Source organism: Schistocerca piceifrons, chromosome 2 (assembly GCF_021461385.2).
Source record: "Schistocerca piceifrons isolate TAMUIC-IGC-003096 chromosome 2, iqSchPice1.1, whole genome shotgun sequence".
NCBI classification, from domain to species: domain Eukaryota; kingdom Metazoa; phylum Arthropoda; class Insecta; order Orthoptera; family Acrididae; genus Schistocerca; species Schistocerca piceifrons.
In genome coordinates, this window is record NC_060139.1 from 456,056,468 (window position 1) to 456,344,825 (window position 288,358).

General features: G+C 40.6%; 2 protein-coding genes and 1 long non-coding RNA gene across 6 annotated transcripts; 1 reads left to right on the forward strand and 2 right to left on the reverse strand.

Moving 5' to 3' along the window:
* Nucleotides 1-23,352: 23,352 nt before the first annotated feature.
* On the reverse strand, nt 23,353-163,115 carry LOC124777802 (sialin-like). Its single transcript, XM_047253318.1, has 10 exons — nt 163,066-163,115; nt 99,196-99,437; nt 85,726-85,956; nt 72,821-72,905; nt 67,417-67,637; nt 63,835-63,981; nt 58,584-58,716; nt 50,891-51,046; nt 42,039-42,124; nt 23,353-23,660 (listed from the first exon to the last, which is right to left on the reverse strand). The coding sequence occupies exons 1-10, from the start codon at nt 163,076-163,078 to the stop codon at nt 23,430-23,432; spliced, it is 1,545 nt and encodes a 514-aa protein (XP_047109274.1). The 5' UTR covers nt 163,079-163,115; the 3' UTR covers nt 23,353-23,429.
* A 103,087-nt stretch (nt 163,116-266,202) lies between these two features.
* Nucleotides 266,203-268,491, forward strand: LOC124777514. 4 transcript variants are annotated; one of them, XR_007015741.1, is made up of 3 exons: nt 266,203-266,290; nt 267,399-267,631; nt 267,905-268,491. It is a non-coding gene; the product is annotated as an uncharacterized LOC124777514 (long non-coding RNA). The 4 variants fall into 4 exon arrangements; XR_007015742.1 differs by lacking the exon at nt 266,203-266,290 and adding an exon at nt 266,692-266,861; XR_007015739.1 differs by lacking the exon at nt 266,203-266,290 and adding an exon at nt 266,971-267,259 and having other exon boundaries at nt 267,905-268,490.
* A 17,266-nt stretch (nt 268,492-285,757) lies between these two features.
* Nucleotides 285,758-287,461, reverse strand: LOC124775478 (piggyBac transposable element-derived protein 4-like). Its single transcript, XM_047250311.1, has one exon. The coding sequence runs from the start codon at nt 287,459-287,461 to the stop codon at nt 285,758-285,760; it is 1,704 nt and encodes a 567-aa protein (XP_047106267.1).
* Between the last annotated feature and the right edge of the window lie 897 nt (nt 287,462-288,358).

A 288,358-nucleotide genomic window follows, 5' to 3' on the forward strand; every position in this document is an offset into this window, starting at 1 on the left:
TCAAATGGAACAGAAATGACAAAACAGGCAGTGGTATTGAGTGACATTTCATAAAGAGGCCCACGAATTACAGCAGCAGATGTAAATGATTTATAAGTAAAAAGCATTAGTTTATCAAATATTTTTGAAAGTTTATTTATTTATTTATTTAGCCATCTGTGGACATTTTAAAATGCATGGATGTTGTCAGTTTGTGTACATTCTTTGTGACATATAAGTTATTTACAATCATTTTTGCTCCTTATCAAAATGTTACATATAGTTAAATATTGTGAAACAAAAGTAATTTGCAATCATTTTGTACTAAGGAATATAGTGTAAAATCAGTGTTCCTGCAAAAACAATTCAAGATTTTTCCTAAAGCAATTCATGTTATCTGTTTCTTTTATTTTATGCAGCAGTTTATTACATACTTTTACACCTTCATACAAGAAGCTATTTTGAGTCTTATGTTTATTCTTCCTGTCTAGGTGAAGACAGTGACTTGTTCTTGTACTATAGTTATGAGAACTGCTATTTGTGCTATAATTTTCTATATTTTTCTTGATGTGCGCTGTGGTTTGGAATATAATTTCACAAGGAACAGTTAGAATTTCTAACATTTTGAAAAGTTCTCTGCAGTGGGCCCACTTACTGCTTTTCGTTATAATTCTTACTGCTCTCTTTTGCATTTTAAATGCTGTTTGTAAATTCTGAGCACTGTTTCCCAAGAAAATGATACCATAACTGATTACTGAATGAACATAACTCAAGTATACAGTTCTCGAACATTCATTACTACATGCGGATACAAGGACTCTAAGTGCATAACATGTTGTGGATATCTTTTTCGAGAGTTTCATAGCATGTTCATTCCACTTCATTTGGCTCTTGTAGGTACATCATCTATGGAGATGTTATCTAGTTTTAAGTTTAAGGGACTCTGTTTTCTGTTCATTCTAAAGCATATTGTATTTGTTTTCTTTATGTTGAGAGTTACTTTGTTTTCCTGACACCATTTGTGAACACCCCTGAGCACTTCAGTAGAATGTCCCAGCATTTGTGCTGCTGTCTTACTGGTGACTACTATGTTGCTGTCATCAGCAAACAATATCTTCTCTCCATGGCTGATATGCTGCGGGAAATCATTTATATATACCAGAAACAATACTGGGCCCAGTACACTTCCTTGAGGGACCCCTATATTGATATATTGTGGATCAGATATATGTTTCTCAATGTACTTTGATCCATTGGAGACAAGTGTAGTCTCTACTGACTGTAGGGCAGAGTGGGGCACTCTGAACCACGGGGCACAATGAATCAGGTAGCATAATTTCAGTATAACATGGTAAATTATTTTTTTCTCTGGGCATATGTTGTCAGTACTGCTCTACCAACTGCCATTTGTTTTCTGCAGGATTTAGTTCCCGCCATTAGTGTTGTACTGGTGATATGTCAGTTTTGCGACAATGAAGTAATTTTTGGAGACATAGATAGACTGAATTTTGTTCAATCCTTTGTCACCAAATTTTAGAGAAAGTAAGTCATTGTAACAATATCAATACTGTATTTTAATTATACAGATTTTCAAATATTAACAATGTTCATACGTAACCTCACATGAGCTTTGTTTGAAATATGTACTGTTGGGGCACATTGAACCAAGCTCTTCCGGGGCACAGTGAGCCATGGTTCATTGTGCCCCAGGGTGGTCCATTGTGCCCCAGGACTCTTTTAATTGTCCAATACAAGCACTCTGTACTTTATTTCCTTAGCAAGGATAAAAATATATGTGTAGGTATTTAAGGCTTGTGGATGTGTCTGATGAATCTGAGTACAACTTTGAAGACTTGGACAAATTACCAGAAACAGATGATTATTTTTTACCAAGTTTGAACTGGAAAACAAATCACCGGTTTACTATGTGGGGAAGATTTTGAAAGCAAAGAATGACGCAGGAGAATATCAGGTATCATTTTTGAGAAAAAGTGAAAAAATGGGAGGGAAGTTTTATTTTCCTCCGGTAATGGATGAAGCTTTTGTTCCACCTAGCAACATACTTTATATGCTCCTATGACCTGCTACTGATGGTGTGAGAAAGAGACAAAAATCATATTTAAAATCTGGACTCAGCTTTGAGTCCATTGATGTTCGGTAATTCCAAAATAATTTACATGATTGTGTGCCTACAGATTTAATTATATGATTCACATGTGGAATATATGTAAACATTATGTTTAAAGTACATTTACACGTACTTTCTATGATAGATAGGTTCTTTCAATGAACCTGTTTAAAGTGGTTCATTGTACCCCACATGTGGGGCACAATGAACCATTTACCAAATTTTCTTCAAAGACGTGATACTTGAAGGATTAAACTGTAACATCTGTAAATCTCTACTCTGTAATAAAATCATTGGATGTGTAACACGTCATTATCAGGAGAAAGAAAACTGGCATTCTGCAGATTGGAGCGTGGAATGTCAGATCCCTTAATCGGGCAGGTAGGTTAGAAAACTTAAAAAGGGAAATGGATAGGCTAAAGTTAGATATAGTGGGAATTAGTGAAGTTTGGTGGGAGGGGGAACAAGACTTTTGGTCAGGTGAATACAGGGTTATAAATACAAAATCAAATAGGGGTAATGCAGGAGTAGGTTTAATAATGAATAAAAAAAATAGTAGTGCGGGTAAGCTACTACAAACAGCATAGTGAACGCATTATTGTGGCCAAGATAGACACGAAGCCCACACCTACTACAATAGTACAAGTTTATATGCCAACTAGCTCTGCAGATGATGAAGAAATTGATGAAATGTATGATGAGATAAAAGAAATTATTCAAGTAGTGAAGGGAGATGAAAATTTAATAGTCATGGGTGACTGGAATTCGAGAGTAGGAAAAGGGAGAGAAGGAAACATAGTCGGTGAATATGGATTGGGGGAAAGAAATGAAAGAGGAAGCCGTCTGGTGGAATTTTGCACAGAGCATAACTTAATCATAGCTAACACTTGGTTCAAGAATCATAAAAGAAGGTTGTACACATGGAAGAATCCTGGAAATACTAGAAGGTATCAGATAGATTATATAATGGTAAGACAGAGATTTAGGAACCAGGTTTTAAATTGTAAGATGTTTCCAGGGGCAGATGTGGACTCTGACCACAACCTATTGGTTATGAGCTGTAGATTAAAACTGAAGAAACTGCAAAAAGGTGGGAATTTAAGGGGATGGGATCTGGACAAACTGATTAAACCAGAGGTTGTACAGAGTTTCAGGGAAAGCATAAGGGAACAATTGTCACAAATGGGGGAAAGAAATACAGTAGAAGAAGAATGGGTAGCTCTGAGGGATGAAGTAGTGAAGGCAGCAGAGGATCAAGTAGGAAAAAAAAGAGGGCTAGTAGAAATCCGTGGGTAACAGAACAAATATTGAATTTAATTGATGAAAGTAGAAAATATAAAAATGCAGTAAATGAAGCAGGCAAAAAGGAATACAAATGTCTCAAAAATGAGATCGACAGGAAGTGAAAAATGGCTAAGCAGGGATGGCTAGAGGACAAATGTCACTAGGGGTAAGTAGATACTGCCTACAGGAAAATTAAAGAGACCTTTGGAGAAAAGAGAACCACTTGTATGAATATCAAGAGCTCAGATGGAAACCCAGTTCTAAGCAAAGAAGGGAAAGCAGAAAGGTGGAAGGAGTATATAGAGGGTCTATACAAGGGCGATGTACTTGAGGACAATATTCTGGAAATAGAAGAGAACGTAGATGAAGACGAAATTGGAGATACAATACTGCATGAAGAGTTTGACAGAGCACTGAAAGACCTGAGTCGAAACAAGGCCCCGGGAGTAGACAACATTCCATTAGAACTACTGACGGCCTCGGGAGAGCCAGTCCTGAAAAACTCTACCATCTGGTGAGCAAGATGTATGAGACAGGCAAAATACCCTCAGACTTCAAGAAAAATATAATAATTCCAATCCCAAAGAAAGCAGGTGTTGACAGATGCGAAAATTACCGAACTATCAGTTTAATAAGCCACAGCTCCAAAATACTAATGCGAATTCTTTACAGACAAATGGAAAAACTAGTAGAAGCCAACCTTGGGGATGATCAGTTTGGATTCCGTAGAAATATTGGAACACGTGAGGCAATACTGACCTTACAAATTATCTTAGAAGAAAGATTAAGAAAAAGGCAAACCTACGTTTCTAGCATTTGTAGACTTAGAGAAATCTTTTGTCAATGTTGAGTGGAATACTCTCTTTCAAATTATAAAGGTGGCAGGGGTAAAGTACAGGGAACGAAAGGCTATTTACAATTTGTACAGAAACCAGATGGCAGTTATAAGAGTTGAGGGACATGAAAGGGAAGCAGTGGTTGGGAAGGTAGTGAGACAGGGTTGTAGCCTATCCCCAATGTTATTCAATCTGTATATTGAGCAAGCAGTAAAGGAAAGTAGGTATTAAAATCCATGGAGAAGAAGTAAAAACTTTGAGGTTCGCCGATGGCATTGTAATTCTGTCAGAGACATCAAAGGACTTGGAAGAGCAGTTGAACGGAATGGACAGTGTCTTGAAAGGAGGATATAAGATGAACATCAACAAAAGCAAAACGAGGATAATGGAATGTAGTCGAATTAAATCAGGTGATGCTGAGGGTATTAGATTAGGAAATGAGACACTTAAAGTAGTAAGGGAGTTTTGCTATTTGGGGAGCAAAATAACTGATGATGGTCGAAGTAGAGAGGATATAAAATGTAGACTGGCAATGGCAAGAAAAGCGGTTCTGAAGAAGAGAAATTTGTTAGCATCGAGTATAGATTTAAGTGTCAGGAAGTTGTTTCTGAAAGTATTTGTATGGAGTGTAGCCATGTATGGAAGTGAAACATGGATGATAAATAGTTTGGACAAGAAGAGAATAGAAGCTTTCGAAATGTGGTGCTACAGAAGAATGCTGAAGATTATATGGGTGGATCACATAACTAATGAGGAGGTATTGAATAGAATTGGGGAGAAGAGGAGTTTGTGGCACAACTTGACAAGAAGAAGGGATCGGTTGGTAGAACATGTTCTGAGGCATCAAGGGATCACAAATTTAGCATTGGAGGGCAGTGTGGAGGGTAAAAATCATAGAGGGAGTCCAAGAGATTAATACACTAAGCAGATTCAGAAGGACGTAGGTTGCAGTAAGTACTGGGAGATGAAGAAGCTTGCACAGGATAGAGTAGCATGGAGAGCTGCATCAAACCAGTCTCAGGACTGAAGACCACAACAACATGGGGAAATATTTTTTATGGTTCAATGTGCCCCACTCTCCCCTACTCTGTTTTCTAGATATGAACGAAACCATTTGAGAACCACTCCTCTTACTCCTTGTGCCTCTAACTTATGTGACAGCTTCTGGTGGTCAACTGTATCAAATGCCTTAGACAGGTCTAGGAAAAAGCCAGTTACATAGCTATTCTCATTTAGTGCTTCTAAAACTGTTTTTGTAAATTGTGCTATTGCAGATTCTGTACCTCTACCAGGCCTGAAACCATGCTGGTCATTGCAGAGGAGGTTGAATTTACTTATCTCATAAGCCAGTTTTTCATTATTGTTTCTATCACTTTGGAAAAGCATGACAATAGGACTATCGGTCTGTAGTTCTCAATGTTTTCTACATAACCTCTCTTGTGAACTGGTAAGATTTTGGCATGCTTCAGATAGTCAGGGAAGCAACCAGTTTTGAAGGATTCATTTATGATTTCTGTTAGTGGAGCTTTGATACCATGTATGCATTTTTTCAGCACAGACATTGGGATTTCATCTTGGCACAATTCACAGTGGTTGATTACCCTGAAGGGAGGGAGCAGAAAGAGGAGGTGTTTACTATTTTCTTTACAATACTGAACTGACTACACTAATATAATTTCTGTCAAGAGTTTTAGTTAGATTCGACTCCACAGTGAAAGATTCATTCTCATAACATACTCTATAAGGGATTACAACTATGCAATGTCATTGAAATCTACACATTTGTGATGGATTACAACATTTTTTTTAATTTCCTTGAATGCCACATGCAATTCAGTTTGAGTTAGTTTATGTGGTGGACAATGGGAAAATATACAATATTAGCTGGCCAAAATTATGAAGACACATACCATCATTTTTTGGGAATACTTCTAGGACAATATTTTCTCTTGCAAATGAAACATATTATGTCACTCTAATGTTCTTTTCTCCTCTCTTTATCTCTGTGTATGTGTGTGTTTACTTACATTCACATGCTTAACAGCAACATTTCAGTGGGTATTTATTTTTAACTTTTAATCTCAATTTCCCTGTACACGTTTTGACATATTTCTACATATGTAGCGTAACTTGTTGATCATTTTGAACATTTCTCCTTTGTGTTTGGTTGGATATAACTTACACACTGTTAACTGTCTGTGTGCTGTTTCTTGTATCCATGTGAAAATAACTTATTCAGGACACAGCACTGACTTTCATTGTCCCTTAAATAGAGTAGTTTGTTTTATATTTTTAGAAGCCATTCTTATTAAATATCATTATGAATATTTCATTGCCATGTCCTTGACTAATATCTCTCATTAGCAAATATGTAACGTTGGTGGTGTCCTCAGCTTTGCCCTCTTCAGGACAGAAGCAGCTGCTGAGTCTGATTGGAAAGCCTATGCAGTGACTAATATATCATTTGTGTTCATTATTAAGTGTAAATGTTGTGGCATCCTATTTTTTTTTTATGTAGGTCATGTAGGCTTTTACCACAATTGACATGTTAAAAATTTTGCTACATGAAGAACATTATAACTAAGTACAAAGTAAAAATTTTGCTCCAAGAAGAACATTATAACTAAACACAAAGTCATTCATCACTGCATCGTAGTATTATCAAACGTCCGCAGCTCGTGGTCGTGCGGTAGCATTCTCGCTTCCCGCACCCGGGTTCCCGGGTTCAATTCCCGGCAGGGTCAGGGATTTTCTCTGCCTCGTGATGACTGGGTGTTGTGTGCTGTCCTTAGGTTAGTTAGGTTTAAGTAGTTCTAAGTTCTAGGGGACTGATGACCATAGATGTTAAGTCCCATAGTGCTCAGAGCCATGTGAGCCATTTTTGAGTATTATCAAACAAACACCCTGACTTTGGTCTCTTTAACTGTACTTCATATTGCTTGTTACTGTCAGTAGATTTACTATTCAGGAGTTGTTCTAAACTAAGATTTTGTGTGGCTATCGTCTATTTGCTTTTCTTCATTTGTTCAAAAATCATATTTGATTACTTCATCTCAGTCACATACACAAGTGAGCTTAATTACCAACTAATAGCAAATACTTAAGGTGAAATATAGCAAGGTGGAATCACACTCTACTTACTATCATTCTATTCCTTGAGACAAAGCACATTTTCCCATATTTCTTCAGTTGTGTCCAGCCAAGCAGGCAATGCTTGCATAATGTTTACCAAAAATTGTCAAATAACTATTCAAACTACATTTCATGTAACTTTATTATTCATGTTCACCAAGTGGTGGCAGAACACACACATAAAAGAATGTTGTGATTGGCAAGCTTCCGGAGTCAGTGGCTCCTTCTTCAGGCAGAAGGATTGAAGGGGAAGGAAGAAGGGTGAAGGAAAAGGGCTGGAGAGGTCTAGGAAAAGGGGCAGATTTTGGGAAAGTCACTCAGAACTGCAGGTTAGGGGAGACTTACCATACAGGATGAGAAGGAAAGACTGATTGTTGGGTACTGCATCAGACAAGATTTGAAAACCTGAGGGCTTAAAGGTGGAAGACAGAGTAATATGCAAGACACAGATTACTACTAAAACATTGTACATGAGTTAATAAGAGTGAAAAGCTAAGTGCATTGTATGTAACAGAGATGGGAGGATGCATTGAAAAATAGACAGGAAAGAAATGAAAGATGTAGAAAACTAAAACAGAGTGAGGCAAAGAGTTTTTATAGTGAAGAAAAGCTGAGACAGAAGAAATTAACGTAAATTAAGGTCAGGTGGGTTTCGAGAACCCAGGACATGTTGAAGTGCTAGTCCCACCAGCGGAGTTCTGAGAAAGTGGTGTCTGGGGGAAGAATCCAAATGGCGCATGTGGTGAAACAGGTTCCGAGGTCATGAATGTCATCTTGTAGAGCATGCTCTGCAATAGGATATAGTGAGTTGCCAGTATACACTCTCTGCCTATGCCTATTCATCCTATCTGATAATTTGGTGGTAGTCATGGTGCTGTAGAAGGCTGAACAGCATTTACATAATAGTCATTTCGCAGGTGTCTCTCCTTTTGATAGTATATGTTTTGACAGTTACAGTGCTATTATAAGTGGTGGTATTAGGGTGCATAGGGCAAGTCTTGCAGTGGGGATGGTCACTGGGATAGGAGACATAGGGTAGGGAGTTAGGTGCAGAAGGAGCATTGGGTCTGGCAAGAATATTGCAGAGATTGGGAGGGCAATGGAAAGCTATTCTAGGTGTGGTGGGAAAAATTTCAGACAGAATGGACCTCATTTCAGGGCATGACTCAAGGAAGTCATGGTCCTGTCAAAGTAGCTGATTAACACATTCCAGACCAGGATAATACTGAGTCACCAATGGTGAGCTCTGAAGTTGTTTTGTGGAGGGATCAAAAATACCAGGATAGGATGTGTGGCCCAGGACATCTCTTTTTGAACTAGGCTAGTGGGGTAATTATGTCGAGTGCAGGCTGAGGTGAGAATGGTGGTGTATTGCTGTAAAGAGTCTGTGTTTGCAAGCAAGTTTTGTAAATACAGTTGGAAGTGATGTGGGAATGGACAGAAAAAGGACTGAACTAGGAGAAGACAATGAACTTGACAAATACATTTATAGGTGGTTTCTAATGAAGAGATGTGAAGCTATGTCACTTTCCAGGCCAGTTATTAAACTGCAAGCTAAAAAATTTCACTTTCATTTACATGGCAACAAAGAATTTCTTACTTCTGACAAATGGTCCTCAAGACGGAAATGTCACCATGGAATTCGCCAAATGACCATTGAAGGAGAAGCAAGGTCTTGTGACAGTGAATCTGCTTCATAATTTCCTGAAATTCTGCACAAAGTAATGGTAGAACAAAATTTAAATGATCGTCTAGTGTATAACCATGATGAAATGGTGCTTTATTATCAGTTACTTTCAACCATAACTCTCAATACAAAAAAGTAATCAGGAAATAAGATGGGTTTGAAAATGAAGAAAGACAGAATAGCCCCCCTCTTTGCCACAAATAGATCAGGCAGCCATGAGCTAACACCTCTTTGTATAGGTAAAAGTAAAAACCTGAGATGTTTCAACCATGTAAATGGGTCACACTACAATTCACTCATAAGCATTCAAAGAATGCTTGGATGACACATGACTTTTCACCAATTGATTTCACAAAGAGATTTTTCCAACATTGAGAAAGCACCTATGGTGCATTCCTAATCCTTGATCACTGTCCAGCTCATCCACCTTCTGATGTGTTTCAATCAGAAGATGGAAAAATAAAAAACTTTGCTTTTGCCAAAAAACACAACACAGTGGCATTAATTCGGCCAGTGGATCAGGGCATCATACAAGCATTTAAGGCTCAACCTAACCTAACCTAACCCTAGACAGATGAAGCAAGGAGGACATAAAAACCAGACTACCTCTGACAGAAAGGGCATTCCTGGCAAAGAGAAGTCTACTAGTATCAAATATAAACCATACATCGAGGAAGAATTTTCTGAGAATGTATATTTGGAGCAGAGCATTGTATGGTAGTGAAACATGAACTGTGAGAAAACTGGAACAGAAGAGAAATGAAGCATTTGAGATGTAGTGCTACAGAAGAATATTGAAATTTAGGGGGACTGATAGGATAAAGAATGAGTAGGTTCTCTGCAGAATTGGTGAGGAAAAGAATTTATGGAAAACATTGATAAGAAGAAGGGACAGGATGGTATGACATATGTTGAGACATCAGGGAACTACTTCCGTGGTACTAGAGGAAGCTGTAGAAAATAAAAACTGTAGAGGAAGACAGAGATTGGAGTACATCCAGCAAGACTGATAACTAAAAAAAATGATGACTTGGTCATTATTGATGCTGTTTGAAGTGAGTGTAGTGAAGCAATTGAGGATGAGAAGCTGTATAAGAAAGTGTAGATGGTGTTCCCAGTACACATGAAATACTGGGTAATATAAAGTGGTAACATGGATGAAGTGACAATGTGAACCAAACCAAATGGAGTTGTTGCACCTGATGAGCATAAAACAATGTGCACAAAAGACAGTGCATGAAATGATCTGCCAAAGAAAGCTATCTGACTTCTTTAAAACAGTATAATAATGATGTACTGCAGCTTGCAGGCAGTGTTGCAAATTATCATACTTTATTTGTAGTGTGCTTTATATACTATACTGAAACTCATGCTATTGTTTTGTTGACATTTTAGTGAAGTTTGTCTAATTCCTGTACCTATTTGGTAAATTTATGAAATGTTTTACTTCTAATGTTCTTTAAATTTAAATACTGTGTAGTATAGCATGTACAATATTGTATTATGTGTTCTTCCTAACTTTCCAGGTGTAGTTTGTCATTATATGGCTCATTCTTAATATACCATGGGTACACCATAACTTTGAAGTAAAGCTTGTCCCCCTATAACCAAGTTACATTGGGTCTCTATTGTGCACAGTTACCGAAATCACAAAATATCATTGTGTCAGTCTTTATACACTCCAACCCACCCAAAAATTTTGTCTCCGCCTGGGTAGCACTTTGCTAACAACTCTGTGTAACACATCTTGTTATCATATGTAATAATCCATATCTGGCAATTAACCAGTTAACATCTACACGAAAGTTTACGTCAGTACTGGTACTTACGTATAAAGTAGGTAGCACCCAATAGACACAATGTTAACATCTCAACGAAAATCTGTGGCTCATTTTATATAGTAAAGTGTATTACAACCCACATTAGGTCAGTGTACAATTAACATCTGTACTGTGAATAATGGGTTGCATTCATGCAAGAACTACTGATAGTGTTGTTATTCCTTTTTAACTATTGGTTGAATAACAATTATATTTACTGTTACTGGCACATGAACTTCAATTAGCAGATTAGTATATGACAGTGTTACAAGTAACTAAGTGTACACTAGAGGAGTATTACATGCAAATGGTTAAGGTGAGACTTTAGTAATGAACTAGTTAAATAATTTGCAGCTAACTTATGACAAATGGCAAATTGTAAGGTTACTTAGTTTGATTGTCCTGAAAAATTGTTACAAAGAAAACTGAAATGGTCTGATCACACAAGAGTTACTGGCAAAGTAATAATTAAACTGCTGTTAATTGTTAGGAACTGGTCATCACTCCATTGGGTTATAATAAAAATAAACTTGTTAATTAGTGAAAGTGAAGTCCACGTTGTGTTTATTTTTCTCATTAATTAGAGATCTCAAACATCTTTCAGTAAGAGATTCAGACATAATGGTGCTCCTGAGGAAAGAATAATCTACAGCCAAGTAAGTAATCTTATAAAGGTTATCGTCATTAAAGTAAATTCATTTAGTGTGACTGTCACTGGTGCAAATAATTCTCACGTATAAATGCCATCTAGAACATTTTGAAGGATTATATTCTTGTGTGGGTGGAGGCTTACAACATACATTTAGTTGCAGTACTTTCTCGCATAATTATGTGATATCCAAATACTTCTTGGACTTTGGATACTATACAACAATTTTCATTAAAATCTAATATTATTGTAATTTATTAGATTCATTCCCATTTTAATCAAAAACTTCTTCAACTCTGGAAACAGTTGAAAGTCACTCGAAACAAGACTTGAACTGTACAGTGGATGCCACAGAATTTTTCAACTGGGCGCTCATAACTGAAACAGTTTCTGTGTGTATCCAGTGTGATGTTTGGACAAGCATCTTTGATCTGAAACCAAGTTCCTTAAGACAATAATTCAATTTTTTTCAGTTTTTGTAGAAACATCCATTAGACGCCAAACTTGTTAATCAGTGCTTGGTAGAATAAATTTGTGATAATCCTTTTCTGCACCAAGTTGCAGCCAATTATCCTGCAGTGTTCAATTATAGTTTTAAAATTTTCTTTAATGCTGAGTGTGTCATTCTAAGGATTTTTGTAAGCTATGAAAGTCTCCTGAGTCATCATAATACAAACTAGAAAATCTAGTTGTTCTGATGAAGCACATAATAGTGGTGGAAGTAAGTATAATTAACATAGGTATTTTGCATTCACTTTTTGAAAGCAACAGTGTTGCAACTGAGACTCAGTAAACTGAATATATGTTTCCAATAATGAGATAATTGCAATGATGAAAACTATTTTTGTTAAACACACACACACACACACACACACACACACACACACACACACACACACACACACACAGTACAGGTAGACTGGGGAGAGGAATCTTGTTGGGCGAAGTGGGCAAGGAGAGAAAGGAGGTAAGTAGTAGGAGAAATGTGGCTGAAGTAGGGGAAGTATATCTGATGGCTCAGAAGGAGGCAGCAATTGTACAGGGTAGAAATGACAAAGGGAGAGGCAGAAGGTGTATGGTATAGAAATGAGGGAGGGAGAGCCAGTTGGTGCACAAGTTAAATTGCAAGACACCAGCACCACTGAGCTTATGCAGCACACAGTGATGATGATAACATGGAATACATCTATATGTACATCTACATGGATACCCTACAAATTACATGTAAGTGCCTGGCAGAGGTTTCATTGAACCACATTCACAATTATCCATTATTCCAACCTCACATAGCGCGCAGAAAGAACAAACACCTATATCTTTCCGTATGAGCTCTGATTCCCCTTATTTTATTGTGGTGATCTTTTCTCCCTATGTAGGTAGGCGTCAACAAAATATTTTTGCATTCAGAGGAGAAAGTTGGTGATTGGAATTTTGTGAGCAGATTCTGCCGCAGCAAAAAATGCCTTTGTTTTAATTCCAACCAAATGCTGTATCATTTCAGTGACACTCTCTCCCCTTTCACGATAGTACAAAACATGCTGCCCTTCTTTGAACTTTTTCGGTGTACTCAGTCAGTCCTATCTGGTAAGGATCCTAAACTGTGCAGCAGTATTCTAAAAGAGGATGGGCAAGCATAGTGTAGGCAGTCTTCTTAGTAGATCTGTTACATTTTCTAAGTGTCCTGCCAATAAAATGCAGTCTTTGATTAGCCTTCCCCACAGCTTTTTCTACGTGTTCCTTCCAATTTAACACTTTAAGTTGTTCATAATTTTAATTCCTAGGTATTTAGTTGATTTTATGGCCTTTAAATTTGATTGATTTATCGTGTAAACAAAGTTTAATGGATTCCTTTTAGCACTCATGTGGATGACCTCACACTTTTCGTTGTTTATGGTGAATTGCCAATTTTTGTACCATAGAGATATCTTTTCTAAATCTTTTTTCAATTTGTTTTGGTCTTCTGATGACTGCAAACAACCTAAGAGGACTGCTCACATTGTCTCACAATTTGTTTATGTAGATAAGTAACAGCAAAGGGCCTATAATATTACCTTGGGGAATACCAGAAATCACTTCTGTTTTATTCGATGACTTCCTGTCAGTTACTATGAACTGTGACCTCTCTGACAGGAAATCATGAATCCAGCCACATAACTGAGATGATATACCATAAGCATGCAATTTCACTAGAAGCTGCTTGTGTGGTACAGTGTCAAAAACCTTCCAGAAATCCAGAAATACGGAATCAATCTGAAATCCCTTGTCAGCAGCACTCAACACTTCATGTAAGTAAAGAGTTAGTTGTTTCACAAGCACTATGTTTTCTAAACCCATGTTGACTGTGTATCAATAGACATTTTTCTTTGAGGTAATTCATAATGTTTGGACACAATAGATGTTCCAAAATTGGAGGGGGTGACAGAACAGAGGAAGAGGAGACTGTGGGGAAGATGATGTACAGTTAGGGTCCTGGGGCAGGATGGAAATGGGTGAGGGGCATGGTGTTAGTGGAAATTGAGGCCAGGAGGATTGTGGGAACCAAGTATATAATGCAAGGGTAACTCTCATCTATGTTGTTTAGAAAAACTGGTGCTGAGGGGACAAATGGAATAGATTATGGAAGATCCATTGAAATCAAGCACATTGTGTTCAGCAGTGTGTTCCCTTACATGGTGGTCAACTCTGCTCTTGGCGACAGTTTGGTAGTGACTATTGATTTCAGTGTACAGTTGGTTGGTGCTCATGCATACATAATATGATATGCAGAAATTACATCTGAGTTGATATAGAACATGGCTGCATGCATAAGTGGCCCTGCTTCTGATGGAATAGGGTAAGTCTCTCACTGGAATAGGATGTGCTGGATGGGTGAGTCAGGCAGGCCTTTCACTTGGGTTTGCATCAGGGATAGGACACATATTACAAGTGACTGGGAGTGGCTGTGGCATAGGGAGGGACCAGGACACTGCATAGATTTATTTGTCAGCAGACTAACATTTTAGGAGGTATGAGAATGAGTGTGTGTCGTTCATTTCTGGGCACAGTTATTGAGGGTCAAGGGTTATGGAGGTTCTGGTTAAGTTGTTCCTGCATGGGATGATACTAGATGTTCAGAGGAGTGCTCCTTTATTAAAGTTCTATAGGGTGGTGGGAGGATTAGAGGTGTATGAGGATATGATGTACAAAAACTGTCTATGACTGGATTGGGAGGTCTGTGCCATTCTGTGAAGTTCATAATGAGACTTGCAGATTACTGGAACAAGGTAATTCTTGTTACTGTAGATGTATCACTTACAGGTGGCCAGACCACATGGGAGTGATTTTTTTGGTGTGGAAGGAATGACAGCTGCCAAAATACACGCACTGTTAATGGTTTTTGGGGGTTGATTTGGGCAGAAGTATAGATTGATCATCAGAGATGTGAAAGTTCACATCCAGGAAGGAGGAGGAGGAAGACAAAGAGAAGCAGACAGAAGAGAAAGGGTCGAGGCTCTGGAGGAATGAGGATAGAGGGTCTTGGCCTTGTGTTCAGATCATGAAGATGTCATCAGTGAACCTGAATCAGAAAAGGGCTTTGCAGTTTTGGGAGGCAAGGAAAATTTTATCCAATTGGTTCACACTCAGATTGACATAGGAAGGAGCAATGGACGTGCCACAGATTTTTTTTTTTTATTTCCCCCTCAAAGACGAAGTAGTTATATGTTTGGATGTAATCAGATGTAGAAGGGAAGAGGTCATGAGTTTGGAACCCATGGGATATTGGGAGAGATAGCATTTGATAGCAGCAAGGCCACGGGCATGACGATGTTGGTGCATAGGAAGGTGGAATCAACAGTGACAAGTAGGGATCCTGATGGTAATGGGGTGGGGATGGATTACAGCAGTCAAAGAAATTGGTTCACTTCTTTAACATGTGAGGCTAGGCTGTGGGCAATTGATTGACTTGTTGGTCGCCAACAGCAGCGATTTATTTGGTGGGAGTACAGCTTCTTTCACAATGACCCTCAAATTTTCAGATTCTACCAATCCCTATCCCTGACGAACCTGAAGTATGGAAACAAATTTTCATGCTGCGTGCATCCCTGAACCAGCTCTGCTCCCTCCATAAGATACTGTTACTACCTACACAATATTTCACAAATTAAAACCCTTAGATTCAAATACTTGGCAGAACAATCCAGACAGCATCAGCAACTCTAAAAATTATCAAATTTATTGACATCTTATTCCCACCATGATGCACCATTAGCCATCAACACATATCACACTCCCAGTGAATCGCACTGTGGCCAATCAATACACCAAAATCCTCAACCCTAGAAAAGGTTCAGAGCTATCTAAAGGCCATGTGTTCAGCATGACACCAGAGTTCAATCATGCTGGGCCTGTCAAAGATGTATTACCCTTCTCATAATCTCTGCAATGAAAACACTTTTTTGCTACCAGTGCCTCCAACCACAGCCAGTCTAATCCCGTCATTGAACTTTGCCCCTCCTAGTACATACCACTATGCAACTGTGACTCTCCTTCTCTCTCACTTAACCACCACATGGTTGCATTCCAGAAATTCCTTACCTTCAACCTGACCCCACTATCATTCCCTAGATTCCTTCCCAAGAACTTAAATCTCTGAGTGGAGGAAAGAACAGCCACCCACAACCTCAAGACAGACCCAGATTTAATTAACTGTCATGCAGACAAAAGTCATTCCTGTCAAAATAAATCATAGTTATTATCTGACATCTCCAAATGCATTACTCTTCCTCCTGCAACTCCTGCCATAGCAATCCATTCTCAAATAGTCCAGCATGACCTCCAATGCCTACTCAAATCCTTAGCCTAATCTCAGAGTCTTTCTCTCAGATCCACTTAAAACTCATACCAATGACCCATACTAATCCTTCCTTCACAGATTCTCAAAAATCCCTACTCCACTATCTCCTGCAGCAATACTCATCACTATTGATCCTATCCTCCTATATACCAATACCCCCCATGCCCAATGTCTTGCTGCTATTGAACATTCTCTCCCGACATTCTTCTGACTCCAGCCCCATGACCTAATCCTATATCACTAACTAATTACACCCTCAAATATGACTACTCCACCTTTGAAGGGAAGATATGCAAACAGATCTGCAGCACAGCCCTGGGCACCACATGGCTCTCTTCTGTGCCAATCTGATTATGAACCGTATAGATGAAACCTTCCTAGCTTCCCAAAACAGCAAAGCCCTTGTATGGTTCAGGTTCACTGATGATATTTTCATGATCTATACCCAGTGCCAAGACACTCTATCATCAGTCTTCCACAGCCTCCATCTCATTCCCACAGCCCATCATGCCACCTTCCTGGAGGTGAATCTCCACATCTCTGATGGCTCCACACTTCTGTCCATATCAGCCCCACTAAACATGAATAGTATGTACATTTTGACAGCTATCATTCCTTCCGCACCAAAAGATCACTCCCATATTGCCAGGGCACCTGAGGGTGGCACACCTGCACTGACAAGAATTTCCTTGCCCAGTATACTGGACATCTCACATAGGCCTTCACAAAAAGACACTGTTAATTAGTTCTAGTCCCTGGGCATTTCCGATGTGATATCCTCACACACCCCAAGTATTCTTACCACTCCAAACAACCAACTGCAAAGGAGAACCCTCCTCTGCACCAAATAGCATCCCTAGCTGGAGCAACTGAACATATCCTCTGCAAGCACTGGAACTATCTATTGTCATGTCTGGAAATGAGGAACATCCCACACAAAATCCTGCTCACACCACCTACCCAGACTATGCAATACCTTGGTCCATCCCTCTGCCACACCCATTCCCGACTCCTTGTTACATGTCTCATATGCCTGTGGAAGACCCAAATGAAAGACCTGTCTTGATTCATCCACTTACTCATCCTACTCCAGACCCATCACAGGCTTATCCTGTCCTATCTGGGGCTGGAACACTAGTGAAAGCAGCCATGTTATATACCAATTTTGCTGCAGTTTCTATACAACATATTATATGAGCTGAGCACTGATCAACCGTGCACTTGAATGAATGGTCACCACCAAACTGAGGTCGAGAGCAGAGTTGACCACCCAGTGGTGGAACATGCTGCTCAGCACAAAGCACTTGATTTCAGTGGCTCTTTCATAAATCATGCAGTCTGGATCCAATACCCCAGCACTACGTTTTCTGAACTCTATAGATGGGAATTATTGCAACACATCTTTTGTTCACCTAATCCTCCTGGTCTCTGCGGACCCAATTACTGACAGCTGCCTCCACCCTGCCCCATGAATCTAAATTAAGCCAGTCCTCTATTATAGAAAAAGATCTGCAGCCATGCACAAGGCTATGCTACACCAGCAGCATACTAGGAGGCAGCCGGGTCACATTAGTTGAGATAAATGTTCGCTTGTGGGCCACCTGAGGAAGGAGTCTCTGGGACTGTTCTGGATGCCAGTGTCATGTCTATGAGGAGCTTTGCAAGCACTGCCTTCTCTGGGTAGTCAGTTGTTGTTGTCTTCATATGAGGGAAAAGCTGGTGTGGTCTGTGCAGCACTGCTCTAGCTAATGGACACATAGTTGTCATTTGATGGTTGACACAGTGCACCTTCGAGGGGACCAACCATGGTAGCTATAGTGTACAGTTGGTGAATATGGTCCATTAATAGAGGTGTTATTTGTGCATGATTGGGCAGATCAGACAGAGCTACCAGACACTGCCTCTGCTACTTGCGGACTGTGGATGTTTCCTGTATGTAACAGATGGAGTTTACGGTGGAGAACATGCAACAATTCAGTGCATGAAATGTTGAGGATTACGTTTGCAAGCAAAGAGTATTGGCTTGTTTTGGGACAAGTGGTTCATTTATTTTCTTGATGTTGTGGTCCATGACTTTTCCTTCGAGTTCTGCATACTGAATGAGCACAAGAGAGACACACATGTCTAGGAATTTGTTCTATGTTTTAAGAATGGAAAAAAACTACTTTGTGTTCCATTATGTGGTTTGCTTAGTGTAATGTTTTAAACTGTTCATTTGCTGGCTCCCCCATTCTAGTCTCATTAGTTTTCCTGTAACAATGAGAATTAAATGGTTTCTTCATGACTGCGCTTTTGAAGTAAGTCTTGCCAAAATATTCTAAGTAGACTGTAAATTCTGGTTGGTTTGGAGTGGCTGATTATTGTGAGCCAAGAATAAGAGCTAATAGGTTTCAAAGCTGTTTAACCTTAGTATTTTAAGATCTGTTTTCATAGGATTTTCCTGTTTAAATAATTTTAATTTTTCTTTAAGCAGTTTTGCCTGGAGTTCTTTTAGTTGGTATTATGTGGTTCATTTACTCATAAGTTTTACAAAATGTAGATTTTTTTAAAAAAATTGAGGAAAGATTGGCTGAGTAAGGTTTGTTCCTTTTAAAACAGTTTCCCAGTTTTTGAACTGTGGCATTATTGACCACTTCCTCTGTTAGTGCTATGTTCTGTAAAGATTTTATGTGTGTGTTTCAGATTTCTCTTGAGCCTTGTATTTGCCAATGTATTTGTGAATGCAGCTATCAGCAAGGCCATAGGCATAATTTGATTGTGAGGGATATGCTGTCCATTGCTTCTGCAATGCGATTTTCACTTGAATTTGCTGTAACTTTTGTAAACTACGATATGGTACATTTGTTTGTTGTAACATATTTATTTGTAATTTATTGTTAAATAAATATCTGCAATTTTTTTGTATTGGTATTTCCTCTGGGTTTGTGATCATGATCCTTTCACATCCGAACTGAGCATAGTTGCCAATTTAGTTCAATTGTATTAAAGCTCAAGCTCACTAACTTCATTCATCCTGTGTCATCTTCCCCACAGTCTCTCCTTCCTACATTCTGTCACCCTCTCCAAATCCAGTTCTCCTTGTCATCATCATGTGCTGCACAAATTCACTGGTACTTGTGTTCTACATTCCTGTCCTCTCAACCTGCTGCTTCCCTCTCCCACCCCCCCACCCCACCCCTGCATTGCTGTCCCATACATCTCCATATCCCCATCCGATACAACTTATCATTTGTCTCTCCAAGCCATATGTTAGTGTGTTATGGAAGGGAAGGTGGGGTGGGGGGGGGGGGGGGTGCCTTGTTTAGCTGGAAAAAGGCTTCCTCCAAAAGCTAGCACAGTTTTCAGTCTTATTTATGTGCCTGTCAATGATTTCAAGCCACTACTATTTAGTGAGTTGTTACCTTACTGCTGAATTATTTACATTCTGCCAGAACTTTCCATGTCAAATCATTACATTTCATTAAACACTTGAATGTTATCCTACATGTAATTTCAGTGTACCTTGAAATGCACAAGACACACACATTTCCATCTATCTATCTATCTATCTACATCCATACTCCGCAAGCCACCTGATGGTGTGTGGCGGAGGGTACCTTGAGTACCTCTATCAGTTCTCCCTTCTATTCCAGTCTCCTATTGTTCGAGGAAAGAAGGATTGTCGGTATGCCTCTGTGTGGGCTTTTATCTCTCTGATTTTATCCTCATGGTCTCTTCGTGAGATATATGTAGGAGGGAGCAATATACTGCTTGACTCTTCGGTGAAGGTATGTTCTCAAAACTTCAACAAAAGCCCGTACTGAGCTACTGAGCGTCTCTCCTGCAGTCTTCCACTGGAGTTTATCTATCATCTCCATAACGCTTTCGCGATTACCAAATAATCCTGTAACGAACGTGCTGCTCTCCGTTGGATCTTCTCTATCTCTTCTATCAACCCTATCTGGTATGGATCCCATACCGCTGAGCAGTATTCAAGCAGTGGGCGAACAAGTGTACTGTAACCTACTTCCTTTGTTTTCGGATTGCATTTCCTTAGGATTCTTCCAATGAATCTCAGTCTGGCATCTGCTTTACCAACGATCAACTTTATATGATCATTCCATTTTAAATCACTCGTAATGCGTACTCCCAGATAATTTATGGCATTAACTGCTTCCAGTTGCTGACCTGCTATATTGTAGCTAAATGATAAGGGATCTTTCTTTCTATGTATTCACAGCACATTACACTTGTCTACATTGAGATTCAATTGCCATTCCCTGCACCATGCGTCAATTCGCTGCAGATCCTCCTGCATTTCAGTACAATTTTCCATTGTTACAACCTCTCAATATACCACAGCATCATCCGCAAAAAGCCTCAGTGAACTTCCGATGTCATCCACAAAGTCATTTATGTATATTGTGAATAGCAACGGTCCTATGACACTCCCCTGCGGCACACCTGAAATCACTCTTACTTCGGAAGAGTTTGAGAATGACATGCTGCCTTCTGTTATCTAGGAACTCTTCAATCCAATCAAATTTAGCACAGTTATATAGTGCATCATTTCTTTTTCTTTTGTTTTAAAATTTATAAATTAATTATTCAGATGGAAGAAGAAGCTAGTTTAGCAGTATTACATAACCAAGTTTATTGTATTCTGTTTAGTTTATACAAGCACAAAATAAGTTAGCAATTTGGAGATAATTAATTGTTAGTACAGTATACAGACTTAGATTTTGATGACTCTTTCATATTCACATCTAAAGAACATGACAAATAAATGAAGTGAGAGTACATTATCGGTGTCATTTCTAGATCAGAAGATGGAAGGTCTAGCTCTGCCATCCTATTTGTAATTTCACTTAATCATCTCACATGAATGATGTGGAGTTCCTTCAGCAAGGCTGTGGCTATTGCCTTATACATTATTTGCCAAAACTGAGCTAAGCATCAGAGTACCACATTATAGCTATGAGCTATGCACCAAATCTATTTGTGAAAAACAGTTCCACAAAAGTAATACATCAAGATCATGTGCTCTCATGTATGGAACTAAATCTTTCATTTCCTAAATGAACCATACTTCTAATACTTTACAGGAAGTATACTTAAAAAGGCTTATTCTTAGTATCAGCATTCTGTCATTGTACCTCATTTTAAATGAACTGAGCTGTAGAGGTGCTAGGACACTTGTAGCAGATCTGTAAGCCATGATCTGAAGAGCTGCTTATATGTTCTCCACAGTTTTCCCAAACAACTGCAGATAAACTGAGGCATGATTCCTCTCACAAGGCCTTGTTACTTTCTCCACCTTATTTGACAAAACTGAAGTGTTAACATTCTCTAATGCTTGACCATCAATGGAGTATTCATCCCTCATAAAGACAACTAACTCTGATGAATAAATCTGTATGTTGTTGCATCTTACATAAGTGGAAGCGAAGATATTCTCACTTCTGGTACTTTATAAAATAAAGTGTTCATTGTTTATCTTCATTCCCTTATGTAGGTCATTGTATTATCAAATGCTAATCTGTTTAATTACACGTGTACTTGCTGTCTAAGAAGAATGCAGACAGTTCGTCTTTTTCAAAAAGTAATAATCCATGACATGAAAGAGCATTTATTTTTAGCAGTTAGTCTGTAATGTGCAGCATAATGAAGCAATTGGTGTAGAACTGTGCCAAGAATTGTTTTAGGCTTTTGAAATAAATGAAGCTGCGAGTGTTTTGGATGAAATAACATAGTGACATACTGTCCTGATTATAGCTGTAACTCTCTGTTCTTTGTTTTTATCTAATTGGAGTTTCACATTTTGATACAAGATAGCACTAATCAGAATTCTGTGATTTTACTGAATCTGTGTGTTATTATGTACAAGTATGTATAGTAGTACATATTTCTAAGATCCTTTGGTAGTGTTTGATGTAGATTCAGCACACGCATATGTGCACGCACCCACCCTCCCTACCACCCACCCATCTATCCACCCACCCACTTGCACATCCGCACATGTATAAAAACACACACACACACACACACACACACCTGTTAGCTAGCACATTATGGTATCATTACTGTATGTGGAAGTGCCACTTTGGCTTCTAGCACATCAAACAGAATCCTGCACTCTGTTAAATAACTATTCTACATCTACAATAGTAAAGATAAAAAATTGTAGTAAGGATGAAAACTTCAATGATTTTGAATGCCCACAAGGTTAAGGGAAGTCTCTTCAGTTAGGGAAATGGAAATGAAAAAGATGTAGGTGCAGTCATAGAAGACCATCTATTCAGGTTATGGCAGAGGCATTTCTCAAATGTTGCTCCATCATTATCAGCAAAAGTATTTCCTATAAGAAAATGTGCACCTGTATTAAAAGTAAAAATGCTAAGAATCAAGCTGTATGTGGAATTACTCTGATGTTGCACTCCTCATTTCACAAATTTATTGTAGAAAAGCCTTTAAGGGTTTATAATAGGCAGAAATCTGTTTACAAACAAGCATTAGCCCCTCAAACAAATAGAAAGTTATGAAGAAGCTGTTGTAAGTGTTTGATTTTGACACTCAGCAATAAACAAAACATTCAGCATTGTGTGCTACACGTGCTTCATGGGTATGCTGCCCTATTTATTGTACCTTTCATTATGCTAGGCATGAAAGGGTTAGGGTAAAATACATGCACACAATCACAGTACAGAAAATTTATATTACTAACAATAAACTGATAATTATCTGTATTGAAAGCCATTAATAAGGACATGTATTTATCCATATAACAAAGAACTAAGCACTGTAGGAACACGGGTATCTTACACCATTGAAACTGAATGAGTATGACACATTGAACACTAACAAACAAACAATACTGATGCATTTTACACATGATTATTGTAAGCACCTAAACATTACAGAGGATACAAAACAAAACATTGTCCTCAAAAAAGGAAATATTTGCTGTCTTGTGCTCATGGATATAGTACATTAATGCACAGTGCAGAAAACTGGCATGCTACAATATAATTACCACAGGTTACAGTTTCAATACTGAAAAACAGTCCTCAGTTTTTCACGGAATTGTTTTAGATCAAATGATCAGTCAACAATCAAACTAGCTTTCCTTTCTTTCACAATTACATTTACATCATTTATTGGATTCCCTTTCTCATCATACTGATTGTCAAGGTTTTTCAGCTCAGCTCCTTCTGTCTCAGGTGTGTTCCAAGGCTGAAGTGTGGCATCAGTAAGGAAAAGGGCAAGGACTCCAGCTATCATCAAGATTATTGCAATCAGCAGCCACACCTTCTGCCACTGACCAAATGTTTGCTACAATACATAAAAATACATTTTCTCATTACAACACTGAATATTAAAGAATAATGCTTAAAATATATACCTGTATACCAATCAGGCTTTCTACATCATCTTCAGATGAAGATTAAGACAATTACAAGAACTGAAAAAAAAATTTCTTCTTTTTCTGACAGTGAGAAAATGTATGGAAAGGAAGGACAAATTGGAAATAGAAATATGAGACACTCAAATAGGAAGTTAAAGAGATGTAGTGTACGCACAGAAAGGAGCACTTACACTGGTATGATAGAAAGAGAAAAAGCAATGGTATTAATTACCTTAGGACAAGACAAATTATGGTTGCAGGTATTTTAGAAATAGGTAGCACATGGGGAGTCTTGATTCAGTATTAGTAGTAATTTCACAGGTGTGAAAAGTATTGAGAAAAAAATAAAAGGAAATTCAGAATCAAATTTCAGATATTCAGGCTGAAGTCACAATAGAAAAGACAAGACAGAAATGAATGTAAAGTCTGTTACAGGCTTGACAGGATGTCAAAGAAATGTGTAGGAAATAGCAATATTCAAAATTTTGGAGTTAATAGTTTCTCTCTATGACTTAGTATATCACATATATGCAAAATATCCTTTTTGCTATTTAATTTCTGGAAAATAAATATGTTTTGTGCTCTTCATAGTGAGTAGCCACCTGTGAGTTTTATCAGAGTTCCTATATTTATTGGCCCCACTTCTTCTTACCTGCCATAAAATACTTTGGTGATATTATATCTAACATGAGATAACAAAATAGTTATACCAGAGTGAAAATTTATGTTCTTTAAAATGAGCTGACAATCTCCCTAGACCAATGAGTGTGTTGTTTACTTGTAAGATTTTCCAATTACTTAATGAATAAAATGTACAAAAATCCAAGTGGCACTAAATAAGCAATAGAAGTAGCCTATAATGTTAAAGACAACTGTCTTTAATTAACTCCTGTATATGTATGCAAAGATTACTAGTGCTGCTTCTAACTAACTTATCTTGTCATATTTTGATCCTAATGTATAATGCTTCATTTTGTATTCTTGAGCAGGATAATAACAGTTTATAACAAAATTGTTTTGATATTTTGTGGAAACCACTGATCTCTTGAAATGTATTGTTGCTCTGTGCCACATTACTTAAGCTAATGGATGTAAGTGCCATCTGTTACAGACAAAACAAGGCTATCATCAATACATATGAGTTCACAAGTTTTAATTTTTTGAAAACTAAATCTGTTAAGCAACAAATTTGTTAAGTGCACTTTGTCAATATTATCCATCAAGGTAAGCAAGAAAGTTTGAATCATATCTGGATTTGATACTAAAAATGTCTTAAAATTACAAAGGGGCAGAATGGCTACCCAGTACTTACACTGTAGAGGTGAAATTTTGATAGAACCAAAAGAAAAATTTCAAAAAATCCTAACTCATGGAACTATTAGTTCCTTCTTCAGGGAGGAAGGAAAGATAGGATAGGAAAGATTAGAAAACAGTGGCAAATAGCTCAGATTCCAGAACATGAGAGAACCATCTATTGAGAGGACAGGGAACAACAAAGATGAAGAGGGAAATGTCAGAAAGGGTAGGAGGTCAGATATAACATACTGGTAAGCACAATACCAGCTTCAGACCAGATATGTAAAGACAAAGTGAGAAGCAAAAAGGATAGACAAAGAGAAATAAAATGAATATTTACTTAAAAACTGGAAAAGAAGGTGGGAAAAACCCAAGGAAAGAGTTTTAGAGAGAGAGGATGTGAGAAGGTAAGAAGAGGAGAAGGTAATCAGAGAAATAAAGAAATTGATTGAGTAAATAAATAAATATGTTAAAAAATAATAAAACATTAGGAGAATGTTAATGGAGTTTATAAGTTTGGGGGGGGGGGGGGGGGGGGCTGTGGGAGGATCCAAATAGTCCATGTGTGTAGCAGACATTCAGGTCCTTTGAGTCATGCTACAGAGCACACTCAGAAACTGTATACTGGATGTCACCAAGATGTACAGTTCTTCTATGTCCACTCATGTACTCAGCTAGTTTTCTAGGGGTCATCAATATTTTAGGCATATTCATTACCAAGTGTGTGACTGGTTTAAGCTGTACTCAGCACTGTAAAAATCCATCAAACTTTATGTGTTCCAACATATTCTTAAAACAAAGGATCTCCAACCTATAAAAATTCTGTGAGGTTCTTCAAACCATTCTGAAAATAATTGAAGAAACAACATGGATGTAAACTGTTATCATCTCTATGCTGGACTTCTTCTGGTGGACCCACTCAGTGGCATGCGTGAGGAAAAGAAAATGAACTTACAAAATTATTTCATTCAATACACTAAAAAGTTCTCAATGTAACTGATGAGCTAGTCTGAAATAATGTTTATTTGTGATTTTTAGTATCTTTTATGTTCATTTGAGCACCAGCATTTTTCATAATTATATGAAGTGAAAATCGGTTTCTACATTATATAGAGAAATCATACAAAATTACTACAATGGTATTTTATATTCTGAGTCTGATAATTATGTTCTTCCTGAGGAGTGTCTCACAAGAACTAATACTTTTCCTAAGAGCCCATACACATACTGTATGATAAGGTCTTTGTGCCGTTCCTTTGTCTCCTGGGTAAATTGTCATGCTTTTGTTTCCTCATGTGGTGTCACTTACTTTCTATCCTTGGTGAGGATGAATAGCTTCCTGATAAAGGCAATCAGGGAACTGAGCAGTTTGAACTTGGCAGTGAATTAAAAATTCCTCCAAACATCATCCAAATTATCCATGAAATTGTATTTACATCATTATGCATGGTTTATTGAGACAACTGACTTATTAATTTTTCTCTGGTGATAAGGCAACAGTGAGTATGGTCAGACTCCATTCACTTACGATCTATGCAACTACAGTTGTCAGAACATAATCTTGACGAAAGACTCAAAAGCTCTCGAAAGAAATACTGCACTGGTGGAGAGTAAATTCCTTCTTTCAGCAAGGCAAGATATCTGTCTGGAAACTTTCCTGCAACTGTAGGTTTCTCTCATTGGAGATTTCACTCTCTCTTTATCAGTTCTCTATACGAGGTGTGTTCATTCTCTATATGAGGTGTGTTCAAAAAGTATCGTGACTTTATATTTTTATGAAAAAATATTTATTTATTCATCAATATTCATGTTGTTCCCTTCAAAGTAGTCCCCCTCAGATACAATAGACTTGTTCCAATGCTTCTTCTAATACTTGAAGCACTTCTCATAAGCAGTTTTTGGTACACCCTTGTGTACTTCCAGCGATGCAGATTTTATTTTCTCAATCATTGAAAATCTTCATCCTTTCATAGGTCTCTTCAGTTTTGGGAACAGGAAAAAGTCACAGGGAGCCAAATCCGGTGAATATGATGGCTGAGGCATGATTGTCAAATTGTTTTTCACCAAAAAATCTCTCACAAGCAATGATGAATGAGCAGGTGCATTGTCGTGATGCAAAAGCCATGAATTGTTTTTGCACAATTCCGGACATTTTTTGCATGTTGCTTCTTGCAGAAGGAACATAACATTAAGGTAATACCCCTTATTGACTGTACAACCTTGAGGCAAAAATTAATGATGCACTGCACCATGGTAATTGAAAAAAAAAAAAAAAAACAGTGAGCAAAACTTTGAAGTTTGATTGAACATGGCATCTTGGCCCTCCAGGATGCTCCCATTGGAATGATTGGTGTTTGGTTTTGACATCATAACTGTAAACCCACGTTTTGTCACCAGTTATGGCCCTTTTGAGCAAATCAGGATCATCATTGATGTCATTCAAGAGCTCCTGAGTGATGTTCATGCAATGGTTCTTCTGATCAAAATTGAGAAATTTTGGAACACATTATGGTGACACATGTCTTGTGCCCAAAACACCCAAAAAAATTGCATGACATGAGCTGACCCATATGCCAACATCCTCAGCTATTTCTCTTATAGTAATTTGACAGTTTTCAAAACAATTTTCTTCACAGCTTTGACATTATCATCTGTTTCTGATGTGCTAGGATGCCCAGAGCGAGGTCCATTACTTGTGTCTTCTCAGCCATCTTGAAACAGTGTGTACCACTTGTAAACATTTTTTTTTACTCAGAGCAGACTCACCATATACCACTGTCAACATCTCAAGTGCTTTAGAGCACTTGATTCCATTTTTCACACAAAATTTTATGCAAATTCTTTGCTCCATTTTTTATAATAACAGAAAATCGCCGAGCACACTAAAACACATTTAACCTTTCTACCTCTGCCTGTACACTTGAAACTGTGAACATATGTTCGGGACATGGGTACCAACATAACAAAAAAAAGATTGATAATCGCCTGTACATTGGCCACGCAATTTGAAAAGTCACCTTCCTTTTTGAACAGCCCTCATACATTCACCTTTTCTAATATAATTATTTTATCTCCTTTTTTCATAAAATTTTCTTCAGTCTTGCAATTGTGCAATATATTGTGAAGGAATAGACGTGTGTCACTAACATTAGATAGATCTGAGTTTTTTGTACATGCACTGTGTCATTCAGTATTTTACGCCTTCCCATGGACTGCTCCTGTGAAAGTTTTTTGTAATTTATTGCTGATGTAAAGTAGATTAAACACTCTCCAGGAAATTTTTAAAGATCTTTGTATAACATCCCATGACTTCAAACTGCCAGAGAGCATTATAGGCATGTCTGCTCAGGATTATATGTTTATCACACAGATATCAGCTATCCTGGGGTACAAACCTAGATTTTTGGGCAACTGAGATACTCAAGTATATCTCATGAGTTTCACATCTGTTCTGTTTAAAGAAAGTAAAATAATTCAGATAGATACTGGCTAGCTGAAGCATTTAGGCAGATAAGACAACTCAGTTGGCCAGATATTGGGTGCCAAAGGAAACTTATCAGGTTTTCAATTCTTGTCCACAACTGAGTAGGGTAGTATAATGATTAAGCCACAAGCATCATGTTGAAGACTAGCGTGGTGGAAATTCCTGATTAGCTATTTTAATTAAGGTTTTCCATAGCTTCCTTAACCACATCAATAAGGCCATGGCTAATATCTTTCCATACCATTGTCCAAATGATGTTATGCAAAGTTGCAATAAAAAACACAGCACTACTGTGATAAGCAATTTCTTAAACATAATTGGTTAGAATCTTGATTAGGGTCATTATCATGAAAGAATAGTTGAAGGCCATAAGTCTGTAATGATCAGACCTTACACCAAGTCTTTTTTTTTCCTCCATAAAACAAAGACACAATTTAACAAAAGCAGTGACAGGAATTGTGACAGTTTCAAGTCACTGACCACCAAATTTAATGACTATTTCCTCACAAGTGCTGCAAATACTATCCCCAGTAATAAACTATGGAATAAAAATGCCTTAGTTTTACTGGTGCAGACACTGAATGTATCACCAGCACATATTATACAATCAAAAAAGTTTTGCATCATCTTGGTTCCGAGAGTTCTGGAGCCTGTACAGAAAACTGGAATAGAGTTCAACATAAACATCATTTTCCACCCTCTTTATTGCTCATGAAAACCACACATTGCCTGTTGTACCACCATACAGTGAGACCTTCATAGGTGGTGGTCCAGACTGCTGTACACACCCATACCTCTAATACCAGTAGCACATCCTCTTGCATTGATGCATACCTGTATTCGTCGTGGCATACTATCCACAAGTTCATCAAGGCACTGTTGGTCCAGATTGTCCGACTCCTCAATGGCAATTCAGCATAGATCCCTCAGAGTGGTTGGTGGGTCACATCGACCATAAACAGCCCTTTTCAATTCATCCCAGGCGAGTTCAACGGGGTTCGTGTCTGTAGAACATGCTGGCCACTCTAGTCGAGCGATGTCATTATCTTGAAGGAAGTCATTCACAGGATGTGCACAATGGGGGGAGAATTTTCGTCCATGAAGATGAATGCATCACTAATATGCTGCCGATATGGTTGCACTATCGGTTGGAGGATGGTATTCACGTATCGTACAGCCCTTATGGTGCCTTCCATGACTACCAGCAGCGTATGTCGGCCCCACATAATGCCAGCAGGGAACCTCCACCTTCCTGCACTCACTGGATAGTGTGTCTAAGGCGTTCATCCTGACTGGGTTGCCTCCAAACAGGTCTCCGAAGATTGTCTGGTTGAAGACATATGTCACACTCATTGGTGAAGAGAATGTGATGCCAATCCTGAGCGGCCCACTCACCATGTTGTTGGGCCCAGCTGTACTGCACTGCATGGTATCATGATTGTGAAGATGGACCTCGCCATGGACGTTGGGAGTGAAGTTGCGCATCATGCGGCCTATTGTGCACAGTTTGAGTTGTAACACAATGTTCTGTTGCTGCACAAAAAGCATTATTCAACAGGGTGGCGTTGCTGTCAGGGTTCCTCTGAGCCATAATCCATTGGTAGCGGTCGTCCACTGCAGTAGTAGCGCTTGGGTGGCCTGAACAAGGCATGTCATCAACAGTTACTGTCTCTCTGTATCTTCTCCATATCCAAATAACATCGCTTTGGTTCACTCCGAGATTCCTGGACACTTCCCTTTGTTGAAATCCCTTCCTGGCACAAAGTAACAATGTGGGCAGGATCAAACTGCTGTATTGACAATCTAGGCATGGTTGAACTACAGACAACATGAGCCGTGTACCTCCTTCCTATGGAATGACTGGAACTGATTGGCTGTTGGACCCCCTCCGTCTAATAGACGTTGTTCATGCATGGTTGTTTACATCTTTGGGCAGGTTTAGTGACATCTCTGAACAGTCAAAGGGACTGTCTGTGATACAATATCCACAGTCAATGTCTATCCTCAGGAGTTCTGGGAACTGGGGTGATGCAAAACTTTTTTTGATGTGTGTAATTTCAAAGATAAAATCACTAAGGAGATTACAAATGCATTAGGTCACTAAAAGTAGTAATTCTGCTGGCTATGATGGTATTTCTAACAGAATATTAAAATTTTGTGCCAACTTTATAGGATTACCCTTAAGCTATTTTTGTAATCAATCAATGACTCATGGCATATTACATGACAGACTCATATAAGCTCTAGTAACACCTATTTACAAAACTGGAGATAAGTAAATCACCTCTAATTACAGGCCTATATGACTCCTCTCTGTTTTTTCAAAAGCATTTGGAAAAGTCGCCTATTATAGAATACTGACTCATTTTACTAAGCAGAACTCAGTTTGGCTTTTATAAGGAGTTCTTGACACAAAAAACAGTACAAGGCCTCATGAATGAAGTGTTGACACAGCTAGACAAGAAACATTAACTTGATGGTATATTCTGTGACCTTGGCAAAGTGTTTGATTGTGTGGGTCACATAATTTGATTTAGAAAACTAAAATGTCATATCTTCTGTATAGACAGAACTCTATCTTTGTTACCAGAATCAATCTCAGGCACGAAAATAACTTCAAACTGGAGGAACATAACATGTGAGGTGCCACAGGGGTTAGTACTGGGGCCGTTCTTATTTCTAACCTACTAAATTATCTTCTAATAACTTTAAATGGCAGTTCAAAAACTGTAATGTTTGCTGACAACACAAATATACTAATCAAGGGTCTAAGTTCAACCCTGGCTGTAACAGTTCGGATGATAGCTGGACAGGACTGCAAGTGGTCGCAGCTAGCAAACAGTTTAAGTATTAACCTCTCAAAGACTCATATCATTCAGTTTCAAGCAAACAATAATCACTTTTTAACATCATAAGTGGAAATTAATAGACATACACAGTGTTTTGCATTCATTATAGTCCATCCGGATAATAAGTTAAAATCGAGTCAAAAGTGTGGACAAACTAATCAAGAAGCACAGTTCAGCATGTTATGGCCTTAGGAGCATCTCCCATGGTGCTTGTTGAAAGACATGAGTATTGGCTTGTTTTGCATATGTTCACTCTATGTTGCCTTATGAATTTGTCTTCTGGGACTATACACCTGAAGTAAATAAAGTAACGATATCATGAAAAGGAAGGTTGCTAGATGCCATTTAGCAGAGATGCTGAGTCGCAGATAGTCACAACAAAAAGACTGTCACAAATAAGCTTTCAGCCAACAAGGCCTTTGTCAAAAATAGACGACAGATGTGCATGCACCTGGATGGGGTAAGAAAAAGACTGGGGTGGGGAGGGGGAGGACAGTGAAGTGCTGCACGGGAGTGCACAGGGATGAGGTGGAGAGAGGGTAGGGCACTAGGTGCAGTCAGGAGGTTAGACAGAGGGCAGGGGAGAAGTGGGAGGGTGAAAAAGGAGAGAAGTAAAAAGACTGGGTGCGATGGTGGAATTAGGGCTGTGTAGTGTTGCAATGGGAACAGGGAAGGGGCTGGATGGGTGAGAACAGTGACTAAAGAAAGCTGAGGCTAGGAGGGTTACGGGAACGTAGGATATACTGCAGGGAGAGTTTCCACCTGCGCCATTCAGGAAAGCTGGTGTTGGTGGGAAGGATCCATATGGCAAAAAGGCTGTGAAGCAGTCACTGAACTGAAAGATGTTGTGTTGGGTGGCCTGCTCAGCAACAGGGTGGTCCTCTTGTTTCTTGGCCACAGTTTGTCGGTGAGCATTCACACAGACAGACAGCTTGTTGGTCATTGTGCCCACACAGAATGCAGCACAGGGGTTGCAGCTTAGCTTGTAGATTAAATGACTGGTTTCACAGGTAGCCCTGCCTTTGATGGGATACGTGATGTGTGAGACTGGACTGGAATAGGTGGTGGTGGGAGGATGTATGGGACAGGTCTTGCATCTAGGTAGAGATGTGAGCCATGAGATAAGGGATTGGGAGAGGGGGTTGTGTAGGTTTGGATAAGAATATTGTGTAAATTTGGTGGATGGTGGAATACCACTGTGGGAAGGTTCGGAATGATAGTGGGCAGGACATTTCTCATTTCAGGACATGATAAGAGGTAGTCGAAACCCTGATGGAGAATGTAATTCAGTTTCTCCACTCCTGAATGGTACTGAATTACGAGAGGAATGATCCTCTGTGGCCAAACAGTGAGACTTTAGGAGGTGGCAGTAGACTGGAAAGATAAGGCATGGGAGATTTGTTTTTGTGTGAGGTTGGAAGGATAATTACGGTCTGTGAAGGCTTCAGTGAGACCCTCGGTATATTTTGAGAGGGGCTGTTTGTAGCTGCAAATTTGATGACCATGCTGGCTAGGCTGCATGGTAGGGGCTTCTTGGTATGTAATGGGTGGCGGCTGTTAAAGTGGAGGTATTGCTAGTGGTTAGTAGGTTTGATTTCGACAGAGGTGCTGATGTAACCGTCTCTGAGGTGGAGGTCAACACTGGGTTGAATAGGGCCAGGTGAATCAAATGGGGGAGAAGCTGTTGAGGTTCTGGAGGAATGTGGATAGGGTGCCCTAACCCTCGATCCAGATCACAAAGATGTCATTAGTGAATCTGAACCACGTAAGGGGTTTAGGATTTTTTATGTTTAGGAAGGATTCCTCCAGATGGCCCATGAATAGGTTGGCATAGGATGGTGCCATGCAGGTGCCCATAGCCATACCCCAGATTTGTTTGTAGGTAACACCTTCAAAGGAGATGTAATTGTAGGTGAGGATATAGTTGGTCATGATGACTAGGAAGGAGGTTGTTGGTATAGAATCAGTTGGGCGCTGGGAAAGGTAGTGTTCAATAGCGGTAAGGCTGTGGGCATTAGGGATGTTAGTGTAAAGGGAGTTGGCATCAATAGTGATGAGGTACCATGTGGTAAAGGGACAGTAACTGTGGAGAGTTGGTGGAGGACATGGTAGGTATCTTTTATATGGGAGAGTAAGTTCTGGGTAATAGGTTGAAGGTGTTGGTATGTGAAAGCAGAGATTCTCTTAGTGGAGGCACAGTAACCGGCCACAATGGGGCATTCTGGGTGGTTGGATTTATGGACGTTAGGAAGCATGTAGAAGGTAGAAGTGCAGAGAATGATAGGGGTGAGCAGAGAGATGGACTCCACAGAGAGGTTCTGGGATGGGCCTAAGGATTTGAGGAGTTACTGGAGATCCTGCTGGATTTCTGGAATGGGGTCACCATGGCAAGGTTTGCAGGTGGATGTATCTGACAACTGGCAGAGTCCTTCTGCCAGGTAATCCCCGTAGCTCAAAACAGCAGTGGTGGAGCCTCTGTCCGCAGGTATAAGGTTCGGATCATTTTTTAGATGGCGGACTGCAGTTCTTCTGCAGATGTCAGGTTAGTTTGCATGCTGAGGGATTTGGGGAATGATGGTGAGGCAAAGTTCGAGGTTAAGAAATTCTGGAAAGTTAACTGGGGGGTGGTTTGGGGGCAGTGGGGTGGATCACAGTTGGACGGAGGAGTGAACCGAGTCAGACAGGGTTCAACATTGGTCTTTTGTTGAGTCTGATTGGTACAGTTGGTGACAAAAAAGTGTTTCCACTGTAGGGACCAGAAGAAGGAGATAAGGTCTTTACCAAGTCTTGCATGATTGAATTTGGGAATGGGGCAAAAGATGAGACCTTTGGAAAGGATTGATATTTCTGTTGGGGCTAAGGCTTCTGGAGGAAAGTCTCATGACTGTGTTTCGGGTCTGTTTAGGCTCTGGATTCTGTGTGGTGGTGGGAGGGAGTTTTGGAGGGTGGGGTAACTGTAGAAAGGCTGTGAGACAATGTTTGTCAGCTATGAGGAGACATGCGGGACATTTGGAGGTTGTTGTAGAGGTGGTGAACAGTGGTACTCCAAAGTGGAGCAGGAAGTGAGCAGGGTGCAGAGTTCTTTGACGTGGCGTTGTAAGTAAATAAAGTAAATTGTAAGTAAACGAAGTAAATGAATGAAATGTTTGTTTAGAAGAAGCGAGCAGTGAGAATATTGTGTAAAGCAGAAGCCTTTTTTATGATCCTGTAATTCTTACACTCACTCCCCAATACATTTACTCCTTAATAGTTTTTGTTGCTGATAATAAGAAATCAGTTTCAACTGAACTGTAATGTACACAGTCACAATACATGTCACAAAAATAATTTTCATATTAACTTGCTTCCTTGTCCAGAGTTCAGAATGGAGTTGTGTACTCTGCTGGTAAGACATTCAACAAGCTCCTGTCTAACATAAAGTGAGAATTTGGGAATTCTTACCAGTTCAAAAGAAAATTAAAACCATATCTCATATTTCTACAAGTTGTCTAAATATCTAGATTCAGGGAATCAAAATTTCTGTTAGTTACATGTTAAGTAGCAGTATTAACAAAGTTGAAAGACAAGTAATAATGTACTATAAATAGCTTTCAGGATATATAGATGTAAAATAATTCGGTTTGGAAAGTACCATTGTAATCATGTAATTGTTAAGCTATTAACAGCACATAAACATCAGCTTTTTTTTTTTCAAAGTAGCAGCTTTCATACTAATTTACTTCATTAAATTTAGACAGCACAACCCTGAACATAATTAAGCAGTGTAGTGATAGTTTGTTGTTAATACACTAAACAGATTAAGTTCCTATGATGTCTTTGACTACCCACATCCTTGTAGGTCCTCCTCCTTGATGGGATCTATAGAATATGATGACTGAATTAATTAATTAATTATAACAACTTGATAATGCAGCTGCCCAAATCCAAGAACCAATCAAGTCAAATAAAGAACAATAGCAATGGAGTTGTGTTTTTTATCACTACTAGCATCCTATAGATGTGAACTGGCTCTTGATCAGAACACGAAAAAAAGAAGATATGAGGCATGTCAGGAAAATAAGTACCATTTCATTCCTCCATCACTTCAACACTAGTGTTACAGTTGCACACATTCACACTTGTCTCTCTGGTTCACTGTCTTTCCACTGATGCCACCACAGCCAGACTGTGTTGCATTTACATTCGTTAGTGATTGTTCCAAATGCTTAAGACAATCTCCGAGCCAGCTTACTGTGAAGTGCATTCTGTAATACAGTCTTTGAATGCAAAACAGCTGATTAGATTAGATTTACTTTCATTCCAATTGATTCGTAGTGAGAAGGTCCTCCAGGATGTAGAACATGTCAGAAAAACAATAATACATGACAAATATTTGCAACTGAAACAAATAAGCTAATGTATCTTCTACAGGTCCCAAGTGGAATTATCATCTTTTTTTAATGAACACATGTGCACTATTCTTCAATGAAGTAATAGGAGTTGGCCACCAATAACTCCTTTAGACTTCTCTTACAAGGGGAGGCCGCCAATTGTGAAACTCAGATTCAATTCATACTGCCCATAATAAAAGCTCATGGCCAGAGGTGTAATGTGGCAAAGCACCAAGATGCAGTTCTCAGCCGTTGTCGAGAAAATCAACAGTTAAAAGAAACCGATGCCGTGAAATACTCTCTACAATTAATAGTTTTCTACAGCGTCGTGGCGCAGCGGTAAGCGCTCGGGTTTGTAATCCGGTCACCGGATCGAATATCGCACCATGCACCTTTATTTTTTTTTTTTTTTAGTATTTGGTTTTTGTAATTCAAATGTGTATATATATGTATAAAAATAAAGCTCTCCTGTCCGCACTGATTTTCGACGATGTTATAAGTTGCGCTAGGGACTGCATCTACCTTCTTTCGAAGTTAGCAGGCAACTACGCTGTTATGCGGCGGCTCATTTTGGCCCAATCAACATCTGTCCTTCAAGTGTAACGAGCGAGTAATGGAGTTTATATTTCATACGTGCCACAGCGAATTTGTGTTCGTGGAGTCTCTATTCTAATTCGAACGTTTGACTTACGCTATACGTATTCGTTTCAGAATATCGTTTCTACGTCTTCCATTAACTATACGTGGTTAACATTATGAAGACAATGAATAACATTTTTTAAATACAACTTTGTTTGCGGAAAACATAATGATGTTCGCAGTCGCCAGTTTTTCCACGACAAACGACTTTCAACAACTTATTATATGCATAATAGTTGCAACTGACTGCCGGGAATTTTTATATATATATATATATATATATATATATTGCCAGGAATTTTATATATATATATATATATATATATATATATATATATATATATATATATATATATATATATATATATAAATTCCCAGCAATCAGTTGCAACAATTATGCATATAATAAGTTGTTGAAAGTCGTTTGTCGTGGAAAAACTGGCGACTGCGAACGTCATTATGTTTTCCGCAAGCAAAGTTGTATTTCAAAAATGTTATTCATTGTCTTCATAATGTTAACCACGTATAGATAACGGAAGACGTAGAAACGATATTCCGAAACGAATACGTATAGCGTAAGTCAAACGTTCGAATTAGAATAGAGACCCCATGAACACAAATTCGCTGTGGCAGACTCGCCGAAACAAGCCGCCGCATAACAGCGTAGTTGCCTGCTAACTTCAAAAGAAGGTAGATGCGGTCCCTAGTGCAACTTATAACATCGTCGAAAATCAGTGCGGACGGGAGAGCTTTGGTACACCCTGTTAAAAAAACGGAAAAATAGAGGCGGTACAATTGGAGAACGATCCGCCTTCACCAACATGCATAAGCAATTCATTAATAGTATATATATATATATTTGAATTACAAAAAACTAATAATAAAAAAAATTGCATGGCGCAAGATTCGAACCGGCGACCTTCGGATTACGAACCCGAGCGCTTACCGCTGCACCACGACGCTGTAGAAAACTACTAATTGTAGAGAGTATTTCACAGCAACGGTTTCTATTAATTGTCAATTTTCTCGACAACGGCTGAGAAGTGCATCTTGGTGCTTTGCCACATTACACCTCTGGCCATGAGCTTTTATTATGCGCAGTATGAATTGAATCTGAATTTCACAATTGGCGGCCTCCCCTTGTTAGACTGAATTTCATTGGTTGTTAAGCTTTTTATGGCTGCTGGCAATGTGTGTTCCTGAATAATACAATGCACCCCTTTTAGTATGAGAGTAAGTGATTTTATTTCTGGTATTGATTTCATGAATTGAACTGTTGGTTTGAAAAAGTGATATACTTTTAATTACAAATTTCATTAAAGAATAAATATATTGGGAACCAGTAGTTAGTATCCCTAGTTCCCTAAACAGGCTTCTGCAGGGTGTTCTTCAGTTCACTCTACATATAACTCTTATTGCTCATTTTTGTGCCTGGAAAACTTTAGCTTGGCTTCATGAATTACCCAAAAAAAATAATCCCATTTGACATTGTGGAATGAAAGTAAGCATAGTATGCCAGCTTTTTCATTTTTATATCCCCTATGTTTGACACAATTCACATTTCAAATAGAAATTTGTTAAGATGCTTCAGCAGTTCTGTGGTGTGCTCCTGCCAGTTGAATTCATTCTATCTATCTACATCTGAATCCCACTCCGGCTACTGCTGGGTGTGGGTGCTGACGAGTCCTCTCCATTTGGCTCGGTCCTCCCACCACTTTTCTTCCTCCACTTGCTGCCCGGTCACACCTCTCCTTTTTACAGATATTCTCACTCCCATTTTCCACTGTGTTCTTGGGTGCCCTCTAGGTCTTTTTCCATCCATCTTTAGTTCTTCCATAATTTTGGGGAGTCTCTGCCCATGCATCCTTTTAACATGCCCATATCATCTTAATCTCTTTTTTTCAATTTCTTCTCTCATACTTTCTTGTTTAAGGTCCTTTCTAATCTGTACATTCCTTACTCTGTCCATTCTTGTTTTTCCCTTAACTGCTCTGAGAAATTTCATTTCCCCTGCTTGCAGTCTGCTCCAGTCCCTTTCTGTCATTGTCCATGTTTCTCCACCATAGGTGACAATAGGGAAGTAACAATTCTTATACACAAGGAGTTTTGCTTTTTCTGAAACTTCCCTATTCCAAATCAGGTGTTTTATTGTTTGGTAGAAATTGCCTCCCTTCTGTAACCTCCTATTAATTTCGTTAGTTATTCTTCCATCCCTAGATATTTCACTCCCTAAATAAGCGAAACTTTCTACTACTTTGAGGGGCTCTCCATTCAAGGTAATATTTCCATTGATTCCTTTCTCTCTTCCAAATACCATTACTACACTCTTATCTTTATTTATTTTTAATCCATACCTTTTCATTATTTCCTCCCATGTATCAAGCTGTAACTGTACATCTACCTCTTTATCACCCCACATTACCATATCATCTGCAAAAATAATCTTTTTGTCTTTTTCTTTTACTGCCCTGTTCATTCCCTCCATCATAACATTAAAAAGTGCAGGAGATAGAATACTTCCTTGCTTAAGTCCTTGTCTCATTTCAAAGCATTCAGAGTGCCCCAATGGTGTTCTAATTCTACAATTGTGTCCTCTGTACATTGTCTTTATTACGTTAATGTAACCATCGTCTACATCTATCTTCTTCATTTCTTCCCAGAGTCTTCCCTGTTAACTGAGTCATATGCCTTTTTTACACCTATAAAAACCATTATCATCCTTTTGTTATACTCCCAACTTTTTTCCACCAATTGACGGATGGAAAATATCAGGTCGATCGTGCTTCTTCCTTTCCTAAACCCATGCTGTTCTTACTCAGCTCCTTTTCTATCTTTTCACTTATTCAATTTAGTAAAATTCTCTCAAAAATCTTGGCTGTATGACTCATAAGGGTTATTCCTCTGTAGTTTTTACAAATTCTTTTATTGCCTTTCTTGAAGATGGGAACAATGTCTCCTGTTCTCCAATCATCAGGTATTGTACTATTTCTCCACACGCTTGATAGTACTCTATACAGCCACTGCATTCCCACTGGACCTGCTGCTCTTATCATGTCCACTGATACTTCATCAGGTCCTGGGGCTTTCCCCCCATTCATCTTCTTCACAGCTTTTTCCATTTCTCCCCATGTAATTTGTCCTAATTCTGCTTCCCAACTTCTCTCAATTTCTCCATTCTTTGTTGTTTCCTCATGTACCTGCTCCTCAGCATTTAACAGTTTCTTAAAATGTTCTTTCCAGAGATCTTTTATATTCTCTGGATCTTCAATCACAGTACCGTCCTCTGTTTCCATCTTTACTGGTACTTCAGAAGCCTTCCTTTTATTTTTCATCATTTTATAGAACATTTTCTTATTGCTCTTCACATCTTCTTCAAGTTTTTTGTTAACTCTTCCCATGCCTTTTTCTTTGCTGTTTCCACTATTTCTTTGTACTTCTTCTTTTCCTCTATATATCTCTTATGGTCTTCGTCATTTTTAGTTTTCCACCACTTTTTCCATGCTCCATTTTTTTTCTTCAGACTGCTTGGATTGTGGTATCATCCCACCAACTTGTCTGTCTTACTTTTCCCTTTCCAGATGTTCTACCAATACTTTTTGTGCTGAATTTATTATCAAGCTGTAATCCCAAGAATTTAACACAGTCCACTTCTTCTATCTGCTTGTCATCGTACGTTAGGCACACACTCGCGGGACACCCCTTACAAGTTCTGAATTGCATGTAGTGTGTTTTTTCAAAGATTAGTGACAAATAATTGGCTAGGAACCAGTGGTTAATGTCCACAAATATTTTACTACTCAATCTTTCTCAGACTACACTTGATTTGCTACTTTTGCAAACAAAACAAACTGGCATCTGGTAATGTAACTGATGAAAGGTCATTGATACACACAAGAAAAAGCAAGGATCATAAGATGGAACCTTGTGGGACCCCACATATAATTAGTTCCCTGTTGGATGATGCCTGAAATCTTAATACATGTTTCTTTCCTAATAACACCCTTTGTTTCCTGCCAGAGATATAAGATTTGAATCATTTGCAGCACTTCCTGTTACACCATAATATTCTAATTTACTTAAAAGAATATTGTGATTTACACAGTCAAATGAATTGCCAGATCACAAAATATACCAGTTGCCTGCAATGTTTTGTCTAAAGAATTAAGTACATTTTCACTGTAAGTGTAGATAGCCTTCTCAATATCAGAACCCTTTAGAAATCTGACCTGTGACTTTGACAGTACGTTATTTATGATAAGATGGATATCAAGCCGATTGTACATTACCTTTCCTAAAATTTTTGAGAATACGAGCAAAAGTGAAATTGGACAGAATTTTGATGCTATTTCTTTATCTCCCTTCTTAAACAGTGGCTTAACTTCAGCATATTTCAACCATTCAGGAAATATTCCACGAAATTCATTGTAAACTTTTACAGATTTATGACAGAAATGTAAAGACTGATGGAATGGTGAGAAAGTGGGTGAGGCAGTTCAATGATGGGTGAACCAATGTTCATGACGAATCATGGAGTGCATGATCTTCTGTTACGGTATCAGTGATGTTTTGATTCAGAAAGTGAATGAGAAATTTCATGAAAGCAGATGGTTCACAATAAGAATGCCTTGTGATGAGTTTCTACAAATTTCAAAAACTGTTTTGCATGAGATTGTCACAAATCATTTAAATTTTTGCAAATTGTGTTCCCATTGGGTTCCAAAAATGGTTATAGGTGTCTACAAAGCAAGAGTTGGGAGTGCTTTGACATTTCTTAACCAATACAGACATGAAGGAGATGAATTCTTAAACAGAATAGTGATTGATGATGAAACTTGGGTTTGACATGTCATTCCAGAATCAAAATTGATGGAGTGGAGGAACTCATGATCCTCCAAAAAACAAAATTCAAAACAACATTATCAGCAAAAAAATCATGTGCACTGTGTTCTTGGGCCTACAGGGCATTCTGCTTGTTCAGTTCCTTCCCACACATGTGCACTGTGTTCTTGGGCCTACAGGGCATTCTGCTTGTTCAGTTCCTTCCCACACATGAAACCGTTAATGTGGTATGATAATAAAAAATATTAAGAAAACTTTGGCATGCATTTCAGAACAAAGGGTGTGGAATACTCAGTCAAGACATTGTGTTATTTCATGACAATGCTTGTCCCCATTCTACTGGTGTCACTTGGAACCTTATTCAACAATTAGGTTGGGAACATTTAAATCACTCACCACAGTCTCCCATAGTCTGAAAACAACTTGTTCTTGAACTTGAAGCATGATTTTGGAGGAAGGTGCTTTGACAGCAATGGCAATGTAAAAAACATTGTTTAGCGGTGGCTGTCTTCACTGGCGGCACCTTCCTATCAAGAGGACATAGAGGAGTTGGTTCCCCGCTGTGACCTATGTCTGAACAATGGTGGCAACTATGCAGAAAAGTAGTTGAAGAAATACTCTTTCTTGTAAAAGTAAATTTTGGTTTGAAACAAAAAGTTTTTATGCATTTTTCCCCCAAAATGATACTTATTTTCTGGACATACCTTGTATTAATGCTAAGCTCCTACTCCTTCAGCACTATTAAAGTGTTAATTTCTAATCTTCCTCTGTTTTTGTACAAGGAAGCTACAGATATGTAGAAGATATTATTTGTTATAAAGTACTTACATTTTGGTACGTAAGTGTACTGACAATTATTGGTGCTAAAAATCCTGGAGTAGCACTAACCATGTTGCTTATGCCATACGTTACACCTAAAAAGCAGAGTACAGAGAAATTATAGCGCCAAATGTGACTCCATCACAACTGCAAAAATTAATCTGATTGAAATAATAAAACATAAACCTGAAATAATAAAACATAAACCAGGTTATAATAGTTGAATGTAATTACCAATATATAAGTACTTCGTCTGAAAGAGAGATAGATCTATAGATAACTATGGATGTATGTGGGAAAATATACAAAAAATTGCATGTACGTGTTTTTAAGCTTTGACGAAGTAGTTCAACTTGTAAAGACTGTTCCCTTTCTGTATGACATTACTGTTACACAAATTGTCACTCTCATGTACAGTTTGCCAGTAAAAATTTTCAACATTTTCTTTGTTTACTTTGCACTGAATTGTTACCTATCTGTAAAGTATGCAGTCTGGTAGTTCACCAAATTTTAATATTTCAGAAACGTTCAGGAAGTGAAACAAATACTAAAAATTTACAGTAGCACTAAATAAGCAACCATCAGTCTGACCAATCACAATTTATTAGAAAATTCCTAAGAACACCTCTCTGTTTATGACATGAACCACGTAATTTATGAACTTCTATCCAGTGCTTTCGTCATTTCTCTTGCCATTATGCTAGATATTCCAGTACTTAAGATAACTTTCAAATGATAAAGAAGCAAAGAGACATTATTGTGTAATTTTCCAACACTCAACATCCATAAAATTGTTATTCTTCATGTAAAATATGCCTCTATGCACCATATTACAAATTGTAAAATATTAATACACCAAATTCCAAATAACAAGACTCCTTGATATTATGCAGTGAACTTGTGTCACTTGCAAATTTTACTGTGTTTTATTATGACAGTCTTTGCCTCTGTAATGTAACAGACTGATATTCACCTATTAAACAATATGATACACATGATAAATACACATCACAAAGACCACAATTTCACTATGGAACCCCCCCCCCCCCCCACCCATGAACCATGGACCTTGCCATTGGTGGGGAGGCTTGCGTGCCTCAGCGATACAGATGGCCGTACCGTAGGTGCAACCACAACGGAGGGGTATCTGTTGAGAGGCCAGACAAACATGTGGTTCCTGAAGAGGGGCAGCAGCCTTTTCAGTAGTTGCAGGGGCAACAGCTTGGACGATTGACTGATCTGGCCTTGTAACATTAACCAAAACGGCCTTGCTGTGCTGGTACTGCGAACGGCTGAAAGCAAGGGGAAACTACAGCCGTAATTTTTCCCGAGGACATGCAGCTTTACAGAGAGCTGCATCAAACCAGTCTCAGGACTGAAGACCACAACAACAACATGTATGATCATGTTCTAATTTTCAACTTGCACCAATCATTGTATAACAACATGAAGAGTAACAATCACAGTACAAAGAAAAGTAATTAAATGCAGTTTTACTAAATGGAGCAAACTAGCTTGTTTATAATGTAAACATTCTTCAATTTACTAGTCTTCAGGACATATTGGAACAGTATGTTTTGTGTAAAATGATAAAACTGTAGCATTAGAGATACCATTATTGTAGACAATTACATTGGCAGTTTACTTTTAATGAAAACTTGCAAATTGAAATATTTGTTGTTAAAAATGTTCATCTTACAAAGTTTAGCATAGAAAAACTCTGCGTTTTACAAAACTATTTATGTAAAATATGTCTGTATAAAGTGTTGACTATGTTGCCACATGTAAATTCATTTGCACAAGTTTGTAGAGATTTTAAAACCCTAACTCACCATGATAACAGTATGGGTGCAGAAAAAGTCAGTTAACAATTGTGCATTTCTGTCCATGATTAAATTTTAGTTCTGTAATTAAGTAAAATCACCTACAATGGAAAACCACCAAACCTGCCTGCAGTGAAATTTGTTTAAAGAGTTATGGCAGAACTAGTTTGATATTTACAAGTGACACACTGGGCCTTAACATCATTTGTGCATTCACTATCAGTGCATAAAGTGAATGTTATAAACAGAAAATTGTCTACAGAACAGTGTCTGTCTCTTTCATAGGTGTCAAAATGTTATTGAGATTATGAAGATTTAAGACACTCTTTCATTGAAAAATGCTTCCATAAACAGCCACCATGCCAGCAAGCTATCTACAAATTAAACTGAAGGTTCAATGTGAGGTTCTGTAGCTGACTTACCATACAGTAGCTGCCCAAAATTAGTAACCACTGATGAAAATCTGCAGCATGTTGCATAGACATTCATGCAATAGCCCAAGAAAAATGCAAGAACTGTTTCTAAGGAACTACAATTTTTCAGTAGAAGTTTAAGACATTACATCTGAAGCCGTATAAGCATGCATTATTACATGCCCTAATCAATGATGATACTGATTGAAGATATCAATTCTGTCAGTGGTATGTGTTCCGCAGTGAATAATTTCTTCAATACTATCCAGTTGTATGATGTGGCAAGTCTTAAGTTAAATGAATGAGTTAACAAAGCAAATGATGTACACTGGCCTTCCAAAACTCTGTGATTTGTAATTGAGGAGGAGTCAGAGTTTAGGCTGGTATATGCAGAAGCAATAGGCCCCTACTTTTGAAATTTGTGTGTGTGTTTGTGTTTGTTAATGTCTCTGTCAACATAACAACGCTTTCGTTTGGTAAGTTACAGCATCTTTGTTTTTAGATATAAGTTAATTGTTGGATGTTTTCATTGGCCACCTAATTCTACTGTGACAATTCTAGCAGCTAGTTCGACAGCCCAACTGCAATGGACATATCTTAGACCTTGTAGCTACAAACACCCCAGACCTTACCAATGGTGTCATTATATACACAGGGATTATTGATCATGATGTCATCATAGCAACTATGGTTACAAATGTTAATAAATCAGACACGAAGGTTAGGAGAGTGGTTCTGCTAGAAAGAGCATTCATTTCCAGTATAATGTAGATAGAGGAATTATGGCCAAAGTTTAAACAGATTGAAAATCATGCTCTGAAGAAGTATGCACCCGGCAAGTAGATAAAGGATGAAAAATACCTACTGTGGTTTAACAACAAAATTTGGAAAATGAATTGGAAGCAAAGGCAGTGCACCCCTGGTCCAAAAGAGAACATGCAAATAACGACAGGCTAATGTTAGAAGTGATTCTTTCATCTGTGAAAAGGCCCCTGCACAAAGCACACAACAATTACAGCTGTCATACATTCACAAAAGTTCTGTCTGAGAACCCAAGAAAATTCTGTCCTATGACAAATTGCTAAGCTTGTCCAAGGTTTCCAACCAGTCACTCATTGACCAGTCTGGTGTGGCAGTTGAAGATATCAGGATGAAAGCTGAAGTTTTAAATTTCATGTTTACGAAATTGCTCACACAGGAGAATCATAGAAAAATACCAGTGTTTGACCGTTGCATACAGTACCATATGGACAACATAGTAATAAGCATCCCTGATGTAGAGAAACAACTGAGAGTGTTGAAAACAAGTAAGTCACAAGGTATGGATGGAATCCCAGTTCGGTTTTCCAAAGAGTATTCTACAGCACTGACCACTTACTTAGCTTGCATTTATCATGAATATCTCAACCAGCACAAAGTCCCAAGCAACTAGGAAAAAGTGCAGGTGACTCCTGTATATAAGAAGGATAAAAGAACAGCCCCAAAAAATTACAGACCAATATTTTTAACATTGGCTTGCTGCAGAATACTTGAAAATAGTCTCAGTTCAAATGTGTTAAATTTCCTCCGGGACAGATATGCTTGTGTCCATAAACAAGCACTTCTGTAGAAAGCATTGTTTGTGTGAAATTCAGCTTACCCTTTTATCCTGTGAACTTCAGATGAACAGCTACAGGCAGATTTGACACTCTTAGATTTCCAAAAAGCATTTGATATGGTCCCCCACTGCAGGCTGTTAACGAAGGCAGAAGTATATGGAATAGGTTCCAAGATATGTGAGTGGTTCAAAGACTTCTTGAGTAATAGAACCCAGTTCATCACCCTCAATGATCAGTGCTCATCAGAGACAAGGGTATTGTCAAGAGTCCTCCAAGGAAGTGGGATAGGGCTGCTATTATTTTCTATATACATAAATGATCTGGTGGACAGTGTGGTCAGCAATCTGTTGTTGAGCTGGCTGGAGTGGCCGAGCAGTTCTAGGCACTACAGTCTGGAACCGCACGACCGCTACGGTCGCAGGTTCAAATCCTGTCTCGGGCATGGATGTGTGTGATGTCCTTAGGTTAGTTAGGTTTAAGTAGTTCAAAGTTCTAGGGGACTGATGACCTCATAAGTTAAGTCCCATAGTGCTCAGAGCCATTTGAACCATTTTTGAATCTGTTGTTTTTTACTAATGATGTTATGGTGTATGGAAAGGTGTTGAAGTTGAGTGACTGTAGGAGGATACAAGATGACTTACACGAATTTACTGATTAATGTGCTGAATGACAACTAGCTCTAAATGTAGAAAAATGTAAGATAATATGAGTGAGTAGAAAAACAAATGCATAATTTTCAGATACATATTACTAGTGTCCTGCTCGACACATCATACTGTTTAAATATCTGGATGTAACACTGCAAAGTGATGTGAAATGCAATGAGCATGTGAAGATTGTGGTAGGGAAGGCAAATGGTTGACTTTGATTCATTGGGATAATTTTGGGAAGGTTTGGTTCATTTGTGAAGGAGAACACATTAGGACTGACTTGTAGGTGATCTGTACTAGATTTTATTAAAGGAAGACATACAAGCAATTCTGATATGGGCTGTTAGATTTGTTATCAGCAGATTCAAACAACACACAAGTATTGCTTTGGGAGCTTATACAGGAATCGCTGGAGGGAAGGCGCATTCTTTTCAAGGAACACTACTGTGAAAATTTAGAGCGCTTGCATTTGAAGCTGACTGCAGAACAATACTACTGCCACCAACATGCATTTTGTGTAAGGAAGATTAAGATACAAGACAAGGAATTAGGCCTGATACGAAGGCTCATAGACAGTTGTTTTTTGCCTCCACAAGAGGAATAGGAAAGGAAATGAGTAATAGCAGCAAGGGGACCCTCCACCACGCGCCATATGGTCCATTGCAGAGAATGTATGCAGATGTAGATAGCTTGATCAACAATCATGGACACACTCAATACATTAAAATAAATGTTAACACAATAATGTATAATTTCCTACTCAAAAAAACTATTTTCCTATCACTTGCAGATAACTCTTTAATATAAGCAGGGATGGCTAGAGGAAAAATGTAAGGAGGTAGAGGCTTGTCTCACTAGGGGTAAGATAGATACTGCCTACAGGAAAATTAAAGAGACCTTCGGAGAGAAGAGAACCACTTGTATGAATATCAAGAGCTCAGATGGAAACCCAGTTCTAAGCAAAGAAGGGAAGGCAGAAAGGTGGAAGGAGTATATAGAGGGTTTATACAAGGGCGATGTACTTGAGGACAGTATTATGGAAATGGAAGAGGATGTAGATGAAGATGAAATGGGAGATAAGATACTGTGTGAAGAGTTTGACAGAGCACTGAAAGACCTGAGTCGAAACAAGGCCCCGGGAGTAGACAACATTCCATTAGAACTACTGATGGCCTTGGGAGAGCCAGTCATGACAAAACTCTACCATCTGGTGAGCAAGGTGTATGAGACAGGCGAAATACCCACAGACTTCAAGAAGAATGTAATAATTCCAATCCCAAAGAAAACAGGTGTTGACAGATGTGAAAATTACCGAACTATCAGTTTAATAAGTCACAGCTGCAAAATACTAACGTGAATTCTTTACAGTCGAATGGATAAACTGGTAGAAGCGGACCTCGGGGAAGATCAGTTTGGATTCCGCAGAAATGTTGGAACACGTGAGGCAATACTAACCTTACGACTTATCTTAGAAGAAAGATTAAGAAAAGGCAAACCTACGTTTCTAGCATTTGTAGACTTAGAGAAAGCTTTTGACAATGTTAACTGGAATACTCTCTTTCAAATTCTGAAGGTGGCAGGGGTGAAATACAGGGAGCGAAAGGCTATTTACAATTTGTACAGAAACCAGATGGCAGTTATAAGAGTCGAGAGGCATGAAAGGGAAGCAGTGGTTGGGAAGGGAGTAAGACAGGGTTGTAGCCTCTCCCCGATGTTATTCAATCTGTCTATTGAGCAAGCAGTAAAGGAAACAAAAGAAAAGTTCGGAGTAGGTATTAAAGTCCATGGAGAAGAAATAAAAACTTTGAGGTTCGCTGATGACATTGTAATTCTGTCAGAGACAGCAAAGGACTTGGAAAAGCAGTTGAACGGAATGGACAGTGCCTTGAAAGGAGGATATAAGATGAACATCAACAAAAGCAAAACGAGGATAATGGAATGTAGTCGAATTAAGTCGGGCGATGCTGAGGGAATTAGATTAGGAAATGAGACACTTAAAGCAGTAAAGGAGTTTTGCTATTTGGGGAGCAAAATAACTGTGATGGTCGAAGTAGAGAGGATATAAAATGTACACTGACAATGGCAAGGAAATCGTTTCTGAAGAAAAGGAATTTGTTAACATCGAGTATAGATTTAAGTGTCAGGAAGTCGTTTCTGAAAGTATTTGTATGGAGTGTAGCCATGTATGGAAGTGAAACATGGACGATAACCAGTTTGGACAAGAAGAGAATAGAAGCTTTCGAAATGTGGTGCTACAGAAGAATGCTGAAGATAAGGTGGGTAGATCACATAACTAATGAGGAGGTATTGAATAGGATTGGGGAGAAGAGAAGTTTGTGGCACAACTTGACTAGAAGAAGGGATCGGTTGGTAGGACATGTTTTCAGACATCAAGGGATCACAAATTTAGCATTGGAGGGCAGCGTGGAGGGTAAAAATCGTAGAGGGAGACCAAGAGATGAATACACTAAGCAGATTCAGAAGGATGTAGGTTGCAGTAGGTACTGGGAGATGAAGAAGCTTGCACAGGATAGAGTAGCATGGAGAGCTGCATCAAACCAGTCTCAGGACTGAAGACCGCAACAACAACAACAATGCAATCAGTGAAATAATATTTTAATATGTGTAATAAATATTAGCAAACCCATAACACTTGATAATCTCCTGGGGAAAAAACTTTCGGTACAGCCCATTCCAGCCTCTCTATTGCAGTGTGTGTTTCTTGTGTTGTGTTTTCTCCCTTTTCATATAGCAAACTGATTTGGATAACCAATGCAGTTCTGTGTTGTTGGTTGCTAATGAGTCATTTTAACACTGAAACTCCTTTTCAATTCAGTAAAATTTCCAAATCTGAACGTTCGTACTTAGAGAAACTGCGGTCTGTAATATCTGCAGCCTATAACACCCTACATCTACTATTTGCTTAGAAATGTAAACAATTTCATAAATATGTAATACCTGTTATCAGTTATGAGCATATCTCTTTGTGTGTATAATATCTTTCCTCAGACTGTTGTTTTCTTGCCTATGAAATGAGCAACTTTGTTTTGAGAAATACAGTTAAATAAATGTTACTGGTTTTCAGACTGGCTTCCAGATTTTGTATGGAGTGCCTAAAGTGTAACTCCCAGTCATAATAACAATTCCTGAGCACCTCAAGAACGAAGTACTGTTATTGCACTGGATTATGGACAGGCTTGAGAAGACTCTAATTGCTTGCCTTCTATATGGAAAGTCATCTAAGAAATTCAGTTGAAGAGCCAGAAATTGCATGTACTTTTCTCTATATGAGTAGTATTGTCTCTTCAGACAATAAAATATGCCCCGACTCTGGCAACAGAATACAAAAAGTTTCCAAATTCTAACATATAGTATATTATATTGAGATAATATATATATTGAGATAATATATTTTTGCATGTACAAAATGTTAATTTATAATTATACTGAGGTATGGTTTGGAGGCAGTAGTAACAACTAAAACAGAAAAGAGTTGTCCATAGCCAACTAAATGTTGATACCTAGAAAAGTCAACACTAGTTAAAATAAAAAAATGAAGATCTCTGGCAACATCTAGTTCAGGAAGAAGCATGCTGATGGCCTATGAAGTAAAACAATTACAGTAGTATCACCATGTAAAGAAAATAGTCTGTCCCAAACTTTGATTCTGGGAAGATACAATGATGAACACTTCATAATGTGTTGGAGATGCAAATCTTTAAGGGCATAAAAAATAGAGGCATGACCTGGTGTCAAATACATGAACTAGACAACATGAGCTGGAACAGTGCTAAGACATTAAACTCACATAAGGCAGAATAGTGGTTTTAATTATCATCCAGTCACCCGGGAAAAAATTTTCTATGTCTTCCGTAAGTAACACATGCTAAATGTTATGATGGTTCCTATGAAAAGGCCACAGATGATTTCCTTCCATATTTAGTCTGAACTTGTACTCTGTCCCTAATGAACAAATAATCCGTGGAATGTAGAATCCCATTTTTTCTTCCATTTGTATAAGAACTATAAGTATTAATCAAAGAAGCAGCACGGAGGAGGCTCATAGAGAACCACACATGGCCTGCTGGAACAGAGTAATGATGTGATAGTGTGAATTGTACCTGTGTGCCTTCAAGACATCAAAGTCATGAAAAAGCAGGAAACTTAGAATGAATCGTCTATTGTAAAATTCTAAAGCACTGAGTGACAAACAAGTATGTTGGTTTCTGACACTTAAGTTAAGCACTGTTGCTAAAACTGGTGTAGATTAGTCATTGAGAACTCACTAGCATGGCAGATATGTGTTCGCTATGTAGTGTCTATTGATAAGTCTTAAGGTGGTGCGACATTTACTGTATGAATTGTTATGTTACTTACTTGCATAGTTGGGAGATAGGTCAACATAGGTAGAAAGTGGTCCAGAACTTTGTCCACCACTAAAGCCTGTGGCAGCTGCAATGCAAATAACTGCAGCAATTGCATTACATCCACAAAATGCTAGGGCCAGCATCATAATTCCCTGGCAAGCACAGGCTGAAACAAGGACACATAATTTTGGCAACATTTAGTAGCAACTGAGGCTTAAAAAAACACAAAATGTTTGAAAATGTTGTACATCATGTTTTGTTAATAAAATTGTATCTTCTAATATTCGTAACAGTTTGGAAATATCAAGAGTTCAAAACTAGCCACTAATAAAAATGTTATTTACAACTCTGATGGAAACCTTACTTAATAAATTACAAACATATTGAGTTGTTGATCCTGATACCAACACAATATTGGAATTACTTACATCTTTCATAATTATATCATAAACTTTTCATTAGCAGAATTATCAGGAAAGAAAAATGTGAAAAACTCAAATTACAAAATTAAATATTATACTCTGACAAAACAAAAACTATTCCTTTTTCATTCTTTAATATGTAATTTGAATGGCATCATTAAAAGTACTATATTATTTAAGTCTGTTTAGCATTTAACTTTTGATTGATATCTATGACATAAAATGTTTTTACATAAATATCTGCAAATAACATAATATTTGAAATATTATAAACTGGCATATCATTTTGCTATTTGGAAATGTCTTACGGTTTTCTTCACTTTCTCGTCTGTCTAACAGAAAGCAGATCAACATATTCTGGAGTTTACAGAAACCCAGTTTACATTTCACTTTCTTTCTCATATCACAGCAAAGGAGATATATGATTTATAACAAAGCTGAACATATCTACTTCCATTTTTATACAGTCAGTGTTTACAGCATAATAAACTGAAATAGGGTGAAGAAAAGAAATAATAAAAGAGTGCAGAAAAAACTCATGGCTGTAAATTTGATTGATGAACGTCACACAATTACACCTTAATTTTATGATAGCATCTGATGAGGGGTAATGTTGGGTAAATACAGATATTGTCCAAATTAAGTTTGCTTGTTTATTTGAATCTTGTTAAAGTTACTGAATCTACTGACTGCTGTGTACTAACAACAAGGATTAGCAGAAGCAATATACTGACAGAGAAAATTTTTGTAAGATGTTTGTAAAATACCGACTGTGTATCAAAAATAAGATTATAAACGGATAGATTGAGACAAAACACTTTTGTTATTCTAGTGCACATGAGAACAAATGAGGAGAGAATGCATCTGAGATACTGCAGACTTCCTTGAACAAAAAGAAGAGTTTTATTTTGTGTCAGTAATGCCATAATGGAAGCATGGTGAGCTGCATCAAACCAGTCTTCAGACTGAAGACCATAACAAGAATAATATCCTAATGGCAACAGTGACTGTTTTGGGTAAGAATCTATTACTGTTGAGGTGGAAGGAATCTCTTACAAATATGTTTATGTCACCCAAATAAACAAGAATTATGAATATAGCTGAGTAGCTACTGATGAGAAGTAGGGTTCAATCTAGTCTCATGCAGTGATTTCTCCATTGAGGAAATGCCTGAGAGTCTGTAGCTCTATATGTGTTGAAATAATAAATATGCTTGTTGTGTGGTTGACTTCAGTTACCAACTATGCAAGGGCATAGCTCACATACAAATATGATTCTAGTTACACTCCTGAGTAATTTGGAAGTGTTTTTGTAAATTTTTTGGCATACATTCACCTTTCATTAAGCAGTTAACAAATCAATGCAATATCTGCTTACTGCACAGCAAACAGTTCCACCACAACATGCAAACAATGGTACAAGTGGTCCAAGTTGGCTGTCTTTCAGTGTGGCTGAAGGAAGTATGTTGGAACGAAAGTGGCAAATTATAGTGAAAACGGTATTTACAACTAAGTTACAAAATTGTAAATTTATGGACATCAGAAAAATAAATTGCAGTGACAAAATGGGTAAACAGTACCATTTTTGAAATTTACAGATGGTTGTGAGTAGAGATCATTTTCCTTCAAAAGCAGTTAGCTTTGAAAAAAACACACAAAATACTTAGAAGACTTAGCAAATGCTGACATCATCGGCATGGGACTTAGGGACCATTGTAATGAATGTACAAATAAAACCACCGCAAGTTTCATATTACTTGATTTAGTGACTAGTTTTACTAATCAGATGTGGGCATCTTAAGATATTTATTGTCATGGCAACACATTAAAGGTTTAAAGCACTACTTGGTATGATAATCAACACACTTTGTGTGTGCTTATCTAATATGTAGCCACAACAGCACAAAATATCGGAGGATGTTCACATCTGATGAGAACAAATAAGTAAATCAAATTACATCTACAGCTACATTTACACTCCGCAAGCCACCCAATGGTCATTTTATGTGCCTCTGTCATTACCTCGCTTTCCTGTTCCAGTCGCATATGGTTCGTGGGAAGAACGACTCCCAGAAAGCCTCCATGCATGCTCGAATCTCTCTAATTTTACATTCGTGATCTCCTCAGGAGGTATAAGTAGGGGGAAGCAATATATTTGATACCTCATCCGGAAACGCACCCTCTCGAAACCTGGACAGCAAGCTACACCACGATGCAGAGTGCCTCTCTTGCAGAGTCTGCCACTTGAGTTTGCTAAACATCTCCGTAATGCTATCACACTTACCAAATAACCCTGTGACGAAACGTGCCACTCTTCTTTGGATCTTCTCTATCTCCTCTGTCTACCCGACCTGGTATGGATCCCACACTGATGAGCAATACTCAAGTGTAGGTTGAACGAGTGTTTCGTAAGCCACCTCCTTTGCTGATGGACTACATTTTCTAAGGACTCTCCCAATGAATCTCAACCTGGCACCTTCCTTACCAACAATTAATTTTATATGCTCTTTTCACTTCAAATCATTCTGTACGCATACTCCCAGATATTTTACAGAAGTAACTGCTACCAGTGTTTGTTCCGCTATCATATAATCATACAATAAAGGATCCTTCTATCTATGTATTTGCAATACATTACATTTGTCTATGTTAAGGGTCAGTTGCCACTCCCTGCACCAAGTGCCTATCCACTGCAGATGTTCCTGCATTTTGCTGCAATTTTCTAATGCTGCAACTTCTCTGTATACTACAGCATCATCTGCGAAAAGCCGCATGGAACTTCCGACACTATCTACTAGGTCATTTATATATATTGTGAAAAGCAATGGTCCCATAACACTCTCCTGTGGCATGCCAGAGCTTACTTTAATGTCTGTAGACGTCTCTCCATTGAGAACAACATGCTGTGTTCTGTTTGCTAAAAACTCTTCAATCCAGCCACTCAGCTGGTCTGATATTCCATAGGCTCTTACTTTGTTTATCAGGTGATGGTGCAGAACTGTATCGAACACCTTCTGGAAGTCAAGGAAAATGGCATCTACCTGGGAGCCTGTATCTAATATTTTCTGGGTCTCATGAAAGAATAAAGCGAGTTGGGTCTCACACGATTGCTGTTTCCAGAATCCATGTTGATTCCTACAGAGTAGATTCTGGGTTTCCAGAAATGACATGATACCCAAGCAAAAAACATGTTCTAAAATTCTACAACAGATCAATGTCAGAGATATAGGTCTATAGTTTTGCGCATCTGCTCGACGACCCTTCTTGAAGACTGGGACTACTTGTGCTCTTTTCCAATCATTTGGAACCTTCTGCTCCTCTAGAGACTTGTGGTACACGGCTGTTAGAAGGGGGGCAAGTTCTTTCACATACTCTGTGTAGAATCGAATTGGTATCCCGTCAGGTCCAGTGGACTTTCCTCTGTTGAGTGATTTCAGTTGCTTTTCTATTCCTTGGACACTTATTTCAATGTCAGCCATTTTTTCATTTGTGCGAGGATTTAGAGAAGGAACTGCGGTGCGTCTTCCTGTGTGAAACAACTTTGGAAAAAGGTGTTTAGTATTTCAGCTTTACGCGTGTCATCCTCTGTTTCAATGCCATTATCATTCTGGAGTGTCTTGATATGCTGTTTCGATCCAATTACTGATTTAGCGTAAGACCAGAACTTCCTAGGATTTTCTGTCAAGTCGGTACATAGAATTTTACCTTCGAATTCAGTGAAGTCTTCACGCATAGCCCTCCTTACACTAACTTTGACATTGTTTAGCTTCTGTTTGTTTGAGAGGTTTTGGCTGTGTTTAAATTTGCAATGAAGCACTCTTTGCTTTCGCAGTAGTTTCCTAACTTTGTTGTTGAACCACGGTGGGGTTTTCCCATCCCTCACAGTTTTACTCGGCACGTACCTGTCTAAAACGCATTTTATGATTGCCTTGAACTTTTTCCATAAACACTTAACATTGTCAGTGTTGGAACAGAAATTTTCGTTTTGATCTGTTAGGTAGTCTGAAATCTGCCTCATTACTATTGCTAAACAGATAAACCTTCCTCCCTTTTTTTATATTCCTATTTACTTGCATATTCAGGGATGCTGCAACGGCCTTATGGTCACTGATTCCCTGTTCTGCACTTACAGAGTCAAAAAGTTCGGGTCTGTTTGTTATCAGTAGGTCCAAGATGTTGTCTCGAGTCGGTTCTCTCAGTTGTTCTGCCACTAATGCTGCTGAGTTGAGAGGTCGGTAAAAGGAGCCAATTATTAACCTAGCTCGGTTGTTGAGAGTAACCTCCACCCATAATAATTCACAGGAACTATCCACTTCTATTTCACTACAGGATAAACTACTACTAACATATGATCTGTGGCAGTTTTATTCATATATTAATATTTAGAGGAAATAAGAAATTGAAAAGTCAAGGGATTAAGGAAAAGATGGATCAACTAGCACCTAAGATAGTGACTCAGATAATGGAATATGAAAGTATGTAGCAATGAAAGAAATATATAGGAGTAAATGTGAGAAGATATGAAAACAAACTCTGTGCAAAACAAAGTCAGACCAACATTTTGTATAATGACCTAACACAGAAATAAAACTGATGTGGTTGACTAGAGGCAATGGATTTCAGTTCAAGAAGACATGGAGAAAATTATTTACCAAATTATGCTGCAGAATCTGTCGGCATGATGACCCAAAGATAAAAATAAATCCTGAGCTGTGAATTAGAGAGAAGTCAGAGGAAAATAGTCATGAACAAAGTAAGTGATAAGACTGCGCTTGTGGATGTAGAAGTAGTTTGGTGTTCTACTACTCTGAATCTAAATACAACATTTGGTAAGGAAATACTGGTTGTTGTCAGGAGGTAACTGCAACTAAAGTACAGAGGAGATAATGTAGGAACATGATTTAGACAGGTAATAAATAATGATAATTATTCCATGGAATATGGCACAGTAAAGCCATTGATGTACAGCATGATGCAGACAATTAAAATTAACTTGAATCAGTGGGTATTTATAATCTCACATTTGATCACTTGAGAAGAGTTTTACTTGTGGTTAGATTACTTGTGGCCTGTCTGGTCAGTAGTTGGTCTAGTAGAAAGCAATCAGTTGGTAGGTAGAGCACTCTTGTAGTTTCTACAGTATATTTGGGCATTTGTAAAAAATAAAAAATAAAAAAACTAATGTCCTTACGACAGTATATTTCTATGCACCTTGATGTGAACTCATTGATCAATGAGTTCACATCAAGATCCATGGAAATGTAGATTGTCATAAGGGCAATAGGAGCAACAAAGACAGCTAAGGTGAGCAGAATAAGCAAAGACACTCTGATTGGTTGGAGCAATATGTCTATCTACATCTACAGGGATACTCTGCAAATCACACTTAAGTACCTGGCAGAGGGTTCATCAAACCACTTTCACAATAGATTCTCTATTATTCCAATCTTGAAGAGCATGAGGAAAAAACTAACACCTTTATATTTAGCTCTGAGTTATTGTATTTTATTATGATGATCGCTTCTCCCTATGTAGGTTGGTATCAACAAAATATTTTTGTATTTGGAGGAGAAAATCTGTGATTGAAACTTCATGAGAAGATTCTGCTGCAGCAAAAAACAACTTTGTTTTAAATATGTCCACCCCAATTCCTGTATCATGTCAATGATACTCTCACCAATCTTTCACGATAATACAAAACATGGTATTCTTCTTTGAACTTTCTTTATACACTCTGATAATCCTATCTGGATCCTACACCACACAGCAGTACTCAAAAGAGGATGGACAAGTATAGTGTAGGCAGCCTCTTTAGTAGATCTGTTGCATCTTCTAAGTGTTCTGCCAATAAATAACAGTCTTTGGTTCACCTTCCCCACAACATTTTCTGTGTTCTTTCCATTTTAAGTTGATTGTAATTGTAATTCCTAGGTATTTAGTTGAATTTATGGCCTTTAAATTTGACTGATTTATCGTGTAACTGAAGTTTAATGAATTCCTTTCAGCACTCATATGGATGACCACACACTTTTCATTATTTAGGGTCAATTGCCAATTTTTGCACAATACAGATATCTTTTCTAAATCATTTTGCAATTTCTTTTGATCTTCTGATGACTTTACTTGATGACAAATGAGAGCATCATCTGCAAACAATGTAAGACAGCTGCTCAGATTATCTCCCAAATCATTTATATCAATAAGGAACAGCAGAGGGCTTACAACACAACCTTGGAGAATTCCAGAAATCATTTCTGTTTTAGTTGATGACTTTCCATCAATTACTAAGGACTATGACCTCCCTGACAGGAAATCGTGAATCCAGTCATATAACTGAGATGATATTCCATAAGCATGCAATCTGATTACAAGCCGCTTGTGAGGTTCAGTGTCAAAAACCTTGTGGACATCTAGAAATATGGACTCAATAGCACTCAACACTGTGTGAGTAAAGAGTTAGTTGTGTTTTCCAAGAATGATGTTTTCTGCATCTGTGTTGACTATGTGCAAATAGATCATTTTCTTTGGGGTAATTCATAATGTTTGACACAATATATGTTCCACAATTCTGCTGTATATCAATGTTAATGATATGGACCTGTAATTTAGTGGATTACCCCAACCACCTTTCTTGAATACTGGTGTGACCTGTGCAACTATCCAGTCTTTTGGTGTGGATCTTTCATCAAGCAAGTGGTTGTATAAAGAAAAGTATCTTCTTTATTTGGTCTTACGGTACTAAAATATATAAATCAAATAAATTAATGAAAAATGTTGCATTTTAATAATGAGTTAATTAGCAATACATATTCTAACTCAGCCTAAGCTATATACTGTAATGACAGAGGTAAAGCAGTTAGAGTGAATCATAGAGTACTGTGATCAAAACCTATTACTGTTCCATCTTCCAAACTTATCAATCATTTTTAATGCTTTCAGATTCAATCAATGAAAGGGAATACATATGCCTCTTCTCACACCCAGTGGTTTTAAGTAGAAATTGGTTGAATTCAAAGCTCATAATCTATTAAATCCATTCAGTGTAGTGTAATCTGTATAGACTTTTCACTGTTATAAAAAGCCACTGATAGTATCAAAGCAAAACTTTGTGCTTATACACCAAATTTACAGGTTCTCAAATAATTGGTGTAGAACATTTTTTAATCTGCAAGTAAATTTCAAGTGGAAGAGATTATGTAAGAAAAGCTACATTTATTTTGGGTGGATTTTCACTGTTATACACAGTTATCATTTATGTTATTAGCAGAAAAATGACACTTACAGACAAAATTTGCAAATTTCCGTACATTTGTCCTTGAAGTAACTTCTTTTACTAACATGTAATCACATATGGCAGAAATAAGGAATGCAAACATCATCCTGCAAGCATGAGGCACTCCAGAGAGAACACCAGCCTGCAACAGATGGTAGTGCCATCCACAACTACAAACTGAAAGCAACAATTATTTCCTTAATACATAGATATAAAAAATCAAGAGCACACTTATTCTTACATAAAACTATATACTCAAAATTGTGAGAAGCATAAAAATAAAATGCACTGCCTGACAAAAAGTGAAGCACCCAGAAGACATGGTCAGATGCCATTGTAACTTAGAACATGTACACACCATTGGTGGGTAAGTGAATGATTATAGAGTTGTAATGCTCTGTGAGACAGCACAGCCACCAAATTTGTATTTAGCATTCTCAGTAAGCTTCATAGGGTACCTAAGAGGCATGATATAACATTACATCTTAACTGAAGGCTGTGAAGGATTGGAGACACTGCATACTAGTGTGAGATAGCACACATGACACAGTTTCCAATCAACTATGTCTAACCACCACAAGGAAAGCTTGCTGTACTGTGCACCAAGCACATAATAACCCCTTCACATCTGTGCCGCTCATCAAGAACAATTTTTTTTAATTGGATGGATAAAAAATCTACTCACCAAGCGGTCACAGATACACACATAAAAGTAAGTTATAATTAGGCAAGCTTTCAGAGCCTGTGGTTCCTTCTTCACGCAGAAGAGTTGAAGGGGAAGGAAGAGGGGTGAAAGGAAAGGACTGGAGAGGTCTAGGAAAACAGATAGATTTCAGGAAAGTCACCTAGACTTGGTAAGTCTCCCCTGGTGCACAGTTCTGAGTGCCTTTTCTGAAATCTACCCCTTTTTCTAGACATCTCCACTCTTTTTCCTTCACCCCTCTTCCTTCCCCTTCAACCCTCTGCCTGATGAAGAAGGCACAGGCTCTGAAAGCTTGCCTAATTGTAACATTCTTATATGTGTGTCTTCTGCCACCACTTGGTGAGTAAATTTTTTATCTATCCAATTAAAATGTTTAGTCAAAAATTGATTGATTTCAATGTTATACAAGAACAACTTATGGACTCTCTGAATGTCATCCTGCACCATTGGTGAGGATCTACTAGTAGCAGGACCATGGAATTACCATGCTATGCATATGCTGTCATTAACACCACAACACAAATGCTTGTATTTGAAGTGGTGTGGTGACCTGGAAATATGGACTGCCGATGAATGGCATTACATTGTGTTCAAAGATGAATCCTGGTTCTGCAATACCTACAGTTATCATAATTACTGAGTATTGCAGCAACCTGGAGAGAGGCACCATTCTTCCAATGTTTTGGAGAGGCACAGTGGCAGTACTTTTGGTAGCATAGTGTGAACAGCCATTTGATAAGACCTCAGGTCAAGGCTGGTAGCGATTAAGGGTTTTCTGACAGCACTACAGTACATCACAGACATCCTGCATGCTCATATGCAACCTCTCATGTGACAGTATCATGGCGTTTTTCAACAGAACAATGCTCAACTACACATTGTACATGTCTCTACGAAGTGCAAAATGTTCAGGTATTTCCATGGCCAACAAGATCCCCAGATCTGTCCCCAAAAGAATATGTGCAGGATGAGTTTGGATGTCAACTCCATCTCAGTGCCAGTATCCAGGACATGAAGTACCAGTTACAACAGTTGTAGGCCAGCTTGCCTGATGAGATGATATAATGGCTTTATGACACACTTCCCAACTGAATGACTTCATGCATCCAGCCCAGAGGGGGCACAACATCATACAGAAAAATGGATTCATACTGTCAAGTTTTTTTTATAAACTTGTCTCAGTTTTATAATCACTGAATCATATTTTTCTCAGCCAATGGAGTTTCATATTGTTTACATCCCCACTCTGAGTGCTCCACTTTTTCCATCACGCAATGTATTTCCTCATTATATTTAGAGTATTATTACTTTCATCTTCAGCTGTGGATTGTTTTCCTTCTTTCATCCTCAGAGCATAGATAGTTAATATGATTTTTTTGTTTTATATCTGGAGCAGATATTTGTGCCAAGTGATATTTGGAGGTTGGTAGCTTCAATAGCCCTCAGAATTGCTGTTCCCTCCCTTGCATCCTGCATGAAGATATTTATTTAATAGTACATGAAAAAGCACAAGTTAAGACTTCCAAGAAGCAGTGTTGCTGGAGCACATGATCAGAGGCATGGTGGCTTGTTATGTAGCAGTCATGTTCTTTCAGTTATTGGTCAATTTAATAACTTATCAAATTTGGTTCTCTATATCACCTCATCCTTACTGTCCAGTTCTTTCCACACTGCAATTTATTACATTTTTAATAGATCATGATTTATCACCGACCATTCAAATAACAGTATATAGATTTGTAGACTTCTTGGTGAATTATATCTATTGGATAGAGTAGTGCCTAATGGGTTTTAAATATGGAGCACTTTCACTGTGATCGTCTTCAATTTCATTGTCAGTAGAGATGTCAATTTTCTCAGTTCTTATCATTTTAGGTAATAATATCATGGTATTCTTACTCCTCACTTGCCACTGTTATCAAAGACTAAATAGATGAGTATTATATGAGAGTGAGTCAAATGAAAACCTTAAATATATTTTTAAATATTACTTATTGTGTAGAAGTGGTACAGAGCTGTATCACTTTTCAACGTAATCTCCCTCACACTCAATGCAAGTCCTCCAGTGCTTACAAAGTGAATAAATTCCTTTAGAAAAAAATTCTTTTGGTAGTCCACGCAACCACTCATGAACCGCATGGTGTACCTCTTCATCAGAACGGAACTTCTTTCCTCCCATTGCGTCTTTGAGTGGTCCAAACATACGGAAATCACTTGGAGCAAGGCCTGGTGAGTATGGTGGATGAGGAAGACACTCAAAATGCAAGTCTGAGATTGTTGCAACTGTTGTATGGGCAGTGTGGAGCCTTGCATTGTCATGTGGCATGACACCTGCTGACAGCAATCCATGTCGCTTTGATTTGATTGCAGGCCGTAGATGAATTTTTAGGAGATCTGTGTATGATGCACTGGTGACAGTGGTCCCTCGAGATACGTATTGCTAAAAAATGATGCCTTTTTTGTCCCAAAAGAGAGTCAGCATAACCTTCCCTGCTGACGGTTCTGTTCGAAACTTCTTTGGTTTTGGTGATGAGGAATGGCGCCATTCCTTGCTCACTCTCTTCATTTCCGGTTGGTGAAAGTGAACCCAGGTTTTGTCCCCAGTAATGATTCTTGCAAGGAAGCCATCACTTTCTCGTTCAAAGCACAGAAGAAGTTCTTCACAACTATCAACACGTCATTCTCTCATTTCAGGAGTCAGCTCCCGTGGCACCCATCTTGCAGACACTTTGTGAAACTGGAGCACATCATGCGCAATGTGGTGTGCTGACCCATGACTAATCTGTAAACATGCTGCAGTGTCATTCAGTGTCACTTGGCAGTTTTCCTTCATTATGGCTTCAACTGCTGCAATGTTCTGTGGAGTCACAACTCGTTGTGCCTGACCTAGACAAGGAGCATCTTCCACTGAAGTCACACCATTTGCAAACCTCCTACTCCATTTGTAGACTTGCTGCTGTGACAAACATGCATCACTGTCCTGAACCTTCATTCATCGATGAGTTTCAATAGGTTTCATACCTTCACTACGCAAAAATCGAATAACAGAACGCTGTTCTTCCCTGGTGCAAGTCGCAAGTGAGGTGGCCATCTTTATACTGATACCGCGACAGTATGTGTGCATCTGCACTATGCTGCCACCTACAGGCCGTTCTGCATGCTGTTTGTAGCACGCGTACCAACTTACAGGATAACGTTGCCAAATTTCTATTTTTTATTACAAATTTAAGGTTTTCATTTGACTCACCCTCGTATGAACAAACATGTCACAGATTCTTTAAGAACAAACTACTAATGACTATGCATCCTAATATTAAACTGACTAAATATTTTTGCGGCATTCCATGATTCTAATTTTGTAGCTGACTTCCAAGCCCCATACTGATATCTGACATTATTGGAGCTTTCCGCTATATGGGCTCCTGTTTGCTGGAAACTATCATCAACTGACTGCAAGTGTGACAGAAATAGAAGATTGTCATAAAGATAAAGCCTTAATTGCACTTTTATCTCTACTCATTAAATCCTAAAGTGGGAGTGGTACACTGGGCTTCTTATTATAAGCACATATTTATGATTCTTCCAATTTTAGTCGTGGATGAAATGAGAGAGCAGTGTACATCTCTGACCAAATTGTTATCAACATCTTCTACGCACAGTTTAGGCAAGAATAACTGTTTTGATATCAACTGTTTTCAGAAAGTGCTGGCCTCTATGAGCAGTGTTGTTTTTCTCCTGTGAGAAGCGATTAACTCCTTGCCATCATATTTGGAAGATATGGCTGCCATCTCAGTGTCACCTGAACTGTCTCATTTTCTATCAGTTTTCTTCCTCTGCTGGAATGTCCTGGATTTGAGACATGAGGCAGTTGCCTCTTACCTTACACATTCAACACACTCAGAATTGAGTACATTAGCCAGGAACATGTGACATGTGGGAGTATAATTTAGCAGAGAACTTCAACAAATTATTTATTTGTTAATTAATTTAGGAAACATTTTACTGCATTGACAGAGGCATTTTTATTTATTTACTATCACATTCCATTCAGTATATTCTAGGTCTCTTGAAACTGTACTAGTATTTGCTAAGCTGTTATTGGTATAAATTCATATTCATAAGGTCAATAGGAGACATACCAAGAAGGCTATACAGTGTTCGTAGATACTGTTCTGAAATGAAGTCTCCTGAATTTTCTAGGTTGGTTTTCATGAGATATTTTATATCTTTCATTGTGTGTCTAACTTACAACAGCTATACACTGGAAATAAGGCAAATTTCCTCAATAGACAACAAAGACTGATGACAAAATGTAGAAATTATTGCTATTAATTTCAAGTTTCATAAAAAATACCGAGCACCAGAGTGGCTCATTCCTTAATAAATGGCTAAATATATTGACTCACTCTCACTCAGATTTTATGAGAAATGTAGTGATAGAACTGTGTAATAATAGTCAACTAACAGTCTTTATAGGCAGCATATTCTATTTAAATCTGATTTCCTGCAGTTCTGTTCATTTTGTGAAACTTGTTGTATGGGTAATGCTGTACTTACCTTCTTTACATCCCACCCATAGATGTATTTGAAGAATATGGGTGCATGAGTCAACAAAGTGAACTGCCCACAATTAATGGACCAGTGAGCAATAACACACATCATGAAGGCTTTTGATGTTAGAATTTTACCCCATGGAATTGGTGGCTGCAAGGGAAATAATGCTATATATAACTAAAAGGTCCAAACAGATTATACAAAGGTTTTAAAAATTGTAATAAAATAAAATCATAATATTTCTTCATATGTATTTTCAAAAACTGTTTTCTCTTTTATTTCACTTACAGTTTTAACTATTTTGACACCATCCTACATTTTTTCCATATTATGATCTCTATAAATAGCTGGACTGTCTAAAAAATAGCTGGACTAATTTTTAAGTAGTCAAGCAGCGCAAACTTCATGGTTAGACGCTTCACTGACAAGTCATGTGACATCTCCTCTTACCATTTCCACCACCCATTGACCTGCTGACCCCCCAGTCAAGCCATGGCCTTCATTTGAGTCAGACTATCTATCCACAGCCCATCAGAAAAATTTGGAAAGAGCAACAGATTAATGTGAGTACATTACCCACATTTACTGAAACAAGGGTTCAGCAATAAATATTTTTCATGCACTTAAATTTTTAAGTGATTTATATGGTTCAGAGAGGGATGAGAAAAGACTGAAGATGAGTCATGTTTAGGGTGACCTTCAGTGTCAACAAAGGATAAAAACATTGGAAAAAACAGAAGATTTAATCTGAAAAGACCATCAGTTGAGTATTTGTGCAGTTTCTGGTATTGCAAGAACTAAAAAAAAAAAAATAGTTTGACAGAGTTTATATGAACACTTTCACAGGAGGGAAGATTCTTCAAAAATGGTGTCCAAAGACCTAACGCCTGTCAAGTTGTTTTTGGATAAGCATGGTATCCCTGTGCTGCAACATCTGCTCTACTCAGCAGATCTTGCTCTAAGTAACATTTTTCTGTTTATGAAAGCAAAATCTGTATTGAAGCAACAAGATTTGTTACAGTTAAAGCCATTACAGAAAAAGTGATGGAGACCACGAATGTGCTTTCAGAAGATAACTACAAACACTGCTTTGAACAGCAGAAAATTCACATGGAGCTATGTATTGGCTGGGGGTGGGGGTAGTTTGAAGGAGACAATGTAAAAGTTATGAACAAGTAAAAATAAAGAATGTTATATTCCTAATCCGGCTTTTTTTCATTTTTATTATTATTATTTTTTTTAGCCAAACCTCATATACATGTTACATCCTACATACTTAATACAGTCTAACTACCATCCGTCCACACAGTTCTTATCCTGTAGAGATATGAGACCATCTGTCCTTTTAATCCTATCTGTCTGTTACACAGAAATACACAAGCGAGGCAGTGGTGCAAAGGTGCAAGTAGTTCCCATGCTCCATGACACATCCTTCAGCCCTTCTTCACAGTGAATCATGCACTCTTTCAAATATGCCCGTCTTCAGTTGAAATTGCATCACATGGATTGGTCACACACTTCTGTAATTTCTGCACATTGTCAATGGGTTGGGTATACATATATACCTTTAAATGTCTCCACAGCCAGAAAACCAGTGAATTCAGGTCCTCTGGATGGGAAGGTCATGCTAGGGGCCTCCTCAACCTATCCACCACTGTTGAACCACTGACGTGCGATACTGTCATATGGCACACGGAAAGTGAAGTGGTGCCCCATTGTGCATAAACTATAGTCATTGTCTTTCTACAAGGGTAACGTTTTAAAGTTGTACTGGTAATTCACTGTGCAAAAATTTGTTAATCTGTTTGGCAAAGTGCATGGCTCTGTGAGTTTTTCACCAACATTTCATGCCCATACACAGATCCTGAAATGACCCTGATGCCTCATCTCCATGATTGCTTGAGGATTTGCATCTGCCCACACATGTTTATTGTGGTAACTTACTATGCAATTTCTTGTGATTGCCTACACCACCAAACTACACATTATTTGTCACAACTAAAATGAAGCATATCTCAGCAGGTATTAGTTTCCTGACACATAAATACAGGAACTTTTTTCTATTTTTTAAAATTACTATCTCCTTTAGGAATGTGGACCACCTTTTTAAATACCTTGTACATGGAATGGGAGGTTCTGGCAGAACGTTAATAATGTAGCAGTGAAGTTACCAACTCTTCAAATAGCATAAGTGTTAAGTAATTGACAGGCACACAAAAAAGTGAAAACTTTTTTGAGCTAAGATACACACAAGTGTGCTCTAGCTCAAAGAAGGATTTACCCACAAGGTAGTGAAGTTTTCATTCTTTTTGAGTACCTGTTGTCAACTCAATGCTTTTGTTACTCTGTAAATTGTTACCTTTACCCCTACATACATTCTCCCACCCCCTTCCCCCCTGTCTCTTTAAGACTTGGGGCAATTTCAAACAAATGCGGTATGTATATGAATTGGTGACTGGAAGTGGGGGGGGAGAGGTTGGGGGAGGGAGATACTTAGCACCATTACAGGTAAGGGGAAAAGAGGGTGACATAAAAATAATAAAAAATGAAAAATATCAGTGTCAAATCAATAGTTCTTGGAGACCCTTGAGCGGCTGATGACAATCCTGAGGACTTTTAGCCCCTGTAGCTTTGTGAGTGGGGATAGGTAAAGAAAGGGGAGAGTTGTAAAGCATAACTGTACAATGCTTGAACTCACTTCTACAAAACTTAATATGACTTAGCAGTAACAGACAATAACAGGATAGGTCAGACAGCCCAAGCTACCCAGTTTGTAAAGTTGAACAATTTCAACCTAACTTTGTACCTACTAGAATTACTATTTAGAAAAATATATTAGTGAGGTAAGACATCCTAGCACCTTTCAGGTGGGGTGAGGATGCAAATGAGATGAAATTTAAAAATAACCGAAAATGAACTATATTAATACCAAATCCAGTTTTATTGTTGCTTAGCTGACTGAAAAAAAATGGGATTAGCACACACCTAACATTCCTAGAGGTGGGAGTGGGAGTTGATAAAAGGGAGTGACACACAAACATAATTTTGCAAACATGGAACAATTTTAATCAAATTTAGTACATATATGAGCTCCTATGTAGGAAAAATACTGTGAGAGTAGCACACCCCTAGCTATTCTAGAAGGGGTGGAAAGGAGGTAGTCTATCAAAATACTAAAGGAAGTCAGTGTTAGATTATTGACAGTCCTGACTACAACTGACCCACAAAGATGGGTGTGTACTGACATATAAAGCATAGTAGGTTGAGCAGTTTAAAGAAACTTTGTACACATATCACTCACTATCTGGGAAACCCTGGAGGTAAATCTAAATTGATTTGTAAAATATTTTACTTTATAATTTGTTGCAGTATTTATCTGTTAAAAATACACAGGCAAACTAAACTTGTATTTATACTATGAATGTATTTCATTCCTTTTACTATCTAATCTGACAATGGAATAAATAATTAATTGCAAACCACCAAATAATGGGGAAGTGTCAAATAAAACAGAAATAAAAGACATTTTCTTACTTGAAATCTAATATGGTTTGTCTCTTACTTTCATGAACAAAATACACTCACTTTTCTCTTGACAATAGTCTTCCCTAAACTTGTTGCTATATATTCTCTCTCATCTTCACTAATACGTGGATGTTTGGCAGGTGTGTCATACGTAAGGAACATCCAGGCTACAAACCATACTATCCCTAGTCCCCCTGTGCTGTAGAATGCAGCAGGCCAACCAAACCACGCAATGAGGAGACCACACACAGGGTAGGTAAGAGCAGCCCCCACAGAGCTACCTGCAACAAACAATTATTTATGCAGTTAGCTACAAGATACAAATCACCAAAATAAAGTAATCAGAAATTAAAAGAATTAAAAGGTTAAATAGGTAAAATGAATAGATAAATTGCTGATGACCTAGAAGTTATGTTCTGTAAAACTCGTAATAGTAAGTGTTTGGGTAGGGAGTAACAGCAAAAGGAAGTAGCAGTTTGGCACTAATAAGCTTACCATGATGCAATTAGAGGGAGCTGCATTTGCTACAGTTAATTTAGATTCTTCTGCAGCTGCGATCATCCTGATAGCAGTGAGAGTTAATTATTCTGGTAAAACAATACTCCATAGCTATACTGGCAACAGCCTCTGATCTGTATTGTACCCTTTAGACATTCAGGTATTTCCTGCAGTTTAATGCCTTTTGGAACAAATCTAAGAAGTAAGTATCTGTGTTGTCACAAAATTACCAAAGTCACTGATTCAATCCTTGGACTGAGTTCAGAATTATTGACACACACTTGGTTCCTGGAACAGTGCCATAAAGTGTAACCTTTATGTAAACACCACAACAAAAACTGTCTCAGTCACATAAATCAGTTACTTGAAGAGTCAAAATATTAAAGTGGAGCTCAAGCAACAGGAATAATTTCATAAAATATTTCCTATGTCTCTTTTTGTTCCTCCGAAACTGAATTACTGTACTCTGCTTTATACTGGAAGAATGAGTGAGACCACGGCTTCAGTTATTGTGGTAACCTGAAAACTGATATCAGCATTGTTATGTTCATAGAATTCTTTTACATTATAAAACAGAATTACTTAATCTTAGAGGTTAATGGCATGGCAAATTTGATATGGGTTTTGGGATAATTCACTTTGCATGAATTCCCACTTTTTTGAAAGTGTCCCTTTGAATGCTGCGGCTTGTCTTGTTCTGATACTGTAGTCACAAATCTGTTTCATGACATCAGATTTCACAAAATTATTTTCACAAAGAGACAGGTGTCAATGTACAGATTTACAACAATCAGTAGCCTGAGTCTTCTAAAAATAGATGGAAACAGTACTGCCTGGGTCAAGACTTGAACTTTACATTTTTGTATTTTTAAAATGCTGGTAATGTGAGAAGTGTATTCCCAAATGAGAAGACCACATGAAATATGTGACTGGAAGAGTCCAAAATAATCTGATGAGAAAAAACATCATGAATTTACCCACTATGAATCTGAATGCTGTCTTGTTACTTTGCAGGCACATGATGCAGTAAGGACACTATATAAGCAGAGTAGAACACGTGGAACTGAGCATCTTAGAAACCATGAACCTGGTTGCCCATTTGCTGCCTACTGTTGTGAGCAACTGTGGAAAGCAAAACAACTGAAAGGTGACAGTGTGCTGGACAACTATGCCTCTTCACAGAACATGAAGGTTGGACAGTTGCCTATTCTGTAAAGCAGGATAGATGGCAATCTGTGGGAAATATGGTGACAGAATACAGTGCTGATTCAGGCACACGTGTTTCAGAGCACACTACTCAGTGGACACTGCTGAACGTGGTGCTCCACAGCAGACAACCCATATGTAATCGAAGTACATCATCAGTTACAATTGCAGTGGGCACCAGATCATAGAGATTGGACTATGAGTCAATGGAAATGTGTTGCTATGCTGGATGAATAACATTTCTTGTTTCACTAGATTGATGGTCATGTTTGGATATGACATCATTGAAGTGAACAGCTGCTCGAAACATAGACCACAGCACGGACACAGGCTGCTGGGGAAAGTATTGTTTTTAAGGGTCATTCATCTGGGCTTCCATGTCTCACTGAAAGCACCCTGACTGCTGCAGACTGCTTGAATATTATTGTGGACTACCTGCATTACTTCATGCTACACACCTTCCACGACAGTGATGGCATCTTCCAGAAGAATATCTGCCCTAGTCACAAAGCCAGACTCATGCTATGGTGGTTTGTCAAGCATGATAGTGTGCTCACCCTGATGCCTTGGCCACCAGATTTCCCTGATCTTAGCCTGATGGAACCCACCTAGCAAGCTTCAGATGCCAACTCTGTGCCCAAGAACTACTGTCCCATAATTTACAAGAATTGTATAACTTTTGTATAAATACCTGGTGCCGCTTACTTCTGGGACCTACTATTCAAATCTATGCCACGCAGAATCACTGCTGTATTGGTTTCCAAAGATGGGCCAACAGACTATTAAGCAAATGGTCATAATATTTTGGCTCATCAGTGTTTTGGCTCTAAGACAGTTCTTACAACTCCAAGTCTAAATTTCTGCAGTTTATAGGGTTTTAGTGTGTCTTCTTGCAGGCACATTGTAATCTTCAGCCCAATTAAGTTTGAAATCAATACGCATTGCAAAAGTTTGAAAGATATATTTTCATCCTCTTGGATAACCCTAAAACAAGTTGTTGTGTTTTCACTGGAGTATGGAGTAATCTATTTTATAAGAATTGGTGGAGTGGAAGGCTTAGTAATTCCTGTGTATGCTTATCCACAGTTAGATGTTCTAATGTGAGATAATGTGTCATCAGCAGAACATTGATGGTCTGATCTATGAAATGAGGCAGCAATATTGAAAAACATGGATCCATTGATAGAGCCATGGGGAACATGAGTACCAATCTCTGTGAAGGAAGAGTTTTTATTTTTGCCTCCTGTCATTGTAGTTGCTACTAATGCAGAAGTACGCACACCATAAAAATTTGGATTTGCTAAGAACATCACACAAAAAACTAATCATCACCACAAAACATCATGTTAATATTGTGTAGCACTACCTCTGTCCATGACAATGGCCTCAGTTTGGTGAGGGGTGAGGAAGAGAGTCCACAAGTTTCATCAGGTATGCCCTATCCAGCTGAGGCCACTCTTCAAGGATTAGGTCACACAGAGCTACCAAACAGCAAGGATGTTGATTGCTGTATTTCACCTGCTGTTCCCAGACACTCCCTCACATTATCTATGGCATTAAGACTAGATGATTTGGAAAGCCAGTTGAGCTGCAATGGGGTGTCTCAGTGTTTGCCAAACCAGAAACTTTTGTGTGCAGCCATGTGAACACTGCAGTTGTCATCTCGTAACATCAGAGTGACCATACTCATCATGATGCTGTAAAAGAAAGGGAAACACTCAGTTGCTGAAAATGTTGAAACAAACATTCTAGTTCACCTTCATGGTACCCTGAATGAGTGGATCCAAACTGTGTTTTGAAATCCCTGCTCCCCCATAACATCACAGAACTACTTCCAGCATGAACTAAGTCCTCCACATATTATGGATTAACTGCCTCATTAGGCTGTTAGTACACCCTACACCTTGCATAAACTGAAAAGAGTCAAAATTGTGACTCATCAAACTACATACACCTCCAGCCAGCTACTGTCAGTATCTATGTTATTTGGTCAATCGATGACATGTGACTTTATGTGCCACTGAGAATAACGGCCTTTTGCAAAGTACCTGAGCTAAAAGACCATTGTATGTAGTTTCCTCTGCAATATTCACTTAGAAACTGGTTGAGATGAACCTGTAATCACTGGCAGCAGCAATCTCTTTCTGGTTCAAAACTGATTGTTATTGACAAAGTGTGACAGCTATTTCTGGTCACTGTCAGGTAGGATCTTCTTGACAGCTACTGTTTTTACATTACTATGAGTGGTACAAAGTACTTTGTAGATATCACTGAAGGGTCTACAATGATATACCAAAAAATAACGCAACTTGACTTACAATGTGGCCATGGGCACATCCAAACACAGTAGCTCCTTTCTGTCATTCTGTTGACCCTCATCCAGCCATCTTATGGTCCTGATTTCTTATAATCAAATGGCCCAAAGATACCACTTCATTGTTATGGTATACAGCTGCCACTTCCAAGACATCACACCAAATATACTGGGGCATAAATTTGTACCTCTAAAATTTGTATCAACTGAAGAATTCATAATTCACTAGAGGAAACTGAAAAATTAGGAGGAGTCAGAATTGCTGACCTTACCTTATCTTCAGGGACAAAATCAAGCACTGCCAAGAGACACATTTAAAAATGAAAATACTATTCCTAACCTTCAACTTGTGCTCACACCGGCTGGGTCCCTCTCAATCTTGAGTTTGCATGACCTGCCCTTCCTTGCCAACTTCCCTAAACCTGTTTCTCCTTTCTCCCTGATGAAAGAACAAACAATTCTGAAATTTAGGAACAGTGTTCTTTAGAGACTCCTCTAAAATTTGTGTAATGCAAGAAAAATTTGCACAGCATTTAACATATGCATTTCTACTAACAGTTTAATGTAACAATGAAAGAAACTGATATGGAACATAAGAGAATTTCCCAAGGATTTTCCACAGACAACTCTCTCTCTCTCTCTCTCTCTCTCTCTCTCTCTCTGTGTGTGTGTGTGTGTGTGTGTGTGTGTGTGTGTGTGTGTGTGTGTGTGTGTGTGTGTTTGAATGTCTAGAGCAATACTGTACTGACGAAACTTGGTAAACATACAGCTTTCACAGGAGAAAATAGTGTAGGGATAGGCTACATCTATTTGTGAGAGCGAGGATGAGGCTAGCAAAGTACTGACAATGTGTGTTCAGCTCCGGAACACCTGGAGAAAATTCGCCCATACTTGAAATATATAACACATACCAAATGGAAAAAAAATAGTGATGTAATAAGACACACTTAGCATCCAGATACATAGATACGGTAGTGAAGGTAGTGAGATATAAAATAATTATAAACAAATAACATTAGCATCAAACCCGTGGTGTCTGGGGTTACTGCGCTAACAGGTGACAGTCCTGATGACATTTAACCCCTAAGGGTGGTGGTGGCAGTAAGAAGGGGTAACATGGAAAGCAAAACTCTGCTAGCAGCAGTTATAACCAAATTTGGTATGTGTACGACTTACTATGTGCCTAGGGGTGGGTGTAGCAGTGGGGGAGGGAAGAGGAGTCAGATGCAAGAATAGTTGTACAGAACTTTATACACATATGGCTTACTACTTAGGAAAAACACTGTGAGGGTATGGCACCACATTTAAATAAACTAAGTTTGTTTTACCACTTTAGACATATTTAATTCCTATCCCTATTGTTCCCCACAAGACTGGGATAAATAGCAGATGACTCTAGTAATCAGCTAGCATAACTATAAAAAATATGTAGAAATTTTAACATACCAACATACGCAGTGACAAACTTGCTTCTTTCATTTGGAGGTATCCAGTTAGCAGTCATGCAGTGCAATGAAGGTAGTGCATGGCCCTAAAATCCAAGAACAGAATTTGTCATTAAACAAGCAGTTTGATCAGAATTTTTAAGGCTATTTTGTTTTATAAAGGTAAGACTCTGTTTAAGATTCCCGTTCATAAACATTACAGCAATATGAAAAAGCAATAGACTGCTGCTCACCACATAGAGGAGGCACTGAGTGGGAGACAGGCACATTGAGAAAAGACTGCTAGCTATTATTTAGCTACTGGAATAAGTTGGTCATCAGATGTGGACAAAACAAAACGCACACACATTTAAAACTCGTACACACACAAAGCCACTTTCATCTCTGGTCACCAATGGCTAGCAGCAAGGTGAGAAAACCATCTTGGTTTGGATAGGTTGTGGGGTACAGGGTACAAGTGGGAAATGAAAAGGGAGGGATATCAGGAGAAGGATGGGGAAAAATACTAGTGCTGCCTGTGGGAGTGGGAAGGGGCATGCTGTATGGTGGGGACAGGATAGTGGTGCTGGTGGATGTGTGTGCGTGTGGGGGAGGGGGGGGGGGAGGAGGAGGAGAGGAGAGAAGTAGAGAAGGGGAAACTACTGTGCAGGTATGCTATGAGACCAAAGGATATGCTGCAATTCAGAAAAGCTGGTATTGGCAGGAATAATACGGATGGCACAGGCTGTGGAGCTGTCTTTGAAGTTGAGTGGTCCAACTGCCTCTTGGCCACCGTTTGTGAGTGGCTGTTCATGTGGACAGACAGTTCGTTAATGGTCATGCCCACATAGCATATAGCACACTGGTTGCAACTAAGTTGATAGATCACATGACCTCTCTCACAGATGGCCCTGATAGAGATGCCTGTGACAGGATGGTGATAGGTGGTAGAGGGAGGATGTATGGGGCAGGTCCTGCATGTAGGTATATGACAAGGATATGAGACATGGGGCAAGGGTTGGATGCATTGGTGGAATAGGATGGACAAGGATATTGCATAGATTGAGTGGGTTAGTTAGTTAGTTAGTTAGTTACATGATCCATAGGTCATTTGAATGATTATTTTATCAAAATGACGTGGGAAAACTCAGGTTATAGGATATGTATACATGATTAGTGTTAACATTAATGAACACATTATTTTATAATCCTATTCATGCAACTACACTTAATTTTTTTTTCTTTTTATCTGCTGCTAATTTTAAATAGAAATTCATCCATGGGATGAAAGGAGTTCCAGGAGAAATTATTTTAGGTTATATTTAAAACTTGCTTTGCTACCTCTCAGATATTTTATATTATTGGGCAAATGATCACAAATTTTCAATGCTGCATGTTGAACTCCCTTCTGAGCCACTGACAGCATACCACAATCGGACATTACCAGGAGACACTGACCAACTGTCTGAGGGTGCTGACAATGAATTGCCAAAAACATGGAAAGACAACAACAGTGATGGACAGCCAAATAAGACAACATGGTGTAATAACAAGTGCAGAGGCTGAACCAAACTGAGACCCTAGACATAGCAATATCAGGAACCAAACAATGATAAGTAACATGAACAATATGAGAGTGCAGTCAGAACATGACTGATGTCCAGGCCCTGTGCTGCTAGCTTTATAGTGTGGCTGCAAGCACTGATAAATTGGTGTGGAGGGATGTGGTCCACACACAGCAGGTGGTCAGAGTGGCACTCACAATTTTTAGCAGTGCTCCCTAGCAGCTGTAGTCTAGATCCACGTATTCTGGTGGGCTTTCAAGCTCGCCAGGCTGGGATGCCAAATCCCTCCCTCCCCCCCAACATGGATGTGCAGGGCCTGAAGCACCGTAGGTGGTGTTTTGGAAGGTGAACTGCTGGTACAGTTCATGTCCTAGCAGAGTAGCGTGTCAGCTAGGAGAAGGAATGCAGGTCATCAGGCAATGTGCTGCAAAATGGCAGTAAGAGAAATAACTGTTGAGTGGAGGAATGCTGCAGTGAGGGCCCTACCTCCCCACTTGCATCCACTGGAACTGCCAACAGTGCCCTGGAGTACAAAGAGTACCCATGTGGAAGAGAGATTTGCAAGTGCAGGCACTCCAACTCCGAGTGACCCACCAATGGTGGTGCAGTCAGTAATGGGTATGGAGCTAGTTGGTGTGTCAACGCTCCAAAGCTCTTGGAGTATCAATTACCAAAAGATACCACCCATGGGTGGCAACCACTGCAATTGGCATCCGTGAAGATTTTGTTCCATATGAATGTGCCCAGACCACTGAACTCCTGAGGGGGGAGGGTGGGGGGTATCGACCAGCATATTGGATCCAGCATCTGAGGGCTGTGGTGCCAGGAGGAGAGTATGTGGCTGTTACCCACAGAGGCACTCCATGGGCTGTGGTCATGGACAAGGGAGGGTGGTCCTGTAGGTGCTCAGGGACACCATCAGTGCCTCTGCGGTGTTGGATGCACCCAATGCTTTCAACATTAGTTGTTTAATATTCACACCATCTGCTCCACTTCACCCCTAGGGGATAGGTGAAAACTGGGCTAAACAGGGGCTTGATGCCACTGGCATTGCAGAATTGTATGGAGGCCTTCACTGTGAATTGTGACCCATTGTCAATGGCAAGAATCTGGATAAACACATTGAGTGTGGTGGCAGTGTATGCGATGCTAACCGCTTATGGATAGTTGGAAAAAGCATCCATGACAACGATCCACAGAGAGACCAAAAATGGACCAGCAAAGTCCAGATGAATGCAGTCCCAGAGGTGACAGGGTGTGAGCCAGGGGCTGAAAGACTGAGGTGGAGTAGCCTGATGTTGGGCACATGCAGAACAGTTGCACACCATAACCTCCACACCTTTGTTCAGTACTGGCCAGTAGGCATATTGCCTGGTGAGGGCTTTCATAGGTGATGTACCACAATGTCCCCAATTAGGGACTTCCAGGACATGACGGCATAAAGTAGTCGTGATGACAACTTGATGGATATCCATCTCTGCATCCGGCAGGAGAACATTGGAGGCAACAGACAAATGATGAGAGAGGCAAGCCCAGACATGGAGTTGCCTTCCATAATGGGTGCAGTGTGCCCAGTAATCTGGACGGTTCGCAAGTTAGGGAGTCATGAAACAGTTGGGACAATATGGGAGACCACACTGCTTATGCTGATGCAGTGTGGCTGGCTGCTCAGAGGCTATTGACATGTCTGAAAGTGAAGAATCATGACATCGACAGCAGGTTAAGGACTAAAGAGAATTCTGTCCCCTTGGTGGTGATTGAACCACAGCAAGCTGGGGATGATCCATAAGGCATTCATTTGCTGCGTGCACAATCTCAAAAGAGTGTGTGATTTTCATTGGGAATGTATATATTCTGGCAGTGTAGTTAAAATGCCTAACCTGCATGAGGTGGGTGGCAGAATACCATTGTAGGAGCGGTGAGGAGGATAGTGAGGACACTGTTTCTTGTTTCAGAGCATGGCAATAGTTAGCCAGAATTGTGACAAACAACATGATTCAATTGCTCCAATCCTGGATGGTACTGAGTCATGAGAGGAATGTTAACCTCTGCTTTGATCTTTGATCATCAGTCGCAGCTTGAGCGGGAGGTGGTGTGCTCTGGTGGAGAGGAAAGTGGTCACTGGAGAGAGGTGAGAGAAGTACCGTATTTACTCGAATCTAAGCCACACTTCTTTTCCGGTTTTTGTAATCCAAAAAACTGCCTGCGGCTTAGAATCGAGTGCAAAGTAAGAGGAAGTTCTGAAAAATGTCGGTAGGTGCCGCCACAACTAACTTCTGCCACTACACAGGCATGCTTTACAGTTACAAAGATAAATAATGGTGCCAAAACCTCTGCCTCAGTAAATAAATTAAAAGAAAAGGTAGAAGAATGTAAACATTATGCCATGTGTTCTTTTGTGTTTGCAGCTATCTCATTTAAATCCCGTCTGCCTAATAAACTACAAAACTAGAGTGAGACAACAGCAAACATGGAAGAATATACATATCATGTCACGTTTACATTCGTATTATTCTTATGCTGAATAGTGATACAGTCAGAAATGAAGCACAGCAACTGACTAGATTTTTAAATCTAAGATGACTCTAATTTCTGTGCAGAATGTAATGTACTAAAGAGGTGTCTGCAAAGATTTTCAAACTGAGAAAATTTTTCGCTAAACTCTCGTTCAGAACACCATCTATCATACGCAGTCTATTATTTTGTTCTTGTTGATCATTATCAAAGAAAGTAGCAGTGTAAGTAACAACAAATAGCAGTCTCTTGCCATTGTTTCACTTATGATACAATTCTCCTCTTTTTTTTTACTGTAAGTGGCGGTAGAGCGCAAAAAAGCAAGCCATGCCGGGAGCAGTGACAGGTTGTAAACACTCATTATCAGAATGCGACAAACAATGAATGACACAGTACAATAATGCATTTTCAACTTAGAGTGATGTAAACACCTATAACAAAGAGAACAGCACATGTCAGATCAAAGCAAAATAAGCAATCGATTCATACCAAGACAAAGCATGTGAAAAAGGGTACCCGTATAAACACGAACGGAGCACCTGACACATAGCAGTGGCTACTTGGTAAAGCTTAACTGTTAAGATTACACCTCAAACCAAACTACTGTAGCTGTATCTTCATCCATTGGACCTAAATTGTGTTTCATGTTACAATGGACCAACTTTGTTTCAATTTTGAGGTGCATTCTAAAACTTTTCTCTCCCCTTGAATTTCGAGTCTCAAATTTCAGGTGTGGCTTAGATTCTGGAATTTTTTTTTCCCTTGATTTCGAGTCTCATTTTTCAGGTGCACCTTAGATTCGAGTGCGGCTGAGATTCGAGTAAATACAGTATGAGCCTAGCAAGTGTCTTGTGAGGTGGTCATTGATTTGGCCACCATTTGCTGTACTTGTGGTGTGTTATGGACTAAATGGGGAGCCAAGGTGCTTGGGAGCCATTGATGGCTATTTCAGTGTGGGCCTGGTTCACTTATCAGTCAACTGGAGGATTAATGCTGGCAGACGTGGAATCTTGGAAATGTTTTAAGATGATTTTTCTGTGCTTAAATTTTATTTGAACATGTTTTCTGGCCTGTATATCTGCAGGTGTGTTTATCCTGAAGTTGTTCTAAGTGCAGTTTGCTGTTTGATCCTGAACTCTGAACTCGTACTTATGATTTACTGTGCGGGCCAGTGTTACATTCCATTAATTTCAGAGTGGTGCTGAATACTAACTCAAGTTATCCCCTCTAAGGTTTGAGTTGTTTCAATGTCATTGTTACCTTGCAAATCTGTGATCATTGTGGATATTTCGTGTCTTAACCTCTCTCAGTCTGTTCCAGGCAGCACTGTGTATTGCTGACAGAGTTGTATTCCGCCAGATATGTTCTGGAGGGCAATGACTGTAAGGTAGATCTACGATTCAATGTTAGAAACCTAGTTTTATGGCAATTCTGGGATGGTTTTGACCAAGGTGTTTTAAGATCTAAATTTCTTGTTCCCTTGGTTTGGCTGTAACCCTCTATATGTTTGTAATTTGTATTCTCCACACTCAATTGAAATTGTGTCATCGCATAGTGATTCCTTGGTGTGTTATGGGCTTAGTTGTGTTAATTTGGTTTGATGTATATGGACTTCTGGTGTCCATAATTTAATATTTACTAATGCAAACTCTGTACTCCAGGTATCTACACTAAACTTGATTGCTTGTGGCCTTTGTACTGTGATACAAGAGCATGAGTGTTTGGGCTTGGTTGTGGCTTGTGATCCTCACTCTGCATGCCCATAGTCTATTGGTATTCTATTTGTCCCTCTATTTGTCACACAAACAAGGCATTAATTGTGTGTATCAACTATGTGCAACAATGTATTGGAGTCCACTCCGTGCATAGAATTCATATACAAGATAAGTTGTATTCATTTTGTACTACCCCTCAAAGTCTTTGACACAATTTTGGAATGTTTGCTATAATAGCTTGTGCTCTCCACATGGTCACTAAATTCTATATTAAAGAAGAGGGTTTTAATTTTGTATATTAGCATACCTTCAGGTCGTACATTGAGACTGGCATATTTATTTTAGTGTGGTTGTACTATTTAAATTTCTAAAAGAAAATAGGGTCATATGTTAACGCTTTCCTAAAAATGTTGGTGTGCCTGAAGAACTTCACCCACGATATTTACTAAGAGTATGGGGGTCTCTTGCCCCAGCTAATAGTGATTATCATGTATTGTTCACAATTAATTTATTAAGCAGGGGTTGTGATCCCCTCATTTTTCCCTGGATTGAGTTCTTGCCCTTTACTACCGTCATCCTGTTCTTTCTAGGGGCAAATTATTATAAGTATTGTTGCACCCCTTGAGGCTTGTTGTTGTTGTTGTCTTCAGTCAGAAGATGGGTTTGATACAGCTCTCCCTGAACATAAACTCCTATTCCAAATTTTTTTTTGTTTCCTTTACTGCTTGCTCAATGTACATTTTGAATAACATGGGAGATGGGCTACAACCCTGCCTCACTCTCTTTTCAACCACTGCCTCCCTTTCATGCCCATTGACTCTTATAATCGCAGTAGGGATTCTATACAAGTTATAAATAGCACTTTTTCCCCTGTATTTCACCTCTGATACCTTCAGAATTTCAAAGAGAGTATTCCAGTCAACACTGTCAAAAGCATTCTCCAAGTCTACAAATCCTATAAATGTAGGTTGGCTCTTCCTTAACCTATCTTCTAAGATAAGTTGTAGGGTCAGTATCAGGTGTTTCTACATTTCACTAGAATCCAAACTGATCTTCCCCAAGGTCAGCTTCTGTCCATTTTTCCATTCTTCTGTAAAGAATTCATGTTAGTATTTTGCAACCATTAATTATTAAACTTATAATTCAGTAATTTTCACACCTGTCAGCAATTGCTTTCTTTGAAATTGGAATTACTGCATTCTTCTTGAAGTCTGAGGGTATTTCACCTGTCTCATATACCTTGCACACCAGGTGTAAGAGTTTTGTCATGGCTGCCTCTCCCAGGGCTATCAGTAGTTCTGACAGAATGTTGTCTACCCCCAGAGTCTTGTCTCAACTTAGATTCTTTGGACATTTGTCAAATTCTTCTCAGTATCATATCTTAATCTAGTCCTCTTCCCTTTCTCTAATATTGCCTTCCCCTCTGCAGGGACTCCATATGCTCCTTACACCTTTCAGCGTTTCCTTCTTTGCTTAGGACTGTTTTACCATCTATGTTCTTGATATTCATACAGCTGCCTCTCCTTTCACCAAAGGCCTCTTCAATTCTCCTGTAGGTGGTATTTATCTTTCCCCTAATGAAATATGCTTATAAATCCTTGCTTTTGTCCTCTAGGCACTCAGCTTTTCTGCACTTGCTGTTAATCTCATTTTTTAAACTTTTGTATGCCTTTTTGCCTGTTTATTTGCTGCATTTTTCAATTTTCTCCTTTCATCAATTAAATTCAATATCTATTGTGTTATCCAAGGATTTCCACTATGCCTTGTCTTTTTACCTATTTTATCTTTGCTACTTTCAGCATTTTGTCTCCTAAAGGTCCCATTCATCTTCTACTGTATTCCTTTCCCCTGCTTTAGTCAACTGTTGCCTAATGCTCCCTTTGAAACTCTTAACAATCTCAAATCTTTCAACTTATCCAGGTCCCATCTCCTTAATTTCCTATCTTCAGTTTTAATCTACAGTTCATAACCAATAAATTCTGGGCAGAGTCCACATCCTCTCCAGGAAATGTGTTACAATTTAAAATATGGTTCCAAAATATCTATCTATTCATTATACAATAAATGTGAAATCTTCAGCATATCCAGGTCTCTTCCACATTTACAACCTACTTTTATGATTCTTAAACCAAGTGTTAGTGTTGATTAAATTATGCTCTGAGCAAAATTCTACCAGGTGGCCTCCTCTTTCATTCCTTGCCCCTAGTCCATATTCACTTACTATTTTTCCTTCTCTTCCTTTGTCTACTATTGAATTCCAGTCCCCCATCACAATCAAATTTTTGTCTCCTTTTCCTATCTGAATAATGTCTCTAACATCATCTTACATTTCTCCAATCTCTTCATCATGTGCCAAGCTAGTTGGCAGATAAGCTTGTACCACTGTGGTAGGCATGGGCTTCATGTCTATCCTGGCTCCAATAATGTTGTTCATAGTAGCTTACCTGTATTCCTGCTTTCTTATTCATTGTTAAACTTACTCATGCATTACCCCTATTTGACCTTGTATTTCTAAAATTGTATTCAGCTGACCAGAAGTCCTATTCCTCCTGCCACCAAACTTCGCTAATTCCCACTACATCTAATATCAATCTATCCATTATCCTTTTTAAATTTTCTAACCTACATGCCCGATTAAGGGATCTGACATTCCACGCTCTGACCCATAGAATGCCAGTTTTCTTTCTCCTGATAACAATGTCCTCATGAGTAGTCCCAGCCCGGAGATCCGAATGGGGGACTATTTTACTCTAGAAGATACCATCATCATTTAACCATATGGTAGAGCAGCACGCCCTCAGGAAAAATTAGGACTATAGTTTCTCCATGCTTTCAGCCATTCACAGTACCAGTACGGCAAGGCCAGATCAGTCAATAATCCAAACTGTTTCCCTGCAACTATTGTAAAGGCTGCTGCTCCTAGGAACCGCACACTTGTCTAGCTTCTCAACACATACGTTACTTTTGTGGTTGTACCTGTGGTACGGCTATCTGTATTGCTGAGGCATGTAGGACACCCCACCACAAGGTTCATGGTTTATTAGGCTTGTTATCTGTTTTAAATAAATTTGACAATTTCTTACTTGCTTATATTGTTATTAAATAGTTCATGTAAAATGGAGTGTTGCTTACAGCTCCCTTGCCCACTAAGTGGTTGTTGTTAATGTCATACAAAGAAATTTTGAAGTTCCTTTTTTGTTCTTTAACTGAAAGCTTATATTATCAAATTGTTGTTTCAAAATTGTAAACTTTGTTTGAGTTTAGAGAGTCTTTATATTTTCATGTTAAGTTCCTTATTCATCCTAATTCTGAAACTTTTTGTGACTGAATCATTTTGTATGCAATAAATGTTAATGACAATCCAAATCCATGGTGTCCAGTCCTTCCATTAAAATCCTAATTGGTGGTTTTGGGGTTCTGATATTTCCCCAATACAGATGGTTGTCTTTGAGTGTGTTTGCTCAGTGAGTAGGGGGTCTTCCTTTTCCTTGTAGATATCTTGAGCTATTGTTTAATGCTTTCTGAATTGTACTCATTACATTGTAGAAGATTCTATTTATTATTTTACTGTTTCAGAAACATACCTTCCATTATGGAGACCAGAACATGTCTAGGTATACCTTTTCTTGAGTGCGACCAACTGTAGATGGAGCTGAAGATAAGCTGGCGACCTGGTGGAAGAAGCACATCTAATCTGGCAACTCATATACGTCTTGTTCTCAATGAAGCCTTGAGCCTCATGTCTGACTGACAGCATTGGTGAAGTAGGTTCAGCAACTGATGTTTGTTCCTCAGTCCTTGTCGAGCTGCGCCACATTGTAGCATTTCTTGAAGATAGTCAATCCACTGTATTGAGTGCAGGCCCAACTTATGTATTGGGATAATCATCTCACAGATTTGAAACAGTTACAATTAAATACTGAGGAGATTAGTTTAGTTGACCAGTTGCTTAATCAGATTGAAGCATTACAGGTAGCCATGGGTATCCTCTCCTTAGATGAGGGACAGTAGCGAACAAAAATCAGACTGGGATTGTTAATCACTTGTCACTGACTATTGATCAAGTAGGAGAGGGGATGGTGTGTAGGTCAATTGTTGAAGAATTTACTAGGTTACCTAACTGCTTTGTTCATTTATTGCAAGGAATTACTGAACCTTCTATTGAGCTTCTTGCACATGTCGAATTTCTCTTGTGGTTAACCATTTGTTTCAAATATCAGGCTATGCCTAATGTATTTCACAGCAGCTTATCATCCAACTGCTGTATCCCTTAACTTGGGGTTTGTGGAGTGTGGTGTCTCTGGCATATTATAAAGCCAGGGCTCACTGCCCAATTTGAGGAAATGGGTTATCCAGCTTAAATTGCCTCCTCATATTAAAAGTGAGTTTGAACATTAGGATTCTGGTGTGTGCAATCATCTCAGGAACATTTGGCTGATATTGTTTAAGGGATTCATGTGACCATTTCTGCCTTAGAACTTCAGGTTACCAAAGTTGAGATCATTCAGAATATCTTGGAGGATATGAAACTGGAGGACCACTCATGAGTAGTTTTTTGTAGCACAGCTGACCACTCTAGTGAAACTGCATGGCCTGGTGCCTACCATTGAAGGGTTGTATTTTGCTGATGAAAGCCATGAGAAACTTGATGAGTTTGTTTCTTGTCCTTATGCCAATGTGAGGGAGTCTCGAAGCACCTTGCTCGATCAGTCTAAAGCCAGATTTTGTTACCGATGTAGTGATGGTGGCCATTTAATGAGTGATTGTCCAGTGAAGCATGAGCCCTGTCCAAACAGCAGTTTCCATGAAATGTGGGAAGTAGGTAGGAGTACAAGGTCACCAAGCATTGTGCACATATTAGATCAGTTGTAGGTCAGATGCCAACCTGTGTTTCTGTGCAACTTGCTTCATTCAGATAACAGCATTTCTTGTTGGATTATCAGTGGTATCGTGAATTTAGAGTGATCTGTAAAATGCTTCTGTTAAATGCCTCACTCCAGAGATGTCAGGTTGTTAATGGACAGATGTTGCCTCTGGCAGGTGCAGTGTGCAAGAAGATGAGTATTGTTGGTTTTTTGTGGCTGATTAATTCACTGGTTGTTAAGGAATTTTTGGGCAACCTATTGTTGGGTTGTGGTTTCATACAGTGCACAAATCTTGTATCAGATTATGCAGGTAAGATTTTTTATTTCAAATTTTGTCCTAGTGTCTGGAACTAAAGCATGCTCAGAACTCCAGGTATCTGTGCTAAACATGATTGCTTGTGGGTCCTGTATTGTTGTGCACAACTGTGAGTGTTTAAATTTGGTTGAGGCTTGTGAACCTTGTTTCACATGCCTGTAGTCTATCAGTACACTGTTTTTTTCCTCTGGTGTGTGTTGAGCAGTTGTGCTAGTGAGGCATTAACTGTGTCTACTGTTGTGTGTGATGGTGTTATCGGAGGACACTCTGTGCACAGAATTCATACACCAAATAAGTTTTATTCATTTTTCACTACCTCTCAAAGTCATTGGCACTATTTTGGAATGTTTGCTTTAATAGCTTGTGCTCTCCACATGATCACTGAAGTCTAAAGAAAAGGTTTTAATTTTGTATATTACCATACCTTCAGGCTGTATATTGAGACTGGTATATTTTTTTTTACTGTGGTTGTAATTTTTACAATTCTAAAAGAGAAAAGATTCTTATGGTTTCTTAAAAATGTTGGTGTGCATGAAGAATTTCATCTGTGGTATTCACTAAGAGTATGGGGGTCACTTGCCCCCCTAATGCCAATTATTGTTCAAAACTATTTTAATTACAAGGGTTGTAATCCCCTCATTTTCCTGTATCGAGTTCTTGCCCTTTACCGCCGTCCTCCTGTTCTCTCTATGGGCTTGTTATCTACTGTAAATAAATTTTGGGAATTGTCATTGTTCATTCAAACATTTTTTAATTTCTAAAATTGTTGTTCATTGGTTCATGTGAAATGGAGTGTCACTTACTGATCTCTTTCCCACTAAAAGGAGTTATTGTTAAAGTCATTTAAACAAATTTTGAAGTTCCTTTAAATTAAATTATTATTTTTCTATCTGGACACTTATATTGTTGTATTGTTCTAGAATTGTAGACTTTGTTTGAGTTTAGAGAACCTTTATATTTTCATGTAAAGTTCATTGTTTGTTTTAATTTTGGAACTTTTCATGAGTTAATCATTTTGTGTGCAATAAATGTTACTGACAATATAAAACCCTGGGATCCAGTCTTTCCATTAAAATCATTATTGGCAATTTCGGGGTGCCAAGGTTTCCCCATTACAGTTGGTAGATCAGATGTGAATAGAGATACTGATGTAGCCATCCTTGAGAAGGAGCTCAACATCAAGGAAGGTGGCTGAGGAGGACCAGGGGAAGTGGATGGGGCAGAAGGTTTTGAGGTCCTGGAGAAAAGTGGACAGGGTGTCCATACCCTTGGTCCAGATCATGAAGATGTCATTAGTGAATCTGAACGAAGTGAGAGGCTTAGCACTCTGAGTGGTTACAAAGAATTCCTCTAGATCAGTGGTTCCTAGCCTGGTGGTAATCACCCCCTGGGGGTAAAATGATATTTCCTGATTTGATTTTGTTCCAGTCTTGTCTGCACATTGAATTACAAAGTTTAGTTTAACACAGCAACACAGATAAGAATTTAACAACTGAATTTACTTAGGGTATATGTATTACTTGTACTATAGAAAAACAAATAAATTGAAGATGGGAACGGTAGCAAGGTTTCACAATGCTCAATATCTTTTTTATGTGTCTGTCTACAGTTCAACACTTCCCCTGGATGGTGAATGAATGTTTTTTCCCATGCCAAATAATAAAATATTTTAGCTTATAGCTTCTTTTTACACTTTACATTACCTAGGATGAATTATATTCAATGGCTCTCACAGATGTGATAAAGGTGCAGCAGAACTTAAAAAATTAAATTTATGGGAGATTATAACATTAATCAGTTAATATTAATTATAATTAAATACATTAATTTTAAACATCAGTGTCAAGTTTATGTTCATGTATGCAGTAGAAAATTATCTTGGATAATCATTTAGCAGATCTGGTACCCTGATAAAAAAGTAGGTAATATCATATAATGGTTATTTTACTTACCCCAAAATATCCCTGCATGCATCTGATTACTACAACAGCTCTATAATCAATGGTTGCAGCCACTGGAATCAATATAGAAAGTAGGCAAATAGCTAATGTGCACAGCCCAAACACTTTCTTTGTTCCAAATTTTTGGGCTAAGACTCCACCAAGAACTTGAGATGACCAGTAACAAGAAAAAAAGCCCCCAAGGATCATGCCTTGCTGATACTCATCCCAATCATACCGAGTCTGAAAAATAAGAGTTGATTTGCTGTCATGAGAGCTTTATATCAAATAATACTCATAAAGGAAGAATCCTATTATAATATGCACAACATAATATCTATTTATCATTCCACATTATTATATAAAAGTAACACCAAAATAGTTGTGTGATTAGATGCGCAAGAAAATGCTGAATCTTGAACTTGCTGGACAAATGTTCATTTTCAAGCAAGTGAAAACGTCACCAATGTGAATATTTGTTCTAGTGCAAATTCTTCCTTTTGTTTTGTTTCTTGTCTCTTTTCTTTCATTTCATTGAAAAGTGGTCATAGATGCTTTTACAGACCCTCCCCCCTTGCTGCATTATCAGTAATGATGGAACATTTAAGAAGAAACTTGGACGATATATTGTGAAAAATTTGCTGGTCATGTTATAGTATTAGGTAGATTTCAATTTACTGGCTATAGACACACAGCCACAAGTAGGGACAGGGAATCATGTGAAATTGTTCTAAAAGCCTTCAGCAGCTAAACAGAGAACCAACTGATGAAAATAACATATCAGATCCCCTGGTTATCAACAGACCTAAACTTTTAGACTCAGTTAGCATTGAACAGAGGATCACCAAGCACAAGGCCATTACAGAATCACTGAATGTGAGTGTAAATATGAACAGAGAGAAAGATAAGAATATATTTCTGCTTAGTAGGAGTAACAAGAAACAGATTTGAGATTGCCTGAGTGGTCAACATGAAAATTTCATCTTCAGCACTGACAACATTGAGCATCAATGGACAAAATTCAAGAGTATTGTCAATATTCCTTAGAAAGATATGTGCCGAGCAAAGTTTTGAGGGATGAGAAAGACCCTCCATTGTTTGACAGCTCCGTTACAAAACTGCTAAGGAAGCAAAGAGAATTTCACTGAAAAATTTAAACACAGACAAAGCCTCACAGATGAACAAAAACTGAATGAAACCAAAATTACTGTAAGGAGAACATTTGTGAATTGTTTAATGAATTAGAAAGTAAAATTCTGTCTACCAATTTGATAGAAAATCCTGAAAAATTTTGGTATTACTTTAAATCAGTGAAACAGATGAAAGTCATCTGTTCAGACACACTGTGGCCATAATGGCACTGAAATGTAGGATGACGGGGAGGCCAAAATACTAAATGTGCTTTCTAAAAATCAATGCAGGTTGATGCTCTGTTTGTTGACACCTGTAAGACAAAAACAAAGACACACCATAAAGGAATTATCCAAATTGGATGAAAATCAGGACATGTGATGTAGATGTATACACAAACAAATGATTACAATTTCAGAAAAATTGGACAATTTATTCAAGAGAAAGATCTACACAAATTGAACAAGTCAATAACACCTTGGTCCAGCTCTAGCCCTCATGCAAGCAGTTATTTGGCTTAGCATTGATCGACTGACTTGTTGGATGTCATCCTGAGGGATATGGAGCCAATTTCTGTCCAATTGGGGTGTTAGATCATCAGAATTCTGATATAATTGGAAGGCCCTGCCCACAATGCTCCAAACATTCTCAATTGGTAAGCTACACAGTGAAATTGCTGGCCAAGATAGGATTTGGCAAGCACCAAGAGATACAGTGGACACTCTTACCGTGTGCTGGCTGAAATGTAAGCCCAGGATGGCTTTCCAGAAGGGGCAACAAAATGGTGTGTAGAATATCGTACTGCTGCGCTGCAAAGATGCTGCTGATGACTACAGAAGGGGTCCTGCCACAAAAAGAAGTTGTACCCAAGACCATCAATCCTGGTTTTTGGGCTGTAGGGCACGTAACAGTCAGGTTGGTACCCCACCACCATTTTGGGTGTCACCAGACACATCTTCGACCTGGTATCTCACTGAATGGAGTAGAATTGTCTTCAGTGATGAGTCCCACTTTGAACTGAGGCCTGACGATCAGCAAATATGTGTCTGGAGATGACCTAGACAATGGTGGGTTACCAACATGACTGTCATCTGCCATACAGCCCAAAAGCCGGGAGTGATCGTCTGGGTTGCCATTTCTTTCCACTCCAGGACCCATTTGCTTGTCATTCACAGCATCCTTACAGCACAGTTGTACGTCAATGATATTCTACACCCAATTTTGTTGCCTTCATGGCAAGCCACACTGAGCTTACATTTCAGCAAGATAATGCCTGACAATAGATGGTGAGAGTTTATACTGCTTGTCTTCATGCTTGGCAAACCCTACTTTGGCCAGCAAGGTCTCACCAATTATGGGCAGGGCCTTCCAACCTGGTCAGAATTTTGATGATCTAATGTGCCAATTGGACAGACTTTGGCACGATATCCCTCAGCTGACCAGCCAACAACTCTATCAATCAATGTCAAGCCAAATAACTGCTTGCATAAGAGCTAGAGGTGGACCAACACATTACTGACTTGTTCAATTTGTGAAGCTCTTTCTCATAAAAAGTTATTCAGTTTTTCTGAAATCATAATCATTTGTTCATCATCTGTCTGGCTGTACAAGTATGTGACATCTACTGATTTCATTCAGGTAATATCTTCATAGTACATGAGTTTTTTGTTCTTGGTTTTTTTTAGTGTAATTTCTCACTTCTGCCTAATGAACAGAATGAGCATATAGAATGTTAGATCAGCTGTGTCAATGGATTGAAGATTTTCTAGCAAACACCATACACCATGTCATTCTCAGTGGAGAGAAATCTTCAGATGTAAAAGTAACTTTGGATGAATCCCAATGAACCTTTACTATTCACAATAGATAGAGTGAATCACCTAAAATTTGGATCACACACATTGCGGAAATGGAAAGTGCTATTGAAGTGCGATTTTCACAGAATGGATTGACAGTCAGGGGCTCATTCGCCAGTCAATAAGTTGTTATAATACTTGGAAAGAGTATTTTTTTACAAACATACACTTTTTAAGTGGAACAATGCCTATTGACATTAATAAACTAAAACTAGGATAAATATGAATGTCAGTGGCGTTTGTTACAGGCTTCTACTGCGAGTTGTTTATGAGGTATCATATTTTGTAAAGTTCCCACACCAATGCTTGTACAATACCTGTCATAGCACACAAGAGGACTACAAAAGTGCATATACTAGCTATGTGGATTCTGAAGAGTAATATGACAACTGATCACCACAGTTTGTGTTCGAAATGACCACCAGCAATGGCATCATTGAGTTTAGTTGGTATGTCCTTTCAGCTTTCTCCATAGAAAAAAGTCTACAGGTGTAAAATCCTGGGAATGGGCTGGCCAAGGTACAGATCCCCTGCACCCAATCCAATGATCTGTGAAGACATGCCATAGTACCTTATGCACTATGTGCTGTACAGGCATCATGCTGGTTCCACAGGTTCCTCCTAGTCTGCAGAGTAACTTCTTCTGACATCCATGGAATATGGTCTGTCAGGAGGCTACAATGCTTATGCATGTTCACCGTTCTGTCTATGAAAAATGGGCCTGTGAGCTGATGGTTCACTATCCCGAACAATACATCTACACTGCATAGGTGCTGACATTCCACTTGACACGACCAGTGAGTATTGTCAACAGACCAACAGTACTTGAAAATGATTGGTAAATCTGGCTTCATAGCTAAACAAGATACATGATACATCTGGAGCATCCTTAATGCTCATGGTAAATCCCATTGTCCACTCATGACCTAGTGTTTGAACTGTCACACACTAACTGACTAGCGAGTCACAATGCACTCAAAGAACACACAAGCACATTGCCAGCAAACATAACAACATCATACCTACCACTACGCAGGTTGAATGGCACAGACAAGTGTTGGTACAGAAACTTTTCAAAATATGATATCTCATAAACAACTTGCACTATACTTCTGCAACAAACGCCACTGACTTCTGATTTTCCCTACTTTTAAGTTGTTACTGTCAATACACATTGTTTCTTTTAAAAAGTGTATGATTGCACAAAAATACACTTTCTAAGTATTCTTATAATCCATTGATTGGCTAAAAATATGAGCTCCTGACTACCAATCCATTCTGTAAAAACCACACATCAATAGTACTTTCCATTTCCACAAAATCTGTGGTGCAAGTTTTAGGTGATTCATCCTGTACATAAATGACATAGTGAATGAAGGTGCAAGTCCCATGAGACTTTTAGCAGTTAATGCTGTTGTATACAGAAAAGTTATAACGCTAGAAAATTGTAGCAAAATGCAGGAAGACTTGCAGAAGATCTTTGCTAAGCGAAGGGATTGACAGTTGACTCTCAGCATAAATGAATGTAACATATTGTGCACATCAGGCAGAAAGACCTATTATTGCATGATTATATGATTGCAAAACAATCACTCACACCATGATATTCATAAAATATCTAGGCATACCCATATGAAGTGATTTAAAGAGGAACAACCATATAAAACTAATCACAGGTAAGAAACTAATCACAGGTAAGACAGATGCCAGACTGAGATTCACTGGAAGAATCCTTGCAAAATGTAGTCAACCCACAAAGGAGGCAGCTTGCAAAATGCTCATTCAGCCAATATCGATATATTGCTCAGCAGTCTATAATCCATAACAAACATAACTGATAGATGAAACAGAGAAAAGCCAAAGAAGAGCAGTGAATTTCATTACAGGTTCATTTAGAAAGTGTAGAAGCATCACAGAGATTCTCAGTCAAATACAGTGTCAGACACTGCAAGAGAGGAGTTCTGCATCATGGTGTGGTTCAGTGTTAAAGTTTCCAAATTTTATGTTCCTAGAAGAGTCAACTAATATATTGCTTGGACTCAGACATGTATCTTGCTAAAAGAGCATGAAGCTAAAATGTGAGAGATTTGGGGTCACATGAAGGCCTACCAACAATCTTTTTCCAGCAAATCATTCACAACTGGAACAGGAAAAGAGGGAATTGTCCTTGGCATGTGAAGTATCCTCCAAAATACAATGCAGGGTGGCTTACAGAGTGCAGATGTAGATGTAAATAACGGTTCTCACATGCTCGTTAGACAATTTTCCAAAAATGTGTTAAAAGTATTTTGCATGACTGTCTTTCCGTAACCTCTGCAATGAATCCATACACATCCCAGTCTATATTCAATAGTTAAAGTCGCCTTCAGCTAGTATTGCATGATCTGAGTATTTATGTGCTACTGACCATAGACTTTCTTTGAATGACTCTAGAACTGTCACAGTGTAGTCGGGTCGCTGGTAAGGAACTCTGACAATTAACTTGGTTTAACTTGCACCTATTACACATGACCAGATAATATCACTGTCACACTCAACTTCGACCTCAAAAGAGACTATATTTTTGTCAACTGCAATGAACACTGCCCCTCCAATGGTCTGTAATCTGTCTCTCTGGTATACATTCCATGATTTGCTAAATATCTCAGAGCTTTCCACTTCAGGTTTCACCCAGACCTTGGTCCCAAGAATAATGTGAGTGTGAAAACTTTCCTGACAGTTTACTGTTAAAATTTTGACAGTCAAAGTGTCTTTATTCTGAATGGAATGTCATCTGACTTCACTTGCTGTGTATTGGCTGGCAAGTGTTCATCAAAGCACATCAAACTACTGTCTAGCCTAAAAAACCCTCATGTGTACTCCACAAGTACTCTGCTTCCTTAGTAGCTGCTACTTTTGTATAGTGGACTCCCAACCTATCAAAGTAAGTCCTACAAATCCCCACACAATAATGCAGGTCTAGAAATCTGCAGCCAAGACCATCACAGAGTTGATGAAGCCTTTGGTTGAGGCACTCCACTCAACTCTAAACCAAAGGACCCTGATCAACTCTCGGAACAACACTGCAAATTGTGAGCTCTGCTTGTGCAGATGACTGCATCCTGCATGCTCGATATCCACAGGCAAGACCAACTCCATATCTCAGATGAGGCCCCCCTGGCAGACATACCAAGTGCACGTTGACTTCCTTTCTAGCTCTGAATGCTACCTGCCTAAGGGGCTCCAAGCAAGCCTAACGCTGGAGATCCTGATAACTAGTAAACCTCCCCCCCCCCCCCCCCCCCCCCCCAGTGCCTGCTCAGACCCTGCTGAAGGAGCAACGACCAGTCCACTAAAAAGTTGAATGGATGAGGCCAGGTGACCAGTCTCCACATTGAACCTCCATCTCGAGTGATGTGAATGTGTTACCTCCTGCCACTCAACTGCTGTGAGGGCAGATCCACATGGTCATGTGCACTAGGAGGTGCTTCGGAAGCAGAGCCCTTGGGCAAAACAAGCGACACCTGAGGTGTCCCATGCGACTTGCCAGATTGTCTGGCACTGCTATGCCATACAGTAGCAGCCTGAAGGTGATGGACCATAGATCTCTTTCAGAGGAAATATTTACTATACATTGATGGATTTATCCATCACTTCCTGGTAGAATACTTTCATATCTGAGACTGAAAAACAAATAAACTGCTTTTTTATTCTGCTAATTTGTGTTTAATTTAATTAGTAGAATAAAAATGCAGTTTGTTTTTTCAAACTTAAATAATATATTTTCTGATAAGATCTAGAGAAATTTTAACCACAGAGAACTAAAAAATCATATAGATCTAAATACCACTTTATGTAAAATAATATGGAGCCTCAGAAGGAAAGAAAATAAGACTTCTACACAACTAATCAGTCATTTTCATGTAAGAAAAAAAGACAAAAATGATGATATACAATGAAAATGATTAATATCAAGACAGATTCCTGGAGGAAGCAATCAGAAAATTAGACATATCATGGTTGGTGATTTTAAACAGAAGTAGCATACAGATGGAGAGGAACAGTAACAAATATATAAGTTTTTGAAAGCTCATTTACATACTGTAAGCTATATTCAGTATTTGCTGAAATGAATAAAAAATGAGAGTCCAAAAATTTTAGAGGAAGAATGACATAGATATGGAAGGATTTAATGGTATGCACAGTAAATACAATTACATGTAAACCAAACAGATCAAAGTATTCTCTCCTGCAAATTTTAAAGATAACTATACTCTTTTTATTAAGATGACTTAAACAGACAAACTGGTAAAAGCTAGGAATAAAAAGAAAACACACTACAAGGTGAAACGAATTAAAGAGGAGCTAGAAATAATAAATGAAACTGAAGCTGTAAGGCAGCACTTAGGTCAAATCAGTTTCAACAATATGGAATATAATTGGTCAAGACATTAAATGCATCCTAATTTTACAATCCCTAGTGAGTGTGTCATCTAATGAAAATAGTGATCTGACAAGAGAGGGAAATTATTTTCAGTTAACTAACAAATTTGACAGAGACTAAGAAAATCATGACCATACATTTGTTAAGCTGATAATACTCTACCTGATTGAAAGCACTTGGATATTTATCAGTAGACATTAACATAGGTTATGCCTACCCTTCACTTTTATGATTGCTTGAACTCCGATTTCAGTGAAGTGTCTAAATGTCTACAGAGGAACTGCCACCTGTTCTACCTCAAGACCCAAAACCAGGGTAATACAAGAGCTTGAACTTTGAAAAGTTGAAGTAGACCTATGGGGAACATTCCTTATCAAGAGCACAATTTTGTCAGTTGGATACTGGTGTCGGAAGTTAAGTCTGCATTTAACTCACCCAGAGGTGTTACATTATGTTCAGGTTGGGACTCTGGGCAAGCCAGTTATTGTCCACAAAACATTGCCTCACAAATCCTGCTTTGAAGACTGCATCGCCATACTCATACAAACAATCATAGTCTCTGAGTTGTTCCTTTACTGTACACAGAATAGCCTTCCACATTTAGTGTTTTCATAAGTGCAATAATGGGACCTCACTCTAATTATGAAAAGCACCTCCACACCATAACGCTACCTCCTTTTTATTTCACTGTTGACCCTACACATGGTGGCAGGTAATATTCTCCAGGTATTTGCTAAACCCAAACCCTTCCATTGGGCTGCCGCAAGTTATAGCACGATTCATCACTCCAGTATCCACTATCCAGTGGAGCTAGTGTCAGGACTTATGAGGAATTGCTCAACCATTGTACCCCATTCTTTTTAACTCCTAACACATGGTCATAGATGGAAGCCCTTTTGAATTCATGAATAATTCCTTCTTCTGATTTCATGCAATAATTTACAACCATCCCTGTCTGTCAGCCCATAAGGACAGTCTGGTTTCATTTCAGCTGTGATTGTTACTCTGCATTTCCAGTTCACTGGCACTGAATCACCATCAGTGAACTTGGGAAGCTACAGAAAGGTTGAAATGTCCCTTACAGACTAATTACTCAGTTGGTATCCAATGGATACTTCACGTTAGAAATCACTGAGTTCTGCTGACTGGTCCATTCTGTTGTTACTGCTTCTCTACTAGCAAAACCTGCTTTTATACTGGCAACTCTGCCTCTTGTGAAATCTAGTGGTCAGTTCCACATTACACAGGACAGCCCAGATGCTTTTGATCAGATAGTGTATCCTTCAGCCTTCACTCATTGTATTCCTGCTGGAACTATTATTCTGCTTCACTGCATCAGTAAGTACAACTTTGGAGTTAAATCCCTTCTAATCAGTACAGGTATATGTGATCTCAAATAAACAAATAAATAGATGCTGCAGTATAATATATAGCATAATGAGGAAGCTCTACATGAATAATAATTGAAGAACATGTTCACTCAAATAATAACATCAAGTATAATTACGAGTTGTGGGACAAAAGTAATGAGACTGCCAATACTGTGAGTGATCTGACAATGCTGTGTTGTTCTGCCTGTGTAGACCAGTGTTTTTCTTCCTTCCAGATGCTCAGTCCAAGTTTCAGCTCTGTATAGCCAATGTGTGATTTTTGAGACCCCTATCAGTGAAGTTGCGTTTTTGATGTGTGTTCCAAAATTTAACAGTGGAATTTAGAGGAATGTTATGCCATCAAGTTTTCTGTTAAACTTGGGTAATACAAGAGCTTGAACTTTGAAAAGTTGAAGTACACCTATGGGGAACATTCCTTATCAAGAGCACAATTTTGTCAATTTCACAAACCATTTTTGGAAGGCCAAGAACACGTCTAAGATGAAACTCACTCAAGGAGTCTTCAATTTTAAAACTGACAAAAATGTCGAACATGTGCATGCTTTTGTGAGATTGTTCCTCCAGATCAAGCTGTCAATCAAATGTTTTACAAAGATGTCCTTGAAAGGCTTGGAAAAAGGGTGAATCGAATGAGGCTGGACATTGCAAATAAGTGGGATGCTGTGACTTCATAGGATTTCCTGGCATAAATCTTGAAAGTCTCTTCGGTTTGGCTGCCAGGTCTAATAATCAACTTAATTCAATATTTCAGTGATCCAACTGTTTGTCATCTTCAGAAGAATGCTGTTGCTGCAGAGTCCCACTGAAAACTGATACCAGGCTGCAGATCATCATCCTATATAGGCCTCCCTACTGTACACAGCACACATGCTGCTCATCACAGCTACTGCCCTTCAAGACTGGGCAGGTGGCGCTGCCCTTAGTAGAACACCAGTGGCCATGGTATATTGCACTCAAGGACTATTTTCAAACACTGGGCTGGTTGCACCGAAAAACATTCTGTTTTGATACAGGGTAGTACAGAGTCCCACTTCCTGCTAAGAGGAAAGCCATTGTTTTTATTAATCAATTTGTCTGCCAACCTTTCTCCAACACCACCACTGTGGGCCCATCCAATACCATATTAGAAAGATTAACCATACGGAGTTGACGTTTATCCCCTTCTGATGCTGTAGTATGAAAAAGAAGCCATTCAAATTTGGAGGACCGACTGGTAATGGCATTCCTATGTGCCCAATCCAATAGTGACCAAGTGGAACAATGTATCCACTCCCACACATTTCTTGAAAGCTGCAATGACAATTCCAAATATAAGTAAAAATAGATCTTTGGAAACAATATCCAGTGGTATATGGATAAAACAAATCTATTCTCTCATCAGTTCTTGACTGGAATGTTCTAATCCTATTAGCCTTCTAACTATTAATAAACAGAACAAATCTAGCAAAGTTATGAATAATAGCTTTGTCATGGCATATCAGTAATACAGCAAGTATATTGAAGAGCTTTCCTTTCTTCCTCCAAAGCTTATCCAACTTCTGTACAAGTTTCACTATTTTCTCCCCATCGATGTGCTTTATGTCACTTCATAGACTTTCCTGGCATAACAAGTCTTGAAGTTTCTTCAGGTATGCTACTGTATCCTACAATCAACTTGATTCAATATTCTGGCTATCCAGCTGTTCGCCACATCCATAAGAATGCTGCTGCTGCTGAGTCCACTGAAAACTGATACAAAGGCTGCAGAGTGTCATCCTATATAGGCCTCTGCACCATACACAGTGCTCGCACTGTATACGGTGCATGCACCACTCATTACAATTGCTGCCCTCCAAGACTGGACTGGTGGTGCTGCCCTTAGTAGAACACAAGTGGCAATTATATATTGTGCTCAAAGACTATTTTCAAACTCTCGGGCTGACCACACTGAAGAACTTTCTGTTTTGATGCAGGCTAGTTCAGAGTTCCATGACCTGCTAAGAGGAAAGCCATGCCTTGTCAAGTTGTCTACCAACCTCATTTCAGTTGCCTCTTTATAAACACTGCCCCAAAAACTGGAAGTATGGGAAACTATCATCGTCTTGTCAAATGTCATCCCGTGTCCCTCATTTAAGCAATTTGTGCTACAACTGATTTTTCCAGTTGTTGTAGCCTCGTATATTGGGAATGTTCCATTCACCTTTCCTTAACTGTGAAAATGGATGGTTGATGTAAGCCTTCCTACCTTGACATAAAATTTTATATATGTCAGGCTTTTTCAGACCCAGGTCATCTTTCACAGAGCCAAGTAGTGCCCTAATCCTGAAAGGTGGATGGAACGTAATCTTAATTTTAAAACTTCTTAAACTTTTTCCAGTCTTAAACGATATGACCCTAGCATAAGGAATCTGTGCTCCTCTTTGTGCACCTCTGGGGATGGTCCAAACTCTGTAGCCTGACAAATCTGCTTCTCGGAGTATCCATTTTTCTCAAAAACAGCCATCAAATGTGCAAGTTCTTGGGTGAAACTGTCTGCATCACAAATGGCATATGCTCTGTGTACCAGAGTACTAAAGATACCATTGCATTGGTATGTTGGATGGCATGCAGATACTGTTTGATGTGTGTCTGCTTTCGATAAACCCTGTGTCCAAAAGTACCATTATGTTTTTTGTTAGCCATGATGTCCAAAAATGGAAGCATTCCATCACCTTCAATCTCCATGGTAAATTTAATGCTGGAATGAAGATAGCTGAAGAAAACATGTTGAGAGCATCACGTCCACGAGGCCAGATTATACATACTGAGGACTTTGGACCATCCTTGGTGGCGCACTACGAGGACCACAGATCTGTGGCCTTTATTCCTTATTCTGGGGACATATTGTTTAAGACTGGAAGAATTTAAGGAGTTTTAACATTTAGAGTGTGTTCCATCCACCTTTCAAGATTAGGGCACTAGTTTGCTCTGTGAAAGATGATTTGGGGTTAGGAAGCCTGGCATATATAAAATTTTATGTCAATGTGGGCAGGCTACATCGGTCATTCAATTCACACTGTTCAGGACTGGTGCATGAAACATCATCATCATATGAGGCTACAACAGCCATAAAAACTGGTTACAGCAGAACAAAATTTGACAAGACTGTGATAGTTTCCTACACTTCTAGATTGTTGGACAGTTCCAGTTTTTGGAACAGTGTTTATAAAGAGGCAATTCAAATTAGATTGTCAGACAACTTGAGTAATACAGACAATGGCTTTTTTCTTAGCAGAACGTGGACCTCTGTACTAGCTCGCATCAAAACAGAATGTTTTTTGGTGGATCCAGCCTCTGTGTTTGAAAACAGTCCTTGAGTGTGATATGCCATTGCTGCCAGTGTTCCACTACAGGTGGCGCCACCTGCTCAGTCTTGGAGGTCAGCAATTGTAATGAATGGTGCATGCACTGTGTATGGTATGGAGGATTATATAGGATGACGATCTGCAGCCTTGGTATCTGTTTTCAGCAGGTCTCAGCAGCAGCAACATTTTCCTGAAGATGGTGAACAGTTGGATCACTGAAATTTTAATAAAGTTGATTTTGGGATCTGGCAGAAAACCCAAAGAAACTTTCAAGTGGATGCTGTATCACGACAATGCCCCAGTTCAGCTAGCCTCTTCCATCACAGTATTTTTGCCCCCAAAAGGCATTCCCATTGTTCCACAGTCCCCCTATTCACCTCATTGAATCCTTGTGACTATTTTCATTTCCCAAAATTGAGAAATGGGACAAAAGGACATCATTTTAGGAATCCAGAGAATATTCAATAGAATGTGATCAACAGGTTAAAGGACCTCCCAGCTGAAGCCTTTCAGTGCTGTTACCAACAATGGGAAAAATTGCTCCACCAGCATATAGATGCCAAAGGGAACTACTTTGAAGGGGACAATATTATTGTTTGAAAAAAGTAAAACATTTGATACATAAAAAATCAATCTCTTTACTTTTCTCACATACCTCATAGTAGTGAAACACACCACACACACTACTGCTGGAAGCTAACAGCCAGTAAAACCACAGTCCGAAAACAGATGAATTTGTCAAGAGTTACAACTTAGATACTCTGTAGCTACTCATTTCAAATAGCTTGCAGCTAATTAAAGACATAATTAATCAATCTTTGTAGAAAGAAATAGCAAAAAATTCTCATTGTGCGACACACAATCAATTACTACAGCACAGCTTATCACAACAAATTTGATATCAAAATAATCAATCAGTAATGCTGTTGTTACAAGTGGCACATTATTTACTGAGCACTTGCTTACTAGTTAATGTGACATAAAGCCAAACAAATGGGAAAATGCAAATAAATGTACAGTTGTGGATGCTTTTTGACAGGATATCACATTTACAGTTCACATCCCACCATCACTGCTTCTTTTCATCCTAACTTTGCAGTTTTTACTAAAAAACAGTGGTAATCATGTTCCATGTCACTGCATCTTATGTGGTCTCTTGAAATAAAGCTAATCACCCTGCACCATCAGGCAACAATGCTGACTTGTTTCCCATGGGATATTTAATACTGAATAACGATATCATCAGCCCATCAGAAGAGCCTTCAGACAAATAACTTAAGTGACTCAGTCTGTGTTTTTCCTGTAGAGCTAGTAGCATTTGATGTAAATAGAATATGAAATATGAGTGGTGTACTCACATGTCCATCATCAATTTTGTTTGGTGAAGAGCTGCTGCTGTTTGATGCAGATTCTGAACCAGATATGTCCTCATGGTTGAAACATTCACTGACAATATTAGTAGCATTACTCAGAGGATTTGATGGCCGCCTGATTACCATGTCTACTATAGCAATGTTGATGTTGGTGCGGATCATGTAATTAACTGCTGTACCAATAAATATCAAATACCAAAGAACTGTCCTGGCATTGATACTGCATCCTGAAAAAATTAATTCAATATCAGCCTGTGTTGCATGACATACCTGTTTATTGAGAATCCACAAACAATGGACAACATTCTTACATTACTAAACAAACAAAGCAATTTCTAATCCTGTACATTTTTCACTTTATGTATTATTTTCAGTTTCTTTCAGAAGCTACCGTACAACAGAGCATTGATGCACTTTTCTGAGAAAATGTTGTTTATTCATGCTCTGTCTGTCTTCCATAAAGATTTTTTATGTTGCAAAATTAATTATGTAATCATAAACAAATACATGTGACTTACACACACTCACACCCACCCACCCACACACACACACACACACACACACACACACACACACACACACAGTAAATGCTGTTTTCGTTTACATGTTACTGTGCTCCAAGCATCGATCTGCTATAGGGAAGTGGTTGCCTTTCCCTTATTTTATGAATTGTTCCACCAGGTATCCATTACTGTTACCAAATGTAAATTAAAATCAATTCTTATTAATCACTCTTGCTACAAATCATTTTATTATTTAGATTTAAGAATTAAAGTTCGTGTTAGTAACACAATATGTAAGTAGCTTCTGTTCATATAGCATATAAATGATTGTTTTCTTTTGACAATTATCTATGTAAATATATATCGATATGAAAAGCCAGTCCGTGTTCATGGTTCACTATTGTATGAAGAATTTCCAGAGACTTGATCTGTTGATACTGGTGATAGGATGTGTATTACTGCTATTGAATTTGGAGACACTAGTATTGTGGAAGGAGAAACTCATTAACAAGGTTTTATATGTCCCAGAGGTAGCATATAACCTGATCCCCTTTGGTGCAGCCCTTCATAAAGGTATAAAACATCTGTCTGATAATAAGATATGTACATTTTTAAAGAGTATAAGGAGAGAGAGAGACATATCAGACTCGAAATTTAATATTATCTCAAATAATAAGTGCTGCTGAAACACTGATGCTTTTGAATCTCTCCTTGTTTCACGTGAAATAAGGGTACTTACACCAGAATACCAAAGAAATTAAACTAGTTTCCAAATGCCAAGATGTCTTTCAAAGATCACATCTTTCTGTGTAAAGACTGTATTATTGGTAAAGTGCACATACTACCATTTTCATCTATTGCTACCAGTCTGCCCCGATAGCTGAGTGGTCAGCGCAATGGACTGTCATGCCAAGGAGCCCGGGTTCGATACCCTGCTGGGTCGGACATTTTGTCTGCTCAGGGACTGGGTGTTGTGTTGTAATTATCATCATCATCTTATCCCCATCAACATGCAAGTCGCTGAAGTTGCATCAACTCAAAAGACTTGCACTAGGTGGACGGTCTACCCGACAGGAGGTCCCGCCTTACGACATTTCCATATATCCAGTGCTACCAAATAATTCCACCCAGTCACACAAAATTACAATCAGTTGATGTGCTTGTAAACACAGATTTATGGGGGAAGTAATGTTCCTGTTGATATTTAAAGACAATACAGTTATGGAGAACAAAGCATTTCATTGAGCGCAAATGCAATGCAGCTTAGTGTTTGAGAAGTTTTTTTTAAGAGGCTGTGTTACATGCATGCAGGATATAGATTCAATGATTGATAAGCAATTTTGTTTTTTAAGTTGTTCATTTTGCATTCTATGGATCCACATTACGAGTGTGTCGCTAAGATGCAGAACGTGTCACAAATCAATCAAGAGGTTGATAGTTTGAGTTTCCAGTATGGCATCTTGCACCATAAAATAGTTCCATATAGCCCAAGAGAAAATCACTTCATTGAAATGGGAAACAAGTGCTTTTTAGTTTGTCAGGACTTCTCTGCATACAAAGGATGCCATTTGAAATGTGGGCAGAAGTAATGAAATATACTGTTTACACTCAACTAAACTGAGACAGTGGAAAAAAGTAATAACATATGAACTGTTTCTTAAAGAAGTCAAACTTAAAAAGGATGTTTACATAGTGTATGTTGCGTACCAGGCTTCAAGTTACACAGCAGATGCTATGAGAGACCACCACCACACAGGCATGACCACTTGCCTGGAGTCTCTCAGTACCAAGCAGAGGCCTCCAGACTGTGCTCATAAACTCTGACCGCTCTGCTTCCACAATATCTCCATCTATGCAGTGTACTTCTTCACGATAGGGTTGCCAGCTGCCAATGGGATTGCTGTCTGCCATGCACTACATTACTTCCACCTTGTACAGGCAGAGATGGAAATCCTTCCACTGACAGGCTCGAGACAGGACATGCTGCAGAAATTCACACAGTTTTGACCTGCCAGCCAGACAGTTCAGTTCAGAGATTGCAGCCAGCTCTGAATACAACATTCTGACTTTGCAATTACTATTTATGAAGAACTAGTACTATACAAGAGTGTCCACTATATTACTTTTAGTTGTAGCAACAATATCATAGACTGCCAAGAGACTGCAAAGTTATTTAAGCTTCATTGCTTTAGGTAAATGACATGGAAGTGACACACATCAAACCACACCAAATTTAAGTACCTTTTGTAACACACACTAAATGAATGTTATTGATTATTCCTTATTTTGTTGCCACGTATCTGTTGTAGGTGTTGACAGATGTGAAAATTACCGAACTATCAGTTTAATAAGCCACAGCTGCAAAATACTAACACGAATTCTTTACAGGCGAATGGAAAAACTAGTAGAAGCCGACCTCGGGGAAGATCAGTTTGGATTCCGTAGAAATACTGGAACACGTGAGGCAATACTGACTTTACAACTTATCTTAGAAGAAAGATTAAGGAAAGGCAAACCTACGTTTCTACCATTTGTAGACTTAGAGAAAGTTTTGACAGTGTTAACTGGAATACTCTCTTTCAAATTCTAAAGGTGGCAGGGGTAAAATACAGGGAGAGAAAGGCTATTTACAATTTGTACAGAAACCAGATGGCAGTTATAAGAGTCGAGGGACATGAAAGGGAAGCAGTTGTTGGGAAGGGAGTGAGACAGGGTTGTAGCCTGTCCCCAATGTTATTCAATCTGTATATTGAGCAAGCAGTAAAGGAAACAAAAGAAAAATTCGGAGTAGGTATTAAAATCCATGGAGAAGAAATAAAAACTTTAAGGTTCGCCAATGACATTGTAATTCTGTCAGAGACAGCAAAGGACTTGGAAGAGCAGTTGAATGGAATGGATAGCGTCTTGAAAGGAGGATATAAGATGAATATCAACAAAAGCAAAACGAGGATAATGGAATGTAGTCGAATTAAGTCGGGTGATGCTGAGGGAATTAGATTAGGAAATGAGACACTTAAAGTAGTAAAGGAGTTTTGCTATTTGGGGAGCAAAATAACTGATGATGGTCAAAGTAGAGAGGATATAAAATGTAGACTGGTAATGGCAAGGAAAGCGTTTCTGAAGAAGAGAAATTTGTTAACATCAAGTATAGATTTAAGTGTCAGGAAGTCATTTCTGAAAGAATTTGTATGGAGTGTAGCCATGTATGGAAGTGAAACATGGACAATAAATAGTTTGGACAAGAAGAGAATAGAAGCTTTCGAAATGTGGTGCTACAGAAGAATGCTGAAGATTAGATGGGTAGATCACATAACTAATGAGGAGGTATTGAATAGGATTGGGGAGAAGAGAAGTTTGTGGCACAACTTGACCAGAAGAAGGGATCGGTTGGTAGGACATGTTCTGAGGCATCAAGGGATCACCCAATTTAGTATTAGAGGGCAGCGTGGAGGGTAAAAATCGTAGAGGGAGACCAAGAGATGAATACACTAAGCAGATTCAGAAGGATGTAGGTTGCAGTTGGTACTGGGAGATGAAGAAGCTTGCACAGGATAGAGTAGCATGGAGAGCTGCATCAAACCAGTCTCAGGACTGAAGACAACAACAACAACATCTGTTGTAGTGCCATCCTGTCAAATAAATGTATCAGTTGATAGTTCAAGCATCAAGTGGCCACCAAGTTTATTGACTAATGTCAGTAAACATCTTTCCTGCTGCTGTGATATTTGAGTTGAATTAATAGTAACATTCAGTTACAATATTCTCAACAATATCTAAGTGTGGTGATCTCAACATTTCGTATCTTTCAACAGAAAAGTGCTTTGCAGTGTTTAAAACCGATGGAATAACTACATTCAGTGACTATTCATTTGATAAAGTGGTAAAATAATTCTATACCCAGTTCCTGCTAGAATATGAGGTATAATCTGCAGCACTTATCATTTTGCATGATGAAATAGTGATGGTTTTGTGCCATCTCAGGCCCTATTATGTAATGGTTGATAGAAGCAAATTGTGCAGCCACCTTGTTGATCTATGCGTTTATGAAGGTAGGATGTTCTATGTGGTGTTTTTCATAGTTATACTTGTGCCTTATGAAAATATGAAATTTAAGAGAAACAGTACATTAAAGTTGACTTGAGAACATGTCATTTTTTGTGTGGTTTCTTATGCAAAAGTGTTGGGAAATGCGACATCAGCAGCTAAACAGGAAGTAGATTTATCTTGGAGTTAGATCTTGGTATTATTTAATAGCTGATTATGAAAAGAAAAGGAGATATAATCTGTAAATATTTTAGAAAGCCCTGGCACCATAGTTGTAATCAGTGAATGTCACAGATTTCCTAAATATGACAACCACAGGCCATGCCTGTTCAAACATAAAGCCATGTTGGAACTTTCACAAAGTACAGCTAATATAAAGCTAGCCAATAACTTCGATTATATTTTTCTAGTGCGGAACATAACACATTATCTTCTTCCCCCTTAAAATGGTTCTTGGCTAGGTGAAGCATTAGTGAAAACTTCTAAAAAAACATCAGGTGGGAAAATTGCACCCACCATTCCTTGAACATTATTTGCTATATTGGAAGTTGTCCTTCCCCCGACCCCCCGACCCCCCCCCCCCCACCCTCACCCCCCCCCCCCCCCCCCAAAAATCATCAAAATTCAACACGATTTACTTGGTGTACCAGTAGTGTCAAACTATATTATATACAGTTCACTCACAAATACGTTTGCACACTGCAAAACAAATACAAATTATTGATTTATCGGTGGAAATGGCTCTAATTCAAACCTTTTTGTCTCAAGACTCATATGTTTAGGAAGAAACAGGTCACAACAGCTATATCAAAAACAGAAAATCTAGCAAATAGGCAGGATACAGACTGCCACATACACAGTGCCCTGATCATTGGACTCTGGCAGCTGAGTGTTGTATAGAATGTTTCATGTATGATACAAGTACAGTGTTCAGCAGTTTACTGGGGAGGCAGGATTTGATCATGATATACACTGCAACTTCATCATCGGACTCTGGCAGATGGTGTATTAGTTTTAGTTCAATTAAGATGAGTTAGGGGCGAGCTTGTGAGCTTGAGACCTAAGTCTGAAAACATCACAGAACCATTTAGCACTTAGAACATGTTTTTAATGATGATAAATCAGTTAATGTGATCCATACTATGTACAGTTTCCCAGTAGGTCTTTCAAACATACTGTATCCCGTTCTTACATATTATGAAATATCTTGAAGAATAGGATCAATTGACAGTGTCAATGTCTCACTACTGGCCATTAAAATTGCTACACCAAGAAAAAATGCAGATGATAAACGGGCATTCATTGGGCAAATATATTATACTAGAACTGACGTGATTACATTTTGATGCAATTTGGTTGCATAGATCCTGAGAAATCAGTACCCAGAACAACCACCTATGGCTGTAATACGCCTGGGCATTGAGTCAACAGAGCTTGCATGGCATGTAAAGGCACAGCTGCCCATGCAGCTTCAACACGATAGCACAGTTCATCAAGAGTAGTGACTGGCGTATTGTAACGAGCCAGTTGCTTGGCGACTACTGACCAGACAGAGATCTGGAGAATGTGCTGGCCAGGGGAGCAGTCGAACATTTTCTGTATCAATAAAGGCCTGTACAGGACCTGCAACATGGGGTCGTGCATTATCCTGCTGAAATGTAGGGTTTCACAGGGATTGAATGAAGCGTAGAGCCACAGGTTGTAACACATCTGAAATGTAATGTACACTGTTCAAAGTGCCGTCAATGTGAACAAGAGGTGACCGAGACATGTAACCAATGGCACCCCATACCATCACGCTGGGTGATACGAATACATGCTTCCAATGTGTGTTCACCGCAATGTCACCAAACACGGATGCAACCATCATGATGCTGTAAACAGAACCTGGATTCATCCGAAAAAATGACGTTTAGCCATTCATGCACCCAGGTTTGTCGTTGAGTACATGATCGCAGGTGCTCCTGTCTGTGATGCAGCGTCAAGGGAAACCGCAGCCATGGTCTCCAAGCTGATAGTCCATGCTGCTGCAAACATCATCGAACTGTTCGTGCTGATGGATGTTGTCTTGCAAACGTCCCCATATGTTGACTCAGAGATCGAGATGTGGCTGCACGATCTGTTAAAGCCATGCAGATAAGATGCCTGTCATCTCGACTGCTAGTGATACGAGGCCATCGGAATCCAGCACGGCATTCCGTATTACCCCCCTGAACCCACCGATTCCATATTCTGCTAACAGTCATTGGATCTCGAAAAACGCGAGCAGCAATGTCGTGATACGATAAACCGCAATCGCGATAGGCTACAATCCGAATTTTATCAAAGCCGGAAACGTGATGGTACGTATTTCTCCTCCTTACATGAGGCATCACAACGTTTCACCAGGCAACGCTGGTCAACTGCCGTTTGTGTATGAGTAATTGATTGGAAACTTTCCTCATGTCAGCAAGTTGTAGGTGTCGCCACCGGCGCCAACCTTGTGTGAATGCTCTTATAAGCTAATCATTTGCATGTCACAGCATCTTCTTCCTGTCAGTTAAATTTCGCATCTGTAGCACGTCATCTTCGTGGTGTAGCACTTTTAATGGCCAGTAGTGTACATATAACCAAGTCATTGGGTATGTGGATCGGACAACGAGAACAAAAATGGTGGAACAGGAGGTCAGAGAGAGAATTACAGGTACAAAGCTGAAGGAGCAGGAGGTCTAGAGATCGAACTAACAGAGCAAGATGGCAGGTTTGCGGTACAGAGATTGAACTATGAGAACAAGATGGAAGCTCTCGGGTAAAGAGACCAGACTAGTAGAGTAAGATGCCAGCTCTGGAGTACAGACATTGAACTAAGAGAAATGGTGGCTCAAAATACTGGGTTGTAATTAAGAAAGCAAAAGTTGCGTGTGTGCGCAGCTACCATGACTCAAACGGCTGTAGTTGCCGCAGTGCATGCTATGTCCACAGGAACCATCGTACTTCGGAGCAACGCAGGCACCGCAATATTGTATTTATCTGCAAACACCGGGAAAGCAACGTTCAATTATATACAGTTTTGATTCTTGTCCGCCACAAATTTTCGTTGTCGTCATTCTGTTATACAACTGGTGGCTGTCCATATTTGCAACTGCAAACACATTTTATGTATTTCATAATGACTGCAGTCATTGCATCGTGTTTCAGAACAATACAGGTTCGAATCATGCCTCGGACATGGATGTGTGTGATGTCCTTAGGTTAGTTAGGTTTAAGTAGTTCTAAGTTCTAGGGGACTGATGACCTCAGAAGTTAAGTCCCATAGTGCTCAGAGCCATTTGAACCATTTGAACAATACAGGCCCTACAGAATCGTACTATGACACATAACCAACACGGATTCAGAAAATGTTTCTTTTGAAATATAACTGGCTTTTTATGCACTAAAAGTAATGTTTGCTATAGAGGGAGGATCTCAAGTTTATTCCACACATCTAGTTTTCCAGTAGGTTTTGGACACTGTTTCTCACAAGCATCTTATAATCAAACTGCGTGTTTGGAGTATCGTCTCAGATGTGTACCTCGACTTGCAACTTCCTGTCAAGAAGATCACAGTTTATAGTAACTGACGGGAAGCTATCTAGTGAAAGAGAGGTGAATCCGGGTTTCCCCATGAAGGAGTTATAGGCCCTCTATTGTTATTAATTTATTTAAAACGATTTTGGAAACAAGTTGAGCGATCCTCTTAGGTTTTCTGCAGATGATGTCGTGTACCATTTAGGAAAGACATCGAAAGATCAGAACAAATTGCAAAATGATGTACACAAGATATCTGCGTGCAAAAAAGGAGCATCCGACTCTAAACAATAAAAAGTACGAGGTCCTTCACATGAGTGCTACAAAAATCCATTAAGTTCCTTTTATATAATAAATCACAAACATTTAAGAGTTGTCAGTGCAGCTAAATACCTAAGGATTACAATTATGAACAACTTAAACTGGAAACATCAGACAGAAAATGTTGCGGGGAAGGCGAACCAAACACTGCATTTCATTCGCAGAAGATGCAAAGGACTAATAAAAAGACTGCCAACACCACGCTTGACCGCCTTCTTCTGAAGTACTGCTGCAGAGTATGGGATCCTTACCAGATAGGACTGATGGAGGACACCGAAATAGTTAAAAGATGAGCAATTCATTTTGTATTATAGCGAAATAAGAGAGAAAGTGTCACGGATTTTATAGTAAGTGAGTTAAGTGTGGAATTCATCAGCCCCAGATCTACCATATTTCCGAACTGGGGCAAAAACTTTGATAGTGGCGTACCCCCACCTCTCACTCGAGCGTTTGAGATAGCACGTGCCACGCCTCTTCACACAGCATTGTTCTATCGCACGTCACTGTATTTCGCTCTGTGGAATTCTAACGTCATCAAACCTACATTCAGGAGAAAGGAAATTAAAATGCCCTGTGATCCCTCCCTACTCCCAGTCGGCCGGTCTCATATCTTAAAAAACCAAAATTTAATAATGGGTGGGATTATCTGCGACCAGGAGAATAAGAACTCTTCAGAAGATCTGCACTCTTTATTGCCTATTAACTAATAACTTTCTCTTTTGTTTGACATAAAATTAAATACAGGAAACATAAAACCAGTAAAGACAATCAAGTCTGTACACATTCCTTCAATCCTTGGGCCGCAGCATTTTCTTTTCTCTCTAATCTTGGTACAGCTTTACACGGTGTGCCTTCCTTCCTGCGACAGAATCTATTACTTCATCACAGTTCGTCAAACGTTTTGCTACATGAAAAATCAAAATGCCGTTGTCTAATACTGAAAAATCTGTTAATATGAAAGGTACCCAAGAGTGATTTGGTTTCTCGACATGACTACATCTATTTTGTCATTTTCTGCTAAATAAAACGAAATAGGCCTTTCTAATATTGCAGCAAATGTAACACAGGCCAAATACGCGACACAGCAAATGTAACACACGCCAAATACGCTACATTGTTTTGGCACAAAAGGTCGTTTTTATCTACTTAATTTATTTAAATAACACGACAGAATAAATCAGGAAGTGCCAATATAAAATGCCTATTATAAGCAAAAAGTTTTATATTAGGAAGTAGTTTTACATTTCACTCATATGCTCTAGCTTCTCAAGCGTGAGATTCAAAAGCAACAATACGAGTACAAAATTTTTATATAAATTTGGAATCGTCATATTCTTCCATATAATTTATGTGAATTCCCTGTTTCTTCTCCTTCCTGGTTCTAACAAACAATCTTGTCATCATTAATTCTGTAACTATTCCTGCCATCGTCAAAACTTATTCTCCGGTTAACTTCACTTACCCTGCAGGAATCACCGGTTTAGTTATGTCGCGTTGATTCTCCGGTTAGGCGTTATACGCGTTCGTATAACGCGTTTTCCGGGAATAAAACTTAAGTGGATGCTGACCGGGGACTATACAACAGGCGCTTAGTAGTGTAGCGATCTGTCAAAAATTTTCTGCCAAAATTTCATTTTTTTGGATACACCGAGAAGATCATACGTCATCTTTCTTACCTGTTATTCCTGTTAGTTCAAATGCTTCAAATGGCTCTGAGCACTATGGGACTTAACATCTGAGGTCATCAGTTCCCTAGAACTTAGAACTATTTAAACCTAACTAACCTAAGGACATCACACACATCCATGCCCGAGGCAGGATTCGAACCTGCGACTGTAGCAGTCTGTTCCAGACTGAGCGCCTAGAACCGCTCGGCCACCGCGGCCGGCATTCCTGTTAGTCATGTATTTCCACTCTGGTGGTCTGAATCTGCGTATTTCCCTAGTAACTATAACAACGTTGATCATTCCCACACCAATCAGCCACATAAACAATCAGCGATTGGCTTTCACGGGTTCGGGTTTATTCGGCTCAGCTCTTAGAGCCCTGTCCTCTACGCGTAATTTCTTTATTTCTTGGTGCAAGGGGATTCCCCTTGCGTACACTATGCACGCATTAAAAAATCAATTACAGTTCGTTCAGACATCAACTTATAATGTGTTCAAAAATGTTTAGAAATCAAGAGGGATACGTTTCAAAATCATATGAACAATCAATCGACCAACGTGCGCTGGATGGTAGGCGGTTTGTAAAAGAAGGTTTTTTCTTCGAGTACATCAATTTGGCGCCCCCCTAAAATGTGTTAAATAGTGTTTTTAACATGTGATTAAAAACACTTTATTTTAAACTTGCCAATCACGAGTAGTATTCAGATCGACAGACAGACAGAGACAAGAAGACGTCACCAAAACTGTATTAACGGTTTTGTTGGATCCCTAAGAAACATGTCTTATTGGTATATTACACATTAAATGTCACTGAACATTTACTATCTTCGCAGATGAAAGACACCATTGTTTGTACATTCCTTTGAACTGTATGATTATGCAGCTTTTCAATCTCTTGATTTATAGGATTAATAAGAGAATTCTTGTCGGCGAACTTCAGCGTAGCTTCCTTCCACAAATGATTAACTTCTTGCTCGAACGTTTGTTTCGACTTGTCAGCATGCCGTTTAACATATGCTCTTTTTTAAAACTTTCGAAATTCCTTCACCAAAGAAGGCGAAGTAAACAATCCAGAATTCGAATCAAGAACAGCTGCCAACATGAGTAACTGAGAAGTAGATATCCTCGGAGTAGTGGAGCAATTTAAATCACGTAATAAAAGCAAGTCTTCTGGTCCAGATTGCATACCAATTAGGTGCCTTTCAGAGTATGCCGATGCAATAGCTCCAACGATCGCTAGACGAAACATCCATGCCCAAAGACTGAAAAGTTGCACAGGTCACTCCAATATTCCAGAATGGCAGTAGGAGTAATCCACTAAATTTCAGGTCCATTCATCGATGTCGATATGCAGCAGGTTTATGGAACATATCTTGTGTTCGAACAATATGAATTAACTGGAAGAGAACGATCTATTGAGACACACTCAGCACAGATTTTAAAAAAACCATCGTTCTTGTGAAACACAACTACCTCTTTACACACACAAAGTGTTGAGTGCTATTGACAAGGGATTTTAAATTGATTCCGTTTTCCTGGATATCCAAAACGCTTTTGACACTGTACCACAAAAGCGGCTTGTAGTGGAAAATCTACATCTACACCTACGTGATTACTCTGCTATTCACAATAAAGTGCTTGGCAGAGGGTTCAATGAACCACCTTCAAGCTGTCTCTCTACCGTTCCACTCTCGAACGGCACGCGGGAAAAACGAGCACTTAAATTTTTCTGTGCGAGCCCTGATTTCTCTTATTTTATCGTGATGATCATTTCTCCCTGTGTAGGTGGGTGCCAACAGAATATTTTCGCAATCGAAGGAGAAAACGGGTGATTGAAATTTCATGAGAAGATCCCGTCGCAACGAAAAAACGCCTTTGTTTTAATGATTGCCACTCCAATTCACGTATCATGTCTGTGACACTATCTCCCCTATTTCGCGATAATGCAAAACGAGCTGCCCTTCTTTGTACTTTTTCGATGTCATCTGTCAATCCCACCTGATGCGGATCCCACACCGCACAGCAATACTCCAGAATAGGGCGGACAAGCGTAGTGCAAGCAGTCTCTTTGGTAGACCTGTTGCACCTTCTAAGTGTTCTGCCAATGAATCGCAGTCTTTGGTTTGCTCTACCCACAATATTATCTATGCGATCGTTCCAATTTAGATTATTTGTAATTGTAATCCTTAAGTATTTAGCTGAATTTACAGCCTTCAGATTTGTGTGACTTATCGCGTAATCGAAATTTAGCTGATGTCTTTTAGTACTCATGTGAATAACTTCACAAAATTGGCAGTTGATCCTAAATAAGGAAAAGTGTGAGGTCATTCACACGGGTGCTAAAAGGAATCCGTTAAGCTTCTATTACACGATAAATCAGTCAAATCTAAAGGCCGCCACTTCAACCAGCTACTTAGAAACTACAATTACGAACAATTTAAATTGGAAAGAACACATAAGGAATTCTGTGGGGAAGGCAAACCAAAGACTGCCTTCTGTTGGCAGAACACTTAGAGAATGTAACAGATCTACCAAAGAGACTGCCTACACTGCACTTGTCCATCCTCTTTTGGAGTACTGCTGCACGATGTTGGCGGTGTGGGAACCTTACCAGGCAAGAGTGCATCGAAAAAGTTCAAAGCAGGGCATGTCACTGAAATGATACAGGATTCGGGGTGAACATCACTAAAACAAAGGCGTTTTTCTTTGCGGCGGAACCTTCTCACAAAATTTCAGTCACCAACTTTCTCCTCTGAATGCGAAGATATTTTGTTGATGCCGACGTACTTAGGGAAAAACGATCATCATAATGAAATAAAGGAAATCAGAGCTGGCAATGAAAGATATACACTACGTGATCAAAAGTATCCGGACACCTGGCGGAAAATGACTTACAAGTTCGTGGCCCCCTCCATCGGTAATCCTGGAATTCAGTATGGTGTTGGCCCACCCTTACCCTTCATGACAGCTTCCACTCTCGCAGGCATACGTTTAATCAGGTGCTGGAAGGCTTCGTGGGGAATAGCAGCCCATTCTTCACGGAGTGCTACACTAAGGAGAGATATCGATGTCAGTCGGTGAGGCCTGGCACGAAGTCGACGTTACAAAACATCCCACAGGCGTTCTATAGGATTCAGGTCAGGACTCTGTACAGGCCATTCCATTACAGGGATGTTATTGTCGTATAACCACTCCGCCACAGGCCGTGTATTATGAGCAGGGGCTCGATCGTGTTGAAAGATGCAATCGCCGTCCCCGAATTGCTCTTCAACAGTGGGAAGCAAGAAGGTACTTAAAACATCATTGTAGGCCTGTGCTGTGATAGAGCCACGCAAAACAACAAGGGGTGCAAGCCCCTCCATGAAAAACACGACCGCACTTTAACACCAGCGCCTCCGAATTTTTAATGTTGGCCCTACACATGCTGGCAGATGACGTTCACCGGGAATTCGCCATACCCACACCCTGCCATCGGATCGTCACATTGTGTACTGTGATTCGTCACTCCACACAACATTTTTCCACTATTCAATCGTCCAACGTTTACACTCCTTACACCAAGCGAGGTGTCGTTCGGCATTTGCCGGCGTGATGCGTGGCTTATGAGCAGCCGCTCGTCCATAAAATCCAAGTTTTCACACCCCCCACCTAATTGTCATAGTATTTGCAATGGATCCTGATGTAGTTTGGAGTTCCTGTGTGATGTCTGGATAGATGTCTGCCTATTACACATTACGACCCTCTTCAACTGCCGGCAGTCTCTGTCAGTCAATAGACGAGGTCGGCCTGTATGCTTTTGTGCTGTACGTGTCTCTTCACGTTTCCACTTCACTATCACATCGTAAACAGTGACCTAGGGATGTTTAGGAGTGTGGAAATCTCGTATACAGACGTATGACACAAGTGACACCCAATCACCGTACCACGTTTGAAGTCCGTTGAGTTACGCGGAGCGTCCCATTCTGCTCTCTCACGATGTCTAATGGCTACTGAGGTCGCTGATATGGAGTACCTGGCAGTACATGGCAGCACCATACACCTAATATGATAAACGTATGTTTTTGGGAGTGTCCGGATACTTTTGATCCCATAGTGTAGGTGTTTGCTCTTCCGCACGTTTTTCGAGATTAGAATAATAGAGAAGCCTCTGCGAGGCACTTAAATGTGATTTGTAGAGTATACATGTAGATGTAGATGTAGATGAAATTCATTTTGAACACAATGACATCGGCTTTATATCCGTTGCAGGACATCACGACTGACTCCCAGTGAATTCGACCGGCGCAGCAGAGTACATCCTGAATGAAATCTAGCACTTCTGGATGGCACGTGTTTCAAATCGGGGAATCCCGGGCAAGTACACGTGTAAAGCATTCAGTTCAGTTCACGAGGCCATAAAGACTGTCTATGCTCGGGATTAATTATATAAAATGTTGTGACTGACAATTCGCAATTTTTCACGTCACAATCTTTATTGAGGTAAGTTCACAAGGTTGATGACTGAACATACAAACGAAAGTTAACAATAACGAAAAAGTCTCCTAATTGAGGCAAACAAAAGTTCACTTCTTATTTTCCACAAAGGTTCGTGGTAACACACTCATACACGAATAACAGTCCAATTCCGAGACGAAGACGTAATCTTTGACGGTTGCAGTACACGAGGTCGGCATCCGACGTGAACTGAACTTCAGGTCTGGTTCTAGCCTCTACCATAAATAGCTGTCTCCAGCCAATCAGATTTCGACGTAGTGATACTTCCTGCAGGCTGTGGCTCGAGCTCTCCATGCAGGAAGTAGTGCTCTGAATGTCTGTTTCCATTATCTTGTGCGTAAATATCCGGTGTTTACCATGGTGCTTTTGGGTACGCCTTTGGGCATAGACAACCTCGTCCTCTGTAGTGTTATATGGGTTGCCGGCCCTCAGGGGCTACCTTGTCTCCGGCATAACATAAAACAAAACGTTATCTGTTATAATAATGAATAATTTATATTCTCTGATTAAGAGATTGACGTGAGATTTTCGTCCCCTCATTCCCCCCACCCCCACTCCCCCTATAAATGAGATTTGGTGAGAAGTTGCCAGCCACACCCCTCACCACATTTTGAGCTCACGTAGTTAATGGTTGCCCTCTTATTGGCTCAGAGGATACGAGTATGCCACTGACATTATACAATGCGATCCTGCACTAAGCGCATCGTTTGCCGTATGTAACATATGCAGCATGCCCACAGAATCTCGTAAATGCCTGTCTTGCGCGACTCTTTAAGTCGTTTTAATAGATCCCATTAGTGCCGAGATTTTGGAAGGAGGACTAAAGATTGCTTGAACTTCCTATATTCTTAATATTATGATGCCTATTTTTGCTGAAACATTTCCAAAATAGGTATATAAGCAGTCATTTTGAAGGCGTCATCCTCTTGCCTGTCCTGCCGTTGGTACGTCTGTAGCAGTCTCTGTACTTGCTGAGATGAACATTCACTGTTCAGGAAGACAGTTTTCATGTGGTCCACTTCCTTTTGCAGGTTATCTGCATCCGACATGGTATGGGCTAGGTCAGGGCTTCACAACATACGTGCTCGTGCTCGCGGAGCAAGCTGTGAGCAGCAAGGCGCGAGCACGGAGCAGCGCGAGCACGCTACCCCCACTACCGGACCAGAGCGGAGAGTGGGGAGAGTCACGTGGGGTACACAACAGCTGCCGCCAGTCGATGTAAATCCGCGGCCACCTGCAGGGATATCTCACGAATTATTACTGCGACGAATGAAACAAATAACGGAGAATGTACACGTACCACATACTTTTATTAGCTTAGTGTATGCCTCTACCATCTGTAGACACTGAAACTAAAGAATTCAACGACAATCCTATATTTTCAACACTTTCTTCAACACCACTTAAAATATCACCTCCGGTTGTAGTGTTCTTCATGGCTACTACATCGAGGAGCTCCTCCCTCACCTGAAGATCTCTATTAACACCTCTAATAAATATGGCAAGCTGCGCTGTTCCAGTGATATCAACACTTTCGTCCAGAGCTAGAGAATACGCCATAAAATCTTTACAGATATTTTCAAGCTGGCTCTGGACGTCGTCTGCCATGTCCTGTATGCGACGCATAATGGTCATGTTAGATAATGGCACAATCCGAAACTGTTCAACTTGAGATGGACACAAATGTTCCGCTGCAACTACCAAACATTCTTTTATTAAATCGCCATCAGTTAAGGGGCGCCGGGATTTTGCTAAAAGCAAAGCAATTTTGTAACCCACTCTGACAGCTGCCTCAGTTGATTTTTCTTCGTCGTCCAGATGTTCTTCGGATAGCTTCCTTTTAAGTTTAATAACTTCCTGTGCACGATCTGGTCAATCACATTTTCCACGTCCGTAGTCTTTCGCGTGGTACGACATATAATGTCACTGCAAATTAAATTTCGTAAAAGAATTCAGCGTTTTGTGACATACTAAACATTTTGCAACACCATCTTTTTCAGTAAACAGATACAATTCCTCCCAATGGGGGTTGAACTGCGAAAGCATGGTTGGGGTTACACAACGGCGACTTCACATGATTCTTAACCAGCGAAGTGACTGTTAAGAGCTGATCGTAGTACTTTAAACGGTACACAGTCGGCGCGAATTCAATAGGCACGCTGCGGCCCTATTCAAACGTGCGCGCGCATTTCTCTTCCCTCCCCTCTCGCCATACTCAGCGACCTTGGACCTGCTCGCGAGCACCTGCCTGAGCAGACGCGAGTACTCGCGCTCAAAACCGGCCAGTTGTTAAGCTCTGGGCTAGGTGAACGCTCATCGTTTTTGAACAACCTGATGGTGTTGCCGTGGGGAATTCTTTGTCTCCCCAGCTGCCCAATCCTTTTATGGAAATTGTAAAACCAACACCATATTCATGATACGTTGATGACACTTTTATGGATTGGCCTCATGGTTCGAACAGTCTCTGAGAGTTCCTTCAACATGTGAACTCCAAACATAAAAACATAAAAGGTAGTTGCTTGCCGTGTTTAGAAGTCTAGATGTGACTTATGAGAGATGACATTAGTAGTGTGACTACCTGTCTTCTGCCCCACATTCTGTTGTCGCCAAATTTATTCAAGATGGCGGCGATGACGCCATCCAAGCTGGTGGCCTGTAGACTTGGCAACAGTGCATGACGTCATCCAAGATGACGGATTTTGAAGGGAAGTTTGAATTTTGGTGGGAAGTTCGAATTTTCGTCGGAAGATATGGCAATTGAGCTACCACCACTAATCTAACCCTCCAGAAAAAAATGGTGGGAAATTCAAATTCCAGCAGGATAATGCGTCACACAACGAAAATGGGGGAATATAGACCAATTGGGCTTCGTCCACTAACCTAACCCCCAACCCCCAAGAAAATGGCGGCAAGTTCAAATTCCAACAGGATAATGCACCACACCACTCTTATTTCTGATAAGCAAAGAAAATCGCAGGAAAACAGCTCACTTGGCCTACCTCCACTAATCTATGTCTACTAAGCTAACAAAATGGCGCGAAAGAAAAGACACTTTACTAACCTCAGTCGCCAGACTGCCACCACCTCCTAAGGATTCGTGGGAAAATGAATTGGACATAAGACTTTTTTTAAACAATTCCATGCAGGTATGTTCGGTTTGGAATCCAACTAATTTACTTCATATCGCTGACACCAGAGAGCGCCACCTTCATGTCAGAACATGACGCACGTACCGTTATTCAAGATGGCTGCACCCCCTCTGTCCACCACCACAAGGTCCAGAGTCAACTTCATATCGCTGACACCAGAGAGCGCCACTTTCACATCAGAACATGACAGGTGTACCGTTATTCAAGATGGCTGCACCCGATGTATCCACCACAAGCTCCAGAGCTCAAGTGGCTTAGTTCATATCATGACCGCCAGAGGACGCTACCGTGACGTCGTGTGATGACACAAGATCATCTGCTCTCTCTTGCGCATGCGGATTACAACGGGACACGCGCCGCGCCACCTGCCCGTGGGCGTCCGATGGCTTACGTCCCATACCCTTGGCTGCCACCTCCATACATGCACAGGACATAGTCTTGTATAAATATGCTAACACCTACATCCTGCATCTAACCTATCAGTTACCTAAGTACTTAATTCCATTTCGATTTTAATCATATTAAATAATTCAATTTACAATTTCATATACGTATGAAAAGGTGTTCACTATACTTTCAACTACCTGCTTTCAACTACTTTTCAAGGAACAGACTGCCACCTCTTCCTAGGAACCGTCGTCGAGTTTGAATTCTGGCAATAAAGAAAGGTCACTTGCGCTTTTGCTACCAACCTAAGAAAATTGTGTGGGGGGGGGGGGGGGGGGGGGAGAAAGGACACTTCCACTAACCTCATCCACCTGACCGCCACTTCCGCCTAGGATCCGGCGCCAAGTTCGAAATCTGCCAGTAAACAAAGCTCACTTGCGTTTTCGCTACCAGTGTAAGAACATTGCTGCAAACGAAGCTCACCACTAACCTAAGTCGCTAGACCGCCACCTCTTCCTAGGGGCGGGTGGTAAAAGGACTCAGCCTGCACTAGACTGATGGAGAGAGCAAGGAGTGCACTTTATTTATTTGGGAGCAATTTATTTAGGGATGTAGTATATGTATCACAGAACACACGCTCTGACATGCCCCAACACCAGTCTTTATTTAAACAATTAGAGGCAGCACCACCACCAAGTGTATTCACCACTGAGACCATAGCCCAACTGACTTAGTTCATACCTAATTTCAGTACACAATAGCAAAATGCTCCTAAATAATCCAGTACACATAACTGCAAACCTGCTCAATACCCATAAACTGTCCAAATAACACACAGAACAGACTACAGCGTCACTCGCAAAATAACTCAACTGACATGCGCAACCACTCTCCGCCACACCCTGTCCCCCGCAAAGCCACACGCCCATCAGCTGTCAAACCGCCCACAGGTCCCTGCTCGGCTTCCACAAACATGAGGTGGCGACAGCATTCATACTTCACGCCAGTGAAATTCCTACCCAAATACATGTTCACCTAGACGCCTACGATGACGCGAGCAAAGCTGGTTCGTGCGCGCTCCAACCCTCGCGAAGTGTGGCGGCCACAGCTCGGGTCCCGCGGGTTCGTCGAACACCAGTGAAAGTTGCGTACCTCTATACAGTCACATTTATACATACGTCATAGCATTCCAAAGAGCGTTCACGGCAGTCAAGTATTCGAGGCATCTCCAGGCGCAACTTGTCTTTGCCATTGAACGCAGAATAGCACAGAGCGTGTTGACACACGCGTTCAACTGCACTTACCCGGCCTAGCGTGACCGATGCAACAACGCCAAGTCCACGGGCATATTTACAGACTCATCTAACAACGTGCCTAATCTTATTCTTATGTCACATCACTTTGTAAAAACATGAGAGCCAAGTCGACCACTCGGGAATCGCATAGTGTCCCAGAAATGGAAAAAAGAACACATTGACACCGGTGTGTCAGACCCACCATACTTGCTCCGGACACTGCGAGAGGGCTGTACAAGCAATGATCACACGCACGGCACAGCGGACACACCAGGAACCGCGGTGTTGGCCGTCGAATGGCGCTAGCTGCGCAGCATTTGTGCACCGCCGCCGTCAGTGTCAGCCAGTTTACCGTGGCATACGGAGCTCCATCGCAGTCTTTAACACTGGTAGCATGCCGCGACAGCGTGGACGTGAACCGTATGTGCAGTTGACGGACTTTGAGCGAGGGCGTATAGTGGGCATGCGGGAGGCCGGGTGGACGTACCGCCGAATTGCTCAACACGTGGGGCGTGAGATCTCCACAGTACATCGATGTTGTCGCCAGTGGTCGGCGGAAGGTGCACGTGCCCGTCGACCTGGGACCGGACCGCAGCGACGCACGGATGCACGCCAAGACCGTAGGATCCTACGCAGTGCCGTAGGGGACCGCACCGCCACTTCCCAGCAAATTAGGGACACTGTTGCCCCTGGGGTATCGGCGAGGACCATTCGCAACCGTCTCCATGAAGCTGGGCTACGGTCCCGCACACCGTTAGGCCGTCTTCCGCTCACGCCCCAACATCGTGCAGCCCGCCTCCAGTGGTGTCGCGACAGGCGTGAATGGAGGGACGAATGGAGACGTGTCGTCTTCAGCGATGAGAGTCGCTTCTGCCTTGGTGCCAATGATGGTCGTATGCGTGTTTGGCGCCGTGCAGGTGAGCGCCACAATCAGGACTGCATACGACCGAGGCACACAGGGCCAACACCCGGCATCATGGTGTGGGGAGCGATCTCCTACACTGGCCGTACACCACTGGTGATCGTCGAGGGGACACTGAATAGTGCACGGTACATCCAAACCGTCATCGAACCCATCGTTCTACCATTCCTAGACCGGCAAGGGAACTTGCTGTTCCAACAGGACAATGCACGTCCGCATGTATCCCGTGCCACCCAACGTGCTCTAGAAGGTGTAAGTCAACTACCCTGGCCAGCAAGATCTCCGGATCTGTCCCCCATTGAGCATGTTTGGGACTGGATGAAGCGTCGTCTCACGCGGTCTGCACGTCCAGCACGAACGCTGGTCCAACTGAGGCGCCAGGTGGAAATGGCATGGCAAGCCGTTCCACAGGACTACATCCAGCATCTCTACGATCGTCTCCATGGGAGAATAGCAGCCTGCATTGCTGCGAAAGGTGGATATACACTGTACTAGTGCCGACATTGTGCATGCTCTGTTGCCTGTGTCTATGTGCCTGTGTTTCTGTCAGTGTGATCATGTGATGTATCTGACCCCAGGAATGTGTCCATAAAGTTTCCCCTTCCTGGGACAATGAATTCACGGTGTTCTTATTTCAATTTCCAGGAGTGTAGTTAACGCTCGCTTTCTTGATGCCTCAGCTTCTATGCACGAAATTCTTACCCTAACAGAACCTGTTTACGAAAATAACGCCGAATGCAGTCTCCTCAGCGCTCCTAACGTCTTACCCTTCCAGAGTTCAACATACGCAAACGTTCCCCCCGCTATGTAGAGACTCCTATATCACAGCACAAACGATGTCAATGAATCGAGCGTCCTGATTGGCTCTTACCGAATTTACACGCCGAATTACTTATGCCGCCGATATCGAAGCACCATTCACCTATTCTTTTTCGGACTTCCAGCGGTTATTTTACACAGATCGCTAAATTCCATTGACAGTTAAACCCGCAAGATTGTCTCCACCTTATCAAATACATACCAGACTGACAAGAATATTCGAAGCCCCGAATATATTTACCAATGTAACTACAATTAAATATCACCATTCCTGCTACTGTCTGACACCAATCATTGTACACCTAATTTCTCCTTTTGACGACTGTGCATCAGTATCTATAGCGCTTATAATTTTCCACCTAAAAACTCTCTCTCATACCCTACTCTTTATCCTTGTGCTCAATCTATACGTCCCTCACAATAGGACACACAGTCATCATCTCTAGTCATGCCATAACGTAAACGATATGAACTTTACAATGCAATATATAAACATTTTAAACAATGTAAGCCACACTAACTTTACAAAAGAATATATACACTTTTTACAGAAACAGTGCAGTTGTGTTTTATACCAGTATAGAACCCGAAAAAATTATATATTTCGTGAATCAGTGTTTGCCTACGATACGAAATAATACTGACCCAAAATCAACGATTCGTTTGCATGTGTCTTACGTTCTTCTTGCGAGTCCTACCACCATGTCACAGACGTAATCGACCAGGTGTTAAAGCAAAAAACTCTATCCCAGCAGCTACTGCATGTTACTCTCACAAGCGGCCGTCGTTCTACAGATGTGCACTAGTATCAATGTTAAAAGTTATACACTTGCTTTATAAATCTACGTACGACATTACCTCTGAATGAGGTTGTGTTTTCCGGGCAAATACTGAGACGGTAATCGTAGGAATGTGTATTATCAGACCAACACGTAGCCAACGATGCAACCTCGTGGTAAAATCGGTGAATTTTGAAAGTCATTCGGCTAAGGAATGCGGTATGTGGCCTGTATTTGCAACTCCCTCACGCCGCTAGATATTTATCCAGTATGTGTAACGTATTCTGTCTCGATATCATGTCAGAAGTTCCGTTATATATCCACTGATTGAGAACGATCACAGCCACAAGTTAGTCATATCTCGAAACGAGTCACCTTTATCGAACCTATCTTCTACAGTAAAAATCCAACATGGTCTTAGTTAGTCCCTACACATCTTGCAACTGCTTCCATTCCTACAGCTTTGCGCATGTGATCATTCCATTTTAAGTCGGAACTGAGCAGAAGTCGGACAAAGCCATATCCACCACCTTCTGCAACCCGTCTAGAAACAAAGCGAACTGAGTTAGTGCGACAGGACAGTGTTTGGGCTATCCGGCGGAAATGCGCGCATTGGGGCGCGTTCCCAGACTACATAGAAGTACTACAGATCCACGTCCATTCAAATCTATCAGCCCAACATTCTATCATCGTTATTCTCTACCCCGCAACAGAGAAAAATGAACAACTGTATAAGCTCAAATAACTTCATCTGATATAGAACTCACATAGACATCATTACTCGAGCGACGACGCAAAGCTGTGTTGGGGGTCCAGCGCGGAGAGAGAGAGAGAGAGAGAGATTTCGCAGTGTTTCCCAGAATAGCACAGCGTGCAGCCCTCCAAGCATTCCTAACGGCATACTTCGTCCCTCACAGAATTTACCTGTCAATCTGCTGCTGCCACTGCTCCCTGTGTGGAACAAACCTATTAAATACACACGTATTGATAAAGGCTTGTCTAAAGTTTCATCAACTCTACTCTAGGAGAATGATCGTATCCCACGTACTATACTGTAAATGGCAAGATACGCCCCCTGTGGTCCTGTTTAGTTGTTTGAAACAATGTTTTCTAGCACACTTTGTACACTGCCAAACATTTCGTTTTCCTGCCACGACTTCGAGGCCTACGCCAGGTACTAAACTGACATTAAGAAGTTCTGATCCACGGGCTTTTGCAGGAAGCTAGACGTTGTACAGTGTAAATCATGTTCTTAGGGCTGATACCATAAAATGCCACACATCGGATGATTTTAAATAAAAGACAGCTACAATATAAGGAAATAAGAAGACTTTGACTGCGTTGTGGAGAGTTTCCAAACTGATGTCCAAAAGCTAGTGACGATCACCACATTTAAACTCTTCTGTCACACTCATGGAATAGCTGATAACTCTGCCCTCCATTTCGAGTCATTCCTCACTTTGCTCTCATGTACGCGATCACAGTTCCGGTGCTACCCACCCCAGAAGGTATAGCCCAGCCACCAACACTCTCCCTCCAACTCAAACAAGCATTGTCACTCAATCATTATTTCGTAACCAGTAGCATTCAGTGGATGAGTGGGATGGAAAAGACACCACCGATCTACTCTAATAATAAGCATCATAGTTGATAGTGTGAACAGTTTTAACACCTTTACACTAATTTCATCACCGACCATTGATGTGATAGGTTGTGGATCTGCATCCCAACAATGCTTCGTACATTGCGCGTGACAGATCCACCTCCAAAGCCTATGATGTGATGTAAGAATAAGATTGGGAACGTATTATGCAAGTGCGCTTGGTGTTGATGAGTCGGTCACGCTGGGGCAGGTACGTGCGGTTGAATGTGTGCCTCAACACGCTCTGTGCTTTTCCGCCTTCAATGGTGAAGACAAGTTGCGCCTGGAGATGCCTCAAATATGTAACTGGTGTGAACGCACTTTGGAATGCTATGATGTATGTATAAAGGTGACTGTATAGAGGTATACAACTTTCACTGGTGTTCGATGACACCGTGGGAGCCTAGCTGCGGCCACCTCACTTTGTGATGGCTGGGACGCGCGCGGACCAGTTTTGCTCGCGTCATCACAGGCGTCTAGGTGAACATGTATTGGGATAGGAATTTCACTGGCGTGAAGTATGAATGTGGCTGTTGTCACGTCATGTTTGCAGAAGCCGAGCAGGGACCTGTGGGCGGTTTGACAGCTGATGGGCGTGTGGCTTTGCGGGGGACAGGGTGTGGTGGAGAGTGCTTGCGCGCGTCAGTTGCGTTATTTTGCGACCGATGCTGTAATCTGTTCTATGTGTTATTTGGACAGTTTACAGGTATTGAGAGTGTTTGCAGATATGTGTACTGCATTATTTAGGAGCAGGGCTATTGTGTACTGAAATTAGGAAAGAACTAAGTCAGTTGAGCTATGGACTCAGTGGTGAATACACTTGGTGGTGGTGCTGCCTCTGGTGTTTAAATAAAGACTGGTGTATGATTTCGACAGTTGACGATTAGCAAGCAGAGTCTTTTACATGGATTATTATTTTGACAATTTAGGTGTTGTGTGGCTATCTGGACGTAAATGCTCTGCATTGTTTATGAGTAGGTCACATGTCTATAGGTTGTGCAATGTGTTATTTTTGATGGTAGAGTGTGTGTATAGCTTTATACATGTGTTATGTAGGATTAGTTTGCAGGCCTGTACGCTGTGGGGCATGTCAGAGCGTGTGTTCTGTGATACATATACTACAGCCCTAAATAAATTGCTCGCAAATAACTAAAGTACACTCTTTCCTCTCTCCATAAGTGTAGTGCGGGCTGAGACCTTTTACCACCCGCCTCTAAGAAGAGGTGGCGGTCTGGCGACTTAGGTTAGCGAGGGTGGTGAGCTTCGTTTGCGAAAGTGTTCTTACGTTGGTAGCGAAAACGCAAGTGAGATTTGTTTTCTGGCAGATTACACAGTTGGCGCCGAATCCTAGGAGGAAGTGGCGGTTGGGTGGATGAGGTTAGTAGAAGTGTCCTTTCTTTCCCTCCCCCCCCCCCCCACTCCCCCCCACAATTTTCTTAGGTTGGTAGCAAAAGCGCAAGTGACCTTTCTTTATTGCCAGAATTCAAACTCGACGACGGTTCCTAGGAAGAGGTGGCAGTCTGTTCCTTGAAAAGTAGTTGAAAGCAGGTAGTTGAAAGTATAGTGAACACCTTTTCATACGTATATGAAATTGTAAATTGAATTATTTAATATGATTAAAACTGAAATGGAATTAAGTACTTAGGTAATTGATAGGTTAGATGCAGGATGTCGTGTTAGCATATTTACAGAAGACTACGTCCAGAGCATGTATGGAGATGGTGGCCGAGGGTGTGTGACGTGAGCGGTTGGACGCCCACGGGCCAGTGACGAGGCGCGTGTCCGGTTGTAATGCGCATGCGTAAGAGAGAGCAGACGATCTTGTGTCATCATGCGATGTCAGGGTATCATCCTCTGGCGGTCACGATATGAACTAAGCCACTTGAGCTCTGGAGCTCATGGTGGATACATCGGGTGCAGCCATCCTGAATAACGGTACATGTATCATATTCTGATGTGCAGGTGGTGCTCTCTGGTGTCAGCAATATGAACTAAGTCAGTTGGAGTCCAGATCCAGTGGAGAACATAGACTGGGTCCAGCCATCTTGAATAAGGGTAGTTGTGTGATGATCTGATGTAAGGGTGGCTCCCTATGCTGAAGAAAATATGAACTGAGCCAGTTGGAGTCCGGACCTCGTGATGAACACACCTGTATGGAATTGCTTAAATAAAGTCTTATGTCCAAGTCCTTTTCCCATGAATCCTTAGGAGGTGATGGCAGTCTGGCGACTGAGGTTAGTAAAGTGTCTTTTCTTTCGCGCTATTTTGTTAGCTTAGTAGACATATGGGAATTGAATTTTGTTTACAGCAAAAATCAAAAGTTGGTGCCAGTTCGTAGGAAGAGGTGGAGGGCGGGTGACTTAGGTTAGTGGAGGTAGGCCAAGTGAGCTATTTTCCTGCGATTTTCTTTGCTTAGTAGATATAAGAGCAGTGTGGTGAATTATCCTGTTGGAATTTGAACTTGCTGCCATTTTCTAGGGGGTTTGGGGTTAGGTTAGTGGACATAGCCCAAATGGTCTATTTTCCCCCCATTTTCGTGGTGTGACGCATTATCCTGCAGGAAGTTGAATTTCCCGCCAATTTTTTTTCTGGAGGGTTAGGTTAGTGGAGATAGCCCAATTGCCCTATCTTCCGGCCAAAATTCAAATTTCCCGCCAAAATCCGCCATTTTGGATGACGTCGTCTGCTGTTGCCATGTCTACAGGCCGCCATCTTGTATGACGTCATCGCCGCCATCTTGAATAAATTTGGCAACAATGGAATGTGGGGCATTCGGTGTTTCGATAGCCACCCACACATGTATGTATTTCCGAACTATTAGTTACCATCCAGCATAAGCGATGGGCATTCACTGAGCATATACTATCTCGGACGCCAATAATCTGCAAACGGAACTGGACCACCTGTAGACTATATTCATTAATAATGAGTATTCGTCACAGCGAGTACAAAAAGTGCTGTACACATACAAACGACAGAACAAGCAAGAATGATGAGTCCTTCAAAACGACTGCTTATATGCCGTATACACGAAATGTTTCAACAAAAATAGCCAGAATATTAAGGAGACATAAAGTTAAAGCAATTTTTAGACCTCCTTCCAAAATCTCGGTGCTACTGGGATCTGCTAAAGAAGACTTAATGCTGCGGAAGGTAAATGTTTACAGATTCCGTATGAATGCGGCAGATCTTAGGTAGGGAAAGCGACGCACAATATGCAAGATCGCACTGTAAAACATCAGCGTCATACTCGGCAACTCCAAGTCATAAATCCACCTTCACCTATCACTGTATTTCCACTGGTCATTTGATGAAATACAGTGAAACAAAAACTGTGGACCATACGTCAAACTTATGGAACTCCATCACCAGGGAATCAGTGGAAATAGAATATCTTGAGTCGCTTATCAATCGACACAGCGGTTTCCATTTAAACTCTTCATAGTGTCCTGTCGTAGAAAAACTTCGAACTTTGGGTAGCCTACATCGTTCTACTATTTTACTATAAGGAGACAATCGATTTGATATCAGCACCAAGAGCGCGCAGCGCAGCGCACCGATTAGCAAGCGGAAGCGCAATCGCTCAAGCAGCGCAGTGCGAACTGGATACACCATGCATGCGCCAGCGGGGTCCTGATACGTGAGCTCTGTGCATTTTCGTTAGTATTCACCTGCTGAGAGTCGGGAGACTCTGCGGCGAAATATTGTGGCAGCAAGTTGCACACATCCGGCAGTTCTTCCGAGATTTTATGGAACAAGGCGTTTATCGTTGCAACGAGACCTTTTCACGAAATTTCGATCACCAGTCTTCTCCTCTGAATGCGAAAATGTTTTGCTGCCTCCCACCTGCATGGAGAGGACGGACATCGTAACGAAATAAGAGAAACCAAGCTTACACGCATAGGGTTAGGAATGGAACTATGGTAAGAAGTGGTTCTTTCAACCCTCTGCCAAACACTCAAGTGTGAATTGCAGAATACGTTAATCATCTGGATATAGAGGTAGCTGAAACAAATATTGGTTTCAGCCAATGAATGGCGCATGGCTTTAGCATAACGTTCAAGAAACTACAGTTCAGAAAAATATTTCCTATGGAAAAGTCATGAAATTAGTTTCAGAATTTAATTTACACAAAATAAAATCGAAACGTGCACTCAAAATCACCAATATTTCATCAAACACAACGACTGTGAACACTAGTCTGCAAACTATGGCTGTACGAGCATGTAGATGAAGGGAATGCTGTTCCTTTTAGTCCTTTCCTCTTGAGTACCAGCGTACTTTTTAGGATCTCTCTCTTTCAGTCTTGCCTTAGTCAACTTCCTGTGGTTTGCCAGCTCTACCTGGGGCTCGTTCCAGGCTACTTTGTTTTTTGAAAGATAACTGTGAAATCTAGAAATTGGTGTACAAGGTGTATTCAGACAGTAGTGAAGACATCGTAGTTTTGTTTGTTGTGTTAGTTCGATTCGCAAATTTTTTTGTTGTCGTGTTGGTGAACGTGTCAGAAAAGTACCGAAATATGTGAAGTGTATTAGCTCTTAAGTTGGCCGATAAGCTCCGTAGTTTCGAATCGGTGGACGTCGGAAGACTGCAGCTGGTATTCATCTGTTTTTTACTGCAGCTGACAGATAGTGCTGTCAGGTAGCTACTGTTGGCTGCAGCGTAAGTGTTGTACTTCAGTCTATAGTCTGTTAAAACCGAGAAGAACGAGGGCTCATTATAGTAGAGTCGGCGTAAGTTGATTTCTAGCAGTTGCAGTAGCTTCGCTGAATTTCCTTACCCTTCCGTCGGGCGCGACTGTTCAAATTGATACACGTCGATATTTGCTGTAAATTATTTGTCAGCGATTGGCAGCACTGGTGCCTTCCCGCTAGTAGCTTCCCTTCGCCGACCACTTTCCATTGTTGTGCGCTCCAGTATTAACGCGACTGCTCTGTTGTCGAGATATTTGCTCATTGCTCTGTTTGATATACCGCGCCTGTTTCCGTTACATTTCAACAGGTAATTTCTTTGATTATCAACGTAACTTACTAAGTAGTAGAAAGCTAATTTAGAATGCAAAATTCACTTATATTCTTTTAGTAGCGCTTAGTTGTCTTTTACAGTTGTCTGAATGTCAAGTATCAAATTGATACACCGCGCCCGATTGCGTTTCCTATAGGAATTTTATGATTTTAGGTGGGATATACTTCATGAAGGCAAGCTACAGTAAGACATATAGCCTCCTCGACCCAAATCGTATTGCAGAAATCCAAAAGATGCTATTCGAAGAGGATGATAATAAATTTCAAGAGGATTTTGAAGACGAAGTGGACACAGATGGTGATGACATAGTTGAAGTCCGGCCGTAAGATTCAGAAACAGAGGAAGACGACAGTGAAGATGACGAGTGTCATACTGAATGGACCGATTTATTTCCGTGGATGTCGAGTTAATTTCAGTCTTGACGTTGCCACAGGGAGTATTGGAAGTGGGTGGTTTACTCTCCCTATCGTCCGATGTAAGAATGCTTCTCTACCTGGAATGGAATCATTCGCCAACCGAGATGTCATCGCTTATAAGACTTGGCATTGTGGAATAGATGCTAAGTCCCAATCTAGACCTAGTTATGTATATAGCAATATGCCATTTACATTGTATACTCACTCCTGTCGTAAAGTTAGTAATGATGAAAAAATACATGTATGGATAAAAGGACTTGGTGTACTTGCTGAGAATGTAACTGTAACTGGTGATGTAACCATGTACTATAATTATTAAAAAGTCTGATGTGTAGCGTAAGCCGCCATAACTATATTGGAATGGCCAAAGAGACAAAATGGAATAAAGTTTCACCATCGCACAGAGTACAATTCAGGGCTCTCAATGTTATTCGGAAGTTACACCTATAGGTGTGGCAAAAGCAGCGAGATCGCCTTTGGAATGCTGGAATTGCCTAATAGATGACGAAATTTTGTCCATTATAGTTTTGAGTACAAATCAGTACATGGAGAGCGTCAAAGCTTCATTCCAGCGTGAGAGATACGTAAAACAAATAGACATTACTGAACTGAAAGCCTTCATCGGTCTCTTATTTTTAGCTGGAGTAAACAAAAGTAGGAGACAGAGCTTAGAGGATCTGTGGGGAACTGATAGGGATGACATTGAGAAATTTCGCCTCGTTATCACCACAAAACGTTTCAAATTCATCATGCAGTGTCTTAGATTTGACAATCGTGCAACTCGCGAAGAAAGGAGACGATTAGACCAGACAACAGAGATACGGAAATATTTTCTGTATTTGTACAGTCATGGTCAAACGTATCCGAACGACCGGAATTGCATTTCGCCTGATTCACATGCAACCCACATAACGCAGCTGTCTAGCAGGTCCTCTAATCACTCCTTGGTACAGTCGTTCGACAATTGAAAATGCTTCCAACAAGTCACCACTAGAAATATCTGCCCTGTATCGCAATAACTCAAGACGTAAAGTAATATCACGATACTACAAACATCAGGGAACACCTTATCACAGATAAGACTGTCCTTAAGGCTTGTTAACTCACATTTATTGCAATAAATGACATACCTGAAATGTTACCACTCTGATTATTACGTCAGATAGGTAATGCACGTAGTACGTTCGTCGTATTCATGATTTCCTCTTCAAAGTAACATACCGTACTTGTTATTTAACACAAAACGACATTAAAAACTTAAGTTATTCACGAGCAGTTAGTTGAGAATATGTATGAACTTCAAATGACACGACGAACCGTCTCGTTCTGCATATGGATTCAAACCCAGGTCATGCAGACTAAGATTTCGTGACTGACGGAAACTAACAGTCATTCCTGACTACGCGTACAGAGAGTGGTAAACCTCAATTTTAGACAGTATCAGTTAGCAAGTATCAACTTTAAATTACATAACGTAAACATTTTTAACGGACGCGAATTCCTACCCAGCATCTATTGTCCCTGTTAACGAACTACGAGAGATGTTAAATATTGCTTCTTCACAAGTAACTTACTTGAAATGCCGTGAGGTAAAGCTTTGTGTTGGACAGGGATTCGAACCCAGAACCTAATCGGATTGTTATCGAAGCACAATCAACTGTGACATATCGGATTTTCTCGGCAGTAGCTAGATGTTTTAACTGAAATGACGAGACGTAACATTAATTTTTTCCTTCCTCGGACTCCAACCTGGCACCCATCGCTGTTATATTCTAGAGAATACGAACGTTAAATATGGGTTTGTTACACCAGCAGCGACGTGTGAGCATGTTTGAAATAGAAATAACATGAAGAAGAGTTCAGTGCTGTCTGGGAATCGAATCCCATATATATCGTTGTTGACTACACACAAAGAGACGTCAGCTACCGAATTTTTCTCCACCAGGAGCTCGAAATAACATCCTTGAACTTACAGTCATCTCTCAAATAGTTCTGTGTCACACTGGGAGTCTAGAACGTCAGATATCGTTAGTGTTGACAACGAATGAAAATGCATTAAAAATCAAAATTATTATCCACCAGCAGGTAGGTGTTCTCATGCTAGAGCTTGATGATACATAACGAAAACTTTAGTGCTGGGCAAGGATTCGAACCCATTCACGCGCAGTATGTGGAGATGTTGAGTAATGCGTAGTTTTGAACAAACAACAAATAGTAGTCGAGCTGCATTGTCACGAAGGGATCAAATTCCGCTTTAAGGGCGGTCTGAGTAGCATTCCCAGTTCAGAACCAATTTTATCGACATATAGAAGCTCAAATAAAAGATGGAATAAGTGTCCTGTGACCCTACATAGCGTTTGTTTCGTTACTAGAAATAAATAACTAGTATAAGAAAGGTTACTGGCGATAGAGTTCCCACATTTCGCCACTCCTGACTTTATTGCGGTTCAACCTAACATCTGCTTGGCAGAGAAGGAATATCATGTTTAATGTGAATTTCAGACCACAATGCCATTATACCTTCTTCACTTGGCGTAGCCAGAAGAGAATAGAATCTGTCTCTCCCTATTAAAAATCATAGGCAGAAGTTAGAATCGAACTGAGACCATTACGAAAAGAACCTAGCATCAATCCACCAGACCACCAAATCATCTTCTCTGAGGCTCATTTTCCTATCATAGCGCCGTTAGGCCACAGTCGATGAGAATTCTGACACACAGGCTCCCTGTAGTGGTTTGCAGTATGTTCAGTACCATACGAGACGCTTATTGACAGGAGATCACATCACCACGCAGCTAGCGAAGAAGTATGTACTGCGTTTTCCTCTTAGGAGGATGAAAACGTTTCTCTCTGCGAGACGCACCGCCAACCATAAGAGACGCTTATTCACAGGTGATCACGTCACCACACAGCTAGCGAACATGTACGTACTGCGTTTTCCTCTTACGAGGCCAATAGTGGCTAGAACATGCAAAGCGCTATTTAAAGGACGAGATTAGTTGCGATTTCCACGTGCAACGACTTTCCTGGGCTGAAAACCATAAGTTTACAATCTTTTGTTACACCTCAAGCTATAATAACTCAAATTATGCAATGGAAATGACATGAAAAATCAAGTGAACTTTAATACTTAATTCCGTGCATACCAGGAAGTAACTCGTCGATCACAGCGTTGCCAAACATACCTTGCCTTGTTGCCAAATCGGAGTTACAGTACCAGCAGGAAGAGGACGAACTTATGTGATCCTAGAGTGGGCTAGAAAGTGACCATAGCTGTCGTTACAAACACGCGGCTGCTATGGCCTGGAATAAGAAATGCGTCTGATTCGCGCTTCTGTATCTAGCTTTAGGGACTGGAGCGTAGTTACTAGTAATACTCAGAACTGACTGCAAACTAAGCATCATAAATCTGTAACTCTCATAGGTTATTAAAAAACTAAAAACCCACCTCGATTACGAAAAAAGCACCTAGTGTTGACACTAGGTGCTTTTTTCGCAATCGAGGCGTTTTTTTTAGTTTTTTAATATATTAACCAACGATTGCTGACCCGCTGCGATGTTGAAGGTTCTTAAACTCTCATAGCTGTTTTTATATTTCTTTCGCAACTGTACTCAAAACTAAAAAACTCATTTACAGACGTTGTCTTGCCTGGCCGATAGTCTAGCACACCAAACAAATGAAAATAAAAAAAAGAATATGTGTGTGTGTGTGTGTGTGTGTGTGTGTGTGTGTATTCATGATCTATGGAACAAGTATTAATCTAATGTAATCTAATCATATCATATTGCTGACTAGCCATGAAGAGTCATGAATTACTGAAATTTTCGCCAATATCAGTAACGAAATCTTAACTTGAAAATAAAAGACGACAGTTTTGTAATAAACTGGGACTCCTATCAAGACCCTTTCTTCCCTGTTAACTAACCACGGAAGATGTCTGATATACCTCCATTCAGAAGTAACAAAGTGTGTATGCATTTAAAGATGAATCGCATGATGTGAAGTTCTGTGACGGAGATATCGGTTTTTCTTACCAGCTGCTAGGTGTTTGAATCTAAAATAAGGATACAAATTTTTGTGCCTGAGGAACAATCGAACCGCACTGCTATCGTTCTTCTTTATCGTCCCTGAATATAGCTTAAGTATCAATTGCTTGCTCACCAACAGCAAGATGTGTGCGTGATTGACCAGAAATTGTTGGCAACACATGAACAGACATTAAAAATGCACGTCATTTTCACTAGCAGGCCAGTGTGCACGTGATAGGACTTGAAATGGAATTATGTATTGGCAACATCGTCATAAACGTTTGGCAACACTGTGACAGTGCAATCACTTCCGTGTATGGTACTGAATTGACTAACTAAACTTACTTGATATTCCCTATGCATTTGAATGACTCATGCTATGTAATCGTCATGTAATCTAAGACACTGAGACAGAAAATTCAATTTTTTGGCTAAAGAAATGCTATTCTTCAGATAAGTGACACCTTTTATTATCTTTCACGATGCATTATGAGGCTGAGCGATCAACACCTTGATGAGAGTGGGGTGCTGGCAGCAATGTGTCCATAGCCCCGTGGTACCACCCATGTCTTGTGTCGCAATGGTTCAAGGAGTCATCAGTTCTACCTGTGGTAGGGGCCAGCGTGTGCGAGCTTTTCTTCTAATTTATTTTATAGGGCTGTAATTTTCCAGAAAAAATTCTGTAGCGAAATCAGGAGAAAACCTTTACACACCAAATCCTCTTGGTAGCTCGACACAGTAAGTTGCGTTAATGGACGTAGATCTCAGCTTTCTGACTGCCAAGCTGCTTCACAATACAAGCGTCTCTGAAGAAATTCGAATCGACCGTCAACGATATGAAATTCAATATTGTTCTTCACTTAAGGCTCACATGCCAGGGTGATAAGTATGAAGGAAAGGAACCTCTTGGTTACTACAGGGCGTCTATGCTAAATTTCCACAGTAGCAATTAGGAACTCTCTGCAGACATTTGCTAACAGTGGCTCTAGCAACTTACTTTTTCTCTGGGTAGCTTCAAATATGGGCAATTTTGTCGCCTTAAATCCAACTGAATATTTTAAATATCACTTTTGAATAGCGTTCACTTCGCCATTATTTAATGTATGATCCTCAAAACAAGCGATTTTCCATAGTAGCTGTAGAGCAGGTTCTGAAAGGTATAGACACAATGTTTCGCATCCATCTACAATAGGGAATCAAAGAAAGAAACCAAACACATTACACTCCATTTACTCTCTGTGCCTGTACTAACACATATGAATCCATGACAAAAATAAATTATTTGAAGAATCTCCCGTGAAACGAAAAAGAACAAGATGTGACGCTCTAATTATAATGCACTGGATCAGAAACAATGAAATTAATTCTGTGGCACATTGATGTATTGCACACTAGTGTAATAAAACACTTATCAGATAAAAACAGTTTTGCACCTCAATTGCTATCGAGTGTAAAACACAAATCGTAGACAGATTTTATGGGACACCACTCAACAACATTAAAGCTTTTACACCGCCGCCCGCATCTCGTGGTCGTGCGGTAGCGTTCTCGCTTCCCACGCCCGGGTTCCCGGGTTCGGTTCCCGGCGGGGTCAGGGATTTTCTCTGCCTCGTGATGGCTGGGTGTTGTGTGATGTCCTTAGGTTAGTTAGGTTTAAGTAGTTCTAAGTTCTAGGGGACTGATGACCATAGATGTTAAGTCCCATAGTGCTCAGAGCCATTTTTTTTTTTTTTTTTTTTTTTTACACCGCCGGTAGGCAGCAGACGGGTCCCAAAGAACTCAGACGCATACGGCGCTCACAGGCAGATGGTCGGCCCAGAAATCTCTCGCTAAAATATTGTTGAACCAAACTGTTATTACCAATGTGACAGAAAGTGAAATATATTGTAGACTTGCATGAATTATACTCATAGCTTCCGCACTGAGAGGAAAGGGGCGATAAAAATTTTGTCGACGCGTGCCTATGGTTACCAGACATCGCATTAGCTAGTCCCGCGTTTTATCTCAAGACTGTGGTCATAGGCAAGAGTAATGTAATCAGACTGTTGTCAAGAGTTCCTCCGGGAAGTGTAGCAGTACAATGTTAGCAGATCGAGCATATTGCCGAACTTAGAATTCAGAGGGGAGTGCGACTGTATTGTCCACCTTACGTGAACGACTAGGCGGTCAGTTTTTTTCTCTATGACTGTATCTACAAAACATATTGCACGCTTAAGAACGAGAAGAATTTTAAAAAAAATTGTTTATGAGGGCAACGTTAACCATAGCGTTCGAAGTATTCATTGTATTGTATACGTGTATGCCCACTCAAGGGGAAGACAAGGATACACAGTCTAGCTTGAATATTATAAATGCGCCTCAGTTTGTGTATGAACTCAAACTTAGGTTGATAATCATTTTGAAAATTTAGCAGTGCTGTACCCACTGGTGTTAAACTCGTTTTCAACCACTGATTCCCACAGCTACAGGAACACTACTTGTGATACCTCTTAGACAAAATACTTGCGCAGTGTTATCAGATGAAAAGATCAACCTGACAGAAACTGTGAGAAGTTTGTTTTACAACCTTCGCACCTGGATAAAGAGCATTTCCTATTTGAGATACCTGTGAACGTTGCACCATAAGATGATTTAAGAAGAAACTAAATTCCTTCAGCTGCGCCAATGTTTAAAGAAATCGTCTTAACGGCACTAAATCGTGGTTTGTGAATCGTCTACCGGCCGTACTCTGCCTCATTTCGCTGGTTGGAAGGCAAAAAGCTTACTGACAAATTTCACAGATGGAAAATGGGGATGAAATGTCTCCCACTGGAAGGTGATGTTGTTTTATTTAAATGATTACAAAATCAGGTAAAACGAACAGTGAGGTTGTCAGTATAAGCGCATTACTGTTGTCAGTATGATGTTTCACCACCCAGGGCCTGTAATGATAAAGGGCCCGTTTAGGTCAGGCATATTGTATACAGAAGTGGAAGAGAGAGCACGACTAAATTCTACAACCCGTATGCATTGCATACACACAGAAATTACTGTTACAGTGTACTTGTGGAGCCCAATGAATGAATTGCATATTTTCCGGTGAGAAAAAGTACTGGCAAACAGTCCTCGCTACATTAGGTTACTTAAACTGGTATCACTTTGAGCTAGAATTTATGGCCAGCGACTAAGTGTAAGGACAGTGAGTCGGATGCGGGTTTTGCAACTGTGAAATACTTTCCTACATTATAGAAGCGAATATTAAATTTCGACTAATATTGCGAAAATTTGGAACTTGGATAGCTTTGAATGAAAATCTTTCTGTTTATTGCAAAGGAAAACAATACATTTTCTATAACGTTCTCTATCAAACACAACTTGAAACAGGTCACGTCGACCAAACAATATGGAAGAACCGACAGCGACGTATATCGGAAGGCAGTAAGGTGCCTTGGCTTTTGGTTTGGTAGTATTCGACAGCCATTTCTAGGCGCAAGTAAATGAAGAAAGGCAGCGCGTTTTTGTTATCAAGTAACATCTTCATCAATTACTTTAGGTTTAATTAATCTACGAGTAATTGCTGATGTTTGATTAACATGAAAAGGATTCCGTTGACAGGGAAAGAACCTGTTCTTGGGCAACTACTTCTATAATGACCAAAAGAACTTAAATGGTCTTCAAGCACATGTGTTCCAGCAGCGGTATGAATAAAACGATAGTAATAATGACGGTAATAACCGAATTATCCGGTAACTTCACACTTCGCAGTGGATTTTCTCGAACTAAGAAATTTCCTTAATTAGTGAAAATTTCAAAATGGCTTCACATCGAAGCAGTGATGCCTAGAAGAGTCTTAACATCCTGCTGACATGAGAATAGTATAGTCTATGCGTCAGAAGCTTGCTTCTACCTAACCATTTAATAGAGTTGCATTTTTTCCATCGTTACTAATTTTGTAAGCTAAGCACATCATCCATTACAGCACACTCCTGGGGCTGGGAAATGTGGCCACAATGGTCTGGTGGAACGAACTATCACAAGTGCAATGCATGGGTTCAGGAATTTACTTTTAAGGGGCACAAACAGATTTACTTTACCTCCAGTAATCTCAAGAGAAAGACGTTATAATCCAGAATCCGCATTAAACATCACGTTCCTTCATTCCCAACTGCACAGAGCCGGTTTACTTGGGGAAATGACATAGGTGGAGGTCATGGTAAACAGAAATACTGTCGCCAGTAAACTTACTTACATTAGAAAATTTTATTTTATTTGATGAACCGATAGCCATTTAAAGGAACAGAGCTCTTATTTTATTTGTACTTGATTGAACTAGAAACGTTGAAAAACTTGGTGCTGGACTGTGATTCGGACTCGTATCTCCTCTTTCGAGGATCTGCATCTCTCTGAACAGTATAGTTAGATCATTTCGTTCCTTTTTCCAAGACTGCAATCTTCTCTATGTCTCCTCCAAAGGTAAGTATGTGGATCCGATTCCCGATCCAGTACAAAAATTATTCATAATTCCATTTCAAGCCGTATCACGTGCACACCGGTCTGTTAGTCAAAATGACGTGCATTTTTAATGTTTGTTCATATGTTGCCAACAATTTCTGGTCAAACACGCACACATCTTACTGTTGGTGAGCAAGCAATTGATACTTAAGCTATATTCAGGGACGATAAAGAAGAAAGATAGCAGTGCGGTTCGATTGTTCCTCAGGCACAAACATTTGTATCCTTATTTTAGATTCAAACACCTAGCAGCTGGTAAGAAAAACCGATACGTAACATTTAATTTTACTTAGTTAACAATCCGATTATATGTTGGGGTTCGTATCTCCGTCACAGAACTTCACATCATGCGCTTCATCTTTAAATGCATACACACTTTGTTAATTCTGAATGGAGGTATATCAGACATCTTCCGTGGTTAGTTAACAGGGAAGAAAGGGTCTTGATAGGAGTCCCGGTTTATTACGAAACTGTCGTCTTTTATTTTCAAGTTAAGATTTGGTTACTGATATTCGCGAATATTTCGGTAATTCATGACTCTTCACGGCTAGCCAGCAATATGGTTTGATTAGATTAGATTGGATTAATACTTGTTCCATAGTTCATTAATAATACATTTCGCAATGATGCAGAACGTGTCATTTTAATGAAAGGTTTCTTTATATACCAGTATTCAATCTCTTTACAACAACTTTTTACCCCCTCTCTCATTCTTTTTATTTTTATCACTCTCTTTCTCTCTCTCTCTCTCTCTCTCTCTCTCTCTGACACATTATTTTTTTTTATTTTTATTTCTTTGGTGTCCTAGACTATCGGCGAGGCACGACAACGTCTGTAAATGAGTTTTTTAGTTTTGAGTACAGTTACGAAAGAAATATAAAAACAACTATGAGAGATACTGATACATGATTCTTAGTTTGCAGTCAGTTCTGAGTATTATTAGTAACTACGCTCCAGTCCCTAAAGCTAGTTACAGAATCGCGAATCAGACGCATTACGTATTCCAGGCCATAGCAGCCGCGTGTTTGTGACGCCACCTATGGTCACGTTCCACTGAGATTTGGCAACAAGGCAAGGTATGTTTGGCAACGCTATGGTCGACGAGTTACTTCCTGGTGTGTATGGAATTAAGCCTCAAAGTTCACTTGATTTTTCATTTCATTTCCATTGCATAATCTGAGTTATTATCGCTTGAGGTGTAACAAAAGATTGTAAATTTACGGTTTTCAGCCCCGGAAAGCCGTTGCACGTAGAAATCGCAACTAATCTCGTCCCTCAAACAGCGGTTTACGAGTTCTAGTTTCTATTATCCTCGTAAAAGGAATTAACTCCACACAACTCTTCGCTAGCTGTGTGCTGATGTGATCTCCTGTCAATAAGCGTCTTGTATGGTTGGCGGTTCCAGTCTCACAGAGAGAAACGTTTTTATCCCTTCTGTGAAAGAGCTACAAGCAGTCAGATCAAACATCGATAACGAAATCGCAAGAAATTACTTTCAGCTCCTAGTGCAATAGTGAAAACTTACAATGCTGCACAACAGGAAACGCCTCTTTCCGCTGTTGACAAGCAAACTTTGGATTCCTAGGAATACATAACTTTGTTTATGACATGTCACATTTGCATACCTGTTGAGTATGACAAAGGATACCAATTATACACGGATCCAATCGGAATCTAAGTGAGTAGTATGTATCTAATTCGTGCCAATAGAAGCTCGCTTGTGTACAGATACTCAGTGTTATTAAAACACACATTCGTCGTAAGATTGTCATGGGTAGTTTTATTTGATTTCTTATAATACAGTGCACAATTTTCGTAAGGTTTCTTTCAGTGTTGTTAAAACAATACTAAACATGAGAGAGAAATTAATCATCAACGATATATGCGAATTTTCTGATTTTATCTATGACAGCCTGACAATGCACATGCAGTTTATTGATTACATGCATGTAGAAAACTTGTTCTGAGTTAAAGCTGTTACACAATGTTTGAAGAAGAATAACATGTCACTACCAGACGACAGCTTATGTAGAAAATACTTTTCTGGCTATTTTGGCACGTTGCGCTTTCCACATACATAATACAAAAGCTTCGAGATGCATCTGCTGCTTGGAAGTCTATTAAACCTGAAAAGAACAAAATGACGCAGAAGTTAGCCTTTTTCCACATGCGGCTTTTTGGGGTGAGAAGTGAAGGCCGTTAAGTTTGAAGTTTCATTAAACTGATAACTTCAGAAAACAGCAGAATTGCTTTTTAAAAATATGTAGCAACGAATATAACAGAACCCGCGACGTCTTATCTATGGCCCTCAATGCTTACCGTTACGCTACCAGCTCCCATATAGCTACATCACCTCCAGAAGTCAACAACAGTTCCTCCAGAACTTCCGAATTCCACAGCGCTCTGAGATAATGCATATGGCCGGATCTAGACTTCTGAGAGACCGACAGTTACAGCTTTTCTTTTGCACTGCACAACGTTTTCAACAAACAGAATGCGCAGTAGAGTAACTCAAATGGAAAGGAACACTTCCTATTTAAAATTTCTGCATCCTCCACTGTTGGCAGTTCTGTGTTGATGGTAATTACGTGATTTTATTTCGGTGATTACAAAATAGAGTCAAATGTATGCACTGGGTAGCCGAGGTAGCTAGTTCATGGCGATTCGGTTAACCAAGTACATGAATGTACTGAACATACTGCAAACCACTACAGGGAGCCTGTGTGTCAGAATTCTCATCGACTGTGGCCTAACGGCGCTATAATAGGAAAATGAGCCTCAGAGAAGATGATTTGGTGGTCTGGTGGATTGATGCTAGGTTCTTTTCGTAATGGTCTCAGTTCGATTCTAACTTCTGCCTATGATTTTTAATAGGGAGAGACAGATTCTATTCTCTTCTGGCTACGCCAAGTGAAGAAGGTATAATGGCATTGTGGTCTGAAATTCACATTAAACATGATATTCCTTCTCTGCCAAGCAGATGTTAGGTTGAACCGCAATAAAGTCAGGAGTGGCGAAATGTGGGAACTCTATCGCCAGTAACCTTTCTTATACTAGTTATTTATTTCTAGTAACGAAACAAACGCTATGTAGGGTCACAGGACACTTATTCCATCTTTTATTTGAGCTTCTATATGTCGATAAAATTGGTTCTGAACTGGGAATGCTACTCAGACCGCCCTTAAAGCGGAATTTGATCCCTTCGTGACAATGCAGCTCGACTACTATTTGTTGTTTGTTCAAAACTACGCATTACTCAACATCTCCACATACTGCGCGTGAATGGGTTCGAATCCTTGCCCAGCACTAAAGTTTTCGTTATGTATCATCAAGCTCTAGCATGAGAACACCTACCTGCTGGTGGATAATAATTTTGATTTTTAATGCATTTTCATTCGTTGTCAACACTAACGATATCTGACGTTCTAGACTCCCAGTGTGACACAGAACTATTTGAGAGATGACTGTAAGTTCAAGGATGTTATTTCGAGCTCCTGGTGGAGAAAAATTCGGTAGCTGACGTCTCTTTGTGTGTAGTCAACAACGATATATATGAGATTCGATTCCCAGACAGCACTGAACTCTTCTTCATGTTATTTCTATTTCAAACATGCTCACACGTCGCTGCTGGTGTAACAAACCCATATTTAACGTTCGTATTCTCTAGAATATAACAGCGATGGGTGCCGGGTTGGAGTCCGAGGAAGGAAAAAATTAATGTTACGCCTCGTCATTTCAGTTAAAACATCTGGCTACTGCCGAGAAAATCCGATATGTCACAGTTGATTGTGCTTCGATAACAATCCGATTAGGTTCTGGGTTCGAATCCCTGTCCAACACAAAGCTTTACCTCACGGCATTTCAAGTAAGTTACTTGTGAAGAAGCAATATTTAACATCTCTCGTAGTTCGTTAACAGGGACAATAGATGCTGGGTAGGAATTCGCGTCCGTTAAAAATGTTTACGTTATGTAATTTAAAGTTGATACTTGCTAACTGATACTGTCTAAAATTGAGGTTTACCACTCTCTGTACGCATAGTCAGGAATGACTGTTAGTTTCCGTCAGTCACGAAATCTTAGTCTGCATGACCTGGGTTTGAATCCATATGCAGAACGAGACGGTTCGTCGTGTCATTTGAAGTTCATACATATTCTCAACTAACTGCTCGTGAATAACTTAAGTTTTTAATGTCGTTTTGTGTTAAATAACAAGTACGGTATGTTACTTTGAAGAGGAAATCATGAATACGACGAACTTACTACGTGCATTACCTATCTGACGTAATAATGAGAGTGATAGCATTTCACGTGCGCTATTTATTGTAATAAATGTGAGCTTACAAGCCTTAAGGACAGTCTTATCTGTGCTAAGGTGTTCCCTGATATTTGTAGTATCGTGATATTAATTTACATCTTGAATTATTGGGATACAGGGCAGAGTTTTCTAGTGGTGACTTGTTGGTACCATTTTCAATGGTCAAACGACTGTACCAAGGAGCGATTAGAGGACCTGCTAGACAGCTGCATTATGCGGTTTGCATGCGAATCAGGCGAAATGCAATTCAGGTCGTTCGGATACTTTTGAGCACGACTGTACGCAACTGGCAGAAATCCTATACCCTCGGAGACAACGTTACAGTAGATGAGAAACTGGAAGGTGCAATTTTCGCCGATATATACCTAGCAAACCAAACAAATATGGGATTAAGATATATGCTCTTGTGGATTCCCAAGTATTTTACCTATATAATTTGGAAATATACGCTGGGTTGCAACCAGAACGATTATATCACGTAAGCAATAAACCTTCCAATGTTGTTCTGTGACTATGTGAATCTATTTATCAGCCAGGTCGAAATGTGACCGCAGGCAATTGGTTTACTAGTATTGGCTGGATAGAAGAGTTACGAAGAAAAATCTTTCTTTTGATGGAACTATGAAGAAAAACAGGCGTGAGATTCCTCCGGAGTTTTTGCTACCAGTAAAGGAAGAGCTGCCAACAGTTCACTTTTTGGCTTCAAGAAAGGATGTAATCTAGTTTCCTAAGTTCCTAGAAAGGGGAAGTGTGTGATCCTAGCATCAAGTTTGCATGACGATAATTCGGTAGATGCTGACAGTGGAGATCAATTAGAGCCATCGATTGTAACAATTTATAATAGCACCAAAGGTGGAGTTGTAAGTAGGCTGTTTATGTTTTCTTATTGGCAACGTTACGTAGCGCTCTGTATGAAAATCACTGGCTGTGCTGTGTGCAGTCTGTGGCTAGTTTGCATTGTTGTCTGCCATTTTAGTGTTGGGCAGCGGCAGCTGGATGGTAACAGCGCTCAGTTGGAGGTGAGCCGCCAGCAGTGGTGGATGTGGGGAGAGAGATGGCGGAGTTTTGTAATTTGTCATGAACTGATATATATATATATTATGACTATTAAGGTAAATACATTGTTTGTTCTCTATTAAAATCTTTCATTTGCTAACTATGCCTATCAGTAGTTAGTGCCTTCCGTAGTTTGAATCTTTTATTTAGCTGGCAGTAGTGGTGCTCGCTGTATTGCAGTAGTTCGAGTAACCAAGATTTTTGTGAGGTAAGCGATTTGTGAAACGTATAAGTTAATGTTAGTAAGGGCCATTCTTTTGTAGGGATTTCTGAAAGTCAGATTGCGTTGCGCTAAAAATATTGTATGTCAGTTTAAGCACAGTCATGTATAATTGTTCAAAAGGGGACGTTTCATATGTCGACCCTTAGCCGAGGATACCTCACTGGAATCTTCTGATTTTTTCTTGTAGTTTGTGTAATTAGTGTAGCTTTTGTTTATTGCCAGCGCGTAATTGTAGAGAGAATTTACTTTGTAGTTTTTCATTCTTGTACAGTAAAACAGTTGTGGCATGCACGTAGATTTGCACCAAGTATTTCGCTGCTGCGCTTGCAATTAACGTGATATTATGTTCAGTGCTATGTTAATGTGTTCTCTTATTGTTGCTCTTCAAATTGTGTTTTTCTGTGTTGTCGTGTGAAATATTGTGACAATAATGGCGTGTGAAAAACGTAACACTAGGCTCCAAAGTAAACTGAGAAATAATAGTGACGACGAGCGTAGCTTATCAACGCCGCCGAGTAATGAATTTACTAATGTTCAAAGTAGTAACTTGGTAATTGTGCATAGGGAAATGGAGCGGGCTGCAAATAATGGTGTAGGCAGTGAAACAATTGGTGAACAGGGAAGCATTATCGATCGACCGGTCGGCAACAGCTCGCCTCAGGAATCCGAAATGACAGGACACAATCTCGCAAATACTCTAGGTTCAGGTTTTGGGTCCTCACCGTTTTCTCAAATGAGTCAAGACACATTTTCTGCTTGTCAAAATGTGAATGTTGCCGGTGAAAATGCACTGCAAAAAAGCATAGAGAAACAGATTCCAGACACTAATACATTACTATTGCAATTAATGCAACAAATGGAACAAAATCAGAGACAAATGGGATAAAATCTTCAAAAGTTAGACACAATGGAACAAAATCTTCACACCACGCTTGAACAAACACGTGAAGATTTGACTACTGAGTTACATAAAATCGAATCGAAATGTCAAAAAGTCTGTAACGACGTAAAAACACAAATTTGTGAGCATTTTCAACCTATTTTTTCGCGGCATGAAAATGCATTACAGAATCACGAAGCAGCCATAAAAGAACTGCAAATTTTGTTCATGAAAATCATGAGACCTTGCAAGCTAAAATTGACTCAGTTGCATCTACCGATTCGGTTACGCAACTTGCAAAAACTTAGGAAAACTTAAAGGACACAGTAGAAAGACACATGGAGGAAATTAGTACATTATTAGAGAAAGTAGTTGAACTTTCGGATCAGGTCACTAACTTATCTACAAAGGTAGATGATGATCTGAATGACACAAGACCCTTAGCCTTCACTGACACAGAAGAGTATGAACAAATTAGAAAATTCAACCAAAATCAAATCAATACACAGTACAAAAGACAAATCCGGGAAGTACAAGATCAGTTGACGCAGGTAATGCAAGAATTACATATTTCAGAGGACACTCGCGCACCAGTACGGGAAGAGGGACATAGAAATACGGAACAACCACAAAATAATAACACAGGACACTTCGGAAATTATGAAAGAAATTGGCAAGGCGCATTGGATTCTGAGATGGAACCGCCGACACGACGTAACAATGACCGATATGCTACTCGCCGACACGATGATTTTGACTATAAGCTGTTCATTACTACACGTAAATTCAAAACGTTTAAGAATTCTGGCAATGACATTCATCCACAAGCGTGGCTCCATCAATTCTCTCATTGTTTTCCTCCCAACTGGTCATTAGAGCACAGATTAGAATTTATGTGTGGCTACTTAGAGAATGAACCAGCTGTAAGAATGCGATCGGTCATTCACAATTGTCATAGTGAAGGAGATTTTTATCATGCCTTCCTCTCAGCATATTGGTCTCAAGCTACACAAGACCGAGTAAAACATAGCATCATAATGATGAAACATTTCGAACAATCTGAATTTTCCAGTCTTGTCAAATATTTTGAAGACATGTTGCATAAGAATCAGTATCTTTCAAACCCATACAGCCCCTCAGAACTCATCCGCATTTGGTTAATCAAATTGCCTGAACATTTACGACATATTATTTTGGCAGGACGTTGCAAAGACGACATTGAAGCTTTTCAGGGACCCTTACAAGAATTAGAAATTGACACAGACAGTCGCGGGATGAGAAAACAGGAAAACAATCACTACAGGTCACATCCGTCACAATTCCGTGACGACAGAAATAATAACTGGACACGACAAGGCTATTCTCACAACACATATCGTGACCAAAACAGACACCACCCGTATGACAACCGTTGGCAGAGTAGTAATAATTACAGGGAAAGATCACCTCTCCGCGGTAATGACTATCACAGAGACAATCAGAGAAACAGACAATATGTGAACCAAAACAATTATTATCAAGGCAGACAGAATAACTTCAGGCGCAAAAGTTCAGTGCGCAGTTACGATTCAGGGAGAAATTCTCCAGCACGTGACCGACAAGAAAGAAACTATGGAATTTACCGACATGACGACAGACGATATAATCGTAACGACAGACCTGAATTGCATCAGAACTGGCGGGATTCAAACAGGGCAGGGCCCTCTCGGCAAGGTGAATTTGTAGAATTTAGGTCTCCTAATCCCAATAACGACGTGCGCCAACAAAGGGACAGACAATGACTTGCACCACAGGCAGCCACGTTCGCCGGCTGGCTGGGAAAAAAATAACATAGCTAACCTTGAGAAAAATTCCAGTATTCTTTACCGACGTATACGACATGATAATTCTGTTGAAGCTCGAGCTTTGCATAGTAGGATGAGTAAAAGCTTGCACCACATTTCACATGTAAAACCGTTTATTGAAAGATAATCTGCTTTTTAACTTAGTCTTTGCCATAAAATTTTTCACTTCACATTTCTAGTATGCTTTGTCAGACTTAGAATCTGTTAACATGCAACAATGTTTGAAGTTAAATATCCAGTCAAGAACCAAGAGAACTTATTTAAACAGAAATTACGAATGCATTGTTATTGTGAAGAGACGACACAGTGTTATTGTGTGTGTGCATTCTTGCTTGTTAGTTGCACGATTACGTAACGACTATAAGGCTCACATACTTAGAACATTTACCAGTACTGCTAATGAGATTTTAATGCAACATTTTGGTTTACTTGAAAATACATTCTGGATTTAAAGCACTTTCAGTGAGATACCAGATGACACAGTGGTTAGTTTATGTGACAGCTACACGATTTTATCACGACGCTACTAATGAGTGACAATTTACAATGTTGCTTTTGCGGTGTTTCTGTTTCATATCTGCACAGTTTTTCTGTATTATTCTGGAAAGTAAAACATGTTTTAGTAGTAACTTCTGTGGTATAGCTACAATGAGACAGCCTTTTCCGTAGCACAACAATACGTTACAGCACAGTAATTTCTTCATCACAACAATAAGCGTAATAACTAAGATATCTATATGCAAAGCATTTCACTTTTGTTTATCATGAGGTAAGTACATTGACTTCTACAGAACTTAGCTTTCAGAGGACAATAACTACGACACTTCCACAGAGATTATCTTACAGCAAGACGCACATTTAGCACTACAGGACACGTATTTGAGTGATTAATTTCGTGCTTAAAACATGCATTTTTTAAGATATTTGAAGTACAATGATACAAGGGTTTTCCGTGATATATTTCATTCCATTGCTGTAATCTGTAATACCTGAGGGTATAATTACATTAATCCTCAGGGGGGTACACGCTTACTTTGTGTACCATGTGTTTGGCAAGCACAAGGAGCCCTAGCTAATATGGTGTTTGCTTATACAACTTTACACATCGGTACCATATTTCTCTAACACAGAGTTACACAGCTATCTGATTATTTGACAGAGAAACAAACATTCTTTTTACTACGTCAGTGACAGATATTTACGCAATTACACAGTTGGATAACTTCACACTTATGAAACTGTATTTTGTCTGTACTTTGTAAACTGTTCATATTTTTTCGGAACCATTGTGATACTATGAGAGCTTTGAATGATGTATTTGGTATGAGATCACGATTTTTAAAGTATGTTTGAGGCAGATGACACTTTTGACATGAGCAGAGAATTTTTTTAGGTTTTGAAATTATTGGAGATAGCTACGACGATTTTGAGAGTTGACTGAGGTGTTATGATGTTATTATTACGATGACTATGTGTATTATGCTGTTGCGGTATGTTTATGATTAATAAGCTGATGCTATATGAGTTATTTGAGTATGCTATGTATTTCTTATGATGAAATATTGAAGAAGTGTCGACGAATATGTATATGTGTAATAAGGTAAGGAGTAATGAATAGTGGTTAGGGACTCTGACTTGTAAAAAAGGATGTTGGAAACCAAGAATAGTACTTTAAGAGTTATAAAATGTGTGTATATGCGTGAATGTATCACAATGCTGGCGAAAATTTTTTGGACGCTGTTATATTTACAGGATTTTGTTTCTACACATTTGTAACGCAAATTTTCGACCTGTGAAATTTTTATATGAGACTGTCACTGTAGCGAAAACTGCTGTCGTAAATATTTCGGTAAGAAAGGTAAGTGACCGTGACGTAATTCGTTGTGAGCGGCCAGGTGGGCCAGCCGCCTTGAGAAAAGGCCATTAGGTGGTAGAAAAAAAAAGGGGAAGCCATTATCCTCACTATCGACATTCCTTTGTAGAAAGCATCGTAAATACGACACCCTCAAACTTAAAAACATGATTACACTGTAGAGTTCTTAATTTATGATATTTACTGAAATGAAATGATGAGAAACATTTTATGTCTATTGTCTTGTTAGTTGAAAGATTGTTTACTGCATTATGAAATGCCATATGGCTAGTGAATGACGTTTGACGCCTTGCTTTGCCTATTTTTTTTAATATCTAGTTTCTAGCTGCACTGCAGCATTGGTTAAAATAGAATTTTATAGATGTACTAATATAAATATTTTATGCCTACAGATCCAGTAAATAATTTTACGATTTATTAAAAAAAACGAAGGAGCAAAAAAAAGACATTTACCTTCACAGGAACTGCATTCATAATTTTCTTTTCAAGTACTTGGTAATTTTTTGTAGAATTAGTTTTTGTGGTGCACCACTTTAATTACATAGTCATTAAGATGTGAATAGACGTTTACCTTATATGCATTGTTGTCTTTAGTGTACTATTTTATCTGCTTGAGCTTTGTCATGCTTAGGTATACGTTATAGCATTTACTGCTGCTGTTTGCCAGGCATAGTGTTACTGAATTTGACTTTGTATTGCTCTGTTAAGCCAGTTTTACTACTGTTTATTTTTATTGTTTGCTGCACATTGCCTTATATTAGTTGTAATATTGCAATTGCTCTGCTAATTTATGCTGCTTGCTTTGGCATTTGTATTTTTCTATCATTGCTGTTTGTGTTAATTGTTTTGTGCTGCTGCATTGCCTCGTCCCTTAGTTTAGCATCTGAGCTCAGTAGATTTAAGTTAGCTTAAGAGGGGGTAGACTATATAAGAAACTAACTATGATGAATTGGAAGAAATGCATTTAGAAGCTATAAGAAAATGGTTTGGCCAAAAAAAAAAAGTATTTTGAAAGAGGATGTGAACAGAATACAGAAAGCAGGCTTAGATAGTACTTTTGGGAATAGTGATGAACAAAGGGAGATCTCCATGCAAAATACTGCAGTAAAACAAATCCTGTCCTTTCCTTTTGTGTCATCCCTCTATATGTTTGTGTACTCTTGTGTATTTGTGTTTTTCCTGTCTTTATGTGTTTATCTGATATGACTTATGTTGTAGAATTTTTCTAGTACTAAGCTACATTCACTATGATGAGGAATACTGTTATCCTCAAATATAATTTGCATTAATAATATGTTATTTTCTTTGTAAAGATGTTTATAGACATTACTAATTCTGTTTTGTTTCAATGCTCATGTGTGAAATTAATGTTTCGAAAACTATTCTCATTATTTTATTTATTTACTTATGTCATAATTCCTGTAACACTGATGTATATGTCTATTTCTATTCTTTTGTAAAGTCTGTATTACTACAAATGTTATCTGTATTGTTATGTTTTTAATGATGTATTTTGTACCTTTGTTGTTGTATTCTTATGTTATAAAATTGTAATTGACACAAGTTCATCATATTATTAACTTGTAAATTACATTTCACTGCACACGTTTCTGTTGGTCATAATATATGGACAATATGTGAGAAGTAGGGACTGATAGTGTTTGCACGTGTGTTAATAATTCAGCAAGGGACTGGATAACAGCATTGCTGGTTTGAAGGACATTTCAAAAAAAAATTTGTGAGTGCACAAGTGGTGGTTCATGGACTTGCTATATTCTCCGCAAGACTCTTCGATGGTGATTGTGCACTTGCACAGTCACAACAGATGGTTGCTGGCCGTCTCTACATGGGCTACAGTGGGTCTGCATCTTTGATGGCCAACCAATACCATTATTTCTACAAGGACTACAGTGAGTCTGCATCTTTGATGGCCCACAAATACCATTATTTCTACAAGGACTGCAGTGGGTCTGCACCTCTGGTGACCCACCAATACCATACTCTCTACCAGGACTACAGTGGGTCTACTCTGTGATGACCTACCTACCAATATTCTTCAAAACGTCAAATGACTCTGCTGTGGGTTTGCTCTGTTGTGGCCCATTACTTGTCTGCATGTCAAGAGTCAGCACTGTCTTTCCGTTGGAAGGACACTACTTCTTCAAGACTGCATGGAAATCCCCTACTTCTGTGTGCATTCTCTTTTACTGTTCAGACTTTGAAAAAAAAAGAAAAACACTGTAATTTACTGTGATGAATCAGGACTGTCTTTATAGACTGTGAAAAAATTTTAGCTTTTGACCAACATTGTATCAATAAGTGTGTGCATTTGATATCTTTGTTATTGTAATTATGAAAAATTTCTTGAAATCATTTTTGGCCACTGCACAAAACAATTTGTAAAATTTTTTGTGGGGAGCATGGGGGCTATGTAAGTAGGCTGTTTATGTTTTCTTATTGGCAACGTTACGTAGCGCTCTGTATGAAAATCACTGGCTGTGCTGTGTGCAGTCTGTGGCTAGTTTGCATTGTTGTCTGCCATTTTAGTGTTGGGCAGTGGCAGCTGGATGGTAACAGCGCGTAGCGTTGCTCAGTTGGAGGTGAGCCGCCAGCAGTGGTGGATGTGGGGAGAGAGATGGCGGAGTTTTGTAATTTGTCATGAACTGATATATATATTATGACTATTAAGGTAAATACATTGTTTGTTCTCTATTAAAATCTTTCATTTGCTAACTATGCCTATCAGTAGTTAATGCCTTCCATAGTTTGAATCTTTTATTTAGCTGGCAGTAGTGGTGCTCGTTGTATTGCAGTAGTTCGAGTAACCAAGATTTTTGTGAGGTAAGTGATTTGTGAAACGTATAGGTTAATGTTAGTAAGGGCCATTCTTTTGTAGGGATTTCTGAAAGTCAGATTGCATTGCGCTAAAAATATTGTATGTCAGTTTAAGCACAGTCATGTATACTTGTTCAAAAGGGGACGTTTCAGAGTCGACACTACGGATAAGTTGACCTCTTCGTACAATGTTTCAAGAAACGTGCGCCATTGGCCCACAGTTATATTTTTTGCAGTGTACAATATGAGTGGAATCAATGCACAAGTAATCTATTGTGGCAACCATGACAATTGTATCGGAAGAAAAGGATTCCTGAAACAACTATCTTACGCATTAGTTCTACTTCACTTGGTTCGAAGAAGTTTGGACATCACAGAAGTTCACAGGGATCTTAAACTGAGGCTACAACATTATAGGCCAACGTGTAATGATGAAGCAGAAGACGAAAGCAGAAAAGGAGAAAAAACAAAAGCAAGCAAGAGGAGAGGGTGTAATACGTGCACAGTAAGAAAAAGAGTGACAAAATATTGTTGCAAAATTTGTCAAATACCAATCTGTTTGATGCACATTGAACTTTTTTGTTCTGACTGTGGTAAAAATCCTCATATGTTACCACAGTTCAAAAGTGACGATAACACAACTGAATAAGTAATGGCACCATTGTTATTGTGTTACAATGTCATCTTTGCCTTTCTGTAAAGATATTTGTCATTTATAATGAGCTTAATTAGTGAAATGTAATAAAGAAGCAAGTGAAAAAAGGCGATGTTATCATTTGTTACCACAGTCCAACACTGACGAAATCTGAATGAAAACTATTTCTATTGCTGTTGTGCTCTTTAAAGATTTTTTAATTTATTTTGTGTTTTGTTAATGAAATTCAGTAAATAATCAGGTGAATAAGCGACATGATAAATTTGATACACCGTGCCCAATCTCGTTGCGAATAACATCGCGCCCACAGAAGGTTAACCAATAACGTTACGCGAATTTGTAAACATCTTATGACATCGCCACAATGTTGCCTGGGCTCTATAGACTGTTTCCGCCTGCAGCCATTGGTGCTTCGTAGTTGAAAGTGGGCAACAGCGCTGCAAGCTGGCAGGGATCTTCTTAGACTGTCTAGATTATAGTTCTGAATCTACGTATACATCTACATGGATAGCGGTTCACAACCCCACAAGTCACAGCAGTCCACTCACCCCACCGCCTCCCCATACCGAACCCAGGGTTATTGTGCGGTTCGGCCCCCAGTGGAGCACCTCCCTCCCCCCCCCCCCCCCGAGCACCTCCCTCAACCCCACCCCACCCCGCCCCCCCACCGCCGCCGGGAACGTCTCACACCAGACAAGTGTAGCCCCAAGTGTTTGCGTGGTAGAGTAATTTTGGTGTAGGCGTACGTGGAGACTGTTTGCGCAGCAATCACCAGTAGTGTAACTGAGGTGGAATAATAGGAACCAGCCCGCATTCGCCGAGGCAGATGGAAAGCCGCCTTAAAACCCATTCACAGAGGGGCCAGCACACCGAACCTCGACACTAATCCGCCAGGTGGATTTGTGCCGGAGGCCGGTGCACCTTCCTGCCCGGAAAGCAGTACGTTAGACTGCACGGCTAACCATTGGGCTTGCGTACTTTACATTTGTCTCAGGTGTAGAAATATCTATTCTCTGGACCTGTTGACATATCAGGTATCTGTTGAATGGTTAACTGACATAACCCGGAAAGCATAGAATCAGGCCGGCCGCTGGTGGCCGAGCGGTTCTAGGCGCTTCAAAAAAATGGTTCAAATGGCTCTGAGCACTATGCGACTTAACTTCTGAGGTCATCAGTTGCCTAGAACTTAGAACTAATTAAACCTAACTAGCCTAAGGACATCACACACATCCATGCCCGAGGCAGGATTCGAACCTGCGACCGTAGCGATCGCTCGGCTCCAGACTGTCTAGGCGCTCTAGTCTGGAACCGCGCGACCGCTACGGTCGCAGGTTCGAATCCTGCCTCGGGCATGGATGTGTGTAATGTCAAAAAATGGTTCAAATGGCTCTGAGCACTATGCGACTTAACTTCTGAGGTCATCAGTCGCCTAGAACTTAGAACTAATTAAACCTAACTAACCTAAGGACATCAAACACATCCATGCCCGAGGCAGGATTCGAACCTGCGACCGCAGCGGTCACTCGGCTCCAGACTGTAGCGCCTAGAACCGCACGGCCAATCCGGCCGGCCTGTGTGATGTCCTTAGGTTAGTTAGGTTTAAGTAGTTCTAAGGTCTAGGGAACTGATGACCTCAGATGTTAAGTCCCATAGTGCTCAGAGCCATTTGAACCATAGAATAAGGAAAATTGTAAATTTCTGACGGGACGTAGTATCGGAAATAAGAATAATATAGTGTAACTTTGAAATGGGTTCAGTAAACCAAAACTATATGCTATAGAATTAGGAAACAAAAAAGATCCATATTGGTCAGATCATATGAGCAAAAATATTAGTGCGTAATCACAGTGTGCAATTATACAGGGTGAACATTAATAAAACCGACGAAATACAGGGACGTATTCGTGACTGGAAATGGAGGAAAATAAGTCCTATGAACATGTGTCCGGAAATGGACGGTGTGTGTGCGACGACAACAAATCGTCCCAGAATACAGTTCAGAACTCTGTCGCATCCACCTCAAAACATACGTTCAAAGTGGCCTCCAAGGGATGCAATGTCAAGTGGGGTACACATAATCGTACTTTGGCTTACATCATGTTGGCGGGCCACCTGCCTGGAGCTTGTTCGTCTCAGTGTCTTCTAGAACCTGGTCCTCCAAATCTGGCGGACGCACAGTCCGCAGCCTCCCTGCACCTTCGTTCGTTTGTCTGTAAGGACCCATGATGACACAAACGCTAGAAATGGGCTTTAAATGTTGCGTGAAGGGGTTGGTGTCCATAAGGGTACTTTTTAGGTGCTGCCTCTCGACGGTTTCCATCTGATTGCCTGTATACAACACCATCTCTGTTTGCTCTCTATATGAATACCGGACCATTCTGCTGCTTGCAGTTAGCTGCGTCATTTACATAGCCTGAAACACACAAAGAACACACGTCACATGGTCGAGGAAGTGTCATTCGTCAGCGTCATCTACCGTGGCTGATGCATTTCGGAATACATCTTCGTAGGACCTTTCTTCCTCTATTCCCAGCCAGTAAACCGCCCCTGCAGTTTGTCGGTTTTATTAATGTTCACCGTGTATATGTAAATCTCTGCAGAGAACGATCAAAGGCAAAATTTGGGACGAAATTATTGGAAGAAGGGAGGAGTGTTGGCCGGCCGGTGTGGCCGAGCGGTTCTAGGCGCTACAGTCTGGGACCGCTACGGTCGCAGGTTCGAATCCTGCCTCTGGCATGGATATATGTGATGTCCTTAGGTTAGTTAGGTTTAAGTAGTTCTAAGTTCTAGGGGACTGATGACCTCAGATGTTAAGTCCCATAGTTCTCAGAGCCACTTGAACCATTTGAGGAGTGAAGAGTGGCTCTCTCAGAGCCATTTGAACCGTTTGAGGAGTGTTGCGCCGCAGAAAAAAATCAGTGTATAAGCCTAATTTTTTTAAAGTTCTACCACACAAGCTCAGAGCGGAGGAAGCCAGCTCGGGGTCAATGTGCCAATTGGAATGTCCACACGGCGTACTGCCCATGTAGCGGAAGACAGGGTACCAGGCGAGCATTGCCACACAATCCCCCAACGAGGGTAGCAAAAGGGTAAACGCCACAATACGACGTAGCAGGGCAGTATGACGTAGCACTCTCTAACTTCAAGCGCCAGAGCGCAACTGCAGTAGTCAAACGTTGCTGAAAATTCCAAGTTCGGCGAGCCTGAATAATTATTGAACCACCACCCGCAGAGGCAAGTAACACTGACGAGACGAATAATCGAGGGCCGTCGCCCCCCCCCCCCTTCCCCCCCGGTAGCTGTGTGGTCAGAGCAACAGAATGTCAATCCTAAGGGCCCAGGTTCGATTCCCAGCTGGGTGGAGATTTTCTCCGCTCAGGGGCTGGGTGTTGTGTTGTCCTAATCATTATCATTTCATCCCCATCGACGCGCAAATCGCCGAAGTGGCGTCAAATCGAAAGACTTGCATCCGGCGAACGGTCTACCCGACGAGAGGCCCTAGTCACCCGACATTTATTTATTTTATCGAGGGCCAGTTCGATCATGCACCCGGAGCCATGGGCGTGGGCTCGGCTCTTCAAATGAAGGAGGCCAGAGAAACATCCGGTCGTGCCACCATTCTGTACGTGTTGCCAGAAGAGATAGAATGATGATCTATTGAGTTTAACTGGCATGCTGCCAGCACCCCTCCCATTGACGGTCAACCGCGGATGATCTGCAAACTGTCATCTGCACATTGTCCAGGTGTTGCGCATTTGCGCAGCCACCGACGTCCTGTACCACACAGTCGGCTAGCTTCGCCTGAGTGCATGACGTGGTGTCTGTGAGAGCGCTGAGGTGTTAAGGGCCGCACTGTACCGCAGAAACAGGGACGGGAGGCGTTCAGCTGTCCCCACACTGCCACCTCCACAACACGGCTGCCGCTCATTGACCTGCAGCTCCGATGTCACAGCTCACTGGCGGGGCTCAGAAGCAATTCCTTGCAGTTCGCGCTGATGCCCGATCGCAGTCTGACACACTGAGACAACCTTATAACTCTGTTACTCATCTAGGCAAACACACGTTATTACAGATACCCCGGTGTCGCTAAAGCATCTGTGCGTAGTGTGACCACTCTTCCACACTCCATGCTCAGTCTGACACAGTGAGACAACCTTATAATTCTGTTACTTATGTAGGCAAACACACGTTATTACATATACCCCAGTGTCACTAATGCATCTGTGCGTAGTTTGGACCACCCTTCCACACTCCATGCTCGGTCTCCTGCACATAAAGTGACCCCAACTCCCGCGATCGCAACATATGTCTGCAATGTCGTACACGATGGCTTGTCTTGCCGCTGTAAAACCTATATCACTATTGTTTGACTATTGTGTGCTAGAGCTTATGCAGTTACACAGCCAGTTAATTCCTATATTAGCGCCGATTATATGAATTACACTTCGACATAATCATCAGTCTCAAGAACAAATGGCTACCGAAGTTCAGGACACTATTAAAAACTGATTAGTATAATGCTATTATCACAGTCTGAGGGAAACCGACTCTAGAAGAAAATAGATACGAAGGAGTTCTATTACTGTACGTTGTCTCAGCTGCTATTTCACTTCAAGGTGTCACAGTTAATTCACTGACAGACGACAGCCTGACAAACATCTGGATGTTATGGTTGCCGGGCTGTAAAGAAGGTGTGCGCTGGTAGGCCTTGATGTCCTTGTGCAGATGTTGCATAAAGTTTCACTGTCTATCTTTCTCTGTAGCCTGTGTGTTAATTTAACTCCCTTGCTTGACGTTGAAGGGAACGAATCAGCTCTCTTCTATAAACATTTTGGAGAAGCTGGAACGGGCTGACAGCTGTTTAGCTGAGGGAGATGGCACATGCTTTGGAATTTAAATAATTTAATATACTCTAAAACAGCTAAACTCTTTAAATTAGTTGAGAAAGGAAACTGAGGAAAACTGACAACATGAGCATTGTTTTTATGGTTTCAGCAAGATCCCGAACCAGCCTAGGAGCTAAATTTATAAATCCGAATGAAACAATTCATTCGTTATAGACAGAAAAGGTTATAAGCCGAGAGGGCAGGTTTGGTTGAGCAAAGTATCGCATTAAAGCCAGATGCGGATAAGGATCCCCTGTCGTTGAAAAACGCTACCGGGAAGAAGAAGAGGGTTGCAGTATAGGGCAGAATTACTTATTACAGTTTAAAATTGTGCCAGTTAAACAAAGAGTACTGACGTCGCCAGAAAGAAGTGGCGTTAACAGAACGCCTATGGCGGGTGGCGTGCCAGTCGCAATGGGCTCTTTATGTTAGCCGGTTATGTGAATCTGCTGCACTTCCGTATTGCACGGCATCGTTCCGCACGACAAGCGGACCACCGAATTGTACGGGATGGTACCGAAATGTTCTTGTGACGTTGACGTTGGGTTAGCAGCGGCCAAAGTAGACAACTGTTTTATGCCTCTTGGAGCACGGCTTGGTGACCAGTATTTGAAAGACGGGTTAAATGTACTGGTCTACATAGTTAAAAGCCGCTCTGACCACTGGACAGGAAATCTTTCGAAATTTTGGTGAATTCAAGAACCGCTCTCGGAAGCTTGTAAGGCACCTGATGATCCTTCGTTACTTAACCATAGATTGCACTTAGGCTGCTAGGAATTAAAGTTGCGATTGTGTACTACTGTGGCCTGCTTCAAGAGCACGCTCAGCAAATGAGAACTCCTGGCCTGTTACTTAGTTCAGCTCAATAATTTCACCCGTTAACTTTTTCTCGGCTAAGTCTGATAATGACGCTTTCTAAGAACGCGGATTTAACAGAAGCAGCAATAAAAGTTCCCCTTATAAGTCTTTCTGGATCAAAGAATATTCCCGAACCATAGAGAACGAAACGTTTGTCAAGTTACTGAAGAGTAGAATCACAGAAGGAATACCTCTCTTGTATGTCTGTCTCGGCCTCATATTTTGTAACTACTCTATCCTAAGAGATACGTGATAAATGACACCGATCCTGGAAAACCTCTCAGATGACGAGAGCACAAAACTTTGCAAAGATTCAACCACTCATTCCTAAGATAACATGGAATTCAAGGTTAAAAATTTCACAGCTTCATACAATAGCAAGTTTAAACCTCATTAATTTTCGAAGCCTATCTTTCGCGACTGGGAGTCAAACTCGCCCACTGTTTTGTTTTGTTTTGTTTTAGGGCGCAAAAACAACTGGGGTCATACGCGCCCAAGTCAAAACTATAGAATACGAACACAGAGAGGAGGGAAACAACTACACGTCAGTCCCAATGGACAGAACAGGAGACAGCTAAAAACAGGCACGTAGAGAAAGGGCTAAAAAACATATAAAAATGGAGGTCCAAAACTAAAAATTAAATGGCCTTCCCCACATTGCTTCGGCTGATAAAAAGCAAAACGCTGTCGACAACCCCCGCGTCATTCACCAAAACGGCTGATAAATCAGACGGCAAACCCAAGCTGGAACGTAAATTGTTAAAAAACGGGTATTCCAGCAGGAAGTGGCGAACAGTTAAAATTTGGGGGCAATGCGTACGAAGTGGTGCAGTAGCGCGACTGAGCAAATGACGATGGCTTAAAGGGCAGTGCCCAATACGCAGTATCACGAACCCTATCTGACAGCCAGAAATATATGTCTATATGGCAAAATATTTTTCAAGAGACAGACAGTAATAACTAAATTCCAAGATGTGAAGACTTCGAGCAACAGAAAATGCATTACGTGATTGCCTCAGCACCTGTGCACCAGCAGCTGATGCCGAAGGAAGAAATCGCCTGCACTTACTTTTATAATTGGTTATTTGTCCACAGTGTTAATCCCTAGACCTATTATTTATTTACTTCCAATGATGGACACCATAAAACTTACTACTAGCGAAATACGACTGTCAATTATTAATATAAAAAAGAAAAGCTAATAATAACAATGTTTACGTATTTCTTTCATTTGGAGCGATAATAGGTAATTAACTAAGAGTAAGATGAACCGAGACTTGAATGTAATCATAACAAATGAATACGTAATTTGTAAACGTATTAAATAACAATGTGATTTGTTAAATAATTAGACAGCTAGAAGATAAATAAATAAAAAAATAAATAAAAAATTGAGTTCATTTTAACACACATTATTACGAAATTATGTTGACGGTTAATTAATAGTCGACAATTAACTCTTTTCATATTATACTCAGTCGAAAGACTCTCAATAGCCCACATATCATTTTTAGACTCTGCAAATACGAGACTGCAGAAATTTAACTGCAGTAATTTTACTGATTCATTTTAAGGAGGTCATATATGCAGGCTTCTGTACAATAAGCTTCCTCTGTGACAGAAAGAAATTTCTATGGGAGTGCCTAGACACCTTCAACATTATGAATCGTAGGCGCTTTCTACTCCTGGAGTGAAATGTTATCCAGGTGTAACATTTCCTAAAAGATGGCCAAAGCGATGACTAACCTTGGCTACGAAACACGCTGGACCATGCACGATTAGATTTTTGTATTAGAGAGATGAATAAAATCCAAAGTTGAAACAATCAAAACACACTAGACGGCCGTTAGCATTAATGATAGCACTCTCCCCTGTGCTAAAATGTCAAAATGATAAATATTTGCCTGTACTGAGAGAACCAAAATATGAACTGAACTCAATAGTGGAATTTACGAAAGCTTTAATTTCAAATGATAAATTTTATACGTTTGTTTCTCAATTAATAATCACATCTGTAAGTTATTTGTATGCCTTTGATAATCGTGTATAAAAAGATATAACTGTATACGTGGCTGGAATTTGGATACATATTTACAGGAAACTGTTTTGTCTCAAAATTGTCAACGGTATAACAAATATTTACTGTCTTAGTTGTTAATGATGTCAGATAAAGACAAATCAGAGAAGTATCCGGATGGGAGTGCTGTATTCATGCGTTTGTCGCATAAGTAGTTTTTAAGACCGATGGGGAATAACACTCAGGCCATTATTATTGTTCCCGTTCTTTACTGATGCAGCGTTGCTTTAGCACAGTACTTCTGGTACCAATATTTGTACAACGATGAATACTATTCGAAGTTCACGCCTTTCCGCTGCACGAAATTCATACAATAAATTGTCAAAGGACAAACAAATAAATCAATGTGTTGTGCCAAGTACATGTAATAAAACAGTACGTTTCAGCAGGATGAAATTCTAGTATCTTCACTCTTCCTATGTAAATTTTCAGTCACAGAATGAGCATAACACGACTTTACTGCTAGGGACAGCAGCAAATCGAATACATCAGCACACATTTTTCACTGTCAATATGACTCCGTTGTACACAGCAAATACAAATCGTCTCTTTGATTAGTGAGTCACACTGTCAGGTAAACCGTACACCTGCTCAAGGGATCATGAGCTTCTTTTAAAAATGTGCAACATTGCGTCTTCTGTCATTGTTCACTCTTATAATTGCATTCCTTTGAAAATACACGACCATCAGGGATGAGTGTTCATTAACTGTGAGTACGCCACAGTTACCGCTTATCTAACATACGTTCTGCAATCCCTGTTACATAATTATACAAGATGTTACAACTCTGCGCTCCAGAGGAGACGTATTAACTAAACTATGTATGCGCACTCCATTGTCACAGATGTTTATTGTGGTTCAAGGATATATCATAAAAAGATAACTCGTGTTCGCCGGAATAATTTAATTGTTTCTATAAAACAAGTTAAGAAAACAACGATAAAAACTGTCACAAATATTTGTTTGGTTACTGTCTCTTACAGCATAATTCACATTTCTGTTTACTTTAGTGTACCGGTACTTGGTAAGTTCGTACACTATAGACGTCTCTCTTTTATATCGTATTGATATTTTGCATTTCAGATTACTTCCATTTCATCTAGAAAAACCATTCTTACTCATATGCAATAACAAGCGAAAACGATTTTTGCTATGGATGTGCTATTTGCAGCTTGGACGTCGTCAGTGTTTTTTCACAGTGAACTGGACATGCACCGTAATGAATAAAAAAGCTTTTCCCTCAACAATATTTACAGACAAATGCCAATGGAATTACTTCCAGTTGTTCGAATTAAGAAGTAAGATCAAGGTATGATTTAATCATAAGGTGAAAATTCAACAAGAAACGTTTACTTCTCATCCACACAATGGTTTCCATGACTCATTATACAAAACTACCCGTTTTTAAAATTTTTCAGTGGCACAAAATGAGGTTTTACTTGAAAACAGTATCACTTCTATGGACAAATGAAAAAATGAGTATACCAACAATTGAACATATTTCGTGTTCATTTCACAATGACCTTACTGACATGTTAACGGCAATAAACAGCGCAAACGTATGTTGTTACTATCGACGCCCGAGAGTATCGTCACTGATGGGAATTCTAATGGCAGTATTGCCCCAGCAGAAAACCGATTTTGCTTAAAATTGTGCTGAGTCACAATAATTGTGTGAAATGTAATCACGAGTTTAATCTCAGATCACTGACAAATGTAACTATGCATGAAGCATGAGAAAGTATTTTTCTTAAATTACTCATTTTACTGCACATTTCTTTCACGAATACCTTTCAGAAATAAGACATTCAGGATTGAAATAGTACGTTTTTCTTTGGGAACAGCATTAAACCTCCTACTAAAGTATGAATAGACACATACATCTGTCATTAAACGTCACGGATACCCCTCGAAATACACGAACTTATCAATGAAAGAAGAAAATTCTGGAATGTAGAGATCAGATGAAAAGCTAGCAGTGCAGTTATTTTAGTAAATTCAACAAGAGAGACAAGAAACAAAGTCACTGTGAATGAGAGTGACATCTAAACAGGTTGTACAAGAGAAAGTCGTAGAAAAAACTGATGCTATTTGTCAGAAGAAAGAGTAGATGGATGATTAATATATATTAATGACCTGCCATTCTATATTCATGAAGAGGCAAAGTTAGTTCTCTTTGCTGATAATACAACTATAGTAATCACACCTGACAAACAAGAATTAACTGATGAAATTGTCAATACTGTCTTTCAGAAAATTACTAAGTGGTTCCTTGTAAACGGACTCTCACTGAATTTTGATAAGACACAGTACATACAGTTCCGTACAGTGAATGGTATGACGCCATTAATAAATATAGACCTTAATCAGAAGCATGTAGCTAAGGTAGAATATTCCAAATTTTTAGGTGTGTCCATTGATGAGAGATTAAATTGGAAGAAACACATTGATGATCTGCTGAAACGTTTGAGTTCAGCTACTTATGCAATAAGGGTCATTGCAAATTTTGGTGATAAACATCTTAGTAAATTAGCTTACTATGCCTATTTTCACTCATTGCTTTCTTATGGTATCATATTTTGGGGTAATTCATCACTGAGGAATAAAGTATTTATTGCACAAAAGCGTGTAATCAGAATAATAGCTGGAGTCCACCCAAGATCATACTGCAGACATTTATTTAAGGATCTAGGGATATTCACAGTAGCTTCTCAGTATATATACTCTCTTATGAAATTTGTTATTAACAACCAAACCCAATTCAAAAGTAATAGCAGTGTGCATAACTACAATACTAGGAGAAAGGATGATCTTCACTATTCAAGATTAAATATAACTTTGGCACAGAAATGGGTGAATTATACTGCCACTAATGTCTTTGGTCACTTTCCAAATAGTATCAAAAGTCTGGCAGATAACCAACAAGTATTTAAGAAGAAATTAAAAGAATTTCTGAATGACAACTCCTTCTACTCCATAGAGGAATTTTTAGATATAAATTAAGGAAAAAAAATATTAAAAAAATAAATAAAAAAATAAAAAAGTTGCTATATTAACTTAAGTATGTTGTTAAATTAACTTAATTATGTCATGTATTGGAAAATTTGACTCGTTCCACATCATTACGGAATATCGTATTCATGATCCATGGAACTAGTATTAATCTAATCTAATCTAATCTAATAGATACTTAAAAATATGTGATCTGTACAAAAGATATTGTGCATTTTCACAGAATAGGACTAAACGGCTGAACTGGAAGGGATGTATGCTCCAGCGATGGGGTCAGAGTGTGATGGAACAAGGAATCATTTCCCTATGAAAGAAACAGCAGTAATTATGAAACATCTTAAAAGATACTTAAATCAAAGGGAAGACTGAAAGCCAGAAGGCTGATGTCAAAATCTAGAAAGGAGAGTTATAATCAAACACCCAGCAAAATATTGTCTGTACACAGCTAAACAAGGCAACAGCAGATTAACGTCAGAACTGCCAGCTAATCGTGACCACATCGGTTGGACGCTAGACGAATGGAAAACCATGGCCTCGTCAGATGAGTCCCGATTCTGATGGTAAGAGCTAATGGTATGTTTCGAGTGTGGCGCAGACTCCAAGTTGTCAACAAGACACTGTGCAAGCTGGTCGCCGCTCCAAGATGATGTGGGCTGTTTTTACATAGAATGGACTGGGACTTATGGTCCAACTGAACCGATCATTGACTGGAAATGGCTATTTTCGCCTACTTGGGGACCATTTACAGTCGTTCATGGCCTTCATGTTCCCACACAACGAAGGAATTTTTATAGATGACAATGCGCCACAATCGCTCGCGATTGGTTTGAAGAACATTCTGGACAGACCCCCCCGAGCGAATGATTTGTCACCCATATAGCCCATCATGAATCCCATCGAATATTTATGGGACATAATCGAGAGGCTAGCTTGTGCACCAAATCCTGCACCGGCAACACTTTTGGAATTATGAACAGCTATAAAGGCAGTATGGCTCAGTATTTCTGCAGGAAACTCCCAACGACTTGTTGAGTCCATGCAACTTCAAGCTGCTGCACAAAGTAGGGCGAAAGGAGGTCCGTCACGATGTTAGCAGGTCTCCCTTGACTTTTGTCATCTCAGTGTTTGTTACTGTAACAGATATGCAGAGGCGAACGGTGAAGAACAGGTTGAAACACATGGATGACTCGTGATAAAACGGGAAATATTATATACCAGGCCGGCCGCGGTGGACGAGCGGTTCTAGGCACTTCAGTCTGGAACCGCGTGACTGCTACGGTCGCAGGTTCGAATCCTGTCTCAGGCATGGATGTGTGTGATGTCCTTAGGTTAGTTAGATTTAAGTAGTTATAAGTTCTAGGGGACTGACGACCTCAGATATTAAATCGCATAGTGCTCAGAGCCATTAGAACCACTATACACAAAATATACTGTACCATGAGACAAAATCCTATGTACACATTAGGGACCAATGAAAATGATTTGTTATGTAAATATCGTCACCTTATGATCAATCTGCAAAACAGGTTATGATGTAGCCAACTGAAATCTTTATTTTCCCTTTTACTGCTCTACCCGTTTGACGAAGTCTTCATTGCGACCAGCTCCATTAGATTACAGCCTTACTACTCTTGTTTTGCTGCAACTGGACGGACAGTTCCTTCTTGCAGATTCCAGAGGAAAAAATCTTATTCTAGGTTGCACAGTCGATAAATTTTGCAAATTTAGCGATGTGGATGAATTATAACCTGATATGTTTAAACAATTCTATTACAGGAAGAAAGTGAAGAGGAATCCGACTGACGAGCGTACCTTCGGACGCCATGATGCGATTGAGCCTCTGAGCTTGCGAGATGAACTGAACAGTGGGGAGCCAGAACTGAAGACGAACATCCAGTGGCAGAGCAAAGTGGCGCGCTCGTGTCTAATCTCTAGAAATGATTTGCAAGGGTCTGTTCTCTTCCGTTGAACATTATTCCTTAAGTCGTCGCCATAAATAACCGGGATCACAGCCCGTCAGCCACGGCCTAGACAGATATGCACAAACGCGGGCGACTTCGCACCCTTCTCTAGTGATGAAACGCCTTGCCAAGTGGAGCACTGCCTAAGACATTGGGCTCTCTTTGGGAGTAGCAGGGTTCAAACCCAGTCAAGTCATCATCATTTACCTTTTCTATGGTTTCGCTAAATGGCTTTGGGCGAATGGCCGGCTGGGTCAGCCACTTTTCCCCACCTGCATAAAAATCGGATTGCGCCCCTTTCCCGAAGTCGCCGGGAAGCTAAATGGCCTTATGGTTAATTTGTAGCATCTGCTGAATGTAGACTACATAAATTATTCGCAACAACACGATGGACTATACTGCCCGATTTACTGTCTATTCGGTAAACACCAAAAGGCAGAGTTTGCAGTACCAACAAAACGTAAGATATCTGATCAAAAGAAGCATGATGAGAACATTCCGTACAAAGTAACTGGTATGTTCAATAAACAATCAGCAACAGGACTAAAATTCGAGTGCCTCTGCAAAGCTTCCTGGATGACACGATGTACACCATGAAAGTCAAGAAGAAACTGAAGGTATGGAACACCTACAAAATAATTATTGATTTTTTCATTCCTCGAATCACTATCTGGGAGTGGAATTGATTATTTCGATACATCAGTGAATGAGACAGGTGATATAAATAAAATTACTCCTGATGTTGCTATTCAACATGATTAGTGTGAAAGCGCACGTGAAAAATTAAAAGACATGGACATCTAATATAAAAATAAACAAATGTAGTTTCCTCAAATTTTCTCTCGGCCTTGCTGATTCCAGTCTTCGAATATACTCGTGTAAAAACATCATAAACAGAACGAATATTAGCAGAAGCATAAACAGCAAAGAAGGCTTTACTTTCCATTGCATGATATGAACCTTCCGATGTCTCCGAGTGTCTTTCAGGTGTACAACTTTCTTCCATGACTCTTAAACCAACTCATTGCAATGATTAAATTATTCTTTGTGCAAAATTCTACTAGGCGGTTTCTTCTTCCATCCTTTTCCCCAGTCCAAGTTCTCTTACTATTTCTTCCCCTCGACGTTTTCCTGCACTGAATTCCAGTCATCCACCGTAATCAAATTTTCGTCTCCCTTCGCTGTCTCAGTCATTTCTTTTATTTCATCATACATACTTTCAATCTCCTTATTGTCAGCGGATTTAGAAGGTATATAAACTTGCACTACCGTGGTGGGAATTGGCTTTTTGTCTATCTTGGCTACGGTAATGCGCTCATTACACTGCTCTCCCGAACTCCTGTTTTCTTATTCGTTATTAGATCTTCTCCTGCATTTCTTTTACTTGATTTTGTGTTGATAACCTTATACACACCTGAACAAAAAGCCTGTTTTTCGTGCCTCTGCTCTTCACTATTCTCCATTATATTCACTTCAACCTATCTTTTCCTCTTCTTGCCTTCTCTAACACATTTACGTGATAAAGGGGTCTAACACTCCACACTCCGACCCTTGGAACGCCAGATTTATTTTCCCTGATAACTGCATTTTCATCGATAGTTCCCGACCGGACATACGAATGGGGAACTATTTTATATTTTACCTACGAGGATGCCATCATCATAAAACCGTACATTAGGGCTGCATGTTTACGGGAAATGTAACAGACGTAGTTGCCCCCATCCACTCCTCTCCTCCCAGCAGAAAATCTTCTCTAACTCACATCCCGCCCCACCACACATGCTGAGGTATCAGCTTGTTCGAACAAAACCGGAATACGTAATTGCTACTGACTAGTAGTAGGTTCGAGTTCCGGTTCAATACACTGTTTTAATGTCCCGGGGAGTTTCACACCAGTGCACGATCCACAGCAAGACGTCAGAGTGACAGTTCGTTATGGGAACCGAAACAGTGCCAAAATTAATTCAAATTAGACAAAATTTCTAATAATTTTTCGTTGGTGATGTTAACATTTAGGTACTAAGGATGTGCTAGATTTTCGATGTCAACTGACAGTAATTAACTACTTCTATGCGTTCTGATCTCCGCAGTTGACTCTAAAGACTTATAATTACATTGTAAACAATGATGTTTCATTTAAATTACCCGATGGACAGTGAGAACAATTATCAAATAAAAATGTTGTAATATTTTCCGTGAGGTTTCGACTTTGCAGCCGGATGATATCTTTTCACGATGTTTCGGCTGAATATCCGGCTACTGTATTCATGAGAGTATGCAAGTAAAGGCAAGCTCGGAGACTAAACTTTTAGATGCTATTCAGGAATGTTGACTAAACAATGGTATAAATACAAGCTGCACAAATTAACACCAAACTGATCTTTAATTATGTACTGAACTGAAAATCAGGCAGAAAGCACTTTAAGGAGGTGTGGAATTTAACAAAGGATTTTGGCACAAAGTCTAGTAATCAGCAGATTTTTCTTTTAGTAACCACCATAGTGATGACCTCGCCTTTTCCATTATCAGCATCCAAACCAGCTGGCTGTGTATTTGATCATATCTACCTCTGACTGCGGAGTAGAGAAGGTGAAATGTTAAAGAAATCTCGAGGGTTTCCATGTTGTAGACATTTTTACTTTTCAGTTACATTATTACGAGCAATGTCCACTTGTGTCTGACTTACGTTAACTCGCGCGGCAGAGTCAGAAACCCACATCATTGGAACATCGAACTCCTGACAGAAATTATTTGTTTCTTAAACGCTTACCGTCACTGATTTAATTTCTCAGCCTTTCCATTGGCTGGTTGATATGCCTTTTCTAGGCACGAATAAATGCATTAGAAATAAAATACTTTTTATTGAGTATGTAGTGCAGGAAATAATGATAATTGTAAGTTCTAATTACACACAAACACATGTGTTACGGTATTAACCACTTTTTTGACCTGCCTACACTTCTCTGTCACTTTAGTGTATAGTAATTCTTGTAATGGCTGATTCAATTCCTTTTTTTCTTGTTTTTTTTCTCTAACATCACTCTTTCCGAGTTTTTACGTTCTGTACATCTTTTCACTGTCCCAAGCAGTAAGATTTCTGAACGTTGCCTCTTATACAGTTTCATTACAGCAAAACACGGTGACGTTAAAAACTGAACAAGATACAAAAACAACAAGATAATATTAGTAAGGCGGTTCTTTTAGGCTAATATATCAAATACTTCATCAACATTTATTTCAAAATTAAAACACACATTTACGAGTGCCAGAGCAGTAAGTCTACCCTGCCTCTTTGCTTTTCTCAATAATGTCTTTAATCTCCTTAAAGTGCTGTAGTTCCTCCCTGATGTAGCTGTTGTGACAGGTGTTACTTCAGGTACTCTTAAAAGCTCATGCATGATCGGAAACATCTCTTTCTTATTTCTGTTCAATGTTTCCATAACAGATAATTCAATATTTGTAAATTTACTCATTCTTCTTTTCCATAACAAATTTTTACCATGTAATTGTTCAGTGCATAAGCAAGCACCGTTCTCAAAAAGGTCATCCTCATAAAACTTATCGAAACCATTGAGGTTTCCCGAGGCCTACCAAACAGGAAAAGGAAGACTGAATAGTTTCGAGGATTAAAAACCTACTAGTATTTTCTTCAAAAATGCAACCCAAAATTGGCAGAAAGATACAATTTTGATGATATGCCTCAGGACCAGTAACATCGACATTGGAACGAACGACTTGTCGTTTATTTTCCCTGGTAATAATTACTGGAAGCTCATGTTTCTCACATATTATTTTTACTTTAGAAAAAAGTTTCTAAAAATGACCATCTGCATTTTTTCTTAAGTCCAGCAGTTGCTCTTCAAGCATCTGAGAATGCTTTGCTGCAACTGACAAATCCAGATCGTCAGTTCGCAGATATCTGATTAACAATAAGGAGTTACTAAATAAAAATTCGCTCATAAAAAAGAGCAACCATAAATTTAACGGTCCTAAAGGAATCAATTAATCTATTGGCACCAGTCGACGCATCATAGTCAATCCAATGATTAATTTCCCGCAACAGTCACAGGCAGTATAAAGAAGCGCCATAAAAGACATTATACAGCCATGTTTCTCTATCCTTCTTGTGAGGCATAATATCTTTGAATGTAATTTTTTATCTCTTGGCAAAATCTTTGGTAATCCAGTGAACTTTCATTAGAGAATCAAGAAGGCGAGAATAATTTTTCATATACTTGCGTTTTCTTTTTCAGTGTGGTGGCCAAGTAACTTTAAACAAGTTATTAAACATTTCACTATCCATCCGCAAAAAGTTGATGTAATCATCAAGTTCTGAGAGTAACAATTCCATTAACATATTTTCGTATGTATATTTCCCTCTCATTTTAATCAGTGACCTGGCCAAGTGTCTTGTTTCGTTCTACTTTAAACACAGTGCCAGAGTCAATGTTAGAAACTCTTTATCTGCATTTAGAGCCATTCCCACTAGTTCCAAAATAAAACATAATTAATAAAACAATCCGGTCTATTACGCCGTGGTCTAAGGGATTTCATTTCAAAACCCAACGTTTCGCCCCCATCTGCGGAGGACATTTTCAAGGGTGATCATAGCTTTGTGAATTCACACACCCTGGCTCGCTACTGACTACAGCAAAATTCCGCTTCCACGAAGTGGTGTGACGTCACATATTTTGAATACGCGAGCGCAAATGGCTTTTCATCTCATCCCATGGTGGAAGACTGCTACACATCTTCTTCAGCACCGGAATTCCAATTTCATTCAGTTTCCCGCCCTCCTCCTTCCTAGTAAAATTCCTGGGGTGCTTCACTATCTCTATGGCCTCTCTGTACAGCCTTTCGAGGTCTCCGTTTGTTGCTGCCTGTACTTGGGTCCGGTCAAAATGAACGTGATGGCCTTCTGGCTGTAAAGCATGTTCCGCCAACAGCTAATATGTCAGGCTCCCCTCTTCTACAATTGCCCCTGTGTTCTTCGAGTAGTTTCTTGACAGTTCTTTTTGTAGTACCTCCCCGTAACTACACGGAATCCTATAAATTACAGCTTTTTCCATCGGTTGGCTAGCACACTTGGCCGATTTTAGGGTGGGTGTGTAAATTACCGCGATGTTCCGCTTTCTCAAGATTTTTCCTGTGCCGTCAGTCACGTCCTTAATGTATGGCAGGAAAACGTTCGATTTCACCGGCGCTTGAGCATCACTATGATTTCTACGCGGTGGTCTCAACGCTCTTTTCACCACAGCGGCGTGACTGCTACGGTCGCAGGTTCGAATCCTGCCTCAGGTATGGATGTGTGTGATGTCCTTAGGTTAGTTACGTTTAAGTAGTTCTAAGTTCTAAGGGACTGATGACCTCAGATGTTGAGTCCCATAGTGCTCAGAGCCATTTGAACCATTTGAATCGCCACAGCGAACCAAGAACCATTCTTGAGCAATGCAGTGGTGCGATGTCTTAATTCTGCATCAAGCAGCTCTGGTTCACAGATTTTTCTTGCTCTATCCGCCAACGTTTTTATGACGGCTCGCTTTTGTTGTGGGTAGTGGTTCGAATCCCGGTGTAGGTGCCGGTCTGAGTGCGCGGGTTTACGGTAAACAGTGTGGGCCAAGCTACCATCTTCTTTCTCGAAAACTAACACTTTAAAAGAAAATTTAATCTTCCGCCTGCCTCTTCCTCCATGGTAAACTGAATCTTCGGACTGATTCCGTTCAGAGGTTTGTGAAAACGGTCCATTTCCTCCCTGCCATGCCGTCACAAAACAAACGTATCATCCACGAACGGAAGTAAATATTCGGTTTATTGTTCGCAGTATCCAATTCCTGCTGCTCGAATTTTTCCACAGAGAAGCGGCGATGGGGTGGGTGGACTGCTGTGGCCTGTTGCGGGGTTGTGAACCACTGAGGGCTACGGCGGGACGAAGACTCCATGTCGTTTCTAGGTCCCTGGTTCAATGCACACACACACGCACACACACACACACACACACACAGTAAATATAAAGATTATCCAACGCCACCACCACCAGTTAAAATGGGTGTTGTTATCGTGGTGATTATTAGCCTCGAAACTAAAACACAATTACCGCTGTTCTCGTAGCAGTCGTATACTTATAACAGTGCCTGGCAAGCACTATTATAGCATCTTGGCAGTGATTATCACCCCACATTCAAAGTCGGTTAACTCGGGACTGCTGACACGTTCGCCACACACCTGCCTGTAATAGACTGCTCAGGAATCTTGTCTGCAGAGGCGCCATACACCATATTGATACATAACGTTCAGGAGTCGTACACCGCACGTCTTCAAATGGGACTACCCTTCTCGCAACCTTCGACCACTCGTAAGGGGACCGCATCTACTCGTCATCATCGATTTCGTCCAAATTTTTGGTATATGCAGGGCTTGCCCAGAAACGAAATTAAGAAAAGTGGGAGCTCCCGATCGTTAATCATTTAGAAAAAACCTTTTGGTGCGTTTCTGGCGAGGGATGAGCCATTTATGACAGTGTAGTTATCAGGATGCGGTTGGCATAGCGGGCAAGGTAGAGGACAGGACAGTACTCCGAGGATCATGAGATCGAATGTGTACTCAGAAATTTCTTTTTATGTTCTATTTTTACATTACTTACACTACAAGTAAACCGAAATAATACTCAACATTTTGTATTTATTAATAATCCAGAAAAGTCAAGAAGAGGAAAGCCAAAGGAAATTTTCGAATTGTAAACAAATTTCAAGGACGGAATTTTAAGGCGTACGGAGCTTCGTATATAAAACTCAATACTTACATTATTTTAAATTTTATGATTTACATATGTTGGAGTGATATTCATCGCAAAAACAGGGGAAGCAGTAATTTTCTCAGCCTTTTGCACACGTTATAAACGGTGTATTTTTATAATTACATGGTTGTTTTAAGTTCCTAAACGAAAGCATACTTGGTTTACATTAGTAAAAGGTTCTCTATCGTCGCACAGCTTGGCAGCAAAGCACGCGTACCTCATCATTTAGCCAAATATTGGCGAGGATAGCTGGTGATGTACAGTGGAATGCGTTTTGACTCTCGGGATGTGATTTGTTTTTCTCTCTCGATTAGCTGATTTTACCTGCAACATGAATCTATTGTTCACGGTCAGCTGCCGAGGGCCGCTCAAATGTCGAAATGAAGCAAACGGAATACCAAGTCTCGTACACTTTAATGACGATCCGTTCCTAGAAAGTGGTGTGCTGAGTTCTCGTGGACGCTGTGAGTACAAATTTATTTGCAGTCTCAAATTTTCATTTGTCTTTCCGTTTCACGCAGTTTATAAATATATTAAAAAAAACAACATACTGAGCATTACTTCGGCTTATTTACAAGATAAGTATCGTAAAAACTGAATACGAAAAGGAAAGTTTCTACATAGGGACTCGACCCCAGAATCTTCGGATTACCATACTGTACTCTTTGCGCTGCGCCAACCACTGTTTTGTAACAACGCTGACATAAATGGTTCATGCCTAAGTCGATCCGAGTCAAAAACGTCATTTTTCTGAAACGATTAGTCGTCTGGAGCTCCCACTTTGGCACTTTCACTTTTGGTCAAGTCCTGGATGATTACTCGTAGACGCAGTCCCCCAGTCAGTTTACATACATTAACGGAGAAACTTATTTTAGACTACGTAAGGATAGCGCGAAATTAAGATCCAAATGTAAGATATTAAGTTGATTTCAAGTCACCCAACCATTTTCAGTATTAGTGGAAGGTTTCAGACCCTTAAATTGGGGAAACAGAGAAGGAATACGCGTTAATGGAGCATATCTGAAATCCATTCGTTTTGCTGATGACATTGTTCACTTTGCCTCTTGTATTGATAAACTTCGACAATTAATGTAATAACTTTATAATGTAAGTTTGAAAGTAGAACTGAACAACAATAATAGTATTAAAATAATGTGCAAATGAAAGATAAACAGGAAAGTGGTACAAATTAACAACGAATTGCAGACGCAGGGTAGCGGCGTGGTCTAGGGCGTCTTGTCACGGTCCGCGCGGCTCCCTCCCTCGGAGGTTCGAGTCCTCCCTCGCGCATGGGTGTGTGTGTTATCTTTAGCGTAACTTAGTTTAAGTTAGATTAAGTAGTGCGTAAGCTTATGGACCGACGACCTCCGCGGTTTGGTCCCATAACACCTTACCACAAATTTCCAAAAACAATTTCCGAATCGCAGAACCAGTTGATAAGTTTTGTGTTTGGGGCAACTGGAGACAATGACTGAACGGGGGATGGAAATAAAAAGAACAGTAAAAATGATATGGAGAGCTGATCATAAAATTAAAAAAATTTGCAAAGCGAAGCTTCAAATTTATCTGAGCTATGGATTTGAAACTAGAAACCATACAAAAATACCGATCAGCAGAGAGAGATGCGAGTTGAGAATTTCCAGGAGAGACGGGAAAACAAACAAGTGAATCTGGGGACCGACTAGAATATAAGACATAGCTAAAACTGTAAATAAAATTAAATGTAGATGTACAGGACATGAGCAAGGCGAAGGGATGGAGCATGAAGCGTACAAGTGATTCTTGCTGGGGGCCAAAAACATGGGAAAAGACTGCGACGATGATGGAATGGAAGCTTGAAAGATGGCGTTAGAGACATGTGGGAGCAGGATTGATATATATCGCCGAAGATCTTAATGAATGGGCAAATATGGAGGATGTCTTGATCCACCAGTGAGTGCCAAGTGGTTCATGATGACGATGATGATGACACTACCGCTGCTTTTGATAATGACTATGTTGACGATGATATCTCATCACCATAGTGTTTCAATCTTTCTGTGAAAATTCCTGCCACGAATCGCGAGTATTTTGCCGTATTATATTGGATCCGTAAGCTCGGAATAACCCATGTACTCGTGGCTACAGTTTTGCATTGTGTAACGTCTCTTATCTCTAGTGTGATTTAGCACGCGACTCCATTTTTTACCAATAGTGCCAACAGCAAGCAAACAGCCATAATTTGTTATAGCAGACAGGAAGAAATTTCGACGTTACGCCTTACACCTGAGTGTCTGTCTCAGGGTACGTAGGAGAAACTGACGCCACTGAAAGGGCAATTGGGGAATGCAGTAAATACGGAGCAGTCGGCATCTCGAATGTTGGCTGTGGCTGTCTAGACACGTAAGCACGAGTACACACACACACACACACACACACACACACACACACCACACACATACACATCACGTCCCGGCTGCTTCCTCTTTCTGTCCCGCTTTAAGACAATGGACTATGTCACACTCGTTATCTGGGTTACTTACGCAATAGTCTCCTCATGACAACTTCTTTACAAACAGAATGTTACCTGGATACTGAGATGCTCTTATACTCTGTTCATCTGACTTGGAAAAGCATAGATCTGCTAGAAGTAAATGAGTAAATACATTTTATACAACGGCGACGAAGCGGTGGTGACAGTTCGCTGTGCAGCTTTGTTACTTCGGAGACATGCCACGTGATGGTCAGACATAATGTTTTAACTATCACCTTGAAAAAAAATTTCAAGCGGCGACCATCAAAGTTAGTGGTGATGTTGGCCCTCCTCTACACTTTCACCATTCAATGAGACGCATTTTTCCCAACGATGGAAGACGTGATGGAGACCTTGGTATTAGAACTCTGTATTTTAGCTATTCAGCAAATGTTAAACCACGAAAATAATCTCGTCGTCTTTATGTAAATATCTGTCGCGCAATGGTTTCTTCATCCTAGGAAAGAAGAAGAATTCACTGGCTAGTAATAATTTCGTGTTGCAAGTCTCTCAATTGGAAACCACTGCGGCTACTTGCGGATCCTAAACATACCGCAGAACTACTACTGGGGAACAGGGATCTAATGTTTAACATTGGATCAAAACTATATCTCGTTTCTGGTGAATTACTGTGGTCCAATGGTGGACAAGATGTCTCACGTGTTTCGCGACGCGCTGTTGCCTAATACAGCAGTCACTGTCCACAGGATGTCTTCCCGGCTTTTCGGACCTGCTGTCGTTCAACTTTTCCATAGCACTGCCACAGCAGCTACTGGAACTTGAGTCTGAGCTAAGTGTTAGCAGTATACTGCTACTCATGTGGGTAAGAAACGAGGGTTGCCATACATTCAACTACCTAGTTTCTACTATAAATTATCCACCGTAGATGGTTAAAAAAAAGTAAAGGCCCAATTATACAACGTACACTAAATTCATTTGAAATAAGAGAATACAATCTCGCTTCTCGGAAACAAGTCAAGCAATTATTCGGCTTCCTTTGACTGATAGAGTTCTTGGATATCCCCCTGAGAGGTATCGTGCCAAATTCCATTCAAATGGTGCATTAGATGGTCAAACTCCTGTGCTGGCGACCCTGCTGTCCAAGGTAGGGTTTGGTAAGCACGAATGCAAGCAGTAGAAACTCTCGCCGTATTCGGGCAGGCGTTATCTTGCTGAAATGAAAGCTCAGGATGGCTTGCCACGAAGGGCAACAAAACGGGGCATAGAATATCGTCAACGTGCCGCTGAGTTGTAAGGGTGGCATGGATGAGAACCAAAGGGGTCCTGCTATGAAAAGAAATTACAACTCAAACCAAGTCTCCTGGTTGTCAGGCCTTATTGCAGGCGACAATCAGTTTGGTATCACACCGCTGTCTGAGGCGCCTCCAGACGCGTCTTCGGCCTGGAATCACAGTGGCTGTAGTAGCATTGTCTTCATTGACGAATCCTGCTTCGAACTGAGCCCCATGACCAGCGGAGACTTGTCTGGAGACGTCCCAGACAGTGGTGAGATACCAACCTGCCGCCCGCCCTATGGCCTGACAACCTCGAGGATGTTCCGGCGTGCCATTTATTTCCATGGCAGGAACCCTCTGGTTGTCATCCGCGGCACTTCTACAGCACAACGGTTCGTCGACGATGTTCTACGCACCGTTCCTTCATGGCAAGTCTTCCTGAGCGTGCATTTCATAAAGGTAATGTCCGCCCGTACATGGCGAAATTCTCTACTGCTTATCTTTGTGCTTGCGAAATCCTACCTTGGCCTGCAAGGAGCATCATTCGGCAGGGCCCTCCAACGAGCTTCTGGCACGCCAATTGGAGTGAATTTGGCACGACATCTGTCAGGGGGACATTCAACAGCTCTGTCAATTAATGCCAAGCCGAATAACTGCTTGCAGAAGGGCCAGAGGTGGACAAACACGATTTTGACTTTCGCAGTTTCTGAAACTCTTTCTTTTGAATAAATGTTCCAACTTTTCTGAAATTGTAGCCAAATTGTTTGTCTGTACGTGTACATCACATCTACCGATTTCAATTCGGATAATTCCTTCTCCGTGTGTCGCTTTTCTTTTCTAGAGTGGACTAGTAAATAGACAAAGAGTTCTGAACTGAAACTAATCACTAAATAGTTACGGCGGCCGAAGGACGGTGATAAGGCAGCATTAAGATAAATATGATCGAATTCAGAATGCCTCTAGAATGAAATCAAACCCACTTAGAAAATGTTACTAACTAGTAATTACACAAAGCATCATGCTGGAGGAATACGTAAGTACCTACAGGACAGTCCCAAGCTGAGCTGCTGTTAATTTCAACTCATTTGAAGTCCCCAAGGACAGTCTGATATTAAGGTTCCAGTATGACTAAAAGACAATCAAATTCAATGTATCGCAAACGAAATCAAAGTTCAGAATTCATACTCGCACAAAGACTAACACGAAGATTGGCATCGTCGTTGCGGCGGCTTAAAGTGGGTTTTTTATTGCAGAAATGCGTAAGCATTGGGTACCTAGCCCAGGAAGCTATGAACTGCTTGCTGAGGGCCCATGAGCAGGTCTAAGTACATGCGTTGGCGTAGGAAAGAGCTTCCTGGGGCCAGCGACCTCTGCAGGCGCTTCGGTCGCCATCTGGTAGCAATATGTAACATGGCAGCCCACAAGTGACGTCAGTAAGGAAGGAGGCTGTCTGCATAACTTGTAAGTTATGTGGGTAAGGCGTAAGCCCGCGATACTGCAGACTACCTTTGAAGGGCACCCAGCTACCCACTTCCCATACATGTTGATCATCGTAAATACAGGGTGCGTCAAAAAATATATACACACTTTGAAGCGTCATAGAAAATTTATTTCCTGTTGTAGAATGTTAAATTTCTGGAAATGGAAAGCTTAAAGTCCAATTGGAAAAATAAATGTACTTTGCAAATGTGATGAATGTTCAAACTGGTGGCCTTCAGCATCAATACATTTCTGAGTACGAGTCACCACTGATTCCGTACATCGTACGAAGTGTCCAACGAGATTTCTGCGCACACCGCCTGAATCTCATTCCAAAGTGTGTCCAGGTTACGTGGTTTACGTTTGTACACCTCATCTTTTACTGTGCCCCATAAGAAGAAATCCAGTGGCGTGAAGTCTGGAGAGCGTGTAGGAAACTCGATTGGTTCCCTGCGTCCTATCCACTGGCCTGGGACATTGTGATCCAGGTATGCTCGTACATCCCTGTGATAGTGCGGCGGGGCGCCATCTTGTTGGAAATAAAACTCATCATTACCATATAATGCACGAATGGCAGGGAATATGGAGTCAGCAAGCATTGTTAGGTACGTTTCTCCAGTAACAGTACCTTCAAAGCGGAAAGGCCCAATGAGTCCCCTCTCAGACAAACCACGCCACACATTTACACCAGGCAAATTCACAGCCTTTTCAACTGTAATGTGAGGATTATCTTCAGCCCAATACACACAATTGTGCCCATTGACAGTTCCATTGAGTTTGAATTGGGCTTCATCCGACCAAATTATTCTACCCATAAATCCTGATTCACGTCTCACCATCTCCTGAACCCATTCACAAAATTCTAACCTTCGTTCTGGATCGTCGTCACTTAGCAGTTGCACCAGCCTTGGAATGTACACAACGAAACTTGCCTCTCTTCAGAATGCGTAGCACACTACTAGCACTTACATTACTCTCACGTGCCGCTTGCCTTGAAGATTTTTGAGGCGAACGCTGAAACAGTTCCAAGACTGCAGTTGTGGAATTATCACTTGTAGCTGTACGAGGTCGCCCTGATCGACCTTTATGCACATCACACACTGTTCCATGAATTTCGAATTTGTCTCGTAGATGTGTAATCGTTAACCTTGAAGGTGGTTCTGTACCATAATTCTCCATTGTCTTCGAACCGCAGCTACATTCTCAAACTTCCAGTACCACTTAATTATCTGCTTCCGCGCTTCAAAGTTCAAACGCACGTCCGCCCTGTTGCAGTTACTTCCTTGCCACTGCTGCAACCTGTTGAAGAAACATAACATTACTTTCTCACAGATATTTAACCTTGTAGAACGGGAAATAAATTGTCTATGACAGTTCAAAGTGTGTATACATTTTTGACACACCCTGTATGTGTCCTTTTTGGTGCGGCAGCGTTCTCGCTTCCCGCGCCCGGGTTCCCGGGTTCGATTCCCGGCGGGGTCAGGGATTTTCTCTGCCTCGTGATGACTGGGTGTTGTGTGATGTCCTTAGGTTAGTTAGGTTTAAGTAGTTCTAAGTTCTAGGGGACTGATGACCATAGATGTTAAGTCACATAGTGCTCAGAGCCATTTGAACCATTTTTGTCCTTTTTGGACACTTTGCAGTGGGAGAGATAACGAAAACAAATACTCTTGTACGAAACATTTAAAAAAATTCTAAATCTACACCTACACACAGAAAACAACTCTTTATTTCTGCTTAATATGGTTTTAGTAACAACCAGCTTTATATTTAACTTGTGCGTGCATTATTACGTGGAAGCAGCAGTGTTGAATCACTATGTGTTATTTCACGAATCAGTCGGCAACTCTACTCGCATGTACATGGCAGGCTTCTAGTGCTGCCTCGCGCTCCTAGCATCAGTTAAATGCCGCCAGTAGCATATGTTAACATCATCCCTTATATAATGAGAGAGAGTATCACAGCATTTGGAATCTAAATGAAGAGTATGCTTCGCTGTACTGCGTGCCAATCACTGCCATGTAGTTTCAGTTAACGAATAACTCAAGCAACAGCTGCTGCGTGATGCTAACTCACCAGAGTGCCGCCATCTTGATTCTTTAGAGTACAAAAAGAGGCTTGATAGCTGCAACGGATCAGTCTTGTGTGTTAGTGGAAGGAATCAACATGGATTCCTCCATAATGCTAAACTTCCTCAACTACCAGGGAGGAAGAAAAGAGCAAGTGAGGAATGCTTTTGTGTGAGATTATCACACGAGAACCTGGATAATCTTGTTGCTGAAATTTAGCCTCCTACCATTAGTGCATGGATACTCAAAACCTAAAATTATTGCATCCTCCGTGTGAAACATATAACAAAGAATAAATTTATAATCAAGTAAATAAGTGTCACAAATATTAATGGTCTACTCTCGCTATTTACACTCTAACTCTCCTTCCTAGAAATTATTGAACTAGTTCTGACATGACATAAAACGTGTACTTACCTTGTTCCTTATATTGCCCGTTAATGAGAGAGCGAATAACCGTGTAAAATAATGGCTGCCTCTGGTATCAAATACACTCAGTTAACTAATGATCGAGTGTATCCATAACTTCTTTTCTTTGTGAAAAAAGGTATACTATTTTCCGCTTGAGTCGCCACATTATCGCTCAAGTCCACTTCCCTCCCTCTGTCACGCACCACAAGGGGACGCCACACAGTGCCACAGTGCGTCTCCTAGAAATGCATTTGCGAGACGTACCTTCCCAGCGACTCGTTTCTTTCGTTTCCAGTTTGTTTAATATCATTTTTCATACGTGTGTACCTCTGACAACTATATTGCCGGAAAAAATCGCAGCACCAAGAAGGAGTTGTGCGACATAAATGAAAGTTGTTAAGTGTGCTTATACACCTGAAAGATGATGGCTATTCATATTTCGTGGCAGTCGCATAAGAGGTTACAAATCAGGTGAACCGTGACGAAATGTCGCGGTTGGTTCTCTGCGTTTCCTCCTTGTCTGTAGCGCGTTCCTTTTGAACTTCCCACTTCGCTCTCTGTTGTTTACAGAGGGCGCTGTGGCGTTGCTGCGGTCGGCTGCCTGCCGTGTTTGCGAGAGAGCGTCGGTCTGGAGGAGGAGCTGTAATTGCGGACGTCTGGGAGCATAGAGGAGGCCACGCCGTTTTGTTGATGTTTGGCGTGACTCGTGTCACGTGGGATGCATCGTTAAGACCGTGATAGCAGCCAATGTTACTCTCTTGGTCGCAAATGGCTCAAAGGGGATGAGGCCTGGTTGTCCATTGAAACTCCTATCCTACGGATGTCGTCGGACGGTCTTAAAGTTAGACGTTTCGACCATTATTTTGCGTTATTTGCAAGCAACTGGGCATCCCAGAGTCTACAGTAATTCGGCGAAGATTATTTGTTTCGTCGGTGTGTAAATGACTGAACAAGGAGCAGTTCACCTTATGCTCGTGTTCTGCGTGTGCTTTCAGCGAGTGTAAACTTGACTCTCCACCTTTGTCTGTTGATTTTGAGCGCATCGTCAAGTACTGGATCCAAGTAGTGACTTTCAATTAATTAGCTGGATCCTTCCTTTTCCTCGTCACGATGCGTGTTAATTGGCAAAGTAGAATTGTAGGCCTTAACTTGCTACGTCATTTGCGTGGCTTCATTAACAGAGCCTAACCTGTTAACAAATATTATCTGAAATGTGTCAATGATTTACGTTGCGCTTGTTGATTCTGGGGTATGAACGGATGTGTTGGCACGTCTGCCGTGTAAGGAAATCCTGCTAGTTTTGATTACTTTCCGAGCAGGGTCCTTCCTCGACGCTTGTCTTTAAATACGCCGCTAACCTGGTTACCATATGTTGTGGCTATTTTAAATTAGTCACTGCTCAATAGCCCAGCGAAGTTTGTCGGCCGTCAGAACCCGTGTATGTGTTATTTATTCCGTTATTCTAGTCGATCTATAAGTATGCTATTCTTAATTTGTTACTGCAGGTAGCCATTAAGTTGCCATTTGTGGGGTGCTAGATGGAGTGCGGCTCCTTTGAATATAGATTTGCCACTTTCCGATTTATTGTTTTTCCACCAGTTTTTAATTGTGCATATGCGCGTATATATATATATATATATATATATATATATATATATATATATATATATATATATGTTAGTTAACAGATTAGGCTCTGTTATTGAAGCCACGCAAATGAGGTAGCAAGTTAAGGTATATATATATATATATATATATATATATATGTGTGTGTGTGTGTGTGTGTGTGTGGAATCTAAATTTTTTTATTACTATTGAGCTGTACTTAATGCCGTATTGTAAAGAAAGGAACGTAGTGGAGGTTAACTGTCGCCGTAAAGTGTTGTGGATGGTGTACTTTCCTGTTATTCATGTTAATGTTCTAATTATTTTCTCTTTACATGGAGTGTGCCTGCCTTGATGTTATAAGTGACTGTTTCATAACCAGTTTTTTTAAGGCGCCTACGCGCATATTTATATTTATGGGAGAACTTAAAGTGTGTTCCCCTGTTGAACCTTAAGTAAGTGCAGAAAACTGAATCAGGTGTTTATTATTGTTCTAGTGCTATTATCTGTCAAGTGTAACACGCGACATTTTCTTGGTCTGTTGTCAAGTGTTACAATAAATGCAAATTGCAGTGAAGCGATGCGCTATTTCAGTTGTTCCCGTGATGTCCTATCTCCGCACTGGTTAATCCAAACTCATAATATTTAATTATTTAAATATTGGAGGGAGATGCGTGTGTCCCATCAGGTATGGTTTAAGTTCACACTGTAACGGCTGTGAGGGTGTAACCTCTGAGATTGAACACGGTAAGTTGATGTTAGTCAAGAATGCCTTTTAAGGCGACAGAGACAACTTTGTAAAATTCCACTGAGTCTGAACGAGGAGGTCGTGTGACAGGGCTACGAGAAGCTAACGTTCCTCCTGTTTTACTGCAGAAAAACTAGGCAGGAATGTAGCCACTGCATGATTGCTGCAGAGGTGGTCACGAGAATGTATGGTCGCAGGAATACTGGGCTTCAGACGGCCTTGTGGCACTACTGAGAAGGAAGACCATCGTGTTTGGCGTATGGCTCTGGCGCATTGTACGATGTGTGGCTCTGGCGCATTGTACTGCATCTGCAGCAGCAATCTGAGCAGCAGTTGGCACCACAGTGCACAACCAACTGTTACAAATGGGTTACTTGAAGGACAGCTCCGAGCCACAGGCCTTGTAATGTGCATTCCACTGATCCAAAACCACAGCGGTTTACGATTTCACTGGTGTGAAGCGAGAGCTCATTGGAGGGCAGGGTGGAAGTCTGTTATGATTTCTGGTGACAGCTGATTCTGCCTCGGTGCCAGCGTAGGCCGCATGTTTGTGAGGAGGAGGTCAGTTGTGGGCCTGCAATCAACCTGTCACACAGACACACACACAGTGCTGGGCACACTGGACCTACACCTCTAGTTATGGTCAGGGGTGCGATTTCGTATGACAGCAGAAATGGTTATCCCAAGCACCCTGATTGCAAATTTGTACGTTAGTCTGGTGCTTCGACTTGTTGTGCTGCCATTCATGAACAACTTTCCAGGGGGTGGATTCCAACAATATAACTCTCGTCCACATATACCGCTGTTGTCACCCAACATGCTCTACAGAATGTCCACATGTTGACTCCGCCTGCTCAATCACAAGGTCTGTCTCCAACTGAGCACATATAGGACATCATCGGACGACTACTACAGCATCATCCGCAACCAGCATTAACCATCCCTGTATTGACGAACCTAGTGCAACAGGCATGGAACTTTATCCCAAAAACTAACATCCAGCACTTACATACCACAACACATGCACGCTCACACGCTTGCATTTAGCATTCCGGCAGTTATACCAGTTGTCGATGCACCAGCATTTCATATTTGCAATGACTTATCTCGCGCTTACCTGTTAGGTTACAAATGAATTCCCGAAATTTCATTACTTTACATTAAATGTTTATTGGTGTTGCGATTTCTTGTGTCAGCGTGTTTTCCACTAAACAGAGCTCTTTTGATGTTGTGAGACCCTGAAACACTTTCAAGTGGCATCTTTGTTCAAGTCCATCAAACTCACTGAGCTGTGCCGCATTTAGATACTGTAAGTAGGCTGTTTATGTTTTTATGTTGGTAAGTAGCGCTCTGTATGAAAATCACTGACTGTGCTGTGTGCAGTCTGTGGTTGGTTGGCATTGTTGGAATATTTGCTTGTTGGGCAGTTGGATGTGAACAACGCGTAGCGTTGGGCAGATGGAGGTGAGCCGCCAGCAGTGGTGGATGTGGAGAGAGAGATGCAAGAGTTTTGAGAGGTTACTATAAGCGGACGATCTGGACGTGTGTCCGCCGGAAAAAGGAAATTTGTAAAGATGGGTCTCATGAATTGTTATATATCAAAATCTTTCGTTTGCTAACTATGCCTATCAGTAGTTAGGGCCTTCAGTAGTTAGAATCTTTTTATTTAGCTGGCAGTATTGGCGCTCGCTGTATTGCAGTAGTTCGAGCAACGAAGATTTTTGCGAGGTAAGTGATTCATGAAAGGTATAGGTTACAGTTAGTCAGGGCCATTCTTTTGTAGGGATTTTGAAAGTCAAATTGCGTTGCTTTAAAAATATTGTGTTTCAGTTTAGTGATGATCAGGATAAGTGAAGAGAAAACTGTTTGAGCACTTTAAGTTTTGCTCAACTGTTTGAAAATCAAATAACGTAGAAGTTTACCAGCACAGTCATTCATAATTTGTCTAAGGGGACGTTTCAGTACCTCATGTAACATTCCAGGAGTGGTTATCTTTGACCAGATGGAGCTCGCATGAGGGCTGATCCGTGATGATGGTGGGGAGGGACTTGGATGTGAAGATGCTTGGAGTGAGGTTGGCACAACGAGGACAGCTTAACGATGATGTAGAGTAACGGTCGGGTTGGTCTGTGTTGAAGTCGCATGTGCCCATTGTCTGGATCCGGAGGTTCGTTGCCAGGGGCCCGTTCTGTATCTTTCGGCAGCTCTGTCGATCATATGGGTAGGCGAGCGCACTCAGCGGCGTTGTTTTTGAAGGAGAACCCCCTCCTTATTCTGTAAGCATTTCGGAAGCGATGCCATACCATTCTAGCGAACCGAGACTTTGTCAGTTCTCCTCGTGCCAACCAATCAAAAGCAATCTGCCCCGATCCGCGCTTGGGCACTGTATCGAGCACAGTGGCACGAACCCAAACACAATCACGCTGTTCTTAACAGTACCGAAAAGTGTGTTTAGAGTATGTAATATTGTTCAAATTTCACCAAGCACATGTTTCAAATGGCTCTGAGCGCTATGGGACTTAACTTCTGCCGGCCGTGGTGGCCGTGCGGTTCTAGGCACTTCAGTCCGGAACCGCGTGACTGGTACAGTCGCAGGTTCGAATCCTGCCTCGGGCATGGATGTGTGTGATGTCCTTAGGTTAGTTAGGTTTACGTAGTTCTAAGTTCTAGGGGACTGATGACCTCAGATGTGGAGTCCCATAGTGCTCGCAGCCATTTGAACCATTTTTTTTACTTAACTTCTAAGGTCATCAGTCCCCTATAACTTAGAACTACTTAAACCTAACTAAAATAAGGACATCACACACATCCATGCCCGAGGCAGGATTCGAACCTGCGACCGTACCAGTCACGCGGTTCCAGACTGTAGCGCCTAGAACCGCTCGGCCACCCCGGCCGGCCATGTTTCCATCTATGAATAATAATGATAGGATATTTGACTGTGTTCTGAAAACTGTCATAAATGTCATATTACAGCATTTTATTCTTAGTCACATCGACGCCTTGATTTGGATTTTACATTTCGGAATACGAGTCAGGAATGGTGTGTAGTACCGCATAGTACAAATACATCTATAAAAACAATCGAAAAAATTTTAATTTTTTTCTTTTTTCAGTTGTTCCTTAGTTGCTTCAAAATTCATGGAGGCTCCATCCAACTAATCGATGGCAGTTTTTTTATTGCCTTAGACGGAACATACTTCCATGAACCTGAAAAATTGTTTAAGAGAGTGTCAAAGAATAAGAAGATGCATAGAATGTGCTCAAGCAAGTACTGACCCCTTTAAATAATTTGGTTTAATTTAAGGATTAATATTGTTGTAATTTACTGTAAAGCAGGCATTTGTGTGAGTATTTAAATTCGATTGCGAACGGGGTTAAATGTCTTTTATAACTGTTTCAAAGGAAAGATCAATATTATATATTAACTTGCGTGAACACAATGTTTAATAAAGGTACTTAAAAATTATATGGGGCACAAACGATGTTCAATACCCTGCTGTCCCAGTCCTTCCGATCCCAAGGCAACCAGGCAATGTTCCCGCGTACCACTCACGACCACTACTGAAATTCTTCCACCGAAATTCCGTTAGTTTGCTTGTCTGAGCAACATTGCGATTTGACAGTTTTGTTGCCACTGAAAAATAAAAGCCCAAAAAGTCTTGTATCTGTGAGTCCACCATTTTCCCCTCAGAAATAATAACTAAAACTGTATTTCGGTAAAAGGTGAGTATGGTAAGTTCTGAAAAGATGATAGGGCTATTTTCTCATTTACATATATTACATGCGTAGCCCTAGTAGCATCTATAACGTGTTACGTGCTTTTCCCTTGCCCTCCTGGCAGTAATATAGATGTATATGTTCTTCTGAATTTTTGTAATGCATTTTAGTCTCACAGTGACTGAAACTTTTTTTTTTTACTAATAGACTTACATTTCTTCTCCGTGGTTTCCTACATAACTTGTTAATAACTTTCAGTTTTGATCATGATTTTGGTTTCTCCTTATGTCATTGCAAATACTGCTTATGTCCTTCTCCTCTTTAATGCCTTCTAGATACATTATTCTAAATTTTTCCCACATTCTCCTACGCTGTTTTCAAATTCACCCCCCTCCTTACCAAGCGAGGTGGCACACTGAACTCGCATTCGGGAGGACGACAGTCCAGACCCACGTCCGGCCTTCCTGATTTAGGTTTTCCGTGATTTCCCTAAATCGCTTCAGGCAAATGCCGGGATGGTTCCTTTGAAAGGGGACGGCAGACTTCCTTCCCCATCCTTCCCTAATTCGATGGGACCGATGACATCGCTGTTTGGTCTCTTCCCCCGAATCAGCCACCGCCACTTCTCCTTCCCCCCTCCCTTCCCAATCGTTGTCTTGGCAGAGCACTGGCAATTAAATTTTCCTTTCTTTTTATGCGTGTAATGCTGCAATCAAATTGTTGGAGAAGTAATGCCCGCCAGTTACTTTGCTGTCATATAATTTACATTTTGCAGATAACTCTAATCATTGTGATGCGAATGAACTATAATTTTGTGACCCAAAAAATAATTTTTTAGTTTTTTAATGCCCTATGGACAGCTAACACTTCCTTTCTTTTAACAATATGACACATTTGGTCTGTGTAACGTGTGACATCCGTGGGTTACGTGCTCACCGTGCGCTCTGTGGATATCCTTCTGCTAGACGGATATTTAAGGCACCGTCAGACCGTCAGCATGCAGCCTAGGCTTATGCTCCAGACTTACACTGGCTGCCCAGCGTCACATGCATTGGAGCCCTCGCCGATCTTACGCCGGCCACGCCCATATACTCCGTCCCACTGAGTCCAGCCTGTGGATCTACACCTAGCCGTGACGCTGCTCCAGCAGCGACGAGGGAACATCACTCCACAGCAACCACACCGAGCAGCCAGCTGTCAGATTTGGAACCTTCGCCTCCTCCGACACTGGCTTTCCCCGGACTCGCTGTCCTTGCACTGGTATTCTTCTGAGGAACTTAGATTGTGAACTTGTGCCAAGTGGTGGTCGTAACGTCGAACTTTGACTTCGTCATAGTCTATTCAGATCAGGACGATTTTTGTTTGCGTCTATCAGAATTTATACATGTGTTCGGGAATTCCTGTTACGAGCTTCTACGTCTTGTAGAGGGATGTGAGTACATCAATATTTTGAATAGGAAACCACACCCGGAACGTCATTCAACGCCGCTACAGAGCGGTAAAGTTATAGGCTCTAACGCTTTTAAGTACACTACTGGCCATTAAAATTGCTACACCAAGAAGAAATGCAGATGATAAACGGGTATTCATTGGACAAATATATTGTACTAGAATTGACATGTGATTATATTTTCACGCAATTTGGGTGCATAGGTCCTGAGAAATTAGTACCCACAATAACCACCTCTGGCCGTAATAACGGCCTTGATACGCCTGGGCATTAAGTCAAACAGAGCTTGGATGGAGTGTACAGGTACAGCTGCCCATGCAGCTTCAACACAATACCACAGTTCATCAAGAGTAGTGACTGGCGTATTGCGACGAGCCAGTTGCTCGGCCACCATTGACCAGACGTTTTCAATTGATGAGAGATCTGGAGAATGTGCTGGCCAGGGCAGCAGTCGAACATTTTCTGTATCCAGAAAGGCCCGTACAGGACCTGCAACATGCGGTCGTGCATTATCCTGCTGAAATATAGGGTTTCGTAGGCATCGAATGAAGAGTAGAGTCACGGGACGTAAAACATCTGAAATGTAACGTCCAGTGTTCAAAGTGCCCTCAGTTCGAAAAAGGGTGACCGAGACGTGTAACCAATGGCACCCCATACCATCACGCTGGGTGATACGCCAGTATGGCGATGACGAATACACACTTCCAATGTGGATTCACCGCGATGTCGCCAAACACGGATGCGACCATCATGATGCTGCAAACAGTACTTGGATTCATCCGAAAAAATGACGTTTTGCCATTCGTGCACCCAGGTTCGTCGTTGAGTACACCATCGCAGGCGCCCCTCTCTGTGATGCAATGTCAAGGGTAACTGTAGCCATGGTCTCAGAGCTGATAGTCCATGCTGCTGCAAACGTCTTCGAACTGTTCGTGCAGATGGTTGTTGTCTTGCAAACGTCCCCATCTGTTGACTCAGGGATCGAGGCGTGGCTACACGATCCGTTACAGCTATGTGGATAAGATGCCTGTCATCTCGACTGCTAAAAAAAAATAAAGTGCGTGTCATTTATGTTGGCGGTCGAGTTTAGGTTCGTTCTGCGCATCTGACGTCACAAAACACAGTCAGCCAATGAACAGAGAACGACGTTGCCACATCTCGACTGCAGTGCAGAACATGGACGAGTGTCTTCAGTTTTAGAAACGTTCAGTCATAAATAAAGTAATAGAACAAAAGCAATGTCTTGATAGCAGACATTCTTTTATAGAAAGCTTGGAAAAGCATTCTTTATACCAATTGCTTCATATTCTATTAATTAATTAAACCAAACAAGCAATAAGACTCCTAATTCAGGCGACGGCAAGGAAAGGTGTTTGCATCACTCTCACGAACCGCTTTTTCGCATTAAAGAACAGCAGTAATTGTTTATTTCCTATTGTACTTCAACGAAGCATGAGTAATTCACAGTCATACCAACAGTGTTTGTCAGTATTTTGCATGACGCCTTATAATTCTCATGGTTTTATGAAGTCAGACGAGGTGCATTAGCGTAAAGGTTAAGGTGTTGGGCTGTTGTGTGAAAGGTATGAGTTCAAACTTTGTACAGTGCATAATATTTTCATTATTTAAAAACAATATCGAAGTGCCTTACTTCACGAATTATATTCGTTTGAATGCAATTTTTTGAAATTTCTAGTGCTTTGTCTCTTCATTAACCCTTTCGCTGCTGCAGACACGTGTTCCCCGCATTCCGCACTGTGCGTGATTTTGTCATCACTGCACTGCTCGCCTCTGCAGACACATGGTGTTCCCACAGCTTTGACACACTTATCATTCGATTTCACAAAAACTATTTGGCTCAAAAATTTGATTTTTACACATCTTCTTGACTGATACCTTCCCCCCGTAAATGACTTAATTTTGTTTCGATGTTCAACGCAGTTATTATGCAGCATTAAATGTAGTAAACCATTGCACGAAATTTTGAAGAGTTTGCAGAGGTAGAAGTCCATAGTGTATACTTTCAGTATGGTCGATTTTAGTTGCCACAATGTTGAGAATGAAATGTGGACAAGATACCTAAATTTCGTATAAAATTTACTGTATAACAATATCTCATTTAATTTAAGTACGACATAGGTGTCGTATGTAATATTGAGAAATATTCCGTCTTTCGCGACTGTAATAAAAGTATTATTTACACCGGACGCGTTTGGCTTTATTTTAAAGCACTTCAATCAAGGAAAGGTATAGCACATACACAATGGTACTCATGTTCTCTTTCTTGTTTTTGTTCCACAGTCGCAGTTTTACCAATGGTACTGAAATATATTCCTCTTCTGCAACTGTAATAAGGGACTTATTTAGACCAGACGCGTTTCTCTCTTTTGAAGCATCTTCAGTGGACAGTATTTTGTCTCCTCGATTGCCAAGTCACCTTTTGTAGTTTTGTGCTGCGATAACACAATATTCCACATTTATGTTGGCAGATCAGTGTTTTAGCAAATAAATGATGTTTGTGTGTGCCACACACAAAAATTATATTTGACATAGCTCAGTGCACTTCACTGATAGACGGTATATTCAAGTCCTAATGTTTTTATAAGTCCACAGTTTTGTTTAATGTATTTTGCCTACTTCCTTTTGATTGATTGAAGTGCTGTAAAATAAAGTCAAACGTGCTCAGTGTAAATAAAACTTTTGTTACAGTCGCGAAAGACGGAATATTTCTCAATATTACATACGACACCTATGTGGTACTTAAATGAGCTATTGTTATACAGTAAATTTTATATGAAATTTAGGTATCTTGTCCACATTTCATTCTCAACATTGTGGCAACTAAAATCGACCGTACAGAAAGTATACTCTATGGACTTTTACCTCTGTAAACTCTTCAAAATTTCGTGCAATGGTTTACTATATTTAATGCTGCATAATAACTGCGTTGAACATCGAAACAAAATTAAGTCATTTATGGGCGGAAGGTATCAGTCAAGAAGATGTGTAAAAATCAAATTTTTGGGCCAAATAGTTTTTGTAGAATCGATTGATAAGAGTGTCAAAGCAGTCGGAACACGTTGTGTCTGCACAGGCGAGCAGTGCAGTGACAAAATCGCGCACAGCGCGGAAGGCAGGGAGCACGTCTTTGTAGCAGCGGAAGGGTTAATGCGGCCGTGGTGGCTTTACTTCATGAACTGCGCGCTCCCCCCTACACTTAAGCTTGCGAACTATGCTATACTATGGCGCTGCTTCTATTGGCGTGTGCGTCGTGTGCAACTGGCAACGCAGCAATCTCCCGCGTCTGGGCGGGCATGCGCGAGCCGCCAAGATAAAAGAATTGAACTACAGTGATACGAGGCCGTTGGGTTCCAGCATGGCGTTCCGTATTACCCTCCTGAACCCACCGATTCCATATTCTGGTAACAGTCATTGAATCTCGACCAAAGCGAGCAGCAATGTTGCGATACGATAAACCGTAATCGCAGTAGGCTACAATCCGATCTTTATCAAAGACGGAAACGTGATAGTACGCATTTCTCCTCCTTACACGAGGCATCACAACAACGTTTCACCAGGCAACGCCGGTCAACTGCTGTTCCTGTGTGAGAAATCGGTTGGAAACTTTCCTCATGTCAGCACGTTGTAGGTGTCGCCACCGGCTCAACCTTGTGTGAATGCTCTGAAAAGCTAATCATTTGCATATCACAGCATCTTCTTCCTGTCAGTTAAATTTCGAGTCTGTAGCACGTCATCTTCGTGGTGTAGCAATTTTAATGGCCAGTAGTGTATTTCTGTCGTCAACCTAGATAGGGAGAAATGATTATGTAATAAAAAAGAGAAATCAAATATCGTACGGATAGATGTAATTGCTCATTTTGCCCATGGGCTGTTAGAGAGTGGAACGGTAGGAAAATGGTCTGAAGGTGGCACTTAAGCGTGAACTGCAAAGTAGTCATGTAGATGTAAATGTAGTTGTAGATGAATTATGTGTCATATGCTACAATTTTTGTTTTAAGATCAAGACAACTGAAGATACTTATAATTGGTAAGATAGCTGCGTTAATTTTTTTTAACAGTCTTTCGATATGCTGATCAAATTTTAATTTGCCACCCATCTAGTGTTATGACATAGTAGAGTACAGCAGAACATACACCATGTTTGATGTAATTGTTTCGAAGATTTTGTAGAATAGGTGCGTGTGTTTCCAAAGAACACAGTGACTTCCTAACACTATTGTATCGTTTGCATTTGCGCACTCCATGTCTCTGGGTTCAATTAGCTGTGCAGCAACGGCTTAGACAGAAATGATTCGTCATCAGTGTGCGAACATCACCTGTGACGATCGGATGAGGTTCCCATAGTGCAAGCAGATGACTTGAGACTCCGTATAACCGGTGATTTGCCTGAGTTCTAAATATTATTGATCAACGCTGATTTGTTGACGAAACAGGTCGAGGATTTCTACTACGTCACTAAACACGAGTACTAACTGCAAACCGAGTATTCATTTTCAGCATACGTTAGGCTTCTGGATCGTCCCAGAATAATTATTCCCCCCCCCCCCCCTCCCCATGAACCACATGGACCTTCCCGTTGGTGTGGAAGCTTGCGTGCCTCAGCGATACAGATAGCCGTACCGTAGGTGCAACCACAACGGAGGGGTATCTGTTGAGAGGCCAGACAGACGTGTGGTTCCTGAAGAGGGGCAGCAGCCTTTTCAGTAGTTGCAGGGCAACAGTCTGGATAATTGACTGATCTGGCCTTGTAACACTAACCAAAACGGCCTTTCTGTACTGGTACTGCGAACGGCTGAAAGCAAGGGGAAACTACAGCCATAATTTTTCCCGCGGGCATGCAGCTTTACTATATGGTTAAATGATGGCGTCCTCTTGGGTCAAATATTCCGGAAGTAAAATAGCCCCCCATTCGGATCTCCGAGTGGGGACTACTCAGGACATCGTTATCAGGAGAAAGAAAACTGGCGTTCAACGGGTCGGGGCGTGGAATGTCAGATCCCTTAAGAGGGCAGGTAGGTTAGAAAATTTAAAAAGGGAAATAGATAGGTTAAAGTTAGATATAGTTGGAATTAGTGAAGTTCGGTGGCAGGAGGAACAAGATTTCTGGTCAGGTGAATACAGGGTTATAAATACAAAATCAAATAGGCGTAATGCAGAAGTAGGTATAATAATAAATAAAAAAAAAGTAGAGCAGGTAAGCTACTACAAACAGCATAGTGAACGCATTATAGTGGCCAAGATAGACACGAAGCCCACGCCTACCACAGTAGTACAAGTTTATATGCCAACTAGCTCCGCAGATGACGAAGAGATTGATGAAATGTATGATGAGTTAAATAAAATTATTCAGATAGTGAAGGGAGACGAAAATTTAGTAGTTCTGGGGGACTGGAATTCGACAGTAGGAAAAGGAAGAGAAGGAAACGTAGTAGGTGATTGTGGTTTGGTGGTAAGAAATGAAAGAGGAAGGCGCCTGGTAGAATTTTGCACAGAGCGTAACTTAATCATAGCTAACACTTGGTTCAAGAATCGTGAAAGAAGGTTATATACATGGAAGAAGCCTGAAAATACTGGAAGGTGTCACATAGATTATATAATGGTAAGACAGAGATTTAGGAACCAGGTATAAATTGTAAGACATTTCCAGGGGCAGATGTGGACTCTGGCCACAATGTATTGGTTATGAACTGTAGATTAAAACTGAAGAAACTGCAAAAAGGTGGGAATTTAACGAGATGGGATCTGGATAAACTGACAGAACCAGAGATTGTAGAGAGTTTCAGGTAGAACATTAGGGAACGATTGACAGGAATGGGGGAAAGAAATACAGTAGAAGAAGAATGGGTAGCTTTGAGGGATGAAATAGTGAAGGCAGCAGAGGATCAAGTAGATAAAAAGATGAGGGCTAGTAGAAATCCTTGTGTAAAAGAAGAAATATTGAATTTAATTGATAAAAGGAGAAAATATAAACATGCAGTAAATGAAGCAGGCAAAAAGGAATACAAACGTCTCAAAAATGAGATCGACAGGAAGTGCAAAATGGCTAAGCATGGATGGCTAGAGGACAAATCTAAGTATGTAGAGGCGCATATCACTAGGGGTAATATAGAAACTGCCTACAGGAAAATTAAAGAGATCTTTGGAGAAAAGGGGACAACTTGCATGAAAATCAAGAGCTCAGATGGAAACCCAGTTCTAAGCAAAGAATGGAAAGCAGAAAGGTGGAAGGAGTATATAGAGGGTCTATACAACAGCGATGTTCTAGAGAACAATATTATAGAAATGGAAGAGAATGTAGATGAAGATGAAATAGGAGATATGATACTGCGTGAAGAGTTTGACAGAGCACTGAAAGACCTAAGTCGAAACAAGGCCCCTGGAGTAGACAACATTCCATTAGAACTACTGACAGCCTCGGGAGAGCAAGGCCTAACAAAACTCTACCATCTAGTGAGCAAGATGTATGAGACAGGCGAAATAACCCCAGACTTCAAGAAGAATATAATAATTCCAATCCCAAAGAAAGCAGGTGTTGACAGATGTGAAAATTACCGAACTATCAGTTTAATAAGCCACGGCTGCAAAATACTAACACGAATTCTTTACAGACGAATGGAAAAACTGGTAGAAGCCGACCTCGGGGAAGATCAGTTTGGATTCCATAGAAATGTTGGAACCCGTGAGGCAATACTGACCTTACGACTTGTCTTAGAAAATAGATTAAGGAAAGGGAAACCAACGTTTCTAGCATTTGTAGACTTAGAGAAAGCTTTTGACAATGTTGACTGGAATACTCTCTTTCAAATTCTGAAGGTGGCAGGGGTAAAATACAGGGAGCGAAAGGCTATTTACAATTTGTATGGAAACCAAATGGCAGTTATAAGAGTTGAGGGGCATGAAAGGGAAGCAGTGGTTGGGAAGGGTGTGAGGCAGGGTTGTAGCCTATCCCCGATGTTATTCAATCTGTGTATTGAGCAAGCATTATAGGAAACAAAAGAAAAATTCGGAGTAGGAATTAAAATCCATGGAGAAGAAATAAAAACTTTGAGGTTCGCTGATGACATTGTAATTCTGTCAGAGACAGCAAAGGGCCTGGAAGAGAAGGTGAACGGAATGGACAGTGTCTTGAAAGGAGGGTATAAGATGAACATCAACAAAAGCAAAACGAGGATAATGAAATGTAGTCGAATTAAATCGGGTGATCCTGAGGGTTTTAGATTAGGAAATGAGATGCTTAAAGTAGTAAATGAGTTTTGCTATTTGGGAAGCAAAGTAAGTGACGATGTTCGAAGTAGAGAGGATATAAAATGTAGACTGGCAATGGCAAGGAAAGCGTTTCTGAAGAACAGAAATTTTTTAACATAGATTTAAGTGTCAGGAAGTCGTTTCTGAAAGTATTTGTATGACGTGTTTCCATGTATGGAAGTGAAACGTGGACGATAAATAGTTTGGACAAGAAGAGAATAGAAGCTTTTGAAATGTGGTGCTACAGAAGAATGGTGAAGACTAGATGGGTAGATCACATAACTAATGAGAAGGTACTGAATAGAATTATGGAGAAGAGAAATTTGGGGCACCCCTTGACTAGAAGAAGGGATCGGTTGGTAGGACGTGTTCTGAGGGATCAAGGGATCACCAATTTAGTACTGGAGGGCAGCGTGGAGGGTAAAAATAGTAGAGGGAGAAAAAAAATGGCTCTGAGCACTATGGGACTTAACATCTATGGTCATCAGTCCCCTAGAACTTAGAACTACTTAAACCTAACTAACCTAAGGACATCACACAACACCCAGTCATCTATAGAGGGAGACCAAGAGACGAATACACTAAGGTGATTCAGAAGGATGTAGGTTGCAGTAGGTACGGGGAGATGAAGAATCTTGCACAGGATAGAGTAGCATGGCGAACTGCATCAAACCAGTCTCTGGACTGAAGAGCACAACAACAACATATTATTTCTCAGTCAAAGCGGATGGTTATCAGCTTATCGGAAGTTGAATGTTATGTAACTTTGTTGAGAAGCGTTTTGAAAAAAAGACAGCTAGAAAGTTAGCCGTCTTAACACTTCAAACATCGGTGATGGTATTGTGATTTATGTCGAGAATCGGTCCAGTTAGTGTTTCATCTTCTTTTTGCAATGTTTTATCCCAAGTTATCCGGCAGATGAAGCCAGGTGTATAAATGTAAGAATTCGGTGGTAACTGCCAAAGACCTTTTCGCAGTGGTAACATCGGTTCGCGTCAGAAGTTAAGCACTGTCGGACTTGACTAGCTCTCGGATGGGTGGCTGATTCAGACTACTCAGTTCTGTTGGGAAGCAGGGTGCTCTCAGACCATGTGAGGCCAATAGAGGAGCTACCTGACTGAGAAGCAGTGGCTCCGATCACAAAAGTTGACAACGGCTGGGAGAGCTGTGTGCTGACGACACGCCCCTCCATATCCGCATCGAGTGACGTCTATCGGCTGAGAATGACGCCGCGGTCGGTCCGTACCGTTGGGCCTTCCGAGAGCTGTTCGGACGAGTTCAGTGTAGTTTCCACTGGTAATTACAAGAAGTCTCGTGCGCCCGATAAGCTGTAAAATGTTGCGAGTCAAGCCGGCATTGTTTTTGGCAGGTGATAACACGACAACTGCTCCACGTCGCCTGTAAGGCAAAGTCAGCATTCATTGTCTTGCCACTTACTACTTAGAACTAAACAGCTTGTAACCAACTACAGCAACCTTCACATGAACTAGAGATAACTGATTATTTCTAAAAGATGCCTGAAAACAAATTATTTGAGGAATACCCAAATTGTAAAGATAGCAGCACAGAAAATATTTGTTCGTCACTAAATCATCCCATGCATATTTACAACCAATTACTTTCATATATGGCCATCATCTATTTCCACGCAGTTTTTGACCTGGATATAATCTATTTTTCCTGCAACGTTGAAGAATATTCTGCCTTTTACGCAATAATTTTATTTCCACCTCTTAATGTCTAACTCTTCGGCAGTCATCTACTCACGCAGGTATTTCTTCTACAGTATATGGGGAGAAAATATGAGTCACTTAGTGTGTAATCCAGTATGTACGCTGTATGTCACACAACTTCCCCCTCTGCAGAATCTAACTGTCAGTGTGAGATATCGCTATGCGGTATAGGAATTTTGCATAAATGTATTCCTTGTCTTTCGTTTTCAACGGATCGACAAAGTTCTTGTTTTACTTCCCGGTAGTTTTTCACAGTACGTCCTCTGCGTGAAAGTGGTCCCTGCTCCTCCAAATAACTGTTCTTCGACCTGGAGTATTCATTTGATGGTAAACGTTTGTGGCACCATGCTGTTGAACCCCACCTATTAAGGGCTGAGCGTAGCCGATCATCTCCTCAACTAAACCTTCAGATTCGCTCGTCAGATTCATTGTTTCACAGACATAAAAGACAGAGAAAGTAAATTATTTATTCGACTGAACAAGTGATAGTACTGCTACAATTAATTTCAGATGGAGGCCAAAATGTATACTGGCAGTTATGCGGGTTACGATCGGAGCCAAAGAGAGGGATGCGGAGAGTTACATTATGTGATCAAAATTATCCGGGCACCCCCAAAAACATACGTTTTTCATGTTAGGTTCATTGTTCTGCCACCTACTGCCAGGTACTCCATATCAGCGACCTCAGTAGTCATTAGACATCATGAGAGAGCATAATGGCCGGCCACTGTGGCCGAGCGGTTCTAGGCGCTTCAGTCTGGAACCGCGCTGCTGCTACGGTCGCAGGTTCGAATCCTGCCTCGGGCATGGATGTGTGTGATGTCCTTAGGTTAGTTAGGTTTTAGTAGTTCTAAGTCTAGGGGACTGATGACCTCAGATGTTAAGTCTCATAGTCCTTACAGCCATTTCAACCATTTGAAGAGCAGAATGGGACACTCCGCGGAAGTCACGGACTTCGCACGTGGTCAGGTGATTGGGTGTCACTCGTGTCATACGTCTGTACGCGAGATCTCCACACTCCTAAACATCCCTAGGTCGACTGTTTCCGATGTGATAGTGAAGTGGAAACTTGAAACTTGAAGGGACACGTACAGCACAAAAGCGACCTCGTCAGTTGACTGACAGAGACCGCCGACAGTTGAAGAGGGTCGTAATGTGTAATAGCCAAACATCTATCCAGACCGGCACACAGGAATTCCAAATGCATCAGGATCCACTGCAAGGACTATGACAGATAGACGGGAGATGAGAAAACGTGGATTTCATGGTCGAGCAGCTGCTTATAAGCCACACATCATGCCGGTAAATGCCAAACGACGCATGATTTGTGTAACGAGCGTAAACATTGGACAATTGAACAGTGAAAACGTTGTATGGAGTGACGTATCACGGTACACAGTGTGACGATCCGATGGCAGGGTGTAGGAATGGCGAATGCCCGGTGAATGTCATCTGCCAGCGTGTGTAGTGCCAACAGGAAAACTCGGAGGCGGTGGTGTTATGGTATGGTCGTGTTTTTCATGGAGGGGGCTTGCACCCCTTGTTGTTTTGCGTGGCACTTTATGGTGTGGTCGTGTGTTTCATGGCGGGGGCTTGCACCCCTTGTTGTTTTGCGTGGCACTATCACAGCACAGGCCTACAATGATGTTTTAAGCACGTTCTTGCTTCCCACTGTTGAAGAGCAATTCGGGGATGGCGATTGCATCTTTCAGCACGATCCAGCACCTGTTCATAATGCACGGCCTGTGGCGGAGTGGTTACACGACAATAATATGCCTGTAATGGACTGGCCTGCACAGAGTCCTGACCTGAATCCTATAGGACACCTTTTGGATGTTTTGGAACGCCGACTTCGTGCCCGGCCTCACTGACCGACATCGATGCCTCTCCTTAGTGCAGCACTCCGTGAGAATTGGCTGTCATTCCCCAAGAAACCTTCCAGCACCTGACTGAACGTATGCCTGCAAGGGTGTAAGGTGTCATGAAGGGTAAGTGTGGGCCAACACCATATTGAATTCCAAGATTACCGATAGAGGGCGCCACGAACTTGTAAGTCATTTTCAGCCAGATGTCCGGATACTTTTGATCACCTAGTATAATCGTGTCAAAAGGAAACACCACCAGCAAGATAAGAAAATTGGTAAATGAAAAAGTTACAACAGACAAGAGACAATCAGCACCACGTGTGTGTTAATCAATGCATTGGATCTATAGTCTTCCGTCATTGTCAGTGTTTCCGAGAAGTAATCGTCATTGATGCTAAATATGGTACAATGAATGCACAAATAATTTTTTTCTTTCCCCAAGAACTGTGTCTCAATGGGTATAATCAATCTTGTCTTAAGAAAAGGATAACGTTGGCCAAAACAAGTGTGATATGCCGTGAAATCTTTGGACTACAGTTACCGTAATGTCCATTGTCGTATTGTTACGTCCAGTGTTATTGTAATGTCTAGATTCTGAGGACAGGTGGAAGCATGGGTGACTGTAGAAACTTATGAAAGAGGGAAGAAGATTTTAAAATTGCCATTTTTATACAATACATTCGGTGAGTGAGAATTTGACGTATCGTAAAAATAAAATTTAACAGAGTATACTCAACTTTTATTTTATCTCAGAGGACTGACTATTAAAAAGGTAGCATATTTCTTTACAACCTCCAATGTAGATCTTTTTACACAATTAATATGGATACTACTTTTTTGATTTAACGATTTGAAAAGATATCCTCATGTGACTGAACCCAACGCATCCACTGAGGTGGGAAATGATGCAACAAACTGTTCACTAAATGTATTTCCATTCATATATCAATGGCCTTAGATTGACAAATACTAAAAATCTTAAACACAAAATAAATGTGACTTATTGTATTTTTGTATTAACAAAAACTGCTATCAAAAGATACCGTTGACTAATGGACGAAATAAACTTTGAAAAACGATTATTCATCTGTGATAAAACTTCACGTCTGATCAGTTTAACGGGTCTATGGCGTTATTTTCATGCCAATCACTTTTTTGTGTTGACCGGTATAGTTAAAGCTGGACAAAATGTGTTTTGATATAATAGTTTTCCGGGTTATTTTGCTGAAGTGAGACCACGGTCAGCAATCAAACCGCCTGAAATAAGACTGAAATTATCTATGGCTAGCTTAGGACTGAACCGAGGATTGTCCTTGTCTTCCCAGTTTGACAGGTTATTGTGCAGTCATGCGAAATAGACTACAGAATTTGTAACATTGTGACTGCATGTTGGCCTGTGTCCAAGTCTATTCAGTTCGAGAAGGTCTCAGATCTTGGAGCAGACATCTTTTCGACCTCGAAATTCCAAACGTTTCTACTTTTATTCCCTCTTTTCTAACCAATGCTAAAATACTGCTGTGTCCTCATGAAAATTAGGGATTGATGTCGGCAGTTAATTGCGACAATGATTATTTTATGCTCAGAATTGGCGCCAGAATCCGTGTGTCAGGATGTTGGAACGATTCATTCCTACAACTTCATACGGACTTTACAAAAAAACTCAAAAGAAAAGGCCGGCTACTCTACCTCCACCATTTTCTGCAAAGGTTCGCATCTGCCTTGAGTGAAGGATAGGGTCAAAATCACCTCCGCGACAAGGAAACTGTGATTTCGCGGGAAAAGTCTGAAGCCCCAGAAACCCATGTTAAATAGCGTATGTAAAGCCATAGGGTTTCCCGTTGCACTCGACAATGTTATATCTGCAACGTAGTAGAATCACAGGCAATAATTTCTGGAAACTCGAAAAATTCTGTAATGAATACAACGTCTGTACTAAAGATTCCAGGAGGTGGCAAACGTCCCGTCGTGCAGATGCCAACAGATGGAAGCCATGAAACGACGTGCTCCTCACAAGTAAGTTTCTAGGCGTTACAACAACGACAGACCTTATTCTTTTGGAGTTATACATCAAAATGCCGAAGAAGATTAACTGCTCTAGAATAAAGCAAAGTCACATTTGTCAAAGATCAAGATCCGAAGGTAAAGTTCTTCAACACCATTAACAATGACAACACACACGTAGTAATTTATGAGTCTGTAATGTTACAAACTTTCATGGATAATACACTACTGGCCATTACAATTGCTGCACCAAGTTGAAATGCAGATGATAAATGGGTATTCATTAGACAAATATATTATTCTAGAACTGACATGTGATTACATTTTCACGCAATTTGGGTGCATAGATCCTGAGAAATCAGTACCCAGAACAACTACATCTGGCCGTAATAACGGCCTTCATACGCCTGGGCATTAAGTCAGACAGAGCTTGGATGGAGTGTACAGGTACAGCTGCCCATGCAGCTTCAACACGATACCACAGTTCATCAAGAGCAGTGACTGGCGTATTGCGACGAGCCAGTTGCTCGGCCACCACTGACCAGACGTTTTCAATTGGAGAGAGATCTGGAGAATGTGCTGGCCATTTCAGCAGTCGAACACTTTCTGTATCCAGAAAGGCCCGTACAGGACCTGCAACACGCGGTCGTGCATTATCCTGCTGAAATGTAGGATTTCGCAGGGATCGAATGAAGGGTAGAGCCACGGGACGTAACACATCTGAAATGTAATGTCCACTGCTTAAAGTGCCGTCAATGCGAACAAGAGGTGACCGAGACGTGTAACCAATGGCACCCCATACCATCACGCCAGGTGATACGGCAGTGTGGCGCTGACGAATACACACTTCCAATGTGCGTTCACCGCGATGTCGCCAAACACGGATGCGACCATCATGATGCTGCAAACAGTACCTGGATTCATCTGAAAAAATGACATTTTGCCATTCGTGCACCCAGGTTCGTCGTTGAGTACACCATCGCAGGCGTTCCTGTCTGTGATGCAGCGTCAGGGGTAACCGCAGCCATGGTCTCTGAGCTGATAGTCCATGCTGCTGCAAACGTCGTCGAACTGTTCGTGCAGATGGTTGTTGTCTTGCAAACGTCCCCATCTGTTGACTCAGGGATCGAGACGTGGCTGCACGATCCGTTACAGCCATGCGGATAAGAGGCCTGTCATCTCGACTGCTAGTGATACGAGGCCGTTGAGATCCAACACGGCGTTCCGTATTACCCTCCTGAAACCACCGATTCTATATTCTGCTAACAGTCAGTGGATCTCGACCAACGCGAGCAGCAATGTCGCGATTCGATAAACCGCAATCGCGATAGGCTACAATCCGACCTTTATCAACGTCGGAAACGTGATGGTACGCGTTTCTCCTCCTTACATGAGGCATCACAACAACATTTCACCAAGTAACGCCAGTCAACAGCTGTTTGTGTATGAGGAATCGGTTGGAAACCTTCCTTATGTCAGCACTTGTAGGTGTCGTCACCGGCGCCAACCTTATGTGAATGTTCTGAAAAGCTAATCATTTGCATATCACAGCATCTTCTTCCTGTCGGTTAAATTTCGCATCTGTAGCACGTCATCTTCGTGTTGTAGCAATTTTACCGGCCAGTAGTGTATATTTCCACAGACAGAGAAGAAAGCTGATTACTGAAGTTTCATGAAAAAATCCTGGCGCAACGAAAAACGCCTTTGTTTTAAACATAACCATCCCAACTCTCTCATCATATACGTGACACTCTTTCCGTTATTTCGCGGTAATACAAAACTTGCTCCCCTCCTTAGAATTTTTTTGATGTCCTCCGTCAATCTTCTCTGGAAAACATTCCATACAGTACAGCAACACTCAAGCAAAGAACGAACAAGCTGAGAGCAGGTAGTATCTCAGCAGACGTATCGCATCTTCTAAATGTTCTGTCAATAAAACGCAGTGTTTGATTTGCCTTCCCTACAAGAATGTCTGTCATAGTTCAAATTTAAGTTTTTCATAGTTGTAATTCCCTGGTATTTAGTCAAGTAGACAGCCTTCACATTTATGTGACTTAGTGTGTAACCGAAATTTAATGAATTTCTTCCTGTGAAGAATGTAATATCTACTCCTATATTTTATTCAAAATAATATTCACGACAACATTGTATATGAAAGATGACTGAACTTTAATCCTATTCTCGTAACACTAATAAAAAGGACTGCATCGCTAGTAAAATAACAAATAATTATAGTCAAAAACATACTTTAATATTTTGTAAAAAATTGTATGTCAGACAATATCCATGTAAAAAGATAATGAAAATCTTAATCTTTTGTTATCTATGATTTTGTAGAAAAATCCTTCTTCTTCTTGTTCGAACTATTTTACTCATAGGATGTGACTGATGTCTCGTAACAAAGATGTCTGTAAAAAACTATACTAAAATACTGTTTTGTTGCTAACTGACATTTGAAAATAGAGTTTATGTGTTATTGAAATGAATCTTCTTTGTTTGGAGTTTTATTTCATTGTAATTCTCGTCCTATATAATTGTTAAGTTTCCTGCTCATCTACCAAAGAGCGCAGCCATTAGCGCTATTGATCTACAGGCAGTTTATTGGTAAATGGTTAATATTAATGTCTTGTAACATTGAGAAATATTTTCAAATGTTAATACGTATAGTGAAGGTGAGAAAAGATTTAATATATGTTATTTATTACGAGTAAAACACAGCCTGAAGCAGAATCGATAAGTGATTGTCTTATGTTAGCCGCCATCTTAGTGAAATATTGCAGTGGCAGTTTTAAATTGATTTTCTATACAGACTTAAATGTTGTTGGTTATAATTGCAATAATAATTGTGTACTGGTGGCCGAGGGCCCACTCTGAGGTAATGAATTCCAGTTAGACAGTGAATACATCGAACTTCAGTGAATGCAAACAGCATCTTCTGTGTTATAAATTCTTATCTGTTGATTTATTATGCTTGGTAATTTTGCAACAGTTTTTACGAAGTTTTTTGACAGGAAAATACATTAGTGGTGTGTACGTGTGGTATTGTGTGACAAAACTGTTCATTTTGCTTAAGAAAAGTGTTGCCACCTCGAGATAACAGTAGCGTCAATTCTGATAAACGATATGCAACTAGCAAAGAGTCTCTTAAATAACAGCACTGAAATTACTAAAAATCATTAATCTAGTTTAATTCAGATTACTTATCATACATTTGGCTTGTTTGTTGGTTATAAAATATGATTACTTTCGTGAATGAACTTAGTGACATTTACACTGCTTGACCGACAACATTGCTACACGTTCCTAGGTGGAGATTTCATTAACAAATTAACGTCCATTAGCCGGGAAAAGAAGTGATTAAATAAAGCCTCATGTTACATTAATAATAAATAACCAGTTTTACTGCAATATTGGGGAACTTGTACACCACAACAAATGCACAATTACACCATAAGTCACACTGGCGCTAAGCAACCTGGGGCCACAATACACAACATTTATTGTAATATTGTATTTGTTGTAATTGTTCACAGGTGCAGTGTAGCATAACAAAATATTAATACATATGTTATTCTCATGTGTGAATCCCACAAGAGAAGAGATTACTATATATATATATATATACACTCCTGGAAATTGAAATAAGAACACCGTGAATTCATTGTCCCAGGAAGGGGAAACTTTATTGACACATTCCTGGGGTCAGATACATCACATGATCACACTGACAGAACCACAGGCACATAGACACAGGCAACAGAGCATGCACAATGTCGGCACTAGTACAGTGTATATCCACCCTTCGCAGCAATGCAGGCTGCTATTTTCCCATGGAGACGATCGTAGAGATGCTGGATGTAGTCCTGTGGAACGGCTTGCCATGCCATTTCCACCTGGCGCCTCAGTTGGACCAGCGTTCGTGCTGGACGTGCAGACCGCGTGAGACGACGCTTCATCCAGTCCCAAACATGCTCAATGGGGGACAGATCCGGAGATCTTGCTGGCCAGGGTAGTTGACTTACACCTTCTAGAGCACGTTGGGTGGCACGGGATACATGCGGACGTGCATTGTCCTGTTGGAACAGCAAGTTCCCTTGCCGGTCTAGGAATGGTAGAACGATGGGTTCGATGACGGTTTGGACGTACCGTGCACTATTCAGTGTCCCCTCGACGATCACCAGTGGTGTACGGCCAGTGTAGGAGATCGCTCCCCCCACCATGATGCCCGGTGTTGGCCCTGTGTGCCTCGGTCGTAAGCAGTCCTGATTGTGGCGCTCACCTGCACGGCGCCAAACACGCATACGACCATCATTGGCACCAAGGCAGAAGCGACTCTCATCGCTGAAGACGACACGTCTCCATTCGTCCCTCCATTCACGCCTGTCGCGACACCACTGGAGGCGGGCTGCACGATGTTGGGGCGTGAGCGGAAGACGGCCTAACGGTGTGCGGGACCGTAGCCCAGCTTCATGGAGACGGTTGCGAATGGTCCTCGCCGATACCCCAGGGGCAACAGTGTCCCTAATTTGCTGGGAAGTGGCGGTGCGGTCCCCTACGGCACTGCGTAGGATCCTACGGTCTTGGCGTGCATCCGTGCGTCGCTGCGGTCAGGTCCCAGGTCGACGGGCACGTGCACCTTCCGCCGACCACTGGCGACAACATCGATGTACTGTGGAGACCTCACGCCCCACGCGTTGAGCAATTCGGCGGTACGTCCACCCGGCCTCCCGCATGCCCACTATACGCCCTCGCTCAAAGTCCGTCAACTGCACATACGGTTCACGTCCACGCTGTCGCGGCATGCTACCAGTGTTAAAGACTGCGATGGAGCTCCGTATGCCACGGCAAACTGGCTGACACTGACGGCGGCGGTGCACAAATGCTGCGCAGCTAGCGCCATTCGACGGCCAACACCGCGGTTCCTGGTGTGTCCGCTGTGCCGTGCGTGTGATCATTGCTTGTACAGCCCTCTCGCAGTGTCCGGAGCAAGTATGGTGGGTCTGACACACCGGTGTCAATGTGTTCTTTTTTCCATTTCCAGGAGTATATATATATATATATATATATATATATATATATATATATATATATATATATATATATTGGAATTATTGGCATCTGAAGTGTTGCAAACAGTAGCTGAGGACAACTGAGCTGTACTGTCTGCCGACAACCGGAATAAAGGTAAGAACAGAAGTTCAAATTCCTGGCTGACACACACACACACACACACACACACACACACACACACACACACACGAAGTTAGCATTAGTTGTGTGTGTGCAGTTAAAAATAGCAACATTTCAGTTAAAGTGACAGCAGCCTTAAATTATCATTTTTCAGTGCTCCGGCTGCATTTTCCGGTAGATATTTTGAGTACATATTCCACCCATTTAGCTATTGTTAGTTGTATATGTGTTAGTTGCAAGATATTATGTGGGATTTATTGTTGCTGTCAGTGATATATTTTTGTCCAATATTTGGTGTTAAACACGGTTAGACCGAAGAAACAAGTAAAGTCGAATGAGCATGCTGATGTGGAAATGGCATCAGACCCTCAAATAGATCAACCTTTGCACGCTTCAGTGCAAGTTCATGATAATGTAAATATAGATGATAACGAATCATTACCTGATATTCCGAGTGAAAATGAAACTGAGTTGTCTACACAGACGGACATTCCTGCAGTTAAATCTTTAGAACTAAATGATAATATTTATGCCAGGAAAAGGGCAGAAATTAGCAATTCTCATGCTATGCTACTACCGGATGGTAAATTGCTAGCATTATAATTTGAAAAGTTCAGTATCATGGATCAGAAACAGGAAAAGCATAGGCAAGAAAAAACTACAAAATAACAACAACGCGACTTCAGGGAGCAGGAGCGTGATAGGAAATTCATGGAACAAATAAACAATATATTTATGCAACGAGATAAGGAAACTGTCCAGAGAATTAATCAGGTGTTAGTCGATCGCGAAAATGCAATTACAACCCGTTTCAACAACAAAAAATCACTGCAATAAAGACAAGTATTAAACCGTTGGCAAACACACCAAATCAAGTGAATAATCTTCAAACCGTAGTAGATAAGTTAGAAACGCATTTCAAAGCTTTTACTACTACTGTGGAGTCAATACAGAATGATATCCACAAAGCAGTACAGAAACAAGTCCGAAAGAAGTAGCCAAGGCACTGAACATTGAAAATCACAATCTTGAAACAATGTCAGCACACAGCAGTGAGGAAGCTGGTACTGTCAGGCAAAAGAACATTGAAAATTTACCGACAAACTCTATTGCAGAGCATAATAGACCAGGTTGCAGGACTCAGTCTGTATTACCCCAGCAGTTTATTTCACCAAGAAACCCGAATTATGAAGCAGAGTGTACTTGCAATAAATTCAGTACACCGCCTGCTAATGACAACAACTCCATGCACTTAAGAACACTAATGCATGATGAGAGCTTGATTAAACACCGCCAATTCCAAGTATTAACGAGGAGAGTGAAAAGAATATTCATCGCGTAGTTTTTATTAGAAACTTTAGAAGTGTTTTTCCAAAGTGTTGGATGGAAGAACAGAAAACCCAATTTGTGATTTCACACATTTTCGGTGACGCATCGCTCTGGGCGTTGAACGCAACGGAGACATGGAAAACATTTAACGACTTAGGAAGATTGTATATAACACAGAGATATATAACGCCAAGACAGGATCTTTGAGAAAATACTTTGAAAAATATGTTAATATGACAAGGTACTGGGATGAACCAGCCACCACACGAGACCTGTTACGAGTACTGAAGGCTAGATTGCCCATAAATTTTAGAAACTGTTTAACGTCACAGATACTAATCTTAAGGAATTTTTATCTGTGATAGACTCGTGAGACTTAGTCCAAGAAGCCAGAAAGAATTCTGAGCTACAGATAGTATCAACTATTCTAACGGTAAAGGATCCTGGAATGGAAACAATGGAAATCGGGACGAAGGCAGTCCCAACAAAGCTCATGACAATGGAAAGTATAATAATAGTAAAAATCATTGCAACAAAAAATCTGATCACCCCAGTAATAATAATAATAATTACCAGGAAAGCAATGACTACCAGCATTTGAATAGTAATCAAAGGCAATATAGTAATGAAAATACCAACAATCAGTGGCGGATTTACATACAGGCCCACTAGGCGCGGGCCTGGGGGCGGCACCTTAAGGGGGGCGGTATTTTTTGCTCGGTACTCATTTTAACCATTCACGTTTTAAAATAACTGCTCTTACAAAAGACAAAAATTTTCAATATTGTCAAACAACTTGCTAGTTTAAATAAGCCTTAAGTACGAAATTCGACAATACAAACTTGGAAATATACATAGTTTACTTGATGACTGAATGGAAATTTAACATTGTGTTTCTGTCTGGTATCACCTTCATGGTTGTTCAAAATATTTTGAAGTAAGTTGTCAGGACAGCAATCTACAATACAAGGTTTGAAACGTTATTATTCCGAGAATGTTGTCGGCTTCTACTTAACCCTACCATATTTTTCGCATAAGAATACCGGGATCCCTGAAAAGCTGTGATAAATTAATCAGCAGTTCTTAAATACTGTAACATATGTGGACCTCAGTATGTAAAACCGACTGTACTGTAGAAACTACAGGGAAATATCAAGTCAACCCTCCATTACTGTCAGTAATGTGTAAGCTCTGTGGTCTTCGGTACCTGAGCTTTGATTTAATGACACCTGTTTAACAAAACATGTTGATACTGGGAACGTTTTACATTTTTAAACACATGTTTATACGAAAATAACATAAGCTGAATATCTAATAATGAGTGAAATACACTTCACAACAGTTTAAAAATTTTATTTTATTTATTTGCTTAGTTACTTTTTTTGGCAAAAAAGAAGAAGAAACCAACTTTCGTTTGTCTCATTTATTGTGCTGCAGCCAGCATGATATCAAAGTTCCCACTCTGTGAAATCGAATAGTACGTGGCATTGCAAATTTCATATTAAACTTCTTATCTGAGCTTTTTTTCTTCGAGGAAAGGTTATTTTTATTTTATGTTGGAACAAAAAATGGATTTGCGTGTATACATAACAGCAGTGTTCACACAGATGACAACACACCACATCAACTGCCAGCAAGACTACTTAAACTTCGTAGTCTGTCTTCTCTGCCCGCAGAAACCGCTAAAATGTTATAGGAATAAGTGGGATAAGAGTCGATCCAGCACAACTCACTGCAAGAAATTGCAAAAATTATTTGCTTTTTAAATTAGAAAGACAGTGTCAAGAATATTGAGAACATATTTGCATCCCTGCTAAAATGCCGACGACGCGGGAAAGAGACGCCAAAAAAGCAGCTGACCCGTTTTCTTTACGACACGTGTCCTCCTGCTGTTCACTAGCAACAGAGAAACAGGCGACAATGAAATTAAAGTATTTGCATTGTCGTTCTTTCATAGCACACTTAGGTCGAATAATCCGAGTTGGTCAGTTCATCGCTCGGCGTTTAAAGGAAAAATCTTTGTGCTCGTGTGCCGTGTTTAAAGTAAAAAGCTTTGTGCTCATGTGCGGTGTAGTACGAATGGAACTGGATACAGTCTTCCTTTCTTTCTTTTCTTTTACAATTTTTTTTCTTTTGTTTTGACTGTTGGTTGACAATTTTGTAGGTGCCTTAACATGAATAACAGTGAAAAAAGCAAACGTGCAAAATTAAGCGTGGCGGCATTTCGGAAATTATTGAAGGAAAGGCGAGAACGAGAAGCCAATGTTCTAAAAATGCTTGGCAGAGTAGATAAAGTTTTCGCAAAAAATGTTGCTGGTTCGACTTCAAGTAGTATCGATGATATTTCTGGCACTGCAGCTGTTGTGAAATAAGTAAATACGGATGAAACAAAAGTTAAAAATGAACAAAAGCAAATTGTTCCTGATTTCGAGATTCACGAAAAACTAAGTGTCGAGTCAGACATTACAAAAAGAAATAACGTCGTTCGTGATGATCCTGCAGAATGGTGTGTCAATGAATCAGAAATCGACATTCTCTTACAACGTGGCATTAATCAAAATTATAACAGTGATTTTTCTAATTGAAGGAGATCAATAGGTGATACAACCAGATATTTGAACAAAAATGTATTTTACTGTAAACCATTAAATGTGAATCAACTTTGCGTGGTTTTCTAGTATACTCCTGTATCAGCGGTGCTGTTTTTTTGTGCACCATGAAAAATTGTTCGGAGGTAAGTCCACAATTGCTACTAATGGTACTGCAGATCGGAAAAATATTTATAATATTATATCTTATCATGAGAATTCACTTAAACACAAAAATTCTGAGTTATCACTCTTAACAAGAAAAAAAGTCATTTGGAACAATAGATTACCAATTCGAGTCATATGTTGAGATAGAAAAAATGTACTGGCGCACGGTCTTGAAAAGGGTGTTTGCAGTAGTGTAGAAGCTAATAAGTCGTGGCCTTCCCCTACGTGGACACGTTGAAAGATTCCATTCATTACATAATTGTCAGTTTATGATGTCTCTTGAACTTATAGCCGAACTTGATCCTTTTCTCGCAGAGCACATTGAACGATATGGAAATCCTGGGCAGGGACATACAAGTTATCTTTCTTCAACAATCTGTGATGAAATAAGAGAGCTTCTTTCTGAACGAATAAAAGGAATTATAAGTGAAATAAAACAGGCCAAATTTTTCTCTATGGTAATAGATTCTACTGCAGTCATTTTGCATATTGATCAATTATTGATTATATTAAGATATGTGAACGAGAATGGTGAACCTTTTGAACATTTCCTTCCGTTTCTGCCAAACCCGAGACGTACTAAAAGTCCTGTCAAAAATTCCACTGATATTACTGACTGTAGAGGCCAGTAATATGACAACGCAAGCAATATGTCAGGCTCCTACGCAGGTTTGCAGGCACATATTTAAGAATGAAATCCGAAAGCGCATTATGTGCCTTATGCAGCACATTCTTTGAATTTAGTCGGCACTAGTGCTGCAAGCTGTTGTCGGGAAGCATGTTCATTTTTCAGCGTAGTGCAAAACCTTTATAATTTTTTCTCTGCTTCTACACAGCGCTGGGATAAACTTCTTTCTTTCATGAAACCAGGAAGCAAAACGGTAAAAAGTTTATCAAAAACATGTTGGTCAGCAAGAGAGGAATCGTGTGTAAGTCTAAACTGGGAGAACGTTATTAATGCCCTCACACATATTGCCAATACTATGTTTGAAAAACCACTTGTGCGAAATGAGGCTTCACCTTTATTGAATCAACACAGCAGGCCTAGAAACAGTATTTTTGATGACAGTTTGGAAGGACAGACTCCAGAGATTTAATAGTGTAAATCTGAAGTTGCAAAGTGTAAATATTGATACTAAAATAGTGCATAAATTATATGAATCACTTGTAGGATTTATTGCATCTATTTATGGCATGTTCGACTATTATGAAAATAAATCCATGGAGATTGTGACTGATATGGATTATGAATGGACCTATAAAGGATCACGAAAACGCAAACTTCATGATGACGAAGAAATGGACTCTGAAGTCTTTCTGACTGGAAGAGAAAAATTTAAAGTCGAAAAATTTCTCCCAGTACTTGACAACTTGTATGCCGAATTAGTCACGAGGAAGGGAAGCTATAGAACACTGTTGGACTCTTTCACAGTTTTCAGTAACCTTAAGAACAATTCATCTGACGATATTGCTGGACGTGCAGCAAAACGCCAAGCGTCATATGACACAGATTTAGAGCCTTCCTGCCCTTGTGAATGTGAACATTTAGCGGAACTTTTGAAATCTTCTGAGATCAGTGATATACCAGTCGAAATGAGTAATTTTTTACGAAAAGAGAGGTTCCGAATGTTGACATTTCTCTTAGAATATTTTTATGTATGACACAAACTGTTCAGCAGAACGCTCGTTTTCGGCTCTTAAAAGACTGAAATCGTACCTACGTTCTACGTTATCTGAGGAGAGATTGAACGCCCTGTCCATTCTTCACATCGAAGCCGACCTCCTAACTGATAACAGTCTGAACTATGAAGATAACAGTCTGAACTATGAAGATGTGATCAACGAGTTTACTGCCGTCAAAGCCAGACGCAAACTTTGCTGACTAGTGAGTTTGTTTATTTATTGATATTAGTTTTAAAAATTTAAGATTGTAAAGTGACTTTTATTATAACTTAGAGCACATTCATTGGATGTACAAACTACGTATAACCTGTTTATTTTACAATTGCCGATGGCAGAAGGCGGAACTGAACCTCGGTTACGTCCAGACGTGACCGAAGGCACCCGACAATACTAAACAATACCCGAATTACCCAGGCCGCTCGGCGCTGTACAGTCAAGTCATTTTGATACTGTAGTATATTACAACTGATGCGTATTCTTGGCGTCCGCTGAAATGTATAGTTCCGCAGAAATATATGTTATCGGAGAGTATACTGAGAAAGTGTTAATAAATAACGTAGTTCAGTCCTGTCAATAAATACGTAAAAGCTTTGCTAATACCCTTAGAAAGAGCTATAGTGGGAGCAGTAGCTGCAGTACCAAACTGTTCAGCCCTTAGGTGGATTAAAGGTATTGTGTACACTTACTATGCAGCATTTAGCTACACAGTCTCTAATGCTTTACACGTTAACTATTAGATTATATAAAAAATGATTCTTCCACTGTAGTCTGTAAAATTATTTAATGGCAAATCCAGTTCTCTGTTTGTTCGTCTGTATTTAGTTATTAGTTCGTACATCGAAATCTCTATTTCATTTTCATTTCTTGCGCTCTCCTATAGATTCACGTTTTAATGCCGAACATGTTTTTTTTATCTGCTACACATTCAAGTTACTAGGTCGTGAAACGACGGTTTAATTCTAACTTTGAACGCTTCTCTGCAAAAGTACATATTAATTTCTAATGTATGACACGTTCGCTTCAATTTTTAGATCGCAACACAACATTTTTATTTTCATTTTCAACGGTTTCGCGTAAAAGAACATATTAAAAGTGAATGTATAACAAAAATCCGTTGTCTCCTACAAGCTCTGCTGAATTTTTAGGCCATAAAAGAAAAGTTATTTTCCTTGTGTTCGTTTCTGTTGTTTTTTCGACAGACGAGTGTGTTAACACAATGCAGTTTTAAGTTTGTTTTATCCACTGCCGTACACCAAGTACAGTTCAAGAATCATATTACATTTTGATTGAGCGCGACTAGACCGCTGACGCGTCCTTCAGAACAACGAATAGCATAGTACAGAAACAGCTCACAGCGCTCCCACCCAAAACGGCAATTGTGAAGTGATCGGGTAACAGTTATTATTTAAACCATGTTTTTTGGGGGGGGGGGGGTCGTATCTAATATGGTGTGCCTAGGGGCGCAAAATTTTTAAATCGACCACTGCCAACAATAATAATATTTCTACTCGTAAAAGACGAAATGAAAATAACTCGAACAGTCCGTAGAAGGATAAACCCAAAAACATGCGTGGTGACAGTGAATATTGGCAACATCCAGGGTCAACTCATTGGCAGCCACAACAAAATTTTATGAATACGGGTCAGCCAGTAAATTACGTGCAGACAATACCTATGCCGGATAACAAGTATCCACAATGGTGGAACCAGAGTAGACCACCCCGACTGTAGTATCACAAAATGTGAAAACAGTGGAAATTTCCTTGGAGCCGAAACAGAATATACGAAAGTCAAGAAACTAATCTCGGTCCCCGTAGGCCTTTGCCATGAGATCGAGACTAAGAGTGAAGGCAATAGGACTGTGCAAGAAAGCATCAATATGATTCGCTATCAGGATGGTACGAAAATCGAAGATGAACTCTATCAAGAATCTACCGTCGTTCATAGGGAAGAAAAAGAAAGTATTCAGGCAAGTGGCAGTGGAACCATCAATGGTGCAGCACCCATCAACCTCTCGACACAGGTGCGAGTGTATCGGTGGCGAACGCACAATTTTTCAAGAAGGTAACGCACATGAAAAGGCTGCCGATATTTCCTGTTACGAATTGCAAAGTTATGGGAGCGCTGGGAAAGAAGACACAAATTATTAAGTACCAGACACAGGTTGAGGTTTCCTTAGGAAATGATAGCGTTATACGCACGTTCCTATTAATGGAAAGCTTATCAGTACCTGCGTTACTGGGCCTTGAGTTTTTACGGTGCAGAGAGGCTAGAATAGATCACGCCCAGGGAACATGTGTAGTTGAGTACTGGCAGCGACTAATAGCGGTGAAACTGAACTGGGAGTTCGGTGCGAGCCTTCCGCCGACAAGAGGATTAGACGTGTCTGTCGCCAAACAAAAATGGTTGGTGTTAGAGTATGATCACTTACAAAAGTGTCATACTAACCGAAACAATGATGCACCCAATACCGTGAATGACATCGGCGCAACGATAGAGGAGAGGGTGAAAGAGGTATCTTTCATTAACGCTTCATAGGCTGAACAATTAATAAAATTGCTATCCAGATACGATAAAGTGTTTATAGATCGACCAGGTATCATAAAAGGTTATGTTTATGATATAAAAGTCTATTCCCATAAGACTTATTGTAGAGCTTCATACTCGGTACCCTGGACAAAAAGAAAATGAAGTAATAAAGGAAATGCGAAAAATGCAGGACTGGGGAATTATTGAAACATCAAATTCACCATATACTAGCTCCTTGCTGATCATAACCAAAGCAGATAAAAGAGTACGTTTAGTTCTCGACGCACGAGACATCAACAAGATTATTGTGCCAGTGTGGACAAGGCCTGAAAGCCTCGACGAGCACATTCAGAAGTTCTTTGGCAAGAAACATCTTTCACTTGATTTGCGTTCCTCGTTTTGGCAGATCTATTATCTAATGAACCTACACAATATACTGCTTTTTCTTTTGGAGGCCGAAGCTGCCAGTTCTGTGTTCTTCCTATGGCTTGAATACTAGTTCTGGTGTGTTCATAGCAGCCTTAGATATTGTATAGGATCCCAGCTATTAGATCAGGTCACAACATATGTGGATGACCTTTTGCTAGCGACAGACACTTGGCTAGAACACCTTTAATTAACACAGAATGTGCTGGACAAATTTCTAGCAAGAGAAGTAACTGTAAATTTCAAAAAAATCCGAGTTTATTCGACAAGGAATAAAATTCTTAGGTCACATTATATCGCCTCAAGGGATAAGACCAGATCCAAGCAAAATGGAAGCAATTGCGAATTTTCCGTACCCACGGACGAAAAAACAACTCACAAGTTTCATTGGGTTAGCATACTTTTTTCGAAGATTTCTGATGATTCAGCAGCTTAACAGCGAAGCGTTACTGAGCCTGTTAAAGAAAAATGCACGATTGTGCTGGGCATCTCAGTGCAGGGAAGACTTTGACAATGTGAAGGAGGTACTCATTAATGCACCGATTCTCCCCATCAGCTCGATATGTCAGAGGAGTTCTTCTTCGCCTCAGACGTCTCAAATTATGAAATCGGGGCATGCCTGTTTCAAACTGAATAGATAGGTGATAAACTGGTTAGTCAAAATGATCGGGTGTGCTAGGAGGATACTAACCAAATGCGGACTCTCCTACACAGTAACCGAACTTGAGGCACCTCGCTGTGGTATTTGCTTTTAAAAAATTCCGCTACTACGTATATGGGAAGCATGTTAACGTACTGTGTGATCATCAGGCTTTGAGCTTTATGTTGACTTGCAAGTTACCACATGGACGTTTAGCTCTACAAGAATATGACTTTGGATCAGATAACGTAGTTGCCGATGCATAATCCAGCCTACCGTAAGGTTTACCAGAGTTTTCAACTTTAGTTAAAAGCTACACAGAATATAAGATGTTGCTGATAAAGGACAAAGCTTATACAAAAAGGTATAAAGCGTTGGGGAAAAACTGAAGCAATGCCAGGAAAGTGATCCGATGTGGAAGAATATCAAATACATATTCCGTCAGCAAAATGACAGTGCTTTCCACCAATATTATCAGTTAAACAACGATATTCTGTTTTACAAATCAGACAATCCTAACAGTAATTGGTGAGTGTGTATTCCATCAGACCAGCTTGAAGACCAAACTTGGTTAACACATCGAGCATGGGGGTTTTCGGCACTATCAAATGCACAATGAAGATTAATCAGTATTGTTACTATCCAAGTTTGAAGAAAAAATACAAGAACTTATAAGAACCTGTAAGATATACCAGGAAGTGAAACCGAGCAATGTATGCAGGGACAATGAATTACATCCCATTATTGCACGACGCACGGTACAGATCGCAGCTATCGACATTGCAGGACTCCTACCAACTGCTAGAGGGGGGGAGGGGCGAAATATATCCTAGCAGTGTATGATTTGTTTAATAAATATAAGGGGCGTTCAAAAAGAAACGAGCCGGAGTCTGGAATGCGCAAACCGGTGACGAGAGGGTAATATCGTAGCTTGTGTAACGAGGCGTGGTTCCGACCAGAGCGTGGAAGTTCACAGCCCGTCGCTAAGAGGCACACGTGCACGTCACGTGACTATACAGAGCTAGCAGCACAGCATGCATCAATCGTCCAACGCTGCCAGTCGCACTGAAAACAGTGACACGGAGGCATCAAAAGAAGAGCAAAGAGGTGTTGTTCGTTTTCTGACAGCGGAATGAGTAGGAGGAACGGACATTCATCGATGAATTGCAGTGTACGGCGAACACTGCATGTCCGTTGTACGGTCAAGGCGTGGCATAAGCGCTTCAGGGAAGGACGGGTGTCGTTAGACTATGATGCACGGTCTTCAGCACCACACTGCATTACTGATGACATCGTCCAGCTGGTGAATGCACTCATTACCCAGGACTGCCGAATGACAGTGAAAGCCATAGCTGCCGTGGTCGGACTGAGCATCGGAAGTGTTCCACACCATCATGAAGGAACGACTGCACACGGGCAAAGTGTGTGCCCAATGGGTGCACCACAGTCTTTAACCACACCAGAAAGCATGTCAAATGGCCCATTGTCTTGTTCATCTGCAGTGCTAAGCTCGGGAAGGGAATGCGTTCTTGGCACGAGTGGTGGCTGGAGATGAGTCATGGTGTCATCACTTAGAACCAGAATCAAAATGACAACGTTTCCAGTGGAAGAATCCAGGGTCACCACCACCAAAAAAAGCCAAGGCCATCCACACGAGTGCAGGACAGGTTATGCTGACATTCTTCTTTGAGCAAGATGGCCCCCTTCTGATTCACTTCCTGCAGCACGGGACAACAGCGAATGCCCAGCGTTACTCGCAAACCTTGGCCACCCTTCGCCAAGCGATCAAATCAAAACGACCAGGCAATCTCACCTGTGGGGTCATTCTGCTCCACGACAATGCAAAGCCAACACAGTCGCGGCACTCCTGCAGAAATTCAAGTGGGAGGTTCTCGGCCACCCTCCATAAAGTCCGGACCTCTCTCCCTGTGATTACGCCAGTTTTTGTTCCCTTAAAAAGGCTCTGAGGGGCAAACGATTCACCTCGGACGACGACGTCCAGCTGTACGTGTGAAATGGTTAACATCGCAGCCCCGGGACTTTTATGAAAGAGCCATTCACTGCCTTGTGACACAGTGGGACAAGTGTCTCAACAGCAAGGGTCAATACTTCTAACATACAGGAACTGGTTTCTGTAATTATGCCTCTGGCTCTTTTCTTTTTGAACGACCCTTCTATATAAAAATGTTTCCACTCCTAACGTCAACTGCCAGCAGTACTGAGAAAAGGTTAACAAACGATCATATCAAGTTTGTCAGATGCCCATCTACTGTGTTAACTGATAATGCTGCATATTTTACTGGAGAGAGGTGGAAAGATACGTAACTAGGGACGAGCACAACATCAAACACATCTTGATTTCACAGTTTTCTCCCAGGAGTAGTCCGGTCGTGTGAACTTTCAGAGAGCTAAACCGGTTCATCCGAACTTACGCCCACAATAAGCTCACTAAATGGGTAGAATGCCTAAATAGTTTTAGGAATATCTACAATAATGTACCGCACATACTGGGTTCCAACTGTCCTTAAATCGTTTATGTTGATTAGGGATAGCAGAAGTCTATAACACTTTCTTAGGGAACACCGGATATCACTTTTGTTTTACTCGATAGTTTTGCCGCGCAGGGTAGCCGAGCGGCTTCCCCCGTCGGAGGTTCGAGTACTCCCTCGGGCATGGGTGTGTGTGTCGTCCTTAGCGTAAGTTAGTTTAAATTAGATCAAGTAGTGTGTAAGCTTAGGGACCGATGACCTCAGCAGTTTGGTCACATAACACCTTACCACAAATTTTTTCGATAGTTTTCCGTCGATTACTACGTACAGTGATCTTTCTGACAGTAAATCACGAATCGAGTCGGGTCCAGTCGCACAACGGAAGCGATATTCCATACGCCCCACGGAGGGGCCGATAGGCGACACCTCTGCTTGACGTCAGGATAACAGTTGGGTACCTGTGAAACCTGTAAAACATTGTCGGAGTCAATTATTTATTAACCACGTTTACAGCCGGCTTGTTCAATCACCGGCCTTGTAGCCGATGCATCAGTTTGCTGCGTGTTGGATTCGCACTTATGGCTGCCGAGTCAGCTTCTCGTCTGTAGGCCCAGACGAAGAGTGTTTGACCTCGCGCCACGGCGCGACTATGGTCCAGTGTCGAACAGGAACGTAGACCTCAGGAGGCCCTGCTGCCGGTTTCCGCGCTGAAGTTCGGTGCTGTCAGCACTCCGCGACGTGGCGTTGTTGGAAGACAGTCAGCTTCTCCGTCAGCAATGGCAGGCGGCGAACAGTATGAAGTTCATCAGGCGAAGACCGTCATCTCAGGTGCATCCTCGGCTGGTTCATATACAGCTCTGAAGTATCTAGGACATAGATTCGCTACGGTACAGTATCTAATCATGGGATCTTGTGCTATTACTGTGAACACCATCGATCCCCATGATCAACTCTTTGAGAGCTGGAGAGCTCAGGTGTTTGAAGGGAGCTAACGTGAGACCGTGACGTGATACTCAGTTCGTAATGACTACACATGTCCTTGTTATTCTGCAGCATTCGTTTAACAGGCTCCCAACTGCTGTGTAGATCCTCTGATACTAGTTCTTATGAAATAGTATGGTTTCTTTCGACATCTCTTACGAGCTAACAAATATAGGCTACATGTCACGTTGGTTTTCCGTGCCATGCTTTTTTCTGCTGTGCTTGTCCTCTCTGTCTTTCAGCGCGGTGTTGTGTCGTGCTGAGGCCTGACTCACTTGTGACATTTCCTGGTTCTGTCTCTGTCTCTGGCGTGATTGCACTTTGCTTGTAGCAAGGTGAACGTGTTTTAATAAAATTTTCTAATTTTCAACCCCTTACTATTCTGTGCTGCAACAGCACGTATTTGATTAGAAGTCTCTTGTGAGGAACAGTCTCGAAAAGCTTCTGGAAATCTAGGAATATGGGATCAATTTGAGATCCCCTCTCTGTAGCACTCATTACCTCATGTGAATCAAGAGGATATTTTATAATTCCGTGTCGACTGTGTGTTCATAGACCGTTCGTTTCCTTCAAGATAATTCATAATGTTCGAGCACAGTATATGTTCCAAAATCTTACTGGAAATCGACGTTACTGATATTCAGCAGATTACTTATATTTTCTTTCTTGAGTATTGCTGTGACCTGGGCGACTTTCGTGTCGTTGTATAACGTATCTTTCGTCGAGCGAGCACTTGTACATGACTGCTAAGTCTGGAATACTATCTGAGGCAGTAACAATATTATGAAGAGGCAGTAATTCTTGTAAAGATTTCTCCAATTACATAATTATTTTTACACTTGCAAGTACATACCAATAAATGTACTTGAGCCGTGCGCGGCTCGTGTTCATGCCGTTTATTGCTTGTCATCTTGCCTTTACGGTACTACCGCCTCGTTTCTTATTCGATTTACTGGCGTCACTAAGTTGCTGGTTTGCTTGCCCGTGAGTGGTAGCAGCAGCCTTTATCGAAAAGTGCACTGTCGCACTATCTCTGGAGCGACAGCTAGTATTTACGGGTCGTCCTCTGTCGGAGTTCAGTCGGCACGGTGCTCCAGTGAGGTGCGGACAGCCAGTACTCGCCGACCGTTGGCAACACACATGTACTGTCCGACGGAAGGAGACTGGAGCGGGAACGACTGTTGGTTGGCCGTTGGTCGTTCGGTCGGTGAGTCGTTTCATCGGGCGACGTGTATTTGGTCTTTTGGCCGTTTCAGGGCCTCGTCAGTTGGTCATATTGCCGGACTTGGGTCGGTTCCTTCCTTGTGCAAAGATGCCGGGTGGCCAATGGGCAAGTGTTCCCTCTGCATGGTTGGGTGCGAGCCAGTGTGCCCGGGTCGCCGTGTCTCCGAGTTCCGAAAGGACATCCAGGGAGTCGGGATGGAGCTGCAGTGAGATCCGGACAGCCAAGACTCGCCCTACTGTTGCCGACACACATAACTTGAGTGGGGACGACCTCGGCTGGTCGTTCGGCAGGTCGTCTCATCGGACGACGTGTATTTGGTCGCCGACCGCTTATGGAAACTCTGTGTGTGTCGACTTGTGATTTCTCCTTGTTGTTCCACAGTGATTGGTTTGAGGATTGTCAGAGTTCTTGGTGCAAGTGTTTACGTGGAACTGTGTCTAGCTTCTGTGATTTGCACTGAGCAGTTATGAATGCTCTCTCCGCACTGGAGTAGGCAGTCGGTCGGTTGGGACAGAGCAGCGAGTGTGTGTTTCCTCGCCGTGTTGACGCTGTCCCGCACGGCGTGTAGTTCCACAGCCTTAGGTGTTCTTCATATTGTTATTGTGCCTTGACTTTATTTTGACGCCAGTTTTCAAGACGTAATGCTGCTAGTAGCTTCGTCCTCGCTGATATTTTGCGTTGCCGTGTTGTTGGTCGGGTGGAAGGGAATCGATCAGGTTGTTGGCCGGTCCTGCAGCCGTCTCTGGGTCGCGTTCCCATTCGATTATTTAATCTTACGTTTGACTGCATGTCTCACCTCCCCAGACCGACCCTTGGAGCACTTCTGAGCACCATGATCTGTTGTTTTTAGACTGTGATTTCCTTTTAGTCTCAAGTACTGTGCCAGGCTTTCAGCCGCCTATTAATTTAGTTGCTTCAATTTTATAATAAGACCTTCAGCCGGCTTAAATTAAGGTTTCAAGACTGAATTATTTAAAACTTATTTTAAAAAAAGGAGATTTTGCTCTATTTTACATCTTTCTTATTCAGGCCTTAAGCCTTTAGTTCTTCAGTGTTCAGTATGTGGCCTTCAGCCGAGCTTTTATGTAATTTATTTCTTTTTTTTAACTAATGCCTTCAGCCGTGCGTATTCCTTAAAGCAATTTTAATAACTTGTGTTCGGCCCTCCATCCGTATTGTTTTTGAATCCTTTTAAGGGCATGTGTGATTAAGTGTCTTTAGGAGAATAAAGTTTGTGTGTTTTGTGCAACTAACAGTAACTGATTTTGGCCCCTTTCCACAACCACAACCTGATCCACTCTGTCCTGCGAATCCAGATGTTATCTGTATCAAATGTTGTTTGTTTAGATGAACTGTCATACACAAGGAGCGTTGAATAACTAATGGAACACATTTTTTCCTCGACTAATTTCAGTTGAAAAGATCCGAAATTTGTTGTGGGTCATCGACGAATATTCCCGCTTCAGCCCGTATAGTTTCACGGAGTTCTAATGGGTGGCGCAACTATATGAAACCTTCAAAGTGGAGTCTGTAACGGAGGTGTTTTCCAAACAGAGAGCCTGTTGAATTTCTTTTGGCGGAAAATCCAAGCATCATAGATCTTCATAGGCTCCTGCAGAATGTCTGTGGAGACCTGGCAGTGGACAAAAACACAGTGAGTCGTTGGCCGAGGCGTCTGTCATCGCAAACCTGCCCTATCTCGCGTATGCCGGCCGGCCGCACACAGCTGCGGCTCCTGCAGTGTTGGAACGAGCGGACACGTCCATTCGAGATAACTGATGGCTCACAATCAAACACTTGGCAGCATATCAGGTCATTTCTGTTGGTAATGTTGGCACACTCGTCCAAAGTCGGGGTACTCAGAGGTGTGTCCCCACTGGGTCCTTCGCCACCAACTGAAGGCCATAAAGAGCAATGAGGCACCATCCGTGCGGAACTGCTTGCGCGTTAAAGGGCTGACCGTGACAATTTTTTGTCAGACCTTGTCAGGGTGACAAAACACGGGTTCAACACTTCAAACTGGAAACAAAACGGCAATCCATGGAGTGGTGGCATACCACCTCCGCTGAAAAGGAAAACTTCAAAGCCTAACCCTCAGCTGGTAAAGTCATGGTGACAGTCTTCTGGGACTCTGAAGGTTTTACTTTGTTTGATCTACTCCCTCATGGCGCAACTGTCAGTGAACATCAATAAAACTGACAAACTGCAAGGACGGATTCCTGATCGGAATGTAGGCAAAATGTACTGTGAAGATGCGTCCGGTAATAGACAGTATGCATGCAATGACAACAAATCATACCGGTCACAACAGATGTTCAAAGTGTCCTCCATGAGATGCAATGCATGCGTTCACACTTCACATCATGGATTTCCGCATTCTTTCGCTCGTCTCATAATTGTGATGGTCTGGTGCAAAAACCATTGACAAAATCCTTCCTAGAGGGAAATCCGCTGCTGATAATCCTTACACTCACTGCAGGTGATAGGGATAGCAGTGCTTGTCATGCAGGATAGACGTAATCGTACTTCGTCTAAAATCAAGTTGGCGGGCCACTTACGTGGAGCTTGTACTAGTGTGCATTTCAACATCCTTCAGAACCTGGTCGTCCAAATCTATCTGTGCGTACACAGTCCCCCGCCTCCCTGCACGTTCGTCCGTCTGAAAGAGCCCATGCTCACACAAACGCCCAAAAAGGCTTGAAATGTTGTGAGATGTGATTGCTGTCTGTAAGGATACTTGTTTTGGTATAGCCGTGCTGACTCTCGACCGTTTCCGTCTGCAAGGTCGTACACAAACATCATCTCGACTCGCTCCCGACACGAAAACCGGACCATTCTGCTGCTCACAGTACGCTGAGTCAGTCACACAGCCTGCAACACACTAGAAAACACGGCACGTGGTCAGAGGAAATACCATTCGTCAGCGCCGTCTTCCATGGCAAAGACACCTTTTCGGCCACACGTTCAGACGACCTTTTTTCCTCCATTTCCAATTAGGAATCAATCCCTGTAGTGTGTCGGTTTTATTAGTGTGCATTATAAATATATGGTGCGAAGACCAACGATCCATTCTTTCAGTGCGGATGCACACCAAGTTCAGTTTGTTAGCATTTAATTTAATTTAAATTATTAGAAAATCTTTTCTGAAAGTATTTGGAGGAGGAGGAGGAGGAGGAGGAGATTAGTGTTTAACGTCCCGTCGACAACGAGGTCATTAGAGACGGGAGCGCAAGCTCGGGTGAGGGAAGGATGTGGAAGGAAATCGGCCGTGCCCTTTCAAAGGAACCATCCCGGCATTTGCCTGAAGCGATTTAGGGAAATCACGGAAAACCTAAATCAGTATGGCCGGAGACGAGATTGAACCGTCGTCCTCCCGAATGCGAGTCCAGTGTGCTGACCACTGAGCCACCTCGCTCGGTGAAAGTATTTGGAGTGTAGTCTTGTATGGAGCTCAAGTGTGAACGATAGACAGTTCAGACAAGAGGAGAACAGAAACTTTTGAAATGCGGTGCAACAGCAGAGTGTTGAAGATTAGATGTGAAAATACTGAACCTAATTGTAGAGAAATGAAATTGGTGTCAGCATGTGACTAAATGAAGGGATCGTTTCATATGATATATCCTGTGGCATCAACGAATCGTCAATTTGGTAAGAGAAGGAAGTGTGGGGATCATAATTGCTAGAGGGAGACGAATGCTTGATTACAATAAGCAGATTGAAATTAATGTAGGTTGCAGTAACTGGGCAGAGATGAATAGCCTTGCTGAAGATATACTAGCGCAAAGAGGTGCATCAGAACAGCCTTCAGATCGAGATCACCGCAGTCGATAGACCGGACCTGGCTGTTGGTGGTTGCGGCATCATTTTACAGTCTTTACATTTGTTGATCTTTGATTACACCGGTCAACGCTATCAAACAAAAAATGCCATAGTAAATTCATGTACATGAACCGACGTTAAGTCCTGTAAGCAAACAAGGTATTATAGATGGCATCAAAGTTGATAAATTCATTTCCTGCTTTTCTGTCTTGAGGACTATTGTTCCACGTGGCATTCCGTGATAATAATTGCTGATATCTAGCAGACTGTTCTCTATTTCATATTTTTAATTTTCAGTGTCATTCACCGGTGTACAAAAAATACTATTTTTTGTGACTGTGTCCTAGCTTTATATTTGGGCTCATTGTATACGCTGGTTGTGTCGAACGACAGTTAATTTCAGAACGTTATGTCAAAAAGAATACCATCTACTACCATGATAATATAAAAATGTACTTTGCATATACAAATGAAAAGGTACCAAATTAATCTACCTCCAACAATATATTGGGTTAGTAACTATTATTTTTTTGGAATACATCAGCTTTCGTGTATCTTCTGTCCAATGTAGTTCTTGGAAACATCTACAAGCTCGCTGAATCGGCTGTATAAAAAATAACAGCTTTATATCTTGCCCTGTTTTGGGTATGTTTTTGCTGACGCCGGTGTTAAAAACGTACATTTAGAATATACAACTTAACATTAATCCTGACACCATGCCCACTGTAAATAGTCCTTCATACTCCTACGAACAATATATAACTGCTATTTTTCAACATTAATATTAATGTTCATGTAACTGATGTTGTAGCAATGAATGAAACAAGAGCCTCGGTACATTTAAAATAGCAGTAACGTTTCTAGTTATGTTAGACACAAATACAAGACCTTTATTGGTATAAATAGAGTGTCAAAAGTTCTTAAAGTTTTCTACCACTACCAAACAATAATTATTTGTTAATGAAGTTTTCAGGAGCATTTTATTACCTCTGTATCCCTCCAATATTACGCTATATTCCTTATACCTCGACTCTTCCACAGCCCCAGTCCCTTCCTCACAATGATATCTATGGAAAGTGATATGCGAATGAATGATTTCACCTGACCGATCATCTGGTACACAAAGGTAACAACAAAGATGGTTTGATAAGTCTGGTAAAAAAAAGGTCAGGTGTGAATACGACTCGCCTACTTACCGTTCCATAAAAACTTAATTATGTATATAGACAGTTCATCCATTCCGGGAATCGAGGATCTCAACTGCTTTTTCCTGTTATCGACATTGATACACGCAAGGATTCCAAGACTTTCGAAAATGTTTCAATTTCAAGTTTGGAATAGGATAAGAAATGACAAAATGAATATTTTTTCATGTGATATAATTACAAAGTAACAATTTCTGATTTTTCCCTTCACTTGTTTTATGAAACCTTTCTTACCGCCAAGTTTCATGATTCTAGATCAACAAGTTTTGATGAATGAGTTTTCAAGTATCAAAATATGTGACATAAATAGCCGTATCTATCGACTCCATTCACTGAGAAGCTAACGTTTATTATACAGCCAAGTGACCACAGATATTAGTATCTGACGTAAATTTCAACTTGATACGTTTACCCGTTCGTGAGAAAAAGGGATCTTAAAAGACAGAAGGAGAGACGGACAATCTGGTAACAAATGGAATTTTTTTCGTGAGATATAATTACAAATCAAAAATTTTCACATTTTTTTCCTTTGGTTGCAATGCGAAATCTTGCTTTTTGCCAAATTTCATGATTCTAGGTCGACGAAAAGTACCTTGTAGGCTTAGCTGACCGAGTTTGCAAGCATTAAAATATGTGGCATAAATGACTGTATCTTTCGACTGCAGCCACTAAGAAGCTTCACTTTTTTACGTCGTCAAGGGCCCCGTGGATCTCAATACGTGACATAAATGTCAACTTGACACGTCTACCCTTTCGTCAGAAAAATGGAATTGAAGAGTCGGACAGACAGACGAACAACACAGTGATCTTAGACGGGTTCCTTTCTTCCCGAGTGAGGTACAGAACCATAAAATGCGAGTAAAAATATTTGTTTCCTAAACAACTCACCTTACTTCTCGACATAGTCTCCTCTGGGGGATATCCACTTGGTCCAGCTATCCTCCAGCTTTTTCATCCCATTGGAAAAATGAGTTCTGTCAAACTCTACAAAATACTCGTTGACTACAACTAACACTTCCTCAGATGACGAAAATTTCTTCCCAGCACGCCAAAGTTTCAAGTCAGCGCATAGGAAGAAGTCACCTGTGGCTAATTCTGGTGAACAGGGTGGACGAGGAACCAATCCATGCATCCACTTTCGACATTTTTATCGTTGATGTGTCGGATGGTGCATTATCCTAGTGAAAGAACGGGTCTTTTCCCAGGAAACGTTCCAGCAATGAAGCATAATAGGGTTCAGCTATAGTTCTGTCTTTTTCCAAATAAAATATGACAATTATTCTTTAGGAATCCCAAAAAACCGCGGTCATCACTTCACCAGCTGACAAAATGGTCTTTGCCTTCTTCGGAGCAATTTCACCAGCCTTTGTCTATTGTTTCGACTGCCGTTTTGACTCTGTCGTGTAAAGATGGATCCAGGTTTCATAACAGTCAAAAATCAGCGCAAAGAGTCTTGAGGATTGCGATTAAACATCGCCAGACATTGTGTTGAAATGTTGAGCCGGATACGCCTTTGGTCCACTGTAAGTAATCGCGGCACCCACCTCGCACACAGCATCTTCATAGCCAATTCTCCGTGCAGAATATTATGCACTCGCTCATTTGAGATGGAGATACAGCAATCTCACGAATTTTTATTCGGCAATCTTTCCTTTGTGGTAATGTCAACTGGACTGCCGGAGTGCACTTCGTCTTCGGTGCTTGCTCGACCACATTTAAATTCATTAAATCAAAAGTAAATGGTCGTCAATGATGGTGCAGCGTCCACGTGAGCTTCATCCAATTCTGTTTTGATTTTTGCGGCTGAGCAACCCAATGAAAATATTTAATAACAGCACGAAATTCGGTTTTCTCTGTTTTTAATCGCAGTCGACACCCGGATCCATTCAGACTGAGGTCAACAATGAACTGTACGCTTTTCGTTGTTGAAATTCCGTATACGATCCGTGGAATAATCAAGTTTGCCGCACATGAAGGCGCGACAAAAATGTTCCATTCTTTCAAGTAAATTTACCAGACTTATCAAACCATCTTCGTATATTTACCTTACTAGCTTTGAGAAATCTGAAAATGTTTCTTTTTCTATTTTTTTCGAAACAATAACCACATCGTCTAACGAAGTGCAGCCGCGCGGAGTGGCCGCGTGGTTAGAGGCGCCATGTCACGAATCGTACGGCCCCTCCAGCCGAAGGCTCGAGTCCTCCCTCGGGTCTGGTTGTGTGTGTGTTGTTTTTGCGTAAGTTAGATTAACTTAGTTTAAGTAATGTGTTAGTCTAGGGACCTCAGTAGTTTGGTCTCTTAGGAATTTACACACATTTGAACACAACGAAGTGCGCCGGCCGATGTGACCGAGAGGTTCTAGGCGCTACAGTCTGGAACCGCGCGACCGCTACGATCGCAAGTTCGAATCCTGCCTCGAGCATGGATGTGTGTGATGTCCTTAGGTTAGTTAGGTTTAAGTAGTTCTAAGTTCTCGGGGACTAATGACCTTAGAAGTTAAGTCCCATAGTGCTCAGAGCCATTTGAACAACGAAGTGCAAGACGCAGATATGGGCACACAAAGTGATGTGATTATTTTCATTCTACACACACGTCATACCACACTGGTGACGGACAATTCGAAAACCGAGAACGGCAATGTTTCCTATTCCAACGAGTCCTCTCGAGAATAAACTTCGGTTCCCGCTTCATAGTTCCCACTCTTCAGTTACTGATTTTAGGTTCTCGTTTCCCAGTTCTCTGATGTCTATTCGTTTACATTCGCAGAACATGACCAGTGTTTTCGGTTCCCGAATTTGAATAAATTTACATTTTGTGTCTGCTGTCCCTTACTACAGGAATCTGGCAAACTCATCGGATTGTTCACTTGTTATGCAAATTAGAACGGTGCACTGAACAACGTACTAAAATAGATAATACACTGAGGTGACAAAAATCATGAGATACCTCCGAATATCGTGTCGGACCTCCTTTTGTCCTACATAATGCAGCAACTGAGCGTAGCATGGACTCAATAAGTCGTTGGAAGTCCCATCAGAAATATTGTACCGTGCTTCCTCCATAGACGTCGATAATTGCGAAAGTGTTAATGGTGCAAGGTTTTGTACACGAACTAACCTCTCGATTATGGCCCACAAATGTCCGATGGGATTCACGTCGGGCGGTCTGTGTGACCAAATTATTCGCTCGAATTGTCCAGATTGTTCTTCATACCAATCGCGAACTAATCGGCGACATGGCGCGTTGTCATCCATAGAAATTCCATCGTTGTTTGGGAACATCAAGTGACGAATGGCTGCAAATGGGCTGCTACAAGTAGATGAACATAATTATTTCCAGTCACTAGCCAGTTCAATTTGGACCAGAGGAGCCAGTCTATTCCATACAGACACATACCACACCATTATGGAGTCACCCCCAGCTTGCACAGTGCCTTGTTGACAACTCGGGACCATGGATTCGTAGGGTCTGCACCATACTCGAACCCTACTATCAGCTCTTGCCGTCTGAAATCGGGGCTCATCTGGCTAGGCCACGGTTTTCCAGTCGTTTGGTATCCAACTGATATGAAACAGCTTCATACAGAGCTCTAGCAGGGATGAAGGGATGACGCACTAGCGACATCTAGTAACGGCAAGAGTAACCACGACTGTGGCGGGCACGGCAACAGCGAGCAATCCAACGTCGGACCTGTAAATAAGAACAAACATCCCATGTAGTAATACTACCCCTTATTATAAGAGAAGTAGGAATGATAACAGGTGGAATCAAGGTTACAATGGTAGTGGAAATTCATGGGCAACAGTAATCAAAACGCAAAATCAGGGATGGAGCGCTTGAGAACAGAACACACAAATGGGTAATGCTTCGTCCTACGCAAACCAAACCAATAACGACGCAAGTAAGCAAAGCAGCAACCCGAACTGGTCACCACTTGATAACCCAAACTAGTCACAGAACAATAATCTGGATTGAGTACAACAACAAAATCATTCAGTTAGAATGGTGGAGGTGACAAATGAGCAGCCTACACTAAACCAAGGTGATGGAGCGATGTGGCACAGTGGACTCGCAATCTGGAGGACGACGGATCAAATCCGCGTCTGGCCATCCTGATTTAGGTTTTCCATGATTTTCCTACGTCGTTTCAGATAAATAGCTGGATGATCTCTTTGAAAGGTCAAGGACGATTTCTTTCTATACTAGAACTGACATGTGATTACATTTTCACACAATTTGGGTGAATAGATCCTGAGAAATCAGTACACAGAACAACCAAACAACCACCTCTGGCTGTAGTAACGGTCTTGATACTCCTGGGCATTGAGTCAGACAGAGCTTGGATGGCGTGTACAGGTACAGCAGCCCATGCAGCTTCAACACGATGTCACAGTTCATCGAGAGTAGTGACTGGCGTATTGTGACGAGCCAGTTGCTCGGCCACCATTCACCAGACGTTTTCAATTGGTGAGAGATCTGGAGAATGTGCTGGCCAGGGCAGCAGTCGAACATTTTCTGTATCCAGAAAGGCCCGCACAGGACCTGTAACATGCGGTCGTGCATTATCCTGCTGAAATGTAGGGTTTCGCAGGGATCGAATGAAGGATAGAGCCACGGCTCGCAACACATCTCAAATGTAACGTCCACTGTTCAAAGTGCCGCCAATGCAACAAGAGGTGACCGAGACGCGTAACCAATGGCACCCCATACCATCACGCCGGGTGATACGCCAGTATGGCGATGACGAATACACGCTTCCAACGTGCGTTCACCGCGATGTCGCCAAACACGGATGCGACCATCATGATGCTGTAAACAGAACCTGGATTCGTCCGAAAAAATGACGTTTTGCCATTCGTGCACCCAGGCTGGTGGTTGAGTACACCATCGCAGGCGCTCCTGTTGTGATGCAGCGTCAAGGGTACCTGCAACCATGGTCTCCGAGCTGGTAGTCCCTGCTGCTGCAAACGTCGTCGAATTGTTCGTGCAGATGGTTGTTGTCTTGACTCAGGGATCGAGACGTGGCTGCACGATCCGTTACAGCCATGCAGATAAGATGCCTGTCATCTCAACTGCTAGTGATACGAGGCCGTTGGGATCCAGCACGACGTTCCGTATTACCCTCCTGAACCCACCGATTCCATATTCTGCTAACAGTCATTGGATCTCGACCAATGCGAGCAGCAATGTCGCGATACGATAAACCGCAATCGCGATAGGCTACAATCCGACCTTTATCAATGTCGGAAACGTGATGGTACGCATTTCTCCTCCCTACATGAGGCATCACAGTAATGTTTCACCAGGCCACGCCGGTCAACTGCTGTTTGTGTATGAGAAATCGGTTGGAAACTTTCCTCATGTCAGAACGCTGTAAGTGTCGCCACCGGCGCCAACCTTGTGTGAATGCTCTGAAAAGCTAATCATTTGCATATCACAGCATCTTCTTCCCGTTGGTTAAATTTCGCTTTTGTAGCACGTCATCTTCGTGGTGTAGCAATTTTAATGGCCAGTAGTGTAGCTGTCGACTGGACGTTAATCTCCACTAAACCAAGGTAAATCTACAAATTAAAGGCGCCACGGCTTAGTCCTCCAGCACTTGTCGAGGAATGTTGTGAGGGGCAGTAGACAAGACTACCACACAAAAGTGATGCGGTATAAAGATGATTTGGATATGCGAGATGAATTGTGTAATGATGCAGGTACATGCAATCAGCAGAAGGATTTTCCACCGTCATAATAAAAGATACCAGAGCTATGATGAACGCTATGGGCAGCAACCTTCATGACAAGATCAGTGAGAAAAAAAGTATACCGACTTTACCCGCGCAAAACTGCAAGTTTTCAGGCGCTATGGATGCTAAATTGCAGACTGTAAAATAGCATGCGCAGGTTACGTTAATGTTAGGTAATGGAGCCGTATGTGGGACGTTCCTAATAGTAAAGGACCTAATTGCGAGCTGCATAATTGGGGTAGAATTCTTGAGAGAAAGGAACAGTACAATTGATCTTTCTCGTGATGTAAGGATTTTAAATACTGAAGGCAAAGAAATCGTCGAACAACTATTAAGGAGGAAAGCATGACATGGCAGGTACTGGCAAGGGAAAAGGATAAGGTTAATACAGAAGAAATTACTGTATGTTATCGAAGTATGGTCTCACGTACGGATCAACAGAATCATGAAAAGATAACAGTATCTGTTATATCCTAGCCAGTAATGCCACCCGAGCCCGCTGCCAAAAGGTTGGCAGCATCAAAGTCCGGACGCCGTCCGCATAAGCAGCGCCAGCGAGACAGCAAATCGCCGCAAGTCTGCGCGCGCCACCGCTGGCTTCTGGGTTCTTAAGCGCTGGAGTCGCGAGCGCTAGGACAGTTCTGTATTCGCCGCTCAGTTGTATACTCGCCACCGAACTGTGGACTTGCTAGTCAGTTGTGTGTTCATCGCAGCAGAGTTGTTGTTTGTCGTCAGCCGACGCTGACCTAGCCGCTCCGACTCGAACTAGACAGATTTCTGTAGACACGGAGTTCACCACTGTGTTTCTGTATCTTCGTTAATAAAGATAAGTACCGACTTTTATTTAATCAGAGTGTTTGGGTTTTCATCTTTCTGTTCACTGTTCCAGCGGACCGGTCGGCCCGCTATTAAAAGTGTGGCGGTGATTTCGTAAGCCGTTTCTACAGCGAATTGTTTGTCGCTACGAACGCCGCCACAAAAGTATCGATGTGGAAACAAACAAGAACCACATTAGGGATAAGGTGTCGCAGTCGAAATGTATCAACTCATCAAAGCAACCAAATTTAATCAATTTATTTAGTAAATACATCGAGACATTTTCGGAAAAACCAGGGCTAATGAAGGGATATCGGTATAACATGGAAGTGATACCACAAGAGGTCTATTGTGCCTCAACATACCCCATTCCGTGGACAGAGCTTGAAGTTGTAAAAAGAGAAATAATGAAAATGCTTTATTAGAGGATAATAGAACCACCACTTTCGCAATACAATAGTCCCCATATCAGCAGCGGGAAAACCTTATGGACAAGTACACCTAGTGCTGGCTACAGGTGAGTTACTAAAATAGTCTTGCCTACAAGAACAAGACAAGAAACTTACCAGAACAGATCCAGAAGTTTCATGGAGTATGATACCCGCTGAGCATCCTTCTCCATGCTTCCTACTGGCAGATTTTATTAACAGAAGGTTCTAAATGCACTGAATTTTTTTTCGGCGGCCGAAGGTATCAGTTCCTTGTTCTATCTTTTGGACTTAATATGAGTGCACGTGTTTTTATTACGGCCTTGGATACCTTGTTGGGGCTGGAACTACTAAGAAAAGTTAAGTTACATTGATGGGGTGCTCATTGCTACGTCTACTTGGGAGGAACACCTGCAAATAGCAGAGAAGGTGTTGAACAAATTTCTCCACTCTAGAGTAATTGGCAAATTAGAAAAATCCCAATTTGGAAGGAAGAAAAAGTTTTGGGCCATATTATCTCCTCAGAAGGTTCAAATGGCTCTGAGCACTATGGGACTTAACTTCTGAGGTCATCAGTGCCCTAGAACTTAGAACCACTTAAACCTAACTAACCTAAGGACATCATACACTTCCACGCCCGATGCAGGATTCGAACCTGCGACCGTAGCGGTCACGCGGTTCCAGACTGTAGCGCCTAGAACCGCGTAGTCACTTCGGCCGGCTCCTCAGAAGCAATCATCATTCCAAATCCAAAGAAGACTGAAGCCATTCCTCACATGCAACATCCAGGAAACAACTGAAGGCATTTCTAGGCCTCGCTCGTATTTTCGTCGTTTCGTGTCACAGCAGTTACTCAATGACGACAAACTGTTGAAATTATTAAGGAAAAACACCACATTGTGCTGCACTAAAGAATATCAGGAAGCATATGACATAATTAAAGGCATTTTAGTCCGTGCTAAAATACGGCATCACCCAGATATGAGTAAAGATTTCAGTATCTCTAAAGATACATCCTATTGTGGGTTGGGTTCATGCCTCCAGAATGAGATTTTCACTCTGCAGCGGAGTGTGCGCTGATATGAAACTTCCTGGCAGGGCAGATTAAAACTGTGTGCAGGACCGAGACTCGAACTCGAGACCTTTGCCTTTCGCAGGCAAGTGCTCTACCATCTGAGCTACCCAAGCACGACTCACACCCCGTCCTCACAACTTTACTTCCACCAGTACCTCGTCTCCTACTTTCCAAACTTCACAGAAGCACTTGCCTGCGAAAGGCAAAGGTCCCGAGTTCGAGTCACAGTCCAGGAAGTTTCAGGGTTCATGCTTATTTGAAGTAATTGATAATGATGGAACAGATGAAGTGCAGATGATTGATTTTGTGAGTCGAGTATTAACGGAACATGTCCGAGCCTATTCAACAACAGAACTCGAAGGTTAGGTGTGATATGGTCACTAAGAAGTTTCAGTATTATGTATACGGCAAGCATGTGAATGTTTATAGCAACAACAAGTCACTCATCTTCCTACTTAACTGTAAATCACTGCACTCACATCTCAAAAGATGGGCTTTATCTCTACAAGGACAAAAGTTTTGAAATTCTACGTTCAAGGGAAAAGGCAACCTTGTATCGAACGCTCATTCCACACTACCAGAAGGAGTATCCGAATTCTCTGAAGTCATGGAATAGGAATGATAGTGTTTATTGATCATCAATACCGAGCCTCGGCAGTATTATTCGGATATGTGCCGCGACGTGGGAAATTTACAGGATCATGATAATAGGTGGCGTCAAATCAAGCAGGCACTAAAGCGAAACAACTTAGGAAAACTTCCACGATTTTATAAAGTCTACAACGACGTTTTATTCCATCGTCGTAATCCAAACACCGATTAACGGTGCGTCTGCATACCAACTCATTCCCAGGAAAATTAATATGGTACACTCATTTTGCCTGGCGACATTGCGTGAGAAAGTACATCAAGTAATAAGAACATGCGTCATCTGTTAAAAGACCAAACCTCTTAATAAGGGTAACAAAACCGAACTACACCCAATTATTACCGAAAAACCACTGGAAACTCATGTCACTGGATCCCTTCCGCAAGCCAGAGGAGGACTTAAATACATAATGGCGATGTATGATTTATTTTCATTGAACGTAAGAATGTATGCTACCACAGCGCCAGTGATCGTAAGTGGGTCGTAAGCGATTATTTTCCGTGCTTCGGGAAGCCGCACGCAATATTGTCAGACGATGTCCCCAACTTCACTGCGTGAATATGGAATAAAACCAGTTTTTATATCACAATTTCATCCCGAAGGAAACCTGCGTGAAAGAATATTTCGTGAACTGAACAGATTAATACGCACTTATACTGCAAACAAGCAAACTAAGTGGGCGCAATGTTTTGCTGACTTTGAAGAAATTATGAACAACCTTCTGCACATGCCCACTTTGCATATATCTGCAGAGCTATTAGTAGCCAAACACGAAAAACGTGAATGGTTGAATCCAGGAAGAACGTGAATCATGGGACAAGCAGGTTCGCATGAGGCAGCGATTTCCTTAACGTAAAGTGCATGTAAACGAAAGGAAGCATTCAATAAACAATTGCAGAGGACTCAAGAATATCACATAGGAGATAAAGGATTATTACGGACACAGGCAAAACCTTCGTTAGGTTTAAAAAGAAATAAAAAGTGGCAACTAATGTACACAGGTCCGTTCGAGATCATTAGAATCCTGCAGGGGGAATGTTACTTAGCAGCCTATCTCGATAAAGGTAAAATACAAGGGCTGTACCCACATAAAAATTTAAAAAAGTACGGTTCATAAAATAACAGCAACATTTTATTTTGTGTAAATAACTAGCTACATAGGGAAAGTCACGTACCAGTAACTGTAAACTAGTAGTAATAGTAGACATGCAATTCTACTATTATCTGAAGTTGTTGTTGTTGTGGTCTTCAGTCCTGAGACTGGTTTGATGCAGCTCTCCATGCTACTCTATCCTGTGCAAGCTTCTTCATCTCCCAGTACCTACTGCAACCTACATCCTTCTGAATCTGCTTAGTGTATTCATCTCTTGGTCTCCCTCTACGATTTTTACCCTCCACGCTGCCCTCCAATGCTAAATTTGTGATCCCTTGATGCCTCAAAGCATGTCCTACCAACCGATCCCTTCTTCTAGTCAAGTTGTGCCACAAACTTCTCTTCTCCCCAATCCTATTCAATACCTCCTCATTAGTTACGTGATCTACCCACCTTATCTTCAGGATTCTTCTGTAGCACCACATTTCGAAAGCTTTTATTCTCTTCTTGTCCAAACTAGTTATCGTCCATGTTTCACTTCCATACATGGCTACACTCCATACAAATACTTTCAGAAACGACTTCCTCACACTTAAATCTACACTCGATGTTAACAAATTTATCTTCTTCAGAAACGATTTCCTTGCCATTGCCAGTCTACATTTTATATCCTCTCTACTTCGACCATCATCAGTTATTTTACTCCCTAAATAGCAAAACTCCTTTACTACTTTAAGTGTCTCATTTCCTAATCTAATTCCCTCAGCATCACCCGATTTAATTTGACTACATTCCTTATCCTTGTTTTGCCTTTGTTGATGTTCATCTTATATCCTCCTTTCAAGACACTGTTCATTCCGTTCAACTGCTCTTCCAAGTCCTTTGCTGTTTCTAACAGAATTACAATGTCATCGGCGAACCTCAAAGTTTTTACTTCTTCTCCATGAATTTTAATACCTACTCCGAATTTTTCTTTGGTTTCCTTTACTGCTTGCTCAATATACAGATTGAATAACATCAGGGACAGGCTACAACCCTGTCTCACTCCTTTCCCAACCACTGCTTCCCTTTCATGCCCCTTGACTCTTATAACTGCCATCTGGTTTCTGTACAAATTGTAAATAGCCTTTCGCTCCCTGTATTTTACCCCTGCCACCTTCAGAATTTGAAAGAGAGTATTCCAGTTAAATTATCTGAAGTATAAAAATGTACCATTAGATAAAATATTTAATTATCTGAAGTATAAATATTTTATCTAATGGTACATTAATGTGTGAACAGAGATAAAAGTATTGAGGACGCGTACAATGCTAAACCGCAATCAGTCTGTAGAACTATACCATGGAACCAATAGCACAAATGAGCGGTGAACAATGTCAGTGATTTACACAACAGTTTAAGCATGCTTTATCAACACTGCATTTCGAGAAACAAAAAATATTTGTGTTATAACCTGAAAGAAAGTGCACGTCCATGGTGCAAGAGTCGCTGATAGTTACAATAGTGTCAGTGAATTTCAGATGGCCTTCCTGAATAAATTTTGGTCTGTCGAACAATAGTGGTCAGTAAAGTCAAAATTATTGACATCGCCACTGTATGATCACAGGATAATACCATTCATAAGTTTTTGCAGAAATATGGGCTTGTAACACATATCTAGATAAGCCTGTTATAGACACAAAACTGACAGAGACTCTTATTCAGCGATTATCATTGAGTGTCCATAAAAACTCTCACTAGGCAAAAAACGTCGTCGAGGTATATTTGATGGTAGACAGAAATGAAGTTCTTGACACCGAGAAGAGGTGACATGAAGACAACCACACCGGCGTGGGAGACCGGGACAGTGAGACATCGCGAAATGAGTACCGCAATGAACCGAATTTCGGAGTAACAAATCGGTGAAATGATCGTAATTCCAGAGGAACGACTACCATGACACCTACGACAGAGCGCCACAACAATGAAGAAATGATAAAACGGTCCCACTTCGGCATTCGCAGGAAAACTATGTTTGGCTTTGGTTGCGACCCATTCCGAAACTGAAGGTATGGGCATGCGGTCACCTATTGCAATACAAACAATCATATATATATATACAATGGACGTGAAATTATGGAAGACTTATTAAGGGAAGGTGATAACTGTACTAAGGACGCCGCCAAAGCGATTCTAATTCCCAACGATTGCGGAGTTGGTGACATCCTATTGGATTCTGGGTTGGAAGCGAGCGTAATTGCAAAGAAGTTATTTCAAGAACTCAATGACCATGTAACAATGCCGATTTTTTGGAAACGGTCTCAGCTGTAACCGTGGTTGGGAATTGAAGCAAGCCAATCACAGATTAAGTTGTTGGAACATCGAATTGGGTGAAAGTCTTGTGCAGTCAGTTTTTGTTGTTCTATTTTTGAAAGATGTCGCCGATTACATTTGGTTGAAGGATGGGCGTACATCAAGAATAAGGAAGAAAAGATAAAGATTTGTTTAAAGGAACTGTAGATGAAAACTGTGAGTGCACTGAGGGCGCAAACTTTCGTTTTGTTAGCATGAAAGAAGAATCGAGAACTGCGAATCAACAATTTTGAGGGGAAGATGACGGTGTGAAGTCGTGGAATGACGTAAATAACGCGACTGCAAATATTCAAGTGAAACTAAGTGAATTAACAGAACGTATCGAGCAACAATGGGAAGAGCTGAGAGAAATATTGTTGTTTCACTAAGGGTTTGTTTTTTCGTCTCGGCGCAAAATTTTGAGAGGATATGTTTGTAAATTAAAAGTAAAACTTCAAGAACCGTTTCGTATGAAATGTTGCTCTGTTGTGTCAGCCAAGAAGACTGTATTTGGCAAAAACTTCAAAGAATGCTGGACATGGGAATCATCCAACGATCAGTCAGTGAGTATTGTAGTCCCATTTAAGAAGTAACAAAGTAAGCTGGTATTGCCAAGATTGTATTGAATGACAGAGAGAGCAAGAGGATAATTCTTCCGCAAAAGGACCAACCACCAAATTTACAAGAGTTTTACATGCATTTAATGGTGTAAAATATTTCATAGAAATTATATTTCGTATGTTCAACAACTTCCTATATCACTGTAGTGCATTGTCTTTATTTAGCTCCTTCACAGATCAAGTCCTGTTGAAACATCAAACTGTGTGAAAATCTTGGGCAGTCAGTTTTTGTTGTTCTATTTTTAAACAGCAGAAAGATGTGGCCGATTACATTTGGTAGTTCAAATGGTTCAAATGGCTCTGAGCACTAAGGGACTAAACAGCTGAGGTCATCAGTCCCCTAGAACTTAGAACTACTTAAACCTAACTATCCTAAGGACATCACACACATCCATACCCGAGGCAAGATTCGAACCTGCGATCGTAGACATTTGGTAATTCCTGTGGGTATATAGAGTGGTTCAAGTAGCTCTCAGTGAGTTCACTATAGAAAGTGTTGTGCCATAAGCGTGGGCGGCCGTAAAGGGCGGCCGCCCCGTGACGTCAGCGGCGGTGCCGATGAGACGGTGGTGGTTTCCGTTGAGGAATTGATAGGTGGTAGTGCGTCGGCCAGTGATGCTGTTGGTCCGCCAGCGGCTGTGTCTGGGATGTCAGTTGTCTTTATGAAGTGTCCCAGGGTCGACACGCGCAGGTGGCCGTCCAGAGAAAGAGCGGATTTCGGACCTGCTGTGGAGTGCTCTAGTGACCTCGGGACTGTGCTGTAGTCCAACTGTCTGTTATCGAATTTGGCCCTAACCATGAGTAGTGAGTCCTGCAGTGTTATGGAAATGTCTTCTGGGAGGTAGTCTTCCAGATCAAGGCCGACTGTAAATTGGCTTGAGGGGTCTTGAGCTGGGGCCGGTGGAGGGTAAACACGCTAAAGTACACGCTGGTTTTAGGCAGTTCAGTGATACTGTTGTTGTTTTTCCAGTTTGCAAGATATCACCTTGTACAGGCCACTGTACACAGGGTGGAGGGTGGGATTGAGGGCGTCAGTCCTGAGCATGCCGTGTGTACACAATTGGAGGTCTTTGTTCACAAAGACGGTCGATTTGGTGTGGTGGGATGGCGGTGGGATGCGAATGTGGCGGATGTGGTCCCTGACACATTTTACTAGGTCTGGCAAGTTGACGTCCATGGGGTCTGTGGATTGTGGTACGAACTCTGCTAGGAGGATTATTGGTTCTCTGTAGAGCACCTCTGCCAGTGAGACGTCCAGAACTTCTTTTTAGGCAGCTTGTATGCCCAGCAGCACCCAGTGGAGGGCCTCTGTCCACTCCTGGTCATGAAATACAAGTGCTGCCTTGAGGGTGCGGAGCCACTATTCCACAAATCCGTTGGATTGAGGATGGTATGCCGTTGTGTGGAACTGGTGGGACCCACAGAGATGGCAGAGCTCGGAGAACAAGGCTGACTCCAACTGCCAGCCTTGGTCAGTTGTCACGGAGTCCGGGCAACTGAAGTGTGCAATCCATAGTGTGATGAAAGCTCAGGCGATGTTGCTGGCTGAGATATCAGCAGAAGTGTGGCCTCCACCCATCGACTTGTCTGTCTATGGCTGACAAGATGTACTGGTACCCGTTTGTATCTGAGAGTGGCCCCACCACGCCCTTATGGACATGTTGGAAATGTCCCCTTCAGGAAGGGGAAATTTCCCAAAGGGCAATTGGGCGTGACGTCCCGTCTTCGTCCGTTTGCACTAGATGCAGGCTCTCGTCCACACGGCACAGTTCCGTTTAATGTTAGTCCAAACAAAATGTTTTGTTATGAGTTTCTGTGTCGGGCATGCAGACGAGTTGTAGAGGAGTTCGAAAACTGTCTTCCTGAAGTTCTGTAGGACGACTGGTCGTTGCCAAGCATGGGATATGTCGCACAAAACTAGTTTGGTTGTCTCTGCAATGGTGCACTGCTTGAGCTGGAGACCCATTGTGCATGCAGATAGCAAGTTCTGAAGGTCGGTGTCAGTTGCTTGTGCCTCCGCTAGTGAGTCAAGGTGAAATAATGAGGCAGTGAGTCATGAGAGGTAGTCAGCTACTATGTTTTCTGCTCCCTGTACATAGTGGACATCCGTAGTATATTGTGAAATCAAGTCCATGAGGCAGAATCGTCAAGGGGAGGTATTGGCTGGCGGGTTATTAATAGCATCAATCAGAGGGCGATAGTAAGAGACCAGCCCTCGATGTCATCTTGGAAGTACCAAACCACATCATATATATCGCCAAAAGCTCATGGTTGAATGATGATCACATTTTATACGAGTCGGTAAGTTTCCACACAAAAAAAAAAAAAAAAAAAAAAAAAAAAACTGTAGGGATTGGGTTGCACCAGGAACTTCCTGTTGTAGCACCACCCCAGTCACCCGGTCGCTGGCGTCAGTTATTAGAACCATACGGGCATCTGTCGATGGGAGTGCTAGGGTAGTGGTCTGAACGAGCTCGATTTTGATGTTCTCGAAAGCTGCTTGCATACTAGGAGTCCAAGTGAGCTTACATTTGCCTGACTTGTTCTTGCCACAGAGTGACTCTGTGAGTAGCAGAAGTGTTTCTGCGGCATGAGGGAAGTGTTCTCAGTAAAAATTAATTATTCCTAAAAAATGGCACAACTCTTGATAGTCCATCAGGAGTGGTAGATTATGGTTTTGGATATCTTTTCTGGTGTGAGTTGGATGACCAAAGTGTCGACAAGGTGTCCTACCAATGTAACACATGTTTGCCAGAGTACGCATTTGTCCTCATTGACCACAACACAATGCTCTGTTAGTTTATCGAACACTGCTTGGAGGTGTTCCTCATGAACTTGAGCTGTTGGTGAGAAGACAATTACATCATCCACGTAACAATAGCAAAAGGGCATGGTAAAAAACAATCCGTCAGTAAACTGTTCTTCAGCCCGAAGGGCATAAAAAGAAATTCAGATTGGCCAAACGGTATAATTATTGCCGTCTTTGGGATGTCCTCTGTGTCCACTGGGATCTGCAAATAAGCTCTTTTGCAGTTGATCATGCAAAAATGGTTGTACCAGCCAATTCCTGGGAGAAGTGCTGAATATTGGTCAGGAGTAACTATCAATGATGGTGCATATGTTCAAATGTGTGTAGCCCCGCACAGGCGCCACATTTTATCTTTTTCAATTCTCACAGTAATCGTCAAGCCCACGCACTGTCTGATGGCCTAATGGTGCCCCCACGTAACAGTTCCTTGGTCGCCACCTTGGCAGCCTACAGTTTGTGAGGGGCAAGGCGGTGGAGCCGATGTTGAACCAGTGGACCAGATGTAGTATTAATTCTGTGTACAGTACCATCTTTTTATGGGGCTGATGTGGAGTAGCACATAAGGCACACAATCCACTCATGCAGGTGATATCAGTGTTTACACTCGACCTGCTAGTAAGAACAATATAATTGGTTTTTTGTGGCCTGCTCGTGGGGGCATTGTCACTAGAAGTAAGATGCACTGGACTCACCTGTGGATCTGGAAGCCTGGTGGCGTCTCGGATAGGAAGCTGTCATTGCTGCTGCAACAACAGGTGTTGCTGCATGAGCTTGTGCCATAAGCTTGGAGCAGTTGTTGCTAGTGTTCGTTAGCTGCTCCTGAGCTGGCATTTGTGCGGTGGAGGTTGGTTATGCAGTAGTCGCAGTTTTAAGCTCCTCAAACAATGCCTGGCACTTTAGTGTGAGGTCCAGTACTGTTTCAGAGGTGCAAGGAGGAGACCGCGGAATCTCGTCTATTGGTAGGTGGTTACTGTTTACTCCACTGATCAGCATGCAGCTGTTGTGATGTAGTGGTAAGGCCCTATCCAGGTCCAGCAGAAGGTTGTAATGCCTCAAAAATCTGCATCTAACACTGGCTCTATGGTGTCAGCCATGAAAAACGTCCATGGACGAGGGATGTGGTTGTCCAGTTGAACTGTGATAGAGGCCGTGCCTATCACAGGAATCACTGAATCATTAGTGGTGCGTAGTTGTATAGTGGATTGTATACATTTTCCAGGTGCCAGTGGCAGAGGCGGCAGCTGGTGTTGCAATGCAGTAGTTGCAGTAGGTATGTCAGTAATGTGAGTGTCGTGATTGATTGTCACAGGACGTGGCGTGGGTGTCAAGCTGGTGTGTCGGTGTCGTGAAGGACGGTCTCGTAGTAGGGAACTGAGGAATCCAGCCCGGTGGACAGGTCCTGGTTGGTGGCAATCGAGGTGGATGGCGCATCCATACAGGTCATCCAATGCAGCAGCTGTTGTAGGTATTCCTTGTGTTCCCACGGCACGGTGCGTGGGTCATAGTTGCGGTCGGGCTCACCGTATTGATATGCTGTGCTCATTAAGTGTGAAAATCCTGCGCAGGTGCAGGTAGACACAGTGTGCCTGCTTGCTGAGAGCCGGCTGCGGTGGCCGTGCGGTTCTGGCGCTGCAGTCCGGAACCGCGGGACTGCTACGGTCGCAGGTTCGAATCCTGCCTCGGGCATGGGTGTGTGTGACGTCCTTAGGTTAGTAGTTCTAAGTTCTAGGGGACTTATGACCTAAGATGTTGAGTCCTATAGTGCTCAGAGCCATTTGAACCATTTTTTTGCTTGCTGGGTGATGTCACATGGCAGGTGTGGCCAGGAGTGCGGCATGGCTGATGTTGGTGTGACGTCGTCATGATGACATGACGCGAGTAGTGATGCTGCTGTAACAAGTTTGAAGTCACCAGGTGGTGTACAGTATCGCGCGGAATCTAAATTTCAGGTGTAAGCCGTGGAAAGATAGGACGGATGTGTCCACAATAACCCGTAAATATTTCTGTAAATATTGGTTCTCTGTAGTGGAAGGCGATCGTGAATGATGGCGATTGTTTGTCAACAACTGCAGTACCCTGGAGGGTGTCCGTAATTTGGTAGGTACGTTGCACATGGAATGTCAATACACGCTGCGTCATTAGAATGAAAATGAGTGTGGTGCAGTTCATTAACACAGTCACTGATTCGTATATTAGTAGCACTGGTTATATTGGAGGTGGAGATGGTGGAAGGCAGCCACTGTTCCCCGTGTATGGTCACTGTTGATATCGCACAGTTAATTAAGGGAGTGGCAGGCTTCGTCTCACATTCGTCACTGATAACATCGTACTTGATTTGTAATTTGGTATATACATCCATTTGGCTAGACGTAACGATGCCCTGGTTTGGCAGTTGTTGAAACAATGGGAACATTATCGACCATTCGAGAACCACAGTTGCACTGGTTATGTCGTCTGGGGATCGGTGAGAACACCAGACAGATGCACAAATAACTCGTATTTAGTGATGCCAGGCAATGAAGCACCGTCGTGGGACGTGTTCTTCATGGTGTTAAGTTTGTATCCCACAGTGATCGGTGACCTGCCAGCGCGAATGTAACTTGGTATTCCAAAGCGCAGTTGAAAAGAAAATAACGGGGTCATCACTGTAGGTAATGGGGAGCAGGCATGGTAATTATGCACAATGACCGGTGGCCTGCCGGCACGACTATAGCTCAGTATTTCGCCACGCGGATGAAAAGAAAATAATGAGGTCATCACTGTTGGTAGTGGGGAGCAGGAGTAGTGATTACGCTGCTAAATGATAACTTGCACTCCCTTCACTTCCTATGAATACTTTTATTCTTGCAGTGTATAAGCAATGCGTTTAGCATGGCCACATACTTCAGAGAACTGATCTAGCAAAGATACAATTGTTCCTGCTATGATAGTGCAGTGATATTATTGGGAGGGGGGGGGGGGGGGCAGAGCCAGTGGTTCTACATCCCCACAGTTCCATGTGGTTATAAATAAAGTACAGCTACTCATGTAATTATTATATGGTAGAGAAACTTTGGCCATATGCTAATGTGTTAATGGAGAATCGATTCACAAATTAGTTCCACTTGTTGCCACAAGGTTCCTATCTTGCATTGCACTGTGCATTATTTGCATGACATCCATGTTGTCATTTGACAAACAGTAACTTGACTGAACAGTATGGCTGTTGAAAGAGAGACTGTGAGACTGAGCACTGTTGGTGATATGTTTTATGTGAACAACAGCAATTATATTGCTGCATTGAGAGTGTACTGCCAACTCAAGGATCAGAGGAGAGACCCGATGTCATTATATGGTTTAAATAAGATGATAATGAAATTCAAAAACGTGAGTGAGCTTGGTATGGCACCTAGAAGAGGAAGGCATCCTACCCCACTAAAATTTATTGACGAGGTTGCTGTTCCTGTATCGGACCGTGCAGCATGTGCACCAGGTACTACTAATGCTCATGCAGTGCAACAGTTCGAACGCTTTTTGGTCTATTTTACACTGGTACCCACACAATATCTAGATGGTGCAGCAACTGAAACCTCATTATCCACACAATGTTCCTCTGAATTTGCTTTTAGGTTTCTGGCACAGACTGAAGCTGATGGCATGTGGCAGGGGAATATTCTGTAGAATTTTGAGGCACATTTTACGCTACAGGGTGCAGTTAATACGCAGAACTCGGGTTCTGTTGTACCACACGTTGTGTATGAAGAGCCATTGCACTAGCCATATGTGAATGTGTGGTGAGAAGTGCCAAGCACGGGTACTGGAGGACCATCCTTCTTTCAAGAGAATTCACCCAGAGGGCCTGTCTGGTGCACCATGACATCTGCACATTATCAAGATATCGTTGTGCAGCATGTGATTCCTGCATTGGAAAAACACAACTGTGTGGAAACCAACTGCTTCGGAACCACTTAATGCAAGATGGGGCAACACCTCATGTCGCTCGCCCCATGAAAGATTGTTGATGCAACCTCCCACAAACATGTTATCTCATAGGTTTTACAGATGCATACCCTGCAAGATCACCTGATATGAATCAGTGTGACTTTTGGCTCTGGTGACATCTAAAAGAACGCGTCCACCAATGGCTCATTTGGTCTCTACCTCATCTGAGGCTCAGTGTACAAGTATACAGTGTTTGAATTCCACAGGAACTGTTGCAGGCAACTGTTGCTCACATCATTTCATTGATGCAGCATCTTGCTGACATTTCCAGTGCTCATACTCAACAAATTGTGTAAGCAGCAGTTAATAATGAAATCAACATTATGCCTTTCTCACTTCTTTGACCTTTTATATACACCTATGGAAATATTTATAAACGCATTCACCGCGCCAGATTAGCACCTGGTGGCCAAAATTGGAACTAATTTTTTCTGGCGCAAATAAGTTCCGCATTAACACATTAGAATATCCATCAAGTTACGTTCCCATACAATAATTACAGCCCTCACTGGACCTCTGTGAGTAGCTGCACTTCAATTATAACCACCCAGCGTGACAGACCACACTGTTCGTTCAGTTCAGCTGTAATGGTATTTCACATTAAGTTTTTTTTTTTTTACTTGTATTTTGGAACCATAAGAGAAATGCTCCTGTCAGAGCACGAAGAAGGTGAATACACTCCTCTTTAAAAGATTCTGACAGAAGAATGAGGAATCAGCTGCCCCAATCCTCAGTCCACATTACTCTCTAAAAATTTTACCATGTGAACATATTCATGCTCTTATAACAGAGAACAATCTAAATCCTTTTACCCAGTCTCTCTTTGTAGTGAAGCCTTCATACTCAGCATCTCTCTCCCACTGTGGTTGTCTATAAATGTTTCTCTCCCACAGTCTCCTCTTTCTCTCACTGGCACTGTCACCTGACTGCCTCTCCCACCATCACGGCCTTCATCCATTTCTTTTGCCCTTCCTTACCACTTCCTTGTCTGCCACTTTCACTGTCTCACCATCCCACTGCTACTGTTTTTATCCCATTCGTTTTCTCCCTCTCTTTCTTTCTTTCTTGCTTACAGTCTGCTATATTTCTCAACAATCACCATTGTCTCCTCACCACACACATTTTTCGGGACAATTTGCCTCGGAGTTTCGATCCCATGAGCTGTGAAACTTTAACACGTGGGTATAGGTGATGGGGTTGTGGGCATCTTTTTCCATGTTAAAGTTGTCTGGTCTCAGAGGGTCCAGCCACCTCCACCTCCACCTCCCCCTCCCCCCCCGCCCCCCGCCCCATAGGCTATGTAAGGTCACCACTAATATCTCTTTTTCATTTTCACTGTCTCCTCTCTCTTTTGTCCCTACTGCTGCTATCTCCACCTACCTCTTTTTCTTTTTTACTGCCACTATGTGTGATCGACCATCACCATCTCATCTCTCTTTGGCTCCCACTGCTATTGCCATCATCTATCCCTCCTTCTCTTTCACTGTCACTGCCTCTCTCCCATTATCACTTCTTCTCTCTCTTTCTCTCCCACTGGCACTATCCCCTCTCTCTTCCACCATCACTGTCTCTCTGCACAAAAAGCGTGAATGTGTCCACATATAAAATTTTTTGATGAGGATTGCAAAATGAGAATTGAAGCAGCTGGTCCACACTTTTCTGTCAAAGTTTTTTTTTCAGAGGAGTATATTGCCTTTTTTGTTCTCTGGCAGGAGCATTTTTCATTTGGTCCCCTTCTTTTCCCTGTTACAGTTGGATGTGCTGCTTATACGAGGGCGGTTCAGAAAGTAACCTCCGATTGGTCACAATGCGGGTTGTGGGGGGAGTAGCGACGCCATCTGTGCGTTCACGCACTCAACAGGTCAGTCGGCATCAAGCCGTGGTCGAGTGAACGTCGTACCTGCGCTAGTTTAGTTTTTGTGGCAGTTTGAAATGTGTGCTGCAATAGAAAACCCCGCCAAATGTGAAGTGTGTGCTGTCATAAGGTTTTTTACAGCCAAAGGATATTCTGCAGCAGCTATTCATTGTGAGCTTTGTGCCGTGTGCGGACCAAGAGTTATGAGTGAAGGAGTTGTCCGTGAATGGGTACGTTTATTTAAAAGTGGACGAGAAAACGTTCATGATGAAGAGAGGAGTGGTAGACCATCATTGGTGACTGACGAACTCGTTCAGACAGTTGATGCAAAAGTTCATGAAAATCGACGTTTCTCAATGTCGGAGTTGTCTACTGGTTTTCCACAGATTTCTAAGACTCTCTTGTACGAGATAGTGACAGCAAGATTGGGTTACCGTAAGTTCTGTGCATGATGGGTGCCCAAAATTCTTACCGACCACCACAAAACTCAAAGAATGGCCTCTGCATTAGACTTTCTGTCACGTTATGAGGACGAAGGAGAACCATTGTTAAACAGAATCGTGACCGGTGACGAAACCTGGATTAAGTACGTGAACCCTGAGACAAAAGAACAATCAAAGATGTGGGCACATTCAAATTCGCCTACCAAACCAAGAAAAGCCTCGCAAGATTTTTCTGCCAGAAAACTGATGGCAACGGTGTTTTGGGATGCCAAAGGGGTGTTGTTGGTTGAATTCATGGAACGTGGTACGACCATTAATCAAGACGTGTACTGTGAAACAATGAAAAAGTTACGACGGGCTATACAGAACAAACGCCATGATATGCTGACTTCCGGTATCGTTTTTTTGCACGATAACGCCCGTCCTCACTCTGCTCGCAGAACAATGGCCCTTCTTGAGTCCTTCAAGTGGGACGTTATCAACCATCCACCTTACAGCCCAGACCTGGCGCCAAGTGATTATCACCTCTTCATGCATTTGAAGAAATGGCTCGGGTCACAGCAGTTTGATGACGACGAAGAGCTCAAAGATGCGGTCACAGGCTGGCTCCAGGCACAAGCGGGTGATTTTTATGCAGAAGGAATTTCAAAGCTTGTGAAGAGATACGATAAGTGCCTCAATCGCTATGGAGACTATGTAGAAAAATAGTGCAAAGATGTAGTTGTAAGATGTATATATTAAAATATTTTTATTTAACTTGGTGTATTTTTTTAAATCAACCGGAGGTTACTTTCTGAACGGCCCTCGTATAAAATGCATTCTGTTGATCAGTAAAGTTTTGACAGTTTATTTAGTATACTTCGACATGTTTACATACTTTGAAACATATAAACAACAAATAGGTTGCATAATATAAGGTCACTTTACACTAATTTACATAAAAATGCTCATTTTTAGGCTACACCTACAGTATACCAAAAAATATAGTGTTTGATTTGTATGCACAAAGAATTTCGTACAACAAAAAAATTGTAAGTTGCGTATGCCCCCAGGCAGCACCGTCACATAATTTCCAGGTCAAGACAACCTATACAGGCCGTGAAGTGACCATTATACAGAGACAGCGCGTCATGAAGTTTTGTTAATGAAAAAATGGCGACTAAAAACATAGCTTGATTATCTCAGAACTCTTACGATGACTCCTGAATCCTAGTCATTTGTTCACTATGTCAGTTAAAATGGTTTCTACTCCTCAGAACGGATATAATGTGCATATTTTACGTGCAAAAGTACAGTTACTTTGAACTTCTGGATCTCGGTAACGGATAATGATATCGAAAAAAGTTTCAAGGTTCCATGACAACATCACATTAAAAACATGTATAGTAAAAATTTCGACGATTTGCCATGAATAGAAATTATAGAAGAGGCCATCCCCATAAATTGTATCCAAAAGTCATGGTTTTTTGGGGGATTTCTCAGGAAACACCCATGAACAAATTGTGCTTTTATAAGCTGTCTAAGGCCTTCCCTATAGCAGAAGTGATACAAAAGAAACAACCGATTTATTCAATTTGTCTGGGCTGGAGGAAGTGTGTAATGTTTAAATTTTGACCAAGTACCAGTCTTGTAAGATAGCTACAGAAAGCTCGTTCTTCCGTAAGTACTGGTATACAAATGACCGCTAGGCCAAGGGCAATACAAAACACTTGACCCCTTATCTATATGATCAATAGAAGTCGAGATATGACCCCCGGTAAAATCAGATCTTCGCATGGGCATGGGCCTTTTTGGAACTTGTTGGTACCGTGCACGGACCGATAATTGTGTCCTAATTTTATCTTGCTAACCTTACATGACAATGAATGTAACTTTTATATCATCCATTCAACATAAAGGTTATAGGGTTACCATTTAAATAAATCATAAGTAGTCTGCTTCTTTGGCCTTTTAAATGCATTAAAAATAAGATTAATGCTCCAGAAGGCATACCCGTTGGGGGGGGGGGGGGGGGCAGTTTAATGTGACTTTATACTGTAAGTATTGCTACGTACGTAAAAAGGTTCGTAAATGCACGGAAAATGTTTAATTACTCACTTAATCACAGGGACGTAATTACCATGCCCACAGGGCCTTCGGTATGGCAGAAGGGCACAAAGTCATCCTGTTGTTTGGTAAAACAAAATATATAATTTTGCTTTCGATTCCTATTTTATTTCAGTAGTAGTTACAAATGTCTGTCGAGCCTTTCCTTTACATGCTTCACCTACGTATTACGCAGCAAAACACGTAGTTTTGAGAGTTTTTTAATTGAAGTTCATACAGAAATCAGCAAAAATTTATGTTATGATGAAGGAAACTGAAAACTGTTGTATATGGCGAAATCACGTAAATCCAGTAGGGCAGACTTTGTTTTTCTGCCATAAACCAATAGCAGTTTATAGCTTGCATACCTTTTCGTGTGTCCTCTCAGCCGAGACAGTTGGAAGCAGAGTGTAAGTACTACGCAGACAATATTGATCTTCTGGGTTCACTGCATGAAAAGAAATACAACGATTGGAAGAAAGTAGTTGAATATTTTGACAACTATGCAAAAATCATTACCTGTATCACAAAAATTATGCAAAAACGAAACCTCAGACATCTGCTGTCATCTTATGTGATACACTGAAAATTGAGAAAATGTGCAAAAAATAGAACTTACTAACCATAACCATTTCATGTGGTACTGGTGGGTAGGAACTTGCTTTGAGGAAGGAAGGATTACGGAATAATAGGTTGCGAGTCATAGGCCATAGGTGTAGCCAAGATATGATTTCGGGGGGGGGGGGGGGAGGGGGGTTGGTTTCAACAAATGAACATCGTAATAAAGTAGAGTTGTAATAGAACTAATAAATATTATCATTAATCAGAAATAGTAAAATTCTTTTGTCGATGGCATCTCCATGAAGATGTTTTTGTATGACAGTAGACATTGCTTAGAGATGGCAGTGAGCATCCACGCAATCCACGTCCATCCAACAAGTGGTTTACATTCATACAACGAGTTAGTGAGCTGGACAAGTAACACAATGACCATCACAAAGAGAGAAGAAGTGAAGAAAAGAATTTCCAATTTGCTCAGTGCTGACAACAAATGTTTGGTTTCCACTTCATAGGCCCATCGGCATCTTCTATGATAGGATTAAGGAAGTAAGTTTATTTGGACGACAGCTAAGGTCATTAGAGACGGGGATTTGGCCCTTTTTTTGTATTAACAGAGGGGAAGGAAGCGGGTGTGGGCTTTTCAAGGAACCATTCCAGCATTCGCCTAGACCCTAGAGTGTACTGGGAAATCATGGAAAACCAATACCTGTGTGGTCAGCTCTGCGGTTGTATCCAGGTCTCTTGAATGCGAGTCTAGTGCTTCAAAGCACTATGCCACCCTGCTTAGTACTATGATAGAAATGACAGAAAAAAGCGCGAAATGGGAATGTGAATGTTAAAATGTAATCCTTATCAATGGTAATGAATCTGAAATTAAATTATGTATGTTGCAATAGTATTAGATTGCTAAGATAGGCAATGGCCAGCTACTGGCAAGAAAACTTGTACAAGATTATAGGTCCATTTAGAATAGTTTATGGACGATTTTCAGTTAAAGTACTAAACTGTATAAATTTGCATAAATCTTAATTAGTGAGAATAAACTTAAATGCTTCCTGTCTTGTGTGAATTTGATAGATCTCATTGGAGGTTCTGCATTTACTAAATGTAGTACACGTTAATTCGTTCAATGATAAAGGAAGAGAACAAGAACTGTGATAGCAGTACAACTTTTGTTAAGACGTATTGTGTTGTGGTTGGCAGGAGAGCCAACACCGTATTACTAGAGGAGGCCGAAATGCACCCGTTTTAGCTCACGCAGGCTGGCGTGATGTCTGGAACAGGACAAGGAAATTAGAATCTAGAAAAAAGGATGTAGCTGATGGAATACTTAACTTTAATCCATTAATGATGAACGTCACTCTTGACGGTACATGATTCACAATATCAATAGTAACTGAATATGGCACCTTGCTAGGTCGTAGCAAATGACGTAGCTGAAGGCTATGCTAAACTATCGTCTCGGCAAATGAGAGCATATTTTGTCAGTGAACCATCGCTAGCAAAGTCGGCTGTACAACTGGGCCGAGTGCTAGGAAGTCTCTCTAGACCTACCGGTGCACAGTTGTGGTATAAGGCTTCCGCCTGGCGTGGGGAGGACCCCATGTTGACGTATGCGACGAGGTGGGGAGCCTAACAACAGGCGAGGCTGTGCCACCCGCACCCTGCCATTCGGACCGCGGGGAGCTAGGAAACGCCTGAGAACCTGCTCCAGGGTGCACGCCAACATGCGGTGTATGCGCCCGTAGAGAGACAGGAGGGGCCGAAGGGTCGACCTTCATCGGGCCGGGGCACCCGAGGGGGCAAAGACGACATATGGTCCGGAGCGGGCAAGAGTTCCATGTTGGATGACAATGGGTCCCGGGAAGCGGTCGGCAGCGCGTGACCCAGGGAGGCGCCCGGCGGCTGCAGTGACGCGTCCACTGCGGGCGTCGCGGGTGGTCGAACAGGTGGTGGCGGCGGCACGTCGCCATGGGGCAAAATGGAAGGCAGCGTCGGTAACACCTGGTGCTGAGGCGAGCCAGTAGATGGGTCCCCAGGGTGCTGACCAGATGGCACCGTCGCTGAAAGCAGACGGGGAGTGGCAGATCCCATGCGACGACAGAGGCGCAGCTGATTGAGATGCCGACGCACCTCACCAGAGGCCCCCAAAACCAGATACGTAGTGCGGCCGAGGCAGTGAAGAATGCGCCCTTCGGGCCAACGCCGTGAACCGTGATAGTGGCGATAGTAGACAACGTCGCCTGGAGCAAAAGCAGGTGTCTGCCGCTGCACAGGAACCTGATGTGGCGAATGTAGCAAAGACATCAAGGTTCGATGGTGACGACTGTGGAGCAACTCAGCTGGCGAGCGACAATCTCGGGGCTGAGAGTGATATGAGGACAAAAAGAGCAATAACGTGTCCTCCCGAGAATGCGACTCTTTCAACTTCAACATCTGTGACTTGAAAGTCCCCGATCCGTGACTTTGACAAGGGCAATTGCGTAGCAACAAAACGCAGAATGGTAGCAAGGACAGGGTCGGCAGCTGTGGCTGTAGCTACACGATGGAAATCAATCAGAAACGATTCGACCACGTCATCGGTTTCCAAATCAATGAACTTGCAAGCACGTTCAGAGGAATGGAATGCTCTATCCTCAGCAACAGGCAAACGGGACAACGCATTGGCGTTTCCGTGCTTAACAGTGGACCGATACAAGATATTGTAGCGGTACTGTGAGAGGAAAATAGACCAGCAAATGAATTTCTGCACTGTATGTGGAGGTACAGGCTTGGTCGGATGAAAAAGCGATGTCAAAGGTTTGTGGTCTGTGATTATGGTAAAGTGACGACCATACAAGAAATCATGAAACTTTGTAACACCAAATACGACAGCCAATGCTTCTTTCTCGATCTGTGAATAATTTCGTTGCGCAGACGAGAGCAATTTGGACGCAAAGGCAATAGGGCGATCGTGCGATCCATCTTTGTGCGCAAGCACAGCACTGATCCCGGACTCTGATGCATCCACCATCAACAAAAGGGGCTTCTGGGGATCGAATGGCGTAAGACAAGTATTGGAAAGCAACGCCGATTTCAGCTGGCGAAAGGCGCGTTCGCATTCCGTCGTCCAGACGAACGGAACACCTTTACGGTGTAAGCGATGAAGCAGAGCTGAAATGGAAGAGGCATGTGGCACATATCTGTTATATTAATTTATTTTTCCCGGCACACTCTGTAGCTGCTGCAAATTCTGCAGCAAAGGCAAGTCTTGTATGGCACGAAGGTTCGTCGGACTGTGATGTATGCCTTGGGCATTGAGTACATGTCCCAGGTATGGCAAATCACGAGCAAAAACACACATTTGTCCTTCCGCAAGCGAAGACCATTTTGTCGCAAGACCTGAAATAATGTTCTGAGATTGGCCAAATGTTCTTCTTCTGTCTTTCCGGAGATCACGATATCGTCCAGATAATTTGCTGCAGGAGGGACTGACGCACAAACAGTTTTTAGATATTGCTGAAACAGTGCAGTGGCGGATGCACACCCGAATGGCAATCGTTTGAATTGATACAACCCGAGATGCGTGTTAACCACCAAAACGCGCTGGGATTCTTCATCCACCGGTATTTGCAAGTACGCATCTGCGTGGTCCAACTTCGAAAAATATTTACTCGGGCACAGTTTGTCAAAAAGATCTTCCGGGCGGGGTAAAGGAAAAGTTGCAATCACTAGTTGTGGATTCACTGTTGCCTTGAAGTCCACACATAGTCTCAATTTTCCCGAAGGTTTTGGCAAAATTGCTAAGGGTGATGCCCAGAGAGAAGCCTGCACACGTTCAATTACACCTTGTGATTCCAAATCGTGTAATGTTTTTTGCGACCTCATCATGCAATGCGTGGGGAACATTGCGCGCTCTGAAAAATTTTGGTTGCGCGTTTACTTTCAGTTCCAAATGTGCTTTATAGTTCTTAGTGCAACCGAGGCCCAGTGCAAAAATGTCTGCAAAGTCTTCACATAGACGAGAATCACTGTCTGAAGGCACAGGCTGGTTCACTGATAGGACCTGATTTACTATAGACAAGTTAAACAGCTGAAATAAATCGAAACCAAACAAGTTCACTGCATAAGAAGAACGAGGGACGTAAAATGACACAAGTTTTGTTTGTCCTTCGTATGTTGCAAGAAGGCTGCACTGTCCTAACACAGGGATCTCTTGACCTGAATAGCTAGTTAACTTAACATTTGCGGCACACAACGGAGGTGTGTCCAGCAGTTTGTAAGTGTCTTGATTGATCAGTGAAACTGCAGCCCCAGTATCGAGCTGGAATGGTATCACTTTGCCGTTAATGTCCAAGTCTACAAAAAGTTTATAGTCCTGCTGACGACAAGAGCGACTGTCTCGTGCAACGTGAACTGACACTGGTACAAAATCACTTGTGACTTGACGGGAGTTCTGGTATGTCAATGCACACTATTTGTGGGACGAACACAGTCACTGTTAGAGAAAGTGGCACTGGGCGGAGTGGAATGAACTGCATGAATTTCCATAGGTGAAGATTTGCGAGCTTGAATATCCTTGGTTCGATTCTGATTCCGGCGCGAAGCAAAGGGCCTGGAATGGTTTTGAGCTTCCAATCTGAGATTTTTCTGGCAAACACTCTGAACATGCCCTTTTTTATTACAATAAAAGCAAATAGCTTGGCGTGACGGGCAATTCTCACGCGAATGTCTAGCAGCGCACCGCGGGCAGGATTTGAGCACTGCATTTGCTTGCCGGCGTGGCACATGTGGCTGAGAGCCTGGCGGCAGCGGCGCGGCCGGATGCGAGGGCTGTTTACTGCTCCGTGCAGCTCGCCCTGCGGGCCGGTTAACCTGACACACGGCTGGTGAAGTTTCAAATGATTCCTGAGCAAAGTCAAGTGTGTCCTGCCGATCCAATATGTCCATCACTTGTTGAAGGGAGGGATTGACTATTTTCAAAATCCATTCCCTTATACGAACATCAGAAATGTTCTGTGCAATTGCATCACATACCAATACCATAGTATCTGAATAAGGGAGTCCACATTGACGCTCAAAAGCACAATCCCTAGTAAGGCCTTGCAAGATTGCAACCCACTCCCGATTAGTCTGACCTGCCGTAGGTTTTGTACAAAAGAAGGTATACCATTTCACAACTACATTGACTGATTCTTTGAAATATGCATCTAAGGCAGACAAAATTTCTTCGTAGGACAGAGTTGCTATGTCATGTCGGGGTAATAATTTGACTATCACACAGTATGTTTGTATGCTGAGCGATGATAAGAGATAAGGCTGTCGCTCGTTACCTTGGATTCTGTAGGCGGCGAGATGGAATCCAAATTGCCGTGACCACTCCGTCCAGCTTTCCAGTGCAGCATCAAAAGGTCGAAAAGTTGGTGCAACTTCGTGTTGTGGCTGCGTTAGTGGTGGAGCGGCTGCTGCCGCATCGTTTTGCATCACACATTGACCCTGGACGAGCTGTCCAAGGGCATCCAGTAAGGCCTGCGTCTGCTGATTCTGTAAGCGATAAAATTCGGACAGTACATCTGGAGATTGTGGCGAAGCCATTACACAAGTAAATCAGGGCAATATCGATAAGAACGCGGTTTTGCCCCGTCGCCAATGTTGTGGTTGGCAGGAGAGCCAACACCGTGTTACTAGAGGAGGCTGAAATGCACGCGTTTTAGCTCACACAGGCTGGCGTGAGGTCTGGAACAGGACAAGGAAATTACAATTTAGAAAAAAGGACGTAGCTGATGGAATACTTAATTTTAATCCATTAATGATGAACGTCGCTCTTGACGGTACATGATTCACAATATCAATAGTAACTGAATATGGCGCCTTGCTAGGTGATAACAAATGACGTAGCTGAAGGCTATGCTAAACTATCGTCTCAGCAAATGAGAGCGTATTTTGTCAGTGAACCGTCACTAGCAAAGTCGGTTGTACAACTGGGTCGAGTGCTAGGAAGTCTCTCTAGACCTGCCGTGTGGCGGCGCTCGGTCTGCAATCACTGATAGTGGCGACACGCGGGTCCGACGTATACTACCGGACCGCGGCCGATTTAAAGGCTACAACCTAGCAAGTGTGGTGTCTGGCGGTGACACCACATATTGAATGGATACTTTTATAACAGAACTTACGTTAACGCATACTGACATCAGCAGTAGCTACAAACTGCACAAGAACTGTTGTTGCTAGCAGCAGATTTGGCAGTAATATCATATTAGAAAGAAGCACAGCAAAGGTGTAAGTAGAATTTAAGTTTTTTTAATCATAAATACATAACCAGTCTCTTCAAGTATTGTTATAGCTACAACAAATGCACTGTATGCTGTGTATGTACATGTCATAATGGAAATAGCAGAATTACAAACAAAGTAACGGGTTTATAATTTTTTATTTTAGCAAATAAACATTTATATAACAAGTCTTCTATTTTATTTCGAAAAGGAATCTACGACTTCAGATGCATCAAGTCCTATGCTGTAGTGGATGTTCATTAGAGCCAAACCGTAGAGCCTATTTTCAGAAACTGTTTTCCTAAGATAATTTTTTAATCTCCTTAAGCTGGAAAATGTTCTTTCTGGAGCAGCTGTTGAAACTGGTACTGTTACCAAAATCTGGTACTGTTACCAAAATCTGAAGCGTTACGTAAATGTTTGGATACAACTTTGAATAACACAGATCTCAGTACCCCAAAGCAGATTTTTGACAAACTCTCTTTGAAGTCATCTGTGCCTTCCAAATGTCAGATTCTGCTTTTGTTACTGACGTGCTTTTCTCCGGGAGAAGTGACGAATACATTGATATCGCCTCATCAATGTCAGTGATTTTATCGAAATTTTCTGGCAATACACCACAAAGAGCACATATTAATTTGCGATGCTTTGTGAATCTTTCAGTTAACTGTTGAATTGTGTGCTCAAGGAATGGAATAAATAAATTCACTCCTCAATACGTAATCACATCTACCACAGGCGTATTAGAGCGGTTCAACTGCTTTCCAGTAAGACGTGGCGCCTGCAGCGAAGTAGCATTTTCCTTTGACATTAGCTTTGCTTCTACAAAAACTTTTGTAAATTCATCTTCAGCACTGACTCTCAACAACTGAAGTCGTTAAGAACATTGTCAACATGATGAAATGTTGCAATAAGGTCTATATTGGTTCCTTGCAGCTGTTTTGATATCGATAGTGTGTAGCTCATCACTTTTTGAAGGACCACTAAACACATCACAATATTTGAGGAACATAGCGTGTTTTAACGGTTGGCCTGCTTGTGTTGATGTGTCCTTGTTATGGCTAGACTGCAGTTTTTCGAGGGTGGCGACAACTGCTGGATAAATTTCTTTGAAACGGATGAATGCTTCGCACTTGTGGACTCATCATGTTTCACATAGTGCAAGCAAGTTTTTTTGATGTCCAGTTGGCAACAGTTCGCGAATTTCGTCTTAGACGGTACCCAAGCGCCTTTTAAAATTTGTTCCTTTAGTTTAGACAATCATCCAGTTGTGAACTTTGATTTGAATATAAACCTATGTCTAATGTAGCAAAACCATTCGAAACAGATGAGACATCACGTAAACTTCTAAGTGCCACGCTCGATGTTGCAGGTTGATTGATGCTGGGAGGCAGTGTGCAAGGCGACTGCTGTGTGGCCAAAAGTACCTTTCTGATAATGAGGCCTCAACAATCATTACGTCTTCACTGTCCCCACTTGTCACATTATGACTGGAGGGTTCTACAGTTGAACATGCGTCTTTAAATGTACCAGCTTGTGAACACCATTTTTTCCAATATTCCAAGCCCTTACATTTATTTATATTCTCAGCTTTTCTTTTCTTTGCCTCCAATTTTACGATGCATATGTCCCTATAAAAAACACTAAAATAAAAAAAAATAGCAAATATGCAACTGGTTATTATTAATTTTATTCGGCTGGTGCTGGCCGCTGTGACCGAGCGGTTCTAGGCGCTTCAGTCCGGAAGCGCGCTGCTGCTACGGTCGCAGGTTCGGATCCTGCCTCAGGCATGGATGTGTGTGATGTCCTTAGGTTAGTTAGGTTTCAGTGGTTCTAAGTCTAGGGGACTGGTGACCTCATATGTTAAGTCGCATAGCGTTTGAAGCCTTTTTTTATTCAGCTGGTTTGCAAGTGTGCTGATTTAACTTTAGTTAACCACAGTCACTAAATGATGGGCAACAGCTACTAGGACAAGAAAATTAAAGTTCTGACATCCAAAAATCTGTGGATTTCTGAAAACTGAATCATTCAAATAGGTCTCAGATATGCATAATCCGAGCTTTGTCTGATATCTGAGTGGAGCTTCAGTCTTGATGAAAAGAAAACCACCGAAATTTCAGACATTTCTCTGGTTCTTCTTAAATTCTTTCAAACTTAAGAATTTAATCGAAAACGTCAAGGTTACGAAATCTGTTGTGTATAAAGTTCTGTATCGATCAGGAAAGAATACTTTACAATTTGATTACATTTTGCGGTGCAGAAAAGCTACATTAGAAAACACTCGTTTCGTCGCCATAATACGTGCAATATCTAAGCTTGGCCAATTTGACGAAAAAATGTCGAGGAGAAAGGTTGGGGAGCATCTTAATATATTGCCAAAATGTCAAAGAAAATGTTGAAAAACGTAGTTAGTTAGTAAATATCACCAGTTACCAATTTTATGGAAAACGCTTGGTTAGTGACAGTAAATTTTTGACTTTCCATTCATTGACTTTTTGTAGTATTCATTCTTGTTGTTTCATTTATTTAGCAGTACACTCATTCTCTGGATTTTGTTGCTCCGCTGTCGAAAACGTGTACCTTTTTCCGGGTCTTTCTTTTTAAACTACCTTGGGCGCTCAATCCACACAGTAATCCACTGCTTCTATTCAACCGATGCCACAATGACAGAAGAATAGAAACAGACACAATATGAACTCCGGCATGTAGTAACACGATACGCAACACGTGGTTTTCACACAAGCCCTGCCAAAACGAGCAATTTTACCAAATGAATGCAGCATTTGTGAACAGTGCAACGAACATTGTGAAAGATATTATGCAAAAAACTTCAGGAAAAGATGAATGTTAATAATAAAACTAGGACTACAACACTGTGACTCAGCTTTGTATTGGCATACTGTGAGTATTTTCATGAATAATAAATCTGACAGTGAAGGAGGCAACAGTTATCAGCTGAGCATTGTTTACTTACAACAATACGAGAAAAGCAAAGTTGCTACTCACCAAATATCGGAGATGCAGAGCCGCAATAGGCACAATAAAAAGATTCACACAAACATAGCTTTCGGTCATTGAGGCCTTTGTCAGCAGTAGACACACATGCACACACACACTCACGCAATCACAACTTGCACACACATCTGCAATCTCAGAGAGCTGAAACTACACTCAACAAACATAGCTTTCGGCCATTAAGGCCTTTGTCAGCAGTACACACGCACACACACACACACACACGCAAGCGCAACTTCCACACACATCTGCAGTCTCAGAGAGCTAAAACTACATTGAGTGTGTGTGTGTGTGTCTACTGCTGAAAAAGGCCTTAATGGCCGAAAGCTACGTTTCTGTGAATCTTTTTATTGTGCCTATCGCGGTTCAGCATCTCCGCTATATGGTGAGTAGCAACTTTGCTTCTCTCGTATTGTTACATTCCATCCTGGATTTTCCATTGTTTCATTGTTTACGTACGTTCGTCAAAGGGAGTCAGCACAACGTCTGAAAGGTTTATTTGTAGTGAAAGTGTTATGAACGATGTAAATTTGTCACAGCGAAGGAAAAAAACATACAAACGTTTATTGACAAGACTAAGACGAGAACGTATGGTAAATATGTTGGTTTTGGAAACTATCGCTGTTGTTGTTGATAAATGCAGGAAATCTTATTAAGACGATCATTATGCAGAAACAGGTACAGACAATGGGAAATAAGTCCTACACTTATCGATCGTCAATTTGTTTTGTGCGAAAAACATATCACAGGACTGTATAAAAACGAAATGTGGATTCCGATTAAAAATAAATCGGGTTCGTGACGCTAAAAAGACATTTAAAAATGGATAATGGAATTGGTGACAAAACGGAATCATGACTGGAGAACTCTAGTAAAATTTGAGGTAGGTCACATTGAAAATGATCTTGTTTTTGTGTAAAAAAAATTTTAACGTCAGAAATGAACAATTGAACAAACAGTAAGATCACCGAATATGAACAAAAAAAGTTCTGAGAACAAATAACGGAAGGATATCTGAGAGTGCAACGTATATATCTTCAGAGGATCATTATAATAACGATTAGGGAAGTTGGGCCAACTACTGAGGCATAAAAGCGGTCTTTTTTTTTCGCGTAATGTCCATGAATGGAACTGGCGTGGAGGAGGTGATCAGTGTCACCATTTAGTATCAGTGTCTCACTTACCATTTCGTACCTTGCAGAGCACAATTATACAAATGTAAATGTAGAAAGAAAACATTTAAAGAAAAACAGATTATGATATTGCACACACTAGTCGTTTCTCTTCTTCATACCTTTACTTAAAATAATCATTTAAAAAAATTCTCACCATGTCAGTAACAATTTCTGCAGTTTGTGGGAAGCGGGATTTATTTTATTTATTTATTATTATTGGCCCTGTAGATCATATAATTTGTACAGCAAAACACATCATGATATAGGACAAGTCAATTTGAAAATTATGTTGAGATGGTGTATGGTGTGAGATGACAGCAATGGTACATAACTCACATGGCAGAATATATAGGATATATAGACAAAATATAAAAAGGTGGTGTGTGATGAGAGATGTCAGTGGTGGTACATACTACATATAGCAGAGTACTTTTAAGAGATACAGTCAGAAATGAATAACAAACAATAATTAAATTATCTTACATTGTAGAAATACCTAAAAGTGAATAAACAGCTTATTACAAGTAATTAAAATTTTGTGGTACATACTTCACACAGCAGAATATATGTATGAGATACAGACAGAATGTAAATAGGCTAAGACACAATGATTAAAGTATCTTACTAAGTAGAGATAACCACAAGTGAATAAACAGCTTATTCACAGTAATTAAAATTTTGTTTCAAGGAATTCATGTACAGAATAGAAACAATGATTTAGTAGTAGGCCTAATTTCTTTAATTTAGTTTTCATTATTTTTGGGTTTTTGCTTGTTTTTATGTCTGTTGGGAGGTGGTTGTATATTTTTTTTGCCCATACACGTAACCCCATTCCCATATAATTTTGTGCTGTGAGCTATAATTTGTAATTGGGTGTCATTTGTGTGGCGGTCTGCATTTCTGTGGAGGGATTCCAGGTGCTGTACTGTAAAACAAGCTAGTTCCATTATATAGAGGCATGGCAGTGAGAGGATTTTTAACTGTTGAAACAGTGGTTTACAGTGTTCAGTTCTTTTTTTACATTTCATTATTCCTACCACTTGTTTTTGTAACTTGAAAATTATGAGAGAATCAGAGCTATTTCCCCAGAAGATTAGACCATACCTCAAGACAGACTCAAACAGGGCATGGTACACCAGCTTCAAGGTATCTACACTGGTTGTGTCTTTTAATGATCTTAATAGATAACAGGTTTTATTAAGCTTTTAGGACAGTGCCTCAATATGTGGTTTCCAGTTTAGAGTGTTATTGATGGTAAGTTCTAGAAATTTTGTGTCCTGCCTGCTTGTAATGTCATCTTTGCCAACAACTATAGCTGTCTTGAAGTGGGTAAGATTTTGTCTAGTGTGGAAGTTCATGCTTACAGTTTTTTGAGTATTTATGAGTAACCTATTTGCTTCAAACGAAGATTGTAATTGACAAGTAGTTTCATTGACTGCATCTTGCAATGTGTCACTCCTACTAGTTATCAGGATATTTGTGTCATTGGCATACAGAAAGGAGCTGGCATTTGGTATGTGACTGGGAGATCATATATGAACAATATAAAAAGCACAGGGCCAAGAACAGAGCGCTGAGGGACGCCATTTGTTGTATGTAGTGTATCTGACCTGCAATGCCTGGGAGTCTTTGACTTTCTTATTTCTACATATTTCTTTCTTTCACTGAGGTAGCTACAGAACCAATTGTGGGCTACACTTCTATTCTCATACTTCTAGAGTTTCATAAGCAGCAGCTTGTGTCGAACATGTCAAATGCCTTGGACTGATCAAGAAATATACCAACAGTGGGTTGTTTAAGGTCAACAAAACGTGAGCACTTTTCTAGAAACGCATACAAGGCATGTGTGGTGGACATATTTTTCCGAAATCCATATTGGGATGATGTGATCATGTTGTCAGAATTAAAATATATTTCTAATCTAATTGGCATACAGTATTCAAATAGTTTTGAGAAGGCAAATAGTATAGCAATTGGCCTATATTTTTCTATGTCCGTTTTCTCTCCCTTCTTGTAGAGATGTATAATTTTAGCAAGTTTTAGCTAGTTTGGAAATGTTCCCTCTAGAAATGAGGTATTTGTGATATTTGACAGGAGTCCACTGATGCAATTTGAACACTTGTGAAGTAAGAAGCAGGGTATCATATCATGCAGTGCAGAATAAATCTTTTTAATTCTTTTTTAAAATAATATCTACAATTTCAGATGGTGTTGTAGGAGATAGGAAAAAAGACTATAGTTTTTGAGATGAGTGTGTACAGTGTTTGGAGAGTTAGTCAGGAGATTTTTGGGAAGAGAGTGTACAGTATTTGAAGAGTTGGTTAGGAGATTTCCGGAAATTTCTAAAAAATAGCTGTTGAATTTATTGCCAATTTTATATGCATTTTCAGTCTGTCATTCTATATTTAGTGGTGATTTTATCTTCTATCCTTAACTTTCTACCAGTCTGTTCATTTACTATACCCCAGATGGTCTTACATTTGTTGGAAGAGCACCTAATTGTTTCATCATTATGAGCTTTTTTAGCCCATTTGATAACTCTCCTGTATGTGGTTTTGTAATTTTTATAGTATATCTTGAACTCTTTGGATTTGCCGCTGTCCAGGTTGCTAAGTCTGTGCAGCAGCCTCATCCTTTCTGATGAAGTTTTAATACATTTTGTGGCCCAAGCATTCTGTTTTTTGTTAGTGATAGTCTTTGTTTTCTCTGGGAAATGGCAATTAAAGTAATAGTCAAATCTCTGCAGAAAATTGTCATATTTTTCATTTGTAGTCAAGGAAGTAAATGCAGTTTGCCAGTCTTCATTCTTTAAGCTAAGTACAAAGTTATTTAGGTTATTGTCACTATAACTCCTACACTTAATAACTGTTTTTCCTGTTTGGGAGTACATTGAGTGGTGGATTAAAATGTATTGTTAGTGCACTGTGATCTGAAAAACCAACACCTATAATTTTTAGAGTGGAATCAGTGTTAGTACCAACCTGATCAAGACAGCTGTTTAATCTCGTTGGACATATAACTTTAACATTTATGTTGAATGATACCATTAAATTTACAAATTGCGACTTTTGAGCAGATTCTTCAAGGAAATAAATGTTGAGATTACCACATATTATTATATTGTTTGGGTTATTGTGACATGCTTTTTCTATCATTAGTGAAAAGTTTCTGACGAAAACAGAAAAGTTACGACTAGGTGATCTATATACACACATCATATACATATTTAGGTTGGCAAGTACTAACCCAGCTATTTCAATGTCTGTGTCTAAGCAATACAATTCAAGGGATAGAAAGGTTCACAGCTAATGCTATTTCTAATCTAGAGACAAGTTCCACCACCTTTGTAATTTGTCTTAGAATAGTGGTGAACTAATCTAAAGTTTTGAATATACTGGTAAGGTAATTCTGACTCTTTTAGCCAGTGTTCACTAATATACAGTAAGTGCGTGTCTGACAAAACATTAGTATCACTCGTAAGAATTTCAAGTTCACATACTTTATTTCTCAATCCTTGTACATTGTAACAGTGTATGTTAAGGTTGTCACATTCTTCTATTTGAGGAAGATTTATGTCTGCTGTGTCCTCTTGCGAAAGAGGTGACTTGACCATAAAAAATCTTCATCATTAGCTGACACTTTTTTTTATTTTTCTTGACGATCTTCTCGGAGATGCCGATGGTAAGCTGCTGCCGTGTGAATGAATGACTTCTTACTGTACCCAGCTTCGGAACTGTGACAACCAGGGTGGCCCTGATGCAGGGACTGCGCTACCTGGAATTTCCAGGGCTCCAGACAAGCCACATTCCTTTGAGGCTCATTCCAGCCATTGGTGGCAATATTGTCGGCAACGCTGGCTCTTCGCTGCTGTATTCCCCTCGCACACTACTAGCATAGCCACAGTTTGAAAATGCAGCAGCTTTGAAATAAAGATTACATTACAATCGATTTTAAGGTCAATTCTCCCGTTTTTTTTAGCTTCGACAATTTTTTGAAAGGGGGGGGGGGGGGTTTCAATTCCCAACCTCCCCCCCCCCCCCCCCAGGCTACGCCCATGTATATGAGCAATTACCAGACCATAACAAAGGACACTTTCAGGTTATATTAAAATGTCATGCCAGTGTAGACATTGAATTAAAAATCAGCATTAGACAGTCATGGAAAAAGAAATTGTACACAATTCCTGCCATACACAATGGAATTATTGAATCATGTAATGTGATAATTCTTGAGAAATGTGTTGCTGTGCTCTTCAGTCTGAAGAGTGATTTGATGCAGCTCTCCATGCTACTCTATCCTGTGCACGCATCTTAATCTCTGGATAGCAACTGAAACATACGTCTTTCTGATTCTGCTTACAGCATTTATTTCTTGGTCTCCCTGTGCGATTTAACCCCCCTCCCGCCCTTTATTTTCCTCCAATACAAACTGGTGATCCCTTGGTGTCTCAGAATGTGTACTTTATCAACTAGTCCCTTCTTTTAGTCAAGCTGTGCCACAAATTTCTTGTATCCACAATTCTATTCAGTACCTGCTCATTAATGACGTGATCTTCTCATCTAGCTTTCAGCATTCTTCTGAGCCCCTCATTTCAAAAGCTTCTATTCTCTTCTTATTTAAATTGTTTATCATCAATGTTTCATTTCCATACATGATGACACTACAGACAAATAACTCCAGAGGACATTTCCTAATACTGAAGTCCATATCTGTCTCTTCTTCAAAAATGCTTTGCTTGCCATTGCTAGTTTACATTTTATATCCTCTTTACTTTGGCCATGATCAGTTATTTTCCTGCCTAAATAGCAAAACCTGTCTACCACTTTAGATGTCTCGTTTCCTAAGCTGTTTCCCTCAGCATCACCTGATTTTAATTCAGCTATAGTCCACTACCCTTGTTTTGCTTTTGTTGGTGTTCATCTGACATCCACCTTTCTTTCAAGATGCTGTCCAGTCTGTTTAACTGTTCTTCTAAGTCTTTTGCTGTCATTGACAGAATTGCAATGCTATTGGCAAATCTCAATTTTTTAATTTCTTCTCCCTGAACTTAAATTCCTACTCCAAATTTCTCTTTGGTTTCCTTTACTGCTTGCTCAATGAACAGATTGAATAACATCTGGGATACGTTACAACTATGTCTCACTCCCTTCTCAACCATTGCTTCCCTTTCATGCCCCTTGGCTTGTATAATTAATGTCTGGTTTCTGTACAAGTTGTAGACAGCCTTCTGCTCCCTATATTTTACTCCTGCTACCTTCAGAATTTCAAAGAGAGTATTCCAGTCAACACTGTCAAAAGCTTTCTCAAGTCTACAAATGCTATGAATGTAGGTTTGCCTTTCCTTAACCTATCCTTTAAGATAACTCATAGGGTCAGTATTGCCTTACTTGTTCCTACATCTCTCCAGAATCCAAACTGATCCACCCCAAGATCTGCTTCTGCCAGTTTCTCCATTCATCTGTATAGAATTCGTGTTAATATTTTGCAACTGTGACTTACTAAATTGTTAGTTCAGTAATTTTCATACCTCCCAGCAACTGTTTTTTTAGGAATTGTAATTATCACATTCTTGTTGAAGTCTCATCTTGTACCCCAGATGGATGTTATGTCATGACTGGCTCTTCCAAAGCTATCAGTAATTCTGACAGGATGTCTACTCCTGGGGCCTTGTTTTGACTCAGGTCTTCCAGTGCTCAGTCAAGTTTTTCACATGGTATCATACCTCCCAACTGATCTTCATCTACATCATCCTCCGTTTCTATAATATTGCCTTCAAGTTCAGCTCCCTTGTATAGAACCTCTATCTACCCCTTCTACCCCTCAGTTTTCTCTTCTTCACTTAGGACTGGTTTTCCATCTGAGCTCTTGACATTCATAAAGCTGCTTCTTCTTTCACCAAAGGCTTCTTTAATTTTCCTGTAGGTGTACCTCTCTTTCCCCAAGTGAAATGCGCTTTTAAATCCTTGCGCTTTTAAATCCTTCCATTTGTCCTCTAACTATTCCTGTTTAGTCAGTGTGCACTTCCTTCCAATCTCATTTAGTACATGTTTGTATTCCATTTTGGCTTCTTTCTTATATTTTTTCCTTTCATCAGTTAAATTCAGTATCTCCTGTGTTATCCAAGGATTTCTACTAGGCCTTGTCTGTTTACCTATTTTTTTCTCAGCTGCCTTCACTATTCATCTCTCAATGCTACCCATTGATATTCTACTGTATTCCTTTCCCTTGTTGTAGTCAACTGTTGCCTAATGCTCCATCTGAAACTTTCCTGTGTCTCCAGGTCTCTTCCACATGTACAACCTTCTTTTATGATTCTTAAACCAAGTGTTAGTGATGATTTAATAATTCTATATGCAGAATTCTACTGGGTGCCTTCCTCTTTCATTCATTTTCCCTAGTCCACATTCACCTACTATTTTTCCTTCTCTTCCTTTCCTACTATTCCAGTCCCATCATAATTAAATTTTCATCTTCTCTACCTATCTGAATTATTTCTTTTATCTTATCACACATTTCTTCAATGTCCTCTTCACCTGCAGAGCTAGTTGGTGTATAGACTTGTGCTACTGTGGGTCATATGGGCTTCTTGTCTGTCTTGACCATGTTAACGTGTTCAGCATGCTGTTCCTATTAGCTCACTTACATTCCTGTTTTCTCATTCATTATTTGTATTTATTACCCAGTATTCATCTGACCAAAAGTCCAGTTCCTCCTACTACCAAACTTCACTAATTCCACCTATATCTAACTTCAACCAATCCATTACCGTTTTTAAAGTTTCTAACTTACCTACCTGATTATAAGATCCAACTTTCCACACCCTAATTCAGAAGAATGCCAATTCTGTTTTTCCTGGTGATGACATTCTCATGAGTAGTCCCTGTCTGTAGATGTGAATGAGGGACTATTTCACCTTTGGAATATTTTATCTAAGAGTAAGCTATCATCATCTAACCATACGGTAGAGCTGCTTGCCGTTGGAAAAAATTACAGCTGTAGTTTCCCCTTGCTTTCAGCAGTTCACAGTACTAGTATAGCAAGGCCGCTTGGTAAATATTACAAGGCCAGATCAGACAATCATCCAGACTGTTTCTCCTGAAGCTACTGAAAGGGCTGCTGCCCTTCTTCAGGAACCAGACGGCCTCACAACAGATACCCCTCCATTGTGGTTGCACCTAAGGTACGGCTGCCTGTATTGCAGAGGCACGCAAGCCACTCCAGTGACAGTTAGGTCCATGTTTGATGGGTAAACACGTAGAAAAAGTAAATAAATATGTTTACTGTATTATTTTACGAGACTGCTAAAATCAGTAGGATAGAGGAGGCTGCTATGTGTTTGGTATGTTAACTTGGAATCACAGTTGCTGGGGGAAGACATCCTACAATTCATTCTCTTAGCAGATTTATCTGGAATAGATTTCTGTTTGAAAATCTGTAAGAAGTTGGTGTAGATACTTGGTATGTAAGAGTGCAAGGTTATGATGGGGCTCCATCAATGTCAGGGAAACTGCAAGGAATGCAAGCTGTAGTCAGAGCAGCCTACACTCTACAGCCACTATTCAGCTCACTTTCTTAATGTCGCTGTATCTGCACCTGCTAAAATTCGGCCAATCAGAAACTCGTTATGGACTATTAGAACAGCTCTTAACCTTCTTAGGTACCTGAAAAGGAAAAGTATCCTTTCAGATTGCGCTAACAATTGTGATGGATCACCAAGTGCAAAACTCTGACAAAGGTTTGCAACATGGTAGATGGAAAGATTTGATGCTGTCACTGATTTCTTGGAGCTGCTGGAGCCATTTACTGAAGCACTGGCAGTTATATTGGGTTCGCCGAAAGATTCCTCTCACACAGCCACAGAGATAAACTCTTTAGGGTCTAAAGTGTCCAATTATTCTGCAGTGTGAATTTGTCATCCCTCCCTTAGTAATAGAGTAATAGCTTAGTTGTTTTCATTTGGTTGTACTTTAAACAGAATTCTCCAGAAAGCAACACTGTGTTTGAGTGGAGCAATGAAAGTAGCTGAAGACACTAGAGAACAATTGAAAGTTCTGAGGTCTGATGCTACAAAAACTTTCAGGACTGTTTCTGAGAGAACAACTGAAATTTGTCAACAGTTAGGTATCTCAGTCTTAGTTCACCAGGTGGTTAAGATCAAAAGGGACAGACCAAGGTACTTCACATGTGATCCTGAAGAGTACTACTGAATGGTGATCTTTATCCCATTTTAGCTTTTTTTCTCACAGAGTTAAAGTTTGTAGAATGTAAGAAGGTACTGTTTGGATTTTCTACATTGTTCCCAGTTTCAGCGAGTAGCGCGGCGGAAGTCCTTATCAGCGCTCATTAAAAACCAGAAGCGCATTTTGATAGAATTAAATGATAAGAGCGCTATTTCTCCATAAGAATAACACAGACCGGAAATGAATTCTTCTGCAACACGGGTCAAGTAAATATAAGGCACGCTGAAAATTTCTAAGTCCGAATCAAGGTCACGCGCAGTGACAACAGCACAGCGCCACGCGGTGACACGCGTACAGTGCCAGAGACTAAGTCCCAATCAAGGTCACGCACTTTAACACGCGTACACTAACCAATAACGTATTCTTCAAATGCAGTGAGGCCATTCTCTAGGATGTGTGTTACGCGTCTGACTGCACGTGACCTTGATTCGGACTTAGAAATTTTTCAGCGTGCCTTATATTTACTTGACCCGTGTTGCAGAAGAATTCACTTCCGGTCTGTGTTATTCTTATGGGATTTAGCGCTCTTATCGTTTTTTTTAATCAAAATTCTCTTCCGGTTTTTAATGAGCACTGATAAGGACTTCCGCCGCGCTGCTCGCTGCTTGGAGTCACTGTGCGCCGAGAAGGCGGGACTGCAACGTAACACGGGTCCTAGTATTACGAGACCCGTGTTGCAGAATAATTCATTTTCGGTCGTTTAGTGTGTTCTCGTTGTGGGTTGCAGGGGTTAGGACCCCTGGGGAGGTGGGCAGGTAGTGTTTGTATTAGTTTTCTAATGTTTTTGTTTGTGTTTGTATTAGATGTGCGTTTCGTAAACTATTGTTGTGTTTAAAGTTTGATTGTGGTCGTTATTGGTCTGACTGCGCGTGACCTTGATTCGGACTTAGAAATTTTTCAGCGTGCCTTATATTTACTTGACCCGTGTTGCAGAAGAATTCACTTCCGGTCTGTGTTATTCTTATGGGATTTAGCGCTCTTATCATTTTTTTTAATCAAAATTCACTTCCGGTTTTTAATGAGCACTGATAAGGACTTCCGTCGCACTGCAGGCTGCTTGGAGTCACTGTGCGCCGAGAAGGCGGGACTGCAACACAACATGGGTCCTAGTATTACGAGACCCGTGTTGCAGAATAATTCATTTTCGGTCGTTTAGTGTGTTCTCGTTGTGGGTTGCAGGGCTTAGGACCCTAGGGGAGGTGGGCGGGTAGTGTTTGTATTAGTTTTCTAATGTTTTCGTTTGTGTTTGTATTAGATGTGCGTTTCGTAAAATATTGTTGTGTTTAAAGTTTGATTATGGTCGTTATTGGTCGCACCAGACCGCTGGTGAGATTTTTTTTTTAATGGATTAAAAGAACTTAACATCTTGTTCTCTTTTAGGTTAAGATGTTATAACCTCAATAGAATAAGAACCTCAAAGTCCTGCTCAGACACACAGCCGAAGGCCATCCTAGAGAGAAAACTGACTCTAAGCCGCGAGCAGCGCGGCGGAAGTCCTTATCAGCGCTCATTAAAAACCGGAAGTGCATTTTGATAGAATTAAATGATAAGAGTGCTATTTCTCCATGAGAATAACACAGACCAGAAGCGCGCAGTGACAACAGCAGAGCGCCACACGGTGACATGCGTACAGCGCCAGAGACTAAGTCCCAATCAAGGTCACACACTTTAACACGCGTACACTAACCAATAAGGTATTCTACAAATGCAGTAGCGTCTTTTCGGTCTGTATTAGAGTTGTCCCTGATGAAATATTGTTATCTTTAAAGTTTCATTGTGGTGGTTATTGGTCGCGCCAGACCGCTCGTTAATTTTTTTTTTTTTTTAATGAATTAAAAGAACTTAACATTTGTTTATTTTTAGGTTAAGATGTTATAACCTCAATATAATAAAAACCTCAAAGTCCTGCTCAGACGCACAGCTGTAGTGAAGAATGAGAAGAATTCAAGGCCTTCATTGAATTTTACATTGAAGATACGAAATGTGGAGTTGAAGGCATTCAGTTCTTCCAGAATTACATTTACAGAGGAGAAAAATTGTTAAAGAACATTCTAGACTTTCATCTGCCATGGAAGCACGGCAGTTATGCAACAAAGGTATGTATCCAAAGACCAAAAAGCATCTGAAGATATTAGTCACACTGCCTGTAACTATAGCCACAATAAAGAGGTCATTCTCCACTTCAAAGAGAGTCAAGACATATCTGCAAAATTCATTAGGACAGGCAAGTTTTGAAGTTTGATGCCTCACATTACATCATACAACAATTATTTTATTGTCAGTTATTAATATTTACAAGCTCTACAAGTAAATAATGTGTGCGGCTGTATTAGTCCAATTACAATGCAAACTGTGTTTTATCATTCCAGAAATGACTGAATGGAGTAGTCCTCTTGTCCATTCATTGTTCAGTCTCTATTACACGGTTGGCTGTGATAGACGACCATGCCAAGAGAAAGAAGAAACTGGGTACTGGTACCATTACGTCATTATAGGAAACTTGCTTATTATTTTCTGGTACTTTTGTTTTACTTTTGATTATTTTTAGCCGTGATGTATTTATCTATTCATCTGTAGAACTATACACTTGCTATGGATGTTGTCAATGCTTCACATAATGTTTCTTATATTTGGACATAAAAATTTCTAGGATAAACACTTTTCAGAAACACTAATCCTCGGCTTGACTAATGATTAGCCCCTGGTGACATGTTTTGTAAAGTGCTTTGTTTCCAGATCAATTGTGCTAAGAAAGAAAGCATTTGAAGTGGACTGTCACATAGCATGCAGTTTATAGGTGCTAAATACTAACAATTTACTTAGTGACTTGCATCTACTCAATGTGTGTCACAATTATTCTACTACACTCTTTCATTTCCATTAATTCACACAGGAATTTTCAGTAACTACAACCTGTGTTTCATTTGTAAACATTGAAACAGTTTATGACAGTTCAGCTGCTGATTTTTGGGATACTGGTCTAAAATGAACATCTTGTACTTGAACAGTGCTGAACCCCCCCCCCCCCCCCCCCCAGAAGATACCATTCTCTACTCCCCCGTCATTAAACCTAACTTAGCCACATATGTACATAAGCATAAAGAAAGAAAATCTTAGAGAAGTTTTTGTTCATTTCAGTTACCATTTCCAATCCACAATCATTTGTGTTTGTATTTGTATTTTTTATTTGTTCTAGTAAATCTTACATGTACAGTATGAGGGGGGACCCAGAAGAAACCGGATTGTTGTCATAAAAAATTTATTGATGAACCTTTTTACAAAATTACTTCAGTCACCTACAAAATACTCTCCATTACATGTGATGCACTTGTCAAGTCTCTTTTCCCACTATTGGAAGCATGTTTGGAACTCTTCAAGTTTGATATTGTCCATTACCCTTTCCAGAGCTGTTCTTACCGCCTCCACATCGTCATAACACACCCCTTTTAGCGTTTTTTTCATTCGTGGAAATAGGAAAAAGTCGCATGGGGCTAGGTCCGGCGAATACAGAGCGTGGGGAACAACAGACCACCTCTGAGATGCCAAATATTGGGTCACTCGTAAGGCTGTGTGTGCTGGAGCGTTGTCAAGATGCAGAAACCAGTCACCTGATCGCCAAAGTTCCAGGCATTTCCTCCTCACATCCTCTTGCAGACGCCTTAAAATATCCAAGTAAAAGTGCTGGTTAACAGTCTGGCCATGGGGTATGAGTTCCCGACGCACAATTCCACAAACATAAAAAAAACAATGATCATCGTCTTCACATTTGACTTCACTTGCCTCGCTTTTTTTGGTCTGGGAGAGTTGGGAGTCCTCCACTGGCTTGACGCTTGCTTTGTTTCTGTGTCATACCCGTAACACCAACTCTCATCCCCTGTAATGACTTTGTTCAAGAAGTTTGGATCACGTGCAATCTCTGTTTTCAGGTCCTGACACACATTCACACGGATGGTTTCTTTGTTCCTGTGTGAGAAGACGCGGAACAAATTTAGCAGCAACGTGTTTCATGTGCAAATTCTCACTCAAAATCCGGTGGCACAAGCTCCAACTGATTCATGTCTCTGCTGAAATTTAGTCGATCACTTGGCGACGATCCTCATTGATCTTTTTGGCGGACCTATTCAATGTTCTCCTCATTTCGCAATGTTGAAGGGTGCCCAGAATGAGCTTGGTCTTCAACACACATCTCACCACGTTTAAAGTGCCCAAACCACTGAAAAACCTGTGTGCGGCTCATAGCGTCCTGCTGGAAAGCTTCCTGAAGCATCTGGTGTGTCTTCGTTGCAGTTTTTTTAAGCAGGAAACAAACTTTCACACACATTCTTTGTTGTTTTAAAGTTGCCATAACGACTTCACAGAGGTAACCCGCCAACAGTCAGAGAAACACAATACCACACTTGCACGTTCAGCTCTACACTGACGCCGTCTGCACAGCTGTTTCATGAAGGTCTCTACTAACACCATCTAGCGTGAGAACCCTGCACTACGTCTACGAGTGGCAGCGCCCTCGGAGTCCGGTTTCTTTTGGGTCCCCCCTCGTACAGTACATCAGGTATTGCACAGGTCAATGCAAATATATCTTCATGTTTACATGATGTTTTCCTTGTATTAATGAATACATTTTTTCACCTTTGGCTTTTAATTAAACCACTTTAACTACAAATTACAGCTGAAAATATGACTAAACAAATATTAATGATTACAGTCGTTACATCTTACAAGTACTTAGCCATATTTACATAATATTTTTGTAAGTAATAAAGAATGTGTCATATGGATTAACTTTCTTAGGCTCTCAAATATTTTGAAAGAACTCTTCCAGATTGTAGAAGCAATAGATTAATAGATATTCTTTTAATACTGCCTTATTTTTTTACATCTTTCATTACTTTAATTTCTTTTGGCAATGTAAATAATTTTACTGCAGTATATGTTCCTATATATTCCTTTTGGCACAAACTGGTTTTTATTTGAAGCATTGGAAAGACAGTTTTCTATTTTGTGTTGTGATTATGAAGATTTTCATTTTTGGGAGAATGTTAGAATTTGTTACTGCATATTTCTTAATAATCATTACACTTTCAGAGAGGTAAATATATGAGAGGAAGAATCCCCGTTCTTTTAAATAATGCTCTTAGGGTTTGTTACTTTTTATTCTAGCCATGATTCTCACTATTTTATTTTGTATCATGAAGAGCTTTAGGCAGGATAGTGAGTCACTCCAGAAAGTGACCCCACACTTTAAAATAGAATGTATATTAACATAGTAAACAATCATTAGACAGTCCTTATGACAACAGTTTTCAAGCACTCTCATTAAATAACATATGGTACTTAGTCTCTTAAATATACTACAAAGGTGATTGTCCCATCTAAGGCTGTTTTGGAGCCAGAGTCCTAGGAATTTTGTATTACCTACACTTGCAAAATATGTGTCTGATTTCTGAATTTCTATATCCTCTTCACTGTTTCTTTTGACACTGTGAAAATTCAATGCTACTGTTTTGTTTTCATTTATTATTAGTTTACTTTGGCTGTACCAGTTTACAACACTAGTTAATGTCTCAGGTAGTGTTGTCTGTAACATTTCTGCTGTCTTCCCACTGACTAAAATGTTTGTGTCATCTGCAAACTGGATAGTACTATAATATTGTTTGGCTAATGTTATGTCATTTATATATGGGGTGATTCAGGAGAAATGTCACAGAATTTGTGAGGTGATTCTTCATGTGAAAATAAACTGAAAAAGTCCTATGACCATGTGTCTGATTTTCAGTCATTGCAGAATTGAAGCGGGTTGAAGATTGCACACATACATGAATGGGTATGAAGACAATTGTGAATATTACTTATTGAAATGCCATGTAGGTGCTGTGGTGGACAAAATAATGGGGGATAGATGACTGATACATCCTACAAGAGGTGTGGCAGTTCTGTGATAAATGGCAGCAATGTGACATCGCACTGAGGCAACAGCTGCAGGCGTACCCCCTGTGCAGTCATAGCCTGAATCAGTAAGCAGTCATGAGGCTGTGTGTGTTGTGCTTGAGAGTTGTTTAATTGAGCAAGTCCACTGTGTACATTAATACCAACATGCCACATACAATCCCATACAAATACACATACATACCCATGCAAATTATGGGGACATGTTATTTGTTTATGGATATTGTAATGACAGTGCCCATGTGGCTGTGACAGAATAACAGAGACATTTCCCTGACTGACAAACCTCCCATGCCAAGATATTCCCCAGAGTTTTCAAACATTATGTGAATCTGGAACATTACCCAGTATACATGTAACATCAGAACGTGGTGCCATCCAGTCAGTTGAGGGAAGAGACGACATTATTGCAATAGTACAACAGTACCACAACCAGTAAATGGTGAACTAGCCATCAGCTTGATATTCCGCACACATAAGTGTGGCATGCATTACGTTCCATGGGCTTGTACCTATTCCATGTACAGATCGTGCATCATCTGCATCCAAGTGACACAGTACGAAGACAACTTTGTGGGTGAATGGCTGTGCACAGAGACATTGTGCAATACTGTAATACACTTTATTTACTGATGAGGCTACATTTACACACAGAGGTATCATGAACACCAACAATTGCCACAGATGGGCTATGAAGAACTCAAGTGACACAAAACAAGATTGCAAGTTAGGTTATCAGTGTACATCTGCCTGTGTTCCTACCAAAGTGCATGACAGCCTCAGCATATGCACATTTCCTGATAGAAGACCTACCTGCACTTCTGGAAGATGTGACATTAGAGCAGTGACGGGAAATGTACCTGCAATATGATGAATCACTAGTTCACTGTGCAGGACTGGTATCCCAGCATCTGAATAACACATTTCCTTGATGGTGGGTTGACCATGGCTGACCCATTAACTGGCTTGTCAGATTCTCAACCTAATCCCATTATAGGGCTGGTTAAACGGGGATGTATACACTATGAAGGGGGATACACATGAAGGACTTATCGCCAGCATCACTGATGCTGTTGCTCGCATTGAAGCATTCAAAGTGCAACACAACTCACCCTCCAATATGATGATAAGTATATTAAGATGGATTGGAGGACTTTTTGAACACCTCTTGTAGGAACAATCAGTTATCTGTCCCAGCATTATTCTGTCCACCACAGCGCCTACACAGCATTTCTGTAAGTAACATTCACGCTTGTCCTCATATCCATTCATAGCTGTGTGTAGCCTTCAACCCGCTGCAGTTCTGTAACAATCGAAAATTGGACACATGTTCTTAGGACTTCTTTGGTTTATTTTCACATGTAGAATCACCTCACAAATCATGTGACATTGCTCCTGAATCACTCTGTATATCAAAAATAGGATGGGACTCAGCAGGCAACTGAGCCCAGTGGTACATCATACTTAATCTTTATAATCTGAATAGTGTCTGGTTGATTTATTATCTTTCTGAAATTGTATTCCTATCACTTGCTTGCTGCCAATAAGATACCATCTAAGCCAATTGTCATGTGCACCTCTGATACCAATACCGTCAAGCTACTGCACCAAAAGGATACAGTCTATGATGCCAAAGGCCTTAGACAGATACAGGAATATGCCAGTTTCTTTTTCCCTACTATCACATTTTTTTAGCACAAATAACTTCAATATTGCTCTTTCTGTTGATCATCCTTTCCGGTAACTATGTTGGCTTGTGAATATTGTTGTTTTTGTTGTTGTGGTCTTCAGTCCTGAGACTGGTTTGATGCAGCTCTCCATACTACTCTATCCTGTGCAAGCTTCTTCATCTCCCAGTACGTACTGCAACCTACATCCTTTTGAATCTGCTTAGTGTATTCATCTCTTGGTCTCCCTCTACGATTTTTACCTTCCACGCTGCCCTCCAATACCAAATTGGTGATCCCTTGATCCCCTAGAACATGTCCTACCAACCGATCCATTCTGCTAGTCAAGTTGTGCCACAAACTTTTCTTCTCCCCAATCCTATTCAATACCTCCTCATTAGTTATGTGATCTACCCATCTAATCTTCAGCATTCTTCTGTAGCACCACATTCCGAAAGCTTCTATTCTCTTCTTGTCCAAACTATTTATCGTCCATGTTTCACTTCCATACACGGCTACACTCCATACAAATACTTTCAGAAATGACTTCCTGACACTTAAATCTATATTCGATGTTAACAAATTTCTCTTCTTCAGAAACGCTTTCCTTGCCATTGCCAGTCTATATTTTATATCCTCTCTACTTCGACCATCATCAGTTATTTTGCTCCCCAAATAGCAAAACTCCTTTACTACTTTAAGTGTCTCATTTCCTAATCTAATTCTCTCAGCATCACCCGACTTAATTCGACTACATTCCATTATCCTCGTTTTGCTTCTGTTGATGTTCATCTTATATCCTCCTTTCAAAACACTATCCATTCCATTCAGCTCGTTCAGCTGCTCTTCCAAGTCCTTTGCTGTCTCTAACAGAATTACAATGTCATCGGCAAACCTCAAAGCTTTTATTACTTCTCCATGGATTTTAATACCTACTCCGAAGTTTCCTTTTGTTTCCTATACTGCTTGCTCAATATAAAGATTGAATAACATTGGGGAGAGGCTACAACCCTGTCTCACTCCCTTCCCAACCACTGCTTCCCTTTCATGCCCCTCGACTCTTATAACTGCCATCTGGTTTCTGTACAAATTGTAAATAGCCTTTTGCTCCCTGTATTTTACCCCTGCCACCTTTAGAATTTGAAAGAGAGTATTCCAGTCAACATTGTCAAATGCTTTCTCTAAGTCTACAAATGCTAGAAACGTAGGTTTGCCTTTCCTTAATCTAGCTTCTAAGATAAGTCGTAGGGTCAGTATTGCCTCACGTGCTCCAATATTTCTACGGAATCCAAACTGATCTTTCCCGAGGTCGGCTTCTACTAGTTTTTCCATTCGTCTGTAAAGAATTCGTGTTAGTATTTTGCAGCTGTGGCTTATTAAACTGATTGTTCAGTAATTTTCACGTTTGTCAACACCTGCTTTCTTTGGGATTGGAGTTGTTATATTCTTTTTGAAGTCTGAGGGTATTTCACCTGTCTCATACATCTTGCTAACCAGATGGTAGAGTTTCATCAGGACTGGCTCCCCAAGGCCGTCAGTAGTTCTAATGGAATGTTGTCTACTCCCGGGGCCTTGTTTCGACTCAGTTCTTTCAGTGCTCTGTCAAACTCTTCACGCAGTATCATATCTCCCATTTCATCTTCATCTACATCCTCTTCCATTTCCATAATATTGTCCTCAAGTACATCGCCCTTGTATAGACCCTCTATATACTCCTTCCACCTTTCTGCTTTCCCTTCTTTGCTTCGGACTGGGTTTCCATCTGAGCTCTTGATATTCATACAAGTGGTTCTCTTTTCTCCAAAGGTCTCTTTAATTTTCCTGTAGGCAGTATCTATCTTACTCCTAGTGAGATAAGCCTCTACAACCTTACATTTGTCCTCTAGCCATCCCTGCTTAGCCATTTTGCACTTCCTGTCAATCTCATTTTTGAGATGTTTGTATTCCTTTTTGCCTGCTTCATTTACTGCATGTTTATATTTTCTCCTTTCATCAATTAAATTCAATATTTCTTCTCTTACCCAAGGAGTTCTACTAGCCCTTGTCTTTTTACGTACTTGATCCTCTGCTGCCTTCACTACTTCATCCCTCAAAGCTACCCATTTTTCTTCTGCTGTATTTCTTTCCCGCATTCCTGTCAATTGTTCTGTTATGCTCTCCCTGAAACTCTGTATAACCTCTGGTTTGGTCAGTTAATCAAGGTCCCATCTCCTTAAATTCCCACCTTTATGTTACACTTTTCTAGAAAATCTAGCAACTTCCAGAATACTTTTTTCTGGTATTTTCAAAAACACAGGCTGCAAAGCAACAGGTTTTTAACTAGCTATGTATTCCTTGTTACCTTTTTTGAATAGTGGCTTGAGTTTCACTGTCTTTCAGCAGAATAGAAAGATTCCAGTTGTGAATGAACAGTTGAAATGGTGGGCTAATGGTACGGCAACTAAGAAACCTGTTTCTTACTCACAAAATCCGTACCTACTGAAAATTTTGCTTTTAACTGACTAATTGCTAGTACCATTTATTTAGGGTTGGTTGGGGAAGTAATAGGGAGCTGGAATTTTTATTTAGCTTTTCTGGTGATATGGTAAAATTTTTATTGGAAGATTTGTAACACAAGAGTAATTGTTCACAAACATTTTAAAAGTATATATTAAAAGCACTGGCTACTTCTTCAGAATTTGCAATTTGTTTGCCATCTTGGTCTTGTTGGAGGTTTACACCTTTTCAACGGGGAGGGGACTCATTTCCTATGTGCTGTCTGACTATCTTCCACATGGCTCAAATTTTGTCCCTGGTCATTATTATATGGTGATCATTTGCCATCTTGTAGCTTATTTTATGACTTTGGGAAGCACTCTCTTATAATTCTTAAAATACACCAGCAATTTTTCAGTAACATTTTGTGTTCTTGAACTTCTATTAAGTATATTCTTCTCAGCAAAAGATATTTTAATATCTGTTGTCAACCAAGAAACATTTGTTTTACTAGTTTTGAATTTTTTGTTTTTAAATGGAAAATAAATCTTGAAATAATGTGGGACTATTTCGATGAACATGTCAGATGTTTTACTTGCGCCATGACAGTTGTCTGTGTCATTCCATGTTTCTTTTTTCAGTAAGTGTCTGAGATGTTCTAAGTTTTGTCTGCTAAAATTTCTACCTGTTCTTGTTATCTGTAGTTCAATATTGCCAGTAGTTTCTATTGTGAATTCAATAGATTCTTCATAATGATCACTGAAACCCATTTTCATATTTCCAATTTTGTATAAGTATTTAGCTGTATTTATTGGAACCTGATCTTTAGTACTGCTAGATAATTGGTGATTCCAGTAGAGTAGGTGATTGAATAGTGTGTATGTTTTAAGTTTTAATAAGGCCTCAAGGTTTGATCTGTCTTTTGATTCTTGTTGAAATCTATGTTAAAGTCATCACACATGGTAGTTGCTTTACTAGATATGCACTGTTAAGAGCTTTCTCAAGATTTTCAAGGAAAGGAGATATGTTTCCATCTGAGCTTCTGTACATACAAATAACAATTATATTTAAATTAGTCAGTTCTCTAGCAGAAATTTTGCAGTCTTGCTATTTCCCTAGCCAATCAATGAACTGCAAGCAACAATGTTTGATGTCTTCTCCAACATCTGTGCATGTTCCTCCATACATAGAGGTTTTTCTACAAGTGATAACATGTTTTCTGTTAACCACTGTTCACCAACACATATTTCTTTTAATTCATTTGATAACAATATTTCCAACTCACTAGCTTCATTTGATATGGATAGCACATTTTGGAGAAGGGGCATAAATTTGGATCATGGCTTGTTTACTTGGTTGCTTAGGCCTACCTTGTTTTTAAAAGCTGCACATGACATATCATTTATTTTACTGTTGTGTATTTCTTTCAAAGGCAATGTTTTACATGATGAATTTAACATTTCTCTATAATCAGTTGCTGTAAAAAACCTTGTGGTTCTTTCCTGTTGCATGTGGGGTGAATTGATGTGTCATGACACGGGGTTTCAGCTGTGAGTTTTGAAGCTGTGACTTGGGGTACTGCAACTACACTTGATGGAGATCCTCTTCTTGTTGCTTGAGATTTGTCTGGAATCATTGGAGTATTTGATTCTTCAATTGAAACCAATGATTCCATTGCTTGCTGGATGCTGCATGAAGCCTGGATGATTTCAATTTAATGGTTTCAAATTATACTGCACAGTGCTGCTTTGCCCTTCATGCATCTATGTGTTCTATGGATAGTGAAGTCATCCCTTTTTTGGCTCACTGCATTAATATATGTTGTTGTATTCTACAGTCCAAAGACAGGTGTGATACAGCTCTCCATGCTTCTGTATCCTGTGCAAACCTCTTCATCTCTGGGTAACCACTGCAACCTACATCCTTCTGATTCTGCTTACTGTATTCATTTCTTGGTCTCCCTCTGCTATTTACTCTTCGCCCCCCCCCCCCTTCTCACTCCCCTCCAGCACTAAACTGGTGATCCCTTGGTGTCTCAGAATGTGTCCTATGAACCAGTCCCTACTTTTAGTCAAGTTGTGCCACAAATTTCTTGTATCCACAATCCTATTAAGTACCTCCTCCTTAATGGTGTGATCTACTCACCGAAGCTTCTGCATTCTTCTGTAGCACCTTCTGTAGCACCAAGTTTCAAAGGCTTTTATTCTCTTCTTATTTAAATCGTTTATCATCCACGTTTCCCTTCTGTACATGGTGACATTACAGACAAATAACTCCAGAAAAGACTTCCTAACACCTAAGCTCTATATCCGATGTTAACAAATGTCTCTTCTTCAGGAATGTTTTGCTTTTTATTGTTAGTCTACATTTTATATCCTCTCTACTTTGGCCATGATCAGTTATTTTTCTGCCTAAATAGCAAAATTTATCTACCATTCATTTCCTAAGCTAATCCCCTCAGCATCACCTGATTTAATTCAACTATATTTCACTGCTGTTGTTTTGCTTCTCTTGATGTTCATCTGACATCCACCTTTCAAGATATTGTCCATTCTGTTCAACTGCTCTTCCAAGTCCTTTGCTGTCTCTGACAGAATTGCAGTGTCACTGGCAAATCTAAAAATTTTTATTTCTTCTCCCTGAACATTAATTCCTAGACCAATTTTTCTTTGGTTTCCTTTACTACTTGCTCAATGTACAGATTAAATAACATCTGGGATAGGCTACAAGTATGTCTCACACTCCCTTCTCAAACATTGCTTCCCTTTCATGCCCCTTGACTCGTGTAGCTATTGTCTGGTTTCTGTACAAGTTGTAAATAGCCTGTCGCTCCCTGCACTTTACCCCTGCTACCTTCAGAATTTCAAACAGAGTATTCCAGTCAAAACTGTCAAAAGCTTTCTTTAAGTCTACAAATGCTATGAACATAGTTCGCCTTTCCTTAACCTATCCTCTAAGATAACTCATAGAGTCAGTTTTGCCTTGCATGTTCCTACATTTCTCCAGATTCCAAACTGATCTACCCCAAGGTCTGCTTCTGCCAGTTTCTTCATTCTTCTGTGTAGAATTCATGTTAATATTTTGCGATTGTAACTTATTAAACTGCTAGTTCGGCAATTTTCATACTTGCCAGCAATTGTTTTCTTTGGAATAGGAATTATTATATTCTTGCAGAAGTCTGGGGATTTTTTACCTGTCTTATACACATTGCACACCAGATGGAACAGTTTTGTCACTGTTGGTTCTCCCAAGGCTATCATTAGCTCAGACAGAATGTCGTCTACTCCTCGGGCCTTGTTTCAACTTAGTTCTTTTGGTGCTTTGTCAAATTCTTCTTGCAGTATCATATCTCTTATCTCACTTTTATCTACATCTTTCTCCAATTCTATAATGTTGCCTTCAAGTTCATCTCCCCCTTGTATAGATCCTCTATATACTCCTTCTGCCTTTCAGCTTTCCTTTCTTTGCTTATGACTGGTTTTCTATCTGATCTCTTGATATTCATAAAGCTGCTTCTCTTTTCTCCAAAGACCTCTTTAATTTTCCTGTAGATGGGATCTATCTTTCCACTGGCAAAGTACCTTTCTGAGTCCTTACATCTGTCCTCTAGCCATTACTGCTTTGTCATTGTACACTACCTGCCAGTCTCATTTTGCGGACATTTGTATTCTCTTTTGGCTTCTTTCTTTGCTGCATTTTTATATTTTGTCCTGTCATCAATTAAATTCAGTATTCGCTGTGTTATATAAGGATTTCTGTTAGGACTTGCCTTTTTACTATTTGATCCTTTGCTGCCTTCATTGTTTCATCTTTCAAAGCTACCCATTCATCTTCTTTTGTATTCCTTCCCCCTGTTGTAGTCAGTCGTTGCCTAATGCACCCTCAGAAACTCTCAACAACCTCTGGTTCTTTCAACTTATCCAGGCTCCAGCTCGTTAATTTAAAACCTGGTTCTGAAATCTCTTTCTTACCATTACAAAGAGGTGACAAAAGTCATGGGATAGTGTTATACACATATACAAATGGCAGTAGTATCGAGTACACAAGGTATAAAATGACAGTGCATTAGCTGAGCTCTCATTTGTACTTAGGTGATTCATATCATGGCTGCACAATGGAAATTAACAGACTTGAAATGCAGAACGATAGTTGGTGCTAGACGAAAGATACATTCCATTTCGGAAATCGTTGACCCACAGTGTCAAGATATACCAAGAATATCAGATTTCAGGCATTACCACCCACCACGAATATTGGAGTGGCTGACAACCTTCATTGAAAGAGTCGTCGAATTGTCAGTGCTAACAGACAAGCATCACTGCGTGAAATAACCACAGAAATCAAAGTGGGACGTGAGACAAACATATCCACTAGGACAATGCGTCGAAATTTGTCTTTAATGGGCTATGGTAGCAGATGACCGATGCGAGTGCCTTTGGTGATGGTATGACATCACCTCCCCGGGGTTTGTTACCCTATCAATTGGACCCTACGCGGCTGAAAAACCGTGGCCTGGTCAGAAGAGTCCCAATTTCAGTTGGTAAGAGCTGATGGTAGGGTCTGAGTGTAGTGCAGACCCCATGAAGCCATGGACACAAGTTTTCAACAAGGCACTGTGCAAGCTGGTGGTGACCCCAAAATAGTATTGACTGTGTTTTCTTGGAATGGACTGGATCCTCTGCACGTGCTGAACCTATCACTGACTGGAGATCGTTATGTTTGGCTACTTGGAGAACATCTGCATCCATTCACGGACTTCATGCTCCCAAACAACATTGGAATTTTTATGGATGACAGTGCACGGTGTCATCGAGCTACAATTGTTTATGATTGGTTTGAAAAACAATCTGTACAATCTGAGCGAGTGATTTAACACCCAGATGACCCCAACATGAATCTCACTGAACATTTATGGGACGTAATCGAGAGGTCAGTTTGAGCGCAAAATCCCACACCGGCAACACTTTCGCAATTATGGACGGCTATAGAGGCAGCATGCCCTAATATGTATGCAGGGGACTTACAACAACTTGTTGAGCCCATGCCACATCAAGTTGCTCCACTACGCTAGGCAAAAGGAGGTCAGACACAAGATTAGGAGGTTTCCCATGGCTCTTGTAAGCCCAGTGTATACAAGCGATATGCAACATTTCGGTGTTTCCAAATATTTTCCACGAGTACAATGATTCTTAAACCAATTAGATTATGCTCTATGCAAAATTCTGCCAGTCAGCTTCCTCTTTCATTCCTTTCTCCCAGTCGACATTCACTGATAATTGTCCATTCTCTTCCTTTTCCTAGTATAGTATTGCAGTAACTCACCCCATCATGATTAAACTTTCATCTCCCGTAACTATCTGCCTAATTTCGTTTATCTCAGCATTCTGTCTCTTTTCTCAAAAATATTAGAAAGGCTTTTCAATAAGAGGCTAACAGGCTTCTTAGAGGTAAATGGCATTCTGTCAGAATCTCAACATGGATTTAGAGCAAACCGCTCAACCGAATCTGCAGTTCACTCCTTTCTATTAGAGGCACTGATAGCATTAGACAACAAAAAACTTACCATGGGCATATTTTTAGATTTGTCATAGGCATTTGACACCATAAATCATGACAAATCACTACACAAGCTAGAAAATCGTGGCATTAGGAGAACAGCTGACAACTGGCTCAGCTCTTATCTTAAGAACAGGGTACAATATGTGGAAATAGATCAAGAAAGGGACAGCGTCATTAGGAAATATAATTCCAAGCTACTGACTGTTAAATATGGAGAGCCACAAGGATCAGTAATGCGTCCTGTTCTGTTCTTACTCTATGTAAATGACCTAAACATAAGCAATGACAGCAGTAAAATATTTCAATTTGCTGATGATACGAGTGTTCTAATTACAGGAAACTCAGAAGAAACTCTTGTAAAAAACATAAAAGAAGCCACTGACGGGCTACCATGTTACTTTGATGACAATGACTTAATAATAAACACTGAAAAAACTATAGCTATGGATATACACACAGCACAAACAAAAAAATCTGATATCACCCAATCTAGAGCTATATGGACAGACAATTGCCAAAACAGTCTGTACCAAATTTCTTGGACTTCAACTACAAGACAACTTGAAATGGAAAGCACATATTGAACAAATGAACAAAAAAATTAAGTACTTCTTGTTTTGTGCTACGTACATTAAAACATTGTACCACCTACAACACCCTTCAGTGTGCATATTATGCAGTTGTACACACTCACCTGCGCTATGGGATTATGTTCTGAGGAAATTCTGGAGATGCCATCAAAAAAAAAAAAAAAAAAAAAAAAAAAGAAAGAATAATGAAAGGGGTAGATAATCGCAAATCATGTAACCCATTGTTTCAAAAAGGGATGATCCTGCCACTTCCTTGCATATATATATTTGAAAATATAATGTATTTAAAGCAAAACTTACATAAAAAAGACCACTCATCACTCAACATCACACAATACACAGCTACGATACATGACAAAAATTGGATGTACATGTTCAAAGTGCCAACACCAAGTTATTTCAAAACAGCCTTATCCATCCTAGTATCAAACTATACAATACCTTACCAGATACCATTAAACAAATACAAAACATTGGTCACTTCAAATCTAAACTGATGTCGTACTTGGTTGATCACTGCTTTTACACAGTAAATGAATACCTACAAAACTAAATTTGTGTGTGTTTACCCAATGTAGTCTCGTTCAGAAGAACATTTGTATTTTATCTCTCTGTATATAGTGTAACAACATTTATTTAAGTATTCATCATTAATTTATATATTAATGTATGTTATTAAGTACAAAGGTATATTACACGTAAAACTGTTAATATTAACAAAAAATCCAAATATCTCTTGCACATTGTGCAGCTGTAGATGAAAATGGATCAATAAATCAAAATGAAATCAATCTCTTCATCAACTGCGGAGCTTTGGCATGTAAACTGGTACCACCTGCTTGGTGTCGTCTTTGTGTCTACCTTGGCTACAACAGTTCTTTCACTATGGTGTGCTCTTCATAGGACCTATTTTTCAATAAATGTTACACTGCTGAAAAGCTTGCATATTTTCCTCAGCGTTCGGTCAGTGGCTTCTCGTTTACACGCGATGTTTTCATGAGGTGAAGTCTCATAGGTACGTTTATTACAAACACTTTCACATCCATACCCTTTTCCAATGCTTCCCGCAGAGATCGTAAAGCAAACTTTGCCCCGTTTTTGTAGACATCGTTCACTCCAGCTAAAATAATTAAGAATTACAACTTCCTTGATTAATGCATGTGTTAATGTATTGATAACTTCTCGGAGTGGAGCACTTGGTTTCACAAATCCAACAACACTTTGATTTATTACTTTTCATTCATAATCTTTGCAAGTCCTTTTCCATGACTATCAGAAAGCAAGTAAATAATGCCATCACATCGTTTTACACGTTGACAATTATTGTTTGTTGTTTTAGGTTTTGAATCTCGCAGTTGCATATTTGCGTCACTTCAATATTTCTGGTATCACTCTGAATTTCTTTGTGCACACTATATTAGGTTCATTTAATAAGTGTCTTGGATAATATGACACTTTGCTTTTCACTTCGTTTGGAATTTCGAAATTACTGTGAGGCAAATTTGATTTGTTTGCATGGTTTTGGTCGTTATTTTAAACTTTTCAACTGCTAGCTATAATTGTTTTTGCGCTCGCGTTTTGGTTTACTTACAATTCTTTACGAAACATTTTGTCAGATGGCTTTATGCCATAATTTGCTGCATTCGATTTTTGCACATAGTTATGAATGTAGTTTTTTTTTTCACAGTTTTCCACTTGTCTGCGGAGGACGTCTTCTTGCTTCATCAGCGTCCCACCTTTTCCCAACTGAAGTTAATATTACCACATGTAATGAATTCATTCAGAAATCTTTACGTATATGGTTAAGCTGATAGACATCCACAAAGCTGAGAATTTTTGCCAATAACCCTCTCTCTGGTTTTCCAGTTAGTCAGTAAGGTACGCTGGACAGCTTTAAACTTGGCACACAGATTTACTCTCTAAGATGCGTTCTAAGTACAGAATTATTTGAACATTATCAGCAGTGTCTATGTCGTCATTTCAGAAGGGACTGCGAGCTTTTCAACCGAGAATTCAGAATTACTGTAAGCGATTTTGTTTTTGTATATAATCTTGTGTAGTAAATAAAGCCGTCACCAGTCCAGAAATTGGTTTGAACACCACAATGCTTTACTAGTAGTGGTCTTGTTGAGTGGTACGCCTTCCTGACTTAACGAAGTCAGTTACAGGGAGAACTACAAGAGTGGATTTCGAACCACGGCATAGCTCGGTATTTTTAACATCATAAAACATTGCCAGAAATGAATAAGTGATACGTAACTGATTTTTAAAAAATCAGGAATCGAAGCCGTGAATCTTACAACCACAAGTGGACACTGTACCTCTGTGCCATAATGTTATAACGTATGTTAAGGCCGTATAACTTGAAGGTAAATATTTGTGATTATTTATTGAATCATATTACATACATTATCATTTTACAATGTGACGGTAGAGTACACTTTACTTAGTAATTCTTCACAATAATTTCCCAAAGGCAGTTTGACTTGTTCATATTTAGAACTGTCTGTATTTAGGAATGCCTTTGCGCAAATGGGGTGTGTTTACGACATCTCTGTCTTATTTTATTTTCCGGAAAGTATTAAGTGGTACATTAGTACACATCGTTTGACTCCGAAATGTATACCTGACATTTCTCAAAAGTTGCCAGCAGTGTGGAGATGCATCGAATAAGATGGCAACTGCGTAGAAACACTCCACAGACGCTACATGTGTGCCCTCTGACGGTTGGACGACAAACACTTCCAAGTAGTTTCAATTGTCACCACTGTGTAGCGCTGCTATGCAGCACACGATCAAATTTTTAGATAAAAACGTTATTCTATGTAACCGGTGACGAAAATGCTATATATCAATGAATAAAAGAGTACATAATTCTTTAATATGGTAGAAAAATGCCATGTGGCCTATAACTAATGGCAGTTACATGATGAAGTACAGTATGAACTTGGTTATATGTATGTTATTGATAGTCCATATAAACTGAAACGTCCATACTTCTGCATGAATCGACGAATAGAAAATTCTTCTTCTTCTTCTTCTAAATTTTTGAATGTGCTCGAGTTTACTCGAGCTCACATGTCGAATCCAAAGATAGTAGCGGGTAAGCTTGTAGTTTCCGGTCAAATACGATGTGTGAGTTCCACGGGATTATAAACGATGCCATGCCCATGTCATCCTAGGATCTTCGAAGCGGCTCTTACTATGTAAATTGCAATAGGAGACGGCATGCCTGTGCCTTTCAAAGTCATAAGGCTCTCTGCACACGGAGCAACTCAAAATCAACTCGGTGATGACGTGAATTGGTAACGGGTCGGCGGTGAATCACTTCCTGTGTAGTTAATTAAGCCTCAGCGGATGACGCGACTGCAGTCAATCGCCTGCAACGCGTTGCCAACCAGTTTCCAGCGACTCTGCGCCCGTGCTGCCAAGAAATTTGCGTTGCGTCGTGTCTTCGAACACAGCTGTGTATTGGTTTGATTTAGGGATGGAAGAACGGGTTGTGAACAGCAGCTTTGAACATGATGGTCGAAAAACACCCTATTTTATAAACTACAAGCTCCCAGGCTTCTCCAGTGGTGATTTGACAGAGAAAGTTGGTTGTGAAGTGGGGAAAATTACGTGTGTAGTGTACTGTACATCTATTGTTTAACTCTTTGATGCACAGATTTTATGTTTAATTAATTTTTTAATAAAACATGCATTTTCTATGTCTGGTGGGGTTGCTAATAAAGGAAAACATGAATTAAAATTTTTTATTGTATTGATTTTGGTTTTAGATGGTGGTATATATAATATACCACCATGCCACTTAGGGCCGTACCTAAAGTTTTTGAGATATCTTGGTTTGTGCTTGTAACTCACCTTTAAATTCTACTCTAAGCAGTAATAATTAGTATAATTAATGTAAAATAATTTTATTTCTGGCAATTGGTCATTTACAATACAAAATCAAATTACAAACCTTACAAATAAAATATGTTTCTTATTCCTTTTTGTGAAAATCTTGAAAGCACCTTTTTGTTTTGCTAAGGCACAAAGGCACTTTGCATTCAGCGCACATCCAGAAAGTGCGCACTTGCTTCTTTTTTGTACTGCATTTCGCACAACGTCTGGCGGTAGTACGCTCTGGCTGGTGGGATGAATTGTCGAGACGCTGGCGTGAGGAAACATATGGCTTGTTTTTCTTTACGTGGACTTGACTCTCATGAAGTCTAGATGGCCTCAATGGTGTTTTCTGGGTTACTAAGCTTTGCAGGATACTCATCCTGAAGACTTTGGCAGTCATTTTTTCTCTATCGCCTAGTTCCTTCCAAATTATATAGCTGTTGACGATACTGACATCAAGCAGGTGAAAGAATATTCGGTGCCACCACTTTTTACTTCTCCGGCTTATTTCATATGATTTTTTCAGTTGGTCGAACTTGTCGACATTGTTCATGTGTGCATTGTAATCCATCACTGCTTGAGGACAAGGTAGCTCTATGCGTGAACCATCTCTTTCACGGCGAGTCACTGTAGTAACTTCAGGACTGTGAAAATTTGAAAGGAGATGAACAGCTCTCTTATCTTTCCACTTCAAGTAGAGGATGCCACAGTTGCTGACCCTCCAGTCAAATTCACCTCTGCTTAATTCTTTGTCTGTTTTTAATTTGGGTAAATGTTTCCTTGTTGGTTGAACTGTCCCACAGGCATATATGTTTCTCTGCTGTAAACCAGCCAACAAGTTATAGCTATTGAAATAGTTGTCGAAATAAAGATAATGGCCTTTATTTACGAGTTCAGAGGACAAACTCAGCACTACATGCTCCCCAAGGCCTGTTTGCACTGTGTCACCTACTTTTCCGGTGTAAATATCAAATTTCAAGTTGTAAGAGGTCTTGTCACACAGCATCCACACTTTGTAACCACGCTTTATGGGTTTATCTCTCATGTATTGTTTCATACTGTTGCGGCCTTTGAATTTGATCATTGACTCATCAATTGCTAGGTGTTTGCTGGGTTGGTAACACTTGGAAAAAGATTCAGATAGTATCTTGATCACTGGTCGCAGCTTGTACAGTTTGTCATAACCTGGGTGTCCTTTTTCTGGATGCAATGTGTTATCATTCAGATGAATGTTCCTCAGTAACCATCCAAACCGATTTACTGCCATCAGAGATGCAATATAACGATCATGAAGTTCTGGGGCACTAGACCAGTAGTCTCTGTATGCTGGCATACGCTTTATACCCATCAAAATGTTGATTCCCAGGAAAGTTCGTATTTCATTGTCAGTTGTTGGAGTGAAAGACTTGCCAGATTGCGTCGCATATAAATTTGTTTGGAAAACGATTAGCTGAACTAGCTCTTTTGGAAATATTTTTTCGAATATATCGATAGGTTCTGGATCATCAATGTCCCTAATAAAAGCACTTGGTCCTGATTCACTGTCGAACTGCATTCCTGAGGTAGCATTGAATTGTTGTCCCCAAGTTGGCGCTGTGTCAGCAGCGCGTTTTGGCGGAGTGGACTCACTTTCTTCCTCGCTCTCTGAAACTTCGCCTTCAGACGACACAATAGCCTCCGCAACAATGCTTGCTTCATAATCAGATTCGTCATCTGTGGTGTCAACAGTGGAATCCTCGTCTGATGGAATTTCACACAATAATCGTTCGATTTCTTCATCTCGTAAGCCTCTTCTTGACATTTTCATTTTCAAACAACAGCCTGAATCCAAGTAAAGAATACGTAAGCAAAACAAAATGGAGAAAGAGCTAAAATAAGTCACAACACAATTAAAAACTAAACTTTGTAGCGGAGGATTTCGAATTTTATACTAGGAAACGAAATGCAATAGAATACTGCTACATGCACGGTGGTACAAATAATATACCACCAAAATAAATTGTATATAAATAACGGAAGATTGTGCATATGAATGTATACATGGGTTCATACCGTAGCTGTGACGTCCAAGATATGGAAAAAACACAGGCGCAACAAGAAATTCGTTATAAACCACTATTCACACGCAAAAACCATGCACAACTCAGCACGCAGCTTTCACAGTTGTAATCTATGCAATTCTTGGCGGGAACTGATTCCTTATAGGCAGTGAGTGCCATCTGTCTGATAAGTAGAGAACTAGGTGAGCATATTAGAGTGGTGGTCGTGCAGTTAAACCACTGTGCAAAGAGCCAAGAAAATTTTCAAAAGGTGGTATACTATGTATACCACCGTGCTCCAAAGAGTTAAAATAAAATTGCAGTATGCCATTCGAAGAAAATGTACAAAAAATTGTAAATCATACCAACAGTATAACTGTGATCCTAGGTGAGTGCAATAGCCTCACTTATGCGTCGAAAAACATGATGTCTCCTGTACATGGTATACGCGCATTGGCGTCCCAACTATTTCTTTGGGCGGGGGGGGGGGGGGGGAGGGGGCAAATAAACCCATTTACTGATTTCGTCTTTCAGCTAAACCGTTAAGAACATGGTAGTATGGGAAGGTATGTTACTGTAGACTGCAATACCAATAGGCCATACACAGATCTTTTGTTATTATTACTGTTTTACAAACATCTTAATGGAAAAAGAAAAAC

Excerpts from the sequence above, each read along its gene's own strand:
- LOC124777802 (XM_047253318.1), bottom strand. Across the intron at positions 85,957-99,195 it reads ACAAAATTGATGATGGACAT|ACTCGGTATGATTGGGATGA; the intron begins GTGAGTACACCA and ends CTTATTTTTCAG. Across the intron at positions 67,638-72,820 it reads GTTTGTCACTGCGTATGTTG|GTAGCTCTGTGGGGGCTGCT; the intron begins GTATGTTAAAAT and ends TGTTTGTTGCAG.
- LOC124775478 (XM_047250311.1), bottom strand. The coding sequence starts at position 287,461 with ATGTCAAGAAGAGGCTTACGAGATGAAGAAATCGAACGATTATTGTGT.